General features: G+C 36.8%; 5 protein-coding genes, 1 long non-coding RNA gene, 2 other non-coding genes and 2 pseudogenes across 17 annotated transcripts; 6 read left to right on the top strand and 4 right to left on the bottom strand.

Annotated features, from left to right (window-relative positions):
• The first annotated feature begins 60673 nt into the window (after positions 1-60673).
• On the top strand, positions 60674-79825 carry GNB4 (G protein subunit beta 4). The gene is made up of 9 exons (XM_045539721.1): positions 60674-60771; positions 66540-66578; positions 67286-67392; positions 70063-70126; positions 71294-71456; positions 72488-72554; positions 72663-72864; positions 73918-74134; positions 78184-79825. Exons 1-9 carry the CDS (start codon positions 60715-60717, stop codon positions 78288-78290), a joined length of 1023 nt encoding a protein of 340 aa, XP_045395677.1. The 5' UTR covers positions 60674-60714; the 3' UTR covers positions 78291-79825.
• A 6350-nt stretch (positions 79826-86175) lies between these two features.
• Positions 86176-123020, bottom strand: MFN1 (mitofusin 1). Of its 2 annotated transcripts, none has more exons than XM_045539719.1 (18): positions 122917-123020; positions 121700-121818; positions 119194-119329; positions 116367-116529; positions 113596-113720; positions 110432-110540; positions 107401-107508; positions 104820-104973; positions 104633-104700; positions 98707-98828; positions 96876-97002; positions 96594-96698; positions 96186-96288; positions 95815-96044; positions 92655-92807; positions 91692-91888; positions 88812-88946; positions 86176-86826 (listed from the first exon to the last, which is right to left on the bottom strand). In XM_045539719.1, the coding sequence occupies exons 2-18, from the start codon at positions 121809-121811 to the stop codon at positions 86745-86747; spliced, it is 2229 nt and encodes a 742-aa protein (XP_045395675.1). In that variant the 5' UTR covers positions 121812-121818; positions 122917-123020; the 3' UTR covers positions 86176-86744. The 2 variants fall into 2 exon arrangements, with proteins under 2 accessions (XP_045395675.1, XP_045395676.1); XM_045539720.1 differs by lacking the exon at positions 122917-123020 and adding an exon at positions 122606-122760.
• An 8586-nt stretch (positions 123021-131606) lies between these two features.
• LOC123630892 lies at positions 131607-131725 on the top strand (annotated as a pseudogene).
• Positions 131726-132087: 362 nt separating this feature from the next.
• ZNF639 (zinc finger protein 639) lies at positions 132088-140643 on the bottom strand. 3 transcript variants are annotated; one of them, XM_045539716.1, is made up of 6 exons: positions 140510-140643; positions 137586-137666; positions 136620-136688; positions 135751-135861; positions 133543-133677; positions 132088-133400 (listed from the first exon to the last, which is right to left on the bottom strand). In XM_045539716.1, the coding sequence occupies exons 3-6, from the start codon at positions 136675-136677 to the stop codon at positions 132247-132249; spliced, it is 1458 nt and encodes a 485-aa protein (XP_045395672.1). In that variant the 5' UTR covers positions 136678-136688; positions 137586-137666; positions 140510-140643; the 3' UTR covers positions 132088-132246. The 3 variants fall into 3 exon arrangements, with proteins under 3 accessions (XP_045395672.1, XP_045395671.1, XP_045395673.1); XM_045539715.1 differs by lacking the exon at positions 140510-140643 and adding an exon at positions 140276-140445; XM_045539717.1 differs by lacking the exons at positions 137586-137666; positions 140510-140643 and adding an exon at positions 140276-140445.
• Positions 140404-167509, top strand: LOC123630282. 5 transcript variants are annotated; one of them, XR_006732633.1, is made up of 5 exons: positions 140404-140914; positions 142780-142912; positions 153454-153546; positions 162020-162111; positions 166744-167509. It is a non-coding gene; the product is annotated as an uncharacterized LOC123630282 (long non-coding RNA). The 5 variants fall into 5 exon arrangements; XR_006732634.1 differs by having other exon boundaries at positions 142774-142912; positions 167144-167509; XR_006732630.1 differs by having other exon boundaries at positions 142774-142912.
• A 4661-nt stretch (positions 167510-172170) lies between these two features.
• On the top strand, positions 172171-204035 carry KCNMB3 (potassium calcium-activated channel subfamily M regulatory beta subunit 3). Of its 3 annotated transcripts, XM_045539712.1 has the most exons (5): positions 172171-172370; positions 172928-173009; positions 196385-196576; positions 199804-200002; positions 201161-201945. In XM_045539712.1, the coding sequence occupies exons 1-5, from the start codon at positions 172322-172324 to the stop codon at positions 201557-201559; spliced, it is 921 nt and encodes a 306-aa protein (XP_045395668.1). In that variant the 5' UTR covers positions 172171-172321; the 3' UTR covers positions 201560-201945. The 3 variants fall into 3 exon arrangements, with proteins under 3 accessions (XP_045395668.1, XP_045395669.1, XP_045395670.1); XM_045539713.1 differs by lacking the exons at positions 172171-172370; positions 172928-173009 and adding an exon at positions 190080-190326; XM_045539714.1 differs by lacking the exons at positions 172171-172370; positions 172928-173009; positions 201161-201945 and adding exons at positions 190184-190326; positions 203967-204035.
• PIK3CA (phosphatidylinositol-4,5-bisphosphate 3-kinase catalytic subunit alpha) lies at positions 203935-262361 on the bottom strand. The gene is made up of 21 exons (XM_045539711.1): positions 262332-262361; positions 241465-241892; positions 240344-240553; positions 238671-238921; positions 236865-237110; positions 235807-235892; positions 231857-231962; positions 230856-231008; positions 230609-230743; positions 223277-223401; positions 222303-222384; positions 221466-221630; positions 221136-221239; positions 220014-220185; positions 217369-217475; positions 216720-216841; positions 215807-215885; positions 212086-212256; positions 211344-211461; positions 211079-211230; positions 203935-209959 (listed from the first exon to the last, which is right to left on the bottom strand). Exons 2-21 carry the CDS (start codon positions 241814-241816, stop codon positions 209689-209691), a joined length of 3207 nt encoding a protein of 1068 aa, XP_045395667.1. The 5' UTR covers positions 241817-241892; positions 262332-262361; the 3' UTR covers positions 203935-209688.
• On the bottom strand, positions 261434-261540 carry LOC123631074. Its single transcript, XR_006732951.1, has one exon. It is a non-coding gene; the product is annotated as a U6 spliceosomal RNA (small nuclear RNA).
• A 7991-nt stretch (positions 262362-270352) lies between the features above and the next one.
• Positions 270353-270478, top strand: LOC123630868. Its single transcript, XR_006732809.1, has one exon. It is a non-coding gene; the product is annotated as a small nucleolar RNA SNORA25 (small nucleolar RNA).
• Positions 270479-277299: 6821 nt separating this feature from the next.
• LOC123631212 lies at positions 277300-277392 on the top strand (annotated as a pseudogene).
• The last annotated feature ends 10966 nt before the right edge of the window (positions 277393-288358 follow it).

Below are 288358 nucleotides of genomic sequence, written 5' to 3'. Positions count from 1 at the left end.
AAGCAGCAGGTTGGAGGATATCTAGGCAGAGTAGCACTATGAGAAAACATTCATGTAACAAATATCTATTGGGCATCTATTATGTATAAGGCACTGTTTTCAAGGGAGTGAGCAACAGATTTTAAGACAGAAGTGAGGATGTCCAAGAATTTATTTATAATAGAAGGAGGATTAGAGAGTGTGATGTAGAAAAAAATGAGCAGGAGAAGAGCAGAGGAGTGATTATTAATGGGAATGAGATTATCTAGCTTGCATTTGAAAGGCATGAAGAAAGTGACTTCAAGGATCCCAACAGTATGTTTACCTAAAATTGCTTTAGTGTGAAAGAATGCTGAAGGCCCAGAAGGTTTCAGAGGCTGGTGAACTAACTTCTTATCAGTTCATCTTCTGCAAAGCTTCTTGTACCATCCCTTCCTTTTCATTCTTATTGCTATCACCAAAGCTCATTTTCTGCCTGTTCCTTTAATTTATGTATATTTCTCCTCCTTTTTGTTTATGTTTTAATTTTAAAATAATTTTTTCTTCTTTATATTCTATAAACAATAAGAAGAAATTTTAAACATCACTCACAATCCCATCACTCAAAGATAAACATTGTTAATGTTTTAGGGTAATTTTCAATTTTTTTCTAATGGAGAAAGAGGGAGAATACATATGCTTTTCTTATTTACAAAAATAGTATCATATTGTATATTCTGATTTTTGTTTTTTTAATTTAAGCATTATATGATTTCTCTCTCTGCCTTTAAAAATTCTTCTATAGCATCATTTTTAATGACCTCATAGTACTCTATTGTAGTCTGTTGAGTTGTTTTCAATTTTCAGGGGTAAGAACAATAGTGATCATTCCAACATTATCCCATCTTTTCCTTCTCTGAATTCATAATACTATCATCAGTGCCACTTATTTTACTTCTTATCACAAACATTTTGTGATATTTTAATATTGTTACTTAACTTTTTTATAGCCTTGTATCTTAGTTTTGCCAAATATTGTTTATATAAGTCAGCTTGGGTTAGCTACGCTGCAGTAACAAACACCTCCAAAATCTCAGTGGCTTACAACAACAGCAACAAAAAGACTTATTTCTCACTCATATTTCATGTTGGCTGTGGGTTAGGTGTGCATCTCAGCTTCATGTGCTCTTGACTTCGGGATCTAGGTTGAAGGATCAGCCTCTATCTGGGACACGCTATTCTTTTGACAGGGAGAGAAGAGCAATGCTGGAATCAAGAGATGATCCAAAGCTTTTGCTTAGGAGTGTTGTACATCACTTCCACATGTATGCATGTGTATATGTGTGTGTGTATGTTTTGCTAAAGCAAGTAACATGGTCTGATGTGAATGGGTAAGAATAATTCTTTCACATAAAGAGACAGTAAATCATTGGAAACAACAATAAAATCCACTTCAGTTCTAAATTCCTGTGAATATGTGTATTTTGTGTGTTCTTTATGTATGATCTTTATAAGATAGCTGGACTTTGCAGGTTAAAATTATTACATAGCTTTGTTTTTCTCACTGTCTTTCAAATATGCCTTAATGTTCCCTTCAACTTTGGATATTATGTGGGGGTAGATCTGGAAGCTTTTCTTAAAATTTTGAGATACTACCACATTGCCTTGTGTTCACGACTTAAGAAGTTTGATTTAATCAAAACCAACACTTTAGTTTCTCAGTGAGTTTAAAACTTCTCTCTTCCACACCTATCAACCAAACCTAGGTCTGGGCCTTTGCAGGGATAAAGTCTGCTTTTCTCCACTTGTTCTACCTCTTCCCCTAATCACTCTGCTTGATGGATGCCACATTGGCGTAGGCCTCTGTCTAACAGGTGCAAAGTTGCTGGCTCTTTCTCTCATGGGGTGTTTTTGTGGGTTGTTTGAAGACTCCTTGCTAGAACCTCTCACTGCACTATTCCCTGATGTGAGCAAGCATCCTCCAGCTGGCCCTACAACTGTTCCCACAGCTTCTGCTTTTGGTTTTATACCCCAAAACCACTTTCTCTTAGGGTCATCTTGTCAGGCAGACTGATCTCTAGAATGAAGATGCTTTAAGACAACCCATTCTGGCCTACTGGAAGTGCTCAGACTTTTATCCCACCAAATTCTGCAAATGCTGTTTTTTTCCCACCGTATCCATCACTCCTCACTCTGTTGTCAGGGGAAGCTCTAGTCAGCCTTTGTCTTTAGACTTATCTGGGTGTGAGTCAGTCTCTGGGTCCTCCAAACACCTGAAGAGACACAGAAAGCTCTCTGAAATGGTCTCTTACAGCTCCTTACTTCACTTAAAGTGGGGGTGGGATAGGAAGATTTCCATATAGTGCTCCAATAACTGTTTCCAAAAGTGATTCTCACCTCCAACATTCCTCATCTCATCTCTAGGCTGGAGGTGGGAGATGGGCTTAGAGTTACGAAGTGTGTTCTATAAACTTTTATCAAGTGCTAAAAGCTGGATCAGCACATCCTTTAGTTTACAACTTTGGGGCAGGAGCTAAACTAAAACAAAAGGAAATTGTGTCATGTATAGTCAGAATATATATTTTCCATCTGTGACATATTTTACACAGTACCAGGCCTGAGTGAGTAGGTGATATATAGCTATTTTTATAAAACTTTACCTCTTTCTCCTATCTGAGATAGCTGCATTAAAAAACTCACTATTATTTAAAAAAGCACAGACTTGTGAAAAAGCAAACAATACTAGAAAATGAAGAATTATGATTAAGAGGAATGAAAAGGATTATAGTTTTAAATGAAAACATTTATTAAAACTTGGCTATCTCATTCATCTCTGAAAACTGACTGTGATAAAGTGTGAAAAAAGACTACTTAGAAAGATCTGGGATAGCAGGGATAAAATAGTCTTAAAAATAAAAAAGAAAAAAAGGATCTTGGAGGTCAGATCTCAGAGCCATTTCCCAGTTTAGTTCAACTTAGCTTATCTATTATTAATCTTATAAGCAAAAGAAAGCAATGCAGAGACTCAGGAGTAGTATTACAAATCTTGGTTTTGAGCAAATGAAAACCAGATTGAACAAGTTTGGCTTGTGATTCATTCCACAATTTAAAGCCACTGCCCTTTAATTTAATCCTTTGAGTTCAACTGAGTAGGTCTGCAACCTTGTATTTGGATAATGAGCCAACCCACCGTGAAGGCTGAAGCCTGTGTCTGGGGCTGCTTGCTGGCACTAGATAACACTGGGTGCCATGACATCATGCTCCCACAGTGTTAATTATAAGGGTCTTAGAATAGAAACAAACAGGACAGAAAATCAAAGATGTTCTTAATTCATTGTTAGTGGACAAATGGCAGGCCAGGTCTGAATATGACAGAGGATCTCTTTGTTGGAGGTTAAGCCATTGAGGTGTTGACCAGCCAATGAACACTGGAATACTTTAATGGACTATGTGGTTGATAAAAGGAATTTTTTCTAACATTTACGAAAATTTTTAAACGTACCGAAAAGTTGATAAAACTATAGTGACCACTCATATGTTCACTACCTGGATTCTATAATTTTTTTTTTTAAAGACAGAATCTGGGTCTATTTATTGCCCAGGCTGGAGTGCAGTGGCACAATCATAGCTGTCTGTAATCTTGAATGCTTGGGCTCAAGCGATCCTCCCTCTCAGCCTCTCCAGTAGCTAGGTCCACGCCACCACACCTGGCTAAGTTGGTAATTTTTTTGAAGAGTTGAGGTCTCGCTGAATTGCCCAGGCTGGTTTTGAACCAATAATTTTTTTAAAGATGGAAAAAAAAGAAGTTCAGATAGGTAGGTTACTTGTCCAAAGTCACACAGTTTGTAAGTGACAGGAGCAGGATATGAACTTAAATTTTTCCAACCTCATGGCTCATGTTCTTTCAAGCATGCCATGCTTATTCTCAAATCTAAGAACTAAAACAAGCACACAGATACGATAACTCAAGCCAAAGTGGGTGGTAGTGACATAAGTATACAAGAATAGTATAAAGCAAGTGCTGCAATGATCAGAAACAAGGAGAGATGGGTTCAGTGGGAGGATCAGAATGGCTTTGTGGACTTGGATTGAGGTAGGTCTGAGACACTGTGGTTTATAGGAATAGCAGAAGAAAAATGGGAAATCCCAGGACCTCTTCTCAGAATTAGGAAGAGCCAAGTTTCAAAGGAAAATACCATAGAGATAAGGCTAGAAAAGACTCATGGCCATATTGTAGAAGGCTATGCATGCCAGGTGAGGCAGGGACTTATAATTAAGTAAACAACGAGAAACTGGTGCAGGTTCTTAGCCAAAAAGTGACTTAATCAGGGCTGCATTTTAGGAAAATAAATTTGGCAATAGTATATTGGATGGATTAGGGCAGGGAAAATCAGAAAGCTCTGTTGGGTGCCATGAGAGATCAAAGATCCATCAGACCCCCTTTATATCTTCAAGACTCTTATTACACAATCACTTTTTACACACTTACACAAAAACTTTAATAAAAGGCAGAATTTAATAAATGTCATTGAAATGTATAAAATGCCACGGTAATTGAAGGTTGAGGTAGGAAAACAATCTGTTTTTAGTTGGTCTAGAAGGATAGATTTATTAGATAATCATTGTCAGTGTGACAACTTTAAAAAGCTAGGTCTGATTTCATGAGAATTTAAACTTCTTTGAAATTTATATTTTAGTGCATATGTGGACCCAAACAATTAGTTCACCATCTCACCAATCAAGTTAATTCCTTCCAAATACTAATACTTGAAGTCATTTTTAAAAATTATATATTATTTGTAATAAATATGCAAAAAGGCAAAGTTAAGAGTTTGGTTTTTAAAATAAAAGAAAAAAGAACAAATCTACAGTAAGTTTTATTTTTAGAGCTGCTGCTTTATCAAATAAACCAAGATGAAACAGTTACTCATCAGATGACAAGTTTTTGTTTCTTATAGTGTCTTTGTCTGGCTTTGGTATCAGGGTAATGCTGACCTCATAAAATAGGTTTGGAAGTATTTATTCCTTTTCAATTTTTTGGAAGAGTTTGAGGATTGGTATTAATTCTTCTTTAAATGTTTGATAGATTTCACCAATGAAATCATCAGGTCCTGGACTTTTCTTTGTTGGGAGATTTTAATTACTAATTCAATCTTCTTACTCATTATGGATCTGTTCATATTTTTTTATTTCTTCATGATTCAGCCTTTGTAGGTTGTATATTTCTAGGAATTTGCCCATTTCTAATAGGTTATCTAATTTGTTGGCATTTAATTGTTCATAGTGGTCTTTTATGATCCTTTGTATTTCTATGGTGTCAGTTGTGATGTCTCCTGTTTCATTTCTGATTTTATTTATTTGAGTATTTTGTATTTTTTCTTAGTGTAGCTAATAGTTTACCAATTTTGTTTATCTTTTCCAAAAACCAACTCTTAATTTTTTTGATCTTTTCTACTGTTTTTCTAGTCTCTTCTTCATTTATTTCTGCTCTGATCTTTGTTGTTTTCTTCCTTCTGCTAACTTTGGGCTTAGTTTGTTCTTCTTTTTCTATTTTCTTGAGGTGAGGTGTAAAGTCAGGTTATTTATTTAGATTTTTTTTAAATGTATGTGTTTATTGCTATAAACTTTCTCTCATTTTTTCTGCATCTCATAAGTTTGTGTTATGTTTCCATTTTTGTTTGTCTTAAGATATTTTTTAATATTTCTATTGATTTCTTCTTTGATCTATTGGTTGTTGAGAAAAGTGTTGTTTAATTTCCACATAGCTGTGACTTTTTCAGTTTTCCTCCTGTTATTGATTTCTATTTTTATACCATTGTGGTTAGAAAAGATACTTGATATGAATTCAATCTTCTTAACTTTATTAAGACTTGTTTTGTGGTCTAACATATGATTTATCCTGAAGAATGTGCCATGTGAACTTGAAAGAAATGTGTATTTTATTGCTGTGGGATTGAATGTTCTACAGATGTCTGTTAGGTCCTTCTGGTCTAAAGTGTAGGTCAAATCCAATGTTTCCTTCTATTTCTGTCCTAATGATCTATTCAGTGTTGAAAGTGGGGTACTGAAGCCCCCTACTATTATTGTATTGCTGTCTATTTCTTTCTTCAGCTCTGTTAATATTTGATTTGTAAATTGAGGTGTTCTGATGTCAAGTGTATATATATTTACAATTGCTAAATACTCTAGATGAATTAACCCCTTATCATTACATTATGACCTTCTTGGTCTTTTGTTACAGTTTTTTACTTTAAGTATTTTTTGTCTGATATAATTATAGCTATCCCTGCTCTCTTTGGTTTCAATTTACGTGGAATATCTTTTTTCATTCCTTCACTTTCAGCCTGTGTGTGTCCTTAAAGCCAAAGTGAGTTTCTTGTAGGCAGCATATAATTGGGTCATATTTTTAATTTTAATCCATTCAGCCACTCTATGTCTTTTTTTTTTTTTTTTTTTTTTTTTTTGAGACAGAGTCTCACTTTGTTGCCTGGGCTAGAGTGAGTGCCGTGGCATCAGCCCAGCTCACAGCAACCTCAAACTCCTGGGCTTAAGCGATCCTACTGCCTCAGCCTCCTGAGTAGCTGGGACTACAGGCATGCGCCACCATGCCTGTCTAATTTTTTCTATATATATATTTTTTAGCTGTCCAGATAATTGATTTCTATTTTTAGTAGAGACGGGGTCTCGCTCAGGCTGGTCTCGAACTCCTGACCTCGAGCAATCCACCTGCCTCAGCCTTCCAGAGGGCTAGGATTACAGGCGTGAGCCACCGCGCCCGGCCAACCACTCTATGTCTTTATAGAGTTATACCAGAGTTAAAAAATGGTTTATACACCACCACTGCAGTTTTAGAGTATTCTGAATTTGACTATATATTTAGTTTTTATCAGTGAATTTTATACTTTTATATATTTTCATGCTACTAACTAGTGTCCTTTTGTTTCAGCTTGAAGAACTTCCTTTAGCATTTTTGATAAGGCAGATCTAATTGTGATGAACTCCCTCAGCTTTATCTGAGAAAATATTTATCTCTCCTTCATTGCCAAAGAACAGCTTTGCTGAATAACATATTCTTGGTTGACAATTTTTCTCTTTCAGTGCTTTAAATATATCATTCCACTCTCTTCTGGCCTGCAAGGCTTCAGCTGAGCAATCCACTGATAGCCTTATGGGGAGTTTCCACATTTGCTTCTCTCTCTGCTTCCAAAATTTTCATTTTGCCTTTGGCTTTTGACAGTTCGATTACAGTATGTCTTGGTGATATACTCTTTGGGTTGTATCTGAATGGGAACCGTTGAGTTTCATGAATCTGGATGTTCATACCTCTCCCAAGATTTTGGAATTTTTCAGTGATTATTTTTTAAAATAAACATTCTTTCCCTTTCTCTCTTTTCTCATTCTGGGACTCCCAAAATTCATATATTCTTTTGCTTCACAGTGTCCCATAAGTCCTGTAGACCTTCACTTTTTCATTCTTTTTTTCTCTTTTCTCCTGAGACTGGATAATTTCAAAACAACTGTCTTTGAGTTCACAGGTTCTTTCTTTGTTTGATTGAGTCTATTTCTGAAGCTCTTTATTGCATTTTTTCTTTCATTCATTGTATTCTTCAGCTCCAGGATTTCTGTTTGGTTCTTTTTTACAATTTCCATCTCTTTGTTAAACTTTTAATTTTGAGATTGAGCATGGTGTCATACACTTGTAATTTGAGTTACTTGGGAGGCTGAGCCAAGAGTTCAAGGCTACAGTGCACTATAATCATGCCTGTGAATAGCCACTATACTCCAGCCTGTCAGAGTAAGGAGTTTAGATTATTAAAAATAATAAATAAATAAACAGTAAACTTCCAATTTCATTCATGTATTGCTTTTCCTGATTTCTGTTTAGTTGTCTACCAATGTTCCCTTGTATCTTGCTGAGTTTCCTTTAAAACAATTATTATTTTTAAATTTCTTTTCAGGTAATTTGTAAATCTTCGTTTCTTTGGGGTCAGTTACTGGAAAAATAGTGTGTTCTTTTCATAGTGTCACGTTTCCTTGCTTTTTCATGTTTCTTGAGGCCTTGCATTGATGTATACACATTTGAGGGAGCAGTCACTTCTTCTAGACCTTATGGACTGGCTTCAATGGGGAAAGTTTTTTACCTGTGGATTAGTGAAAGGCCATCAGCTGGATGAGATGTGACAGGTATAGTTCTGGTGAGGGCAGAGCAGCATAGCCTCTATACAGCTCCATCAGCTTAAGTCATTATTGGCAAAGTCACCAGGGGTCCTTGGTAGCCTAGGCTGTGGGTGTCTGCAGTGGCAAAAGTTACAGCAGTGGTGGCAATGATGAATGTTGGGGGCTTCAGTGGGAAGACTTCTGAGGTCCTCTGTTCTCCTTTTCCCTTATGAGGGAAGTCCTAGCCAAGGGGATCCCTCTTGACATCAGGTCTGGTGATGCTTTAGGCACAGATGCTCATAATGACAACAGAACCAAGGTCCTAGGCACAGGGGCACATGAAACTAACATGAAATCTGAGTCCTGAGGTGTAGACACACTCACTATGGTGGTTGTGCTTGTGTCTTAGGCATTGGCATGTGCTGATTGCTCGTAGATCTGGATTCCAGGTCTCTAGAGTGCACTACAGACTCTCAGGCTCCAGGGTTGGAGCACAGTGGTAACTCATGTCTTGAGGATGGTGGGGCTCCAGGTATGTCGAGGGCCTGGGGGGACAGCGTGCAGCAGCAGCACATCCCTGGGGAGTTGTAGAACATTGCCATCATTGCCATCAATTGCCAACAGAAATTTCTGTTAGATAGTGTTGCATACAACATTGCCTTAGTCCATTTGGGCTACTAGAACAAAATACCTTAGACTGGGTAATTTTACAAACAATAGAAATTTATTTCTCATAGTTCTGGAGGCTAGGAAGTTCAAGATCAAGGCACTGGGCACCATCCAATCATCTGGGGGCTTGTATAGAACAAAAACGGAGGAAAGTTGAGTTAGTCTGTCTGTCTCTCCTGGAGATAAGATACACTCTTCTCTTTCAACAACAGAACTCCAGGGCTTCAACCTTTGCACTTCAGAACTTACACCACAGGGCTCCCTGGTTCTCAAGCCTTCAGACTTGGACTGACTCATGCTAACACTAATACAGGGATATAAGGCCTTTTTTTTTTTTTAGCAGACAATTGACCTGGCTGGGTTCAGGCTACAAGTTTTGACCATACTTCTGGGTTTGGCACTGCCTTGCATTCAGATTAGGGGATATTGGAAGGAAAAAAATAGAAAAGTCATTGCTAGGTCAAAGATACTTCAATTTCTGATCTTCTCTAATCCATCAATTATATTTACTCCTCAGAGCCCTAAAATAGCTGTTCCAGGCATTCTGTCTAGGTTTTTTACAGTTGCATTCAGTGGATGAAACAGAATAAATTGTGCTTACTCCATCTTATCCAGAACTAGAACGTACTACATCAATTTTTAAATGTATGTCCTCAATTTCTGTAGAGGTTAAATACAAGAAATGGCCATATAATGAATGATTCTGAATTTCTAGTAGGGTCCTTGAGATGTATCCTGATCCATTACAGGGTTTAAAGTGCTCTGTACAAAGCAGTTGGGAAATGTGGAAAGACCATAAACCTTGGAATTAGGCAGTCCTAGGTTTGAATCTACATTTCACCAAATGGAAAATGGATTAACATGATCTACACTGAGAGGATTAAATCATATCATGTAAGTAAATTCTCCAGCATACATAAGGCAGAAAATAAATGTTAATTTGTCTTCCTTTTAGAATTTAGTATCAGGAAATGATTGCCTACAGAATTGGCATGCTTCCACTGATCTTATGGTAAGAATTACATAACTTGTATTTATCTTTATGCTTTAGTGGACAGGAGCTGAGAGAGAAGTGTAATGAGCAACCAGTATATTCATCTGTGGAACCGATGTATTTGTCTCTATTCTGCAAAGCATTTTATTTGCCATTTTCTAATTCCAATAGTCAAATTGTATAATGTGACTTTTATGGTAAAATATTTAAACTTTTTAGATGTAGATAGAACATAGCCACTCCAAAACTAGTATATATTGTGCCTTTTAATTGATAAGGTATTACTAAATGTTTTAATGTTCCTTATTTGAAAATTTACAAATCATTTCAAATTAAAATAGAGATAGATATTTTAGAGTCATGAACACTTGGTCATAGAATAGTCACATCTTATAACTAAAATTTATATTTTACCATTAGAGCATTTTATATCTCAAATCTGGCATTGGTCCTATATGTGACCTATTTTAAAATGTTTACTATTAGGTGATTATGACACTTGAAGATTTCTCTAACAAAATAAGATGATATGATAAGACCGTGGTTGCATAATCTTCTTTCCTTCAAATGTTATTAGCATATTCATCACAGTTAATGGTATGCCTTGCTTTGTTAAACACTGTAGGAACTGGCTTATTAAATATTCTATATTTTGCTTTCCAAGTCTAAAGACATTCGTAGTAAGCACATATTGCATTAAACAACTCTTATTTAAAATGGGCTTGGTTAAATTTTGAAATAATGAAATGTCTCATGCTTTGGATAAAGCTTTCTCTGTATTTCAAACTTTCCTTAGAAGGAGTCATTTTTAAATAGAAGTGTTTTTCATAGGCATAAATGGGACCTACCTAAAAATAATACAAGCCATATATGACAAACCCACAGCCAACATCATACTGAATGGGGAAAAATTGAAAGCATTCCCACTCAGAACTGGAACCAGACAAGGCTGCCCACTGTCCCCATTACTTTTCAACATAGTATTGGAAGTCCTTTCGAGAGCTATCAGACCAGAGAGCAGAATCAAAGGTGTCCAAATAGGGACAGAAGAGATCAAACTCTCACTCTTCGCTGATGATATGATGTTGTATCTGGAAAAGCCCAAGGACTCAACCAAGAGACTCCTGGAATTAATTAACGAATTCAGTAATGTCTCAGGTTACAAAGTCAATACACACAAATCAGAGGCATTCATATATGCCAATACCATTCAATCGGAGAACCAAATTAAGGACTCAATACCTTTCAAAATAGCAACAAAGAAAATAAAATATCTAGGAATATATTTAACTAAAGAGGTAAAGGACCTCTATAAAGAGAACTATGAAACGCTAAGGAAGGAATTGCAGAACACGTAAATAAGTGGAAATCCATACCATGCTCATGGATTGGAAGAATTAACATCGTTAAAATGTCTATACTACCCAAAGTAATCTATAGATTCAATGCAATTCCTATTAAATTACCAACATCATTTTTCACAGATTTAGAAAAAATAATTATACACTTTGTATGGAATCAGAGAAGACCCCGTATAGCAAAAGCAATCTTAAGCAATAAAAACAAAATGGGAGGTATTGATTTGCCAGACTTCAAACTATACTACAAAGCTGTGGTGCTTAAAACTGCTTGGTATTGGCACAAGGGCAGGGACACAGACCAGTGGAACAGAACAGAAAACCCAAATATAAAACCATCCTCATATAACCATCTAATCTTTGACAAAATAGACAAAAACATACTCTGGGGACAAGAGTCCCTATTCAATAAATGGTGCTGGGAAAACTGGATAGCCACATGTAGAAGACTGAAACAGGACCCACAGATTTCACCTCTCACAAAAATCAAATCACGGTGGATAACAGATTTAAACCTTAAATGGGAAACGATTAGAATTCTAGAAGAAAATGTAGAAAAGACTCTCACAGACATTGGTCTAGGCAAAGAATTTATGAAGAAAACCCCTAAGGCAATCGCAGCAACAACAAAAATAAACGAATGGGACCTGATTAAATTAAAAAGCTTCTGCACAGCCAAAGAAACAGTCACGAAAATAAACAGACAGCCTACAGAATGGGAAAAAATTTTCGCATACTACACATCAGATAAAAGACTGATAACAAGAATCTATTTAGAACTCAGGAAAATCAGCAAGAAAAAATCAAACAATCCTATCAAAAAATGGGCAAAGGACATGAATAGAAATTTTTCAAAAGAAGACATAAGAATGGCCAAAAAACATATCAAAAAATGCTCAACATCCCTAATCATCAGGGAAATGCAAATCAAAACCACAATGAGATACCACTTAACTCCGGTGAGAATGGCCTTTATCAAAAAATCCCAAAACAACACATGTTGGCGTGGATGCGGAGAGACAGGAACACTCATACACTGCTGGTAGGAATGCAAACTAGTGCAACCCCTATGGAAAGCAATATGGAGATAGCTTAAACAGATTCAAGTAGACCTACCATTTGATCCAGCAATTCCATTATTGGGCATATACCCAGAAGAACAAAAGTCATTCTTTAACAAAGACACCTGTACCCGAATGTTTATAGCAGCACAATTCACAATTGCAAAGATGTGGAAACAACCCAAGTGCCCATCAATCCACGAATGGATTAGTAAACTGTGGTATATGTATACCATGGAGTACTACTCAGCTATAAGAAATAACGATGATACGACATCTCTTTGGTTCTCCTGGAGAGAGCTGGAACCCATTATACTAAGTGAAGTATCCAAAGAATGGAAAAACAAGCATCACATGTACTCACCAGAAAACTGGTTTCCCTGATCATCACCTAAATGTACATCGGGGAAGGATACCAATTGGATATCAGACTGGGATGGGGGGGGTGGGGGGAGGGGATGGGTGTATGCCTACATGACGAGTGCGTTGCGCACCGTCTGGGGAATGGTCATGCTTGAAGGTGCAGACCCGGGGAGGTGGGGGGGGGAGGGGATGGAGGTATGAATACATGATGAGTGCCAGGCGCACTGTCTGGAGAATGAGAACGGACGCGCTTGGGACTCTGACTCGGGGGGATGGGCAGGACAAGGACAATGTATATGACCTGAACTTATGTACCCCCATGATGAGCTGAAATTAAAAAAATAAAAAATAAAAAATAAAAAAAAAATAAAAATAAAAATAAATCATAATTTAAAAAAATAAATAAATAAATAAATAGAAGTGTTTTTAACTATAAGCCCCATTTCTCCAGCTTGATTTATGCCAATATCTTTTAAAAAGAATTTTATGATTATTTTGTGAGGCCAAATGTTTAAATAGTTTTGGCTTTATTTTTCTAATTTGCAGCACAAGCTCACCTTTCACAGGGCAAGACAACTTCCTAATGATTGATTTAGAGTTGTTTCTTAAGCCTTAGATTTTTCCTAGTTTACAGCAGTGCAGTGGTTTGCTTGTGTACCCAGCTTACTGAATTTGAGGCAAAATTTTTATTTTATTTTTTTATTTTTTCAGACAGAGTCTCACTCTGTTGCCTGGGCTTGAGTGCTGTGGCATCAGCCTAGCTCACAGCAACATCAAACTCCTGGGCTCAAGGGATTCTCCTGCCTCAGCCTCCCGAGTAGCTGGGACTACAGGCACTAGCCACCATGCCCAGCTAATTTTTTGTGTCTATTTTTAGTTGTCTGGCAAATTTTTTCTATTTTTTAGTAGAGACAGAGTCTCGCTCTTGCTCAGGTTGGTCTCCAACGCCTGACCTCAAGCGATCCTCCTGCCTTGGCCTCCCAGAGTGCTAGGATTACAGGTGTGAGCCACTGCACCCAGCCAAGGCAAAACTTTATTTTTAAGAATAGGTTGGCCAGAGTCAGCCTGCTCAGGTTTTCTCCTTTGGGCTTCAGTGCAATTGTACTCTATCACACCAAGTGAAATAGAATCAAAACCTGTCCTATGTCACCAGGAACTCCTCTTGAAATTCCATTGGAATCCTATGAGCTAGCTCATTGGCTTATTGCAGGAGATTTCAGGGATATTCTTGTTTTCTTTTTATATTTGCTTATCCTAGTTTAGCTGAAAGACTCTTTAACTTTAGGCACAGGTTGATGATAATAGCTGGGAACTGGAAAAGCTAGATTAAGAGTTCCTGAAATTAGTATCACAATAGTCAGATAGAGAATAATGCAAAATCAGCAGAAAAAATGTCCACATCATAGGGAATTTGTTAAGTAAATATATACATGATTCTTTTAAGAATTTTAACAGAAGAATGACTTGAAGAATATTCACCATTATTGGAAAGAAAGCAAATTACGTAACCCACATCCTAATCCGCCCCCTATCCCTCCATCAGCTTCCGTGGCCTCCATTCCCACTGGATTTGCAGTGTCCCAGGCCTGACACTCTGTCTTCCAGATGAATCTTCTAGCCTGATACTCCTTTCTTTCCCTCTATTCAAGTTTCAGCTTAAACGTTAATCCCTGAGACTAGGCTAGAGCTTGTTTGCTAGTTGGTCCCTAAAACAGTAACGGGAGATAAGCAAGTTAGGTAGCTATCAACTTCAGTTTAGAGATGAGAGAGATAAGGAAACCGAGGCACAGAGCAGTTAAATTATTTGCCCAAGATTATACAGCTAGAGAGTGACAGAACTTGAAGCATTTCCTGATGCTACAACAGCAAGTCTTTTGAATTAATCAAATGGCTCTTATCCTTAAAAATACTTCTGAAAATCCTCTAAACTTCCAAAAATAAATACATCAAAGAGGATTGTAATAGTTTGAACCACTATTTTACATTTGGGTTAGAGGAAAAATATGATATCATAGCTGCGTAATTGAAATATAAGTTTACAAAGAGCAGGAATAGCAAAAAGGGATTTTAGAGTTGATCAATAACAGCTCACACATGGTTTTAAAGTGATAATGTTTAAAGCACATGACACTGAGTTTTATGTATTGATAGTGCTGTTCTGGGGTTGGGTGGGGGGAAAAGCACTCCACTTAGCACTGGTCAAACATTTGCAGAGAAGTATAGCCTGGTTTATGTTTCACAACTTAAGCAGAAAGCAGAGAACTTTAGTAGTGTCAAGCATTTTATGCAGCTAATTGAATATCGCCAGAAATATTACCCAAAACTTGGAAATAAGCAAGAGAAATACCAGGTATTCTTGCAGTACAGAGCTAGTCTTGGCTTTCTACTTACAGGGCTATTTCATAATTCTGTGGGGGCAAAGATTAACTGGTAGGTACAGTTAATTCCATTATTTTCAGTAGTTATGTTCCATGAAGTTACCATGAACAATGAATTAGCAAATACTGAAACATTGCTTCTATGGGAAATATAAGCCTCTAGATACATTTTTGCCAACTGATCAATACATAGCCTTGTTTTATGTGTGTTTTTGTTTAAAGTTGATTAACATTACACTCATGGTCAACAGTACTATAACTAATGCCTGTACAAAACTTATCTAACGTATGAATTCTTTTCAAGGCACATCACACTGTCTTGCACTTAGGAATACTAAACAGCACTTCAGCACTATGCTTGAGGGCCATTTTAAATAGTGAAATCACTAACAAAAAGCACAAAAATGCAGAAACCATAGCATTATATAGACTACAAAAGGACATTTGTCTGATAGCTTAAACAAGAAGGTAGCGTCATTTCTTTTGAACTCAGTTAGGAACATGTGCACCAAGCAATTTAAATTTTTCACTGCTCTGGGCATGTCTTTGAATGACCCTGAAAGAATTTTAAGTATTGATTTTGGGATTATAAATAACTCTTAGTAAGTAGTGAATTTGTAGATATGGAATCTGCAAATAATGATTGACTGTATTTGTCCAATAGATACACATAATTTCCATCCAGAGGAACAGAACCCCAAGGGTTATGGATATGGCCCTGCTAGAAGGTTGACCAATTTTAAATCTTAGGGAAAAATCAATTAGATCTCCTAAATAAATCTAGTGTCTCAATTGCTCTTTGAACTGGTTTTAAAATCCTACTGGTTCCCTCATTAATTGAGTGAAATCTTTGACATATGAAATTGTGCTTTATAAATTTTCAGAGACTAAGACACTGAGAAAATATGCCCATAACTATAATACTAAGTGAGGAGGTCGAACTGGAGAAGTTCTAACATCCTTTTTTTAATCTCTAAATTCTGCAATTGTAAGAGACAAACAGCTTCAAGAAGGAATGGGTGAAGGATAATTCAAAATTATTTAAACTGTATTGATTGTAATAAAATTTGTTACATATTTTGACCTTAATTAATTAATATTTCTAACCCTAATTTTTGCTAGGAGAGTATCAGAAAAGAAGAAAACCCTCTTAAAATCAAAATAGGAATAAACCATCTATTAATATATAATCTAAGAAAGTAGCAAAAGATTATTTAAATCATTATCTGTTAAAAAGAAAGGTAACAATTTTTCCAGTCTTAATAAAAGTTATATTTAGAATCAAGAGAAACAACTGCCCATTTGTCACAGGTTTTCTGCCATTTGTAATTTCAATAATTGCTCCATCAAGTAAATCTATACAGTCCCCCACTGAACTAATGAAAGAAAATGAATCATGCTGATTGTTTATTTCCTTTAGCTTTTATTACCAGGCTGCTTAGGGTGAAATTTGAGGCTCAACTATAACAATTACATTATATAGTCTTTCAAGACCTGTGCTTTTATGGACCTTTCCCCTTCCTAATTTTATTTATAATTGATCCTACTTACTTATAAACTGACTAATATAAATTTATTTATAAAATAGTATATATAATTCAATTACAAATTTATATCTATTTATTTATACTTTTCTCAGTCCTGGGGTTTTTTCTTTTTTTTTTTTTTTTTTTTTTGAGATAGGGTCTCTGTGCGGTGGTGCAATTATAGTTCCAACTCCTACAGCCTTCAACTCCTGGGCTCAAGCAATCCTCCTGCCTCAGCCTTCCAAGTAGCTGGGACTACAGGCATACACCATTACACTCAGCTAATTTTAAAATTTTTTTGTAGAGATAGGGTCTCACTATTACCAGGCTGGTCTCAAACTCCTGGACTTAAGCGATCCTCCCACCTTGGCCTCTCAAAGTGCTAGGATTATAGGTGAAAGCCACCACACCCAGCCTTTATCCTGAATTTTTAACTGCTATTTCTATTTTACTCTTTTATTATACATGTCTTTTATTGTCAGCTATACAATTCTGGAATTAGAAGGGGAAAATATTCTACAGGGTGTCCCAAAAGTCACCATACATAGGGAAAATGGGAAATTGTAGCTAAATGTACCTTATTTACAAAATATTCATTATAAAATTTTACAAAATTTTTCCTTTAAAAGGACCCTATACTTATTTGTGGAAGGCGCAGGTATACACAGGAAAATAGACAAATAAAGGAAATAAATAAATAAAGGAAAACATTAAATTGTCCTGTGGCTAGAAAAGGAATGAGCCATTGTTTTCCTGCAGGCAGAACAAAGTGACTACAAGTTCTTATATATGTGGGCATCATGGTTTTTGTTTATCCTAAATCAGGGTGGCCTTAATGGACAACTGGACTAACATTATTTTTAGAAGAAGGGCTTCAGGCCAAGGACTTTCTATACCTAACATGATGAAAGATAGAAATCATAAGGGGACCTACTATCCTCTAGGGAGAGAAGGGTAAGACACCGTATTTCTCAAGACTAACTTTCTATCTTGAGACCAGAAAAGTAATTAAAAAAATTAAGAGTTTTGCACCTGTCAGATGTCACCCATACCACCTGACTTGCCTTAAAAAGGAGTCATGAAAAGCCTTAGAATAAAACCAAAATTATTCAGAAATATAAATTATTTTAATGTTGAATTGCAAAAATGATTAACTGCACTGTGATGATGGGCAGTAGAGATGGTTCTACCCCCAAAAATAGTGGGAATAATTAGAGTCTTAGTGAAGAGAAGGACTACAGCCTCAATGCCTGTACGCATTGGTAGGGGCATGGAATTATGAGGAGATGGAAAGGAAGAAGAATTCCATCTTTTTAAAAGTAAATATTTTCCAATTTCAAGGCCGGGCGCGGTGGCTCACGCCTGTAATGCTAGCACTCTGGGAGGCCAAGGCAGGCGGATCCTTTGAGCTCAGGAGTTCGAGACCAGCCTGAGCAAGAGCGAGACTCTGTGTCTACTAAAAAATAGAAAGAAATTAACCGGACAACTGAAAATATATAGAAAAAATTAGCTGGGCATGATGGTGCATGCCTGTAGTCCCAGCTGCTCGGGAGGCTGAGGCAGGAGGATCGCTTGAGCCCAGGAGTTTGAGGTTGCTGTGAGCTAGGCTGATGCCAGGGCACTCTAGCCTGGGCAACAGAGTGAGACTCTGTATCGAAACATTAATCGGGTGTCGGGCAGATGTGGGGGGGGAGGGGATGGGTGTATACATACATAATGAGTTTAACGCGCACCGTCTAGAGGATGGACATGCTTGAAGCTCTGATTCGGGCGGGGGGAGCGGGGAGGCAAGGGCAATATACATAACCTAAACTTTTGTACCCCCGTAATATGCTGAAGTAATAAAAAAAGAAAAGTGAGCTGGCCCTCTCCGTCTCTTGCTGTCTCCCTCGCTTGCCCTTCTGTGTTCTGCCATGGGATATTGCAGCACAAATGACCTCACCAGATGAGGAGGGCACCTTGACCTTGGACTTCCCAGCCTCCCGAACACGAGATAATTTTCTTGTTTTGTGGCAAGCAGGTACATGTAGCAAACCTATCCCCAGAGACTAAGGGAGCTGAGAGGCCAAAGAAAAATGCTGACAAATCCAGTTTCATAGAAAGAAACATTTAGTAGGGACTTATAAACAGAAGCCATGTCTCAGCCAGCCCTGAGATGGTAAATCCCACACATGGCCTCCAGAAAGTATCCTTTATATAGCAAGCTTTTTTGGTAAAACATATGCAGCTGGTCACACCTCAGACTTTCTTGAGAAACTCATGACCACTGGGAGGTTAGATAAACATCTCTGTGAGAGGTTATCTATGCTACTGTTGCCAAGCAATGGGCTTGCTTCTTGCTGTGCATAGAAGCCAATACCAAGACACCAGCTTTTGAGAAAAGAAAAAGCTTTATCACCAGTCAGACAGGGGGCAATGCTCAAGTCTATCTCTCTGAGCTGGGGTGGGTCAAGTTTTTATGGCATTGCTAACTACTTCCAGGTGCTGCCAATGCAGCCAGTCTGCCAGGCTGGTGATATTAATTAACAATTAGGAAGCTAAAGCTTTTTCCCATTGTGCATGCTGGGCTGCATGACTTGCAATTTTGGCCCTGCTCCATCTGTAACAACTTAAGGAATGGTTAATTGGTTTAAGCTGATCCCACCATTACAGTATGGGAACACATCAGTCATCATGGTGGTTTCGCTTCAAGATGGCATCACTCTTGCCATGCGGCAGGCTGTTTTCCTACATTTCTTTTCTTTATAAATTACCCAGTCTGTGGTATTCTAAAAACACAAAACAGATTAAGACAGAAAATTGGTCCTGAGAGTGGGGCTGTTGCTATATCAAATACCTGAAAATGTGGAAGTGACTTTGGAACTGGGTAATGCGTAGAGGTGTAAGAATGTGGAGGAGCTGGGTAGAAAAAGCCCACATTGCTATAACTGGAGTATTAAGGGCAATTCTAGTGAGGGCTCAGAAGATGATCCCAGAAATAGGGAAAACCTAAGTCTTCTTAGGAATTACTTAAGTGGTGGTGATCAGAATGTTGGTAGAAATATGGACAGTAAAGGCCATTCTGCTGAGGTGTCAGATGGAACTGAGGAATGAGGTATTGGAAACTAGAGTAAAGGCCATTTTTGTTATACAGTTTCAAAGAAATTGGTGGAATTTTTTCCATGCCCAAGGGCTTTAAGTAAGGCAGAATTTAAGATTGATGAACTAGGATATCTGGTAGAAGAAATTTCGAAGCAAAATATTGAAGGAGCTGTGTGGCTACTTTTAAATACATGTAGTAAGATGCAAGAGGAAAGCAATAACTTAAAAGAGAGTAATTTTTAAAAAAAAAAAAGCGGAACTAAAAGATTTTGAAAATTTTCAGCCTGGCCTTGTAAAGAATTTAAAAATGTGTTCAGGAGAGCAAACCAAGGGTTTGGCCAAGTGACCATTTGGTAAGGAGATTTATGCAGATAGAAGTGATCATTAGGACAATGGGAGAGTGACAGGCTCAGAGCAGAGGGCAGGAGGGCAGATGTTTTGGGGGAATAAGCCCAGGGCACCCTCCATGGGCTTGCTGCCCAGAGCCACCTCAAGTCTCCCTACATTTTGGCACAGCCCTCCTTTGGAAACACAAAACAGACTAAGACAGCCACAACTTAAATCTGGACAATGTGACTCCAGATGACAGTACTGGGTGACTCCAGAGTGTGACACGTTATAACCATAGACTCCCACTGCCTCTGTGTTCAGGTGCTTTTAACTTTAACAACTTGGCAAGAGATGCAGTCAGGTTTTATATTTTTAAATCCTATATTTTGCTGTTATTTTAAGCATAGTATTATTTTCCAATCCTCAATATTGTAAGCTGACAAAGCCTCAACACATCAAAGATGACAAGAAAGAAGCCTTAGTTTATATTAATCAAAATGGTCTTTTCTGCCCTTTTTCCTCCTCACGCCTTATATCATCTAAGCCAAAAAGAGTAATTGCCACTACTGGGAAATTCCATATAATGGGAAAAGTGTAGCACAGATGCACTCTTAAACTGAAACTGCAAGTGGTTATGTAAGTGGTTATATTTACACGTTGATACGGCAGTAAAACTTACACAGTATGACAGGCTGGGATTTCAAACCTCTGTGACTCAGGGTAAACTATGGGAAGTTAGAAAAAAGTTATTTCCGTGTTTTCAAAATAGAGAAACAGAAGGGACTGTGGATTTGCCTTTAAAACTGACACTGCTTCTCAGCACTAATATCATACTATAAGAATAAAGGAATTAAATTCATGAAATAATTCATGTGTAAAAGTTGCTTCAGGAGGAAATTAGGTGATGGGTACAGAGGATGTTTCTGTATTAACATTGCAGCTTCCTGTGAATCTATAATTATTCCAAAATAAAGCTTTTTTTTAAAGTTCCTTTAGTATGGGACATGGACTTTTGACCTTGGAAAGAATTACTGTTGTATTCTAGAATTTAGCATAAGAAGAAGGGAAGGGATGTCTATAGTCAGACTTTCGTCATTTTCAGAGAGTATATTTGGTGTCCATGGAGGGTTACTTCTTCCAAATCAGTGGCATGAATAGAAAAAGTGCTAGAATGTTCTGTCAAAAGTATACCCCCTTTTCCAGACTTGAAATCAGAAGCAGTAATCAAGGAGTACCAACTATATATTTTGGTGTTATTTAAATTTCCTTAATGGTAGAAATAATATATGTTCATTATAGAAAATTTGGGGAATATTGACAATTATAAATTAATCAATTAAATTTTCCCATAATTTAAAACTGAGCAATAACTTCTGTTGATATTTTGGTTTATCTTTTCAGGGTTTTTTTCTATGTATAAATATTTTGGTATAAAATTGGACCCATACTCCAATTTTAACTTTTTTTCTTTACCTCCTTTTGACGTGTACATACTCCATTTTTATCTGCTGAGTTTACTTTTACATTTAGCATATTGTGAGCTTTTCCCACATTAAAAATAATAAGATTTTAATGGCTGCATATGATTCCATCATGTGGCTACATCATAATCTAGTTAATTATTTCATTATTTTGTTTATAAATTTTCGGTAATATGAATAATGGCACATAAAATTTTTAATTCATTAATCTTTGTGTACATATTTATTTAGGATAAATCCTTAGAACAGTACCACTAAATCAAAGAGCTTTAATGCTCAATACATATTGGCAATTTGTCCTGCAGAAAGGCTACACTAACCAAATATCCACCTGCATTTAAAATTCTCCTAGCAATGGTCTCTCCCTTGTGCCCAAAGTCTAATTTCATCTGTGCATCCCACAGTTCTTTTATATGATGTTAATACTAACTTACTCCCAAAAGTCAGCTATAGGTGACTAGAAAAGAACTCCTAATTATAGTCATGCATTGCTTAATGACAGGGATATGCTCTGAGAAATATGTCGTTGGGTGATTTTGTTGTTGTGTGAACATTACAGAGTGTACTAACACAAACCTAGATGGTATAGCCTACTATACACCAGGCTATATGGTACAGCATGTTACTGTACTGAATACTGTAGCCAATTGTAACATAATGGTAAACATTTGTATATCTAAACATATCTATACATAGAAAAGGTAACAGTAAAAAGTACAATATAAAAGATAAAAAATGGTACACCTGTATACGACACTTACCATGAACAGAGCTTGCAAAACTGGAAGTTGCTCTGGGTGAGTCAGTGAGTGGCAAGTGAATGTGAAGGCCTAGGACATTACTGCACACTACTGTAGACTTTATAAACACTGCACACTTAGGCTATACTAAATTTATTTTAAAATTATTTTTCTTTCTTCAACAATAAATTAACTTCAGCTTACTATAACTTTTTATTTTATAAACTCTTTAATTTTTTTTAGCTTTTTGACTCTTTTGTAATAATAGTTTAAAATACAAACACGTACAGCTGTACAAAAATATTTTCTTTCTTTTTATCCTTATCCTCTAAGCTTTCTTCTATTTTTACTTCTTTTAAAATCTTAAGTTTTTTTTTTAAAAAACTAAGACACAAAGACATACACTAGCCTAGGCCTATACAGGGTCAGGATCATCCAATATCACTGTCTTCCTCCTCCATATCTTTCCCACTGGAAGGTCTTCGGGGCAATAACATGCACAGAGCTGTCATTGCCTATGATAACAATGCCTTCTGGTATAGCTCCTGGGGGACCTACCTGCCTGAGGCTATTTTACAGCTAACTTTTTCATTTTATAAGTAGAAGGAATACACTCTAAAATAACAATAAAAAGTATACTATAGTAAGTACATAAACCAGTAACAGTCATTCATTATCATTATCAAGTATTAGGTACCATGTATATTTGTATGTGTTATACTTTTATATGACTGACAGCACAGTAAGTTTGTTGACACCAGGATCAGCACAGGCATGTGAGTAATGCATTAACTACAATGTTATGACATCACTAAGTGATAAAAATTTTTTAGCTCTATTATAATCATATGGCATCACTGTTTTCTACACAGTCTGTAGTTGACGGAAATGTTGTTATGCACTGCATGACTGTGTAGGCTGCCATTCCTTGGCCTGAGTAGAGTGAAGGCAGAAAAGATTCTATCACTTTCAGAACTTTCTTGCAACCATATTAACATTAGTATGTTTTTGCATTTACCAAAACTATATTAGCCCAAATCATTACTGGACACTAGAGAAACCCAAATGACTAAGACTGGGATGGAAAGAGAGAAAAAAATGATTTCCTAAAGTTCAGGATCTTAGAATCTTTGAGGAAAGGACCTTATTCATCAGTGCAAACTTTAATGTACTTAGGAGTTTCCAGGGAGAATTTTTACTTTTTTGATGATTGATTTTTTTATTGTGTGATTAACATTTGTGTGCTGAACTGAACTTACTCTGCACCTTATTTTTTCACTCAGTAATGTGCTCTAGTTAATTAACACACCCATCACCTCTCATGGTCCCCCCTGCCTTTTTTTTTTTTGGTGAGAACATTGAAGATCTATTTTTTTAGTAAATTTTAAGTGTATAATATAGTACTGGGTAGAAATTGTGAGTCTGTTTTTCTAACAAGTTTCAAGGACTACTATTTGAGCAGCAAAGTTATTCGGCTGTTAGGAAAGACAACAGTTTGAGGTGACAATAATTTAATAGGCTCCATGAAGGGCTAAAAATAATGACAAAGATAACTAGCATTAGCCCCAGGTAGGGCTGCCTGATTCTCCAAAAATTTTGCTCATGGAAATCTGTATCTTCTTAGTCCACTGGATGCAGTTCCTCGCCATTTTGTAGTATAGTACTGCCTTGCTGAGAGGCAATATGATGGAACAGAAAGATCATGAGTTTTAAGATCCAACATTTGGGTACAGATCTTAGTGTTCTTGGGCAAGATCTCTTAACCTCTTGAGTTTCTTCACCTGTAACATGGATAAAATAAAGTCTACCTTACAGGGTTGTTGAGATTACATGAGATAATATTCCTAGAGACTTGGCAGGGTGCCTGGTTCCTAATAAACACTTGAGAAATGTCTGGGGTTGTTATCTTCACTAGTATGATTGATGTATACATTAATTATTTTCCTCTCCTGCAGAAGCAATGGCAAATTTATTTCAGAAAGTTGTTCTCAAACGCTATGAGAAATTTCTTCTGTTTGGGGAGAGAAGACAGCCAGTTTTCCAACATATGCTAAATGGCACTCTGTCTTTCCAGTGTCTTATTTCTGAAAGACATGGTAGAGGAGGGACAGATTCACAGAGAAGTGAGTTGACTTATTGATTGTTTTGAGTGACTACAGATATCCCTCCCTGACTTAGTGAATGTACAGACCACTGAAAATCACTTCAAGAAATTGAAAACAAAACAATTCTTTTGCTCTTTCTTTTCTCAGCTAAACACATTTAACATACGTTATTTTTCTTTAAACCTTCCTAGACTTTCAGTTCAAGCTATTTGTCTGTTTTTACTCATTAGCCCATCTTTACTCCTTTCATCTTTGTCACTTTTTTTGTATTTATAGATGTGGTTGGGTTGGGTGGAAAGAATTCTTTTACTTACAATGATTTTGTGATAATTCAAAACATGAGTGAGACAGGAAATGAACCAATAATCTTTTTTATAGATGGAAAAAAAAGAAGTTCAGAAAGGTAGGTTACTTGTCCAAAGTCACACAGTTTGTAAGTGACAGGAGCAGGATATGAACTTAAATTTTTCCAGCCTCACGGCTCATGTTCTTTCAAGCATGCCATGCTTATTCTCAAATCTAAGAACTAAAACAAGCACACAGATACGATAACACAAGCCAAAGTGGGCGGTAGTGACATAAGTACACAAGAGTAGTATAAAGCAAGTGCTGCAATGATCAGAAACAAGGAGGGATGGGTTCAGTGGGAGGATCAGAATGGCTTTGTGGACTTGGATTGAGGTAGGTCTGAGACACTGTGGTTTATAGGAATAGCAGGAAAAAATGGGAAATCCCAAGACCTCTTCTCAGAATTAGGAAGAGCCAAGTTTCAAAGGAAAATACCATAGAGATAAGGCTGGAAAGGACTCGTGGACAGATTATAGAAGGCTATGTATGCCAGGTGAGGCAGGGACTTATAATTAAGTAAACAACGAGAAACTGGTGCAGGTTCTTAGCCAAAAGTGACTTAATCAGGGCTGCATTTTAGGAAAATAAATTTGGCAATAGTATATTGGATGGATTAGGGCAGGGAAAATCAGAAAGCTCTGTTGGGTGCCATGAGAGATCAAAGATCCATCAGACCCCCTTTATATCTTCAAGACTCTTATTACACAATCACTTTTTACACACTTACACAAAAACTTTAATAAAAGGCAGAATTTAATAAATGTCATTGAAATGTATAAAATGCCACGGTAATTGAAGGTTGAGGTAGGAAAACAATCTGTTTTTAGTTGGTCTAGAAGGATAGATTTATTAGATAATCATTGTCAGTGTGACAACTTTAAAAAGCTAGGTCTGATTTCATGAGAATTTAAACTTCTTTGAAATTTATATTTTAGTGCATATGTGGACCCAAACAATTAGTTCACCATCTCACCAATCAAGTTAATTCCTTCCAAATACTAATACTTGAAGTCATTTTTAAAAATTATATATTATTTGTAATAGATATGCAAAAAGGCAAAGTTAAGAGTTTGGTTTTAAAATAAAAGAAAAAAGAACAAATCTACAGTAAGTTTTATTTTTAGAGCTGCTGCTTTATCAAATAAACCAAGATGAAACAGTTACTCATCAGATGACAAGATTTTTTTTTCTTCTTAAATTCATTTCTGAATTAATACATATCTGACTCACTGTCACCAAAGAGGAACCTTCTTGCAGAGACTTGTGCAGCTGCCCCGGGGTCAAAATCTATAGAAAATATACTTATCTTTATGCCGTGCTAATAATGTGAATACTCATTAATTGAATTCTGGTTTTGATGGTAAATAAGCCAGATTTTATAAAAATTGATAAGTAAACTAGAATTTTCTTTGCAAAAGTGAGATTTTTAAAAATGAGAGAATCTGCTTGTTACTTGAGAACATACAAATTCCAGAACACTGACTCATTTGCAATAAGAAAGTCCATGAACTTCTCAGAAAGTAAGAGGGAGCAGTGAGAATATCTGTAACAAGCAATAATGTCACATTGCAGAAAAAGTAGAATTAATGTCATTCTGATTCAAAGCTTTTAAGCTGAGAAATCCATCTGACAGAAGGGATAAGAACTCAAGTTCATTTCAGTTAAGCAAAACAGGAAAAGCAATAAGTAGCTAATCCTGATAAGGGAAGGGGGGAAAGTAGCAGAGAAATTGATGTTTCCAGATTGAAAGAATTTGTGAAGTCTCTGGGATTTGGGTAAGTGTTGAGGCAAGTTGGGTGAGGACGGGGTGATTAAATTCTCCACCTGCCTGATTTTTATTTATGAGATTCAACTGGAGAGATGGAAAAACTTTGGAGGTATTCATTAACAAGAGGATCTGCCCTGATTTGTTAGAAGGAAATACAATATTCAAAATGAAACCTAAGTGAAAGCAATTGTGTAACTGTTGGAGGGTGGGCTCCTGAGAGCAGGGATAGGAGCACATCCAAGCATCAGGTCAGAAAGCTCTGGCTCCCATGTCAGCTCCATAATTTATCAGATGCTCGATTTGATAGAGGAGAGTTTCAGGGGCTCCAGTGCTGCTGAAGGATTTTAAAGCTTCATTTGCATAGCAGGCACATTCTTCTCCTAAGGTTGTGTAGTAACTGGGGTATGGGAGGGCTGTTGAAGATGAGGGATGGGGAGGTAAGGAGGATGGGGACCTGACATCGCCCACCCCTGGCACTTCCTCAGGATCTGAGCAAGATTCTAAATTCTCTGAGCCTAAATCTGCTCCTTTGCGCAAGGGGAATAATAACATCTCTTTAAAAATCTGTTGTACATGGTAAACGAGGTAACGTGAAGTGCTATCTCCTAAATGCTCTATAAGTATATTTTAGATGTATAAGATGTCAAAGGGGAAATACTAAACTAGGAAATTTTTTAAAAGCAGATTGTTTCTGTTTAAAAAAAGTCTTAATTCTGCCTCGTTCGTAAAGCATTTTAGATATTTATTTTCAGGTACAAATACAATTGGCACTTTGTATCCTTGGGTTTGGCATCCTCTAATTCAACCAACCATGGATGGAAAATGTTTGAAAAAAATAATAAAAAATAGTAATACAACAATAAAAAACCAAATTTTAAAAATACAGTGTAATAGCTATTTGCATAGCACTTACATTGTATTAGGTATTATAAGTAATCTGGGGATGATTTAAAGTATATGTGATGATGTGTATAGGTTATATGCAAATGTTAATACTATACCATGTTACATCAGGGACTTGAACATCCTTGGATTTTGGAATCTGCAGGGGTCCTGGTACCTGTATGCCAAGGGATGACTGTATTTGGCCCTAATTGTTAATTTTTCCCCCAAAGTCATTTTAAAGAAGAGAAAAGCAGTTCTTGTTTAAACCATCATTACCCTGCCAATACTGGGGCTCAAAGTCAAAGGGCTGAGTTTTCCCAAAGAGCACTTAAAAACAGGTGACTGGATCACACCCATTAGGGCACTCAGCACACACTATGAGAACAGAAGCTGGCATCTGCCCAGTAGTTTTCTCCCATTCCTGGTCCCTGAGGAAAATGAATTGCTACAGAAGCCCTTATTAGTTGCTGTCATTTGGATGGTGAAGTGTTAGAGCCCTCTCGGCCCCTCCCCACATCGCATTAAGAACTAAAATTACAACACAAGGAAAAATAAAGCTATAAAGGTAGCTCAGTGCTCAAATGTTATCTCAGAGTAAAGGAAAAGTGTAAAAATTGTCTCAAATTTTAGAACTTACATCCTACTTCCACCCCAGCTTGACTACCTCACCTGCCAGAGAAGATTCCACTCCTAGAAGCATTAGTATTGAATTGAGCATTTTGTTAGCCTGATTCTATTTATTCCTAAATCGCTATAAGGATACCACTTTATCTAACAACACATTAAATACAAATGAATGAATGAATGAATGGAGCTCTCAGAGACCTTCCCTTAGAGATCTACATTCATTCACTCATTCATTCATTGAACAAAATTGATGGGCGCCTACTATGTGCAGGTGCTGTGCTAAGACTGTGGATATAGTGTGATAGACATGAGTGAGTCATCCAGGAGTGAGATTTTGGCATCAAATAAGCATGCAATTGTAAACCTCTAGATCACATACAAAATAACATATTAATATTATGGTCTAGGCACTATAAAATGGGCTTAATTATACAAGGGGGAAGCTATATAGAATTTAACTTTAATACATCGTACATTCAATCTGAACTGAATTTGCTATCATTAACAATTTCACTTCACTTTCCTAGAATTTAAATGAGCTTTTGGAGACATGATTTGTATATCTTGGTCTATTTAGAGAAGATGGCTAAGGAAGTCTGAACTACTGACTCCTTTCTCTCTTTAATATTCCTTGGGGCAAGAAGAGGCACTCAAAATCATTCTCTTAATCTTAGAGTTTTGCTCTAAAGAGCAGGATCTTTAATGTTTGTTGTAAGAATGGTGTTTTTACCAACAAATAAAAATGTTTAGAGTAACAGTCAATCCACAGGCTCCTTTTCATTTTTTCTTACCTCCTAAGTAGAGTCTGAAGTCCAGACTGAGTGGCTTGGTATCAGACCAAAGCAATTTTCTCCATCAGAAAATTATTAATGTTATTAAATTATTCTTTCCCACCTTTCATTACTGAAGGAAAGTGACATATTGTTGACAGCTATCAGAGCTCTTTATGCTTTACTGGAAAGTCACTTGAAAAATTACCATATCATTAAACTCAATTCTTAAAAAGTTTCAAAAAAAAATTTCTCAGAGAACTGCTAAGACAGGAGTAAGATAATATCTTTACTATATATTCCCTCTTTGCCTTCAAGGGCTCAGACGCTGGTTAAAGGGGGAATGGGTTTGGGGAAGGAGAAGGCCTTGGATGGAATGCAGTGCTCAGGAAGAGAGGCCAGCCCCTCTCCTAACTCTCCTGCCCTCTCCAAGGGAGGGGGGACCAAGAGAATCACCTGGAAAGCAAAGACGACTCATTTCTCAGCTGGACACCTGCCCAGGCCAGGAACATGCTCTAAGAGCTGGGGATGAGTGTCTAGGATAGATTGCATGGTATCACACAGTGGCAGTGTAGACACAGAAGGGCAAGGACAGTTTCCTCGAGTTCTTGGTTCTTGAGAAGTACAGAAGGAAGGAAAGAGGAGCCAGTCTTGGGAATAACACTGATAAAGATGGGAAAACAAAGAACCTACTCTCAGAAGAGCAAAGGACTAGGTGGGGTGAAAAATAAAGCAAAGTAGTCAAAGATGGACCTGGAAAGGTAGGTTGGAGCCAGGTTCTGTAAGGACTTGAGTGCCAAAGCAGGACAGTATATTCAATTCAGTAAGTAATTAGAAACCATTGTAGGTTCTTTGATCCAAAAAGGGATATAATCAGTGCTGTGCTTTAGGAAAATACATTTGAAAAAAATGTATGGACTGGATCAGGGCAGGGAAGGCAGGAGACAACATGCATATGTGATGCTGAAGAAAATACAAAGATATACTACCATTATGAAATACCACTACACAGCTATTTGAATAGCTAAACTTAAAGAAAAACCTGACAATCCTAAGTGCTAGCAAGGACTCAGTGCAACTGGAACTCCCACATGTTGCTGGTGAGAATGCAAAATGTACTAGCCACTCTGGAAAGTGGTTTGGCAGTTTCTTATAAAGTTAAACATACACTTGCCATATAACCCAATGATTCCACTCCTGGTTATCCACCCTACAGAACTGAAAACATATGTTAACATAAAAACCCGTACGTGAATATTTATAGCAACTCTATTCATTATTGCCCTAAACTGGAAAACACCCCAACTGTCCTTCAGTTTATCCATGTGCCAAATGGATATACAAACTGTGGTACTTCCATGCCATGGCATACTGCTCAGCAATATGAAGGAACCAAGGTGTCATGCTGAGTGAAAGAAGCCAGTCTCAAAATGTTATATACTGTATGATTCCATTTACATGATATTCTCAAAAATACAGAATCAAAGGGATAGAGGCTAAATAAATGATTGCTAGGGGTTAGAGGAGGGTGGAGAGGTGACTATAAAAGAATAGTATGAACGAGTTTTGGGGGGACAGTAGAACTGTTGTGTATCCTGATTGTAGTGGTTGTTACATGAATCTGTACATGTGTTTAAAATCATAGAGAGATACACCAAAAGAAAAAAAAGTCAATTTTACAGTATAATTTCTAAAATAAAAATTAAAACAGAAAGCAAAGCCAAAACAAATCAGTAAGGAAAACAAGATATTTTCCATTGTTTGAAATCTCTAACTGATAGAACATATTAGCATAAATAAAGTCAATGCTATATGGGAGGAAGGAATGGAAAGATAGAAACTTAGATTGGGTTAGATTCTCATAGATCATTAATCCAGGGTCAGCAAATATGCTTGTGGCAGATTGTATTTCCAGTGATAGCTACAATAATATGTGCCAGCCGACATGCTCTTCTAGACCCCAGCTACTCCTCCATCAAGAGGTGTATGCCCCTGTCACTTGATAGTCATTGCAATGGTATGCACTTCCTCCTTGTTCTCTTGGAACACTCGCTCTTAGAACCCAGCCAGGGTAGTGTGAGGAATTCCAGGGAACCCATGGAAAGGCCTGCGTGAAGAGGAACTGAGATCTTTGCCCACACACCTGGGTGATCTTCCAACCAGCAGCAAGCACCGACTTGCCAGCCATGTGAGAGAGCTATCTTGAAAAAAGTCAATTCTAGGTGATACTGCATAGAGCAGAGAAGAGCATGTCTGCCAAGCACTGCCCAAGTTGGATATCCACGAGCAAAATAAATGGTCGCTATTGTTCTAATCCACTAAGTTTTTGGGTGGCTTGTACAGAGCAAAAGATTAATTGATATTTTTACTCATCAACAAAAAGAGGTCAGAGTCCCTTTCTAGAACATGGTGTTCAGAAGAATTCTTGGGATGGGATGAGGCTTAGAGAGAAAGAGTGCATGATTGATTAGTGAAGCCATCCCTTGAGCATAGTACTGAGTGATGGTACCAGTACTAGAATCATGTTAGAATTCAGCACGTTCATGTTATATGATTGAGTAAGACAGAATGCAGGCAGGTTGTGATCTGCTCAAGATCACACAGATATTTAGTACCAGAGCCAAAGCTCCAAATCCGGTCTTCTGACGTGCAGTTTAGTATTTTTTCCACTTTGCCATGTCCCTTCCCAATGACAGATTCCAAGGACTTGAATTACAGGATGTAGAGCAGCAAATATATGCCTGCATGCTTATACTTCCCCTTTCCATGCCTGTGACAGACATCATTAGCTAAGTATAGCACTCTCCTAAGATCACTGGGATGCATGTGGATGATAGATTCCAAATTGCTATAGCTAATGAGAACCTGAGTAGAAAGATATAAGAGCTATAACTGATTTGTATCAGGACTGTCAAAGGAATACAGCAAAGGGAGACTCAAAATACATGCTGTAAAAATATTTGATATGGAAATGCATTGAGTGTGAGCAAGAGGGAAGGCTTTAGACACGACTACTCTGTATCCGGGATGTCTGTCTGAAATGACACATAAACTTACTTCTTACAGGATCTACTAAGGAATTGCTTCTCACATCCTTGGGGAACTCTGCTACAGATCTTGTTAGACAATTTCCATTTAATATTTTTAAACTTATTTTAGTTGTAGTTGAAAGAAATCCTGTTACTTTAGTTATAGTGTTGCATGTATATAATTCGGCCTCCTGCTGAATACCATAGGATTGAAATGCATACAACACATACAAGGCCAGTACTGAAATACTGTACATTTTGATGGTTCTATTCTTCAAAGTTCACTTGGCATCATTTGAGAGCAAGGTAGGCTCAGAAAAAACCAGACCATTTCTAGGGTATGATTTAAAAGCTGGGGTTACAAACTTATGGCACTGTGAATTATAGGTTAGTTCACTAAGAACCAGATTCAGATTCATCCAACGTAGGTCCAAGAGCAGAGCTTCTTTGAACTTGACATAGAGGTGCAAAAATACCCTGTATAAGCAATTGTAACTTAAATCCCAGAAAAACAATTATCACTTTCCTCCCTCCTGTGATTTTGAGTAGGGCAGGCAGGGGTTAGGTATAAGTGATATTTGAATAACACAAGTAGCCAAGTGCATTCAATCATTTATTTGTTCACTGAGCATCTAGTAAGTGCAGAGCAGTTCTGTTAAACACTATGAGTGATACAAAGATGAAATGATCAAGGATTTTTGTCTTCAAAGTTTCTCTAGCAGGAACTCCACCATCCTCTTTTAATAGAATAGGATTTGAGACATGGCCTAATGAAACAGAAATCTAATTATTGGCCAATGGCAAATGGCACCCAAAGAAAAGATCGCTGGGCGTAATTCTTAGCAGTAGGATACATCACTGCAATTGTCTATACAAACCAGCAGGCATCAAAAATATTAATAGCATGCTTCTCTCTCTCTCTCTCTCTCTCTGTGTTTCTCTCTCTCCCTCCTTCTCTCTTTCCCATTTTCTCTCTTTCTATATGGATTTCATTATCGTTGGAAAAATTCTGAATTGCTGGATCACTTAGACTCATTACTATGCTCTTAGGAAATTGTTCTGGGTAATGGAAATTCTTTTCATCAACTCCTCTCAGATTTGCAGTATAGGCTTGCCCTTTAACAAGTAAGTGTTCTTTTCAGAAAAATATGCAGCAAATGTGGCAAAACAAAAATATAATATTCTTGGAAGTGGATTAGTTTGGAGAATAATTAAACTTTCCCTTTTTGTACTTGGACTTGATTCTTATAGTAATTTCTCTGTCTACATTAAATTTTCAGGAAGGTTGAAGTCATTTATTCTCAACTCTTCAAAAGACAGTAAAATTCTTATTACATCTTTTCAGGTTTTGCATTCTATGTTTAGGAGCTGTTGATTTATATTTCCCCCAATCTTTTCTAAAATAGACTATCTCAGTGCTTTCCAATGGATTTTCCTAAATACTAGCAACTTGTTTTTCAACAAATAATCTTAACCCCAAAGCCTTATAATATCTGGTGAATGCCAGCACACAGGAACAAGACAGAAAAGAATCTAAAGAAAAAGTGGGCTTTGGAGTTGATCCAATTGGATGCCCTAGGAAGGCTCTACTATTCCCTGTGTGACTCCAGGTAAATTACTTCATCTTGCCTGGCTACAGTTTGCTTATCTGTAAAATGGGGACAAAACCCACACTGCAAGGTCATTATGAGGATTAAGTACAGTATAAGCAGGCAGAAACCCAGGTACACAATAGGCACTCCTTCACTAACAATTTCCCTTTCTTCCTCCTAAAAATGACAATGATAAGGCTCAGGATTTAATCATTAAAACAAAAACAGTTACAGAAGTAAAACACTCAGGTCCCAATCAACTTTTCTGACACTTTGATATGCTGAATATTTGGCATTTCTCCCCTTTCTTCTTAATGAACAAAAGCCCCTAACATTAGAGAAAATGAAAATTTGGGGAGAAAACTTTCCACAATTTCATTATCCTAATACCACGACTGTATCCATTTTTGTCATGGGCTGGCTTTTATACAAAAGGGTCACATTTTCTCCACAGTCGCAATCAGGACGTGCTTACCATGGCATCATCTCTTTTAAGGGACTAATAGATTTATTCCAGGTGATAGTGGGAAGCACTAAAGAAGAAGAAATGGAAGGCTGCGGGGGTGTTAGAGTTCTCTTATGATACTGTTCAAACCTTTCTCCAGCACAGAAACTCCACAAAGAACTCCTCTGCAGTTTTTGTTACCCAGGGCTGTTTCTTTAAATTGTTTGACGTCAGAGAAGGAATGCTATAGCAACAGTCTGTCAAACTGGAATTAACTCAGAAGAAAGATGGGGGTGGGGAGAGGAAAAATGCTCCCAGGCGGTACTGACTTAAGAGGAAGCAAATTGGATACATGCATTTATTTTATGACATTTTAAACATAAAACGCCCAGAGAAATGTTTTTAAAAAGTCGATTGAGATGCCTGTGGTGTTTCACTCATGCAGAGAGGAGCGACTTGGCAGGGTTATCTGGAAGGCCTTCTGCTTTCACCAGTGAACAATAGTAACAACTTCCAAGTATTGATCATTTATTAAGAGGCAGGCTCTGTGCAAACATTACTTTATTTAATATGTTTAGCACCTCTATGAAGCAGGTATCACTATCCTTATTTTGGCGATGACTAAACTTAGGCCCCGGGGCTGTACATGGTCACATAACTAGTGATGGTAGAGCGGGGACCGACACGCAATTTTGTGTGACTCTGGGCTTCAGTTTACTTTCGTACATTTAGAATTTCAGAATGTTAAACCTAAGTGGGACCCCAGGGTCTTCAAGCTCAGCCGTTCCTTCTATGCTGCTCACGAGCAAAGCAACGCCTGTGCAGCGCGGGGCAGGAAACTGAGCGCACCACTTAGACGGGCGCTTCTTACAAGAGGGCTCAGGCGCCGCGCCAACAAGAAAACGAAACTGCCCGGGAATTAATGTTTTTCTTCTCCTTCTAGCAGGAAACGAGAGAGAAAATGGGAAGCAGAAGCTGCGCGCGGCGCCCGCCCCCTTCGCCCCCCACCCGGGCCGCGCGCGCTCCAGAGCCTGCGCGCGCCCCTGCCCGTCCCCGCCCGGCCCGCGCGCCCCGCGCCACGTCCCCGCCCGGCCCCGGCGCGCGGCGGAGCCGGCTGGTGGGCGGTGCGGGGCTGGGTGTGGCCGGCGGCTCTGGTCTCGGCCGTGCGCCGCGCTCTGCACGCCGGCTCCGCGCCCGAGGGGCTGTTGAGCGCCCAGCGGACACAGGCAGCGCCGCGTTCCCTCGGGCCCGACCTCCCTCCAGGTAGGCGGCGAGCGCGCGAGCTGCGGCTCCTCGGTGCGCCCCGCGAGGGGGTCCCGAGCCTCCCGCAGGGGTGTGAGGCGCCGTGGGGCCGCCCCTGCGGGACGCGGCCCGGCTGGCGGCGCGAGGCTGGCGAGGTCCCTCTGAGTCTGGGACTCGGGACCCCGGGCGTCGGTCGCTGCCCGGGAGGGACGGGGCGGGCGCGCCCTGGTTGCGCTCCGCTGCTGCACGGGGACCGGCCCCACGGCCGCCGTCCCGGGCACTTCCCGGGCCGCTCGGACCGTCGCTTCGGGAAAGGAGGGGGCGGTCGGGGGCGGTCGGCAGTCCCTGTCCCCCAGACCCCCCGGGTTTCTCTTCACGCCTGAGGCCTCCTCCCGGGGGACTGAGAACACCAGCTCGAGCCTGCCCCGAAAACAGCGGTGATTCGGGACTGCCCAGGAGGGTTATTGGGGGGAGAGCGCTAGGAAAACTCACAAAAGTTCTCCACTGAGTGCTAAAATGAGTCCAGTGGTTTTGTGTCAAATTTATTTGTAAGATGATATGTCCAGCGGTTTTGGGGGGGGCGGGTAATGAATTTTGAATACTTGTAGGTTTGGTACATGGAGAGAGCACATTCGGTACATTCTTTTTCTGCTTCAAAACACAAATGATTACCTGATACTTTGATATTTATTGCTATTCGGTAAGGGAGAATTGAATTCCCAAAAGTTTAAAACTAGGCTTTCATTTGTTTCTAGAAGCAGTACTTTGTTATTTTGCATCTCTCTCTTCTCCCACTCCTTCCCTTTCTCTTTCACTAGAGGATGAGGATGTATCTTTCTCTTCAGCCACCAACAAAATAGCTTGGCGTGTAGGTTAGCACTTTACCGGGCAGTTTTGTTAAGGCATTCGGAAATTAACTGGTGGTTACAACATTTATTATCACTCCATCTCACTGTTGTAAACTGAGATTGTGACCTTTAAGTACATCTTCTAGAACAGAGATAGAGCGCACTCTGCTTATTTAAGATGAAAGAGAGTTCGTTTCCAGTTGCTGAGGGATTATTAACATTTAAAATTGTATGCTTTGAGTCTCTGCCATTGCACATGTTAATTCTCTTCAGTGTGTGGCTTTTGGTTTACCACTGATCCTAGGCTCTGAAACTTTATTGTATATTTCAGTATCGGGTTAAGAATCATTTTAAGATTTTTCATGTTGCATTTTGGTTTCTAGATGAATTTGAAACTGAAATAGAAACTTTTAAAATATCATTTTATTGAACATTGTCAACCTTCTGAATACACATTTATAAAATTAATGATTAATTTAGATTGTGATACATTTAGGTTCATCTTTTTGTGTGCCCGTACACATTATTTAGGAAGTTATTCTGAATAATTGGTCTTTGTTAACCTGTAGAATTGTTTCTTTTAAGTCACTGATGCCTAAGTATGTTAGCACATATTTTTACATTTTAAAAATGAACTCTGGGGCAATTTGAAAATTAAGAATTGGAACTAAGTTTTGGACATTTTTCTGCCCTTATCAAATACTGCTTGAGATGGTGTGATTTCTCTTAGGCATTTTATTGAAGTCAGCTGCCTGTGTTTCTTTAGTTTAATCTGTATTTATTATAGGATTTGTTTATTAAACATCTGTTCTGGGCCGATGCAATGCAATATACATTATTCTATTTATATCTCACAATAATTTGGCAAAGAAGACATTATTGACTCCACAGGTAAGGAAACTCTACCTGTGACATGTCAGGTAACTTGCGAGTGGTCATGTAGCTGTTCAGTGGTCAACTGGGATTCAAAGCTAGACTTCTCTGTCTCTAAAATTCATATCCTTTTCCTCTGTGCCACATTAACTTAATGCCAGGGCAAGAGGAGTGACCCTCAGTTACTTGTTAGCATGTGTGTAAAATATCCAAGACATACCAGAGATGCGTTTGTTTTTCTAGCATGGTTGTTACTACTATCTGTCCATGTTACATACAGATCCTCATTCACATCAGCCATTCTCCTTTCACCTCTCGTCTCCTGGTTAAATGTCTTCTTCAAAGTTCAAAACCTCCCTCTTGCTAGAGTAGGATTTATCCTACTGACAATAGTAGGTAGTGATGGCTTAATTATCCTTCGAAAATAATAATGCTATTTTAATGTGGGTTCTCTAGAGACATGGGCATAACTAACTTGGAAGGTTACACACAGGATGGCAGTCTATTTTGGGATATGGGAACCCTTTGATAGCCCTCAAACCAGAAGATATTTTGATATTTTGTCCTACAATTAATCCTTCTCTCCTGTATCTTCAATTTGCCAGTTACTATGGAATCATTTACATTATTATACATTCTATCTCCCCCCTTTAAGTAAAATTATTTTTTGATTGAGTGTTTTCTGCTTCAGTGACTGCCTGATTTCTCTACTTCACCTGGAGAAAAGCATAATTTTTTGACAAAACAAAAATACATAGGGCGATAACCAGAAACTAATTAGTAAACCACACGGTTGGGTAGGAACTGAGTAAACTGGAATAGCAGAAGGAATGGCACTGCTCTGAATACACCTTTTTGTATAGTTTTGGAAACCTGTGAATCTTTTATATGTTCAAAAATAAAACTAACAAGATGAGGGGGGTGCTCCAAATTGAATACAAACAGCAATGAATGAACCAGCTGTGTTTCCATGAGTAACATAAACTCCCTGAAGAAAAAAAAATGAATCCAAGTAAGTTCTGAACACAAGACTTTTACTATATGCCCTTCATTTAAAGATTAAAAAGAGCTGAGAAAAAAATCCTGAACTCTGTGTAGTAGGCTATTATTTGTATGGTAGAGGTATAACAATTCTGAAACTATTTTGTGTGTATTGAAGGATTGAGCAAATGAATAAATTCATTGATGTTTTAGAAGCTGGGGTTTTTGCCATGGGAGAAGAAAAATAAAAATTGGCACTGAAGGAGGCAGTGAAGAACTTTTGATTGGACTGGAATTAGTGGTATCACTATGAACTCAGGGTTAAAATATGTGTATAATATATGCATACACAAATATGTATATTTCCTAGCTTTTGTCTGATGAAAGGGCCTAGGAACAATGATACCCCAGTAACTAATGCCGGTACTAAATGGCTGATTCCAGACCTGGAGCAGGGAAAGTATAAAATGAGCCTTGAATATCTTGAGCCACAATATAAAGACGTGTCCAAAAAAGTGATGGGGAGGTGCCAAAAGGTTATAGAAAGTAGCCTGAAGGAGCTCCCAGTGGCCCAAACTGGGAAAATTTGAGCATCAAAATGAGTGATAGTAAGAGATGATAAGCCATTGAATAAAATAAGGATCCCCAAGTACATAATAAATAAAGAAAAAGGGAAAGCTTTTCCAAGTAGAATGCTAATTAAAAAAATGTGGAAGGAACGATAGAGTTAGAAAAACCATGAGTTTACAATCATCATAATAATATTGATTCAGGCAAGTGTTACACAGTCTCAGGTGATCTCACAGATGATCAGTGAACAAGGGGAAAACAGTAACTTCCCAGTGGAGACATCTGGCAGATACTACCTTAACCAAGTGATCAAAGCATAATCACCAATGTCAGCATAATCCTGTTCCTCTTGATGTGCTTGAACTGGGATCATCATTACTTTTCCATGTATTTCTAAAATATGTAAACAGAATCTAATCACAGGGAAACAATTGGGGGACCTTAAATGAGGATAATTTTACAAAGTGACTGCTTTATAATTTTAAAATATGTCAATGTCATGAAATACAAAGAAAGGCTAAGGAACTGTTCCAGATTAAATGAAGTTCAAGAGGCAGGATAGTTAAATACTATGCATAATCCTGGATTTGATCTTGGATTGGAAAAAATATTGTGGCTCTTAGTACATTTTAGGACATTGGCAAAATTTGATTATGTACCAATTATTAAATGATAGTGTTATATCAGTGTTACATTTCCTGAATTTCATAATTGTACTGTGATTATGTAAGAGAATGCCCTTGTTCTTAGAAGATAACACAGTGAATTATTGAGGAGTAAAATATCAAAATGTTTTCAACTTATTCTCAAGTGGATAGGCAATAATTATAATTACATATACAGAGAGAAACTGAGAAAGCAAATGTGGCACATATTAACAATTGGTCAGTCTAGGTGAAGGGTATAAGGGTGTTCATAATACTATTTTTTCAAATGCATAGTTATCACAAATATTTTCTCCCAATCTGTAGGTTGTTTGTTTACTCTGTTGATTCTTTTGCTGTGTACAAGCTTTTTAGCTTAATTAAGTCCTATTTGTTTATTTGTTGCATTTGTTTTTGGGGTCTTAGTCAGAAATTCTTTGCCAAGGCCAATGTCCAAAAGAGCTTTTCCTAGGTTTTCTTCTAGAATTTTTGTAGTTTCAGGTCTTACACGTAAGTTTTTCTTTTTTTTTTTTTCTTTTCTTTTTTTTTTTTTGAGACAGAGTCTCACTCTGTTGCCCGGCTAGAGTGAGTGCCGTGGCATCAGCCTAGCTCACAGCAACCTCAAACTCCTGGTCTTAAGCAATCCTACTGCCTCAGCCTCCCAGGTAGCTGGGACTACAGGCATGCGCCACCATGCCCGGCTAATTTTTCTGTATATATTTTTAGTTGGCCAGATAATTCTTTCTATTTTTTTAGTAGAGACGGGGTCTTGCTCTTGCTCAGGCTGGTCTCGAACTCCTGACCTCGAGCGATCCACCCGCCTCAGCCTCCCAGAGTGCTAGGATTACAGGCGTGAGCCACCACGCCCGGCCACATGTAAATTTTTCATCCATCTTGAGTTAATTTTTGTATATGGTGAGAGGGAGGGATGCAGTTTCATTTTTCTAAATTTATCAAAATAAAAAAATTTTAAAAACTTTTTTCAAGTTTGAAGTTTTTAAAAATTAAGAGTTAAAAATAGAACTTCAAAAATAATAAAGCTATAAAAAAATCTTTTGGCTGAGTGTGGTGGATCATGCCTGTAATCCCAGCACTTTGGGAGGCTGAGGCAGAAGGAGCGCTTGAACCCAACCCAGGAGTTCAAGATTACAGTGAGCTATAACTGCACTCCAGCCTGGGTGACAGAGTGAGACCCTGTCTCTAAAAATAATAATAATAATAAAAATTAAAAAAATCTTTGAAAGACTGCATGTAGGCTGCCTTTGCTCCTCATCTCCCATTCTCCTCGAACCTATTCCAGAGGGACTTTATCCCGCCCACTCCATGAAACCACTCTTCTCAGGGTCACCAGGGACATCAGTCTTCCCAGGTTGGATCTTCCAGCCACATTTGACACAGGTAATAGATAACTCCTTCCTTATCGAAACATTTTTCCCCTTGGCTTCTGGGATACCCACTCTTTCTGATTTTCATCCTGCCTCCATTTTTTATTCTTCTCCATCTCACTGCATGGTACCACCATCCACCAGTTGCTCAGGCTAAAAATCCCAAGAGGTATCCTTAATTCCCCTGTTTCACTCATGCTAAATTCATTCCTCCATCAGCAAGTATTGTGGGCTCTACCTTCAGAATTATTCCAAATTTGACTATTTCTTACCACCTACATTGCCACCACTCTTGTGTCAAACCATTCTTCCCTGGCCTGGACTACATCAGTAGCTTCCCAGCTGATCTGTAAGCATCCTCCCAGCAGCCAGGATGAACTTTTAAAAGAGATCAAACCAGATTATATCTCAGTCATCAGAACCCATTACAGTTAGATAAAACCTGACATTTATACCAGGATCAAGAGACCTGTGTGATCACATATTGGACTTCTGCACAGCTCCCTCATCTCATCTTCTGCCGCTCTTTGCCTAGCTCACTCTCCTACAGCCTGGCCATCTTCACTGCTGTTGATCCAGCATGCCAGGTTAGTTTCTGCCTCAGGGCCTTTGCATTTACTGTTTCTTCTGCATAGACTGTTTTTCTCCACTTAAGATATGGCTCATTTCCTCACTTCATTCAGGCCTTTACTTAGATTAATTTATTTAAAAATAGCCTTCCTAGTCACCTTCTAACTTATTGTAGTTTTTTCTTGCATAGTATTCATGTGTACCTAAAATTATGTTATTTGTTTAGGTGCTTTATTATCTGTCTCCTAGACCGATACAAAGTACCACGGCAGTGGAAACTTTGTTTTGTTTACTGCTGAATCTTTAGAGCCTGGAATATATCTGGCACATGGTTAGGACTCAGATATTTGTTGAATGAATCAATGAATTGATATTTGCTGTATTTTAGCTAATGCTATTTCAAATGGAGAAGGCAGTTTCCAGAGAATCCTGTGGTCTTAATGCTATTTAAGGTGTTTTGGTGACACTGCTAAAGCTTCTGTGGAAGCTAACAGGTTATCAACTTGGAGTTTCACATCTTCACCTTTCTGTTGTCTGCCCTCTGGTGGAGTAATACTAACAAGCAGCAAAAGAGTAGAATAGGTCAACAAGAAGAAACTAAAATGAAAGAACTTTAATTACTAACTGGATAATTAACTTTTTAAAAATTAGATTTGATAATTTTAATTTTAGGTAAGCCTCCAAATTAAACATAATAAGAAAACAAGCAGTAGTTAGTTTTGAATCGATATCTGGCTTAGGATGAAAAAATAAAAAACTATTGAGCTCATCTAAAATGTTTGGATTACTTAAAATGATTTCTGCTTAAATGTACTTCTTTCCCTTAACATATTTTAGTATTTTTCCATCTGAAGTTCAAAGACCTTCTTTTCTCGACTGTTCTAATAATTTTAGTTCACCTTTATTGACTTTACCATGTGTCAAGTACATATGCAAGTGGGGAAAGCTGGTGTTCAGACTCCAGCACTTGGGCACTAGGACAGCACTTTTAGTCATTTTGCTTCACTGTTAAGGTCTTATAGATGGTACTAGTACCAGAGAATTTCCTTGGGTGCAATAGTTAGGAACAAAATGCTTGATAAGTTTACAGCATGTGTTCCTCAATATCATTTTTCCAATATGCATTATGGAGAGCTTTTCTTCCAGAATTGCTGAGAGATAGATATATGTTATTTGATCTATTTTTAAATTTTTAATTAATTAATTTATTTTGAGACAGGGTCTCCCTCTGTCACCCATGCTGGAGTGCAGTGATGTCATCATAGTTCACTGCAACCTCCAACTCCTGGGCTCAAGCAATCCTCCTGCCTCGACCTCCCAAAGTGCTGGGATTACAGGCGTGAGCCACCGCCCCCAGCCTTTCTGATCTATTTTGAAGTAGAAATCACATGAAATGATTTCTACACTCAGGCGCTATTGACTTGCTAAAATAATATAAAGTTTAAAAGTTTCTCTTAGTGTCCATATTTGATATTTAAGGCAGTATACAGTATAATTTTTGTTTATAATTAAATTTTGTTTTTCAGCTTTAGCCTTAGCAGAGTTGGTTCCTATACAGTATAGTTATTATTAAAGGGAAATTTAGTATACCTTACTAGGTAAAGACGGACTCCCACTGTGATGCTTATTTGACTTATGATTGGACCCAGAAAAGAGAGGATTTGTTCAGGGGATATTATTAGTGCTGGCATCTTTGTAAGTCAGTACTTGGAGCTCTAACGTTTTCTTCTTAATAGCTTCATAATATTTCATTGTATGGATTTAGCATATCTGCTCTCCTATTGATCTATATTTTTAATTTTTTATTATATAAACAAAATTGGTCAATGATATCCTCATTTGTATATATTCATGAGGTATAAGTATAATTTTGCCCCATTAATATATTGCATTATGGTGAAGTCAGGGCCTTCAGTGCATCCATCACTGGAGCAAAGCACATTATATTCACCAAGCAAACTTCCGTCATCTCCCCTCTCGCCCCCCATCTCCTCAGTTCTCCATTGTTCATCATTCCACACTCTGCTTCCATGTGTACACATTATTTAGCTCCCACTTACAAGTGAGAACATGTGATGTTTGTCTTTCTGTGCCTGAGTTGTTTCACTTAAGATAATGGTAATGAATACTATCCTTCAACATTAATACTTACTTATTCAAAAGTAATGTTTTTAGAAGCCTTACTGTTTCTACTCTGTCACCTAGCTTGTCATAAATTTTCAGCTATAGAGAAGTTCATAGAATCCACTTTCATTATGGAACAGAGTTTATCGATTTCTCTATGGTTGACAAAAGTGAGAATACTGCTTTGGGAGGTACAAAGATGAGGACACTGGTCTCTCTGCTCATAGACCTGATATTCTCTAGGCTCTTACATAGAATTTTTAATATTTTTGTGTGGCAATATTTAGCAATAGATTGACTCAGTTTTTCCTCCCCCAGTTTTTATATTGAGTTCCCCATTTAACCACCTTTATCCAGGAATTGTTTAAAATATGAAACTTGGGCTTTAACTATTTGGTAATGTGAAATTAAAAACCCAGTAATATAGTGTAAACTGAATGAGGCTTTGTTGTCTAACTGGTATGTGACGTAGATTATATACATTGTATTTGGAATAGTTAAAAAGCCTTATACTGACCAGTTTTTATAATGAAATTAAGACATTCTATAATTTTGTAAATTATATTATATACTTAAGTGGAACACGGTAGGCAGTTAATTACTTAAGGAAATATAAATTTGTCAATGAGAGATCTTCATTATTTGCATTACTTACTAAATGGGGCTCTAGGGAAGCTGTTGGGAGAAAAACTCTGAAAGATGTGGCCTCCTTATATGGTCTAAAAAGCAAAAAAAAAAAACTTGGTAATTTTTTAAAAAACTTAGATATTAATTTTCGTGGTTATGTGTTAACTATTACCCATGTGAATTAAAATTTATGAACAAGGGATTTCACCATGTTCATTAGTCATTAAATGTGGCACTAGGAAACAGAAAAAAAAAATCCACAAAGATGACTCTTTGTTGTACGGCATAAAGAAAGTAGAGAAAGGTTGGTATGTAAATTTCATTCACATTTATGTGTTAACTCACCATTTGGTGAGGAAAGATTTTTGCAAAGGTTTTAGAGATGACAGTGAGACCAATTATGAGGGGATGCATCAGGAGTAATGTGTGTTTCCTTAAGGTGCTGAAGAGCAATACTGGCATATATGACAGTGAGTCTTGCAGTATAAAAACATCAGTAGGAGCATCAGAGCAGTAGAACAACACTAAATGTGCCTCGATGTGACAAAAAATGAATATACTGTTCAAATCACCCAGTGGAGATAAACCCTTTTGATGGATAGATTTTGAGAACATTAGTGGGTGGAGGTAGAGAGTTGGGGATGGAGTGGAATCCCAAATAACTAGTCTGAGTTATTATAATAATTACTTTTTAGTCTTAACTTGTGATAGCAGTTGTATGAATTTTGGTAAATAAAGTGTGATCCTGAGGTATCAGAGGTGGATATCTGCTCGTCTCAGAACAATATCACATAGATACACTTGCTTTTTAATTAAAACCTTCAAAGTTTTATCTCACATTATGCGTTACGACTTTGTTAGAATTAAATCTGCAGTGAATGACACTGAATGCTGTATTCTATTTCTATTGTGCTTATTATTGGTAACATTAAGATATTTTACTTTTATTAAAGCTATGAACACATAGAATTGTAGCTAGATTTCCATGAGTATGTTAATTATACAAGTCACATTTGGTCTTGTGAAGCTAAGTCAGCAAATAAACTAGTTGTATTACAGACTCATAAGTATTTGTTGGATGAAGTTCTGATATCTCCAATTGTCATATTTTCATCCTTTAGTGGTGGGATTGATTTCTTTAATTCTTAGATATGGCTAAGAATAATATGTAACCAAGTCCAGTGACTTTAAAGGGTTGTTTCTGGTAAAACAAAAGCAAATTATGTGACTTGAAAGTGATGTAAGACTGTGTGACTTAGTGATACAGAGATAACCACACACGGTCCTATCAAAAAATCCAAGAGATGATAATGGTTAAGTGAAGTCATGTGAGAAGAAACAGACTGACAAGGATATGTTTTATTATTTATTTATTAATTAGTTGATTTATTCTTTTTAGAGACAGGGTCTGTCTGTGCCAGCCAGGCTGGAGTGCAGTGGTGCTATCATAGTTCTTTGAATTTCTGGGCTCAAGCAATCCTTCTGACTCAGCCTCTTGAGTAGCTAGACCACAGATGTGCATCACCACACCTGGCTAATTAAAAAAATTTTTTTTGTAGAGACAGGGTCTTGCTATGTTACCTGGGCTAGTCTTGAACTCCTAGTTCCAAGCAATGGTCCCACTTCGGCCTCCCAAAGTACTGGGATTACAGGGATGAGCCACCATGCCTGGCATTGATTTGTAATTTATGTAATCATAATTTATGTTCCTCATGTTTGAATCAAAAAATCTTAGAATACTAAAACTAGAAGTTCCTCTTAGAGAAGGTAGTTTTAGAACTAAGGAAAAGGAAATACCCTGCTATTTTACATAGCTGACAGTAAATTTGTAGAACTTGTTCCTTTAAGAGTTCATACAGCCTGGGTGCTGTGGCCCAGGCTTGTAATCCTAGCACTTTGGGAGGCCACGGTGGGAGGATTGCTTAAGGCCAGGAGTTGGAGGCTGCAGTGAGCTGTGATGATATATGCTACTGCACTACAGCCTAGGTGACAGAGAAAGACCCTGTCTCAAAAAAAAAAAAAGTTCATACAGATGAAAATACAGGCATATGAAAAATGGTTTCAGTGAATTCATAGACAGTAGTTTCAAGATGTATTGCATAAAGTTTAAGAGAAATCCTTTGTGTGTTGAGTTCAGCTACATTCTCATAAACATTTTATTTCAGTAACATTACACTAAATACCTCTATCATAGCACTTACATCCTGATATAATTACAGTCATGCACTGCATAGCTATGTTTCAGTTAACGACAGGCAGACTGCATATGGGACAGTGGTCCCATAAGATTATAATACCATATTTTTACTTTTTCACTGTACTTTTTCTATGTTTAGATATACAAATACTTACCATTGTATTACAGTTGTCTACAGTATTCAGTACAGTAACATGCTGTGCAGGTTTGTAGTCTAGGGGCAATAGGCTATACCGTATAACCTAGGTGTGTAGTAGGCTGTACCATCTAGGTTCATGTAAGTACACCCTGTGTTTGCACAGTGACAAAATCGCCCAAGGAAGCGTTTCTCAAAATGTGTTCCTGTCATTAAGGAACGCATGATTGTGCTGTTACTTATCTGTTTTTTCTCCTGAGATGATGAACTTCTCTGATGGGATGGGTTCCTGTGCCTTGAACAGGGTAGGTATGAAATACATGTTTGTTGAGTGGAAGAATGAATGACCTGAGTTAGATCGAGAATGGATCAGAATAATGCTCATGTCTTTGTACTTTAGGACTGACTATAGATAAGAACACTAGGAATAATACATGAAGAAAATCTTCTAGAAAACTTTCCCAAAAGACTGGAAAGGAGCTACACTTATTCATGTAAAGCTTACATTGTATATATTAATATTTAGAAATTTTTTAAAGAATATACTGAAAGAAGTATTTAAAACATGTACTGTGCATTAGGTCTTAATTCAGTGATTTCCTATTCATTTTTTATTTTGATGCATGAAATATTACAAGGTTATGGAATTTACCAGCCCCACTTAGATTTCTGCATTGATGACATCCTGTTTAATGACAAAACCCCTAATTATTACCCAAAGCGTTCACCTCAAATGGATCCATTTATAATACATGGATAGTGAATTTGGTTTTCTTGCTGATTTATTTATGACTGTGTATGGACTGATCACATTGTGTCTTGTGGAGAAAATGTAATCACATGTTCATTTTTTGAAAAAATAATAAATACATAAAAGTCACTTTTGGCATTTCAGAATCCAGGTTCCTTTTTTAGTTAATTCCAAAAATGCATGAAACACTCCTTTCTTAGTGAGTATTTTTTCATATACTTTGCTTCTTTAACAAAGATTAATGCATTTAAGTCTTAATTTAAAAAAAAAAATTTCAAGTATCTCTTTTTTCCAGGAAGCAGGACTATTTCAAGATTAAAAATTAGGATAGCTTGGGCCGGGCACGTGGCTCACGCCTGTAATCCTAGCATTCTGGGAGGCTGAGGTGGGTGGATTGCTCGAGGTCAGGAGTTTGAGACCAGCCTGAGCAAGAGCGAGACCCTGTCTCTACTAAAAATAGAAAGAAATTATCTAGCCAACTAAAATATATATAGAAAAAATTAGCCGGGCATGGTGGTGCATGCCTGTAGTCCCAGCTATTCGGGAGGCTGAGGCAGTAGGATCGCTTAAGCCCAGGAGGTTGAGGTTGCTGTGAGCTAGGCTGAGGCCATGGCACTCTAGCCTGAGCAACAAAGCGAGACTCTGTCTCCAAAAAAAAAAAAAAAAAGGATAGCTTGGTTCCTAAATAAGCTGTCCTTTTTGATCTTGGTATTTATTTTGTTTTTATATTTCTTAAAGAGTAAAGCTGGCTGGGTGCAGTGGCTCACGCCTGTAATCCTAGCACTGTGGGAGGCTGAGGTGGGAGGGTCGTTCGAGGTCAGGAGTTTGAGACCAGCCTGAGCAAGAGCGAGACCCCGTCTCTACTAAAAATAGAAAGAAATTATATGGACAACTAAAAATATATAGAAAAAATTAGCCGAGCATGGTGGCCATGCCTGTAGTCCCAGCTACTCAGGAGGCTGAGGCAGTAGCATTGCTTGAGCCCAGGAGGTTGAGGTTGCTCTGAGCTAGGCTGAGGCCATGGCACTCTAGCCTGAGCAACAAAGGGAGACTCTGTCTCCAAAAAAAAAAAAAAAAAAAGAGTAAAGCAAGACCAAACAGAAGTACATTATTTTTAAGGAGGTATTAGCTATCCAGAAAAATCATGATTCTGTCTGATGCATTGTTTCCCTCTACGAAAGAGAAGATAATACCCGAAATATTTCAAGGAATGATTTCTTTGGAAAAACATTTTAAGTTGGGAGTTTTGAGAAATATGAAATTTATGTGGGAACTTTTCTTTTTCTGTATTGCCTCTTTCCCTTTATGAAGCCATTCTTCAGAAAAATATTCAAAATCTTGTCACAGTTCAGCTGTGGGAAATTATTTTGCTCTCTTTTAAAACCAATTAAGAATGGGAGATTTTTAAAAATCTGTATTGCCTTTATTTTGTATTTTGTATTTTTTTTTAGAGACGGAGTCTCACTGTGTTGCCCAGGCTGGAGCGCAGTGGCTATTCACAGGCGTGATCAAGACGCACTGCAGCCTGGAGCTCCTGGACTCAGGCCACCCTCCTGCCTCAGCCTCCTGAGGAGCTGGCTCTGTAGGCGCCCTGTGTTCCCCTGAATGTCTTTATTTGTATTCACTTACTTAGATGTTTTGTTTGACCAGAAAGATATAATGTAAATGCCAGTTTAGTTGTTTTTAGGAACTTCCTAATGTATAAACACACACTCTTGAACTTTCTTTCTTCCAATCAAATGGTTTTAGACTCCTTGTATAAATAAGAGCTTAGACCAGTGGCTCTCAAGTCTAGGGGGCATCAGAATCACCTTGCATGCTTGCTAAAACATGGCTTGTTGGGCTCCACCCTCAGGGTTTCTGATTCTGTATGCCTGGGTAGCCTTGCATTTTTAACAAACTCCTAAAAGATACTGATGCTGCTGGTCCTCACCCTTTGAGAACCCCTGATTGAGACTATTTGATTAAGTTAGATGGGATCCTCCTTTACACACTCGAAGGATAGAACATTAATAATAGTGTGTCAATTCAAGCGTCAAGGCATTGGGGTGGGGAGGGCCACAGAGCAGGTGCTGCTGATGGCTGGGGCAGGTATTGAAATCTTCAGGAGCGGGGTGCAGTTTGGGAAAGCCCTTCAAGTGATTGCATGTTTTTTTCCTGTCCTTTGTCCCCCTTTGAAACCACCGCCACCCCTCAGTAAGAGAGTCCTGATGCATATGAAAGAGTGCTCATGGGATTTTCTGCTCTCCCAGGGAACAGAGCACGGCCTTTAGAGTCAGGGAAGAAGTAGTATTTGCCCCAGTGCTTCTCTAGAAGCTCGGTAGAGAAAGAAGTAGTTAAGTTGCAGCATAACTGGGGTGCAAAGGCCATGAAAAGACCTCTTTCTGGTAATAATTTTATTTTCCTTTTTTTGTTTGGAGCATTATGATATCTATGGATCGATCAATAGCTATAGATATCATCCTGAGTAGTGTTCATGGTTACAGCTCCTTCATATATTTCCCTTGTAGGGCCAGATTAGCTCTGACTTAAATTTCCAGGGACATTTTAAAATATGTATGTTATTTAATTCCCAAAATAATCAGATGGGATAGATATCCTCACTGTACAGATGAGGGAATTAAGGCTCAGAGAAGTTAAACAGTCTCTGGGATCACACTATAGTAGAGTCATCTTCTGGCTCCGTTAGGTTGTGTGGACTTGGGTAAGGTCCATAACCTCCGTGTGTAAAGTTTTCTCATCTGTAGAATGAGGATGATAACTAGTACCCACCTTCTGAGGTTGTTTTGAGAACTAAAGAGTTACGACAAGGAGCTTTGAATGGGGTATGCGCATAGTAAGTGTTCAGTACATGTTACCTCTTAGTGGGCTAACTCCTATGTAGTATCTTTTAAGCCTAGGGGTCATTCTGCATTTGTGCAAGGTAATCCTCCTAAAATATATATTACCAGTCAACAGTCTCTTATCCACAATTTAGAAATCCAGAATGCTCCTAAAACTACAAGGTTGTTTTTTTTTTCCCCATAAATCATATAATGGCAAAACCTTACATAATGTGAACTTATTTGGTGCACAGTGTGACCTGAACAAACAGGAAGCTATTGCTTAGTCTGTTTTTTCCCTGCCCATTGTGTACATGCTTACATTTTGCTGCAGAAATGTTAATTCTTGATTATTTGGGATACTGCCTCAAGTTTGGTTGGGGTATTATATCCTATATGATGAACACATCTTTCTAGATCCTGAAAACTTCCAAATTCTGAAATGAATTTGGCCCTAGGGTTTAGGGTAATGGATTCTGGGCCTATGTGTGTATGCATTTATATGTCTTGTCTTCTTTTTCACGCTGTAAACTCCTTGTGACCTGGGCCTAAGTCCTATTCATATGTAGCCCCAGCTCCTGGCACATTTAGTAAATGTTTGGTGAGAGAATAAACTCTTCCAGAACATAACAGTTAGGTGAAGAGAAACAGACTAGAGAGCAGTACCTTATTTATTTACTGGAACACAAAACAGACTGTCTTCTGTTCGCAAGCGGTTACCATGTTTTACTTTGGAATACTTAAAAATGCTCAATGTAATAAATGATTTGGTAGCAAAATAAAAAATAAAATGAAAAGCAAAACTTAATGCCTTGTGCTACAATTTCAGCATCTCCAACTTCTATATTCCTCTCTTATCCACTTGTCTCACGCAGCTCTAGGTTTTGGCTAACTTCTTGAGAAAGGAAGCCACATGGAGATATCTCTATATTGAATGCTTGGGATGGGTGGGCATGTGTGTTTTTAAATTCCTTGGTAAGAATGATCAAAAAAGCTTAAATACTGTACTTGATTCATTATGGTTTTTAAAAATTATTTTATAGAGTATAAGAAATGTAAATCATTGCAGAGAGAAAAGTAAAATATTTGAAAATTTAATTATAATAATAACAAAGTTAAAATTAACTTTTCTGATGAATAGACTTTTAGGAAGCAAAAGTAGTTTGTGCTGAAGTTTTTTAAGTACAATTTAAAATATTCTTTCATGCCTTATATGAGCTTTCAGAACCAGTATGAAAATTGTTAGTAGCTAAGAAATACTTGTATTTTCTTGTCTTCTGTAGATTAAACTAGGCGTTCACCAACACAGCAGTATAATTGTACAGCCAACATAATGCTTTGCTTCAGTAAAAGTTCTATGGACATTTTAAGATGTGGAGTGAGAAGGCCATTTGAATTATGCAAGTGTATTTTTTTTTCATTTTATTTAACAAATTGGCTTGGATACAATGGCTCATTGGTATCTTTTGATATTTGTAACTGGTACAGACAGCTGAACTCTTAAAAGATAACTTATACGCTGCTTGCTGCACAACTTAACAATGCTTTCACTATATGACAGTTATTTAAAATGTGTTAAATGAATCAAATATTCATGCTGAAGGAGACCTTAGTCAAGAAGTTGTAATTGAAAATAAAAGCACTGTGCTTATTATGAAACAATTTCTATTAAAATTATTAGTTTATAATTGCTTTAGTCAACAATTTTAATGCCACTTCAAAGATTAATTGTGATAAATAGCCCTAATTCGATCCTCAGCAAAAATCACCATTGGTGAAATTCCTCGACTTCTTACACTGTACTCCTTTTGATCTTTTTTTTTTTTTTTTTTTTTGTAAAGGAAAGTAGGGATGGCTTTTATATATAAAAAAAAAATATATATATATATATATCTCATATTCTTTTTTAGCTTTCCCTCGTTCTGGGAGGGAAGTTTCTTAACTAGCTGGCTGAAGATAGAACCCTGGGAAACATAAATATTTAAGAAATGAATGGAGGAGAAGGACTCGCAAAGATAAAGAAGGAATAGTTAAGTACAGGGAGAATTAGGGAAGTGTGGGGTCATGAGAGACATAGTAATAAAGTTAAAATAAGAAGGGAGGGGCTGGGCATGTGGTGTGCGCCTTGCCTGAGCCCAGGAGTTTGAGGTTTCTGTGAGCTAGGGTGATGCCAGGACACTCTAGCCAGCGTGACAGAGACAGACTCTGTCTCCAAGTCTCATTCAGTCAATCAATCAATAAAATAAGGGAGGATCATCAGTCAGATTCAGCAGAGGGGTCCGATGAGATGCCCTTTGAAAGAGGCAATACGGCAGAGTGGTTAAAAAGCCTGGGTTTCAGAGTCGCATAGGCTTGAATTCAAATGCGACTCTACCACTGATCCTAAGCAGGTTACTTACCCTAAGCTACAGTTTCTTTTTTTTTTTCTTTCTTTCTTTCTTTTTATTTTGTTCCATTTATGTTATTGTTCCCAGTGGACTTCAGATGCAAGAGTTGGGTTAATTATAAATATACTCATCTTTGGTCCATATGCGACTCACTTTTATATATTTATGATTGCTTATTAATAATATGTAAACACCTGTAAAGCAAGTGTTTGACCCAATGCAAGAATTCAGAAATTAACTATTACTTGCAACTATTTGTGTGTTCTTACCTCATACTGCTTTATCATTCCCTTGCTTAAAAAAACTGTGTATTTTATATATGTGTATTCTTAAACAATATATTATTAATATTTAGTTGTTTTTGTTTTTGAGTTTTTAAAAGGGATACGTTGCCGTTGTGTGCCTTCTGGGACTTGCTTTTTCCTTTTTTTTGTCTCAACATTATTTTTGATTCCTCTTTGTTGCATATAACTAGTTTATTTGTTCTCACTGCGATATAATAATCACTGTGAAACACTACAATTCTCCTGTCAGTGGGCATTAGTGTTCTAGTTTATTATTACAAGTAGTGTTGCATGAACACTCTTATACCCTGCTCTTGAGCACATGTACTAGAGTTTCTTTAGGGCTTATATATCCAGAAGTGGAATTGAATTGTCACATTGAAAGATATGTATATATATATCATCACCTTTGTTAGATATTGTCAAATTGCTTTCCAAAGAGTTGTCCCACCAGAATATGAGTAACCATTTTTCTATAACCTTGCCAACCCTTGGTTGGGATAAAAATTTTGTCAATGTAATAGGAGTGAAATCATACTTTATTTTAATTTGCCTTTCCCTGATTACTGAGATTGAGTATCTTTTCATTTATATATTGACCTTTGCAGCTTTTCCTGCTGTGGTTTGGTAATTCATATTTTTGCACATTTTCCTATTGGATTGCTAGGTTTTTTTTTTTTAAGACAGTGTCTTGCTCTGTTGCCCTGGTTACAGTGCAGTGGCATCATCACAGCTCACTGCAACTTCCAACTCCTGGGCTCAAGTGATCCTCCTGCCTCAGCCTCCCAAGCAGCTGGGACTACAAGTGTGGACCGTGAAGCCCAGCTAATTTTTCTATTTTTAGTAGAGACGAGGTCTTGTTCAGGCTGGTCTTGAACTCCTGAGCTCAAGTGATCCTCCCGTTTTGGCCTCCCAGAGTGCTAGGATTATAGGCATGAGCCACTGTGCCCAACCAGGATGCTAGTCTTTTTTATTATTTGTTTTTAGAATTCTAAATGCTAATACTTTATTTGAATTTTAGCTTGCAACTGTCTTTTCCCAGTCTGTGACTTGATTTTTTTTTTTTTTTTATTTATCTTTTTTGAGACAGGATCATGTTCTGTTGCTCAGGCTAGAGTGCAGTGATGCAATCATAGCTCACTGTAACCTTGAACTCCTGGGCTCAAGTGATCCTCCTGCCTCAGCCTCTAAATAACTGGGATTTACAGGCATGTACCACCATGCCTGGCTAATTTTTAAAATTTTTTGTAGAAACTGGGTCTCGCTACGTTGCCCAGGCTGGTCTTGAACTCCTGGTCTCAAGCAGTCCTCCTGACTTGGCCTACCAAAGTGCTAGGATTACAGATGTGAGCCACGATGTAAGCCATCATGCCTGGCCTGTTTTTTTTTTTTTTTTTTTTTGGTAGTTTTTGGTTTTTTCTTTCATTCTTTTTGGAGTAGAGGAGAAACTCTCTTCTCATCATAGATAGACTGTATTTACCCAGCTGAAACTGCGAACTCTTATAGTTGACCTTTTCTTCTCTTCTCAGTCTTTTTATAAATAGGGATAATTATAAAAATCAGCAGCAGATGTGTGTGTGGTGAGGTGTGGGGTGTGGAGGTACAGATCATCATTGAGCTTTTTGTAAGCCTTTTAGGAAGATTCTGCTCCATATGTTGAAACCTTTTTTTTTTTTTTTTTTTAAACATGCTTGATGCCTCCTTGTCTTCAGCTTTGAGGCCCATTCACTGGATCTGGGTTCTTGGGAGAATGCCCACTGAATTTTGTTATACATACAACCAGTGTAGATGGAAAACTTTAATTTCTGTCTGTAATCACTTCCCTCTTTTTGGTCATTAATTCAGGGGAAGTCTGATCAGTGAGGGGTTATTTTTTTAGTTTACTCCGTTCTGAGATTGTAATCTTGATTATATGAAGCTTTAAATAAGGAAGATTCTAAGGTCATTTATGCTAAAGTTAGTCTGCCTGGCTAGGACCCAGTGGAAGATTTTTCTTCAGTAGGAGGTGACTGTCTTACTGATTTTCTTTCTCTCCTGCACCTTTCCATATTTTTCTTTTCCACACATTGGATTCACTAAGTTTTAGAAAATAGTTTGCCACTTCATTTTTTTGTATCCCTTCTTAAACTGTGGTGGCCAGGTGCTATGGCCCATGCCTGTAATCCTAGCACTCTGGAAGGCTGAGGTGGGAGGATTGCTTGCACTCAGGAGTTTGGGAGTAGCCTGAACAAGAGTGAGACTCCATCTCTACTAAAAATAGAAAAATTAGCCAGGTGCTGTGGCACAATCCTGTAGTCCTAGCTACTTGGGAGGCTGAGGCAGAAGGATCACTTAAGGTGGCAGTGAGCTAAGATGATACCACTGCTTTCTAGTAGTTGGGGCAGCAGAGCGAGACTCTGTCTCCAAACAAAAACAAAAAAACTGTGGATATAAAGGAACTGCAGGAGGGCAAGTAGTAAGATGACTTTCTTTTCTGCAGGTCAAAATAAGGACTTCTCTGAATTTGAACATGCTTTAGGTGTGTAGTTTGAGGGAGCTACTTACTAAATTATACCTGACAGAATAATACTGTTCCCAAGAATTCAAAACTTTTATAGTCATATACACACATGTCAATACACAGATTGGCCACTTCTTGGGATCCTCACCTTCAAAACATAATTTGCTAGGACTAATATTAGTTAGGCATCTTGTAGCCTCATTTTACCCTGCTCAGCCTCTAGGCTTGTCTAGGAGGAGCTGATAATCTGTTCGTCTATGCTAGATTTTGTTGTATGCTCAGAAATCTAGCAATTGTTGGATGAGAAGAAACGATCAACAAGGAATCTGTGTAGTCAAAATGTTCTCTCTCCAAAGTGACAAAAGTAATCGGTTTATTTTTTTTAAGAGTGAAAAGTTAGTTCCTCTTTTTAGCAGCAGAAAGGAAAAGGGGGGAAAGGGCAGCTTTGACATTTCTTTTCAGACATCCAAAGAAAGATTGCGGTTGTCTGGCACAAGCATCACAAGGGTTCTGATTTTGCAGCTTAGCAGCATTTCTCAGACAGCCATGCCTTGTAACTGCCTGTTCCCTGTCCCTCGTGCCTGCTCGCGCTTAGCTGAGGCCTGCTGGACATCAGTGAGTTTGGAGAATTCAGAATTCCATGTGAGGAAATGGGGCCATGTACAGGCAACCCTCTTTAAAAGTTCTTAATGAAGGGGAGAGAGGGACTATAAGTGATGGTGAAATGTGGCATCAAGAATTTTTTTTTTTTTTTTTTTAAGGGAAAGACTTGGGCATGTTTAACCACTGATAGAAAGAGTCCTATTGAAAGTGAAAGGTTCCCCACAGATTGTTGGCTGGATGAGAGAGGGGGATTACAGCAGACAGATTAAGCTATTAACACCTGAACACCCTGACAAACCTTAGCTTCACTAATAGTGGCAGAAACAAACATTAAATTCAGTCTGATGTACTAGAGTATGAAGTTCACAGCATCACCTAGAAGGAATTTTGCTAAATATATCAAACCTGAATATAATCCAGCCTGTAGATCTAACTTCCTTCCAGTTTATAGGCAGTGTAGAGGATACAGGAGCAAGTTAAACAGTATCATAAGGAAGTAAGCAACGTGTAGTACAGTCTCTCTAATAAGTCAGTATTGTAGAGGAAAAAAGAAAGCGGGAGGTGGATACTTCTGGGTGGAGGGACTTAAGAGACATAACCAAATGTATTATGTAGTTCTTAATTGGATCCTAATTTGAACAAATCAGTTGTAAAAAGATATTGGTGGAAGAGTTGAGGAAATTTGAAAAATCTATGGAGTATTAGCTATTAAATAATATCTGTTAATTTTGATAGCTACGATAATGGTATTGTGGTTTGGCAAAAACGTCCTTGTATTTTTAGAGATGTATACTGAAGTATGTAGGGGTACATCTTGATGTCTGTAATTGACTTTAAAATGCTTAAAATACTTTAGAATACCATCATCCTGTGTATGGTTGACTCCATTCCTTGCCATGTCTTCTCACAAGACTTTCAGGATCAAGTGATTCCTGGCCAAGAAATACAAGCAAAATTGTCCCACACCCCAGTGGATTTGGATGAAAACTGGTAATAAAATCAGGTACAACTCCAAGAGGAGACACTGGGTCTATAAGGACTTGCACATGAGATGACACTATCACGGGCACTGTCAAGTCAGATCACGTGGAAAATGGCACCACTGTCTGGGCAGTTGGACATGTTTTATTGGGAAAATGTTTTTTTTTTTTTTTTTTTCCTTTGTGTGTAGGCTCTGCACTGGTAGACTGGTTCAGTAATAAATATGAGAGACATTTTGTTGGGGAAAAAATAAAAATACTTCAAAAACAAAAAAGTTGAAGCAAATACAGCAAAAAAGTTAACATTTTGTAAACCCACATAGTGAGTATTAGGGATGTTTATTATACTAATTCTTCTACCTTTCTGTTTGTTAGAAAATTTTCTTAATAAAAAGACTAAAAAGGAGAAAAATGTAAGAGTTTGAATATACTAGATGTGTAAGATAATTGAAAAGGTGAGAGTTTAAATCACCAGTGGAGGAATTGACCCAAAGAGCAGAAAAGTGAGCTCTATTATAATAGAAGGGAAGGAGAAGACTACTGTGAGTCAGTCATGTCTGTATAGCTATGTGTATCTAGTAGTGGAACATTGAAAGAGTACATGTCTGATGGCTTCTGCTTTCCCTGTGATATGGAAGGCATGGTCATCTGCTGAAAGAGGGCTTGTCAGAAGGTCAGAAGAGTGAAGAGTGCAAAGGAATGGAAATTGTTGATACCAAGAGTGGAAATGATGACCGAAAAGCTGGATAGTGTTGCCAGGTACTTTTGAAGGCCCAGTTGAGATTGGTGATACAAATTTATAATAGAACTGATACGCCCCATTGTGTGACTTTCTTAATCAGTGTTTGGCCACTTGAGTGCTAGCTGAAATAAAGTAGGTAGCTGAGTTCATCCAAGGTTGTGGTTTTGTCCGTTGAGTGGGACAAGGTATTATAGAAGGGCAGGGGAGGCTAGGGTACCGGCAAAATTCTTGATGAAGTGCTGGACCTGGAATCTAATCTTGATAAGAAGAGATGTGTGACAAACTCACTGTTTTCCACATCCCCCCCCCATCTGTTTTCTTAAGAATCTTATCCCTGTCAAGGACTGCAAAGGGTCTGGAATTTTTACCTACTTAGCAAGCTAATCAATTAGCCTGTTAGTCCTTCATGGATGCTGACAGAAGCCATGAGACTCCTTGGTAAAGATTTTATTACAGCGCAGCAGGTAGCATGGCTTGATGCTGGTTTATGTAGGTTCCTCATACTCCCTATTTCCCACGAGGAGACACAGGTGGGCCCAGGTGGATGCTGGACGTACATGGATTTGCATTATAGCCTAGAGACAGTAAGCTTGGGGAATTTACCACTTTTATGGTAGGTAGAAATAAGCCTGCTCTTTGTCTTGTGGGAGACATTGTCTTATCCCTCATGGTTGCTCATTTTAAATACAACCCTGAGGGTGGCCCAGGTAAAGCCACTAGGGCCTTGTATTCTTGGCATTCCCAGCAAGAATGTGCAGGAACACTCAGGGGCCATGGCGGATCGCCCCTCCCAGCAGTCCCCCATCCACGGAGTGGTGGTGATAAAGGGAACTGCTTTGTCTTTGCATTTCTATTCGTAGTACCTCCACCCTTTTGGGTACAGCCTGGAAAATCTCATTCTTTTGGTACAGGTCATAGTCTATGCCAAGTAACTCTTGCTGCAGACAGCACCTATTTTAGAGGGTCACCTGTATGTGGGTGTGGCTTTGGGGATGGGACAGCAGTAAGGGTGGGTAACAGGTAGTTTTGAATGCACTTAAAAATTCTGAGACACTTTAGGGCCCCTTCTAGTATTAATACATCAGCAAAGTAGTGGGGACCTAAACTAGTCCTGCTTGCTCAGGAGGTTTTAGAATCCAGAAATAAAGGGGTATCAATCAGAATTTCTAGGACTTTGGGGCCAGGGATATTAAGGGCAACTAGGGTTGTAACTTTAAAGAACCTGGATGTTGGTTATCTTGAGTTTGCCAGAATCATTCCAGCCAGGCATGGTGGCTCATGCCTGTAATCCTAGCACTCTGGGAGGCCGAGGCAGGAGGATCGCTTGAGACCAAGAGTTCGAGACCAGAATGATATTCCAAACGAGCTATGATCTAACCAGTCTGGTACTCTCTAAGGAACATACTAAATTGTCAAACAGTCAAACTTCATCAAAGAATGATTAAGACTTATGAAGAAACTAAAGAAAATTTAGATAAATGGAGAGACATACCACAGTATTAAATGGGAAATGAAATTATAGAATTTCAGTTCTTCTCAAACTTCTTTATACTTAATTCCATGCCAATCAATCCCTATAGATTTATTTTTTAATGTGACAAAATGAATTTAAAGTTAATTCTGAAATAACAAATATATTTTTACTATAGTTAGTGTGAATAAAGGATAGATACCAGAAACAAATTCTCTATTATGGGAATCACATTCTCTTTTATGGGAATTTGGGGTTGGGACAGTGATTTTGGGCTACAGTCTTGACCTAAAAAGATACAAACTTGGATTTTGTGCTTTGAGAAACAGAAAGTCATTCTGTAGAAAGAAATAACAAAGCAGATATGAAGAGAAAAAGAAGACAGATAAAGAATTCTATCAGTTTCTAGCTTCGAGTTTCTTCCTGAGGTAGCAATATTCCTGTCTTTGGGTTCTGTGATTCATCCTAAATCCTTAGAATTAATTTTCCTTTATTTCTTAAGCTGTTTCAGGTTGGTTCATTTACTGGAGACCAAAGCATCTTAAGGTGATGGGTATATAGCAAAGAATAAAGCAAACAAAGACCTTGCCCCAAGAGGCTTACATTTTACTGGGAGGAAACAGACCACAAATAAGTAAATATGTGCTAGATGGCATTGTGTCTTAGAGTGAAAAATGAGATAGGGTAAGGGGCCTAGAGAGGAAAGTGCTTGGGTGTGTGTGCTATCAGCAAAGGCCCCACTGAGAAGGTAACATCTGAGTAGATGGAAGAGAGCAAGCGATGAAAATATCAGGGCAAGGGTGGTCCAGGCAGCAGGAAGAGCATGTGTAGACACCAAGGCTGGAGCCACTTAGTGTGTTCAAGGAACATCACAGAAGCTTTTTAACCTGCTGGAGCAGAATAAGTGGGAACATGATAGGTGAGGTCAGAGTGGAGAGCGTGTGTGTGTGTGTGTGTAAGAGATTATACAGGGCAGGGCTCTGCAGGTCAAGATAAAGTGTTCAGCTTTACTCTGATTGGAGTGGAAAGCCACTGGGGGATTTAAAGCAGAAGTGGCACTTGTGTTTTAAAAGGGTCTCTAGTTGCTCTATTCAGACTTGACTGGAGAGTAGTCATGGGTAGTATAAAGGAGACCAGGTGGCTTGACCCAGGTGGAGAAGTGGAGGCAAGCAGAACTAGTCAGATCCTGGATAATTTTTTTAAGGGACATGATTTGCTGGTGGATTAGATGGGGAAAGTAAGAGAAGCTGAGAAGGATGACTTACAGACTTTTTAGCTTAAACAATTGGAAGGATGGGATTTCCATTTACTGAGATTGGGAAGACTTGGGGGCGGGGTGGGGTTCAGTTTTGAAATGTTAAGTTTGAGGTGCCTGTCCAGACATCCAAGTGGGAGTATCTCTTGTTGTCCTCTGAACTATTGTAAAGTATTTCTTACTGGACTCTATTCTAGTACTAATTCCCCGTAATTCAGTCTTGAATACTATAACTCAGCATTTCTCTTACATCCTCTGATCACATTCTTGCATATAACCCTTCAGCAAATAATCTAGACCTATATTTACTAAGTAGCTTAAAATTCCAGTAGTAATTGACTATCTCACTTTAGTTTCAGAAAAACCAAAAAGAAGTTATATGTCAGTTCTGTTAAAAAAATCTGCACTCGAATGTTTATAGCAGCACAATTCACAATTGCAAAGATGTAGAAACAACTGAAGTGCCCATCAATACATGAGTGGATTAATAAAATGTGATATATGTATACCATGGAGTTCTACTCAGCCACAAAAAACAATGGTGACCTACACCTCTTGTATTATCCTGGATAGAGCTGGAACCCATTCTACTAAGTGAAGTATCATAAGAATGGAAAAACAAGGACCACATGTACTCACCATCAAATTGGTATTAACTGATCAACACTTATGTGCACATATAGCAGTAACATTCATCAGGTGTCCGGCAGGTGGTGGGGGAGGAGGGGATGGGTATATACACAGCTGATGGGTGTGGTGCGCACCATCTGAGGGATGGACACACTTGAAGTTCTGACTCAGGCAAAGGCAATATATGTAACCTAAACATTCGTACACTCGTAATGCTGAAAAAAAAAAAAAAAGGCAGTGAGACTTAAAAAACCTTTAAAAAAAAAAAAGAAATTATATGTCAGTATTTTAAAAGTAGATTAAGATATGAATGGAGAACTGAATCTTTCTCTCTCTGTGCTTTTTTTTTTTTTAACTATTTAATCTTTCTCTGTTTTTTTAACAGTTGCTTTCCCTTGTTAATTCCTGAGGTAAACAGATTCAAAGGATGAGTGAACTGGAACAGTTGAGGCAGGAAGCAGAACAACTACGGAATCAGATTCAGGTAAAAACTTTTCATTTTGAAATTTAAACACTTTTATTTAGTATCAACAATGTATAAAATTTGCTTATTTATCAGTCTACATATATTAAATAATTTATAAGGCCAGAAATGTTTTTTTTTTCTTACATGTAAACTAAGAGCTAAAGTCTGTTTTTATCATGCCTCTAAATAACTCACCAAAACCATTCCTAATGAGTACCTATGCAGAAGAATAGCCTCTGTGGCCTGAGAAGTTAATAGTATATCTGTAATCTCAGCTGAAAGACAAACTTTTGTCTCTTTTTAAAAAACATTATTATGGGTACATAATAGTTGTATATCTTTATAGGGTACTTGTGATGTTTTTATATAGGCATGCAGCGTGAATTAATCAAATAAGGGTAATTGGGGTATCCATCACATCATTTCTTTGTATTAGGAACATTCTAATTCTACTCTTTTAGTTATTTTAAAGTATGCCCTAACTTATTGTTGATTATAGTCACTTTGTTGTGCTGTCAAATATTGTTCATTCTGTCTATGTTTTTGTACCCATTAACCATCCCCCATAATTCTCTTCTTATTCACATACCTGGAATCATAGATTTTTTGGTGCAATACAATGAGGTAGATAATATCACATTATAATATACTAGGAAAATATTAATGTCTACATTAGATTTCAGGGAAACATTAAAATTTATTAATGGCAAAATCAAGACATATCTAATATCTTGTACTCTTGTAGATGAACTCAAAACAGTAAGAAGGGTAAGAAACAAATAACAAGCTTTAGCTTTGAGAAAATTAAAAGACACTTAGAACTTCAAGCCATAATAGTACGGGGAAGAGTCGCCAAACACAGTGAAGCGACTGCAGGTGGGCAGAGAGAAGGTGCCTACGGTTATAAATCTCATACCAAGTAGGGAGCATTCTCTAGGCACAGCACCAACAGTCCCTTCTGTGGAACAGTGGAAACAGATACTTCTTTGAACTTTGTTAGCACCGAGGAGGATCAAGGAAGGCAGAGCTAAAATGAAAGGATGTAGGCCTGCTCTCTTTTAGGAAGCCTGTTGGTGAGCAGGGTAGGGGAAAGAGACTGAGTTGTGAGTAGCCTGGCAGCTGCCTACTTACTTTCACAGGGCAAAGTAAAGGCTAAAACAACTTGCAAATATAAGCAGGGAGAATCTCTGATAACTTGGAACACAGCTATGGCCCTTCCCATAGCTTTTGCAATAGCTATTTCAGAAGAACTTGTCTAATTCAAAAATGAAGAATAAAATCTATACAAAGATATTACAAGAAAAGAGAATAAAGGATCAGGAAAAACAAGGGATGAATGAAGAACATTGACCAGAAAAGTGCTGGTTCTGAGTGGAGTGAGGTCATCCTCAGATTCACTGCCAGGAATTCAAGGAATTCAGTGACTTAGATGTGAATAAGAGTTCTGGGTTGATGCCTTAGGTGTCTGAACAAAGCTTTCCGAACAAAGGAGGGATTTATCTTGCCTGGGATGATCAGAGCAGGCTTTCCAGGCTAACCTCTGATTTTGATGTCGCTGCCACCACCAGAACGAGTTATCACTTACTTCACATGCTGAGCAGGAGCAGCTGATTGGCCAAACTTGTGGTCAGATGCCATCTCATTTATTCTTCACGGCAACCGTGTGAAGTAGATGGTATAGTTGAGGAATCTGAGGCTCAGTGAGATTAAATAACTTGCCAAGGTAACATAACTAGTAAATAGGTCCACGATTCAGACTGGTCATGTTTCGATTTCACACCCTGTGCTCTGTCACCAGTGCTGCCCTGCCTCCCATCCTTCGTTCCTAGCATGCTTCCCTGCAACCTGCGCTGCAGCAGTACTCCCTGAACATGCATTGCTCTTTCCCACCTCATTGCCTTTGATCACATTGTTTCCTTTACCTGGAATTATACCACCTCTTGCTAAATCTACCCACTGAGTGCTAATCCTCCAAGAGTCCTCCACTTGGATTTATTCTTTCTTTTCTTGGAAGGCGGCATGGCATGGTGGAACATCGTGGACTCCACCTTTTCATTATTTTGTAGCCATGGGCAAGTTTCTTCACTTTTTTGATGGTCAGTATCTTTGCTGTGAGCAAGAGTACCAATGTTCACTTTATATATCTGTGCGGAGGATTAAATGAAGTAACACATAAAGGACTTAGTCTAACGCCAGCAGGTGGCAGTTCCTTACTTATATAGCACACTAGACTCTTACGGGATCAGTCATGGTCTGTCTTGTATTATAATTCCTTGTGTACATTTGCCCCTAATACTGGTACTTGGATGGAAAATTTTGTGTCTTAATCATCTCCATATCTCACAGCATCCCAAGCACAATGTCATGGGCACAGGTGCTTACTGAATCATTTCCCCCTGTGATTTCAAGTAACCACATATACATAAAATACTATGTACTTCTCTTCTCATTTTAATCATGTCACACTGTATTTAAAAACCCTCCCTTCCTTCTTTCTTTCCTCTGCCATTCCAGAAATATAATTTAACTATATTTTTACCTAACTATGCTATAAACATGTGGCATAATAGAAATGTATGCTATTGGTTTAATAGATGATTTATTTTAAATTCAAAATAGAGAAGGAATTTTAAATTCAAGTAGAGAAAATATAGATTTTGTTTTCTTTTGTAATTGTTACATCTTTGATTTGGGACAAGAAATGTCTTCTTTTGCACAAAGATGTTAATATCAGATCTTTTATTTCTTGTGGTGGACAGTATGGAATTCAGCCTTTAATTGGGAATATTTGTTTTACATTCAGTTTTATAGTGGATAATAGTGTTCATACGAGTAAGTTCTTCAGGTGAACAAAATCTTTGCATAATGTAAATTTGTAAGTAACCACTGCTAAGATATTTGTAGAATTCTTGTATTCCAACATGATGTTTTAATTTTTGTACCAATTTTCACTATAGTTCAAAAATTTTCATTTACAGTTTTTAAATTGTTAATGTAAGCTCTGTGAGGGCAGAGATTTTTTTGTCTACTGATGTATCCATGGTGCCTAGAATAGTGCCTGACACATAGTGTTTCAACCAATTTTTCTATCAAATGACTAAATCAAGAAAGATGGCCTAAACAATGATAGTTCATTTTCATAAAGCTTGAAATTAGAGAACCTCTTTTTAGAATTTAATCTTCAATTTCACCATTTTTGGAACATGGCTAAGGCCGTCACTATCATTTCTGGAAATTTTTTTCATTGTAGGAAAGTGGGCTAAATTATTCCTTGCCAAATGAGGTCTCTAAACCCACAATTTGGCTAAGAATGAGAGAATCAAATCATATGTTTGTGCAACTGCTCGTGAACACCCTTACATAGAAATATTCTAAGTGTTTATAAATAGGTTGAAAGGGCAGCCAAAAAGGTCATGTCTTCAATCCAGTCTTTGCTGTGAGCTGAGGCAGGCATTTTTCCTTTGGCCGACTGGAACAAGTTGTCCATTTGAAACATTTATTCAATAAATATTGTGTGCCTTCTCTTTGCCCAGGAGTATACAGTACTAAGCACTGTAGAGAAAAAACAAAGTTGGAGAGGATACTACCCTACCCTTTGAGGAAAAAAATTTTAAGTCTAGCAGGAAGGATTCTGATTTTTCCATGTATTTGAATTCTCTAAATTTTTTATTAACTGATATATTTGGCTGAAAATGTTTTGTTGCTTATTGTTCTTTGTTGTCTTTCTTATTTTATGTCAATTTCTGTTTCACTGTCTTCCTTTTAATAATTCCCTTCAGTATGTATACAAATTTGAAGTTTCTTTGAAAGGCTACTTTATAATGCTTAGGCATAAATACCTGCTAACATGTAGGGAATTTGCTATTGATATAAAAATACAGATGCCATTCAATGTAAATTGTTGGCTATTACATAAAAAATTATTTTCCTGAGATATCTTTTTTGCATATTGAATCTAACGTTTTCTTTCTAATAGCATCTGTACACAGTATATTTGCAAAACATTTTCAAGAAATGTTTTGTATTTTTTTTAGTATTTCTGAAATGACTTGGAGTATACTATAAGTATCCTTCCTCTTATAAATGTTCCGTTAATAGTATACCATACATACCACATCAACTTTTAGATGCAAAAACAAATAGAAGGGAACTCAGTACTCTTGATTTTTGCTGATGCTTAGTAACAAATACAATTTTGAATAGTAAGGACTTACTAAATCAACCTAGATCATTTTTCATTACAGGATGCAATTTTTAAAAAAATATTTTATCATAAACCAAAAGTGTATTTGTATAATGAGACTAGAAGTGAGAGTCCATAAATAAATCCATGTATCTATGGTCAGTTGATTTTCAACAAGGGTAACAAGCTCATTCAATAGGGAAAAATAGTCTTTTCAACAAATGGTACTGGGACAACTGGATATCCACGTGCAAAAGAATGAATTTGGACTCCCTACCTCACACCATATAAAAAATTAACTCAAAATGAGACATAAATGTACTTTTTAAAAGTATAAAATTTTTGAAAGTAAACATAAATGTTAATCTTCATGACACTGAACTAGGCAACAGTAAATACGACACTAGCACAAAGGTAAGCACAGATAAATTAGGCTTCATCAAAATTAAAAATCTGTGTGTCAAAAGACACTATTAAGAAAATGAAAAGATAGCTGACAGAACTGGAGAAAAAATCTGCAAATCATATAAGGGTCTTAGTATCCAGTATATATAACTCCTATATCTGAACAATAAAAACACAACCCAATTTAAATATTGGCAAAGCTTTTGAATAGACATTCCTCCAAACAAGATATATACATATGGCCAATAAGTGCATGACAAGATGCTCAATATCATTAATCTCTAGGAAGATACAAATCAAAACCACAATGAGATACCACTTCATACCAAGATGGTTGTAATAATAATAATAATAATAATAATAAAAACAATGGACAATAACAGGTGTTGGTGGGGATGCAAAGAAATTGGAACCCGCATGCATTGCTGGTAGGAATGTAAAATGGTGTAGCTGGTGTGAAAAACAATTTGGTAGTTCCTCAAAAAGTTAAACATAGAATTACTGTATCACCTACCAATTCTACACCTGGGTACATATACCCAAGAGAACTGAAAATATAGGTACACCAAGAACTTGTATACAAATGTTCACAGTATCATTATTCATAATAGCCAAAATGTAGAAACAACCCAAATGTCTATCATTTTTTATTAATGGATAAACAAAATGTGGTATATCCCTACAGTGGAATATCATTCATCCGTAATGGAGTGAAGTAATGATACATGCTACAACACAGACAAACCTTGAAAACATGAAGCTGAATGAAAGAAGCCAGACACTAAAGGCCACTTGTTGTATGATTCCATTTATATGAAATGACCAGGACAGGCACAGCCATAGAGAAAGAAAGTAAATTAGTGATTGCTGAGGGCTGGGGGAGAAAAAGGAATTGGGAGTATGGGGTTTCTTTTTAGAGTGATGGAAATGTTCTGGAATTAGGGGTGATGGTTGCATAACATTGTGAATATACAAAAAACCACTGAATTATGTACTTTAAAATGGCTAAATTTGTTATGTGAATTTTATCTCAATAAAAAATTTAAAAATAAAGATTATGTAGTATACTGAAAAGTATATTTGCAAATCTACATTTTCAATAAAAATATTTATTATAAGCTATAGTTATTTTCTAAAAATTACTTTAGTCATTTCTAGAGGTTTCCACATCTAAATGTCATACTATATCTTTCCTTAGGATGCTAGGAAAGCATGTAATGATGCAACCCTTGTTCAGGTAAAGTTTTTTTTTTTCCTTATTTCATTTTAGTAATTTACACGAAATAACACTGATGCAAATGACATTCAGATTCCTTTTATTAGTACTTAGTTGAAAAAAATAAAATGAAATCTTTATGTAAAATCACTTTGTAATATGCCAAACACTGTACAGTACAAGTGCTTTCTAAAACATAGTGTTAAAATAGAAGTCTTTGGAAAAATAAATGGTATATTATAAATTTTTAAGTAGTTTCTGATTCTTTTTTGTGTACCCTGATTTTTTTTTCTTATAAAAACTCTTAGGAAGCCTTCATGTTTAATTAATATCGATCATTTTTATTAAGGAAATATTTTATGTGCTCTACAAATATAAAACCTGACTTTCTTATAGATAATTAAAATTATAAATGTTGCTACTAGATTTTTATTTGTGGCTGTGTTTTTATTAAAGCTTAAAGGTTATGTCTGTTGTTTTTAGTTAATAGTCTAGGTAAGACAGTATAGGTAAGATATTCTTACCTATAATGGCATGCAGGATTATTTTAAATCAATCATAATTTATGAACATATTGATCCTATAACAACCGTGAAATTATATGTATTAAATTACCTGCAGTTACTATAAATTTTGTGTTTTCTTTTTTGCCTACTAATTAAGTATTTCTAGTTTATCTCCTGAACTATGTCTAAGGTAAAGAATAACATTTTTGTCACTTTCTAAAGATCACGTCAAATATGGACTCTGTGGGTCGAGTACAAATGCGGACAAGACGTACACTGAGGGGCCACCTAGCTAAGATCTATGCTATGCATTGGGGATATGATTCAAGGTTTGTACTTGTCATTTTCAAATTGTCAGCAGAATTATTTTTATTAGGAATCATCATTTGCATTTTTTATTTACTATCGCTACGAAAACAAACCATATTTGTGAAGTGTTTGCAGAAAGTCCATCTACTGTGAACACTTGGCTTTCACTAAGATTATTCATTGACACTTTAAAGGTTTAAAAGACTTTAATATGGAAAATAAATTTACCTCTCAAAAATATCCTTTATCAAATAATCCTGGACAGCTATTTTAAAGAGGATTTCTTTTCTTTGCAGTGGGATATTATACTTTGCTTTTTAATACACCAAAAGCAGTCCTTGAAATCTTAATAAGCAAGTATTTATTGAACACTTGTGTACAAGTTACCAGATAAGGCTATATAATTACATAAATTCACAAATGATGGAATTACATGAAATGAGGATATTTCCATTGATACATCTTTTATTCTCCCAACTCCAACACAGAAATGCATGTGCTTGAATGTGCAAGTTGAACATCTGCAAGTGCATGTGCGCACACACACACATGCACACACACACATGCACACACACACACATGCATACATGCACACACACATGCATACATGCACACACACACATGCATACATGCACACACAAGCACACCTGCCTCCTGGCCTGCAGTTAGACGGTTTGGTCATCAAGATTCACTGTGTTCGTAGGGTTGTAGTGTAGCTTGTGCTTTTTTAGGGTGTCTGGTAATAGCAGGTCTGCCTGCTGCCTCAGTGATTGACTTGTTTGTTTGATTTGGTTAATCTTATTGGGATGTGTCCAAAGCAAGGAATTACTTTTTAACAGAAATTGCACATTTATTCTCTTCTTCCAGGAGACCCTAAAATTGTAAAATAGAGGAAGCTTCATTTGTTGCTCTCAGACGTCAGTGGAATGCTTGAGTACAATATATAGAACATGTGCCTCTTAGGAGAGGATACGTAAATTCTGTAATTGACAGCTGACATAAGGCTAGGGCAAATGTTTTATTCTTTATCTTAAAGTTTCAGATAAACATGATTTACCAATTGATATAGCAGACTTTTAACTTAAAATACAATAACTTGAAACGTTAGTGGTTCTTACTTAAAAATTTTCTGAAGACTATTAATCTTCATAAGAAAACCCCAAAATATCGTACAGGAACCTATCTCACATCGTCTTCCTGCTCATTCTGATTGTCAGCTCATTACTTAACACTATTCTCAGCTCATATGCTGATGATGCCAATTGAGTTTTAAAGAATTTTCTTTAGGTTCCATCCCATATCTCACTATCAGAACTTTTCTTTCGTAAAAATGTAAACTGATTAATGATACACAAGAACCTGGCAATACTATTTACCTGTAGGGAAGGGAACTGGGCTGGGGGTGGGCCCAGGAAGATGATTTTTTCGCTGCATATCCTTTTGTATCTTGAATTTTATACCATGGTGAAAAATAAAAAGTCCAAACAAAACAAAAAATTCATTGGTTAATAATTACTTAGTCAAAAGTTCATACTCCTTAGCTTGGCAAAGCTTTCTGCAGTTTAAGCCCAGTCTACTTTTCTCAATTTATTTTTTTCTCACAAATTCTATATGACTGAAAGACTCACAATTCCTGAAACACTTGTCATATTTTTCTGCCTCTGGTCATTGATCGTATTTAGCCTCCTCCTAAGATACGGACTTTCCCCCATCTTTAGTTTTCAAAATTCCATTTTTTAAGACACGTTCTCTTTTGATTAACTCAACTAGCAGTTGTTCATTCCTCCTTTACTCTCCTATGGCATTTATTTTGTACCACTCTCCTAAGTTTTGACTTACTTGATTTATTATAAATATGAGTAAATGTCTTATGTCCACCAGATGGTAGAGGCCTCAAGAACAGGAGATGTGGCCGGGCACGGTGGCTCACGCCTGTAATCCTAGCTCTCTGGGAGGCCAAGCCGGGTGGATCGTTTGAGCTCAGGAGTTCGAGACCAGCCTGAGCAAGAATGAGACCCCATCTCTACTAAAAAAAAAAAAATAGAAATTAGCTGGACAACTAAAAAAATATATATATGTATATAAAAAAAAATTAGCTGGACATGTGGCGCATGCCGGTAGTCCCAGCTATTCAGGAGGCTGAGGCAGGAGGATCACTGGAGCCCAGGAGTTTGAGGTTGCTGTGAGCTAGGCTGATGCCACGGCACTCTAGCCTGGGCAACAGAGCCAGACTCTGTCTCAAAAAAAAAAAAAAAAAGAACAGGAGATGTATCCTGTGTTGTACCTATGACACTGTCACAGTCATAGGCTCTCAATTGATGTTCTTAGATTGAATGAAATATGGTTATTAGGCTTATACGTACTTTATTGTCATTAAATTTAAGTCAGTAAATACTATACCAGTGAGGTGATACCTATCAAACTCTTGAATCATAATGAAAATGTTGTCACCCTGAAAAAGTTGAATCATAGCCAGAGACATTTTTAGTCAATTACTAAATGTTACGATTTATGTTCAAAATTTTTGGTGTGCATCATAAATTTTTTCAAAGTTGGAAGAACACTTCTTGGTGTCAAGTTTTTAGAAAAATCATATTTTTCTTTTCTGAAATATTCTATATTAATGCAAGGTACAACTAAACTACTTTTTTCCTCTAAGTATAAAATTATTTTTGTGTTTGTTCCTCTAGGTTGCTAGTCAGTGCTTCCCAAGATGGAAAATTAATTATCTGGGATAGCTATACAACAAATAAGGTAGAATTTCTTAATCATTCTTTTAAATAACCTTGTATTTGGTTTGCTATCCACCAGTTCTTTCCTTTATTCTATTGCTTCAAACTTTAATTGCCTTCTGAAAAAAATTATTCTAGTTATTTTTATCTAGATCTTCTCCTTTGTCTTAGTGTTTGTTTTTAATAGTTAGCCCTTTTTTTATTTCCAGAGGCAACTACAGAAATATTGTTCACTGTGTTTTACTTGACTCTCATATTTCAGATTTGAATATTAGGAAAGAGTACCATTTTTACATATAAATGATTTTTTTAAAATCCCGTTTCTTAATATGACAGTGACTCTGAGATTTTTATTTCTAGTTGTGGGTGAGCTAGATGGCTAGTGTGGAGCTTTTCTTTCTCCCACTCCAGGCACTGATTTGTATTTCTGGGCTGCTTAGAAGATACAGTAGATTGGAGGCAATTTACAAGTTGTTTAGATCTCTCAATGGTGTAAGACTGTGGATTCTTTTCATACATCCACTGGAAACAATCCCTGATTTAAAGTGTTTTTATTAACACTTTAATTCCTTGGTATTCCCATATACCTTAAATTTTTCTGTCTGACCTTCAAATGATTGATGTTGGGATAGCAAGGCAGCAGGCAGTGGTAGATCAGTGCAAAACTATCACCATTGTTTAAGTGAGATCCCAGAATATGAACCTATTAATAGAAGGATAGTAACGTGATCCCTCCATGGAAGAACCATTTCAGTCCACTCTGAGACTTGCTAATTACCTCCCTTTTTATCATTCAGTGTTATGTTGGAGGAAACTCGTTTGAGCAGTACTGCAAAAACAAAGAATTTTATTAAAATCTTTAACATTTTATACTTAATTTTTCAAATGTCTGTATTAGCACTGAGACATCTTCATATCCTTGCTTCTGTTAAAAGAATTATTTCTAAAAAGAGTACTTCGTAACTCTGATTTGATAATACAAAAAAAAATAATAGGCATTTTAATGTACATGAGTATTTTATTTTTCATTGTTTGCCTTTTAAAGCCATTACATTCTTTATTTGGCTTCTTTTTCGTACGTGTATTTGAGTTTTAGTAATATTTACTTCATTGTAAATAGGTTTACAAAACCAATGTGTGATTTGTAGTGTTTGTTTAGTAATAGCTCTGTGTGGAATGTGTTCTGCAGATGCACGCTATTCCTTTGAGGTCCTCCTGGGTGATGACCTGTGCCTATGCTCCCTCTGGCAATTACGTTGCCTGTGGAGGCCTGGACAACATCTGCTCCATATATAACTTAAAAACCAGAGAGGGAAACGTGCGAGTAAGCCGAGAGTTGCCGGGCCACACGGGTGAGCTTCGCTAAGCATTATTCTTTAGTGAAGGAGTGAAACCTAGCTCCTTCTGTAGAATGCGCTGATCAAGGACAAGTGACAAATTGTGCTCAGCTGGCTAAAGGATGAGTAACGGCTGGGTGAGAGTAGAAATTACTACAAATTAGGGAAACATTAACTTTTTATAATCATACGTGCAATGACTGGAATTTTATTTTTCTTTCACAAATAGTAGTATTGTTTTTGTAAAAATGACAAATTTACTGCAAAAAATTCAGACTACTGAAAAATATGAAAAGCAAATATAATTTTCTCTATTTTCTACTACCATATAACAATTATGGGCTTGTGGCATCTGTACTCAATTACATAATGGAAAGTATGCACTCAAGTACATTAATGAAGTATTTTTCACCATGATAATGCATTGCTTTATTTGCCAGCATGCACACCGTAGTTCAATAGTGTCATATTTGGTTAGCAGTGTTACTTAGGAGTTTTCTTGCCACTTATCTGTTGTCTGCCCATTGGAACTTTTGGCAGTACTATTTGACCATGCTTTTACAAAAATCTCTAGAATGGTGTTTCCCTGCCATTTCCATATTTTGAAACACTGATGAATGCTAAGCATTAAATGTTATATCTTTCATAAAGCCTTCACTGATATTCTTCTAATTTCTCACAATATTTTAAAATTATTTCTCAAAGGTGCTTAACACAGTTGGCCATAGATTATATTAATAGTTATTTGTGTAAAGGAATATCTTTCGTCACTAGGTAATTTTCTTAGGGGGCTGTGTCTTACTCAGCTTTCCAACTTTCAGAGTGCCAAGAACAACGTTGACACATTAAATGCCTAAGAAGGTTTGTTGATAAAATTTACTTGTACGCAGCACAGAGTTTGAAGTAACTGAAAGTAGAACTATAGATTATACTGACAAACACTTGTCCAGGTGTTATATTTTTCAAGATATATATTACTTTTTTATGTGGTAACTGGAGTCATTTGATCAATGATAACCTAAAATTTGCTTCTGTGTATGCTATAGGCTATTTGTCCTGCTGTCGTTTTTTAGATGACAGCCAAATTGTTACAAGTTCAGGAGATACAACTTGGTAAGTTTATTCCAGAAAAACACTGATTTGGGGTCTGAGGGTGGTAATAGGAACTAATGGATGAAGACATAATAGTCATTAAATATTTTTATTTACTTTTAATTGTAGTGCTTTATGGGACATCGAAACTGCCCAGCAGACCACCACATTCACTGGGCATTCTGGAGATGTGATGAGTCTCTCTCTGAGTCCTGACATGAGGACTTTTGTTTCTGGTGCTTGTGATGCCTCTTCCAAATTATGGGATATTCGAGATGGAATGTGTAGACAGTCTTTCACAGGACACGTCTCAGATATTAATGCTGTCAGTGTAAGTGAATAGTATCTTCAAAGAAAACGTATTCTGCCTTTAAAGTGTTGAATTCTGGGTTGGGCATGGTGGCTCACACCTGCAATCCTATAGTACTCTGGGATGCCAAGGTGGGAGGATTGCTTGAACTCAGGAGTTCGAGACCAGCTTGAACAAGAGTGAGACCGCATCTCTACTAAAAATAGAAAAATTAGCTGGCTGCAATGATGCACACTTGTAATTCCAGCTACTCAGAAGGTTGAGGCAGGAGGCAGGAGGATCGCTTAAGCCCAGGAGTTTGAGGTTGTTGTGAGCTAGGCTGACACCACAGCACTTTAGCCCAGGCAACAGAGTGAGACTCTGCCTCCAAAAAAAAAGTCAATGTTGAGTAGTGCCAGTGTCTGAGAAATGGTATTCACAAACTAATCATGCACAGTTTTATTACTTAGCCTAATTGGAATGTTTTAAATTTATTTATGTTGTATTTATTTATTTCTCATAATGGGATTTTGCAATATTTCTTTAAGAATACCTATGTAAGCTGGCACATTAGCACGTACTTGTAGTCCCAGCTACTCAGGAAGCTGAAGCTGGAGGATTGCTTGAGCCCAGGAGTTAGAGGCTGAATGTGCGAAGATTGTGCCTGTGACTAGTCACTGTACTCCAGCCTGGGCAACATAGCAAGACCCCATCTCTAAAAAAAAGAAAAATATGAATATGTATGTATACACATACACACATACACATACACATTCTGTAAACAGTAATATTTGACTTAAATGTTTTAATAAGACATATAGGACACCAGAGCCAGTATTTGTTGAATACTTGCTATGTGCTAAATAATGAGCTATATACTCGTTTGCATATGTTATTTTATTCAATCCTAACCAACACTCTGAAACTGAAACTAAGGCCCAGAGTATTTAAGACTCTTAAGTCAACATCACTTACCTGGTAAGTAGCCAAGTTGGAATTTGCATCAAGTTCTGTCTTACCCCAGAGTCTATTATTACACTGCCTCTCATTTTTATTTACATCAATGGAGTAAATGTTTATTGCTTTTCTTTGTAGTTTTTCCCAAATGGATATGCCTTTGCCACTGGCTCTGATGATGCCACTTGCCGGCTCTTTGACCTTCGTGCAGACCAAGAGTTATTGTTGTATTCTCATGACAATATCATCTGTGGAATCACTTCTGTAGCCTTCTCAAAAAGTGGGCGCCTTCTACTAGCTGGTTATGATGACTTTAATTGTAACGTGTGGGACACGCTGAAAGGAGATCGTGCAGGTTAGTAAATGAGTCCATATTAAGTTCTGACTTTCAGGAAGCATGACGAGGTTCCCATCAGTTTTCAGGCTTCCATGGACAGCCTGGAGCCGTGGAAAATGGTAACCCAGTGGTTCTCATTCCCATTTGTTGTTTCCCTTTGAGTGCAGTTGTAGTCCATAAACCGTATTTATATTTTGGTTTTCTGAAGTAACAGTTCTATAATATGTTCTTGTTTGGTAAGTTTTAGTATTAAAGATGAATGGTGAATATGATTCAGTGTGGTCTTGTACGAATCACAGTTTTTCTTAACTTGTGTACTTCTGAAGGAGCAGCTCCTGTGTGCAGCGGGACATAGACCTGTTGTCTTTCCTCAGCCCTGTTCTCCGAGTCCTCCCTTGCAGGTTCCACAAGGTTAAATACACAGTAAGCCCTACTGGGGACGGTCATTAATAACAGATTACATCCTTCTTAGTATATTGCTAAGACAGATAAATAAAATTACATTCAGTGATTTTTAAAAATTTTTTTAAAAATCAAAATCATACTCAATGTTAAAGGAATCAAATGGTTCTATATGGCTTGTTACCAAAACACAGCAATACTTTGACCCCAGCTTATACTTTTGGCTCCCAAAATCAGCTGCTTATAACTTTTAAGTATTTATTTTTATGTCTCTAAATAACATGCCAGTATTGTGGTTACTTGATTTTATTTGTTAACTTTTAGGCCTTACCTGTTGTTGACCTGTTACCACGGATGGCGAGGGTTTGGCTTTAGCATCCCTGCTCCCACCACAGCCACGTCCTTCCCATCCAGTTTTTCCCATGTAGTAAATTTTGCTGAGAACAACATTTGGTGTTTACATAATTATGGCCTTTTAAAGAATGTTTACTGCTGAGCCATGAAGTGTACTGGGACTTCTTTTGCCACGTACCTTTTTTGTATTCTCTAATCTAAATTTTTGGTTTACAGTGTCAGTTTTGATGTTTTTCTCACTAATGAAGAACCCTCAGACTTTGTGCCAGTTTTGACATGTCTTGGAGTGGATCCATTGTCGTCCATGATGCTGGGGTGCAGTGGGCCTTTTTGGTCTGGAAACTCATACACTGCAGTACTAGGAATTTCGGGGGCTTGTTGGATTATATTTCTTCTCCATTATTATCATTCCTTCTTTCTAGAACTCCCTAATGAGAGTTCATGTTAGACCTGGACTGGTCCTTTTACTTTTTTATTATATTCTCTTCTGTTTTCCATTTCTGACTCCCTCCCCCCTTATGTTCTGGGAGAAATCCTCATCTGTTCTTTCAGCCCTTCTGTTAAGTTTTGGTTTTCATTTTTGCTATCATCTTTTTAATTTTGAGGGCTAATTTGGTCTCAATTTGTTTTTTATGGGACTTTTTTTTCGATAATGAAGTCTTTTGTTTCTCTGATGTTAGTAGTGAAAGAATTCTTTAGTTTTCTTTTTCAACCATAGTCTTTTATGTTTCCAAGTTGTTTTTTCCCTTCATCTTTTTAGTACCCTGTCCTTATTTTTAGAATATTTCCTTAAAAGTTTGGTGATTCTAAGCTTCTTATTCATACTGAAGAGGGAGGCACCAAACTAAAGCTCTGTGCACATGATTGGGTGTGTTGACTGTAGGCCTTACTAAAGGGTGATCTGGCCAGGCTTCCACTGGGAACCTCCGGTATATCTTGTGGCCTTTTTTTCTTGGGCTAGCCATGTTCTCCTGAGATGGATCTTCACTCTGCTACCTGAAGTGTATAATAAGCTGGCTGCCAGTTTGGGGGCCAATTTCAAGAGGGAAACCAGGGGCCACAACAATTAGCAAGTAAACTTTCTTTATTCCTCATTTTCAGCACAGTTTTGCCAATCTCAGCTGTGCCTCTTTTCCTCCAGTCAAGAGAAACCCTGTTTTACCCTCTCCAGTGAATAAGTCTCTAGTCTTAGGCCATGGTGCAGGATGATTGGTCACCTGACTCTGCAGAGTGGAGGAAGAAGACACCTGGGAGGGTTGTACTGACTTATAAACACTTTCTAATGCAATCTTATTGTACCCTGTCTTTGCCACTGCCCGGTTCCAGAGATACCTGGTTCCTCTAGCAGGGAAACATTTGGAGGTTCTGCAGTGTAATTGTTTCTTGGCTTTACAAGATCGTTCATTTTGAACTCAGCATTTTGGGGCTCACTAACACAGTTGCCACCATCCAGCTTACAAAATTTTGTTGCCATTGCTTGCTCTCATCTTCTCACTGTCCTTGTGAATTTATGGCCCTACCCTTTTAAACCCTTATAAGGTTCTTGTGGTTTCTGATGGAGCACAGGCAGTATCAACATTCCCAGGAATAATTTTCTATACCCTCTCTCAAGAAACTGCATGGTTCAGTTTTACACTTTGCAAGTAGATTTTTGGAAATATTCTATTGCCCAAAGCCAAATATTTTTTAAGGTATTAGGTATTTTGCCTGGACTGAATAGTATGCATAACAAAATAAAACTGTGTTTTCCACATTTTTAACATGTGCTTGTATTTTCATTTCACTCTGTATATAGCTGGTTTTAACTTGGCTCAACTGGAACTTTCACCTTAAACTGAATCCTGATTCATGAATTACTCATTCATTCTCCTTCCCAGTATTTCTTGGACTATTTAGCCATAGTGTTCATTTTTTGTTATTTCAACCAATGGTGGTAAATTTGCCCATTGCCAAACTGCCATACTGGAGGTACTGCAGAGGATATTAAGAGTTAGATGAGGCCGGGGCGGTGGCTCACGCCTGTAATCCTAGCACTCTGGGAGGCCGAGGCAGGTGGATTGTTTGAGCTCAGGAGTTCGAGACCAGCCTGAGCAAGAGCAAGACCCCATCTCTACTAAAAAATAGAAAGAAATTATATGGACAGCTAAAAATATATATAGAAAAAATTAGCCGGGCATGGTGGTGCATGCCTGTAGTCCCAGCTACTCGGGAGGCTGAGGCAGTAGGATCCCTTCAGCCCAGGAGTTTGAGGTTGCTGTGAGCTAGGCTGACGCCATGGCACTGACTCTAGCCTGGGCAACAGAGTGAGACTGTCTCAAAAAAAAAAAAAAAGAGTTAGATGAGATGGACCTCTGTTCCGGAGATCAAGTGAAAATGATATGCTTACATACATAGAGAGATAATGCAAATTCAAACACAGTATATTAAAAAAAATTCTTTTGAGAATTTGATAATACTCTAGTTTTTCTTTTTAATCTTCATATTTCTCATTTTCCTACCAAATATTGAAATACCTCATTTTATCCTATGTGGTAATCAAGACATCAAGTTTAATATGCAAAAGAAATTAAAATTAGATAAGTTTGATGGTTTCACAAAGCTATAATACAATGAACAACAACATCCCAGTTTTTGGTAGTTAACAGAAGAAAGTAATTATGTTGTCATTTTGGAAGTGGTGATATAAGACAACTTCACTCTAATGTTTTTGTTATTCTTATAAAAGGCTACTTCATGGAACTCCACTTAAAATTTAATTTTTCTAGCACTCTGGGAGGCTGAGGCGGGAGGATCACTCAAGGTCAGGAGTTCAAGACCAGCCCGAACAAGAGCTAGACCCCGTCTCTACTAAAAATAGAAAGAAATTAGCCAAACAACTAAAAATATATATAGAAAAAATTAGCCAGGCATATTGGCACATGCCTGTAGTCCCAACTACTTGGGAGGCTGAGGTAGGAGGATCGCTTGAGCCCAGGAGTTTGAGGTTGCTGTGAGCTAGGCTGACACCACGGCACTCTAGCCTAGGCAACAGAGTGAGAGTCTGTCTCAAAAGAAAAACAAAAAACAAATTGATGCACATGTCAAAAATTCAAGTAATTCAAAAAGGTGTCTTTTATCTACATGTCCAACATAACCCTTACCACTCGGAGGAACCTATTAGTTTTTTATTTTTGTTGCTTTTTAAATTTAATTTTTTTACTGATGAGCTATCAAACTGGACTGTTAAAGTACCCTTCTAGATCTTTATACATATACTTGTTTAATATTAAAACTCTATAATTGCTAACTTTATACTGAATTCTTTTTTACAGGTGTCCTTGCTGGTCATGACAACCGTGTCAGCTGCTTAGGTGTAACTGATGATGGCATGGCTGTGGCTACAGGCTCTTGGGACAGTTTTCTTAGAATCTGGAATTAACAATGTCATACATATTTTCTGTTCTCCATTGATACCTGGAGAAATCAATGTTACAGCCTATAGCTGTGAAAAAAAATTCTACCTTATATTTGCAGGTGAAAATTTTTCTATTGAGATTATTATATACAAAAAGAAGCTTTCAGTAAACTACAAAAAAAAGTGGAAAAAAAAAACCAAAACAAGGCAAAAGTGCCTGCTGAGATTAATAGGACCAGTGTATTAATTTGAGGAGTTGGGTTAATTTAACCTTGATGAATTATTGCGTGTACTCGAAGTCTAATTATTTTCTTTGTGTAGAACAGAATGTCTGTATTATAGCAGCTTATAATTGTGTTTGTTTGAATTTTTTAAAGACTACATTTTTAACTTTGTATACAAAAGAAATGTTACATTTTTGAGTTTTATAATGGAAGAACCAGACAGAGTAATGGATGGAAACAATCCTCTGTGTGTGTACTTATGTTTGAAGAAAGTCCCCTTGAATTTTACGTTCCTTTTAATTTAAAGGAGATTCTCCTGGCTTAATGTTTAAGACTGTTGACGGGCTAGGTGCCTCTGAGGGGAGTCCGTAGGCTCTCACATCCTTTGCCATACTGTCAGTCTAACTAAGTGCTCATTTTCAGTCCTTTGAGGGGACAGATAATCTAAAGGCCAGGGATTAGAAATTTCACCCTGACATTTTAGACATACATGAGAAACTTCATTAGAATCTATTATATTCATAAAAAGTAGATAATAGCATATAAATGATTCTGGTTTTGATCAGTTGACGCTTTCAGTAGCCCTTTAAATAGCTGGACTTTCCTATTGATTTCATATTCTAGAACTAAGTTTATAGAGTATACTCGTATTTCAGAAGTTCGATAAACATTTGGGTTAATCCTGCCCCAGTGTTCTCTGTCAGTGTATACTAGATAGAAAATATAGTGTGACAGTGTTACATTTTGAAAGAAATAAAATCTAACCAATTGCTAGTACTGATTTGTTATAATTGTAATAAGGTGGCTTTATCAGTTTTGTGTTCATGTAATATAAAATCTGAATTGATGTAAAATATGTCTTCAAATTTCTTAAATATTTAAGCTTTCTGCTCTTTAATTTTCTTCCCTTAGCACAAAATACTGGGTTCTAAAGTGGTTTTGCTTCAAAGAATGCCTAGATCTAAGTGATTCCACTTTAAAGCCAAAAGAAAAATTTCTAAAGCAGTTCTTAAAGGAGTCAGAGGAATATATTAAGCAATTCCTCTACTTGTCAATGGTATAATAGTGTGTCTATTATTAGAATGCCCCCCACCCCCCAATTAAACAAAGATAGTTTTCCTCTTGGATTTTCTCTTACAAACAAATCTAAAAACAATAGAAGATTGTTAATCTTGCTTAATGGTGAAGTCATGGGTTATTCTGCTATATAGAAGTGCATCATGTTTTGTAACTTAGTAAATTACTCTTCAGATAGGTCTGTGGGGTTGTTTTGTTATTGTTTGGGGGGATATTTTTGTTTGTTTGTTTGTTTGTTTTTTGAGAGAGAGTCTCACTCAGTCCCCTGGGCTAGAGTGCTGTGGTGTCATCATAGCTCACTGCAACCTCAAATTCCTGGGCTCAAGCGATCCTTCTGCCTCAGCCTCCCAAGTAGCTGGGACCATAGGTGTGTGTCACCGCACCTGGCTAATTTTTTTTTTCTATTTTTAGTAGAGATGGGGTCTCACTTTTGCTCAGGCTGGTCTCGAACTCCTGAGCTCAGGCAATCCTCCTGCCTCGGCCTCCCAGAGTGCTAGGATTACAGGCATGAGCCACTGTGCCCGGCCCAAACAGGTCTGTGTTAACTTTTGATCACTGTAACCCTAACCTAAATACTCCCAAATTTTACCTGTAAATCTTCATTTTTATATTGTGAATGTGTTAGTACATAATGAAGTCAGTATCAGTTTTATTAAAGGTCAGTTAATAATTAGAATAAAAAGGATGAAAGCAAATTAAGATATAGGACCAAAACAGAATATTGTAATGGCAGTTATGAATGTATATTTGCATTTTGGTTAAGATTTCTGTGAACTTTTTGCTATTTTATTTGTGGGCTGTTTTTATCACTACATAAACAGCAGCTCTTTGACATAAAGCAAAAATTTTTTAAAGGAACTTATTCATTTCCAAAATAGTGTGGGAGATTAAAGTTTGCCATGTAGTTCTCCAAATTAATTCTAAAATCCTGTTCAAGAAACCACTGCTACTATGTATAAAAATAATCCTATATATGAGAGCATCTCCTCTACTTAAAAGTTATTGTAGTAACAAGATACTTTAGTCAGAGAGGCATACAGACCACAAAAATTCTATGGTCTTAACATATTTCAAAATGACATTTTAATGTTATTAGAGTTTGTGTAGGAGTTTAAAGCAATTCCCATAATTAAATACGTACTAGGCAACTGAAAACCTCTATTGAACACTTGTGGCTAATTACACATATGACCAAATGGTGACAAGTGACCTCACTACCACATTAACCTACTAGTTAAACCTTTGCTTTCTGGTCACAGCAGTTCCACTTGCTAAATATACTTAATTTACTTGCAGTTTGAATTGAGCTGATTGTCTATTTCATTCTGTTCTTGTGCATAAGACTTCCTGAAATCAGTAAGAGTATATAATTTGTAGAGACATTGTGTAGTTTGGATCTTAGTTTTTCAAGGCTAAAAGAATATGGCTGGATTTAGTTTTAAAGAATTTGTATCAAAAATATTATATTTGGTCCCAATTAATTTTTCTTGTTTATTTTATAACGATTATTTAAACATAATGTGCCTCAGCAGGTTGACCTGTAGACTCTGTAACACATTAAAAAGAGTAGTTTTTTGAGACCTGGAAAGAATATTTCAGAGTTACATATTTTTTTCTAAAATGTGATCACCATGTGGTTTAGCAAATCAACCCAAAAACCCATTCAAGAAAGCAATTCTTGACTAGGCACCGTGGCTCACGCCTGTAATCGTATAGCACTTTAGGAGGCCGAGGCAGGAGGATCACTTGAGCCCAGGAGGTTGAGGTTGCAGTGAGCTGTGATGACACCACTGTGTTCTGGCAAGAGTGCCAGAACAAGACCCTGTCTCAAAGAAAAAAGAGAAAGCAATTCTTGCTATCAACAAGGATATCTCCTTCACTTGGATGTACAGGTCTCATTTTTGGTAACTATACTGTTAGAGATTTAGACTGAATATCCAAGGTGCCTCCCTAGCTTAAATTTTTAATTGTGATTACACTTACCATATTGAATTCCATCTTCACACAGGCAAAGATTTGGACTTAATATCTGAACAGCAAGAGAGCAATTATCTGCATTTTAATTTAGACTCAGATGAACTAATATTGCATGATGATAGTATCTGTGAAATAATGGATGTAGGTGATTCCAGAATATGTTAAGGAATTTTAAAGTTAACCTATTAAAAGAGAAATGGATCTTGACTTCTCCAACTGAGAAAACGAAACTTTTATTATTCCTTAAAATCGCTGTGCCAATATTATACAACTGAGCTCCTCCAACACTTTTGATATTTTAGATTTAATAAGACCTGAAGTGTTTTGAAATGTTCAGGGAAATTTATGCTTTGATGTGAATGTCTCAGATATCAAATTATAATGCAATTGAATACCTGTGGCTCATTGTTGATGTGTTAAACTTAGGGAAACTGATTAAACAGTACCCCCAATGGGCTTGTATCATTTTAATAGTGAAGATGTTCTTTCTAAAATCTTCAGGGCCTGAGTCAGGCCTTAAAAAGAAATTCTTTTAAATTAAATGCTATGTTCAACTTCTTTCCCTTTTGCCATTGTGGGAAGCAACAATTTAAATCATTTCTTAACTCATTAGAATTTTTTTAAAAAACACCCACAGGTTACACCATCTTTCTTATGGATAGCACAATGAATAAAATTATTTTATTTTAATTTTTTTTTGGAGACAGAAGTCTCACTCTGTTACCCAGGGTGGAGTGTAGTGGCACATTTATAGCTCACTATAGCCTCCAATTTCTGAGCTCAAATGGTCCTCCTGACCCAGCCTCCCAAGTAGCTAGGACTACAGACACATGCCACTATGCCCATCTAATTATTTTTTTAGAGAAAAGTCTCAGTATGTTGCTCAGGCTGGTCTCAAATTCCTGGGCTTAAGCAATAGTCCTGCCTCGGCCTTCCAAAATGCTTGGGTTACAGGCGTGAGCCACTGTGCCCAGCCAAAATTGCTATTTTGAATCCAGTTAAGTAGAATGTGAAGTACACTTCAGATTTTTACTAGTTTTCCTTCTATTCATTTTGAATTGCCTCACATTCAGTGTATATTTTAAAATACTGGTTACAATAATAGGGACTCATTAAAATACTTTATAGTAGAATGTCTAGCATTTTGTTTAAAAAGTAATTTATTAATCACAAATTGATGGTACACCTTGTATTTAGGAAACATTTGCATGTTGTTAAAATTTCCTGTGTCTGTTTTCCTAAATCTAATTACTGATTTTGTAAAAAGTAGTTATAATGCAGCATTATGAAAAAAAACTTGTTTCAACTGGTGTTAAATGTACCCAGTAAAATCTTACATCATACAGTATTTATTTCTTAATTACTAGAACTTCAGTGATGATATACCTGGTAGATATTTCAGACCTTTTGTGTCTTTTACACAATGGTGCTCTATCCTATTTTCTCTTTTCAAAGAAGCATCTGGATACTTGTATTTGCATTTTCTTATCCAAAGGCATTCACATCTAAGTGTGTTTTTAAAGTTGATTAAAATCTCTTCCTGTTAAAGCATTCTGAAAATGTTTTCCTTCACCTAGAATGGTTTCTACATACTTGTGGCAAATTGACTATGAATGTTAGTGGTATGTCTAATTATAGGAAAGGTAAACATGCTAGATTAAAGCTCTTACAAGTTTTAAATCATATACACAAACTATGGACTTGTACCATGATTTAACAGTATTCTTGGATCTTTCTTACAGTGATTCATTCCTTTATGTGTACAGTGGCTTTGTGAAATAATGTTGCCGTGAATTGATATTGTAATCAATAAAGTGCTTTAACCAGCGTTCACTGTACTATGTTTTTAAGTAAATTTTCTGTAGGAATTATTTTAAAAATCAAGTCCTAGAACTCAACTCTTAAGCCCAGTATTTCATGCTCAGCCCTAGTTCCTTAATCTAAATATGGAAAGTTTCTTTCCATGAAAAATGGGACACGGAAGCAAACAAGAAATCAGAGTGCTACTCAGTGTTTTTTTTCTTTTTTATTTTTTTGAGACAGAGTCTCCCTCTGTCACCCAGGCTAGAGTGCAATGGCATCATCTTAGCTCACAGCAATCTTAAACGCCTGGGCTCAAGCAATCCCCCTGCCTCAGACTCCTGAGTAGCTGGGACTATAGGCATGCACCATGATGCCCGGCTAATTTTTCTATTTTTGGTGGAAATGGGCTCTTACTCTTGCTGAGGCTGGTCTTGAACTCCTGACCTCGAGTGATCTGCCTTGGCCTCCCAAAATTCTGGGATTACAAGTGTGAGCCACTGTGCTGGGCCCCCATCCTTCTAGCTTATTGGTAAAAGGCTACAAATTTTCATTAAAAAAAGAAGTCATTCCCTCCTACCCCCATGTAACTCCCTTGGGATAATTTAGCTCTCTTTTGTATAATTTTTAAATAAACAATTCTGCTTATACTATTGATAAAAAGTGCTCTTATTTTCTTTCATCAACACTACCTTAGGGGAGGGGAGGATGAATGAGGAAATTAAGATAAAGATCCTATATAATAAATATTTACAGATTTTAAATTTACTTCAAAATAATGTGGGAGATAAAACCACCTTGGCTATGACTTGGTAATTCTTGAAGCTGGATGATGGGTCATGGAGATTTATTATGCTTTCCTGGCTACTTTTGTTCTTTAATGTTTTTCCACAATAAAGCAGTTTCTTTTTTTAAATGTAGGAACACATAGCCCTGTTGGTTGAAACAGAGGGCAAGAATAAGCTCACCTTGCATACTTTGGATGGTAGTTCTTTTTAGGGAAGAGTACTGAATAAGTGCCTGTAAATTATATGTCTAAGGTAGAAAACACAAAATTTGCTCCCCTAATGGTGGTCTATGACATCTTCTACCAAGGACTGGTGGTGTATATAATACTTACCCTTTCAATACTTAGCCAGAACTTAACAGTAATGTAGTCAAAAGAGCCAGTTTACTCAAGATAATTTATATGGCCGGCCATAAAAATGATTAAGAATAAAAGATTAAAACTCACTAAATACTAATATAAACGCTACATTTATCAACTATCAGGCAAACAGCTTTGTTTTATTTTTACCTTGTAAGCTGGCATACTTATAAAAAATGTTTTGTAAAAAGTTCAAGATTTTTTTTAAGATTATACAAAGTTTATAAATAATCCTGCAAACATACATAATAAACAAATCAAGTATATGTGCAATAACTTTGAACTACATTAGTCACAAGTACATAATTTCTGTATAATCCATGGGCTTGGTCATAGATGCACTTATCTCCAGGCAAGAGTTGCATTTCATTATTTTAGTGTTCCATTTCCAACATTTACATATTTTCAAACTTGATCGGGTAGAAATACACTCAAATTAGTGATGGAGAAATTATTAACCACTGGAATAGTGGTTCCCAGACTTTAGTGTGCATCAGGATCAGCAGGAGGGCTTGTTAAACAGATTTTAGTGTCTAGGGTCTCTGACTCCCTAGGTCTGGGCTGAGACCCAAGAACCTGCATTTATTGCACATTTGAAAGTGATGTTGGCGATCCAGGAACCAAACTTTGAGAACCATTTTACCATACTAATGAGATGATACCAAACCACTATGCAATTTCCAAAGTTGAAGTACTTTCACATAAAGGTTACAACCTTGACATCATAACCTAAATTAACAGTACAGTTTTTCATGTAGTTATTACCTAATCCCACTTGTTGGTGACCTGTACCATTTCTGGGGTTATAAATCAGCAATAAAAGCTAAAGCCCAACAATTATTTGCATTTGTATACTGCATTGTAGTATCTGATTTGCATAAAACATAAACATTTGAAAGGCTTCTATGCCCTAATATTTTCTCTTTAAAACATCTTGAAAAATAGAGTTGGACCTGCTGTGAAAAAGACTGGATAGCATCCAGAAACTTTAAAAGGCACAGGAAGGGAAGTACTAAAAGGGAAAAAAAAGAAAGCCTGAAGTTTTATCCCTCCTATGAAAAGGAAGCATAAATTAGACTTTGCCAAATGTACTGTGTCCCCTGGGATTGTGCATTTCTGACAAGCATCTAAGTGATGCTGATCTGGTGGTCCTATACTTTGTGTAGCAAAACCCTAGAATGATGTCATTTTTGCATATTTCATTCCATATAAGTTTCAATCAGTTTTTAATATAAAAGCAGACATGATACTTGAACCCATATTTCATTTAAGGTTAAAAATACAGTAATTTTTAACAGAACCCTGGTAAATTCATACAAGTAAATAAATGTAAAAGTCTCCACTGGGGGACAATCAAGCAATATCCAAGGTAAATGCCTTCTGAAGAACAGCTTTTAAACATTAATGTTTATCACTCAAAATTCAGACCTCCATTCCTTGGTATGGGGGCTAAAAAAAAAAAAAATCCAGGCCTCCCATATCTTTGGCTATTTTTATCACTTCAAACTTTACTCCTAAAACTGAGCTAGAAAAGTTTTCCTTTACTGGAATCATAATTAGAGCAAAGCTGAAAGTGTTTCTTTAGAAACAACTCAGGGAACTATTTAGACCCAGATACTTTTATAAGTGACTATAATAACAAAACTTGATAATGTTTTACATCAGTTTTAATAGAAATAAAAGAGAGAGTAAAAACAGAACATTTATTAGTGGTTTACATAACTGCCATGATGGCAAAAGTGATTCTAACTTGCATAAATAATACACTCAAGAACATTCCACGCTCCTTGGTGGTTCAAGCAATGCAGTTTATAAAATAAAACCAAAAAAGTGACTATTCCCATTAAAGAAAGCATCAGAAACTAGCATTGAGAAATTAGATGAAAGGATCAATCTCTAACTCCTGGATGCCAGGAAGCAGAGTTTTTCAGAATCAAAAACAAAGCCCTAAGTAAGAGCTCAAGGCCCCACCCCTCAGGGGTCACATAGTTGGTGCTGTTGCTTTTAACTAATTCATTATTTTAACACATCAAACAATTCAGCCTTTTCTTTACCCAAAATTAAAACTAAGGACATGTAATGCTTTTCAGAAATGCAAACACCCTGAGATAGCTCATTATCAGAACCTACACAGGGATTTGCTATTCAGGTGCAGCTAGTGTAATTCATATTTAAAGTCATTTCATAAAAATAACAATTGTCTCAATCTTCCAAGTTCTGTGTCTTCCTATGTGGTCACCAATGTAATCTCTATTAAGATTCTTCTTCGTTGCTTGAATGTAGAAACTGCTTAGTAAAATTCTCCAGCTCATTTTCAAGTTGAACAGCTTTATTTCTAATTTAAAAAAAAGAATAAAACACCAATCTAATTATCATAAAGGTCAAGGAGAAAAATCCACTCCAAACAATCCTAAGAAAAACTCACTAGCCAGCCGCTGCTACATTTGTCTGAACTCAGACTCCACCGTTATCAAAACACTTTTCAAAGCATTCATTATGTATGCTACTGCAGCTTTGTAGTAAAAACACAGACCCTCAATGTCCAGGACCTTAAAAAAGTTATTCTGAGATAAAAGATAAAAACTTTATTTTTTGCTTTTTTTGTTTTTTTTTTTTCAGTAGAGACAGAGTCTTGCTCTTGCTCAGGCTGGCCTCAAACTCCTGACCTCAAGCAATCTTCCCACCTCGCCTCCCAGAGTGTTAGGATTACGGGCATGAGCCACCGCACTGGCCAAGATAAAAACTTTAATAAAGAATGAAAAGCATAATAGACAGTGGGGTCACATCATCTTACATGGGATTTATATCCCAAGTTACATACAGTCATGATTGTCCTTAAAAATTTCCTTCAAGTAAACATTAAGTACAGAGTAAGTTATTTTATGTATATGCAAGGAACCTGGCAGATCTCAAAGGGCCATGGTATACCAAAAATATTTCTTTTAAACACTAAATCATACTTGGTGTAGCCAAATGCCAATAGTAAGACAGAAAACTAAAACTAAAACTGACAATCGCCAGGGTAATCATTTTGTGGGTGCATGATCGCTCTTTCTCTCTCGCTCTATTATGAAGAGGGGGAAAGCGAACTGTTTTGTTGCTGCACACACACACATCTGAGGTCATATAAATGTATAGATATTATGAACTCCACAGTATATATTTCTTAGGCAACCGTCCTGAAGAATTAGGCAAGTTGAATTCCATACAAATGGCTGAGCTTAATCTATTAACAGTAATAGTGGAAATTCTAAATAGTATGGCTTTTTAGAAAACCTTTTTCTACTAGAAAAAGGATTAATCAGCAGATCAAAAATATTCATACTTATTTAAGTGTAGTCTTGCCAAAAGCAGAAGGCTACATAACAAATGACAATAATCTATTTTATAATTATGTTTTACTATAACAAGATGAAACATTACTTAAAAATTTATCTAGGTAAAGACAAAGAAAAAAAATTTTTACTGGATAGTGTCACCAAATTTGCAAGGTGTATTTGGGATGAACTAACTTAAAATAAGAGCAATGGAATACGTAAAGTTCACTTGGTGGGTAGTAGCAAAGTGATAGGCAGTCATCTTTTCTAGGGATTTTGAAACTGAGGTACAATGAAAATGTGACTGCTGGTCAGATTAAGACATGAACGATAATCATTACCATAAGTGTTTTAAATATATGCCCCCAAATCCAGGTCACAAAGACAGTCCCTCCAATTTGCAAACACTAACTACTAAGATGCTCTTACACGGGCTATTTTGTGTAGCATGTGCTTTAGAAGTAGCAACAGGGTTTAAATGAGGTTTAATGATTCTCCCACACATGCCGGCAAGCCAGCTAATGAGTAAGAGAGCTAAAAGCTGAAAAGAACTGCCAACTGAAGAACTAATGATAATGAGAATCCATAATAAATCACATCAAACCAAAAATCCAAAATTTTCAGGAAATCTCATTTATTTTTGTTGCTTCAAATTTAAGTTTACCCAATCAACAGTTCCCAATGAAAACAGAAGTTATGAGTCCTACACATACAGGACTCAAAACTCACTTTTAATTACAAAGCTTCTGTTCTGAAAAGGGACTAATATAGCTAACCAACAGTAAGTTTATATCTATAAAATTGCTTTTAATTTATATTTGTTCTCTTGTTGAAACTAGTTTTCATCAAATTGCAAAACATATGGAATTAAACAAGGAAGACTCTAATTTAAACCAACACAGAAAACTGTAAGTTTTAATACAAATTCATTGTGATTTTACATAAATATTTTGGTAATGAGACTAGTAAATGTTCATATTATTGGGAAAATAGGTTTAAATACCTTAAGAGCTTTGAATTGTTTTGTATTTTCTCCAACTGATCTATTTCTTTGGATAATCTAGCAATTTCTTCTTCCAGATGTCTTTGAGTAACATCAACTTGTTGGCACAGGCGAGCAAAAGTGGTAGCCATTTCTCTTAAAATTAAAAAAAAAAAAATTGATTAGCAGTCATGAGTGTCTTCTAAAATGAGTAATAAAGCTTATATAAAAAGGAGAATACAAGTTTGAAAAATATCTAAAAAAGCTTATATAAAAAGGAGAATACAAGTTTGAAAAATATCTAAATTATAAGGAGTCAAACAACACTAAGAATGGTATGAGGGAAGGTATGGCATCTGTGCGTTTGTTTTTCTTATTTTTACTCTGCATTGTTTTATGTAGGCTTAATTTCATCTGGCCTCAAGAGGCAATATTAGTTCTGCTATGTGACTGTGAACATGAATAAGCTATTAAAAGGCAGAAGATGGGTATATTTCTTCAAAAGCACAATAATAAACCTTATTCTTGTCCCCTCCCCAATAAAAGAAATTATCAAGAACAGTAAAGAAAAAAAATCCCATGACCTTTTATGACACTGGCAAAATTACTGTAGTTAGCTTTGGCAAACATTATGCTTGTATTTTTACAACTGGGAGCATGCTTGGTATATGTGTACCTCCAGAATATAACTAACTGATTTATTTTTCTCTGCAACTGTGCATCCTAACCTTTCCCCTGGTCTTTTCTCTCTCTCCCCATTCTACCAAATCCTAATATTAGGTAAATGAAGCATGTTTCTTTCTTTCACTATTTTGTTAAACATTAAATTAATATTTAGTGAATAGGCTGAGCACAGTGGCTCACACCTGTAATCCTAGCACTCTGGGAGGCCGAGGCAGGAGGATCACTTGAGGTCAGGAGTTCAAGAATAACCTGAGCAAGAGTGAGACCCTGTCTCTATTAAAAATAGGAAGAAATTATCTGGACAACTAAAAATATACAGAAAAAATTAGCCAGGCGTGGTGGTGCACGCCTGTACTCCCAGCTACTCGGGAGGCTGAGGCAGGAGGATTGCTTGAGCCCAGGAGTTTGAGGTTGCTGTCAGCTAGACTGACGCTATGGCACACTAGCCCGGGCAACACAGTGAGACTGTCTCTCAAAAAAAAAAAATTTAGTGAATATATTGTAACTGAGTTGCCTCTGAGGTTGCCTCCATTAAAGTCCTCTGAGAAAGAGATCAAGTTATCTTTAACTTTTTATTAATTTTTCCCATAACCCCTAGCATGGTTGTTGCCTGGGAGGCAATTAATAATAAGTGTTTGATGATCAAATGAACAGAAAGCTAAATTCACTTAATGAACAAGTTCCTCAAATCTCTAGTCTCCTTGTTTCCATCCCCTACAACTGTAACTGTTAGTTCAAGCTTTTATCTTGTGTCTGAAACAGTTTAACCTCCCTGCAGTTCCTGCCTCCTGAGTCTAAACCATTTCATACACTACATCACTGCAAAGTTATTTGTTTTAGAACTAAGTGTTGATGGATTCCAGGATTGCTAATTATCCAGGACTTTGTCCTGCTATTAGGTATATGATTGAATGTACACCCCTTATATACACATCTGCCATACTGAAATTTTCTATTCATGTCCTTGAACTCATTCCTTTTCCTCTTACCTTCTTGCTTTTGGTTTGGGTTGTTTTTTCTCTCTCGTCTTCCCATCTGTGTGTTCAAATCTCATATACCACACCTCTCCTCCACGAAACCTATATTGATCCACTATCCTTCATGATTTAAGAAACTTAGAGAGCCTCACATTATGAGAACACTTTATCTTTCTCTTATATTTCTTATCACTTTTACTTTGTATTATAATTACATATGTTATTTTCTTCCATCAAACTGCAATTCTTGAGCTCAGAGAACATTTTAATTCTGCTCTCAGCAGCATCCAAATATAGAATAGTGTCTTAACTGGAGTTCTATATATTTACTACATCAATGAAACATATTTAAGATGAAAAAGCAGAAACTAGGTGGACATAGGCATTTATTATAATAAAATTCTCATGAGATCTAAAAAATACCTTTAACCCTATCTATAAATTTTTACTGAGAAGAAAAAAAATTACATTCACCATAAAATCGGGAGTCAGCCTACCATCAAGCTCACTTGTTAAATGTTAGAATTCATTCAGACCAGGCACGGTGGCTCACGCCTGTAATCCTAGCACTCTGGGAGGCCGAGGCCGGTAGATCGCTCGAGGTCAGGAGTTCGAGACCAGCCAGAGCAAGAGCGAGACCCCCATCTCTACTAAAAATACAAAGAAATGATCTGGACAGCTAAAAATATATATAGAAAAAAAAAATTAGCTGGGCATGGTGGCACATGCCTGTAGTCCCAGCTTCTTGGGAGGCTTGACCCCAGGAGTTTGAGGTTGCTGTGAGCTAGGCTTACGCAATGGCACTCTAGCCTGGGCAACAGAGAGAGGCTCTGTCTCAATAAAAAATTAAAAATAAATAAATAAGAATTCATTCAGTTTTCTTAATTAAGCAACAACAAATATCTTAAGGACAGGAACGTAAATTTACAATAGGTCTGTTGAAGAACAATTTTTTGAAATTCCTCTAGAGTTCTTTAAAGAGTTCCTATCTACCAATTTTCAAATGTTCAAATCTAATCTATCAGGAGACTGGGGAGAACAGTTATTAGGAGGGAGAGAGCGCATAAGTAAGGGTTAGTGTTGCTCTTTTTTTTTCAACTTGGTGGGGATCACAAAATGTGTTCATATTTGTGATAATTCTTTGAGCTATACACTTATTTTCTTGCATTTTCTGCATGTATGTCATACTTCAATAAAATCTTTTTTTTTTTTTAAAGAAAAAATGCACCTTTCAACTTACTGTTGCACTTGGTGGCTACAGTTTGCACTCGTGAAGCTAACAATCATTTGCAGTTTTTCAGTTGCATAGTTCACAAACTGCTGTTTAAAGGCTCTCTCCTTGGCACGAGTGGTCCAGGTCAGCCGTTCATAAAGATACAAAGCCCCATACATGCTTAATGAAACGGATATGAGTTTCCAGCCTATAGTTTTCCAAATCTGTAAGATAAAGTCACAGCTTACTCTGAGAAGCAAAAATACCCCTTGGGAGAGTATATTAAATGGCATTTTAGCTCCGTATAGATCTTCAAGTCAGATCTATTGTCTAAAAATCTATATTCCTTCTTCATGAGAAAATCTGAAGTTACTAGAAATCAATCAGGCTGAAAAGGAATCAGCAAACAAATATCCAGCAAGAGCTTTTAACCTGCCAGGTTTGTTAAATTGATTCACTGTATCTCACAAAAACAAATGTTAATTTATGTCAGAAGTTTCAAAAACCAAAACAAGTGTATCTATGCTGTTAATTATATGAATTTTACTTTAAACAAATAAAAACTACTACTAAAAAATAATCTTTAATACCTATGACAGATCTCTGTTAATGATATGAATTTTACTTTAAATAAATAAAAACTACTACTAAAAAATAATCTTTAATATTTATGACAGATCCCATTAGTATTCAAAAGGGCACCTGGGCATTTCTAGTTACTCCAGTGTACAACTATTGTGTGCTGTGATATGCGAATAGTTAGAGCATTGTTTTAAGGACCAGCTAGTTGGTGATGTTTCCTTCCTGAAGATATTTTCAAAAAATTTCAGATTAGACTTCTGAAACTTTTTAATTCACTTTTAACCTACAAATTTGTATATCATTTATAGATTATGTAAATACAAACACTATATATCTTTCTTTTTGTGATCTAACAGGCAACTCTATAAAAATTTCAATTTTCATTATACTAAAAGTAATGTTTCTTACCACTCCTCCAACAACAATGATGCCCACAGAAGTTCTAGATGTGAGAGAAGCTAATCCTGTTATTAAGGTAACCATGATTTCTTCTTGTGATGCATTATCTGGTGTTGCTGGGTTGGCAGGAGCAGTGGGAGTAGAAGCTAAAGATCTAGGGAGCTGATTAAGTTTGGGGGAAAAAAAAGATTGTTACACTTAACTATAAATGAAATAGTTACCTTTATAAAATTCTTTTGTGTTTCTTTTAAAATCACAGTAGCAAATCTATGGGGAAAAAATGACCCCAATAATGAATATTCCACAAATATATGTAAAAAAAATGGTTTGAAAATTATTTTCTATGACATGGACCAATGATATCATGAACAATAATAAATTTTCACAATATACAATAACACCTACATGTAACAGTAGGCTCTCAACCCTCACGTGAAACTAAAACTGTATTTTATTTTTTTACTTCTTAGAGACTGGGTCTTGCTATGTTGCTCAGGCTGGATTCTCGGGACCAAGTTCCAGAGTAGCTGAGATTACAGGCAGGCACCACCACATCTAGTTAAACTGCATTTTTAAAAAACCCCACATCAGGCCGGGCGCAGTGGCTCACGCCTGTAATCCTAACACTCTGGGAGGCCGAGGTGGGAGGATCACTCAAGGTCGGGAGTTCAAGACCAGCCCAAGCAAGAGCGAGACCACATCTCTACTAAAAATAGAAAGAAATAAGCCAAACAACTAAAAATATATATAGAAAAAAAAATTAGCTGGGCATGGTGGCGCATGCCTGTAGTCCTAGCTACTCAGGAAGCTGAGGCAGAAGGATTGCTTGAGCCCAGGAGTTTGAGGTTGCTGTGAGCTAGGCTGATGCCACGGCACTCTAGCCTGGGCAACAGAGCCAGACTCTGTCTCAAACAAAAAACAAACAAAAAAAACACCTCACATCAAAAGCAAAATCCTTAAAAACAACAACAAAAAAGTTCAAAACAAAAATCTTTTAAACTTCAAAATACAGCATAAAAAATTAAAAGACAAGCCACAGACTGAAAAAATATATTTAGAAATCACATAATAAAGGACTTGAATACAAATACATGAAGAATTCCTACAATTCAATAGAAGCCAAATAACCCAATTAAAAAATTAGTAGAAGATTTAAATAGACATTTCACAAAAGAAGGTACATAAATGGCTGATGAGCACATGCAAAGATGTTCAAAATCACTGTTCATTAGAGAAATTCAAATCAAATCTACGAGATTATGACTTCATATCTACTAGAATAAAAATTAACAAGTGTCAATGAATATGTCTAGAAACCAGAACCTTCATACATCACGGGTGGGAATGTCAAATGGTGCTACCTTGGAAAACAGTTTGGCAATTCCTCAGGAAGTAACATAAATTACCATATGGCCCAGCAATTTTGCTCCTAATTATATACTTGAGAGTGAAAGCATACATCCACATAAAAACATGTACATTAATGTTCACAGCAGCATTATTCATAGCAGCAAAAAGTACAAACTACCCTCATATCCATCAACTGATGAATGGTAAATAAAATGTCTTATATTTATGATGAAATATTATTCAGCCATTAAAAGGAATGAAATACTGATGCATGCCACAATAACCTTGACATTACACTAAGTGAAAGAAGCCAGTCACATAAGGGCACACATTTTGTATGATTCCATTTATAGGAAATGTCCAAAAATGGCAAACTCATATGAACAGAAGGCAGGTTAGTTGTGGAGCAGGAGGCAGGAATGATGATTGACTACAAATAGGCATAAGGGATTCTTCTGGGATGAGAGAAATGTTCAAAACCTGGATTGTGATGATTTTATAAATAATAAATTTTCTAAAAAATTATTCAATTAATAAATTTGTAAAAGTTTTTCTTTCAAAATACCAGCATTTATTCAAATTTGAGTCTGAAAACAGAACTTTTTTAAGTTAACAAGTTTCAGAAATGAATGTAGAGGCCGGGCGCGGTGGCTCACGCCTGTAATCCTAGCACTCTGGGAGGCCGAGGCGGGTGGATCCCTCAAGGTCAGGAGTTCGAGATCAGCCTGAGCAAGAGCGAGACCCCGTCTCTACTAAAAAAAAAAACAGAAAGAAATTATCTGGCCAACTAAGATATATACAGAAAAAATTAGCCGGGCATGGTGGCATATGTCTGTAGTCCCAGCTACTCGGGAGGCTGAGGCAGTAGGATCGCTGAAGCCCAGGAGTTTGAGGTTGCTGTGAGCTAGGCTGACGCCAAGGTACTCACTCTAGCCCGGGCAACAAAGCGAGATTCTGTCTCAAAAAAAAAAAAAAAAAATGAATGTAGAACCACCTATAACAGTACTGGATGAAAACTGTGACTGACTTTCCCTTATGTATAGTACAGGTTGAGTATCCCTTACCCAAAATGCTTGTGACCAAAAGTGTTTCAGATTTCAGATTTTTTAATATTTGCATACACATAATGAGATATCTTGGGACCCAAGTGTAAACACAAAATTCATTTATGTTTCATATACACCATATACGCACAGTCTGAAGGTAATTTTATTAATATGTAACGTTTAAATACTTTTGTGCATGAGACAATGTTTGAGTACACTGATCCATCAGAAAGCATAGATGTTACTATACCTCAGCCACTCATGTGGACAATCTGTGGTTGTTTGGCATCACCATCATTCTTGTCTCTAAATTTATATACTACAGTGAATAATGCATGTAGGTCTTGGCCCCATGCAGAGTATCATGGGGAACCTGCCATAGGGGCATCCAGCCTTACCCTCTGTGGGTAGTTTGTGTAGGGTAATCTGGCAGTGTGTGGAAAACTATACCTCAGCCGGGTCTTTTTTCCACTGAGGACACTGAATAAACTGTGTGTTGTGTGCCTGTGTTTTGACCTGTCATGACATCAGGTGTGGAATTTTCCCCTTGTGGTATCATGTCAGAGTTCAAAAATTTTCAGATTTTAGAGCATTTTGAATTTCAGATTTTCAAATTAGTGATGGCCAACATGTATATCTAACTCAGAAATGGCTCTATGAGATAGATGTTAGCTTATAAACATGAAGATTTGGTAAAGCTAGTTTTATCAGAGAAAACCACATAAACAAATTAAGAAAGAAGAGTCTCAACTGGTAGATTCAAAAATACCTACCTGAAAGATAGGCTCTGATAATCCTAGGAGCACCCTCTGAGCATTTGTAGGGCCCAAGAATCGATGCACAAGGGAAGACCAGCCCAGGGAAAAACGAAATACAATATCCTCTTGAAAATCTGAACATAACTTGTGGCAATTCAGGTCGTAACTGAGATCAAATTTCTTGCAAGGGATCAGTGTATGCAGTTTATTCTGTATACCAGCTGGAAGTAATGGCTTCAAGTTTTCTAGAAAGAATAAAATTACATTTATTTTAGGAAACAATAGTAAATATTTTGCCTCCTATGAAATGCCATAAGGAAAATAAATACTTCACCAATGAAAAAAGAAACAAAACCTACACAAAACTTTGTGCACATAAATATTACCAATAATTTCTTGCTGGGATTGAAGCATTGAGGCATTGACTTCACTGGTACACCGATCAGCCAAATTTCTTCCCATACCATCTTCTATGTGCTTATTTAACTCCTATTAACAGTGGTAAATTGTCCACATTAATTTTTCTCAAGAATACACAGATTTTATATAGACTTTAAAAATGTAATAAATGCTAAAAATATCTTAATCTCATTCTAATATTAATAGTGTAAATTTTCTCTGTGCTTTTACATACATTAGAATTCACATTTGTTGGGTGCACAAGTGATCTAACAGTTTAATTACATACTGATTGCCATGAAAACACTGAAATGGACAAACCACTAAATAAATAAAAGTATAGTATAAGATGAAGAAACAGTCTCTGAATAACTTTTAACCATCATTTAACTTACACTTTTATATACTTTCAATACACTTGGAGTAGGATGAAACTCAGAACAAAATTCATCAACCAAAACAGACAGTCGACAAATTTCATCTGTCATTGCACATGAAACCTGAAAATATTTTAAAAATCAGAGTTAAAAAAAATTAAACAAGATTACCCACTCCTCAAAAAGTCAAATTGAAAAACACTTACTCTTTTAAGGTAACAGGAATAATATTTTTAGCGTTATCAAAAATAATTTACATTTATTTCCAGATACTCAAATCATGAAGTTATTGTTACTCACCTTGTTTGCCACGTCCTCGGTAACCTCTTTGATTTTTTTCTTAACATCCAGTGTTAAAAGGTTCATCTGGTTTCGGATAAAGTCCAGTCTATCAATTTGGTCTTCCCTCTCTTCCATTGAATAAACTCTATTATAGTATAAAGAATAATTAATATTCAGGGCATATTAAAGTCCCAAAATAATTAAGCAAGGGAATTCACTCATGTATTGAGCCATCTATTAGCATGACACAAGAAAAAGGAAATCTCGTATTTCAACATCCAAAAGGATTCAAATAGTTCACTTTATGAAATACTTTATATAGATGATTTAATATAAACAACTTTTGTCTCTCTGCCCATGTTACAACTGAATCCCACAAAGGATTAATAAAGATTCTAAGTCTTCAAACACCTCATAGATAGGAACAGTTAAAATAGAACTCAATACTGACTTTAGTTAAAAGGAGTCAGCAAATGGCATCCTACAAGTCAAATCCAGCCGCCTGCCAGCTTTTGTTAAAGTGTTCTTGAAACATAGCCACACGTATTCAATTACCTATTACCTATCTATGGCTGCTTTTGCTATAAAGCTATAAAAATGAGTAGCTGCAAGGAGACAGTATAGCCCACAAGGCCTAGAATATTTACTGTCTGGCTCTTTATATAAAATTATTTGACCCCAGAACGAAAAAGAAAAATGAAGACCTGAGATCCTTATAAGAAGGTCTTTTATACTAAAAAGTTCCCTAGATGTGATTGTACTAACAATCTTCAAATCATATCATCTTTGTGCCACATTAAGTTCAATGTCCTATATTTTTTAAAACTAATCATAATAAGGTCAAATAAGACAAAATCTTAAGTACTAGAATGAAGCCATTGAGCTGGAAGAAAATTCTATTGCAACACAAGATCATTATACAGAGGCTATGCAAAGGTTCTGCAGCACAGGGACTAAGATCAGACTCAGGGTTCTCACCCTTGTGTTTTACATGCTGGCAGTTCTCTGCTTTTGAACATAATGCATTCCTGAAAAAGTACCAAAATCAAGCAATAGGCTTAGATGGGATGAAAGGGCCTTTGTTGCCAGCAAGAACAAATACATTTCAAATTCCAATTTTACATTATCTTGGACTCAAACTTTCATGATTTTTGTTTCCTTCAACTGGTTTAAGCCCACTAAAGGTCCAACTGAGGCTTAACATCCATACATTTTTCACATGTAATAACATTCTGATTTTTGTTTGTGAGAAATTTACTTTCATCAATACTGTTGGTACTTTCATGCATTTACTGTCACCTTTGTAAAGTAATGAATGGAATAAAATAGTGCAGAACAATATGACATACAGCAGTATGACATACGGGGTATGCTTACCAAATCAAATTTCTGGTTGGCAGATAGTAAATATCACCTTGTTTGTTCACCAGCTGATAAACAAAAACCCACAACTAGTATAAAAGAGTGATTTCAACGTATCAATGTATGAGTATATAAAAGAATACGTTGTGGGATGAATGCAAAAAGAGGATCACCTGTTTTGCACTTCTTCAAAAAAAACTCAGCTTGAAGAAATGGTTCTTCCACTGCCTTAAAAATATTTTAAAGCCACTAAAAATTATAAAATCACAATTTGTACACAGGAATACTGAGATCCAGGGAATGTAAATGATGTGTTCAAGGTCACAGAATGTTTACACTTTCAAATATTCATTTAAAAATATATAAGTAGGCATCAGCTAAATTCACAAGGTTGATTTTAATGAGAAAAGTATCTGTAGTACAACAATTTAAAATCTTGGTCTTAACAACAAAAAAAATTTTATGTTGCAATAAAATGAACTCATACCTTTTCTCTGCTGCTGCCACGTTTACTGAATCCATTATGTCTTTCACAGTATCTAGTATCTGTTTAGCTCTGATAGTGTGCTGTTCAAACTTTGTTTTCACTGCTGACTGCGAGATACACTCCTGCGAGGGGCCCAAGCCATAACACATTACTGTAATTCCATCCCAACATTTTCAGGAATTTAAACACAAAAACTTGCTGTTTTTAACTTTAACCAGAACAAAAATAAGGATAGAAAATAAACACATGATAAACACAACTTAAAATTACAAAAGTTAAAAAAAATTACAAAGATTCAAAAGTAAAAAGGGCTTTAACAGCAAGTTCATATCTTTGTGTATTTTTACACAGTAATGTGCAATGGTTTGACTATAACATTAAAAAATAAAAAACAAACAAGGCACTATATTTCAATGTTTAAAAAGCTTCCCTCATTAGCATTACCTAATTTTACCTAGATTCACCTTTCATCCAATTACAAGTCTATCTATCTTGATTTTTCTCATACTTGTAATAGATAACCTAATAAAGTTCTTAAATTAGTTGTGAATTAGAATTCTACCTTATTTTTAAAAATTAGTTGAATGATATGGTGATTCACATAAGGTTATTAAAAAGGATTTCTATGCATTGAAATGTGAACAATTTGAAAAATAATCTTTAACAACAAACCAAGTAATATTTTTAACTGTTTACAGAAAACTATCTGCAGCTACTTCAAACATAATCCTGTTATACTCATTAGAACATGGTGTATGCACATAGGCCTGAATGATGCCCAGAGTTGTTGTACCTTCAAGCTAACTGCAGCTCACACTCATCAATACTTATACAAATCAATTGTTTCATAACTAGTATTTACTGAAATAGAATACATCATAATGCATCACATATATCAATGGGTACATTTATCTTATGAAACTTTTGTTTCAATTTTCAATATATACAATACCACTAGTTATCTAAGAGAAATGTAGGAGACATTATTTTCCATGATAAATTTTTTAAAAATTAGGGATATACTAATTTTCTGGTGGTTCTTTGAATTCATCTTCTTGAACCTCTTTATATATTTACCTAGTTCAAATTGTGGCAATTGCTTCCTGAAGTTTATTACTGTCCTTCCTTTGTCAAAATAAATAGCTTTCGGGCTTTAAAAGGTATTCACACTTAATATCCTAGTACTACATTTGTTATCCTGAAATTATTAGTATATGTTCATTCAATGTACTATCTATAATCTATGGTTAGCCTTCATGTCTCTAAAATTATCTGTGCACTTCACTCAGATAGAAAAAGACTATAATCTCTTTTGCCATTTTAGCTCCCCTCTTCAGGATTCTGAAGCACAAAAAACAAAATATACTTACTTCTTTAGTGATAGGGCATATGAGAGTAATTCATTTAGTTAACAGTTTAATTCAGAGCTCATTACTTTCTAGCATTGCTAGCTTCATTTTGATCATGGTTAAGCTTATTTTCACTAATCTTGAAGATCAGTGGTAGGCAGTTACAGCATTCCTGCTCTGTGCACACCTAAACCAAAGATAAAATATTCCTACATGCTTTCTTCTTTAAAACCATCAATAATTACATAATAGTAAACCTTCGAATTGTAAACTACTTATTTTTAATGACAAAATAGTAAACCTTCGAATTGTAAACTACTTATTTTTAATGACAAAAACAAAGCTTTATTTTATTTTAAATAACTGTGCCTCATAAATGTGCCAAATTAACTTCCATAAAAAAATAATAAAAACATAAAAATATTTTTGAAATTAAAAAGGTTAAAATAAAGTCTATTCCTCGATGAAGCAGATCTAGATATCAGCAATGAAGATTCAAATTTGCAGATAACAGCACAGTGTTAGAGCTAGACTTGACAGAAAAGAAAAGATCTTCAAAAGTTATTAGGCAATACAAGTTACTTTCTGATTTAAAAATATATAATGATGAATAAATATAGAAAAGAAAATAGGCAATGTTCTAATTTAAAATTACCCCAAACTGGTGTTCCCACTGAGGATACTAAGAGGCATCCTGAAAAAGGAACAGTATTCTCAAATAAGGATGGGAAATGTTAATTTAAATAAAGCTTCTTTTCTGAGTTATTTCTCAACATCCTTAGTAAACTAATATGCTAATGAATCTCCACAGGAAACACATAATTTGTGTAGCAGTTACCAGACTTAATTTATTAGGAACTCTAATTTTCTAAGAAGTTTAAAATACTATACTAAGCCAATTTAAATTCCATCTTATCAGAGTATCCTATAGTCTATTTTAAAACTTATCAAAGATTTAGAACTAAAATAATAATCACATTCTAATTAAGATAGTTTTCTGTTTTCCTAGTAACATCTAAAGAAGCCAGTTGATAATCAATAATCATTATATTTATACATTTATAAATATTAATATTTATGTAATTAAAACATAAAACCAGTGAAGTTGTCAAATCTTGATAACAGACCCTACAAACACCCAACAACATTCTATTCATCACTCAACTATTTTGATGTATTTTAAATTGAAAACAAAAAGCGAAGTACAAGAAAGAACGCCAGTATACCTTTCACCTAGATATACCAAACGTTAACATTCAGTCTCATTTGTTTACCTCCCCTCTCTCTCCACACACACACACACCCTAAATATCTGGAGGGCTGCATACATTTTTATACACACTTGTGTATTTTTTTCCTTGCTTAACAATGTAACAGGTCATTACAGCCATCATGACCTTACTAGTACATACATCAACACTTGTCTTCTAAGAAAGGCGGTATTTTCCTACACAATCACAGAACAATTATATTTAGAACATTTACCGTTGGGACAATACTATTACCTAACACACAATTCATGTTCAAATTTCACCAATCATTGCAGGAATGTCCTTTATAATAAATCTGACATTTTAACAAAGTTATTCTATACCTCTCCTTCCCATCATACAACCAAAACTATTAAAAATTAATGGTGAGATATTTGGGCAAAGAAATTTGGATTTCTAACTTGCCTTGAGAATAATGCAGGCCAAATGCATTTTCAAACTGTCCAAAGGCATTTTGAAAACAATAAGGAAATATATTAATAGAATATAACACTGATTTTGACTATTCTTACTCAACTTAATTTCCAAGCCTTGTTAAAAACAGTACATTAAATATTTCAACTGGGTATAAAGTTTTTCTTTTCACAAAAATCACCTTACAAGACTACAAAGAAAACTAAGTGAATCCCAAAACAAAGAAAAAAATGTGTATAAAGGCCACATTATGTGACCACAATACTAAGAAACCAAGAAATTAATAATGAAAAGCTGGACCGAAAGAATCAAAACATTTGACGTTTAACAATAAAAACCAATTAAAAAAAAAAAAAAAAACCAAACTAGATACTGAAAACCCTGGGAATATGTGCCTAAAGCTGTATTCACAGACAAATTCACAATGCTAAATCTTTTCTTAATGAACAAATAGCAAAAACCAATGCAACTTTAAAGGAAACTATGTTAAAGATTAACTTAGATTGGGACCAATAGCTCCCTTTAAAAAAAAAAAAAAAGATTAACATAGAACTTAATGAATAAAACCTAAACAATGGTACTTATCGATAATTAAACAAAGGCTGGGTCTTTTGATGATATTATAAATATTTATATATAAAGGCATATATGTAAATACAGAAGAAAGGACATGAGATTTATGCTACTAAATTATAAATGACCAGAAATGCACAAATTTCTCGGAAATCATAAATTATCAAAACTGATTTAAGAAGTATCAAGTCTCAGCTTTGGGGAAAAAAGCTGACCAAAGTTGTCAATGTAATCACCAAAAATGCTTTGGTGCATTATAATACATGGAGACATAACTTTTGCCCAGCTGATTATTTCTTTAGATAAATTTAAGTAATTTTTAACTGATTCTCATTTTAGATATTTGTTTTATTTTTAAAAAATTTCAATCTATCTAAAGCCTGATGTTCTCCATGACTTTATGTAAAAGCTACTGCTCAAAAAGCAGTATTTATCCATATATAATTTTTAGAGTCCTAAATGAACTATTACAATAAAAAAATGAACTGCCTAGTTTTTTCTAAAAACAGTTTTAAAGAATAGTTCCTAAGTCTGTCTAATTATTGCAATCACTTGGGGAGCTTTGAATATATAGATTCCTAGGCCAACCCCAGCCCCACTGAATCAAAGTCTCTGGGATAGGTTAGGAACCTATAGCAGCACTCTAAGCACCTCATATGATTCTGATGATCAGCCAGGTTTGGGAACCAATGTGCTATAACACATCTTTTATTCTTCTCATTCCCACCTCTTCAAGGAGATATTCTAGGAAAGCAAAGATGTACCATAAACCAATATGAAAGAGGTATAAGTGTGTAACAGAACAATAAATCATGTGGTAGAAGAAATCAATGATAAATATCCACAAAAAATATATAAAGAAAAGATTGATAAAGAAGGAAAGATAAGGATATAGAACAATAGATCCTCTCCCTACATATTTTCCCCGTGGATAGAGTAACTAATAAGAGTGAAGAGCATCAATTCTCTCATGAAAGCAAATGGGAAAGAAAATAAACAAATAATGATCTTTGGGTAACTGGGACCTCATGTATCCAATGGCTTGGCTTGAGAGGGCATCTGATATCCCAGGGGCCTCAGAACAATTACAGATCTTATAAAGACAGCTGGTTGTGGGTTTTCTTTCTTTCACTTTGTCATCATCTGTCTAATGACCTCTTTATCTCTTACCACATTACAAATGAAGGACAGTAAGCATTTCTTTATTTGAGGCTGAGTCTCACCCTGTCGCCCAGACTAGAGCGCACTGGCCTAATCATAGCTCACTGTAACATTAATTCCTGGCCTCAAGCAATCCTTCCACCTCGGCTTCCCAAAGTGCTGCAATTACAGATGTCAGCCATTGTGCCCGACTGCAAATTTTCATTTTAAAAATTCTGCCAAATATAGGAAGATCACTTGCCCCAGCAGTTTGAGGCTGCAGGGAACTATGATTGCACCACTGCACTCTAGCCTGGGCAACAGAGTGAGACCTTGTCTCCAAAAAAAAAAAAAAAAAAAATTCTGCCAAGTATACTCAGTGGAGGTTTCTTCAATGCTAAAGTCTTTGTGTTCATGCCTAAGTGGGAAAGTGATATGGAATCCAAACAGAACAGCACCATATAGGGCTAAATGAGATTTTAGGGGGTTAACACCTAAAGAACTTTTCAACAAATGTAGGATGAGTTTTAATGTCTCTGAATAAAACACCTATCGTGCAGCGTAAGAAATTATATTCTCTCCCCAATGCTGCACACACATCAGCCATTCATATACTTCAGCAGTTTCCCACCAGATTCCTAAAGTAGAACTGTATCTTAACTATTTTTGTACTCATTTGCTTCTTCAGAATGTTTGGCACAAAATGTGGAGAATGAACATGTTGTAATACAGTTTAGAAATGTAATAAAATTTTGTCAAATGGCATTAATCATGTTCTATATATCTCTACTAATATTATGGAACAAAAGATAATCCTCACTTTGCTCTATTATCTGTTCCAACAGCAATTATATTTGTTTGCTCTTGCTCCAAACTATTGAATACAGAGAATTTCATTCATTGTACAATACAAGCAACACTGGAAAATAGTTTCTCACTTATATATAAACATATAAACAAAAAAGAATAAGGAAGAAATTATAATCTTTTATTCTCAGTTCTTACACATTATCCATTTTGCAGGAGCTCCCTTTCTTCAAACTTCAAACTGTGTCAGCAACTACACTAATAACAGCAAAGGTTATTGACAAAGATAAACAATGAAAACAGAATATTACCACCACTCTCCAATCACTGCAAGAGTTTTGTTATTGGCCAACACACTGACAAAATTCCTACCTCAAAGATTTGTTCAAAATTCTGAAACTCCTGTAATCTTGCCTGAAATCCTTCAGCAAGTGCCCCACCTATAATACACAGGTGAAGATTTTAAAACCTAGTGTGTAACAAGATAACATTTCTGGCATGTTGCTGATTTTACAACCCATTTTTAGATTTAAAAAGGAACCCTATAATTAATACATACCACCTTCTGGCATCCCCTGTGCTTTGTGCTTTCTGGCACTAAGAACTTCCTTTGCCGAAACAAAGAAGATACGATTTCGTGCTTCTAAAGAATCAACAACTTTGAGCTCCTCCACCAAGAAATGTAAGCATCTTTCCATGTGCTGTCTGCGTACCTAGAGGGAAAGGAAGAAGACTATTCAAAGAATTCTAATAAGTTAAGCAAATATAATGATAACCAACAACTATAGCTTATACTAAACTTCATTTATAGTAATATTATAGCAAGTTTCCATATACTTAACAAATCCAAGAAATTCTAACAAATGAAGTTTCACACTTGATGACAGGAAATCTTTTTCTTAATGATTTTTCTTTTTGAATATTTATTTAAAATTTTGATGGACCATCAACTACTATATAACCACTATAAAATATTATAGACAAATATCAATACTTAATGGCATGAAAAAAGGTCTCAGTTCTATATTAAGAACATATATGATCACACTATAAAAAATATGTGTATATATCTGTACAAATTATAGTAGTAGTAGGCAGGCAACACCCATAAGCATGGAAAACATTTGTATTTCTTCCTTATTATGCTTTTCTTATTTTCCAAATTGTCTGCAATGAAGCTATTAATACTTTTGAAATCAGAAAATAAGTGCTACAATAAATCTATTTTTATTTCTTCTTAAAAACAATGGGAATTAAGGTTGAGGAGAATGCATTAATCAGGGATTCAAATTGCAATGTTGGGTTTGAAATTAGCATTTGGGTATTAAAGTGAGGACTAAGGGTTAGAAGTTGGGGTTCAGTAGTAGCCTTCAGCGTATGGCTATAATAAGAGACTTCTACAGTAAGACTTAAGATTAAGCTAAATAGAAATGCCAAACCATTTTGGGAAGAACAATTTGTGGGTGATATTTCCTACTTCTCCAGTGATTATGAGCGACCCTAATTTGAAAGAGCATGATTACAAACCAATAGTAATAGGATATAAAATTTCATGTACCACCCCCTAAACAACATACTGACACCCCATCTCTACAAAAGAAAAAAAAAATCAGCCAGGTGTGGTGGCATGCACCTGTAGTCCCAGCTACTCAGGAGACTGAGGCAGGAGGACTGCTTGAGCCCAGAAGTTTGACGCTGCAGTGAGCTACGATGACGCCACTGCACTCTAGCCCAGGCAACAGAACAAGACCCAAAGAGGGGGAAATCAAAGCAAATAATCCAACATGTGAACAGTGACAGGACAGTCTAAGGTTTTTTTATCTCATTTTCTAAATTTTCTACAATTAATTTATACTACTACAATAAACCTATACTATTATTAAAATCAGAAAAAGTAGTAACAAACAAACTAAATAACTCATTTATAGATCAAATGCCAGATATTTTAATATTTTTCAAAAGTTTCTACAACCACTGGTGTAACTAAAATGCCAAAAAAAAGTGTTGGTGAAAATGTAAATCACCTGAAACTCTCAATCTGCTGATGGGAATATACATTGATACAAATGCTTTAGGGAACTCTTGAGCTGGGTTTACTAAAACTGAACATATTCTTAACCTGTAATCCAGTAATTTTACCTATAAATATATATACCCATTGTTTACTGACCTCGGCATTAGCAACATTTTAGACCAGCTGAAACTTTGTCTGGGGGGCTGTATTGTGTTATAGGATGTGTAACAGCATCTCTACCTCTACTTACTAGATGCCAGCAGCACAATACCCCAGTTGTGACAACCAAAAATATCTTCAGACGTTGCCAAATATCCCTTGGGTGTCATAACTGCCCCACCCCCCACAGAGAACCACTGGTATGTACCTAACAAAAATGCATACATATGTACACCAAAAAAGACATATATAATACGCACAGTAGTATTACTATTAATTGGTAAATACAGAAAATTAACCCAAAATGCCCATTGCTAACAGAATAAATATATCAATTGTAATGTATTCACAGGATGGAATATTATACAGCAAGGAGAACACACTACAATCATGCACAATTTGGAAGCATATGACAAACATAATGTTAAATGAAAAAACCATACACAAAAGTCGATACTATATGACTCCTATTACATAAAGATGAACAACAAGAAAGATTAATCTAAGTTGTTAGAAGTCATGATAAGTAGATAAGTTATCCTTGGGAGGTAGGACAGAAACTGGAAGGGGGCATAGGGAGGGACTCTGGGGTATTGGGAATGCTCTGCTTTTTGATCTGGATCCAGACACAGTTGTGACCAATTTGTGTTAAATTTGTAAAATTCACTGAGCTGGACACATAATGCACTTTTCTGTTATGTATATTTCAACACAAAAAACAAAACAATCAGAAAAGATGTTTCAAGCTCTGAAATGATTAGATAGTATTTTTATAACACAAATTCCCTCAAAGTAGCTTAATACTTTGTTCTCTATTACATACTGCTTTTCAGGTATTCTCTAATTCTATTCATTTCCCAAGTGAGAGAATAGCTGCTTATAATGTTCTATTCTATAAGGTATATTGTCTTCTCAGATGACAATGTACACCACTGTATTTTAAAACTTAAGGAAAAAAATAACTTACATCTTCCATATATTCAGGCTCCGATGCAGAGGCATCCCAACGATTATTCAGAATGAAAATATTGGGCTTGGAAAGTCGCTCATTTACCTTGTGAAAAAAATGTTTTTCCTGAAAAACATAAAAAACCCCACAGCATGTTCATTTTTAAAAGATATTTTCTTTAAACATATGAAATGTAAAAAAAAGATATTTTATATTTACATTTATAATTGAAAATTTTGTAAGTTTGAACCACTTAGACTATACTGATTAACAACCATTGATAAAGGATCCCAATGAAGTTTACGAGCATTAAACTTTTCAAAGATGACAAAATTAACATATATGGAAGATAAAACTGAAGATCTTCCTGCTCCTGCCATAAGTCTTTTGAAATTCAATTTAACAAATATCTACCAGTCTCTACTATGTACAGGAACTGCTGGATATAATAGCCCAGGTTCTCAATAAGCTACCACAAATCTTTTTTAAGAGTTAGGCTAAGTAAATTAACAATAAAGTAAAACACCTGTATAACTCATGCTACTAAACAACAGAGAAAAATATATGTTATAAACACTATAAATAAATATGATTACTCAAAGGAAAGAGACATCATATTTAGTTGAAATTAGAAAAAGCTCCATAAAGAAGGAAGTGCTAACAAAGATGGACTTCAAAGAACTGGTAAAAGGGCTTTTGGAAAGATAAAAAGTTCAGAGATGGATGAACTGTGGCAAAGAACAGCATAAGCAAAAACACCAAAATCATAATGTATACCAGAAGTTTGTCTATCTGGCGGGGCACAGTGGCTCACGCCCGTAATCTCAGGACATTGGGAGGCCATGGCAGGAGGACTGCTTAAGGCCAAGAGTTCAAGACAAGCCTGGACAACACAGTGAGACCCCATCTCTACAAAAAAAATTTTTAACAATTAGCCAGCCATCGTGGCACATGCCTGTAGTCCTAACTACTCAGGAGTTTGAGGCGGACATTGAGGTAACAGTGCTATTGATCACCCCACTGAACGCCATTGCCTGGACAATATCAAGATCAAGACCCTGTCCCTGTGTGTGTGTGTGTGTGTCTCTCTCTCTCTCTCTATATATATATATATAAATTTTTCTTTTTGGAGATGGAGTCTCACTCTGTTGCCCCAGCTAGAATGCAGTGGCGTCATCACAGCTCATTGCAACCTCAAGCCCCTGGGCTTAGGCAATCCTGCCTCAGCCTCCCAAACAGCCTAGATTACAGGTATGGCCACTACTCTCAGCTAATTTTTCTTTCTTTTTTTTCTTTTTGTAGAGATGGGGTCTCACTGTTGCTTGGGCTTGTCTTGAACTCCTGCCTGACCTCAAGTGATCTTCCTGCCTTGGACTCCCAAAGTGCTAGGATTATAGGTATGAGCCACTGCGCCTGCCCCTGTATTTATACATATACATATATATATATACATATTTTTTTTTAAAGGAAGTTTGTCTATCCAACACTCAAATTGTGGAGGTATTCTAACAAAGACTTTAAGCATTTATCCTTTTTTTCTTTTAAGAGATGAGGCCTCACTCTGTGCCCAGGCTGGAGTGCAGTGGCATGATCATTGCTCACTGCAGCCTCGCACTCCTGGGCTCAAGCAATCCTCCTACCTCAGCTCCCCAGTACTGGGATTATAGGTGCCCAGCTATCCATTTTTTTTATATCACCAGGTCATAAACAACTGTCAGTGTTGTAACAGCCTGGTCTACTTGATATTGACTGGGCCATCCAAACATGAATAACACAATCTCACTGGTAACATCTAGGTTATAATGGTACTACTCAGTCATCTACATGCTTTTAATAAATAATAATTTTTTAACATCATGTTATAGTGTTGGATATAAGATATCTAAACTCTGGAAAGTTTAGCTGGGATGAGTCAGGCTCTAGACATCCATAAAAAATCATAAATAATCTTCTGAGTTTAACAGTAGATTAAATTGTACACAAGTAAACTGAAACCTAAGGCTGGGCGCGGTGGCTCAGGGTTGTAATCCTAGCACTCTGGGAGGCTGAGGCGAGTGGATTGCTCAAGGTCAGGAGTTCGAGACCAGCCTGAGCAAGAGCGAGACCCCGTCTCTACTAAAAATAGAAAGAAATTATCTGGCCAACTAAAAATATATATAGGAAAAAAATTAGCTGGGCATGGTGGCACATGCCTGTAGTCCCAGCTACTCGGGAGGCTGAGGCAGTAGGATCACTTAAGCCCAGGAGTTTGAGGTTGCTGTGAGCTAGGCTGATGCCACGGCACTCACTCTAGCCCGGGCAACAAAGCGAGACTGTCTGAAAAAACAAAACAAAACAAAAAAACAAGCTGAAATCTAGTGTATGAGGGTAAAGCTGGAAAAAGTTGACAAAACTCAAAATATGAAAAGCTTTGGCCAGGCATGGTGGCTCACGCCTATAATCCTAGCATCTGGGAGGCCGAGGCGGGAGGATTGCTTGAGGTCAGCAGTTCAGTTCAAGATCAGCCTGAGCAAGAGTGAGACCCCATCCTCTACTAAAAATAGAAAAAATTAGCCAGGCCTGATGGTGCATGCCTGCAGTCCCAGCTACTTGGGAGGCTGAGGCAGGAGGATCGCTTGAGCCCAGGAGTTTGAGGTTGCTGTGAGTTAGGCTGACCCCTTGGCACTCTAGCCCGGGCAACAGAGCAAGACTCTGTCTCAAAAACAAACAAACAAAAAAACCCCAAAAAGCTCTGTCTCACAAAGGGGATGGGAGTGGGAGTGATTTGTACTATATTTAAGAGACTTAAACATCCTAACAATTCTGGCACCCATTCCCCGAGACTGCAAATAACTATAGCTAGTGCCAACTAAACTCTATATTGCTACAGAAACCCAGGGAACACACACAAATAGCTCTTCTCGTCCTAGGAAAACACAAATCCCTTTATTCACCCCTGACTTTAGGCGTTTTTTCTAATCCACGATTTGGATTTCCCTCACTTTTCAGAATTAAAACAAATACCATTTCAGTTCCTACCACCCCAAAACAGTATATGATTAAACCCTACCGTGTTCATTAGTGTGGATTCAGAGTTTGCAACCAAAACGAAGACATCAGCATCTAAGCAAAACTTATCAATCCAGCTATCCAGCTCTGTAGTGACATCTGTGCCTGGACTAAGAATGAAATAAAAATTGTATTATTTCTGTGGTGTAACCTGCTAGGCAAAAATAAATAAATAACATTCACTATTTAAAAAAATAAATAAATAAATTGGGTTATAAAACAAATTTTAAAAAAACTTTTATATATTAGGTTATTAAGTATGAAATTTCCTAAGTACTAGGTTTGACAGTTGATATTTCTGACATTTCACTTTGACACTTGTTTTTTTTGTTTTTATTGTGAAGGTACGTCCTCTTCCTTTCAAATGTATAGTTTGGCTTGTGATTATCTTTCAAATTTTTTATAGCAACTTTTGTGAAACCATGGATAAGTAAAAAATTCACGTTATTTTTGAGTATGATTTCCATCGTGGAACCAATGCAGCACAGACACCTCTAAATACCAGCAAAGTGTGTGGGAACGATATGGCTAATGAACACATAGTATGTCGTTGGTTTGAGAAGTTCCATTCTGGTGATTTTAATCTTGAAAATGAGCCATGTGTGCAACCTGACACCAAGGAGGATAATGATGAGCTGAAAGATGTAGTGGAAGCGAACCCATCCCAACCTAGGTGTAAATTAGTAGCAAGGTTTGACATTACTATTCCAACAATATCAGACCATTTGAAATAAATCAGCAAGGTAAAGAAGCAGGAGAGATGGGTTCCGCATGAATTAAACGAGCGTAAGAGAAAACATCTTCAAGCTTGCCTTTCTTTGCTGTCAGGACATAAAGGCGAACCACTTCTACACCATACTATTATGTATGATGAAAAATGGATTCTTTTTGACAACTGCAAGCATTCGGCACAATGGCTGGATAAAGATGAAGTGATAAAACTCAGTCCAAAACAGAATATTTATCAAAAACAGCTAATGGTGTCTGTTGGTCCAGCCCTGGTATTATACACTACAGCTTCATGAAACTTGGTCAATCGATTATAGAGGATGTCTACTGGAACCAATTCGATGAAATGATGAGGATGCTTGCGATTAAGCAGCCATGATTGGTCAGAGACAGGCCAATCCTCTTGCAAGACAACACTTGACCACATGTGGCACAATGCTGTTCAAACTATAGCAGCTGGACTTGGAAACTCTCTGTCATCCACCGTAGTCACCAGACTTTCACTAACTGACTACCACTTCTTCCATGCTTTGGAGAACTTCTTGCAAGAAAAAATATTCAATTTTCAACAAGCTGTGGAAAAAGGGTTTTGCGATCTCATTGCCACTTGATCTCTGGGCTTCTTTGCTGCTGGCATAAACAAGCTACCGCTAAGATGGCAATGTTGTGTTGATAGTTTAGGTGCATACTTTGATTAATTGTACTGCTTCTTGTTTGAGATATAATAAACCAAACTTTTGATTCTAAATCAGACATTTCAGATTTAATGAGCTAATATCATTTGAACTCTAAAGGACAAGATTTCTATCAGTCATCTGCATGAAGCCTAGGAAATTTTAACCCAGTGAGATTTTTGACAAAGCAAGTAACATGGTCAATATTTCAATCTCTTTAATTTTTACGTTTGGGAAGGCTGAAAAATAAAACAAACTAGGCTAATAGATAATAAAAAGTGAGGGTGCAAGCAGCTCTGTCTTGTACAGCTCAGAAGATTTAAGTGTTTATAAACAAAAATAATTAAAAAAAAATACCTGCTGGTAGATATAAATTTAATATGCCACCAATATAAAAATTACAGTGAAGCACTTGCCATCTGTCAGTCTTGACTGATTGGGTCATAGATACACTCTGGCCATGAAATAAAGCAAAACTAGCTAATACTGTTTTTAAACAAAATATTTTGATTTCACAAGCATCTTCTCCCTTATCTGTTCCAATTGATTACTTGAAATACTCTTCCAGTTAAAAGGAAAACCCACCATCATGGTTACGTCAACTCAGTTCCAGTCACCTGCAGAGAACAAAGAGCTGCCTCTATCCCAGTGCCAAAGCCAAAGGGGAGAACCAGTCTGGCCAAGGTCAGGTCAGGTCAGGTTCCCACCTGTGGTCCAGATCCCTACCTGTGGTCCAATCAACGGTGGACACGAGGATACAGTCACACAGTATAAAAATGGCTGCTGCACCACCTCTATGAGAAAGGACAGCCTCAAGGAAAAAGGTAATAATGAACTGGCTTAACAAGCAACAAAGAAACCAGATAATCAAAACTGTCTGAACTGTATCTAACATAATACATAAGCTCTGCTGAGGGCCTGAGGTGATCCTTTATGAAGAAAGAACATGATGTTTGGCCCCATTGTTTTGTGGTACATACTTTGACTTTTCTGAGGCCTTGGTTGTTTTCTCCCTGTTTTTTAGTATTGAGATATAATTCAAATACCATAAAATTTGCCCTTTTAAAATGTACAATTCAATGGCCTTTAGTATATTCACAGGTTCTGCAACTATCACCACTATTTCATTTCTAGAACATTTTCCTCACCCCAAATGGAAACCTCATACTCATTAGCAGTCACTTCCCATCCCTCCTTTCCCCCAGCCCCTGGTAACCACTAGTCTACTTTCGGTTTTATGGATTTACCTATCCTGGATATTTCTTATAAATGGAGTCATACAATTAAAAAAAAAAAAAAAAAAAAGAGCAACACACACACACATAATAAATCCATAATTAATCAAGAACATTTTACACAAATTCCAAAAACATTCTATCAATTCTTGTTTCTAATTTTTCTTTTTTGCACATTTGGCTTATACCAAAATGTATAAGCCAAAAACAACAAAAACAAAAACAAAACAATTCTTGAACAACAAAAACAATATAAACTGTCCAAACTAAAAATTAGTCTACAGAAACCAGAGAAAGTGGCTATCCTTAAAATTTCTTGTAATAGAATCAGACTGATGAATTTGCACTTTTATGTAACTATTATAAAACAAAACAAATACCTTATCTGTTCTTTAACAATCTAGCTAATGAGAACAAAACAGCAACTGAATATTTTAAAATTTTATATGCCATACAATAAAGCAAGCAGCACTATACGATTAAATAAGCCTCCATCAAGAGAAAATACAATCCACACATAATTTTACCTGTCTACTAAAACCAGGTCATCTCTCAAGAGGGCACATTTTGCCTTTGGCCAAAACACATGTACAAGACAGCCAGCTTTCAAGTCTTTGTCCATATGAAGGGCATGGGCCAGCTGATTAACAGTCTAAAGCAGGAGGGAAAAAAATATATATTTTACTTGTAATAAAGTTCAATAAAAATTAAAAATAACTATGATTTGGTACATTTATTTTTGTAAAATGTGTACAAAACGTAGAACTTTGAGTAATTTAAAAATAAAACTATCTGAGCAATCTTGAGAAACCTGAGTTTTTAAATTACCAAGTGGGAAAAAAAACGGTTCCTTAATGTAGTTTATTTATACCATCCAGCAAAAATAATCAGAGTTGAAAACATTCTAAATGTCCAACAAATGGAACCCTATCCAACTTCTAAAATTGATACTGGTTTTGTGAAGTATGTGAGTTTTGGATTCTCTGTTCTTTTTGACTATTTGTGTTTTCTGACTCTCCTGAAATGAATATGTATTGATTAATAATAATGTGGAAACATCACTGAAAAAATGTCATTATTAAAGCATGTTTAACTTAAATAGATTTAAAAATCCCATAGAAATAAGGTAGAGGCAATACAAGAGAATATCAATATATGGTCAACTTTTAATAAAGCATTTCCCTTAGCAGGCAGTTATGTATTCACACAAACCTGCCTGAAACCAATGACTGCCTTTTCTTCCATTTAAATTCATCCAAATTTCCTATTTCTCAAGATGTGTAATGTACAAGTCTCAAGACTTGTGATGTACATTAACTTGTCAAACTAGTGTTACTTTAATACATTTCATGTATGTGTTAAATTAAATATACAATAAATACACAAGTTTTAAGACAAAATTGGTAAATAAATCAAGGAAAGGCATCAGCACATGTACCTCTATGGTTTGTTTGTGATTTTGTATCAAATTTTAAAAGGAAACATCTATTTTCAAGTGGGCACCACAGTCCTGATCAGCTTTCAAGTGAATTTCCATCATGACACAATCTTAGGTAGTTTTTGGCTTTTTTTTTGCTTGCTTTTATAAACTTTTTGATAGATTTATAAACTTGTAATAAAATCTTGGTGCTAAGCCTATAAAATTAATAAAAGCACCTCTCTGACAGAGCTGAAATTTGAGTTATTTGAAATGTTTAGAATAGTGTCTGGTGCACAGCAAGTGCTCAGTGAAGCGTAACCTACAGTTGTTTCCTTTACTAAGTAAACTATTACAGCTCAAGACTCAGTTTGTGGTGAGCTGTGATGATGCCACTGTACCCTACCCAGGGCAACAGACTATTAAAAAAAAAAAAAGACTCAAAGTTGATTTATACCTTAAAGCAGGCCACTACTTGAGGAAAACAAATTTAAATCTGGGAGGAGGGAGTTAAAGAGTGTGAAGGAAGAGGATTGTAAGTAGAAAGTACAGATGAGGAAAAATAAGATGATTTCTTTTAAAATACCACAGTACTTTCCTTTGAGAGGCTAAAGCCACAAGTAGCCTGAATTATGACTTAGTAAAAATCTTAATTACAAAATAGCAATTCCTTTATTTATATGGGTTAAAGGTTTGAAAAGTATTTTCATAAACATCATCTCATGTTTCCTCATAACTAATCTTAAGGATATGCTTATTCTAAGATACATTCACAGACTGAGTCACCTGAACTAGATCAAACATAACAAGAGCCACCCACGTCACGCCTGTAATCCCAGCACTCTGGGAGGCCGAGGTGGGTGGATCGCTTGAGGTCAGGAGTTCGAGACCAGCCTGAGCGAGACCCCGTCTCTACTAAAAATAGAAAGAAATTATCTGGCCAACTAAAAATATATATAGAAAAAATTAGCCGGGCATAGTGGCGCATGCCTGTAGTCCCAGCTACTCGGGAGGCTGAGGCAGTAGGATCGCTTAAGCCCAGGAGTTTGAGGTTGCTGTGAGCTAGGCTGACGCCACGGCACTCACTCTAGCCCAGGCAACACAGCGAGACTCTGTCTCAAAAAAAAAAAAAAAAAAGAGCCACCCACGACTTCACCTACAATGGCTTGGATTTTCAATTACTAAACTTTTGTGTTTGTGGGAGACATCTGTAGACTTAAGTGAAAGTGACCATAATGAGAAACAGTGCCTTTACCAACGTTTTCAGTACAGAGTCAACATTTTGCATCCTAATTTCTTTTTCTTTTTATTCTTTTTTGGCTGAAGGAGTCTGATGGCACTGAATCAAGAAATTTACGAAAGGTACGGAATTGTCATTGGCCCTTATCTGATAAAGCAATAACATCTATTCACGAACATGATTACTAATATTCCTGAGGTAAAACAGTTTCTAAAAACTCAGACGTGTATAAGATTCCAGGACTACATTTCTAATGTTTTTTAAAAAAGACAAATTTCAGATTAAATAGCAACAATACACTTCAATATTCTTCTCACTGGAAGATTTAAAAAACTTTTAATCTTAATTTACTTTTATTTTAAATTTAGCTCTGAAACAAAAAAGTTTTAAAGAATTCAAAATTATTCCTGAGGACAGGCAAAGGAAGAAACAAAAAAAATAAATAAATAGGGAAAAAATAAAATAAAATAAAAAGAAAAGAAAAAAAAGAATTCAAAATTAGTGACAGTTTTCAAAGTTATAAATAGAAATATTAACAGTTTTTCCATCTCTAGTTATGTAGACATCTTTAAAAAATGTTTTTTAAATGACAAGTTAAGGACATTTTTCAGGTACATTATGTTGCTAAAGGCTAATTATACCTTCACACTCTTTTTTTCATCTGATCCTTCTGTCATAAGATAGGCTTTATCTCCATCAGTTCCTTCAACACTTAGGAAGCAATTAGTTGTATGGCCAATCCCACTAGGGAGAACTTTATCCCACAACATTGCATTGATAACAGAGCTCTTCCCACTGCTTGTCCTGAAGAACATTTAAAATCATGAAAAACAAAACATAACAGTAAAAAATTTGTTCTTTCACTGGTCTAAGGTCAACTTTTTTAAAATTCAAATTTTCTTAAAATTTCCTAAGACTGCATTTTTTATGAAAAGGTTGACAACTTGTCTTATACAAATATTAGCAAAGTACATTTCAGAAAAAATGAAGTACAGGAAAACAAATCCCATCTTTATCATAAAGCTACCCTCAACTTTTCTTTCTTGCTTTCTTTCTTGAAATCATGGCTCAAAATTCTGTGACATTCCTCCCATCACAAGATGGGGGTATATCCCACTTCCTTACATCTGGGCTGGTCCGTGAGTGCTTCAACAAATAATACATGTCAGAAGTGACACTGGGTAGCTTCTAAGACCAGGTCATAAAAGACAATATGGCTTCTGTTTTGTTCACTGGAACACATGTACTTGGAGCCTTGCCACACTAAGTCCAATTGCCCCGAGTCTGTGGTGCTGCAAGGAAGTCAAGCTAAATGGATTGGTCTGGGTAGGTGCTCTAGTTGACAGTCTTCATCTTTGGAGTCATCCCAGCCCAAGTACCAGACATGTGAGTGAAGATTTCAGATGATTCCAACCCTTAGGTGTTGAGCCAACTTTCATGTCTGCTCAGCTGAGGCTCCAGAGATCATGGAGTAAGCACAAGACATTCCTGCTGTGCCCTGTCTCAATTCTTGACTCACAGAATCAGTGAACATAATAAAATGGCTGTTTTTAGTTGCAAAGCCTTGTGTAATTTGTTATACAGTCATAGTAATCAGAACACTTTTAACGGTTCTGAAACCCAAGAAACACCTCATACCCATTTTGAGGATTTTCTTTCCAATCAGTCAACTCAAACCCCAAAGGACATTGGGGGCCTTTTGCTTTACTGCAGAAACAGCATGCTATCTTTATGGTATATGCTTTACCTCTTTCCTCTAGAGTAAGAGAGAACTTTTCTTATATTATGGATATTATTCCCAACTCCCTCCCCAGAGAACCATCAAAAGCTTCATTATCTGAACACTGGCTCCTATTGTCATTTTATCACAACCTATAAAAGGATGCCTATGACCTCACTTAAAATTAACCCTTCCAATCACTGCATAAAGCCTTGCTGCAGTGATCCTCAAGAGTCATTTGCCCCTCTCCCCAATATCAGAATCACCTGGGAAGTCTATTAATGATGCAGGTTCCTCAGGTGCCCTGTGAACCTACAGAGTCAGACTCTCAAGAAGGGTGCTCCCAGGGTGATTCTTATGCTTACTAAAATTTGAGAACACTCAGTCACCCTGCCTTCCCAAAACACTAAAAGAAACAACAAAAACCCAACAGTGGAAAAAAGCAAACTTTTTCTTCTCTACTATCACACTTGTCACAGACACAGTACACACTTCTGTGACCAGATATATGGGGGGAGGGGGAACCTGCAGCCTTTAGGCCACATGTGGCCTTCTGTGTCTTTAAGTGCAGCCTTTTGACTGCTACTCGCTACTCGGGAGGCAGAGGCAGAAGGATTGCTTGAGCCCAGGAGTTTGAGGTTGCTGTGAGCTAGGATGACGCCATGGCACTCTAGCCCGGGCAATAAAGCAAGAACTGTAGGCACATGAAATTGCAAGTGCAAAAACCTCAAGATGGAAAATAGCTTAGAAGGCCTATGAAGTTAGTATGGTAAATCAATGCCTTTGTTGGTACACAGCACATGATATTTAAACAAAGTATGGGCCAGTCAGTTGTTATTTGTATCCCTAATGCTTAACAGAGTGCAGGTGCACAGGTAGTTAACAAATGATTGTTAAATGATTGTGTAAGCCGTGGCAGAGACACCTTATCACTCTGGACAGTTACACTGATGTAATGGTGCTTCCTACTCTCCTTTCTGGGAATTACGGGGTTTAGAATCTCTCTGGAAAACATACCTGTCAACCTATAAGACAACACTAGAGAAAATTGGTGAGCTCTAAATATGGTGAGTTTACTCAAGAATAAGAAATAAGGATTATAATCACGAATGCACGGAATGGCAAGCCACCAGTGCATTTGGTGAAAGAAGGGTCCAAGAGGAGAGTTCATTAGCAAAAAGATATTTACATATGATCAACTAGAAACAGAGTTTACTGGTTCCAGAGGTTCAAGGCTAGCATTGTTGTCAGTTCATTGGTGGAGATGCCAATACCGGATAAGAGTTCTTCCAAGAAGATCTTATCTGAATTATTACAGTCCTAAAGAATGCCTACTGATAAGCCTTATCGAAGCAGAGATGCAAAAATGGTTTTTAGAAAGTCCTTGAAAACAGTTCCTATCTCAGACATGTAAGCATGAGCCTCTTTCCTTTGGGCCTCCCATGGTATCATTTTGTCTGGTATGTCACAAATTATGCTTATCATTTATCTGTATTTTCATTCTTATAACTGGCTAAGAGCCAATTCTTAGAGATGAGAATCCTTAAAAGGTAAAAATACGATTGACCTTCACAACCCTTCATTTTATACCAGAAGCTAAGATGAACAAATTCTTTTACATGCCAACAGTATTAACATTCAACACAGTAAGAAACTGTTGTCGGGAAAAAGTTAGAAATGTAACTTGCTGAAACATCAGACACAAAGCCGATTTCTGGAAATTAACTTCAGGAATAATAAAGGATTACCTGCCAAAAAATGCCACCTTCATGTGTCTCCGAGATAACACCTCACCAATGACAGAAAGCTTGCTTTTATATCCCTGTATTTCTACCAGATCATCCTCAGTGGCTATTCGATCAAGTTCTGGATTCTTGTATGTTGCTGCAAAATTGAAATGGCATTAGAAAAGTGATATAAATGAATACTAAGTTAATTATACAATGGAATACCTAAGATTTTATATATTTTGGCTTTGTTCTATATTAACATGCCATTTGAAAAATAAAAATGCCCATAATTTCTGAATGTTTGGTAAAAAGTACATGCCCTATTGCAATGGGTTATAAGAATCCTGCCCAAAAGAACTTCAATAAAATTAAAAATTGCCAAGGGCCCTGTCAAAAGGGGTGCTTATCATTCATATAAGTTTCAAAAATACAAACTTACCTACCCGAGACAAGAATGCACTTCTAAAGAGAGAAACTAGAACCTAATGCCCAATTATTATTGTTCTACCCTGACTGGACCTTCAGATCTTGAGCTGAGAAGGGGGATCCACATATTAAGAAAACAGTGAAGTTTGAATAGGAACCCCTCAGAAATTAAGACATGGTTCAAGGGGGCCGGGCATAGTGGCTCATACCTGCAATCCCAGCACTTTGGGAGGCTGAGGTGGGAGGATGACTTGAGCCCAGGAATTTGAGACCAACCTGGGCAACATAGTGAGACCCCCACCTCTTAAAAAAAAACAAGAGAAAGATATGGTTTAAGGTCTCCAATACAGGAAAGACCTTGCTACCTTATCACTTTTTGTCTCCTTCCCACCGCATTGGGGCGAACCAGCTCATTTAACTTGAAAAGGCAGAAGAAAAAGAATTACAGATTGTATCCCACTCCAGTCAGGTTTAGAGTCAATGGCCCACCCTGGCTCTAATGTCTCTTCCATGGATGGAGGTAGCTAGAAAAGCCTGGGTTTGAAAAGCAGAGAAACCTTTCAGCTTCGTTTCTATTTCAGGACTAGGAGATAACTTGACATTTACATTCCTGTCACCTCTTTGAAGGTTAAGATTCCTAAGATTTACTTGGCTATTTGAAAGATCCTAATTAGAGAAAACCACTGCCACTTAGAACTTACCCAAGTGCACATCTAATTAAACTTAAGCTTTTTATCTCATCATACTTTTCTAGTACGTTAATAAAAATATGTGCAATTTGGTGAATAATAGACAAGCCTGGCTTAAGTATCATTGAATTTATTTGTTTTTTCATTTTATTTTTGCTCTTGTTTTTCCTTATTTGCTTTGTCTCTTTTTTGCAACATTTTTACTGAGGTTCTAGAACCAGTAAAATCGAATTTGGAGTCTAAAGCTGCCATTTCTCTAGCTCCTGGCATAATGCACAATCTGTAACAGGCTCAAAACACCAAAGATACTACATTTAACTTCATTTTCACTTCCTATCAAAAATATTTTGAGAAAAATATTTTTCAGAAGTCACTGTTGAGGAGTTCAAGACCAGCCTGAGCAAGAGTGAGATTCCATCTCTACTAAAAATAGAAAAAATTAGCCGGGAACTGTAGCATGGGCCTGTTGTCCCACCTATTCAGGAGGCTGAGGCAGGCGGATTGTCTGAGCCCAGGAGTTTGAGGTTGCTGTCAGCTAGGCTGAGACCATGGCACTCTAGCCCAGGCGACAGAGCGAGACTCTGTCACCCCAAAGTCACTGCACCAGCTTAAATTCTTCCCAAACTGGAAACAAATGGATTCCATACCAGTAGTTTATTCATTTTCTCATTCAACAACAAAACCTGAATTGTGTTTGGTGCTAGAGACACAATAATAATGTAGGGTCTCTGCCCTAAAAGAGCTCAAAATCTGGTGAGGGAAAGTTAGGACAAACATGAAAAAAAAAAAAAAGTTTGATTCTACCAACCTACCAAAAGTTTCCCCACTGTCACTGGAGAAGTTTACAGAATCCCTCCCTTTCGTCGTATGGTTGAGGAACACATAATCTTAAGAACCAGAAGAATTTTCAACAGTTATCTCCAAAGATGTATTCCCTTATAGGACATTTCTCACCAATTGTTTGAACAGTTACAAAAAGAAAACTCCTTTTGCCCCTTTTCCACTACAACCCAGCCTCACTTGAGATGATAAGGTAGGTCTGAAATTGGGTATAATGGCTAAATGTGAACTGCCTGAATTTTCATCTGGGCACCTACTAGCTATGTCATCTTGGACCAGCTGCTTAACTTTTCTGTGCCTTGGTTTCTTCATCTTTAAAATGAGCATGATTAAAACCTGCCCACTGGTGACATGAGAGTTATTAATACAGAAAGTGTTTAGTTATTTCTTAGCTGTTATTAATGCCATTTAATCTTCATCTTTGGGGGGCAGAAATAGGTTTTATTCCTTCTGTTATTCCTCATATGGCACAATGCCTTAAATATGTGTTCAATCACTAAAGTTGAAAAAATAAGGCACTTTTACATATTTTCAACAATAATCATTTTAAGAACTTAAGAGGAACTAACCTTCAACAAAATGTGATCCTTCAGTAACGAACTCCAGTAACTGGTCAAAGATTGTAGTAATTGTCTTTTTAGCCAGCACAAAGTGCTTCAGTGGAGAAGCAGTTTCTGCCATTATTCCACTACAGGGAGAAAATAAAGTTTGAAAAGCACAAATTAAACTGGATGATACAATTGTACAAATTCATGACACTTTCCAGTGCCATTCACTGACACCCCAATGGAATAAATAAAACAATTTTGGCAGTTTATGTCAAAATATTTTTAGGTAATTGCTTTTTGGGGAAAAGTGCTTTAGTCAGATAATTAGATACTACTTTTGAGTGACGTTTCACTAAAATAAGTGAAATCTATTAGCCAAAATCTTGGTTGCAATTTCTACTTTATTTCCCCTTGGTGAAGATGAAACTAATTGTGGCTAAGTTGTGACCGCACGTGACTCTTAAGTACATCAGGGAACTGGGCTAATGAAACGAAGCCAAGTCACAAACAATAACTAAGTTATTAAGTTTCTCAACCTGGAGCTCTAGGTGGGTGGAGGCGGCTACAGAGTTAGGAAATAAAATTTCAAGGCCACAATACAGTACTGACGTTTAGAAACAGGTAGCTTTCATCCCAACAAATAAAGAGGCAGGGCTTAAAGGGAGCATTAATGCTTCCAGCAAAAGTACCCAAAACTTCAAGGAATATGAGTTTAAGAAAAAAATTTTGTTCCCTGGCGGCTTCTCATGAAAAAGACACCGAAGACAATCACAACCCCAGTCTAATCCTGGCATGTAGGTGGAACGGACCACGGTGGCCATAAAGAAGGCGGATCCTTCCAGAGGGTCAAGAAGTGACTGCGCGGAGGAGCGGCGTGGGGAAAGCAGGGTGAGGGCAATGACCGGCGCAGCTGGTGCGAACACCTACCTTGAGGAAAGGCCTTCCACGCCTTCCACTCGGCCGCCGGAGCCCCGCCCGCACGGCTCGGGGCCCGAGCTCACCACCGTCCCGCGTGCGCCGGCCCCGGGCCGGACCTACCCACCCCCGAACTTGGCCTCGTGGGCTCCGCGGGTTTGGCCCGGCGGCCGGCCCCGCCCGCCACTCCGTTCACTCACTGCTTCCCCGCAGGGCGGCGGCGGCCCTCGTCACAGAGCGCTCCGCGCACGACTACCCGCCCCTGCCCGTGGCCGCTCGAAGGTCACCCCGAACGAGCTGGCGGTAAGGCAGCGGACACTCACACTGTCTGCGCTCCGACTTGTCAACCAACAACCGCGGCTTGGCTACCGCTCCCAGGCTGCCTCATCCTCCCGAGAGAGGTTAGCAGCGGAGAGGAGGCGGGAGGCGTGGCACGGAGGCGGCCACTTCCGGTGTCCTGTCCCCCCTGTTTGGCTCCGTGGCCGGAAGCGCATCTGTGCCAGGCGCCATTTCCCTTAAGGGCAAAAGGCAAGGCTTGTTGTGGGCAGGGACTGCTGCCAGAAGAGCGGTTTTCCGTTCCACCCTCCAACTTCTCCCCCTCCCTTGTCCTTTCAAAGTTTCCAAAGCTCTGCCCAGCTCAGGCGTTAGCTAGCTTCCAGTGGCTGCCTTAGCGAGGGACAACTAGAACTGTGGTGAGGTAGAGTTGGGGCTGTGAACTAGAGGTGATGAAAAAAAGGCCAATGTGGCTGGGGTGTAGGGAGAGAAAAAGAGAATGGAGGAAATAAATTTAGAGAGGTAGGTGTTAGGTCCCAGCGGAGAGAGACATACACAAAGCCTCCTGTGTAGCAAAATGCTGTTTATTTTGAGCATCTGGGTGCAGATGGGTGGAGGCCTAAAAAGGCGTCCAGAAGAGAAAAGCGGAGAGCCTTGGGATTTATAGAGGGTTTTTCTGGGAGGAGTAAGATACTTTGCAAACAACCCGGAGGGAAAAGGAAAGTAAGTTCCCCTCTTGCATTCCATTCTTTTGTCTCCCTAGGGAACAACTCAGAGGGATAAGCTTAGTCCTTATCAGGCGAGAAAAGGAAAGTAAGTTCTTTTGCATTTCAATCCTATCTGTCCCTAGGAGTCTAGCAAAGGCTATGTGCCTACTACACCCCTAAGAAGGGGAGAGGGGTGGGTTCTATAGGAGATTTGGATGGAAGTTTGGGGAGGGTGCATTCTTTAAACCTAACACTAGGCAGGTTAGAATCATATAGGCCAAGATCAAAAGTTTGAATTTTAAGTGCAATGGCAAGCTTTTGGAAAGTTTTAAGCCCAGAGAATAATATGATCTGATCTACATTTTTTTTTTTTTTTTTGAGACAAGAGTCTCACTCTGTTGCCTGGGCTAGAGTGCCATGGCGTCAGCCTAGCTCACAGCAACCTCAAACTCCTGGGCTTAAGCGATCCTTCTGCCTCAGCCTCCTGAGTAGCTGGGACTACAGGCATGCACCACCATGCCTGGCTAATTTTTTCTATATATTTTTAGTTGTCCATATAATTTCTTTCTATTTTTAGTAGAGACGGGGTCTCGCTCTTGCTCAGGCTGGTCTCGAACTCCTGACCTCTGAGTGATCCTTCCGCCTTGGCCTCCCAGAGTGCTAGGATTACAGGCGTGAGCCACCACGGCCGGCACACACTACCTGATATTAAAACATATTGCAAAGACCTAACATTTAAAGCATACTGTTACTATTAACGTATTATATGTGATACTGTTGGAGGAACAAACAATGGAATGTAATTGAGTACAGACACAAACCAATATGCCAATTATGACCATGGGGAGTTGATACATGATAAATTGGTATCATAACTCCCTGGGGGAAAATGGATTATTTAACTAATAGCACTGGGGAAATTGGTTTACTTGAATTGAACAAATATAAAACTTGAATCACACTTACACACAAATTCAGATTGGTATAAGACCTAAACATGAAAAGTAAAACTAGAAAATTAAATAATTTTGTAGCATTGGGGTTGGAGGGAATTTTGTAAACAGAAAGCACAACTTATAAATGGAAAATGTGATGGATCTATCTACATTAAATTTAAGATTTCTGATGAACAAAAGACATCAGAAACAGATGACATGCTGGTAATCTATTTTTTACAGTGTATATAGCCAACAAAGATCAATGTTTAAAATGTATAAAGAACGTCTGAAAATTCATCAGAAAACCCAATAGAAAAGTGGGTAAAGGATATGGAGAAGCGGTTCACAAAATAAAAAACCAAAATGACTAATAAGCATATAAAGATAGTCTCAACCTTGCTAGTAATCAGATTATGTAAATGTAGACAGTAATGTACTTCCTTTTACTCAGATTTACAGAAAATTATTTTTCTTTCCATTGTCAATACTCAATAGATTTGCATAAAATCAAAAAGTTGTATAATATTAATTTTACAAAACATCATTTTGCTGATGGGAGTGTAAATTTTAGCCATTCTGGATACTTTGGAAGTATTTAGTCACAAGTATATAAAAAAACTCCTCAAGAATATTTATGGTAGCATTATATTATACACAAATCAAATAATAAAAGTCACTCAATTTGATATTTAACTGAATTGGAGTTCAGAAAGGTGACAGTTTGCTGCATTATATGGTAAATTTCTTTGAGGTCAAGAATGACTGTTTATTTATATTTGTATCCCTGAGCACTTGGTTTGATAGTAGCTACTCTAATAGCTGGGTTTTTTTTTTTTTTTTTTGAGAGAGTCTCGCTTTGTTTGCTGCCCGGGCTAGAGTGAGTGCCGTGGCGTCAGCCTAGCTCACAGCAACCTCAAACTCCTGGGCTTAAGCGATCCTACTGCCTCAGCCTCCCGAGTAGCTGGGATTACAGGCATGCGCCACCATGCCCGGCTAATTTTTTTCTATATATATTTTAGTTGGCCAGATCATTTCTTTCTATTTTTAGTAGAGACGGGGGTCTCACTCTTGCTCAGGCTGGTCTTGAACTCTTGACCTTGAGCGATCCACCGCCTCGGCCTCCCAGAGTGCTAGGATTACAGGCGTGAGCCACCGCGCTCAGCCTAGCTGTTTGTTTAATTGAAGAGTAGTGAAATGGAAGTTTTTAAGAAGTTGCAGAGTCCATGGGTAATTTTTTAAAAATTTAGTAACAGTACATTCATTGTTCATGGTAATAGTCACACAACTTGTAGTTAGCAAACAGGGATTATAAATCAGTTATATGGGTGGGTGCAGTGGCTGACTCCTAGCACTCTGGGAGGCCAAGGCAGGAAGATCATGGAGCTTAGGAATTCAAGACCAGCCTGAGCAAGAAGCGATAGCCTGTCTCTACTGAAAATAGAAAAAATTAGCCAGGCATGGTGGTGCGCACCTATAGTCCCAGCTACTAGGGAGGCTGCAGCAGGAGGATCACTTGAGGCCATGAGTTCAAGACCAGGCTTGGCAACACAGCAATACCCCATCTCTACAAAAAAATAAAAAAATTAGCCAGGCATGGTGGGATGTGCCATTAATCCTACCTATGAGGGAAGCTGAGGCAGGAGGATTGCCTGAACCTAGGATTTTGAGGTTACAAAGAGCTATGATGGTGTCACTGCGCTTGGCTGGGTGACAGAACAAGACCCCGTCTCTAAAAAATAAAAACTATGTACCCTAAACAATTATTTTTATATGATGTCACTTGATGAGTCTTGATTATATCTCTGAGATCTCTCCCAGACCTAGCATTTTGTCATTCTAGGTTAATTTCTTCTACTTTAACATTTTAGTTGCTCAGTAATATTGAATCAATGCCATAAGGAACTTAACCATAACCTTGTGACCATAAAGAAGGAATTTATTAAGATCTGTGTCATAATGTTCTGCTTAAAATCCAAAATAGACACATTCAAAATTTACAAATACAGCACAGCCAGACAGGTACATATATTTACATGGTATACAAGCAAGCAGTGTGGTATATGACATGAAGGAAATAACTTATTTTAAGTGTAGAGAGAAAGAAGAATCAAAGAAAACAAATCTATCCTGTCTTAGTCAGTTTGGGCTGCTATAACAAATGCCATAGACTGGGTAGCTTATAAAGTACAGAAATTTATTTCTCCAAGTTCTGAAGGCTGGAAATTGAGATCAGGGTGTCAGCATGGTCAGGTTCTGGTGAGGGCCTTCTTCCAGATTGCAGACTGCTGGCTATCCATTGTATCCTCACATGGAAAAAGTGAGAGCTCTCTCTCGGGGGTCCCTTTCATAGGGCACTAATCCTATTCATGAAGGCCCCACCCTCATGACCTAATCAGCTACCAAAGGCCCCACCTCCTAATGTCATCACATTGGGGGTTTGGATTTCCATATATGAATTTGGCAGGAGAACACAAGCATTTAATTCATTGCAACTCACCTTGTTAGTTGGGAAAACTTTAATCTTTTGAGACTTTCTGAAAACCCAATTAAGGTGAAGAATTATAAAGATGATGGAAATCAGCCATAGAATATAGTTTGAAGAATATGTTTCAGAAAAAGATGAATAATGCTGTTCTGAAGAGGTAACCCAAGAATAAAATGAACAGGGTAAGCAGGAAGAGTGGGAATTCCATATTCTCAAATTTTAGCCAGCCAAAATTCAGAACAGCATGGTGAATGGCCTTAAAAAGAAAAAAAAAATTACCCATCAGAAATTACATTTCATGATTCCGATTTCTTTTATTTTTCTTTTAATTTTTTTGTAGAGACAGGGTCTGGCTATGTTGCCCACGCTGGTCTTGAACTCCTGGCCTCAAACAATTCTCCCGCCTCAGCCTCCCAAAGTGCTGGGATTGCAGGTGTGCTGCCATGCCTAGCCTGATTCCAATGTCTGATCTTGGCTTTACTCTTAAGAGTAAAGGCAAAAGTATCAATGATTTCAACTGCAATATTTTCAATAGTGGACCTTATCTGGACAAGATAATAACAAGTAGAAAACTGCATTTTCATTAAAGAAAACATACTATTCATTATTATATTTTTCAGAACATAATTCATTCCGTTCAATATTTCTAGCTAGGGAAAAAAAAGGATCATTCAGGTCAGATTCATTTACCTATTTAAAAACAAACAACAAACTTTTAAAAACTCTCTTAATAATCACCCCTCTTATAGTGTAGGAATAAGATTAGTAGATAATACAATATTCTTATTTTGCAATGTGAGAAAATTGTTTATTTTTAGAATGAAGAAATTCCTTTTCATAAACTCATTAATATTTTGGGTTCAGGTGGTTACCAGTTTAACACCAAAATTACTAAGGAGGATGAGCTTAATAAAGAAGTTGTGGTGATTGGTGCTTTAATATGCAAAATCTTTATCCAGAAAATTATTTTTCAAATGACTAGTATGAAGTGGATTCTGAACAACTCTGATAGACTCTTAAAATCTTATTTTAAAACTTGTAAATTGAACATGTAACTTCGTATAAACACATACATTTCATGTGAAAATTTGTAGCTTTATGAATTTTTATACACACACACACACACATATTTTGAGACGTTTTACTCTACTGCTAGAGTGCGGTAGCATCATCATAGCTTACTGTAACCTCAAACTCATGGGCTTAAGGGATCCTCCTGCCTCAGCCTCCTGAGTAAGTAGCTGGGACTACAGGCATGTGCCACTACACCCAGCTAACTTGTGGATTGATATTTTACACCACAAATGTACACATCCCTTAGATTTGCATGTTGTTTTAAAACATTAATTTATGGAAAGCCAAATTAATATAAGGAATATACATAAACCCATAAATTCAGTGCCATGAATAAAAATTCTTTTGTGATACTCTATCTTTAGTCATCAGTACTGAGGTTAGAAGTTACTGGCCAAGGAATTTATATCCCAAAATTTCATTTTTAATTTATAGGTGTGCTGCCATATAAATTGTAGAGTAAACCTAACCAAATTTGCTTCTCCATTGGGTTTAACAGTTGGTCTTAACTATTTATTTTCACTTAAATTCTTAATATTAATTTTTTGAGAAGCCAATCTACTTTTCAGGATTGTGGCCATTTGATTTTTATAAGCTTTTCCTAATTTACATAGCATTTTATATAATAGCAGTCCATTAAAAAATTAATCACAATAGTTTGGGAAATATATTAAGCTGCTTGCCACAGATAGTAAGACAAAACAAGCAAAGTAAAGGTTAATGGAAAAGTGATACGAATTAAGTAATTCAGTGCTTTGTAAATTAGAATAAAAAATTAGAAATAGTGTTAGTCTATTTTTTTAAGCCTATATATATTACACCTGCAACAATTCAGCAGTCACCTAACAATAGTTTATAGACCCTGTAAAACTTAGAACTCAGTTAATGTGTGATGATGCATATTCAAAGAAATCTAAGAAAGGTGATTTAAAGTGGTAAAACTAACAAATTTATAAGCAGGAAGAAAAGCAGCTTTTAAGTAGTAAACAACCATTTTCAAATTCTGGAGTACCAGGGAAAGGTTTTGGAATTTCAAAAGTAATAACTCATTGCAAGGTGAAGATAAAAAAAAAAGCAAGAAAAGTAATGATAACCTGTCACTACTGCTCACTGCTGCCAAGAATCCTACTGAAATGTTAATATCACCAGCAGTTAGTCTCAGACTTGAATTGTGGTTCAAGCCACAAAAGAGGATAGTAGAAATGTCTGTTCCTGAAGTGAAAATAAATCCAGAAGTAGTTAGAAAATTTTTTAAGGTAGGTTTGTTTTTCCAAAGTTCATTAAGCTAAAAGTACAGACCAACTAACAGCAATTTATGTTCAATCACAGACTTATTTGAAAACTGAGTCAAAGTAAAAAATTTTTATTGGACAAACTGTCATTTGGTTACAGGCTCAAGCTGCAGATTCATCAAAAGGTACAAAATTGTGGGGTTTTTTTTCTCTTTTTTCTTCTTTTTTTTAACACTGTTCTTGAGGAAAATTATATGGTTTTCAAACTTGGATTTACCTCTCTTGAGTAGTTTCATTTCAAGCTCTTTGATTTGATTACTAACACCTGATCAAATGTAAAGCCATAAAATAGAATTTTTTTTTAAACCAAGGCATTACTTAAGGTATCTTTCCCGAAAATCAAATTCCTAGAGCTGGATATTTAACAAAAAGTATAAAAACAGAATTATCAAGAAGGTAGGTGAATGGCTAGGTAAAGTAGTCATGAAAAACACCCCAAGCACAAAGGTTAGGTTTATGTAATATGGTGTAATGGAAATATCACTAGACTGTAAGGCAGATAAGCTGGATTCCACACCTGTATGCTAGAACTGGCCTTATAATGACCTAAGTTGCTATTTGCACACAAAACTTAGAAAACTAGAGGGTTTAGATCAGATGGTTTCTAAGGTTCTCTTACAATTTAAACCATTACAATTTTAAGTCTTCTGAGAAATATTTGTATCATATAGCCCCACCAGGAATGTTACAATCAGATGGAATGTGAGTTTCTAGGAACACAGGTATACGCGTCCCTGCAGTACCCAACCCCTGGGGCCTGTTAGGAACCAGTGCACAGGAGAGCCGCACAGCAGGTGAGCAGGGGACTAGCCGGCAAAGCTTCATCTGATTTCCAGCCACTCCCCATCGCTTGAATCACAGCCTGAGCTCACGTTCCCCCATTCCCCTCTCCCTGTCCATGGAAAAATTGTCTTCCATGAAACTGGTCCCTGGTGCCAAAAAGGTTGGGGACCACTGGCAAATAGTAGAAATAAAAATGATAGGTTTTGAGGATATTTGCAGCCACCATTTTCAAAAGACTAAATTCCCAGGGTTCTTGAAGTGGGAAAACCATTGGTCATAAACTAGTCTTTTCAATTATATCAATACACCTGGACAATAATAGCATCGGAGCAGGGCACGGTGGCTCACGCCTGTAATCCTAGCACTCTGGGAGGCCGAGGCGGGTGGATCATTTGAGCTCAGGAGTTCGAGACCAGCCTGAGCAAGAGCAAGACCCCGTCTCTACTAAAAATAGAAAGACATTAGCTGGACAACTAAAATATATACAAAAAATTACCCGGGCATGGTGGCACATGCCTGTAGTCCCAGCTACTCGGGAGGCTGAGGCAGAAGGATCACTTGAACCCAGAAGTTTGAGGTTGCTGCAAGCCAGGCTGACGCCACGGCACTCTAGCCCGGGGAACAGAGTGAGACTCTGCCTCAAAAAAAAAAAAAAAAAAAAAAAAAAAAAAAATAGCATGGGTAGCAAAGCTTGTTATATTTGAGGGCAACAATACACATAATTCTATTTTCTTGATAGTGCTGTTTCACATGTTGCTGTTGAATTGTGTCCCCCCCAAATTCGTATGTTCAAGTCAGTACCTCAGAATGTGACCTTATTTGGAGATAGGGTCTTTTTGGGTTAAAATGAGGTCGTGAGGATGGGCCTTAATCCAGTATGACTGGTGTCCTTATAAAAAGAGGAAATTTGGAGACAGATTTGCATACAGGGAGAACACCAAGTGAACATGAAGAGAGCCCTTTACAATCCAAGGAGAGGCCTAGAACAGATCCTTCCCTCACAGCCCTCAAAAGGAACCAACTCCACCAATAACTCAATTTCTAACTTCTGGCCTCCAGAACTGAGACACAATAAATTTCTGCTAGACAGGTGACCCAGTTTGTAGTAATTTGTTATGGAAGCCACAGGAAACTAATATAGATGCTAAGACCAATTTGTCATTATCAGAAATAATTTGAATGTTTCCCTGCCAGCAACCCCTAATCTCCCAGATCTTCCTAACCTCTATATTAACACTTCAGTGAGTTTTCTCAGTCAATAAGCAATCTGACATCAGAAATTTGAACATGACATTATGGTTCTATAACTGAAAATGAAATGCATTCCACCCCACCCCCATCTTAAATTATTCAACATATATATAGGGGCTTAGAAAAATTTTTTTTAAGAAACAGACTAAGAAAACCAAATCTTTTCCTCCTTATAATATTGGCCTCCTAGTGTTACTCACACAATCACACAGCATTTGTGTTTCTTTTTAACTTGTAGACAAAGACAGACAACTCCAAAAAATAAATCCTCTTTTGCAACCCAGAACTCACTGTTCAGTATGAGTTTTGAGATATATATAAGGATTATGCCAAAAAAAAAAAAAATTCAGAGATTCCACTGATTACCTAGAGGATAATTACTGATGGGAAATGCAAAAGGAGGGTTTGGTTTCTTATTGATGGGATTATCAGTGGACTTAATTATATATTATGTTGCATTTTAGTCCTCGTAGTGCAATAATTTAATGACTTCATACAGGAAAAACTAAGCTTGTCTTGAGTTTAACAATGAAAAAGTTAATGGCACCTATGGTTAAGGAAGGAAAACTGCAGCTCCTTTCTTCAGTACATCTGTTTTTCAGTTCATGAAATTAGAACACATAGAAGAAATAGGATGATAGTCACCAAGAATGGTTAAAACCATGAACTACCATGCAACTGAAAATACCACATATACTGAAAAATGGAGCAATGCCAAGAAAATCGGACAATTAAAAAAACTAAAGGGAAATTTTATAAGTTGTGTTTAAAATCATCCATTTTAACATATCCAAAAGAAGTTGAATTTATTATTTTACATTGACACTCTGTAAGTTAAAACAAAGAATAATCAAGTTGTCTCATGGACTGGAAGGTGACTTATTAATTCCCTTTCATTTCCAAACCTCATCAAGCAGTCACTGCATTTATGAGGTAAGTCAGCTGAATGCTTGAAATCTAGATGAATTTTAAGATCTTCAATTTGTCCTGTTGAATATTCACAATATTGACATAAATAAATCCCTTCAGATAAATGTGAATTTAAATGCTTGCAATATTCTAGCATACTGGAAAAGCCTTTCCCACAGTCATCACAAACATGAGGAAAAATTTTTGTATGTTCAATAGCCACATGCCTATTAACATTTGTATGAAGTCTACTCCGAAAACCACATACTTGACATACAAAGAAGTTTTTACATTTGTCAAAGGTAATTTTGCTTAAGAGGCTATACTGTCCATGTTCTCCATTGTTATACTTATCACTTAACTCTATTAATTTACATGCATGCTCATTTACCACATGGCTATGCAAGTCTTCTGGATCATTAGTTTCGTGTTCACAGAACTGACACAAGTACTGCTCATCACAGCTGTGCTCCTGGAAATGTAGGTAGAGTTCACTGCTTGAAGAGAACTGCACATCACACTGCTCACACCAATAGAGGTGGTCACTAAAATGGGTGTCTGCAATGTGCTGGCTGAGGTTCTCAAAAATTACTGTCTTATAATCACAGTATTTACAAATATAGGGATCCTCTTCATGTAGTTTGGCATGTTCTATCAGAAGCATGTTGGTAGAGAAACTTTCCTTGCATACTCGACACACATTTGAATCAGTACGTTTATGCTTCAGGATCATATGCTGCTTTAAATCAGAAAAATATTTGCTGTTGAACTCACAAAGTTCACATTTATAGAGGCCACTGCTATTAGCTCTCAGTAAAGGCCATTTCTGCTGAGCAGTCACATTCAAAGCCTGGCTCTTGTCAAGAATTTTACAAAGTTTAGCTGGTGGCTCTTCATCAGTTTGGTCTTGAAGACTCTCAGAGGAATTGTTTTCTGTCTCTATATCATAATCCTCGGAAATTGCATGCACTTCTACAGCAATTGGAACATCTTCAGCAGTGTGAACTTCTATAGGACTCTCCTCTTGAGTTTGTTGGTTGACTGATTCTGGTGAGTCACACTCTTCATCACAAATTTCAATATCAGCAGATTTTTCTGAAGAATAAAACAAGCCTATTATTATTTCTAAGTAAGACCTGTTAAATAAATGCAACTGGGCAAAAAGAAATTTATTGTATGTACTGTTTTTCACTGATCTATATAAAATATGTCAATGCTAGTAATTAGTTTCCCCAACCTGTAGAAAAGGCAGTGTGGTCTAGAATTCTAAGTACTGGACTAGGAACCAGGTAGTTCTGATTTCTGTTTCTGGCCTTGATTCCATCTGGAAATTTTGGCAAGTCATTTGATGTCTCGATATCAGAATCATCATCTGTAAAAAGAGATTTGGAAGAATACATTTTATATCAAAGGATTAAGCATTAATTATAAAATAAAGCACCAACTACCTTTCATATAATTTTGATTGTTATCTATATATCCCAGTCACACAGAAAATCTGCCCAAACAAACAATTGCTTTTCCTTCTATGCCCCATTTAGACCAGAATACACTTGCTGATATTACTTGGGAATTTTAAGTTTAAATTACTGAGTTTGAATAAGCCTTTATTCCTTCAGCCCAGCCGCAGTGTTTTTTAGCATGGGGAAACTGAAATACAAGTCAATAGAGAAAACTGGGCTTCAATATGTTTTTTTTAATAGAATTTTATTTTTTAGAACAGTTCTAGATCTACAGAAAAAACTGAGAAGATAGTATAGATTTCCCATATATCCCACACTGTTTCCCTACTATTAACATCTGACATTAGCATAATGCATTTGTTACAATTAATGACCAATACTGATACATTGTTACTAACTAAAGTCTATACTTCATTCAGATTTCCTTAGTTTTTACCTAATGTCCTTTTCTGTTCCATGATCCCTTCTAGGATACTAAATTATATTTGTTATGTCTCTCTAGACTACTACTGTTGGCTGTGGCAGTTTCTCACCATCATTGTTTTTCAGGACTTTAACAGTTTGAGCAGTATTAGTCAGGTATTTTGTAGGATGTTTCACTAATAGAAATCTGTTGGAGTTTTCTCTTCAGTGATTAGACTGGAATAATAGGTTATTAGAAGGTAGACCAAAGAGGTAAACTGGCATTTTCATCACATCTTATCAAAATTACATACTATCAGTATGATTTGACTGTTAATGCTGATCTTGACCTCCTGGCTAAGGTAGTACTTATCAGGTTTCTCCAATGTAAACTCACTCTTTTACTTTCCATACTTTACCCTTTGGAATGGAATTACCATGCACAGCCCACACTTAAGAAGTAAGAAAGTTATGTTCCAACTCTTGGAGGGAAGAATATATATATTAAAAATTTAGAATTTTTCTGCACAGATTGGTCTCTTTTCCCTTATTTATTCAATCATTTATATCAGCACAGACTCATGGATATTTATTTTATACTCTGGTTATAATTTTTTTCCTCAGATTGTTTCAGTTTTGGCTACTGGGAGCTCTTTCAGTTTACTCTTGGGCTCCTTCAGCATACCCCTATACAAAGTGTGTAAGTTTTGGTTTGGTTTTGTTCTTTTGAGTATTTCCTTATTTTCCAGCACTGTAAGATGCTCCAGGCTCATCTTGTATATTTCCTGACCCAGACCTAGAATTAGCCATTTCTCTGAGGAGCCCTAGTTTCTTTTATTAGAGAAAGGTATTACAAACCAAGACCTGGGCACTAAATGTGCTCACTACTACTGGGGTGTAGTTTCTTTTAGGCCCTCTTAGCTAACAGAGCAAAAAATGTGTGTGTATACTACACCATGTTTATATACATATCTATAAACATTTCTGTATGTAACATCTGAATCTATTAATATATTAAGCTAAACATCAGTTCATACTGATCTCTCTGACTCCACATGTTTTTAACACTTTATATTTCTGTGCCTGTAGTAGGAGCTCCAGGGAACCGGGACAATCGCAATGCCAAACTGGGAATCGGTGCAAATTATTATTCACCCAATGCTCTAGAAAAGAGGAGTCAATAGAAGATGCAAGATTGAAAAAGACCAAATCACCCTTTATTCTTTCCTTCTATTAGCCCTCCAGACTGACAGGTATAGCTGAGTGAAGAACTGTGTGTAAAACTAAACCTTCCACCATAAATGCTCCCAACTCTAGGTCACTCCTGCTTTGCCACCAATTTGTAGCCAACTGAAATGGATTTAGGAGCATATGCTTTTTATTTATATGTCTGAAATAATGTTAAAATTAAAATTGTTTATTTGCTTTCTTATAAAACTTTGTTTTCTTACATTATAACAAATTCAGACAACTGCCTGTTTTGAAATTATCAACCCACATTTCATCCATATTTTCAAGTAAGGAATAAAAATATGTAAAACCAATTTAAAGAAAAATATTTTCAAAAATATTAGATATACCTTTGTTGTCAAAATATTTTAAGTCTGGCTGTCTCATAGAACAGACACTATAACAATGATCAGAAAAAATTCCATTGAATCCATCTGCAATTCTGCTTATTCCAGAGGAGTCTGAACATAAAACAAAATTTAAAAAAATTCAAGCATAGTAAACATATACACATTTAAGGAGATACCCCTTTATCTAACATATACAAATTTTCATGATTTTAATTATAGTTTCTGTAATGAAAATACTGCATAATATATTTCTCCATTTGTAAAGATTGTATATTCAGATCTGATACTAACATTGAGTTTTGAAAGAGCCACAAATTATACACTTTAAAATATAACTTTGAAACACACAAAGATACATTTGCTGGATAGTCAGAATCTCACAAAATATAAATATACAACACTGCCAAGACAGCAGAGCAAACCTTAATCAAAAGATCTAAAATTACAAAATCAAAATGAAAGTTCATATTTTTGAAAATAATGTACAGGATAAAGTTTTTTTCCCCCCAATAATGCAAAATATCTTCCACTGAGGTTAGTGGTGTGTCTTAAGCACAGCTTGGAATTGGGACAGCTAAATCCCAATTATGCTGCATAAGTAAGTAATCTTGGCTATCTAATTTTAAATATCTATAATCCACAGAGTTGTAAGGTCTAAATAAAATAATATCTATAAAGTTCTGATGTGTGCCTAGCACATGGTAAATAATGAGGAACATATAAAGAAAGTATTTAAAGTGTCCTCTTACCTAAAAATTGACCCAGATATTTAAGTCTTATCTGATCAATTATGAAAAAATGGATGGAAATAAAATTTCACTGGAATTAATCTATGACCCAACTTTAAAATGACTTCATTACACACTGACCTGAATAACGAGAAGGGTGTAAAGTCTTCCTTTTTCTTTTTTTAGGATACTCATTCATATCTTTTCAATCTAAAAAATGAAAAAAAATTAACAAATAAATATGATAAATAACAACTGCTAATATTGTTATAAAAATTTTTTCTAACTAAAGAATTTGTTGCCAATAAGAAATGTGTGTGAGGCTGGCGTGCAGTGGCATGATCCTATCTCAATGCAGCCTTGAACTCCTAGGTTCAAGTGATCCTCCCACCTCAGCCTCCCGAGTAGCTAGGACTACAGATGCACACCACAATTCCTAGCTAATGTTTTAATTTTATTGTTTTTTTTTGTAGAGACAAGGTCTCACTATGTTGCCCAGCCTGTCTTGAACTCCTGGCCTCCAGTGATCCTCCCAAAGTGCTGGGATTATAGGCATGAGCCACTATGCTTGGCATGAAAAATCTACCTTGTAAGAGAAATATTAAGGAATGCCTCTGGTTTGTATTTCGGATTTTTTTTTTCCTATCAAGTTTAAAGGCAGGACAGATTTATATTTTCTTTCTCACTGAGGTTGAGAAATTCTATGTCAAATGTTGATGTAATTGTAAGAACTAGAAAATTACAATAAACCCTATGCTTAAATTATGTTTTTAAAAAAGAAAAGAAACATCGTGCCCATGGCACCATATTGAGTTTTATAAGCACATTTCCTACAACTGAGAACATTTTCATACAGGTTTCAAACTAAAGGCAGGTACATTTCCTTAAAAAAATATTATCATAAATATGTATTGGTCTCCTGGCTTACAGAAAAAATATTCATCACATAGAAGCTCAGAATATAAATAATTTTCAAGAGAAAAAGTTTTTTATTTATAAGGTCACATTCAACATTCTATTGAGAACACAACAGGTGTAGCAACCATTGTACAATTAAATTCCCATGAACTGTCATAAAATTAATTAATTTCACTATATTCCACTTACTTGGTATTATTCTTACTACTGGAGTGAGGAAAAATGAAATGAATTACAGGTAAGTTTCCACAGATGATTTAAAAAAAATGCCTGTAAGTAAAACATAAATTATATAAGCAAAAATGTAGTTTACTTCTGAGATTCAGGAATATAATGACACTTGATATTCAAGTATAATATTCTTTTGAATATAATGTACTGAGTACTAAATATTATGTATATTGATAAATGTGATCATGCATAACTTTTTCATATTTCTTTGACATGAATTCCCCTTCTAATGTTATAGCTATAATTTGACACCAAAATAGGAATATAAGTCTGCATTGATTTTTTTCCAGCCACAGGAAAGCAAGCATAATGAAAACAAACACCAAACCAGACTTAAAATCCATATCATCCTCTCAAAATTGTTATTACTCTTTGATATTGATGAGGAAATAGAGGCATAGGAAAGTTAAGTCAAAATTGGATACTCAATTGCTGGGGTTGGGATTTGAACAAAGAAAGGTCTAACAGACTTTAAAGCCCATGCTTTCAATTCCTTTATTTTAGTTCTGGAAACAAATACATAGATAAAGTAACCACCACAATTCCAGTAGATCAGTGTCTTACATTAGTGTTCTTTCCAGAGAAGCAGTGGGCAAGTAAGGAATGTCAGAAATAGAAATGCATTGTGAAGCTTTCTCCACCAGTCGTATTATATATATTGCTTTTCTTACCACCAAGGTGATATACATAGTGATATGGTCAAACAGTAGATAGCAGATAGTGCTTTTTCAGTTTATTAAGCATTTTCCTAACTCTTATTCTATTTCATCTTCACGACAATCCTGTGAGGTACACAGAGGAGCTATTATCAAACCCACCTCATTTTCGCAAATGAGGAAACAAACACAGCGAAGAAAGTCAAGTTAACTAAGAAGTGGCAGAACCAGAGATGAAAATGCATGTCTTCCAATTCCTGGGCATGGAATAACTAACACTATGTTAGTAAATCTTCACTGCTAATCACTGCCACCCAGCAAGTTACATCTTGCTTCCAGTTATTACTCAGCCATCTCCAATTGGGAAAAGGGGAACAGACTTGCCTAAAGAAACTTAGGCATGATATGGATAGGAATGATGCCAATATATATTATAAAATGCCTCACCAAACAATGTAAATAGCATTCCTTGAGTAACCATCCCAATCCACTGCATTCAAAAATAAAAATAAAGAAAAGCTGTTTCCACATTTATGTAATAAACTAAAATTTCAAGACTTATTCCTAATACCTCTTTTGTACACTTCCAGAATTTATATAGCCAAAAACTTGACAGTGCATGTTCTAAATATTCTACAAGTATCAGGGAGAACACTAAACCGTCAGCCAAACGTGTTAACTCGTCTCTTGTTATTTCAGAATACATTTCAAGTTCTTTAGAACTTGAAGAAAAAAGAAAGAAAAGGAAACCAAGCATGGCATTAAAATGAATGTTGCAAGCTGGCCTGGATTCAGACTGTCAGGTGAGAAGAGTAGGATCACCTGGCTCAAGAAGGGTTTGTCTCCTATCTAGGGCTGAACAATATCCAAACGTTTATCAGGTTTTTCAGCAGGTCGTTGAGATGCCCACTTGAGACCAAAAATGCTAATCATGTCTCATTTCAGCACACATTTTTAACGGCCTTATGTATGCATATTGCCATGATGAAAAAAATGGCTTTTTATTCAAGGATGTCATAGAAATATTTGCTCACGCGTCCTCTTACCAGGAAGATTATGAATCACATGCAACTTACCACTCACTCCCCTTTTCCTACTTAAACACAAACTACACATGTAATACGTGTCACTGCAGGACAATCAGAAAAATTTTTTAAAAATTAAATCAAATCACCAGGAATCCATTCTTCCAGGAAAACCACTGTTAATATTTTGGTGTACATATCTAGACTTTTTCCTATGCTAAGCTACACATACATGTTTTACATTTACAAAAATGGGATCATGCCACAGGAAACATTACCAACTTAGAGGCAGCCTTTACTCAAATATACGGGCAATGAGTATTTGAATAGCAATTTTCCAGACCAGCACAAATCTATATCTCTTTGCAAAGAGATAAACTGCCTCAAATTACTCATATCCCTAGGTAACCAAAAAAGGGTTTACAAGCACCGTAACGAGTGGGTTGGACTACCGACTGGAGACTTGGGGCTCCAGGACCGGCGCCTGCTCTCTGTGGCTACGACTCGCCGCGCGAGCACAGTGATGCGCCGCCGGAGGGCTAGGATGCCGGGCGGCGGGGCTGGGGAGCCATCGGGGTGCCGAAGGGCGTCCGGAGCCCATCGCAGCAGCAGAGCCCTAGTCGCCCGAACCCGGCCGCCTCCACCCCAGCGCCACGCAACTGCCTCGCCCGAGCCCGGCGACCAGCAGCAGGCGCTGAGAAGACTCCCGAGCCCCGGCCCCAAAGACTAAAGGAAACAGCAGCAGGCGGCCGCGGCGAGCCCCGGCCGAAGGGTCCTCCGCAGGAGTTAGCCCTTCCTTGCGGATGGGGGAGGGGACCGCCATCCCGCCATAAAACGAAGGCAGGGTTTCAGTCTGAAAGAAGCCGTCCGGTCTTTCCTGCCCTCTCCCGTTGGATGAAGAGCCCGCACGCCTGCGTCCTCTGCAGCAGCGCAGCACCCGGCCCACCTGCTCCTCCCTCACACTCACCCGGCCCTCGGGGCCCGCCGGGCCGGCCCCAGCGCAGCTCCGAGGCGGCGGCGGCCAAGGCGCTGGAGCGCCGGCAGAGCGGCCGCGCGGTCCGGCCGGCGGACACGCAGCGGCGGGCGGCACCGCTCAAGCCCTCGCGCTCCGGGGCGCTGCGCTGGGCCGGCCCCTCTTCCGCCCGCGCGCCCCACGCCCAGCGCGCCAGGCCCGAGGCCTACGCTCCGAGGCCGCACTCACCACCTCGCTCCGCGCCTGCGCCGCGCGCCTCAGGGGCCCGCCGACTGGGCGGGGAGGTGACTAGGGGAGGGAGGGCACGGGGAGCGGGCTGCGCGGCCTCACGGCAAACCCGGCCTGGGAGGGACCACCCACTCGCAGCCCCGGCGGTGGCCCGGCGCCCCGCGCCCCGAGTCGGCGCTTCTGCGCAGCCTCAGGCCTTTTCTGGGCGGGGAACCGCCACTCCCGGCCCCAGAGGGGGATTCCACCCTCCACTGTTGCTCCACAGCAGGCCGCCGGCGAGCGGGCTTCCCGCTGCCCACCCCGGCTCCTCCCTCTCGCCGTGGAAGAAGCGGGGGAAGCGCGGCGCGTGAGAAACCCCTTTCTACATTTCTCCTCCAGGGGAAGTGCGAGAATGGTCTTGCCCAGGTTAGGCAAGGCAGATAGCCTGTCAAACTCCCAAATATGCCAGCTGTCTGTTGGGGACAAAAAGGGCAAGAACCGCGTCATGGTTTTACTGGGGCCGCACCAGAGAACCAGACGAGGCTGGGATGCTGTCTGCAGGGCAAGAGGGTGAAACTTGAAGATAGTGAGTCTGTTATTAGGCTTTGGCCGGATTCCTTGGCTCAAGAAATCGTCGTGCAATGAATGTGAAGTTATAGGGGAATTGGATTTGACAACTTAAATTCTTTTTCGATTCTGAGTTTCTATGAGCAGATATAGAAAGAAATAAATAAGCGTAAATAAATCTGCGAACACAGTTTCAAAAATGATGCATCAGAAATGATGCAAGTGTGGTCATATGTTCAATTTAATCCTTTTGATAGCTCTTTGAGATTGTTAGTCCTAATTTACAAATTAGAAAAGCGAGTTTGTGAGAAGCTAAAAAGGCTGGGTCTTATTCATTTTGGTAGCCTCAGCATCTGAGATTGTAATAGTTGTTAAGTGGATGAGTGAGATCCACGTGGATTATCGGGTGCCCAAGGTCACTCGGATAGTCAGGGTTCCGATGGTGTCTTTTTATCCACGTCTACTGCTGTTCTGGTAACCACATGCTAATGCAACTAACTACTGGAAAGTAATAATCACAGACCTTGCTCTGATCCCTTCACTATTTTACAGGAGATAAAGCTATATTTGAAAGAGACACGACTTGTCTGTGAAGCTGTTTTTATAACCTCATGATTTTAATGTGGGTACTCAGCCCAAATAAACGAATGTTCACGAGTAATACTATGGGTTGAATAAAGTACGAAGAGAAGTAGAGACATTTTAAAATCCCAGAATAGTTAGTACCTGAGGCAGAATAGGGAATCTGATACAGTAGAAGCCACAAGGGGGTGTCATGCGACCATATGTAGTTGCTGTTTTGCTCCTGCATAGCCTTGTGGATGAAGTTTTAGTCCAAAACATTTTGTAGTGAAAGCAAATGCACATTCTTCCTCGCTGCCCCACCCCTGTCAGTGCATTACTTAAAAAAAAAACCCTCATACTCTTTGCACTTAGTATTGTATTGTTTAGATGTCGCTTAACATAATCACAAATCAAAATGTTTTCCAATTTAATTTTCGGTTTTCCTTTTTCTTCTTGTCCCCCTCCTAGGGGAGGGTAGCACCTGAGATAAAACCCTGAAATCTCAAGAGTACCAAGTTGTAGAGTTGGTTAAATCCTATTATAAATTTTACTTAGGGGGTATTTAATCATCGTTCTTCCAAGTTTTTGACACAGTTGTAGAATACCTTAATTTTTTCCTGATTAGAAAAGGGATACCAAGCCGGAGGTGCTGGCCCTCGCCTTAGTCTCAGCTTCTAGGAGTTGGAGGCTGCAGTGAGCTAGGATCTTGCATCTATAAATAGTCACTGCACTCCAGCCAGGGCAATATAATGAGGCCTCCATTTCTAAGTACATATATAATAATTTTTAAAAGGGATATAGGTTTGTTACATAATGGAGACAAAAGTATAAAGAGCAAAAGAAAAATTTACTGTAATCCCACAATCCTGAGCTAATCACTGGTAACATTTTGCTCTATATCTTTCTGTTATTTTTATACCCATATAGACATATAAATTTTTTTGCAAAGTTAGAATATTGTTATTTATGTCGTTTTGTAACAGGTTCCGCCCCCCAATTATAGTGTGAACATGAACTTGAATATAGCATGAACGTTCCTTATGCTGTGAAAATGTTAATGGCACTTTAGAACTACTATAAAAATAAATTTTACTATGCAGTAAAATAGTGGACATTTGAGTTGTTTCCATCTTTTTTTTTTTTTTTTTTTTAAGAAACAGGTCTCACTATGTTGCCCAGGCTGGTCTTGAACTCCTAGCCTCAAGCAATCCTCCCACCTGGGCCTCCCAAAGTGCTGGAAATACAGGTGTGAACCCAGCCTGTTTCCATCTTTTAAAATTCTTTGCCAATTTGGTAAGTAAAATATAGTATTACATTTTAATATGTATTTTTTGTATGAAATTGAATATTTTCTGATGTGTATTTTGGCCATTTGTATTTCTTTTGTATAAATTTTCCAGTTATGTCCTTTGCTAATTTTTTATAGGTTGTTTATCTTTTTTTAAGTAAACTCTGACCTTTTACCTGTGGTGTCTGTTGCATATCTCTTTTTAGTTTGTTGTTTGCTTTTTAATTTTGTTAGTGGTACAAATGTCTTAAATTGTTGTGAAATCAAGTCTATTAACCTTTTCCTTTACAGATGCTATTATTGGCCCTATGCTGAGATAATCTTTTCTTCTACCCAAGATCTGGCCGCATTTTTTGCTTTAACTTTTTATTAATAGTTTATCTATAATTTACTTTGTAGTATGAGATGAGGAGAACTCTCTTTCTCTGTTATAATCCTTTTTTTTTCATATTTTTCCCTATTTTGTGTAACAGCCTAAGGTTAAATTTGTAAGAAATAAAATAGCTTGGGCCGGGCGCGGTGGCTCACGCCTGTAATCCTAGCTCTGGGAGGCCGAGGCGGGTGGATTGCTCAAGGTCAGGAGTTCGAGACCAGCCTGAGCAAGAGTGAGACCCCGTCTCTACTAAAGATAGAAAGAAATTATCTGGCCAACTAAAAATATATATACAAAAAAATTAGCCGGGCATGGTGGCTCATGCCTGTAGTCCCAGCTACTCGGGAGGCTGAGGCAGTAGGATCGCTTAAGCCCAGGAGTCTGAGGTTGCTGTGAGCCAGGCTGATGCCACGGCACTCACTCTAGCCCGGGCAACAGAGCGAGACTCTGTCTCAAAAAAAAAAAAAAAAAAAAAAAAGAAATAAAATAGCTTCACCTGATGTTCAAGTAATCTCCTAAAGCATTAGTTTTCAAACTTTAACTGAATCAGAATCACAGGGAGATCTTGTTAAAATACAGGTTTCTGTGCTTTATCCCGGAGTTCCTGATTGGGTAAGTCCGGGCTAGGGCCTGAGCAGCTGAAGTTCTAACAAGTTTCTTGGTGATGCTGCTGCTGCTGGCTGGGGATCATATTTTGAGAACCACTGTCCTAAGGCATTCTTCACCCAACCCCACACTAGCCATGTAGTGTTTCTCACTGTTCCACAGATACGCTCTATCGATTTCTCACTGATGTGAGTTCGTATATGTTTCTTCCATCTGCAATCCCTTTCCTTTGTTTTCGTCTATAAGATCAAGCTTACAGTTTACATGTTCCATGAAATCTTTGATTTTCCCTTACCGAGATTTCTGATAAATCCTCAGAGATTCCACAGCAATTAGTACATTTGTCCACTTATCACCAGAGATGCACTTATGTGAAGGTAATGAAGCTTAAGTTTCAAGTCCCTTTAATTGCATGAACGTCTTCCAAGGCAAGGTACTTAATTTTGTATTTATAATTTTATATTCATTTTCTTCAGTTGACCTCCCCAGTTTGCATAAGCTTCTGTTCTCACAAAATTTGGCTCCACCAGTTCATCATGTTGTTTCTCCACAGATTGTGAGTTCCAGTTTTATCATCGTTTTAAAATATTTTCTAAATTTATTATTTTTTTAGAGACAGAGTCTCACTCTGTCACCCAGGTTGGAGCGCAGTGGTACCATCATAGCTCACTGAAACCTCCAGCTCCTGGACTTGAGTGATCCTCCAGTGTCAGCCTCTTGAGTATCTGGGACTACAGGCACATGCCACCATGCCCAGCCACTAGTTTTATTATCTTCTAATCTGCACCATCTCCCTGCCTAGCACAGTGTCTTGCATACAGATGCATTCATTTTTTTCAGTAGAATATTGATTATATATCTACCTATGTCCAGCACTGTACTAGACACTGGGAATACAGTGTGAGCAAGATATACATGGTCTTTGCCCTACTGGTTGTATATATAGTTGAGTAAGGAAGATAGGCAATTACAACACTGGGATGTAATGCGTAAACATATAGTGCAAGTAAAGAGTGTTATGGGAGCACATGACACGTGGCCTATTTTGGTATTAACTTGTTGAATGAATTGATAAACTCTGTTATGGTCACCACTGACACTAGTGTACACCTGACTGGGAAATACACTCCTGACTCAGGCATGAGGCAGCTGCATGCCAAAGTCCCAAGTCAGTGATCTCACATACTCAAGAGAGCTACCTTTAGACAGTTTCAAGGGCTAAATTTATACATTTCTACTTTGAAAGCCCAGATCTGGCCAGCTAATCAACCCACTCTGACAATTTGCTTTTCTAAAATGGGACAGAGACAGTTGTAAAAGCTTGTAAAAATCTACCCCATTTCTCCTTTCTTGTTTCTTGAACCTCATCCCTGAGAGCCTATCTAGATCTTATACTGGACCAGGGTCTGTGTTTGGCTGTAAAACCTTTTTACTCAGTGCTCAATTTTCAGCCTCAGTCTTTATTTTTTTTTCCTTAGCTCAGTGGATGACTGAATAAATGAATGAATAAAATCTGATTAGTCTTCCATGTTAGAATATTAATAATGGTACCTTATACAGTGTTTCTGTGGCACTTTTCATTTTTTCAGGGCATTGTATTTACAGCACCTGGGAATGCAGGTCATGTTGTATCCATTTGATAGTTTTGAACTCAGACGCACATAGCCACAAAGATCCAAAGACTGAACCACATCTAGTGAAATCAAGATTAGTAGGTAATGAAAAGGAAGAATTTCCCCACTAAATAGATATGTTTATTCTAAGAAGAAAACTTATTGATTGTTTAGGTCTCTGGTAGGCATTACTAATCTTCAACAATATCAATTTTTGGTGATCTCTACTTTCAGGCATACAGGAAATTATATCGCCTGTCCTGCTTGAAGTTAGGTATAGCCATATGACTTGGTTCAGCCATTAAAGTGTCAGTAGAAGTATGTGTCACTTCCTGGTAGAAGCGTTTCATTTCCAGTGCTCAACTCTTTAGCCCTCCCTTCTTCTGAATGGAGTCATCAGGACCCATGGCAGACACTGCACATGAACAAGAAACAAACTTTATTGTGTTGTATTGCTAAACTTGTGGGATTGTTTGTTGTTGCAAAATCACTAGCCTATCCTGACAGTTGCAAGGGCTACATTTATACGTTTCTTTAGCCAGTGTCTGAGACTGAAGAACAGAATCAATGAACATTTATATTCTATTAATGTGCCTTTGGATTCATTTAGCAAGCATTTAAAGCCTACTATTTTCAAGATGACTGTAGTAGCCATTGTGAAGGGGGCAATACAAAAATATGGTTTTAGTTACTTTTATGATGATTTCATAAGGCTACATTGAAACCCTTTGTAAATCTGTTAGAACTGTAATTTTCTTGGAGTATTTTAAATCATTTTTAATTTATCTTTTAGAGGCAGGATTTAATTGTATTGCCTAGGCTGCTGTCAAATTCCTGGGCTCAACCAATCCGCCTGCTTCAGCCTCCCTAGTAGCTGGGATTACAAGAGTATGCCACTGCACTGCTTCTTAGAGTATCTTCATGTTGCAGTTCTCAAGTTTTACACCAAGCGGTGCCACATACTAAGTGGTAACTAAGGGAGCTGCTTTTGATGATCAAGCATATCCAGAGAGTTTACTCCAGACTTTGACTAGCCCAAATTTAGCAACATTGTTTTCCTGTTGTTGCCAATAGGAATAAAAAAATCTCAAAGGCATAATTATTTGTAATGATTGCTAATCACAGTAAAAAAACAACCTCCTTGCCAGCACAGGGGTGAGGTATATATATTTTGCTTATTTTAATTTTTTTGTAAAGACAGGATCTCAGTGTGTTACCCAGGCTTGTCTCAAACTCTTGGCCTCAAGCAATACTCCTGCCTCAGCCTCCCAAAGTACTGGGATTACAGGCATGAGCCACCATGCCCACCCTGCCCTGTTTATATCTAATCAAAGCCTAGCACAGTACTGATGCAGAGTAATCACCTAATAAATATGTATTGTATAAATGAAGGACAAAAGGAAGGAATTCATGAAATCCCTTAGCACAGTATAAATATTCATACAATGTTTAGTTCAAAGTATGTTTAATGACAAAAGGCTTACACTTGGCAGGCATTTCTTCTCATTATTAATTCCTCCCAAAATTAATTTTTGAACTTTGAAATCAAAAAATTGATGTGGAATTTTAAGGGGAAAGGTAGTATCAAAACAAACTTTGCTTGGTTACTCATAAAGCTGCAAGGTTTTTAGGCATTTTCAAGCCCTTAAGAAAAGAAAAAAGATTTAAGGAAGAACAGCATAATGAATGAAGGTCTTGGTTTTTCTGCTCTTCCCAGATGTAAAATCTCTCTCTCTCTCTCTTTTTTTAAATTTTTTTTTGAGACAGAGTCTCACTCTGTTGCCTGGGCTAGAGTTCTGTGGCATCAGCCTAGCTCACAGCAACCTCAAACTCTTGGGCTCAAGCAATCCTACTGCCTCAGCCTCCTGAGTAGCTGGGACTACAGGCATGCGCCACCATGCCCGGCTAATTTTTTTCTCTCTATTTTTAGTTGTCCGGTTAATTTCGTTCTATGTTTTAGTAGAGATGGAGTCTCGCTCTTGCTCAGGCTGGTCTCAAACTCCTGACCTCAAGCAATCCTACTGCCTCCGGCTTCCCAGGGTGCTAGGATTACAGGCATGAGCCACTGTACCTGGCCGGATTTTTTCCATTTTTAATCTGCATGCCTTTTGGGTATTTTTATGACTATTATAAAATTTTCCAAACACACAAAGAAATAGAATAATAAAGGAATGACCTCCTCCCCCCCATGCTCATCATCCAGTTTTTGCTTTTTTTTTTTTTTTTTGAGACAGGGTCTTGCTCTGTTGCCTGGGTGAGAGTGCAGTGGTGTTGTCATAGCCTACAGCAACCTCAGACTCCTGGGCTCCAGTTATCCTTCTGCTTCAGCCTCCTGAGTAGCTGGGACTACAGGCACACGCCACCACGCCTGGCTAATTATTTTATTTTTGGTAGATACAGGGTCTCACTCATGCTCAGTTTCAGTTTTTAGTAATTATAAAGATTTTGCCACACTTCTATTGGTTTATCTCTTTATTTTTTCCTTCTTTTCTCCCTCCCTCCTTCCTCCGTTCTTCTTTTCCACTTTTTTTCCTGAGGCATTTAAAAAAAAATCTCAGGTCATTTCTCTTCTACATTTTTCTCTATAAAACATGGCATTTTCTTACATGAACACAATGTCCTTTTCACACTTAACAAAAATAGCATTAATTTCTTAACATCCTTTAATTCTCAAATTTTTCTGTTTGATAAATGTCTTTTTTCAGTTGGTTTGTTCAAAACCAAGATTCAAACAAAGTCCATATATCAAACCTAGCTGTAGCTGGGCGTGGTGGCTCACGCCTGTAATCCTAGCACTCTGGGAGGCTGAGGAGGGAGGATCGCTTGAGCTCAGGAGTTCGAGACCAGCCTGAGCAAGAGCGAGACCTCATCTCTACTAAAAAATAGAAAGAAATTAACTGGATGACTAAAAATATATAGAAAAAATTAGCCAGGCATGGTGGCACATGCCTATAGTCCCAGCTACTTGGCAGGCTGAGGCAGAAGGATTGCTTAAGCCCAGGAGTTTGAGGTTGTCGTGAGCAAGGCTGATGCCAGGGCACTCTAGCCTGGGCAAAAAAGAGAGACTCTGTCTTCCCCCCCCAAAAAAAACCTAGTTGTCATATCTCTAGTCTCATTTAAGCTGGAGAAACCCATTCTTACCTTTTTTTTTTTTTTGCCATTGATTTGTGAAAGATCTGTGAAAGATCAATTTGCATTTTTTACTTTCCAAATTTTTTCTTTTACCTGTGCTGTAAGAGTTTCAAATGTTTTAAATTGTGTTAAAACAGAAATCCAAAGATTCCCATGTTAAAAAATCTGTATCTCTGAGTCTTTGCCAGTTTACAAAAAGCAGATTAATCTTCAAAATAGAATAACTAGCCTTATGAGGACAAAAGACTCTGTTTTTATGAATTTATTTGGTGTGGTAATATTAAGCAGATTTTCATTTCCAAGGAGAAACAAAACATTATTGAGTAGAACATAGGTAATTCAGTCATATTTTTCTAACTTATCACTATTAATAGTTGTTGCTTCTTTGGCTGCTTAATTTTTCCCCTGTAAGGACCTGAGGAAATTAAAGTTTAAACCAAGATCAAGAGTTCCCTATTCAGCATACATCTCACCTTCTTCCTTGTGAACTAAATCCTAATTTGACTGAGAACTGCAATGTATCCAATTTTAAAACTCTGTTTTCCAGCTCTATTACAGATAGTTGTGATATTAAGTGCAGGTCTGGCCAGTGAAATGTAGGCAAAGGTAGTTGTGAGGGGCTACCAGAAAGCTCCTTTCTAAAAATGGAGACAAAATAGTTTATAGAGAAAGAAATAGAAATGGCTCTTAAATATATTTTTTAAATGGTCAGGTTAATTCATAATAATATAAATACATATTAGAACTATCCTGAGCTATCCTTTCTCACTGTCACATTGGCATAGATCAAAAAATTTGACAACAAATTCTTTTAGAGAGATTGCAGGGAAATAGGCAGTTTCATAAATGCAAAATGATACAAACTCTTGGTGGAGGACTTGGACAATGCCTGCAAAATTTCAGATAAATTTTCCATTTGATTGATAAATCCCACCTCTAGAAATTTATCCTTAAAACACACTAGCACTAATGTGAAATCACATATGCACAAGGTGTGTTTGTGTGTATGTGTGATTGTGTTTTCAAGCAAAAATTACAACACTATATAATGCTCATTATATGAAGAGGAAATACATAAGATAATTGTAGTTTTAAAATTGAGAGGGTAAAGGGACATAAATGAAATCAGGTTCTACGTTTCACTCAAGGTAGTAAAACATTCTTACCAATAGGTTATGGTAAATTGCATATGTATAATATATTATAATACCTATAGCAAACACTAAGAAAACTATATAAAATTATATACTAAAAACACTACAAATAGACCAGGTGCAGTGGCTCACACGTGTAATCCCAGCACTTTGGGAGGCTGAGAAAGGAGGATGACTTAAACCCAGGAGCTCAAGACCAGCCTGAGCAACATAATGAGACTGCATCTCTGCAAACAGTCACTGTTGCCCAGGCTGGACTGCCATGGCTTGATCATAGCTCACTGTAACCTTGAATTCCTGGGTTCAAACAATCTTCCTGCCTCAGCCTCTAGAGTTTATAGCTAAGACTACAGGTGTTCACTACCATTCCTGGCTGTTTTTTTGTTTTTTTGTAGAGGTAGGGTCTCATTATGTTGCCCAGGCTGGTCTTGAATTTCTGGCCTCAAGTGATCCTCCTGCCTTAGCCTCTCCCAAGTGCTGGGATTACAGGTATGAGCTACCATGCTCAGCCAGATGCATTATTATTCACTAAAAAAAGCATTTACAAATTTATGAAAATAGCCATCTTAAATTTGTGTGTGTGTGTGTGTGAGAGAGAGAGGGGAGTAATGATAATTCCTATCTCACAGGGTTATTCATGTTAGAAAATATGAGCATTATTTATAGAATGCATATGATATACCTGTGTTTATGCAACTCACTGAGGAATACAAAGTTGAATAAAACAAAACCCCTACCCATGACAGCCTAATAGTCTTCTGGGTTAGACAAATGATGTTACCTGGGTTGTGGGGTATAGGATAGGGAGGGCTTCTTGAAGGACTGGTAGGAATCGGCCAAGCGACAAAGAACAGGAAGGTTGTTGGCCAGAGGGAATGCATGAACAAAGGCAATGAGAAATAAACATGTTGCATCATTTCTGGAAGAAAAAGTTAAATTTGAAGTTAGGTGTGTTTATAGATTGGCAAAATGAGCAGGGACCAAGTCTGGGAGGGTTTTGTATGTCTTACTCAGAGTCTTAGACTTTATCCTATAGCCAATAGGAAGCCATTCATAAATGGTGGAATAACCATTGGATTTGCATTTTAATGGTAATTTGTATCAACAACAAGAGGAATAAGGTTGTTTCCTTGGAAACAGAAGAATTAGAAACTATGGCATTGTTCTAGGTGACAGATGATAAAGACTTTGAAATAAGGCAATAGTATTCAAGAAATATTTAGGAGATAAAAGAGTCAGAACTTCGTGGTAATAGGATGTTTGGAGGTTAGGAGGAGAGAACACCCTAGAATGAATTCCCAGTGACTGGCTTGTGTGGATGATTAAGTCCCAGCTTAACTGGCATAGGGAATCCAGGAGGGGGAGCAAGTTGGCTGGGGAAAGAGGATGAGTTAAGAGTTGGTCTTGTTGAATTTGATATAGTTGGGGTTTGGTAGGCAGGTCTAACACTTTGTAGAAAAACCAGATCTGGGGATAGATATACATCATGAAGATTCAATCTCCTAGTTTATATGCATAGCACAGATGTCAGATTTATTCATTCATGATTCCTGTTCCAGTGTATTTTCTGCTATTAACACTGTCAGGTACCTGCTGTAAGTGATAGAAATCCAATATGAACAATCTTAGGCAATAGAGTATTGGTTCGCATACAACTGGGGGAGAAAGGACAGAGAGAATATAACTTGTGGCAACATTAGAGGGAGAGAGGTCAAGAATATTTTAGAACCTGTAAGTAGATACAGAAGAGTTAGCAGACTACAGAAAGCTGAGTTCTGTGAAAGTTCCCCAGCCAGCAATCACCAGAACACACCTGGAGTTAAATAAAGCTATGTTTATTTAGTTTGCTGCATCAAGGGAGAACATGCCTCACAGGAACCTTGGAAGCATCTCAGTAAGGGGGAGTAGGGAGGAGTTTCTTACAGGGTTGTGTTTGTGCTACGTGACTCTGAGGAGGGATTAGAGGAGCAGGCTGCTATCTCTGAATGAGATATGGTCAAGAAGTAGGGGAATTTCAGCAATTGGATAGCTCAGAAATCTTTTTTTTTTTTTTTTTTTTTTGAGGAGGAGGCCGAGGAACAAAACCAATTTGCGGATGTCATTTGTAACAAAGCAGCAATCACTTAGGAGAAAAGATTTAGTCATTTTTGCAACTGTGGTATGGTCTTGTGTGGAAACATTGTTTACATGGCCTTGCCCATGTCCTTTGGAAACATTGTTTATATTCTGTTAGGAATAACACAGGCTGATTACCAGCAGGGCGGATTATCATTTTCTTAAATCTAACTGCCTGCCAGAGGGTGACTCCAAGAAGCAAGCTGATTTTCACAGCAGAATTCTGGAAAGGCTCAAATTAAACGCAACAGGCATGGGTGGGTATGAATGATATTGAAAACCTGAGAAAGTCTGTATGAAAATGAAAGTCTGTGCAAGAAAGAAGCTAGGGTTCTAGAAATCTCTTTCTACATAGCTAGGATACAACTTCCTACCCCAAGAGAAGAGTGAAGATTTGCTCCCTATAGAGGTTGAATCAGAAAGACTCTGGATTTGGGAATATGTGAAACGGAAAATGAAGGGTACGGGAGGGGCAGTACTAGGCATGGGAACTGAGGGAAAGTTTACATATTCATACTTAGACTTCAGTCTCCTTCCCTGACTCAGCTGCCAGAGGACTGGCTTTCAGACTTAGAGATAGGATGATTCCCTTGGGAAACCAGTTAATCCAAGGAAAAAACCTTACAGGGATGGGCTATAGAGAAACACATGGGCCCTCAGCGAAACATCTGGGTCCCAGCCCGATCACCCTACAAAGCCCACCACTGTGCTCCCAACCAGCTTTGGAATGCCTTACTCTTAAATAGGGACAGCATCCAAGGACCATGTGACATCTGGGGAAAGCATTTAACAGGAAAGAGAAAATACAACACATGGTTTTTTAAAAATTGGAAGAAAAGACAATCCAGGAAGTGGAAGAAAATATTGTGTCTACAAAATAAGAAAAAGATACTCTAGAAAAGGAACATTTGGAGGTCAAGAAAAAGTTTTTGGCTATTAAAAATGTATTAGTTAAACTAAAATTTAAATTAATAAAAGCTCTGGAAGATAAAGTTGAAGACATCTCCTTCGAAGTAGATAGAAAGAAACTTGAATAAAGAAACATAATATAAGGGAGTAGGATCATTTGAGCAGGTCCAATACTCAAATGAAGGAGCTCCAAAAAGATAGAACATAGAAAAAAGAGACAATTGGAAAAAAAAATATAAGACACTTTCTCAGAACAGAAGTCTCCAGATTGAAGGGTCCACTAAGTGCCCAGCAAAATGAATGAAAAAAATAAAATCTGCACCAAGACAAAGCATGGTGAGGTTTTAGAATGTCAGAGTTAAAGAGAAGATTCTAAAACTTGAGGGATGGGGAGGAGGAGAAATCACATACCAAGGATAGAAAAAGTGGACCACCCATTGGGTATTGAGTCAGAAAAAAAAAGAAAAAAAAAAAAGGAAAGAAAGAAAAAAAGAAATAAAATAAAGTGGACCATAATGAAGCAACATCTTCAAATTTCCAAGGGAAAATGAAATTCAATCTAGAATTCTATAGCCACCATATTATGGGTAGAATAAAGGCAACCAAGGCTTTAAACCCCTTACTCTAATTATGTTCTTTTTCAGGAAGCTCTAGAGAATGTACCCCACTGAAACAAGGGTGTGAATCAAGAAAGGAATATGAGAGCCCCAGTAAACAAGGAACACAACAAGAGAAAGGTGAGAATTCCCAGAATGATAATTCCCAGAACACAGTAATATATGGTAGGCCTAGAATACAAACAGTCCACATTAGAGAAGGATGGTAGAGAGCTGCAGACATGTCTAAATTTAAAAACAAAATAGAGTACCTGATGTTTTTTTAAAGGATCAAAAGGAGATATGGACTTCTGGCACAGAGCTTGAAATGAATTAGAAAATTAAGCCAAATAAGGCACATATTAATTCAAGGGAAAATTCAAAGTGAAATGACTCAAGTCAGAGTAATATATGTTTACAAAGTTGTTATAATATAAATACTAAAGATTTAACAGCAACAACAAAAACTATATGGAGAGAGTGTGTATGAGTGTTTGTATATTATTGGAGAAGGTTGTTCCCCATAAATAGATGGAGGTATAAGAGATCCAAACCCTTTTAATCAGGAATAGGATGCCAACAGAAGATATCTGAACTTGAAAAATCAAATTCCTGTATAATTGTGATGTTTAGAAATATAGAGGAAAGTGTCAGGCAATATATCCAAAAAATTGGAAGTGACTGCCTCTGGGAGGGCAGAACTGAGTATGGGGATGGGTGCTGTGTATTAGAAGCCTTATAAGACTATTGGACTTTAAAATATATATACATATATTACTCTGATGTAAATAAAACATTCTTAAAAATCCTAATAACTAAGAAAGGAAGGAGGATGGGTGGAAAGGATTGGAACCATGAAGCAACCTCTCTGTTTCTCTCTGATTCATTCTCTCTCACTGTGGATGGGATTTATCTGAGCTCTGTGGGGTGGGAGGGACTCAGGTGGGTCTGTCTGGGTAAGGGGATGGCTCCCAGCAGATCTGGACTCAATAGCTTTGCCGATTGATAGCAAAAGATTCTTCCCTCTAATTCCAGTTAGTGTAGAATGATGTAGACTTTTCTTTCCACAGCTCCCTTCTGCATCTCTGAAGGCTATTATAATGTCTTCAGAACTGTTCCTCCCAATGAAGATGTATTTGGTGATTAAGGAAATGTTTATATGAATAATTATGTACCAAAACTGTATAACAAACAAAGAAACAAATAGCCCTGGCTTCAGACTATTAGAATCTCAGGGGTAAAGCCCGGGCATTAACATTTTAAAAATTCTTCCCAGATAATTATGTGCATCAAGGATTTCTAAAACTCAACTTGGCTTTAGAAATCTGAAAATTCTGCAAAAATCATTTATTAATAACAGTTATCATTATTATGTACCTGCCATATGCTTGGCATTTTACTCATTTAAAGCTCTAAATAATCCTAGGGAAGGCATATTATTCTCCTTTTACATGTAAGAAGACTCAGCCTTAATTGTCTCAATTCAGATAAATGGACATTCTCACATTTAAAGAAAGAAGTAAATTTTCTTTTAGCCTCTTTTGGTCACAAGAGAATCTAGCTTACAGCTTTTTTCTAAACTATTTTGCATGTGGAGAAAGGATTTATCTTTCTTCTACCCAGAATCTTTTGAGCAAGGAAGACTGTTAATTTCTTGTATCTGTTATTACTATTATTATTTTCCATAGCAATGGTCCTGGAGCTCCTTGAACTCAAAAGGCTTTTTATGTGAGACCATTATCTATTGGTACAGTAAACCTAAAACCATGAAACACATATTTTTGTGCTAAATGTTGCACTTTTTTTTTTTTTTTTAGTATTCAGCACAAATAGCAGTTAGCTTCAAAAATTAAAGAAAAAAAATGTATGGGAAAAGAAGTCTTATAATTGAGAAAACTTTCTTTGCCTATAAATTACAAATGACAACTATTGCTCTATGTCTTTGAAAAATAGTCACATGTCAGTGAAAAGAGCATACCTGCTCCCCTGTAGATCAAACTTTTAACATGAGGAGGGCACAGAATTCTTTTTCAATTTCTTATAAAAAGGATAGCGTTCCTGATGAAAGATGTCAGAATATGTCACCCCAAGAAACACCACTTTGGCATAAGGATTATTTTGAGCTAAAGGTACTTACAAAACAGCAGGTACAAGGAAAATTTTCTGACCTCTTCTTTGCTTTCCGAAAGTAAAAGATAAAACTCCCGTGTGAGAGATGTCCTGCCTATACCAGAAGGAAAGAAACACTCTTATCACCAGAGACAGGGAGTTGAGGCCCAGAGAATTCTGTACAAACCTTGTTAAAATAACTCTTATCTTCCTTTAGCTTCCCCATATATTCTTGTTACTTTTCCACAATTGCCTCTTTTTGTTCAACCTAATATAAAAGTATTTAGGTTTTGCCACTTCTTTGGGTCTTCATTTTCTTGTGAAGAATCCTGTGTCATGTAAAACAACTTATATTAAATAAATTTATGTGCTTTTCTCCTATTAATCTGTCTTATGTCAATTTGATTCTCAGGCCCAACCTAAAACCCTAAGAAGATAGAGGTAAAGTTTTGCCTCTGCTACAGCGAAAAAGGGAAAATATTGTACAATTATGTTTGAAAATTCTATGATCTTATATGTGTTTAAAAAGTGCAATATTGTAGTTTTATATAAAAATTCATTCTATATGCATTTTAGAAATCATTGTAGGGAAAGACAGAAAAGAACAATAAACACATATACTTCTTATATAATTATTGGCATTATAAAATTACATTTTATTGGCTATTTATTTATTTGAGACAGAGACTCGTTCTGTTACCTAGGCTGGAGTGCAGTGGCATGATCACAACTCACTGCAGGCTTGAACTCCTGGGCTCCAGCCATCCTCCTGCCTCAGCCTCCTGAGTAGCTGGGACTACAGGTGCCAGCCACCACACCTGGCTAATTTTTCAATTTTTTTTTTTTTTTTTTTTTTTACAGAGACTGGGTCTTGCTCTTGCTCAGGCTGGTTTTGAACTCCTGGCCTCAAGCGGTTCTCCCTCCTTGGCCTCCCAAAGTTCTAGGATTGCAGGCATGAGCCACTGCACCCGGCCTTACTGTGGTTTTAATACACATTTTCCTAATGACTGATGGTATTGAGCAACTTCTTATATGCTTATTTGCCACTTGTATATCTTCTTTGGTGAAGTGCATATTAAAATCTTTGGCCAATTATTTTTTCAATTTAATTGTTTATCTTCTTATTAAGTTGTAAGAGTTGTAAAAGTTTTTGTTATATTCTAGGTAGAAGTCCTTGAACAGATGTATCAGTGAGTGTTCAAACAAAGAATCAGAATCACTAGGGAGGTAGACATATATTTTGAAAATACACAAATTTTTAAAATCAGGGATTTGACCTTATATATATCAGATCTGGGATCTGATTATGCCCTATTTACAAGATAATAAGTTAGCCTATTACTGTTTCTGGCAGAAGATGTGCGAGTCTTGGGTCAGAGAAAAAGGATTTAATACGCATGGCACAAGCCACATGAGTATCAACATTTTGGGCTCAGCTCTTCTTCCCCCTCAAGTCCCATGGGGTGACATGGATGACACTGATGGTCCTTGCACATACAGTGGTCTTACAGGAAAAAAAAAATGAGCCTAGGGAACTCACCGTTTTATAGCAGCCTGTAAACAGTCTGCTCTTCTTCCCGGAAGGAAACATTACTTCATCCCACAGGGTTACTCACTGAAACCATCACCCTGAGAAATGGCCTGGGTAAAGAGCACTGGGGGCCTTGTGTACTTGGCATTCTCAGCAAGAATGTGCAAGAAAGCACAGGGCCTGTGGCCAGGCCTCTCCAACAATCCAGCTGTGGTCTCTAAGGCCCCTTGGGCACCAGGGGAAGTCTATGAATCTGTATCAGTGAGACTGAAATAATGTTGTGTTGTTCCCTGTATTTGTACACAAATGGGAAATAGAGGCACATTTAGGAGCTGTCACTTGTGGCCTCAGGCGTAGGAGACTAGTTCAGCATCAAACACATCCACAGGAGTATCGGTGTTTTCATAGCACATGGACAGGGATGACAAACTCAGTGGTAGGTCAGATTGTACCTCATAGCTCCTGCTTGATACAGGTGCACCACACGATTGTCTTGCCAGGCTGTCATGGTAGGTATAGCAGACAGAGAGAGCATAAATTGTTCTCCTCCTCCCTGTACTTCCTAGGGTCTAAGGTATTCCCTTCCCTGGTGCCAGAGTTATTGCTCTTCTTCCATGGCCACAAAACGGATATGTCCCATTCCAGTAGCTATAACTTCATCTTTTTTTCCTAACAATCTCCTACCCATATCCAGAGGGGTCAGGTATGAGAGGGGTAAGGGTATTGTTATAAAATTTACAAAGACCCATTATATATTCCAGCTTGGCTCACATGGGACATTATATTAATATAAGGACTTGGCAATCGGTGAACCAAGTGGTCATTATCTTTAGGATCTAGGACCATGTCACTCCAACAAGTTTGAATTCAACAAGAGAATCAAACAAGTTTGAATACTTAGGCCTCCTTTTTGCCTGGCCACTACCGAGAGGGTATACCAATCACAAAAGTCTGGGCACAAGTTGGGGAATAAAAGAATCATCGTGTCCAGAAATGGTAAGGGTAAAATCACACATTTTCAAAATAGGCCTATATAACCCCCTCCTTTTTTCCTAATCATTACACAGAAGGAGGCTGAAAGAAAAGGATCTCTCTGTGGGGACAGCCACATTCATTGACCAACCTGCCTTACTCAAGTGTGTGAACCAGAAGGAGGTGAGGGAGATAGACTAAGAAGTCTTTCTAAGTTGATTTTTTGAGGATGGTATTTTAGTGCTCTATGGCACCTAATGCCAGCACATGGTCGGGAGCATAGACTCTCCTCTGAATAACTTGATTATTGGCCCATCATCAGATAGTCTTTGAGAGCAAAAGGGAGAAAAGATATGGCAGGATATGTCATATCCTCTTCACAGGATATGTGAACTTCACAGGATATGTGCCTGTGAAGTCCAAGCCTGCCTAATCTTCTCTTCCATAGTTGCATAAGCCAATTGCTTGTAATAAATCTCTCTCTCACACACACACTGGAGAGAATTAGTGGGAGGAACAATTTTGGGGGTGAGAATCAGGAATTCTCTTTTGGACAAATTCAGTAGATGGTATGGGCTTCCAAATGGAGAGGTCAAGTAGGCACTTGGATGACTAAGAAGCATGAGGGCTAGAGACATAAATTTGGGACCCATGATTATAGGGATGCTTATTTAAACCACAAATCTCATGAAATTGGATGGGATCACCAAGAGAGAAAGTGTATACTGAGAAGATAAGAGGAACTATAACTGAGCTCTGGGTGGTCCAACATTTAGGGCTCCAACAGAGTAGGGGAAACCAGAGAAGAAGATGGAAAAGGCATGGTCCCTGAGGTAACAGAGAACAAGGGAGTGTCATGTTGTGGAAGCCCCAAAAAGACAGTGTTTCAAGAAGCTAGAGGTCATTCAACAGCCTTGTATAAGACAAAGAAAAAAAAAAAAGGTCGAGGCCAAATGATGCTAGTGCTGATGTACTGCATAATGAGGTGAACACTGGATTTAATAATCACTATGATTCAGAGCATTTTTACAAAATACATTTTGGAGCACTTTTAGAAAATCTGCAATCTCAGAGTGTTTCTCTTACATGATATAGTGGGAGGTAGTTATGATCACCATTGTCTCTCTTTTATTAATGAGGAACCTAGGCTCACATAAATTTCAGGGCATTTCTCAAGGTTAAACTAGCTAGTTATGGCAGACCTGGGTTAGAACCAGATTTTTTCATTCCAGCTCAATTCTCTGATTCTAAATACTGGTTGGCATAAGAATCACCTGTGGAGTTTTCTAAAAGTACAGACACCCAAACCCACCCCAGACAGTCTCATCACTGCACTCTGGGATAAGGGCCAGAGCATGAGCATCAGAAAGGGAATACATACAACTCAACAAATGGTTCTAATGAGAGGCCAGAGTTGAGTTAGTTTATAATGTGTTCTGAGGAACCTTTAAACTGGACTTCTTAGGATTAAAGTCAATGCAAGGTTTGGTTAAACTAGTTCACAAAGGTCAGCTGGAATTTCTTTGAGTTTCCCCAGGGTGGAAATGCTAATTAACCCAATATGTTAACACCTTAGTTCAATCTGCTAAGATGTTTTCTTATAATTAGTCCCCTGCTTCTGAATGGAGAAAGCATTTCCCCAAAGACAGTTCTTTTCTTTGTGTTTGAACTTCCAAATTAAACTTAGTTTTCTCATCAGGTGAATTTCCACGATCAGGTCCCCCAAGTTGAGAACCACTAGAGTGATGAGAAACGCAGCAGATGAGAAATGTGTGGAGACCGACAGTCATCTGTATGTTTATGACAGAGGGATGGTATCTAAATATGGGCACTTGTACCTGCTGCAAAAGAGAAAATTGTGCTTTATAGGTAATTTAAAGCAGGGATTCAAACTTACTAAATTGTGAGGTACTTTTTCTAACATTTAACAGCTTATGCTCATCAGTTCAGGGCACTGATGTGACCGGCATTTCCATCCTTTCTGTGAGAAGTTTATTCAGTCCTATTGTACTTCTTTTTCCTGGGAATATAGTCAGCCCAGACCACAGCAAACCCGGGTCTAAACCTGCTCAGATATGACCGCTTAGAAGAACTCTCTTGCATTTGCCCATCATCATACGTTATTCTGCAGTGTCTTTTCCCACCTCTTCCTCCAAGAACTGCTGCACATTAGAATCATCTGTGAGATTTTAAAAAATACATTGATGCCTAGGTTGTCACCCCTACAAGTTTGGTTTCCTCAACTGTCCCTTTTATTATCATGTGTTTGGACTTCTGCAGTAGCCGCCTCATTTTTAATTTCAAACTAATCTATTTTACATATTCCCACCAGATTAATCTTTCTAAAACACATCTTGATGAATTTAAAAGATTAAAGATTAAAAATGACTTTCTGCCTACCTCGTACCATGTACAAAAATTAACCTAAAATGGATCAAAAACCTAAATGTAAAAGCTAAAACTATAAAATTCATGGAAGAGAATATAGGCTTAATTTTTTTTTTTTTTTGAGGCAGAGTCTCACTCTGTTGCCCGGGCTAGAGTACCGTGATGTCAGCCTAGCTCACAGCAACCTCAAACTCCTGGGCTCAAGTGATCCTACTGCCTCAGCCTCCTCCCGAGTAGCTGGGACTACAGGCATGCACCACCACGCCCAGCTAACTTTATATATATATATTTTTAGTTGTCCATATAATTTCTTTCTATTTTTAGTAGAGACGGGGTCTTGCTCTTGTTCAGGCTGGTCTCGAACTCCTCAGCTCAAACGATCAGGCCTCCTCGGCCTCCCAGAGTGCTAGGATTACAGGCTTGAGCCACTGCACCTGGCCAGGCTTAAATTTTGTATTGCTTTAGATTAGGCAATAATTTGGGATATGACACCAAAACCACAAGCAATAAAATAAAAAAATTGGACATTAATAAAATAATTTTTGTTTTGCTTCAAGGGATACCATCTTCCACAGACTGGGAGAAAATTTTTTCAAATATTCATCTAATAAGAGACTTGTATCTAGAATATAAGAAGAACTATTACAACTTAATAATAAAAAGACAAATAACCCAATATAAAAATGGGCAAAGGGGCCAGGCTCGGTGGCTCACACCTGTAATCCCAGCACTTTGGGAGGCTGAAGGATTGCTTGAGGCCAGAAGTTTGACAGCAGTCTGGGCAACATAGTGCCCCCGCAACCCCACCACCTCTATAAAAAATTTTTAAAATTAGCCCTCATGGTGGCACAGGCCTGTAGTTCCAGCTACTTGAGAAGCTGAGGTGGGAGGACAACTTAAGCCCAGGAGTTTGAGGCTGCAGTGAGCTATGATGATGCCACTATATTCTAGCCTGGGTGACAAAGTGAGACGCTGTCTCTCAAAAAAAAAAAAGGAAGTATGAACCTTGAACACATTATGCTAAGTGAAACAGCCACTCACAAAGGCCTACATGCTGTATGATTCCATTTAAGTAAAATGCCCCCAAATTGGCAAATCTATAGAGACAGAGAGTAGATTAGTTGTTGCCTAGGGCTAGTGGAAAATGAAGTATCAAATAGGTGACGTTTAGGGTTGTGGGGTTTCTTTTGGGGTGATGAAAATGTTCTAAAATTCATTGTGGTGCTGGATGCACAACCCTAAGTACACTAAAAGCCATTGAACTGTACACTTAAATGATCTGCTGAGTTTTTCAAATGCCTTAGCCTCGTTTTCACAACTATCTGCCTTTAGGGCTTCTCTGCTCAAACTTTGGTTTTCTGCCCTTTTATTCTCATCCCTGTACTAGCTGACAGCCAAACTGGACTTGTCAAGGTTTTCCTAACAGGCCTTGAACTTTCCTGTCTTTCTTCTTGTAATGCCCCACCCAGCCTGCCATAGTTACTTCTCCAAAGTCCCAGTGAGGTGCCTCCCCCTCCATCCCTGCCCATAATATTTTTGCTCAGTCTTCTGAGTGCTGTTATGATCGAATATGGGGAAAATCTTGCCTTTTCCTCCCACTCTCTTGTTCCTCAGGTTGCCTCCAATTGCCTTCACCCTCTCTTCTCAAGGATTGCAAAATATGTGAAAAATGAAGTCAAAATCACCTTTAGCGGGCAAAAAGGGTTGTAAGTACACTTGCATCTTTTTTCGGCTGTTTGTGAGAATGTTTATGTGTTGGATAGTTTGCTGACCATCAAGGGCAGGTTGCACCAACCAGAACACACCTGGGTGAGAAAACCTGGGGGTGAGTGAGTTCAGATGTCAGTTTAGGAAACATCCCCTTTTGTTGAGTGAGTGGGATGACAGGCACACAGAGACCATCCCTGAGCCAGGACCTCCCATCCCCTCTGCTGCAGGTCTCATGCCGAGCCCTGTGCAGGTCACAGGGGGCTGTGGGCAAGCTTCCAGACACAGATGAGGGACAGGAAGACTCTCTTTCTCTTGCTTTGCCTACAGCGTCCTCCTTTTCCTTCACTCATGGCTTGAGGGGCACTTTCCAGGTGGTGGCAATAAAAGGGTAGGCGGGACCTAATTATGTGTCCTTAATCTCGCGTGTTCATGCTGAAATTAGAACTGAAAGAGAGGAGGCAGTAATACAAAACCCTACTCTGGAATCAGAAAGAAAATGTAAAGTATGTTAATGTGCAATTTTAAGGTCTGAAATTTTATCTTTTAGGAAATCTTGAGAATTAAAGGATTGTTTTGGTTGAATTTATCTCCCCACTTTAAATATTCCTAAATTAAGATTTTGGAAAATTATATAGGTCTCAGGTTAAGGTAATCTAAACTGGGTTACCCAACATCCCAAAGCATTACAATTTTTTTTCATTAAAAATTACTTAAGTAACACATGCTATCATTACAAATTCAAGCATTATGGAAGCATATATCCTTCAGAGTTTTGTTTGTGTATGATGGCATTTATCTCATTCTCTCTTGTATTCTGCAAGTGCAGTAGCAGTACACCTTGTGTAAAGAGCATGGGTTTTGGGGTCAGAGAGACAAGTACAGATTCTAGCCTACAAGGTGTTTTCCCTTGAGTAAATTGCTTAATCTCTCTGAGTCTGTTTTCATGTCTGCAATTCTCCTTTAAGGGATTGTTTATGAGGATTAAATGAGACAATAATGATTGACCATTTAGAGTATTGTGCTTGGCACTTGGTTAAGTTTCAACAATTGAGAGCTAACTAGAGAAGTGTGTACAGACGTTTTCTTCTTTACTCAATTGTAAGCCTGTGTCTTATTTAGCTCCTAACAATTAGGAGACGATGCCTAACCAGAGAGCCTTAGTCAGTGTTTGTTTAATGAATGAATGAGTGATAGCTTCTTGGAGTTCCTAATATAAATGAGTAATATATAGATTTTTAAACATTGAGATACTGTTTGGCATCTTTTTTTCCTACGTGGTTTCTTTTTTCCTAAAGTCATTCTGCTTGTTTGTTTTCATATAGCAAGATTTGAACAGAGCTTTATATACTCTGGATGCTTCTCATGCAAATGTCCCCTCCCCACCTTGGTGAGGTAGGCAATTACTATTTGCTCTTTCTGCCTAGGGAAGGGAGTTATATGTCACAGGCTTTGCAGTAAAATTAGCATTAGAATGTTTAGCCTTCACAGTAACAGAATTAATTCTTCATTTTATTCTGTTGAACCCTTTTCTGCTTTTCTATTCATGTATAGGGAGTCTATTAGATAAAAATCACCTCTAAAGTCCTTATTCCTTCTCAAAGAAAGCACTTTCCAGACAAGAAATGTTATTCAAAAGAGGAAAAATCAAAATAAATGATCAACATGAGAGGCTGAAGGAGATGATTGATGGTGTTACTTAGCTCACCCCACCTCCCTCTTTTAAAACATTTTGATCGTAAAATATTGCACATTTGTTTAGAAATGTGCATCTACTTATTTGCACAGTTCAACAAATATTTATAAGGGAAACATCCATGTAACTGCTACTCAGATTAAGAAATCAAACACTGTGAGCTCTTACAGTAATCCACCCATCAATTTCCCTATCTTCTCCCCAGAGGTAACTGTTATCCTTCTCTTATGTTAATCATATTCTTGCTTTTTCTTTATAGTTTTGCCACCTCTGGGTGCATTCTTAAATAATATTGAATAGTTTTTGCCTGTTTTTGAACTTCATATGAATCATATTTTATATAGGCTTTGTGTCTTTTTCTTTCAACATTATGCTGTAAGAGTTACTTAGATTGCTGCACATAGCTGAAGTTCATCAGGTTTGTTGTTGAATGATATGTCTGCATGAATATACTATACCTTTTTTGTCTATTCCATTGAAAATGGATTGCTTCCTTTGTACGTTTTCATGCATGTATTCTGGTACATATGTACTCACATTTCCCTAGGATATATGCTAGGAACAAAACTGCTAGATCAGTGATATCTTCAACTTTACTAGATAGTCTCAAGTTGTTTTCCAAAGTAGTTGTATCAGTTTACCACCTCATCCATCAGCAATGCATGAGAGTTCCAGTTGTTCCAAATGTTTACCAACACTTGGCATTTTCTTTTTTTTTTCTCCTTTAATTGTAGCTATTCCAGTGCCAACATTGTATTTATCATTGTGGTTGTAATTTGCATGATAACTAATGAAGTTTAGTACTTTGTCATTGACAATTTGGATTTCCTCTTTTGTGAAGTATCTGTTCAAGTCTTACTCAGTTTTTTTTATTGTATGCCTTTTTTCTCCATAAATTTGGCCTGTCTCTCAAGAGTTATAAAGGTGGACATTGATAGAGGGTAGAGTTCTGTAGTAATATCCAACCTTTTCAGAAAACTGCAAAATGCAGTGTAAATTATTGTGGGGGTGGGGGGGAGGGTTGTATTCAGTCCGTTTTCCTTTTCAGATGTTATCTTCAGGCAGTTCATGAGTTTTCTGCACTTGAGCCTGGATAAGTGACTGTTAGTAAAATTTGACTAAGTACCTTGGGGCACAGGAAGATAAACAAAAACCTGATATCAGGAGATTATTTAATGGGGGACAGCAAAGGATGTCCATTGCTTGGGGAAGACCTTCTGTTTATTGCTACTAGAAGCAGAGAGCAGAGCATAGGTGGATCAATCCCCTAAACTGGTGAGTCCCTGTAATCAGTGCTTTGAAGATATTCAAATTCCCATCAGACCCATTAGCTCATCTGGAAACTACTGTTTACTTGGAAATAAGCCAAATGAGAAAGGGATTTTCTGAAACGATCCTCTGGAGGAATGCTTCTTCCTTTGCCTTAAATAAAGTGGAGGACAGAGAGGAAAGTAGGAGAAAGTTAATTGCAGTTTCTAATAAACATGGTGCTGGAGCACCTCTGCATGTCTTTAAGCACTGTTTTAGAAGAGTTGACAGGCTAACTCTGCAATATAATGACTAATAACTGATACTCTAAATAACTTTTCTGCACAGAGAATTAATCTTAAGAGTTTTTTTTTTTTTTTTTTTAATAATGCTTGAGCTGGACCAGGCGCAGTGGTTCATGTCTATAATCCTAGCCCTCTGGGAGGCCGAGGCAGGTGAATCGCTCGAGGTCAGGAGTTCGAGACCAGCCTGAGCAAGAGCGAGACCCCGTCTCTACTAAAAATAGAAATAAATTATCTGGACAACTAAAAATATATATAGAAAAAATTAGCCGGGCATGGTGGCGCATGCCTGTAGTCCCAGCTACTTGGGAGGCTGAGGCAGTAGGATCGCTTAAGCCCAGGAGTTTGAGGTTGCTGTGAGCTAGGCTGACGCCACGGCACTCACTCTAGCCTGGGCAACAAAGTGAGACTCTGTCTCAAAAAAATAAAATAAAAATAAAAATAAATAATGCTTGAGCTGGTTGGAATTTTGCAAAGCATAATTTCTCAAACAAAACTAGAATTGTAGCTTTTAATAAGCTCCATAAGGGTAGAGATTTGGGTCTTTTACATGTACTATTGTTTTTTCAGAGCCTTGAGCAGTGCCTGGTACATGGTAGGCTCTCAAATATCCATTAAATAAATGAATGAACAAATGATTTTTTTGGCATTGATGGATATTGAATGCTAATATCCTGGTAACAGAAGGAAGCAAAGATGATGGTCAAAAGGAACAAAGTTCAGTTATGAAAGATAAATAAGTTCTGGAGATCTACCATGCAGCATAGTACCCATAACTAACAATATTGTATTGTGTACTTAAAATTTGCTAAGTGGGTAGATTTTATGTTAAATGTTCTTAACACAAAAATAATAATAAAAAAGGAAGCGGGAGGAAACTTTGGGAGATGATAAATATGTCTGTGGCCTTGATAATTTCACAGGTGTATATTTATCCTTAAACTCATTGAGTTCTGTACATTAAGTGTGCACAACTTTTTGCACATCATCATACCTCAGTAAAATGCATTTTTAGAAAGATGATGCTTATCATTATGTGAACACATACATTGCCACTACTTTAATTTGACTGTTCATGTTTATGACTTTCCAGTGAAAAAGATGCACAATTCTGCTCTTTAGAAGATAATACATGTAAATAACTAATGAACATGGAAATAGTTTTAGAGCCATAGACACAAGCAATAAACTTGAAAGTCTTAGTTTTTGAGGGCAAAAACTGTTCTCCCTCTTCTATTTCTTAAGGATCCTCTGGCTTAGAAAAGCCTAAAACAGGTATGGTACATAATAGATTCTCAAATAATCTCTAGACGATGAACATCATTTTGAAATAGTTTACCTGAAGTTATAATTTAATTCACTGCAAATCAACTCATCTTTTGCAGCATTTTTTGACTGTCGGAAATAAGCCTGGCAGTGGGAAGTGTATGTAATAGGACTCAGTCATGTTGATTGAACGCATTAATCAATCCTATAAAGAAGAATTGAAGGAACTGAGCACGATTAACCTGGAGAAGGAGAAGTATTTGGAGAGGAGACAAGATTGCTATCTTTGGATACTTGAAGGCCTACTCTGTGGCAGACGGGGAGCAGAATGGGGACACTATAGAGACACTTCCAATAAGCAGATTTTTATTCATTACATATCAGCAGAGGAACAGCTTGATCTTAAAACCAAAACCCAGAAGAGAAAAAAGTTGATTCCTTTTCTGGGTTATTTTTTTCAAGGCATTTTTATGGGGCACCTTATTTCCCCCATTATTCATTCACTTTTTTTTCTCCAAGGTTCACTGTATGAGTTCCCTGATTCAGCAGAAAAACTCCATCTCTTTATCAGCATAGCTGCTTCCTGAGGAATGATGGTTCTCCTTGGGTCATTACATAGACTGCTTTTCAAGGCTTAGGATTCCATGGCTACAATCAGTTAAGAGTAACGTACTGAGCTACCTTGGTCTATAAAAAGGAGACATAAGACATGTGGTAAGACATAAATCAATTTCAGGGCTACCTAAATCTCCACAGTGTTGCTCCTAGTGGTGTCATATGCTAAGGACTGCCTACAAATCAATGTGAAACATTAGTCTCTACAGACAATGATGTGTCTGTCACCCTTGGTATTATTTGTATATTACCTTGTTATTAATATGTGTATTATCTTGGATTAAAAATATTAGTTTTACCTTGACTTTTGTTTGGATGATAAAAATCTCAACTTTTGGGCTATTACACATCAATCTTTTCTACTTTAAATTCAGACCTCATCCCCTATTTGGAAAATGCATGTCATTGAAAAGAAGTGCTGGTTGGGCACGGAGACTCACGCCTGTAATCCTAGCACTCTGGAGGCCAAGGCGGGAGGATCGCTCGAGGTCAGGAGTTCGAGACAGCCTGAGCAAGAGCGAGACCCTGTCTCTACTAAAAAATAGAAAGAAATTATCTAGACAACTAAAAATATACGTAGAAAAAATTAGCTGGGCATGGTGGAGCATGCCTGTAGTCCCAGCTACTTGGGAGGCTGAGGCAGGAGGATTGCTTGAGTCCGGGAATTTGAGGTTGCTGTGAGCTAGGCTGATGCCATGACACGACACTCTAGCCTGGGCAACAGAGCAAATCTCTGTCTCAAAAAAAAAAGAAAAAAAAAAGAAAAGAAAAGAAGTGCTATGACTTAGAGAGAGAGACCTGGAACAGGAATAAAAAGTGTTCTTACCTTAAGTTTGCCTTATATAATCTTAGGTAAATTGTCTAATTTCTCATTGTTCTACTCATAAAATAATGTTGATAAGAAAAATTTACCTCATTCTTCCTATTGGAAGATGAAGGTATATTTAAACATTCTTGGCATATAGTATTAAATTGTCCCTGAAAATAGTGTAAAAATGACTAACTTTGAGTCATTTAGTCATATTGGGTTTTTTTTTTTTTTAAAATCTTTGTTCATACTTCTAGCTTTCTCTATGAACAGGGCTTTATGGGACCTGGCTTTGGGGCACTCAGTGGCTGAAGTTTACAGACTGAATCATGGTGAGGATGCAGGAGTCCCCATGGAGAATTCATCCAAGGAGGAAGAGGGTTGGGATGGGAATGTGATCAGTTTGAGGGATGACCCAAAAGATCCCAGCAAATCAACTGCAGCAACCCTGAGTTCAACAGTGACTTACTACACAAGCTGTGGTAGAAAAGTCAGTGCTGGAAAGCTTGGGTTAGCTCTAACTTAACTACAAAGGGACAGCAACCCCGAGCAAGTCACTTAACTGCTCTGTGCTTCAGTCTTTGTAAGCCCAGGGAGTTTGAGCTAGATCTATGTCATCCAATACAGTTAGCCACCAGCCACAGACACTGTTGACCACTTGAAATGTGTGGCTAGTGCGATTGAGGAGAAACTGAATTTTTAATTTTATTTAATTTTAATGAATTTAAATTTAAAATTAAAAACCAGAACAGTATAAAATATTTTTCATTTATTTTTTATTCCCCCTTTCTTTTTCTCCCTTCCCCATCTCCCATTCAAGTCCTGTTTCAGTTGGGGAATCAAACGTTTTTCTTTTAAACACAACTTAATAACTTTGATAGGACTATATTTCACTTCAACCATTGAAAATTTTGTGTCCGTATGGAGATGTGCTAGAAGTGTAAAATACACATTGTATTTCAAAGACAGTATGGAAAAGACCAAACTATCTCATTAATAATTTTTTGTATTGATTACATGTTTAAATGATAATATTTTGGATATATTAGGTTAACACATTGACTGCCTCACTAGAAAAAATTTTTTTCCCTTGGGGCCACAGTGTTTTATTACTAAAATAGAATAAAAACTGTGTTTTTATTTAAAAAAATTTTTTTCCTGCTATTTTCATCCTTCAGAAGAATAAAAACTTTGAAAACAAAATGATCCTTTCTGATTTAGTGAAAAATTTGTTATTTTTTATTGTTTTCTGTGCATGAGTTATATGCTACTCGAAAAATAGTTCACACAGCTCCCAAGCTGCAGAGATTTGAGTTACATATGCTTCATGAGGCCCCGGGCTCAAAACTAGCATGAGTTGAATACAACTCACAGGGCAGTTAATGTGTTAAATAAAATATATCATTAAAATTAGTTTCACCTGTTTCTTTTTAACTTTTTAAAATGTGGCTACTAGAAAATTTTAAATTATGTATATGGCTTACATTGTACTCCATTAGATAGTGATGGGCTAGATGATCTCAACTGCATCTTGCAACAGTGAAGCCTGTTGTTCTAGGTAGCTTTTGTGAAGGTTCAGCTCTGAGTGGCTTTGAGCATAAACTTTCAAAGTAGAGAGTGTTAATTACAATCTCTACTTGCTAGCTGTGTGATTTTGGGCAAATTACTTAACCTTACTGGGCCTCAGTTTCCTCATCTGAGGCAAAGAGAGAAACACATCTACTTGATGGGGTTGTTGTAAGGGTTAAGTGGAATAGTATGTGTAGGGTGCCAGGCAAAGTGCCTATGACAGTGTGAAATAAGTTCTCCCCAACTTTCCCATTTCTCTGATTGTGATTTTTTAATACCCATGAGGACCAAAAGAGGCAAAAATGCCAAGAGGGGTTTAGCACATGCACCAGTTCTTAGGAAGAACCAAGGTGAGAAGTGGTTTAGGCGGCCACAGGAAGCATGTGGCTTTGTCAACGTGAACCAGCCGTGTTCACCTCCATCCTTGACTCGATCCAGACGCCCCCTTTCTAGTCCTGCAAATCATCTTGCTCCCTCCCTTCACTGCTCCCCCTTTGCTCTCACGGTCTTCCTGATTAGTTGTATTCCAGGCTTTTGTAGCTTGCTGCTGTCAAGAAGTCAAATTGCTGAAAGACAAAATTTAGATCATTTGGAAAAGAAGACACATTCCTACTTCCTTCCTGGGTGTTGTTGTGAATCATGGAGGTTTCTACGATGCAGGTGAGAAAAAATGGTTTGTAGCAGGCACCAACTTCATCTTACTGTATAAAGGCTCCCCACGTCCTCCCTGCCACCTCAACCCTCAGCAGAGAGCCCCAGACAGAATGATGAGAAATAAAAAGGGCAAGAGATGGAGCATTTGTTTTAGGAATTGGGCCAACCCCAAGTGTTCAGGATAACAGATGTATAACATGCTATTAATATATTTTATTTAATCGTTATTTATTCATGGCAAATTTTAGTTTTATTTAATCAATAAGTGATTATTCATAGTGACGAAGAGAATAAGTTCTGGGGTCAGAAAAGCCTGGGTTTGAAAGTTAGTCAAAATACTTACTATGTGTATTCTTGGATAAGTTACTTAACCTCTCAGAGCCTCAGTTTCTTCATCTGATAGTTGCATCTATTAATAACATTGTCTACTTAACAGGACTGTCGGAAGAATTAAACGAGGCAATGCATGGCACCTGGGGCATTGTGAGAAATGGTAGTTAAGGAATGATTACTCAATAAATGGTAGTTATTAGTGTTGTCATATTTATTTCTTCAAAGTTATTCCATTATTATTATTTAACCAACTTGAAATTAGTCCCCCCTTTTTTTGGAAGCAGCTTTTCATCTCTTGTCCAATTTCTGTGAGGGTTACTTTATTTCTTTGTTATCTGTGTAATCTACTTACTTTGACAGCTAAAGCGTAGAAATTAAAATATAAATCAGTAAAGAAAATACTCTCACTTGTGACTTGCAATTCTAAATATGACCTTATCCCAGAGGGTCATATTTCAGTCATGCTGCCCTGTGGTCACTGAAGTGGGACTCTTCTGTGGGTCCCATAAGAGTCAACTAAAGCAACTGCAGACCTCAGCCCTCTTGGCAAGAATAGAGATGCTCAGAAGACCCTGATGAAATTGGCACTAAGGTTTTCCCTCTAGAAAACAGGGAGAGATAACCAAAGGGATTTTTAAGAAAACCTAAATGTTTAGCCACTTTTTGGTTTTTCTTTTTAACACCAGCCAATCCACTATAGCTTCCTGGGAAGAAAAAGCCAAAGGAATAATCATCCCTTGTGGATTGATGCATCATCTGCTCCATGGGCTGTGGAGTATCTGTGGGCAGTGCCTGGGCTGCCTCACTGTTGCCCAAGGTTCATGCTTTGGGAGCTATCCTGGAAGCTAGGAAACCTCCCTTTGATCTGGTATTAATTGCTTTCCAGAAATGCTTCCTGATGTACAGGAATGCAGCATACAGGAATGCCAGCAGGTGCTTGAACCCTGGGCCTGCTGCTCCCTTAACTTGAGGGAAGCTGCGGATGTCAAGCAGGACAGATAGAGCTATTTTGTGACTTGACCAGGTTCCCATGACCCCTTGCATATACCTTTATTCCTGCATGTGCCCCACATAATTATTCCTTTATAGCTCTGTCACCAGCAGGAATATGAATGCCCCTGGCAGGGCCACCGTGTTGCAAACTTCGGGGGTCCACCAGGCACATAGTAGCTGGTGTGCCTGGTGCCTCCTGGGGGTGGCAGTGCATGGCCTGAGTAGCCCTCTGTAGCTGCTCTGCTGGGGATGGGGTGAAATCGGTGGTTAGGAGATTGGCCCTGTTCATCTTTTATCCTGGCATCAAGTACATGGTAGGTGCTCAACAAATATTTATGAATGAATGACACTGGATTTCCTACTTATTTTGAATTGACTTGATCCATCTTCTTAATCTGTGGATCTTTTTATCTAGACAGTTGTCCTATTATTATGAGATTCTTCCCTTCCACCTAGGAAGGTGCTTCACTTTTAATAGTTTATGTTAATGATGTTTCTTTGCATCCAGCTAAACTCCTGGAGAGGTGAGTGCACAGTATTCAGGCTGCTCCATGCTGCCAGGAACTTGCTGGCAGAGGTGGTTAGGTCTAGGGGGCTGCTTTGGTCCATGCTTGACCCAGTTTGATGCTTGATAATAACTCAGTGATTTTTCTGGCCTCATTTTTGATCTCACAGATTTGGCTCCAGAGAAGAAATCAAGCGTATAGATTCAGAATATACCATCAATGAGTTTGGGTCACAGCTGCAGCACACCCAACCAGAAACAGATACACAGTACGTACACAAAGTGGGAATAAATTCAACCCATTTTCCTAATTTGGAGTGTGGAGACTGAAGAGCGAGACTGTGGGTGCCTTATCTGTTGCGGATTCTTCTGGTTTCTTGAATTCATACTTCACTGTAGAGAAATTGACTCTGGTGCCAGGTGGGAAAGCCCACTACTTGTGCCCTCACCTCTGAGTTTTGCCAGTTCTGAGCACAAACAGTTCTGAGCACTCAACTATGTGTCAGGCTGCGGGTGGCCTTTGGGATTTTCACTTCCTACTGGTTCTTTCCCCTCAGGCTGTAGGCCCTGTGTTCTGGGGGAAATTAGAAGCCACATCTTCCTTAAAGTTCTGAAAAAATCGAGCTCCCCAGACTTAGGTTCACCTGATCTGCTTCTTGAGTGTTAGAGAGGAACATAAAGACATGAAGACAATCCTTTTCTCTCGAAAAAGCCTGGCTTTCAGACTGTTGTGTTGCTGCAGATCCCAAACTCATGTATTTGGATGTCAGAGACTGAATATTGATATTCTATTGCAAAAATCCTATCTCCGCTTCTCCCTGCTTAGATGCTCCAGAAAGCTGTATGTCTCAGTCCTACTGGAGAGAAGATCACACATGTGGAGAAGCGAAAGAGGAGAGCCCATCAAGGTAGTTCAGCAATGCTACCCTGTAATACCAGAATTCATGTCGAGGCAAGAGGCCCAACAAACCCTCGGCCTCCCAGAGGCGAGATGCGCGATGGAGTCCAAGTGTTAGCATGCGAGGGTGGGGCTCTCTCCCAAGCGACCAGTGCTGTTGCCCTACACCGGCCCTCAGTTACCTCCCCCATGCATGGAAGTGGTGGTCTAGACGCACAACAGGACACATGCCAGGTCTGGGAAACAAGCTTCCTGAAGAGTGAGTAGAAATAATTTGCAGTTGTTAATAAAGGACTGTTACAGGCCATACTATAAACATAATTTGGAAAAGGGTAAATAGATCTTTGCCTTGGCTCTTTGGAATCTAGTCCAGGCCTACGACTTATAGGATTTCTTTTGCTGCCTCCCACCCTTTTTTTTCAAAACATGTCAGGGAAATACAGCCTAGATATTTCAGCTTGGATAAACCAGATGTGGTAACCCATGAAGGTGCTGATGGTTTTTGCCCATGTAGCTGCAAAGTGAGGCAAGTGATTGTGTGCTCTAGAAATAACCATGGTGTAGCATGTCCTTAAAGGGAGGGCTGTTTCCTTGCTGCCAAAGTGTTAATGGATGTCTGATAATTTAACCTTGCCCATATTGGTAGATAGTTTGCTTCAATTTATGATTAATAATTCATAATTATAATTAATAATTAATATTCAGTTAGAATATTGGCTTTAATTTATGATTGATTGCTGGCATGTACAGCAAATTTGATTTTCTAGTCTATTTACTCTTTCTCAGATCATTTAAAGTGGGAAAGTTGATGGGTACTACACTTTTTATCATCTTTGTGGGTATGTGAATGCATCAGGCTTTCAGTAAAAGAAGGCAGAAAATAAGAATAATTACTTTAATATTTTGGGAAAATTTCTTTCTTTCACCTAAATGGCAGAAATTGACTCTTTCAGAGACAAGTGAAAGAAACTCAACTCCATCTAGCTTCAGCAAAAAGTGTATTTATTGGCTCGTAACAGGGCAGCGTATCCAGGAGTGGGTTGGCTTTAGGCACAGCTGGATCTAGAGGTTCACACTTTGTCATTCAGGCAACTTTTCTCTTCTTCTTTTTTTTCTTTTTGAGACAGGGCCTCACTCTATTGCCCCTGCTAGAGTGCAGTGGCATCATCATAGCTCACTGCAACCTCAAACTCCTGGGCTCAGAGTGATCCTCCTGCCTCAGCCTCTTGAGTAGATGGGACTATAGGCACACGCCACCATGCCCAGCTAATTTTTCTATTTTTTTATAGAGACAGAGTCTCAGTCTTGCTCAGGCTGGTCTTGAACTCCTGGCCAAGTGATCCTTCTCCCTCAGCCTCCCAGAGTGCTAGGATTACAGGTGTGAGCCACTGTGCCAGGCCAGGCAACTTTTCTCTCTCCTTGTCTCTCCGTTTTGTCTCTCCTTGTCTGTTCTACAGGCAAGTTTCCCCCCAACTACCGCTTTTTTTTTTTTTACTTAACTAAGAGAAATTTATTGGCTTACAGTTCTGGAGGCTGGAAATCCAATATCAAGGTGAGGGCAGAGCTGGTTTCCTCTGGAAGCCATAATAGAAGGATCTATTCCAGGCCTCTGTTCTTGGCTTGCAAATGGCCATCGTCTGGTGACTTCCCATGGTCTTATCTGCACGCGCATGTATCCTTTCTTCTACTTTCTCTCTCTCTCTCTTTTTCTCGTAAAATGTATGACTCAATACTTTCTCTTTTTATAGGGACACCAGTGGTGTTATATTAGGAATTGACCAAATAGCCTCATTTTAAGTTACTCATCTATTTAAAAACCTTATGTGCAAATACAGTGGTAGACAAGATGGGTGACAATAGCCCTGAACCAAATTCTCTAGTTTAGCAGCCGTGAGAGAAAGTAAAAGGTTTCGTTTCCAATATCCTTACATTACCCTCAGAGAAAACTCCCATTTGCTCCGTTTGGGTCATGTGTTCACCCTTGAACTAGCACCTGAGCTAGAGGGACGGTACATGTGAACTGGACAGTCTGGGGAAAGTACTCACCCCGGTGGTGGGGACGGCAGAGCACTGCAACTGAGAGGGTCCCAGCTGCAGTGCTCTGGGAGGAGTTTCCCTGAAGGAATCAGAGGAAGAGGGGTGGGAAAATGGGACTGGCAGATAAAAGTCATAGTTATCACAGTCTTACAAATGGTCTCACAAAATGGGTCCCTTTCTCTCATTTTACCAGGTCCTGACTTTTCTTCTGGAACTGGCTGGGTTTCTCAGGCTTCAGGAAGCTTCCTTTCATCATTTCCCTCCTCTAGTGTCTTCTGGCATTTATTTGTAGGCCAGTACCACTAATTTAAAAATTAACCACATACCACATTGTATTCTTTTGAATTAACAAAATTACTTAAAATTGTATCAATGATTTGATGATGCACTTGGCCACAAAAAATGACAACAAAGTTAAGAAAAATAAAATCACATTTTTAAAAAGGAGGGTGTTGGCCAGGCATGGTGGTGCATGCCTGTAATCCTAGCTCTTTGGGAGGCCAAAGCAGAAGGCTTGCTTGAAACCAGGAATTCGAGACCAGCCTAGGCAATAGAGAGACCTCATTTCTACAAAAAATAATAAAAAGAACTTAGCCAGGCGTGGTGGCGCACACCTATAGTCCCAGCTATTTGGGAGGCTGAGGCAGGAGGATAACTTGAGCCCAGGAGTTTGAGGTTGCTGTGAGCTATGATGACACCATTGTACTCTGGCCTGGGCCATGGAGCAAGATCCTATTCCCCCCCCCCCCAAAAAAAAAAGAAAAAAAAAGAAAAAAAGAAAAAGAGGGTTTGCTCAGCAACCTGTAGAAAGTAAGCATTTAATAATGTCTATTGATTTGAGTTGTGTTTTATTGTTTACCAAAGGTGGCTAGTTCCTGTAGGGCCTGATCCTGTACTCTCTGACCGTCCCAGAGGGCCCGAAGCACTGGCCAGCCCATCCGGCTTATGTGCTGAATGCTTGAGGAATAACATAGAGGCCTGTTGCCTGTAGACCATCTGCTTCGGCATAAACTTTTCCATTGCTCATACAACTTACTTCTGTTACAATTTAATAAAACAGCATGAGGCAGGGATACCAATAGTAAAGTCTCCCTGTTTCTAGACTTTTACTGACCCATGCTGCTGAGGAAGATACATTCTTTGCAGTGCTAAGCCTGGGACACCTTGTTGTGCTGATTGGTATAACAGATAAACAGAAGGTTTAGAAGTGAGAGATTTTTAACTGAATTACATAAGAAGAGGCATTGGTTGACAGGGGAGGGGCCATTCAGAAGGGAAGTCTGAAATCTTTTGTTAGGGTCAGTGGACAAGAGAGAGAAGAGAGATTGGGAGTACCAATGGCACTATGAGAGACTGTAGGCAAAGAGAAATGTAATAAGAATTCTTAGGGCGCATGCTCCAGACTGTATACTGTGATATTCTCCCTCACCCCTCCCCAACTCTGTTAGAACCCACTTGCCAAAAGTAACAGGAGGCCAGGAGAGGTGGCTCACACTGGTAATCCTAGCACTCTGGGAGGCTGAGGCGGGAGGATCACTTGCGGTCAGGATTTCAAGACCAGCCTGAGCAAGAGCAAAACCCCATCTCTACTAAAAATAGAAAAAATTAGCTGGGCGTAGTGGTAAACACCTGTAGTCCCAGCTACTCAAGAGGCTGAGGCAGGAGGATCACTTGAGCCCAGGAGTTTGAGGTTGCTGTGAGCTAGGCTGATACCACAGCGCTCTAGCCTGGGTGACAGAGCAAGACTCTATCTCAAAAAAAAAAAAAAAAAAAAATAAGTAAAATAAAATAAAAAATAACAGGAAACACAAGTGTTTAGAGCAAAAAAAGAAAGGGAATTTGTAGCCTCTGTAACTGAATATTATCAGGTAGTTTGATTAGCTTGATTCAGTTATAGTTTGATCTAGAATCTCAAGCAATGTGGTCAGAATTTGATTTCTGTTCAGTTTTTGACTCTGCCTCCTGTTACGTTGGTTTCATTCTTTGCTATTAGGAAAAGATCTCTGATGTTCAGAGCTTCAGTCTCAGTTTCAACTCCAATGGAAAAAGAAAGTGTATCTCTCTTCCAATAATCCCAGAAAAAGTTCCTTTGTGTCTCATTGGCTCTGATTCAGTCACATGTCCACCCCTGAATCACATACGTGACCAAGAGAACATGCTGCTTTTTGATTGGCCAGGCCTGAGTCATGTGCTTCACCCCAGACAGATGTAGGACAAGAACGGAAAGGGAAGGAAGGCTGGTGCCAGAAGAAGGTTGGTATAGGCCAAAGGGAGAGTAGCAACTGGCCAGTTAAAACAAAATACATTAGGAGTCCTTTTTTTCGGTTTTTTGTTTGTTTGTTTGTTTGTTTAGAGACAGGGTTTTTTCTCTGTCACCCAGGCTAGAGTGCAGTGGTGTGATCATAGCTCACTGCAGCCTAGAACTCCTGGGCTCAAGTGATCCTCCTGTTTCAGCCTCCCAAGTAGTTGGGACTACAGGTGCATGCCACTATGCCAGGATAATTAAAAAAAAAATGGTTTTATAAGATATGGGATCTCTATGTTGCCCAGGCTGGTCTTGAACTCCTAGTCTCAAGTGATCCCATCCTCTTGGCCTCCCAAAGTGCTGGGATTACAACTGTGAGCCACTGCACACGGCCCACGTTAAGAGACCTTAATAGGCCGGGCGCGGTGGCTCATGCCTGTAATCCTAGCACTCTGGGAGGCCGAGGCGGGTGGATCGCTCGAGGTCAGGAGTTCAAGACCAGCCTGAGCAAGAGCGAGACCCTGTCTCTACTAAAAATAGAAAGAAGTTATATGGACATCTAAAAATATATATAGAAAAAAAAAATTAGCCGGGCATGGTGGCACATGCCTGTAGTCCCAGCTACTCGGGAGGCTGAAGCAGAAGGATTGCTTGAGCCCAGGAGTTTGAGGTTGCTGTGAGCTAGGCTGACGCCACGGCACTCTGGCCAGGGTGATAGAGCGAGACTCTGTCTCAAAAAAAAAAAAAAAAAGAGACCTTAATAAAAGTTTGCATTTATTGTTTCAGCCTTTTGAAGTTGGATTTGTTTCCTTTTTTATGTGACACTATATTGAGACCTAAGGAAACATAAGTTTATCCTGGTTACAAATATCTGTCTTTGTTGAATGGTCTTGATTTTACACAGTTCTTCCGTAAATCCCTATAATAATCCCATGAAGTGTGTGACTTTTCTCATTTTGCAGATGAGGGAGCTAAGGTACAGAGAGGTTGAATAACTAACCCTACACTGCACAGTTAGTAACTGGAGGAAGCAGCATTCAAACCCAGGCTTTGCATTTTCCGCTCTTCCCTGTGAGAGAGAAGGTGCAACTAAAGCAGTTTCAGTGTGAATAGGAAGGGGGCAGAGATTCAAGAGACAGTTCAGAGGAATTATCAGCAGACTGCAGTGACTCATGGCTGTGGGTGGAGGTGGTGGCGGTGAAGGAGACACACATGACTCAGCTTCCAGCTTGGGTGACTGATGGGGTGGGTGCTGCTGCCATTAATTAAGATAGAGCACACAGGCGGAGCTGCCTCGCTGCCTCGCAGGAACCTCCCCCATCCCACTTCAGTCCCTGAGCCAGGCCTGTTAGGGGCTGAGCAATAACCAGCCCTCTCTCTCCACATCTGGTGAGGCTCCTTCTAGATCTGGGATCTCGTGGTCTAGCTGGATCTAGCGTCCACGTGGTCTAGGGCTCTAGCATTTATGTCTTCTCCGAGTTCCTCCAGGACCCAAGTTCTTTGCTGCCAGGAATTTGGACCCAGGTTTGGTGTCCCTGGGAGTGAGTCCTGACGCTTAGGTAGCCTGAGTTTCAGCACACAGTAAACTGTCTCAGTTTCCCCTCCTTACTCTCAGCATATCAGTGTGGCTTGAGGACTGGTCCAATGGTTGGGCCCCTGTGTCCTCCTCAAATCTTGCAATCTCCCTCTGTCTGGCTTCCTGGCATGTTGGTCAGGGCTGTACCTCACAAAGGCAAATATCTCTTGGTGATGAGCTATTGTCTTGATTCCTGATTATTTTGGCCCCAGGTTGGATGCCCCAAAGCATTGCTCTGCTAGACTGTTGCATGGCTGGGGGCCACTGACCTTGCCTCTTCCCAGCCTCTTAGACCCTGCTTCCCCAGCTTGGGTGGCTTTGCCGTAGTTATCTGGTCTCCTCTTGTTACCCTTGTTGCCCAAACTCTTTCCCACCTCAGAGCCTTTATACCATCTCTGCCCCCTGCCTGCAATGCTCTGCTCCCAGGCTTGGGTCTTTTCCTTGCCATTTGGGTGCCAGCTTATGTGCCAGGTTCCTATTTAATGTTGCCTGCCCTCTTTCCATTTCTTTCTATGCCATCACCCCATCTCTCCTCACCACATGAATCTCTTTGGATTTATTTTGTGTCCTTGTTTCGTATCCATCTCCTCACTAGAATGAAAGCTCCTGAAAGGCAGGGCGGGCCCCATTATGTTCACTGTTCTATTTAAGGGCTTAGAAGAGTACCTGCTACCCAGCAGGTGCTCAACTGACTATTTATGGAATGTGCCGAATGATCTGGATGGCTGAGACCACATCATGTCTGGTCTAACCCAAGGGAGAGAAGATAGGATGGATTTTGTGCAGGCTGAATTGGAGGGCTGTCCACTTGGAGCTGTCCAGTTCCCTTTGCTGGAATTTTCCACTTTGTCTCTCTCCTAGATTCAGCTTAGGAGACATCTCTCAAGACTATTCTCTCGCCCTAACCCCCAAAGCCATACCAGGTATCCCTTCGTCTTTGCCCTGGTAAAACCTCTTTCCAATCTTTAATTATTCACTTGTCATATACCATTGTACATTTATTTGTTTGCTTACCTCTCTTTCTTTCCAGTTCGATCGTGAGCCTTTGCTGGCAGGAATTCTGTGAGTGTTGTTGTTGTTGTTGTCATCTCTGGTGTCTAGTACAGAGTTACAGTTCAATTACACAATTGTTATTGTGGGGATATACAAGTTGAGTGCATTAATAAACTAGATGTGTGAGTCTGGTATACACGACACAGGTCAGGCTTAGTGATGCAATAATAAAACTAATTGATTTAGCAGCCATTTATCCCAAAAGTATGTCACTGAAGAAAGAAGTCTTTGAAACTTTGGCTAGTCATTTGCAAAAGAGCTCATGTCATCATTTTTGTGTCGTATTTCTAAGTTCATCTGAGCCATCCTCCTGAGTCACACGCCTGTGTTTACTAGGCTGGAAATCCAAAAAGTTTTGTATCCTGACCACTCAGGATAACTTCAGATTTGTGGTTCTGACATTTTCAGCTCTGGAATAACTCTATTTTCATCTAACCTGAGTTATAGTCATGAGCTCTTGTGAGACCAGCCGCATTAATCACAGAAGTGTCTGTACTGGGGATGGTGTTTACCTCATCCTGCCCGTGTCCAGATTCAGTGACGCATGACATGAGGGTTAACTCAGCCTCGTTCTATTCACTTTCAATTCACTGATGATTTTATTCCACACATCCCTTGGCCCACTGTGTTATCATAGATTTGAAATTCAAGGACACAATTCATTTGGTAAATTTATGTAATGCCTGAGATGAAATTTTAATTGTGAAAGAAAATTAGTTATGTATTCAACAGCCATTTATGAATTATGTGTTACATTCCAAGCGTGATGCTAGGAGCTGAGGACAAGGATGAGTAAGATGATGTCCTTGTCTTTGAGGATCTGATAGTCCAGGGTGATGCAAGTAAAAATTTGGGAAACATTAATTTAAAAGACAGTATTAATAATGTTCACTTGGTACCTGTTTGTACCGAGCTCTGTGCTTCATCCTGTGTTAGACAGAAGGACTACAGTGGAGAGCAAACAGATACAGTCCCATACTCCTGAGGCTGGCAAGCCAATGAGAAAAGTAGGAACTAAACAAAGTAATTACAGGTGAGGGAAGTCTCAGCAAGGAGCCTGAAGGGTATTATTGAATATAGGATAGAGTGGTTAAAAAGAGCAATAATTAACATTCTTTTAGCCCATATCATGAACCAAACATTGGGCTAAGGGCTTCACAATCATTATTGCACCTAAACAAAGCCAAGTAAGGAATATGCTAATGTGCCTTTTGCATTTCTTAGTGTTGGGCATAGCAATAGGGCATTTCCCAAATGAAATTGACCACAGGACGGTTTTCTCACAAAATATCCCTTCAGTTCTATGGCGGTTTCGGCAAGGCTGCCATGAAGCACGGGGAGCCAGTGAAGGGATGCTCCGATGGGGAAGGATAGGGGGAGGTTTAATTTTTCAAATGATAGAAAACATTTACTTTGAGATCCTGGTGATTCACAAATTGCTAGAAACTTTAGAAAGGGTTTAGGGATCCTCAGCTTTGCCAGTATATAAGAATTACGTTTACTTTTCAAAATACCTGCTTGTCAAATCTAAGTTTTCTGAAGAATAGTCTGAATTGTTTAAAAGGTGCAGATACCTAGGAAACTGGTAATACTGGTTGTCCCTGGAGAGGGGGACTAGGTGACTGGACATCAGGGACAGGAGGAAGACTCTTCACTGTAAAATGGCGAACTGTGGTTAAATATTACCTATTAAAAAATAAATGTGTAAATTTTTTTTTTTTTTTTGAGACAGGATCTTGCTTTTTCACTCAAGCTAGAGTGCCATGCAAAGATTATAGCTTACAGCAATGTCAAACTCCTGGGCTCGAACAATCCTCCTGCCTCAGCCTCCCAAGTGGCTGGGACTACAGGTGTGTGCCACCACAGCTGGCTAATTTTTTATTTTTTGTAGAGACAGGGTCTCATTATGTTGCCCAGGCTGGTCTCAAGCTCTTGGCCTCAAGCGATCCTCCAGCCTCTGCGTCCAAAAGCACTGGGATTGCAGGTATGAGCCACCATGTCCCGCCGAAATAAATGTGTAAATTAAAAAAACAAAACCCCAAAACCTCCATGAGTGATCCAGATATAGCCAGGATTGAGAACCACTGGTACAGTTAGTTAATGAATTAAAAACAAAATAATGTGAAACAAGTAATTAAAAGTTTCTATTTAAGGGGGGAGGATGAAAGGGGGGTGAGGGATGAAAAATTATCCAACAGGTACAATGTACACTATTTGGATGACAGAAACACTAAAAGCCCTGACTTCATCACTATACAATTCATCTGTGAAACAAAAACCCACTCGTACCCACCTAAATCTATTGAAATAAAATTTTGAAAAATGAACCAAAAAAGAAAGATGTGCTAGAATAGATTTGATCATTGGGATATTATTACCCTTAAAGAAAGCAACTTTCCGGTGATGGGGTAGAGAAGTCAGATCACAGGGGGTTAAGGAGACAGGAAAGGGATGAAGACGGTCAGCTGCTCTCCGGTGGCAGCTGCAAGGGGCCTGTCTAAACCCCGACCCCTCCACTTGTGAACTCTGGGACCTGGCGAAGTTTCTCAGTTCCCCAGGTTCCTCATGTAACACAGAATGATGTTATCTGCCTTGGAGGGTGGTTGGGGAAATAAAATGAAAGAGTAAATGAAGATTATGAACACACACACACACACACACACAGTGTTTAGCATAGTGCCTGGTGCAACGTGAGCAGGTAAGATAGAAGGCGTGGATGTTTTTGAAAGGAGAAGATGGAAGTTATAGCTGAAGACCTGTAGATGGAGGGAAGGGAGGGGAGGAAAAGTGCAGAAACTATTTTTTGGCTAGGGGCAGAACACTTTGCTCTGGGAGAGAAGGAAGGAGAGGATGGGCAGGTGCAGAGACTGTGTGACAAAACGAACATTTTGGGAGAGAGGAAGGGGGCTGAAGAGTTTGGGTAAGAAACCTTACTCCTCTGCAAAGAAAGTGGCAAGGCTGAAACTATAGTACATAAAATGTTTCGAATATTCATAGTATTTGATGAACAGAAACAATATTTTTAGGCTAAAATAAATTGGTGCCAGTCCTTGTATTTGGATAACAATGCATTCAACTTGTCTGCTGTGTCACCTTCCTGCTCCTCTACTTTTTGCTTCATTACCTTTGGCACAAATAGCTTCAAGGTGCATTTATTCATTCAAGTCTTTTGTTTTGAGCCTACTGTGGGCAGATACTAAAAGACTAGGGAGGTTGACACATTGGTGATGGTACAGGATTGTGGGGTTGTGGGGAAGAAAAGTACAGCTTACCTCTTCATGTATATAAACTTAGACATGCAGAGAAGCCTGGATGTTTCCAGAGCAGAGATTGTGTGGTTTTTCTGTGCACAGTTGTAACCTACTTATTCCCCCCAAATGAACCGATTGAGATGAAACTATGGATTCACTTAAGTAGACATGTTTCATTTGGCTCAAGAAAGATGCTGACACATTGTATACACTGTATCAAAAGGCCTGGAAAAGGCCGGGCGCGGTGGCTCATGCCTGTAATCCTAGCACTCTGGGAGGCCAAGGTGGGAGGATTGCTCGAGGTCAGGAGTTTGAGACCAGCCTGAGCAAGAGCGAGACCCCATCTCTACTAAAAATAGAAAGAAATTATATGGACAACTAAAAATATATATAGAAAAAATTAGCCGGGCATGGTGGTGCATGCCTGTAGTCCCAGCTACTCGGGAGGCTGAGGCAGGAGGATTGCTTAAGCCCAGGAGTTTGAGGTTGCTGTGAGCTAGGCTGATGCCACGGCACTCACTCTAGCCCGGGCAACAGAGCAAGACTCTGTCAAAAAAAAAAAAAAAGGCCTGGAAAAGAATATGTTGAGTCAAGCTTAAAAAACCCTAAACCACAATTGTCTACTTTTTCAGCAAGAAGAACAGTTGCGTTCAATCCCTTCAGCCACAGTGCCCACTTCATAGCAATCACTTTACGATTCTGAAATGAAGTTCATAGATAGTATAACTTACCCACATACATTTAAAAATAATCTCATTCCATAACTATAGGCTATAGGAGAAATTAAAGTTAAGTCATTTATCATGAATGTCATTCTCCACGTGAATATTTGAGCGTGGCTGTATCAGTAGTACAACTCAGATGCTGACGTTGAAATGAATAAACACTGGATATTACAGCAGAAAACAGGCCAATTTTGGTGTGTTACTGTATTGGCAACTCAAATACTATGAATAGCTTTGCTGCTGGTGATGTGGTTTTCTAAATGGTGAAGAACTTTTGGTAAAGTACACATTTATCTCAATTTACACAGTGGATGCATTTTTGGAAATTCGGTGGATATTGAAAAAGTGCAAAAGATACTCAAACACAAGGTACTTTGTGTTTATATGTAAAATGGAATTGAGTTTTAGCTCAGATTATGATAAATAGCCTTTTAATCTACATGACTTTCCAGTGAGGCATGAAAAGTTCCATGGCACATCAGCAATTCTGTGTTGCATGGGACTTCGCTGTGAACTCCTTAAATGCCTGGCAATGCCCCTCCAGTCATGGTGACAACTAAGAAACACTCCCACAGATTCCTAAAATGTCCACCAGGGGGTGGCACCATCCCTTTTGAGAATCTCTGGAGTGAACTGTTTGAATAAAGTTGAACTCTACTATGAGAGGCTCATTAAGTGCTTGTTGAATAGAATGGCTAAGAATCTTGCTGATCCTCACAGCCATCATTTTGAATTTTGATTCACAAGGAGGCTGTAGATACAAATGGGAGATAGACAAGGACAGCCTAATGTTTCAATCCGTCCAGCCTACCCCAATTTGTTGGAAGTCGCTGTATCCAGCGTATCCAATCATGCAGGGATTATTTACTGAGCATCGATACCAGGCACTGTGGTAGGAGCTAGCGATACAGTAATGAATGGAAAAGACACAGCTTCAGGCCCTCATGAAGCTATGACTTCAAGTTCAGCAGGAGCTGACAGAGGGGTCTACCATGGGGCCAGGAGCATACTAACCATGAATTTGTCTTACCTGAAACAAGAGAGTTATCCAAATCACTACTGACCCCCAGGAACTCTCCTGGGATTTTATTTTAAAAATTAAGTAGATGTATGTTCATTTTTCTGTTTTTCATTTTCTCCTCAGAAGGGGAAACAGCAACAAAATAAAACAAACCTTCTAGTTGATTGAAAATTCAGGTTATTTGGATTTTTGTTAACAGGGGTTATTCTATTAAGGATGTGTTAAAATTCATAACCACGTATCATTTCCAAGAAATAGGGACCTCATCAAGTCTGGAACAAGAATTAATGTAACAGTAATCAAGACATCTAGACTTATCAAAAGTTATGAACATCCTGTCTGTATGACAGCTCAGCCAACAACATACCTGGGGCAAAGGGGTAGCTTCCTTTGAGCCTTGAGAATAAGATACTTACAAGAGTAAGCCCAGCCATTGAGTGAGGAGGCAGAATCTTATTGTCAGGAAAAGCATGGGCTTTTTTTCCAGAATTTTATGAGGGTACACATGTTTTGGTTACATGAATTACTTTTGTACAGTTTGAATCAAGGTTATAAATGTGTCCATTACCTAGATAGTGTGCATTGTACCCGCTGGGTATGAATTTACTCATCCCTTCCTTGCCCCTCCCACCTGCTTGATTTCTGTTGAATTTTACTACCATATGTACACATGAGTGTTGATCATTTAGTTCTAATTTAATAGTGAGTACATGTGGTGTTTGTTTTTACATTCTTGTGATACTTCACTTAGGAGGATGGTCTCCAGTTCCATCCAGGTTGCTACAAAAGGTATTAGTTCACCACCATTTTTTTTATGGCTGAGTAATACTCCATGGTATACATATACCACATTTTATTAATCCACTCATGTATTTATGGACACTTGGGTTGTTTCCACATCTTTGCAATTATGAATTGTGATGCTATAAACATTTGAGTGGAGGTGTCTTTTTTATAGAATGTCTTTTTTTCCTTTGGGTAGATGCCCAGTAGTGAGATTGCTGGATCAAATAGTAGTTCTACTTTGAGTTCTTTGAGGTATCTCCATATTGCTTTCCAGAGAGGTTGTACTAGTTTGCAGTCCCACCAGCAGTGTATGAGTGTTCCCATCTCTCTGCATCCATGCCATCATTTGTTGTTTTGGGACTTTTTAATAAAAGCTATTCTCACTGGAGTTAGGTGATATCTCATTGTGGTTTTGATTTGCATTTCCCTGATGATTAGAGATGTTGAACATTTTTTCATAAAGCATGGACTTTTGGATCTGATCTGTTCTGGAGCCCTGGACCTGCCCCTTGTTGCTTTGTGATTTTGTGCAGGTTTCTCAGCCTCTCTAGTCATCTGTGTACTCATCTGCAGAATAAGTAAAGTACCTGCCTCCTTGGGTTACATGACTGAAGGACATATTGTTCCCATAGCACTGAGCACAATGCTTGACACACAGTTGCTCACGGCACCCAACTTATTACTTGTCTAGGAAAAGTGGGGTTGAGATGTAGTGGTCGGATTCTCTTCTTTTCTTTCTAGATGAGCATTGCCTCTCAGCAGCTGACAGGGAAGTTCTTGTATCACGTAACTCCAGGAGAGAAAATATCTGCTCCTTGCAAGCAAACTTATGGTTTTACACACTCTATTGGATCTTAAAGGTACATTAAATCATCTGCTGCAACTCCCGTATTGCACAGAGAAATAAGCTAAGTTCCAGGGAGGCAGCATGATTTGTGATTAGAAATGGTGCTAAGTTTTCCAAGGCCAGGCCTCCAAGGCCTATTTAATGCATAATGTGACCCAGCGCTTCCCAGAGGATGAATGATCCTGTATTAGGATCATACAAAGGGATTTTTAAAATGCAAGTGCTTGAATCCTATACCCAAACTATTTTATCAGAATCTCTAGAGGTGGGACCTGGGAATCTGTATTTAATAGAGGGTCACACTTGAATTCAAGTACCACTTATGTAGTAAACAATTACCTTGACTTACAGTATTATAAAATGTCTGTGCCACCTGGTAAGGATTTCAAACAAAACCATAAAAGGAGGGTTGTTGAACTATCTAATAATTTAAGCTATTTTTTCTATTAGTTTCTGCCTCAATTATCCATTGAGTTGCCTGTATGCCAGGATAGGCCCAGTTCTGTGGCTTTTGTGAGGTTGTATAAGTCAGTGTAATTTTCTGTTCTTCAAAAAGCCCAAAAAGTGAATTAATGTATGTGTAGGCTTAGAAATGTGCCTATCTTACTAAATGCTCAATAAATGTTAGCCATTAGTGCTATTACTCAGAGCAGGAAAACCATCTATATAGAAGTGGTGCTGGTTTCTCTGACATGAGCCTCGTTCATGGGGTCAGGTGTCCATTTGGTTAGCAAAGGTGGCTGGAGATAATGATTAGGAGAAAGGAAAAGGAAGATTCCATCTAAGACTCCAGAACTGTGTGGCACAGATCATACTTCTTTGTTTTCTGTTTGTTTGCTTTTTCCCTGCAAAAAGAATGTAAGATCAGATTTGACTTTACTTTTGACGGTATAATTGTTGCTTGCATCAGCAAAAATTCCCCATATTGGAATGATTGTTCAGTTAGGGATTTATTTATTCTCCTACACACAAATAGACACAGTCACACAAAGAACATAGGCTGGTGTATACTTTTTAGGTTGTTGTAAATGATTTGTGCATCTTTAAATTTGAAAACACAGATATAGTTTTCATAAATGGAGAATTTCAGCTATAAACAGATTCTTAGTTGTAATAGGTAGTGTGTAATTGAGATAACGTGAAAAAGAATAAGAAAGTAGTTTCTCTAGCATAGTGAAAGGGGGAGAGTGTTCTTTTTTACCCCCTTGAGTAAAGCGTCTATTAAATGCAGAATAAATAACTGTGGACTCTGGAACCAAAAATCCACAATGACAGCATTTTGCAATAATGGCCTCTTTCATATATAGATCTCATAACAGTTTACAGACACTAAGTTTTATCATGCTCATACAACTCACATTGGGTTTTTATTCACTCCTTTTTTATTGAGGAAAAGCAGGGCAGCGAATTTTTAAAGAGCTACTTGAAGTTACAAAGCTAGGATTTGAACCCAGTACCCAAAGCCTTTGGGCCAGATTAGGAGGGAGCCCACATGGCAGGCTTGACAGTTGATTCACAGTTTCTGTTTTGTGGAGCAGGCAGTGATCTCCAGCAACTCAGAGGAAGAGGTAAGCTAGGAGCTCAGGGAGGGTTTGGGGACAAGAGATCCTAATGTACAGCACCCGGCCAGATGGAACACGGAATCACCACCTTCCTTCTGGTTTAGCCTTGCCATGTTCCTGCATGGACACATTGAGATTGCACTTCACATCATCCACTCTAGGTCCTTCTTGGGAAGTATGCTGTCAGCCCTGAATGGAGTATGTGTGTAGGGGGCTTGGCTCTCAGGGCAAGAGGGTAATGGGTGTGGTATTTGTGGACAGAGGCCAGTCAGTTACCAAGTGAAGGAACATAAGGAAAAAAACCAAAGAGCAGAAAGTTATGTTACTCTTATCAAACAGGAAGAAAGAACAACATGCAGGCTAGCTCTGAGATTGCCTAAGATGGCCAATTGTGACAGTTACACTTAAGATATAGCCAGGCTCAGACTTCTCCAGGACCCAAAACAAATCTGTCAGAGCCTATCAGAATTCTTGAATCAGGACTAAAAATAACTTAAAATAATCCACTTTCTCTATTCATACTTTTTAAAGATTGTACATATTTTATTATTATTATTACTATTTATTTATTTAAGAGACAGAGTCTCACTCTGTCGCCCAGGCTGGAGTGCTGTGGCATCCTCATAGTTCACTGCAACCCCAAACTCCTGGGCTCAAGCAATCCTCCCACCTAATTTTAAAAATTTTTTTGTAGAGATGGTATCTCACTATATTGCCCAGTCTGGTCTTGAACATAGATCATCCTTCTTCAGCCCCCCAAAGTACTGGGATTACAGGCGTGAGCAATCATGCTCAGCCTCTTTTAAATGGAACTAGAATCATGGTGGGAAAGACCAGAAAGCTCCAGTAAAGGCAGATGCAAGTTTTGGGTGCTAAGAAAGGGTCTTATAGGCTCAAACATTACCATATTTCTGAGGTTGAATTAATTACATAAAAGTAGCAGCAAATCATTCACTTCTTCAAAGAGAGTTACATACCAAGTTGCAGGGGGAATTTATTAGCACATCTAAATCTGAAGAGGAAAAGTTATCATATATTTACAAAGCTAAGTTGGAAGTAGGAGGCAGAAGAAAAAAAATTCTAGTTGTTATCAGTTTTTATTCCAAATTGCATCAGTTTGCTAAAAACAAATATTTTAAAAAGAACATAGTCCTTAACTCTAATGGAAAAATAATACAAATTAGAAGTATATAAACATATGTTTTTTATTAAACAATTATGAACATGGCTGCAAATAACAGTTTATATAGCTATATATACATGGATATTTATAGATGAGATTATACTTATATTCTTGCTCACACCAACATTTTGGAAAATGTTAAGATAATTTTGCCTTGACTAAAAAACATACAGCAAAAGTGGTCTATTTGGCATTCTATCACCCACATCTCCAGGTGCCTGTAGCAATGTGTGGTACTATAATAATGATGTTCATAACTCGGGAGTATCAAAAGATCCTCAGATGTCTTTTAGGTCATCGAAGAAAGAGAAAATAATATTTGATATAGTTTTAAAAAATTTGATATAGTTTTAATGGTGAGTTATTTTGTGGCCCTTTGAGTCTTGAAAAATTGGAAAGTCACATATAGTATAAAAGCTAATTCTCTTAATTGGAACATGCAATTAACCAGAAAAACCCACTCTCTAAGCTTGCACTCTAACAGACAATTTGTGGAAAAGGAAACGTGGCCAGGGCAAAACATTTCCTCTTCTTATAAAGCTTGAACTGAGTATGTCCCTCACCAATTACAGAGGGTCTCCTGGGCCTCAGAACTTTCCACAAGCCTTTAGGTCTCTATGGCGATGCACTGGGCTGCTGAAGCGGAAACACAGGCGATAAGGTGGCGGCAGGCACCAGGCAAGGACAGGGGAGCAGCTTGGGCTGCAGAAGACCACGCGGGTCCTGCCTGAGCGTCCAGGACCGACGGCTCCGCCTTGCCGGGCGATCGAAGGGCCCCGGGCCGGCCTGCCGGTCCCGCCTGTCCAGGAAGGCGCGCGGGCCGCAGCTCCCGGCGCCTGGCTCTCTAGCTGCCGCTGCGCGGGGGGCGGGGGGTCCCTCTGGGACTCCACTTCCTGGATGCTTCAGCTTCGGCCTTCTCCCTTCCTCGGAGGGCACGACACAGCTGATCGGGGTCCGTTCTGCCCAGCGCCCTAGTCTCATGCAGCCCTTCAGCATTCCCGTTCAAATTACGCTCCAGGGCAGCCGGCGGCGCCAGGGCAGGTAAGTCACCACCAGAATGTCTCGGCCTAGGACCGGCATCTCACCCAACAAGCGGTTAGAAGAAGGGGGGCCATGTCGAGTTTGGGGGTTGAGTGTGGCCTTTGTCCTCCAAGGATGCCCACTTGCCACGCCTCCGAGGGCACCCCGAAAGCTTCCCCAGTACTGACCTCCCAGGGCTGCATCCTTCCTTGCTGGCTCCTTCCTCCGGGTGGCAAGTTCTCGGAGGCCAGATAGGCGTGGGTAGTAAGAGTCCCTCAGCACAGTGTATACTCTGTGTACTCTCTCGACTATGCCATCTGTGTACTTTGTAGCTATTGTTATTAACCAACCACCTCTGCTCCTTAAAAGGGGAAGTGAGATAGATTGGCTTCAGCACGGCTTTTGTCCCCAGGGACATGCAAAGCAGAGGAGCCGAGGGCCTCGAGTGAAGCGCTCTCCTGCCTGCCCCGAGGCTGCCGCAGTGGGGCAGTCAGAAGTGGGCACGAAATGGAAAGAAGAGCAGTGCCCTGGGGGTGTTTGAGAAATGAGAGATTAAAGGCCTGCCGGCTTATTCTTGGGAGGGGTGCATTTCACAGCCAAGTTCAAATCACTGTCTGGAAACTTACATGTTTGTAAGTGGCTCAGGTGGAGTTGAGAGCTGAGAGTGTGGAAACATTAAAGATGGTAATGGTTTCACATTACCGACTGCTCCTATCATTTAACTACACTCATGGATATTTGAGAGGAGAATGGAGGAAGAGAGTGAGATACAGGGGTTTGGATGGGGTCGGGGTTTAGAGAGGAAGCAACAAAGAGACTACAGAGGAAAGAAAGAGACTCATCTCTCCTAGACATGAACTAATTCTTTTGTGAACAATTAAAGTGAATCATTGTATGGCAAAAGATCAAATGACAAACATGCAAGCAAACAAGTTTTAATGCCCTGTTCATAACATCATTAACTAGATATAAAGGCAGCCGTATTGTTCTCAAAGCAACGTAGTATCCCATTTTCATTTCTGAAGTGCACAATTGGATTATTGCTCTTTCCTCTTGGCGAACTTGATGAACCGTCTTGACTTTATTCAACCTTATTTTCTGTTTCAAAAGAAGTTGTTAAATAATTTTGTAATTAAAAAATGGAAGGATAAAAATCATTACCAAAGTCTCCTCTGCAACAAAAACAAATTACAGGAAAATATTAATTTAACATATCCAATGCTTAGAAGTTCCATACACATGTGAAATGAGTGTCAGATGGTAATTACGAAGCTTTGATGAGCCGCAGCACCTTTCTAAGGAACGCTTCTTGTACAAGTTTCGGTGTTGCAGGGAGAGGCTGCTGGCTTCTGTGGGGATCACACCCAGATGACTGTTCAGACTCTGTGTAATGGAGTTTGCTGCAGGCTAAGCCAGAAAGAACCTGTAGCAATATATAGTACTCATGTCTGTTAGGAAAGTCAATCCCGTCTGCAGTGAAAACAACAGAAGAGGGGTCGATACTGCCTTGACTATGAATAAAACACCTCAAGGTAATACACTGGTTAGAAGTGGAGATGTATTACTAGCAGAAAAGAATAAAATGCTTTATATCCATTTCACTGATGAGAGAGCAAACGAGATGGTTCTTCAGTGCTTTGAGGTCCTTGGTGCCTAAGTGTGCTTATAAATACCACAAGGCTAATTACAGGGCTGTTTAAAGTCTGGGAAAACTGGAAACAACTCAGTAATATTTAGCAGTAAGGAAATGGTTGAGGAAATATGGCATATCCAATTGATGGAATATTATGTAGCCAATACAAGGGTACAAAGAACTGTTAATGACATGGAAAAGTGCTTATTATGTTAAATAGAAAAGACAAGATGAAAAAAAAAACACCCCAAACTATATCTAGTGTGATCTTATTCTGTTTAAAACACTATAAAGAGGAAGGGGAATAACTCAGCAAGTGAACAGAAAGTACGTTACTTTCACGAATTTGAAAGTATGTTACTTTCACGTTACTTTTCGCTTTGACATCTGTGGAGGCACTCTTTATGGCTGTTTGTGATCAGGTCTCCCAATGCTCCATACGTGCTTGAGAAGAATATATATTCTGTAGGGGTCAGTATTTTATGTTTATCATTTAGATTAAAAATTTTAATTGCTTTGTTCAAATATATTTCCTTATTGATTTGTCTGGGTTGAGCTATCAATTACTGAGGGAGTATATGAAAATATCTCATAATTTGATAGCGGATTTTATCTATTTCTCCTTATAGTTCGGTCAAAGAGGCAATGCTGTTAGGTACACACAAATGAACATTGTTATATCTTCCAGGTAAATTGAACCTTAATCAGTGTTATTACTTTCTTCTAATAAAGTTTTTTATTTTAAGATTCATATCAGCTTGCTTCTTGTTGCATTTTGTCTATAAATTTCAACTTTTCTGTATCTGTGTATTTTACATGTATCTTTTGCAAAAACAAATACAGATGCTGCTCAACTTATGATGGGGCTATGTCCTGATAAACTCATCATAAGTTGAAAATATTATAAGTCAAAACCTTACAAGTATTGGTTGTTTACCCTTGTGATCATGTGGCTGACTGGGCGCCATGGCTCGCTGCCTCTTCCCAGCATCTCGAGAGAGTATAGTACTATATATTGCTAGCCCAGGAAATAATCAAAATTCAAAATTCCAATTACTGTTTCTACTGAATGGGTATTGCTTTTGCACCATGGTAAAGTCGAACAATTGTAAGTCAGGGACCATCTGTGTATCTTTAAATCTAGTTTGACAATCTTTATTAACTGGATCATTTAACCCATTTGGGTTTATTGTAATTACTGATATACCAATAGAGTAACATTATTCTTTCATGTTATTTTGTGCTTTCTATTTGTCTTGTCTTTTTCATGAATTTTTTCCTCTTCTTTCTTACCTTCTTTTGGATTGATATTTTTCCCTTCCCTTCTTTCTCCCTCTGCTAGTTTGGAAGTTATATCACCTATTTCTGCTCTTTTAGGGGACGGTCTACATATTTAGCATGCAGACTTGATCTGTGTTATACTCTGGCTATTTTGTGGATCCAACTCTCTGTTTCCTAATTATCTTTTCAGACATATTTAATTGACTGTTAAATCTGTTTTAACTTTCAATTATTTTATTTTTCATTTCTAGAAATTCCATTTGCTTCTTTTTAATATTAGCTTGGTCATATTTTAAAGTCTCTTGCTTTTTCTGATATTTTCAATCATTCATTTCCTTTATTTCTTTAAACATATTACAGATACATAATACATATTTTATATTCTGTTCAAATATCTGAAATTTTTGTGGATCTGACTTTGTTGTCTATTTTTTTGCAAAGGCCTAGATTTCCTTGTGCATTTTATGAATGAGAGCACATACTCCCTAGAAATTTATAGGATTATTTCAAGGCCTAAGGTGGAGCTGGGCTCCTACAGAGGAGATATGTATTTGCTTCTGCCAGGTGGCAGGGCACTACCTACTTAAACAACATTAAAATTCTTAGCTAGAGGCTTTTGCATTACCCAGGTAGTGTGAATTCAGGCTAAAACCCCTCTTGAGGATCACTCTAAGGTTATAAAATTTCAGGGGAGATCGTAATTTTCCTCCGCTAGTCAGTGTCAAGTTTTGAGAAAGGAATTTTTCTTACAATCATCTATGGAGTTGTTTGTGTGTGGAGTGTGGGGGGAAGGATTATTTCTAGTTCAACCTGACACTCAGTCTTAGGTCCTTTGGGTTCCCAGCCCTGGTTGAATGCTATATTGAATTCCATACCTTGGATAGGCCCTGGGCATTATCTCCTGTTCCTGTGACCCTACAAACTGTGAAACTAAGGCTCAGGTTCACCAATTCTGCATATGCCCTCAAGGGAAAACTGCTTCTCTCCACCTTCCTCTCTGGGTTCCCACTTTCACATAGTTTTTGTCCTTTGAATATTTCCAACTCTTTTTTTTAAGCTTTGTCTATAATTTTTAGTTGTTTGCAGTTAGAGTGGGTGTCTAGTCTACCATACTGCCGAAACAGAAGCCTGTTGCTTTTACAATAATAAAGACATGTCTGTGTTAATTTTTAATTATTATTTTATATTATCCCTTTCGACGAACATGAAATAACTTCTTTACAAGGGATCTATAAGATTTTCAACTTTTCATAAAGCCTTGGCACAAAGTGGACAGAAATATCAGAAATAGAGAGTCTAGTCTAGGATACCACCAGGCCTGTCTTATTCCTAAATTAGAGCAGAATCAGGTTATGCTGGTTTCGTATAACATACCATTGTAATTGGGTACATTAAATGAATATATTAGAAATGCCATAGAGACCTCATTATAACCCTTTTCACCCATGGATTCCAAGGATATCTTACAATAAGCCTCCAAGATACCTTATGCTACAGAGTCAGTTTCAGAGCACAAGGGAAAATTCAGGGCATTGGGTATTAGAAACTAAAAAAAATATCCAGATCTTACTCTAGAGCTAAAACTCTCTCCTTAATCTACCATATCTGTTGATAAATTATAAAATGTACTGGCTCAAATTTTATTAAAATTATTTTTTGTGCTCCTTCTCTGAGGCTGGGATGGTAGAGGATGAGCAAAATATCCAAGGGGACTAAAAATACCCAGCCAGATCCTCAGTTCCCAGAGTAGTGTTAATCACAGAGTCCTGCCGTCTTCCCAGGTCAGGGCTTCCCAGTGCAGCCTCCTGGGACTTTCTGGATTGTCTGACATTCCCTCCCTCTCTTCATCTAAAGATGTTGCTGAGGGGAAAGGGAGCTGGAGAGAGGAAAGGGGAAGGCTGTGGCATTAAGGTATGAAATATGCTTTTGGGAAAAAAAACAACTAGTAATTCCCTTGGTAGGGTTTTGCTTGGCTTTGAAATTTAGTAAGCTTTTAGGCAGCTGATGGAGCCTGAGTTTCTACCATTAGAGCTGCATTTGTTTGGCTTAAGATTTCATTAATCTTTTTAAAATGGAAATACCTCTGGAACTCAAATGGCTATTGAGCAGGGAACAGCAAATCAGTGACATTGACCATAGGCAGTGGTGGGACTCTGGCCAACTGGAGAACACACCCCTGTCCACAGGGACAGCCACTGCTTGGCCAGCTGTTCATATCCAGGAATCTGGATCTTGTGATTTTTTCAAAAGTCAGAAACCATCATTTTTATGAGAAATGTCATGATTTTTAAAGTGTTAGCAACTTATCCCACATGAAAAAAAAAATGTGGCACAGAAAAGACCAAACAAAACACATCTGTGGGCTGTATGCTGTCCATGGGCCACAGTTTGCAACCTTTGTGTTGGACTTGACCATTCACTAGGCACCCCATTCAGAAAGAATGTAGCACATCCTTTGCTGGAGCAGGTTTTCAGATAGAGCAGAGAGAGAGAGAAAGAAGAAATGCAGGCACACTCATACAGAGCTGTGAGTGGACAGAGAGGAGGAAAAGAGGGTGAGGGGAGTGAAGAAGCAGTGAAAACTTCATTCATAATTCGGAGCGGACTGGGCCACGGGTCGGAAGCCTGGTGGTGGATATGCTGCCTTTCCAACAGGTGACTATGAAAGAACAAGTCAAACCTTACTATTTCAAGATGCTGTTAATTCCACATATGAACTTTTTGAGTCATCCTTTCCATATGGAATTTATAAGAGAATGTAAAAAATATTTTCAGGGGGAATGTGCAATATCCCTGAAAGATAAATAAATTCATAACACTTATTTACATAAAACAAAAGAAAGCCAGTTATAGTCATTGATTAAACAGATTTCTAAAGACTTCTGCCAGGCAACATTCCTTAATCTTATGTGTTACAATATCTTTAAAAATACTTGATAACATGTAACACATCATTTTAGTTGTTTAGATGGATAGTGGATAGGAATTTTTTTTACCGATTTCTAAACATGGGACTTCATTGTGTTGCATTGAACCTGCTCATGGCCTTCCGGTGGGAGGCGAATGGGATTATCCCTCCACCCCCCGCCCCCCACCCATGGCTTGGTAAATGTTCTCACTGCTTTCTGAGCTTATCACTATGTCTTCTCCTCACTTTCCCCAAAGGACAGCCTTTCCTGCCTCAGGGAAGAAGAGAGATACAAACTACAATGATGGAGACCTAGCAGATGTGCATAAGAAGCTGCCGTCCAGTGCTGGAGAAGACCGAGCCATGCTGCTAGGGTTTGCAATGATGGGCTTCTCAGTCCTAATGTTCTTCTTGCTTGGAACAACCATCCTAAAGCCTTTCATGCTCAGGTAAGAAACAGAAAGGAGATCCAGAGTTTCCAGTTCAGATCAGATCCAGACACAATAGTAAAGGAGAGGAGGCTGGCTTTGGTTTCTCCAGTCTCTACCTTGCTGATGTGGTCCAGGACAGGGAAGACACAATACCTGGCCCTCTCTCAGTGCTGGGGGGCGCTGGGTGTGAAGGCAGGAGTGGTAAGAAAGTTGAAGATATTCCTTTGTCTCCCTCCATCCACCTATCTCATAATCCACAATCTAGATGCTCATTAGGTCATAAATTCTCCCTTTAAAATGTACATATTCCAGGGAAGGGTTAAAACTTGTATGTGAGCACAGTAAAAGTTTTTTGAGTTTGAGGTTTTTGACTTTGACAATGTAGACATGGTACATAGTAGTTGCTCAGTCAATATTGGTTCCTTTCTTTTCTTTTAATCAGTTTCCTTATTAAATACATGTAACAATACAATTGACCCTTGAACAACATGGGTTTGAACTGAGCAGGTCCACATACACGTGCATTTTCTTCTGCCTCTGCCATCCTTGAGACAGCAAGACCAACCCCTCCCCTTCCTCCACCTATTCAACATGAAGACAGTGGGGATGAAGACCTTTATGATGATCCACTTCCACTTAAGGAATAGTAAATGTATTTTCTCCTCCTTATGATATTCTTAATAACATTTTATTTTCTCTAGCTTTATTGCAACTGTTTATGTTATAGTAAAGCTTTCTATTTTAATTTTCACTTTATAAATGAGAAAGCTGAGGTTCAGAAAGGCCAAGAAACTTGCCCAAGGTCACATAGCCAGTAAGTAATATGCTTGTCATTAATACCAAATGAAGTTTGCTGAAATGAGAGGGTGGGGATTTTGGATTTTGATTATGGCAGGGGAGGAGCTGTTTAATTTTGGGGGATGGCTCACACAACATGGGGCACTTTGAGGGAGGTCAGGACAGAGTAGGGGGAAAGCCAGAGATGCTTTCGCTTTGGACAGCTGAAGAGTGACTGAAGGCTGGGGGATTGGGAAGAAGGTGGCCCAGGAGTTCACTGAGAGAAAGGGGTCACAGAAAAGGACACAGGTGGTCTATGTTGGTTATTCCTCAGATTTATCTCCTGCCATTCCTCGGTTACCATTGTTAGGGCAAAATGTAGAGGTTACCATCCACTACAGCACTACAGTCCCGCTATTAGGAGGATTCCAGAAGAATCTTTTCTTTAGTATTAGCACCAGGAGAAACTGTGCTGCTCCTGATCAACTAGCTTACTTTTATTCAATGTACAGGAATCATGTATCTGGTGTGTTCATTGCTTTGGCTGCTAGGAAGCTCAGGGGCACATTGGTATCTTGGTTCTCATAACTATAAGGGATCTTTTGATTGGCAGGTTACATGTTTGTATGCACTCCTGACTTCATTCTAGCTTTCTCTCCTCCTTTTCCTGTTACTCCATTTTCTTATCTATTTTTTAAAAAACATTTAGCTGCATTATATATATCTATGTAAGTTGAGTAAATGTATGTGTGTATGCACATGTGTGCTCAGGCAGAGCATATTATTTTTTAAAATGTGATATATTTGGAAGATTTTTCGTTTTTTTGATCAGGGTCTCTGGTTGGAGTACGGTGGCATCATCATAGCTCACTGCAACCTCGAACTCCTGGGCTCAAGTGATCCTCCTGCCTCAGCCTCCTGAGTAGATGGGACTATAGGTGCATGCCACCATGCTCAGCTATTTTTTTCTGTTTTTTGTACAGACAGGGGTCTCACTACGTTGCTCAGGCTGGTCTCAAACTCCTGGCTTCAAGTGATCCTCCCAAAGTGCCGGTACAGGTGTGAGCTACTGTACCCACTAGATTTGGGAGATGTTTTGAAGATACCTTTTTTTTTTTTCTTATTTTTTTTTTCTTTTCTTTTTAGCGAATATCCCCATCAGAAGAGTTATATGAAGATACCCTTTTCAAGCTGGCACCAAACTGTTGCTCATATTTAAGTTTTACTTTTCTAAGCATTTCTGGAAATTGTTGAGTTAAAGTAATTTAGTGAATGCTTAAGAGTGGTACATTGTCATGTCTCTCTTGCCTTACAATCTTGTGGCATCTCAGAGAGTAGTTTTGCTCCATAAAAGGTGGTAGTTAAGAAGCCCTGCTTTTCAAACATTCTGACTTCAGAGCTTGCTAATCTAACTTTCTGTGTTTAAGGCAACAGTAAACAAACATAGGGACTCACCTAGATGTGAGTGTGAGGGTACATGAGGAGCTGGTCGCATACATTCAATCAAAGTATTTCTTCTCATCCTCATTTACTTTATCTTGGACTTTTTCTCTAATTATTTCATACATATACGTATATTCTTTCTCCATCAACCACCACAAGGTCTTCATGGCAGGAATTTTGTCTGTCACTTCTCATAGCACCTAGGACATTCTGTGTATGTAGCACATGTACAAATTCTCAAGGAATGTTTTCCAAGTAAAATTTACTTCAGCACATTTATGGAGGATCTACTATGTGAGAGGCATTCTGCTTCATGCCTTGAGGAACATAAAGATGAATAGGCTGTAGTTCCTGACCCCAAGGAACTTGCTGATAGCAAAAACATGGTAAGTATTCTGATGAGAGATTCTGTGTATGGTTTGCACTTGCCTCCCTGAAAGTAGAGTGGGCATATGGAATTGTACCTTGTCACCAGATCTTTGTAGGCTGTGTTGACTAAGGGCCCTGTAGTGTCGGGCTCCTTCCAAAGGCACATTTTCATCTTGAGATAATGAGGCAGGCAGGAGAGATGATATTTCTGAGTGAGCGTCAATCTTGGTGGTTATAGTACGTTGCTTAGAGTATGGTTCTCCAAATACCTGCATCTTAAATACCATTAAATACAGATTCCTGGGCCTCAACTCAGACCTATTGAAACAGAGTATCTAGGAGTGAAACCCTAAAATCCACATTTTAACAAATTCTTTATTCCAACAAACTCATTCAGGTGATTCTGAAGTTTGAAAACCATTGATCTTAGGGTTGGTATAGTGAGAAATACGCCAGTAGGATCAGAAGTGAGATGAAACTTGGCAGCGTGCTGCCGTTTTTCCTGTCTCTGTGTCCTCCATGCTCCCTGATCGTTAGGTGCCCTCTGTGATGGCCCTACGTTGCAATGAAGTACACAAATGCCTCCGGCTACCATATTAGAAAGGTAGAACTGAATTTTCTAGTAGGTGAAAAGCATTTATTTTTTCACATTGAAGCACTTGGAGAGAAGAATCGAACTGCACTACCATCCACACACATATCACGGATGACTGGCTGGACTGTGCTTTCACCTGTGGTGTGGACTGCCGCGGTCAGGGGAAATTCCCGTGTCTTCAGGTGTTTGTGAACCTCACTCATTCAGGTCAGAAAGCTCTCCTACATTACAATGAAGAGGCTGTCCAGATAAATTCCAAGGTAATGGAAAGTTCATGTAATTAAAGAGTTCTTACTGCAACAACCCTTCCATGCCAGACTGTCCCTAGCAGGGTACAAAACCCAGGGCTATCTCTAGGGATAAATCTATTTGCTTCTAGTGAACAATTTTATAGTGATCAAGTCAGGATAAATGAAGCTAAAAGCATTCTTGGAGGGAAATGGCATATATATAGAGAGAAGAGGGATTATTCCAGTTTCATAAATTGGTGTCTGGAATTTACAGGCTGAGCCAATGTGCAGTCATTTGCGGGCAATCTTGCTTTCGGAGATCCCACTCCCTATCATATCAAAAGTGTTAAAATGTACTCACAGTCTACTATAAATCAAGCAATTTTTTAATCAAAGAAATTTAAAGGTTTATTATAATTTTTATTTTAATAAGTTATATAACTGGGTCATATGATTTACAGTTTATATTTTATACCTAACTATAAAAGTTCTTAGTTGATATGTTGTTACACTTTGTGTCTTTAATTGAGCACTAATTTCAATTTGAAGATTTCTGTTTTCTATTTTGGATGCAATAATTTTTGAGGTTTCAAACATTTTGGAGGCCCTTAGCACAGTACTTCAAATGTTTAATGGATATGTTAATAAACCTCAAGCTTTTTTGGAAAAGTCACCAGCTGATAGAGATACCTTCTTCTCCACTGGTTCTGCCTCCCAGGAACCAAAGCCCAGGTGGGGCTCCCTCTCTGTGAGCCTAGAGCAAAAGCCCCAATGTGCTGCCCTTTAGGGAAAGGCGACAGGAGATCAAGACAAAGACAACAGAGGCACTTTTAGGTGTTGAAAGCTTGTAGTAGGGCTTAATATGTTTTTGTTGAATGGACAAATGGATTTGTTGGGTTAATGTCCAGAAAGAGAACAAGGACCTGCATGTGGGGAGGAGTCATATTCCTTATGAAGTTGGTCACTGCTTTTCCTGCAATGTTATATAGTCTAAGGATTCCTTCTCATATCCTTGCTTAGTGCTTGGAAATGGCCATTTCACTCTGGCCCTCCTGCTATGTAATATTTTACCATTTTCTAAGATTGAAACTCCCCTCTGGACGCTTCAGCCTGAAGCTATCTCAGAATCAGAACTGTTAAGTGCTTGGTATTGGTGACAGTGCCCTTTTTCCTCCTCTATATTCCTAGTGCTTTTACACACCTAAGTGCCACCGAAATAGGAATGATTTGCTCAACAGTGCTCTGGACATAAAGGAATTCTTCGATCACAAAAATGTAACCCCCTTTTCATGCTTCTACAGTCCAGACAGCCAATCTGAAGATGTCATTCTTCTAAAAAAGTATGACCAAATGGTTATCTTCCACTGTTTATTTTGGCCTTCATTGACTCTGCTAGGTGGTGCCTTGATTGTTGGCATGGTGAGATTAACACAGCACCTGTCTTTACTGTGTGAAAAATATAGCACTGTGGTCAGAGATGAGGTAGGTGCCAAAGTACCCTATATGGAACAGCATCGGTTCAAACTGTGGAGTACAGGGAGGAGCAAAGGAAGGAGCAGAGAAATCTTAAGATGGTGGCCAAATTAAAGTCCTGACCTTCAGATGCCTGCAGTCTCTGCAGTTGAGGACCTAATTATTCTTGCTTGTAAACTAACCATGTAAAGGGTAAAGTATCATTTGGGAAAATATTTTAAAAACCCTTATTATATATTCTATTTATTCTATAAATACATACAAATCCACCAAATTTTATACTCCAAATCTCTTTCCACATGAGCCTAGGAAGCACTTTTTGTTCCCACATGGCAAAATGAGATCAAGGTATTCTTTATCTAATTTTAGCTCTAGCTAGAATCTGTCAATATAGAAATAAACAATGAGGGTATCTAAGCTATTGAACACTGAACCATCAGCCTGATTCTATGCAATATAGTTCATATTAAAACATTTCTGATAAAAAGACTATTAGTGAAGAACAGTTCATTCACTGTAGGAAGACAAAAGTCTGGTAGAAAATTTAAGAAAACATGGACCTACCATATAGTTTGTTCTTGCTTCACCGATCATGATAAAGGAGGAAAGCTGCTGCCTAGAAAATTCATTAAGTTTACAGTTATTGTATTTAACCATGCCATGTATCATGTGATTTTTCTTTCAACATTTTTCTAGTTAATTATACTTACATAAGCTCATTTTACTTAGTGCACATTCTGGTAGGAGTGGGAGAAATGGCCAGAGATGTGAAGGAAAAGCTGTACTGGATTCAATATTCATCTCAGATAATCCACACCATAGAAAAGTCCCACATGTGTAGTCAACAATTGTCCATACTTTAATTAATGAATCAACCATGGTCATTAAGGAATAATGTCACACTCTTTTCAACAAGTCCTCTCCAGGTTAAATAAGCTGAATTTGAGTTGAAAACAGTTCATTCTGATTTTTCAATGTGCCTCAAAGTGTCTCTAAAAAATCCAAAATTATGGACAATAGAATGAGACTTTTGAAACTACTTTTATATGTAATCAAACCAAAAACTTTGATTCTAAGTTTAACACCTTTTAGCAATTAATTTCAAGTTATAAGTTACTAAATAAGCTGCATAATTAAATAGAACAATATGGACTTGACCAGTAATGAATAATCTTTCCCCCCTTTCTTGTGTGGAATGGTGGACAAAGCATGTCTCAGAGTAGGATTTATTTAACTTTGTAGGCCACAACTACAACTTTGGTATGTATCCTTGGCCCAATCAGCTAAACTGAGCCTCTCTTTCTCATCTATAAAATAGATATAACCTCTACTTTCATGGGGTTATTTTAAGGAATAAACAAGGTAGAGTAAGTGAAACACCCAGCTCAGTTTGTAGCATCTAGCAGAGGTGCTCAAAAATATTAGTGCATAGATCAAAAGAAAGATCTTATGTTAAGTTGCAATATTCAGTGAGCATTGGTACTGTTTATTGGACAGCTGGTATCTATACCTGTAGGCTAGGGGTAGGAACTGCAAGAGCTGATTCCCCCTACCCCCACCTCTGTTCTCTTGGTTAAATGTGATATGCACTTAAGACCCAGAACTTGCTACTTAAAAGGTTGTGGTAAATTATTTTGTATACCAAAGCCTTCTCTGTAATAAAATACATATGTATACATGCATATTTTAAGTCATTCTTCAACTGAGATTCTACAGTTTTCTTAAATTAAGGGCACTTCTCTATTTCATTTCTTAGTAAATTTGACTTCCACCTAACAAGATGCAATTGTTGGGATTTTTCTCCTAAAAAAATTCAAAACCACTTATTTGAAACCTAAAGTGTGTGTTTCAATTACCATAGTTTTCCATTCAGATAGTGGCTACTTGGTTCATTCCAGGAAACACAGACATTATCCTTGGGGAACAAAGTCAATTCAAAGTTGCTCAAACCCTTTGGCAAATAAATAAAATTTAAGCAATGATTTGTTTAATTGCTCAGAAGTACTAAGTTATCAATGTCCATGTGTATTACTGGACAAAGAAAAACCCACACTTACCTTCTGCCATGTTTTGCAGCATTTCTGATAATGGAAAGCCAAACCAGTTTGTTTCTAGCCTAACTTTACTTCTAAGTTCTGGTCTTTAAGTGACTTGAAAAAAAGTCTCACTACTATACATATACATACATACACACATATATGTATATACATATATTTCTGCTTAAAATACAAGTAATTCTTTATGCTTAAAGGAAGTTAATATTTAAACATACATTTCTCTAATATTCATCATTTTAGCGAGGCAGAAAACCTTGCTTTTAAGGCATAATTGTTACAGATTTTCAATTGAGTACTTTTAGTCATTATTGAAAAGAATTCAAAGCCAGCTAAAGTTGATTATAGCAACACAGATTTGCTTTTCAAAAGAAACTGCAAAATAGTATTGGTTTTTTTGTTTATATAGTACACTAAGGATTGTTTAGACACAAGTCAAAGTCATATATATATTTTTTAATAAACAGCGTGATGTTACAGACTGCAAAATTAAAGAAAAGCAGACATTGACAGTTTCTGATGAGCACAAACAGTAAGTGCAGTCACAGGCCAAACTTCTTGCTAGGAAAAGCAAGACTGGGAAGAGGTCTTAAATTTAGTGATACTGTATTATTCTATATTCTCAATATAATAACACATGCATCTTGCTGTGCCACATACTTTTTGGGCCATCATTAAAAGAACATTAAAAACATTTTTCTTCTAACTAATGCAGTATACCACAGAACTTCAATTCATTGAATGACAAAATATAGAGAAATAGAATTGCTACAATTATAGGGCCAAAAAAGCGTGGTTCAAACTCCTTGTTGAAGCTTCCAAAGTAAACATTTGATGTTAGTAAGTCGTCTTCTTTTGCTAGTGTAACATTCCCCAAGATATTAAAGTGTTGTGTTATACTCCAAAAGGATATATTTTTTAGATTTTATTCAACCCAATTAAGTCTGAGGACTGAATCACACTGAAATCATTAACTTCATTTGAAACTTGGGTTCCATAGCTGAAAACGTTTCTAGAAATCAGTTGAAGACCAAGTCCTCCAATCACTCTTAGGAACATAAATTGAATCTAATAAGGGGCTTTTTGTTATGAAATCAATAGGTAATGACCACATTTAGAAATTCATACTAGAATTAAGTTTAGTCATTATATTTTAATATAAAACAATGAAGGTTTTCTGCTTCCTTGCTAATCTAGAAAAATTAACAAAAATAAGAATACCTAAAAATATACATGGTTCTTAGCATAACCACAAAATTATTGTAGTGACAGATGATATAAGGTTGCAGATAGATTCATAGACTTAAATGGCTTGCAAAATGCATTTAAAAACCTTGTCTGTACTTACCTACATGAGGAATGGCGTATATTGTTGGTAGTGAAAATCATTTACCTAACTACACTATATGTACAGAGCACTAATTTTTACTTTTTTTCCCCACTAAAACTCTTCTATGTAGTTGTGTAAAAATTAAGCCAGAAATTTCCTTATGGCTCACACCTGTCACTTTATGTTAACGAGCAGGAATAAAATATTAACATACCTAAAATCAAGCAAAAGGAATGCACAGCACTAATAAAAAGGAAGTGTAAAACCTTAATCAAGTGTAATACTTGAATGAAAAGTTTATTTAAAAACTAACATCCCAACTTGGGAGACTCCTAATAAATTCTAAACTCTTCTGAATTTTAGAACCTTGATATTTGTTTATATCTTTTATAAAAGATGCCTCTTGACCAGGGCTAGCAAGCAGTGTGTATACAAATAGAAATGTGTGCAAGTATACACACACCAAATGCACTAATAAGGAAAAGAGAACAAAATGAATTTCAAATGCCAAATTCAAGAGCTTAGTACCATGAACCTCCTCACACTAGAGCATTTTCTAATTTAGCCAATTTTTTTCTTAATGTCTTCTATACCATTAAAAACAAGGCATGCCACCTCTGACTTTATAAATCTAAAATACAGTGATCTGCAAAATTTTTGTAATATTAGAGCCTGAAGTATTGAACTGTGACATTTATATTTTTCCCTATTAACCTTCTGAGGTAGAGTTATCTAATTTTATCAGGACCACAGTTATCTTGAGCTAAACCCCATAATCTTTTCAGAGAGTGAAAATAAAGTTTTAAAGAAGAAAACAAAAACAGGCTTCCCAGGCCATGGCATGTAAGAGATATTTACAATTTTTAATGTAATAATTAAAAATGGTTTTCTGTTTGTATTTTCAAAAACAGCCCAGCTGTATTATTCTGTCACCAAGAATGATTATCTGATGATGCTGTCAGTGCTGAATTTTACAGTTCAGCTTTCACAATCCTACCCTTGATGAAGAGTTAATTCTCTCACAGTATAGACAATATACTCTTACAACTTTCAGCCTTCCCTTAGACATGCCCCATCTGAGCTGCATGGATATAAAGAATGTAATTCATTCAAACAGCTCCTCCCTCTTCTGCCCCCTCCCTTCACATTCTGCTCTTCTCAAAAACATCTGAAGTATGAAAGTTGTCTTTAAATAGTAGAAGCACCACAATCTATTAACACCACATATTATCTTTAAACTGAAATATTTTAGTGATGTCTTGGACATCAAAATAATTTTTTAAGGTGGACTAAGTATGTGGGTCCAGCCCCGGTCTGCAGTTTGTGCAGACACATAAACAAGAAGAACTTAAAATATTAAGGAATAGTTAACAGGCTAGCTTTAAAATGCTGCTGGAAATTAAATTTCTTCAAAGAGTTGGCAAGCATGGGCTATTGATCAAAATAGGAATTAAACAGATTTACAAAATCATTAAGAAAAGAAACAAACCAAAGTTTATGTGCTGTGAAATTTCCATGGTGCCTTTAAATAGGCTGCTCACAATTTTTTTATAATGCCAAATCACTCAATTTTTGATGGAAAAAAGAATACAGATGGACTGTGTTTTACCTATGTGAAAATCACCAATCCATTTAAAATAAAATCCAAGAGGGTATATACAGTCTAATCAAGTCATCATTTTCCTGATTAATAAGAACTACACTTTACACAAAATACTTTATCAGCAGCTGTTTTCATCAAAAAACCAATAGTTTCACAGTTGAAAAAGTTACACATTAAAATATTTTACAATTCATTATATATTCACCAGGTTCCCATTTCCCAATGGGCTTTTAATATAAAGCAGAATAGAAGGGAAAACCTCAAAGTTGATCACCTTGACACTAAGTTTTACATAGGACACTAAGAACCACAAAAAACTTATTAGGTTCTATCATAAAATAGCAACCAAATTCCATTCTTCTTTTAAAAATCCAATTAGAAACATCTTTTTTTAAAAAACCAAATTCTACAATAAGATTAACAGATTTCAAATTAACAACAATCTAAAAATCTTCAAAATAAATGTTTTTGTATAGCTGAGAGTATGGTAAAAAGTTAAAGCATAATTTTCACAGTTATTTCTTGCCACCATGTGTTTAAAATTAGGTTTTACTTTCTTTAGACATTTTTCTTTTCTCCAAATAATTACCGGAGGAAATATTTCTCAAGTGACCCAATGAAACTGTAGAGCCAATAGTTAGTTACACCACATTCACTGACAATGACGGCTGGTTACAGGAACTGTCCAATCCAATGGAACTGATCTCTGATACTGAAATAACTACAAGTGGCTATGGTCATTGCTGACTTGAAACAGATCCTAGTCATCTATGTAGCATTTAAATCAATTTTTGGTTATTTGACTTTCCGAGCATTACCTGTCCCTCATTTCTTTCTTAGATCACTTCATCTATATTCTTTATAGAATTTGTCTACACTTCTTCAAATAGAATTAATTTGGCTGTAATAATTCTTGAAAATAAATGTAAATGATAAAATAAGCTATGTGGACTGTGTGTTTTAATGGTGGAGAGGTCCTGGGAGAAGGGGAGACAACTATCTGGACTGATGTGAAAAAAAATGTAAAACTTACATAAATTTTGAGCAAGGAGGCTCAAGGCTTTTTGGCACTCTGGGTAAAACACAGTTCTCTGTTAAATTTTCAGTTTCCACCATCAAAGTTTTAGATTTGTACCATTTTGCTGAGTTTTCCTATAATCAGTCCCTGACGTAGAAAAGACTGGGATGTTAGTATATATCAACTGTATATATCTAAATGACACAAAATATTAATTGTGAAGTTTTAGTAAGTTATGAAATCTTCTATATCTGCAAAAAAATCTATCTGGTTTCCTGCTTAAAGCAGAGTTTAAATTCTGCTTAACTATTCCAAGACAGTTTACAGAAATAAGTTCCCTTAATTTTCTTGTTGGCAATATTATATACATGCTTTAGTGAAGTACCTAAATCTCCAATAATTATGCCCTTTAAGGGTTCTAAAATAGCCAGATATTAAGAGTATTTGTATTAGAGTCCCTTGTTCACTATTCAAGACTTCTACTATAGGTAACAGATTTCATAAATGAGTATTTTTAAAGTGATGCTGTTTTACTAGAGTATACAATGTTCACTCTTTATAAAGTTGTTTTCCAATAATATGCCTAGTCTAGAAAACTGTCAGTAAACTATTGCACTTTTTTTGGTGTGGCACCTGGACATTTGCTAAAGCTAATTTCCTAGGACATTAATCATTCATTTCAAATACTGAATAAAATATTAGATTCTAGAGTGATGACTAGCACTAGCCCCTACATCTGGGTTGATATTTTTCAAAATGTTTAAGAATGTGTCCTGTGCTTGAATGGTATTTAATAAAGTTGGAGAGTGAGCCCTGACTACTTAGAAATGGGACATGATGTTAAAATGGTTTGATGTCCTATTTTTATTTTTGAGATATGGATAAGTAGCTTACAAAGGTAAAAACTTCATGGTTTCTATTCCCCCATATTATTAAGTATTATTCATGAGCATACCAGGAAGATAGTCTAAATTGTGTTAATTTTGGCAACTAATTTCATATGACTGAGCCATTCTCAACTACAGAAGAGGGTGGAAGATGGGGGATTCATATGAAAACAAAGAAATAAAAGGAAAGAGGACGAAGTTTAATCTGTTTTCTTTAAGTAGTTATACACTGGTTATTGGTATAAATGGGATAGTGCCCGAGCCTCATCTATAGACCAAGAGAAAAGCTGACCATGCTGCTACAAACAATAAAAAATTTGGGGTGCAAAACAATGCATGATTATGGGACAGATCATGTAAATAAAGAATATATATTAATGATAGTTTCTATAATATAAATAGCCTTTAATAAAAAAAATAATCTTTTTAATAACATTAATACTTCTATTTTCTGGAAAACATGCATGAAAAATGTATTCAGTTCAATTGCAAAAGGAGAAAAAAAATCAACTTAAGGTGAATACTGTACAATTCTGGAATAAGAACTATTCCTGCTCATTCTTTTTCTATGATGATTTTTTTTTTTACTTTGTGGGAGCCCAGAATTTCCCTGGGAAATAAGAATCAGATCCTTGTCAATACTGTCCAGAAAAAAACCCAAAAATACCACCTTATAACAGGTCTCATTGGTGACTGCTTCCAAAACTGTGCAGGTAAGACCCCAAATTGTCAAAACATTTCATTTATTAAAAAGAAAAAGTCTCTGGTGAAATCTCAAGAGTCCCTTCCACCCCAAGTATTTTTCTTCATTAAACAAGGAGTCAAAAAACCCACTTCAAACTATAAATTGAACAGCAATGGAAAAATTAAAAAATTTCATTCTTTTCCAATCTTTTGTAATTTAACATAAACTCCAGTTTACTTAGACCTAATGCAATAACAGCCTTTGTTGTGTCCACATTTCAAAACATAGAACATTTGTAAGACAAAAAAGAACATTCTTTTTCCTTCTCCATCATGTCTCTATATTTTGGGGATTTTTGTTTTGCTTTGTTTTTTAAAAAAAGATACAAACAATCTTTAAAGTTTACCTTTTTGGACTTAAGGCATAACATGAAATTGCGCATTATTCTAAAGCTTAATTTTGAAATGAACTAGTTTAAGTGCTATCAAACCCTGTTTGCGTTTACATTATTTAAATTATATAGTATTTCATTTCTGTTCTTGCTGTAAATTCTAATGCTGTTCATGGATTGTGCAATTCCTATGCAATCAGTCTTTGCCTGTTGACAGTTATTAACAGTGCAGTGTAGAATCCAGATAGTGAGCTTTCAGTTTCTCAGTTATCATTTCAGTTCAATGCATGCTGCTTAATTGTGTGGAAGATCCAATCCATTTTTGTTGTCCAGCCACCATGATGTGCATCATTCATTTGTTTCATAAAATATTCCAAAGCCTCTTGCTCAGTTTTATCTAAGGCTAGAGTCTTTCGAATGTATGCAATGTCATCAAAAGATTGTAGTTCTGGCATTCCAGAGCCAAGCATCATTGAGAAAAGATTTATGAAGAGATTGGCATGCTGCCGAATAGCTAGGTAAGCCTTGTAACACATCTCCTGAAACCTATAAGTAATAAGAACAGTTTGGTCAGTATGGAGCAAATGGTGTTAATACCTTCAGGTCTTTGCTCAAATGTCACACAATTAGAAAGGCTTTCTTAGACAAAGCTATAAAAAATAGTATTCCTTTCCCACTCCCCTTGTCAATACTTTTCTATTCCCTTCACCCTACTAGACTGTAAACTCCATGGGAATAAGGACTTTTTTTGCTGCTTTATCACCAGCACCTAGAACAATGTCTAACTCATCAGGAGTTTAGTAAGTATTTATTAAATGTAGAACTGGTTCATACTAAAGCCTTTAAAGCTGAGGCTAGTGTCAGGACTAAGTTATAGATAAAGCATAATTTTGTAAAAGGTTTCTAAAAGTACTTTAAGGTCTAAGATAAAATAGTGATATAGTATAACATGGTAAAAAACATTATGAATAAACATGGTAATTATAGTTGACTTTCCTCAAATTATATGACTAAAAAATGTTGTTTTAAGCATTATACATTATTTGTCAAAATAGAGACGGTAGAATCCAACTATTTAAAAAGCAGTAAAGAAAAACATTTAATGTGCTATGAAGTTTAAGGATTACTTTTTTTTATGTCTTAATTAGCTCAATAAATTATTATTATTATTATTTTTTGAGACAGGTTCTCACTCTGTTGTTCAGGCTAGAGTGCAGTGGTGTCATCATAGTTCACTGCAACCTCAAACTCCTGGGCCTCCAGTGATTCTCCCACCTCAGGCTCCCAAGTAGCTAGGACTACAGCTGTGGCTACAGCTGTGTACCATCACGCCCAGCTAATTTTTCCATTTTTTGTAGAGATGAAGTCTCACTACATGGCTCAGGCTGGTCTTGAACTCCTGGCCTCAAATGATTCTCCCACCTCGGCTTCCCAAAGTGGTAGGATTACAGGCAATAAATTAAATTAAATTGGTTTCCCTTCCCATTTTTCTTCACAGCACCATATAAATAAATAAATTAATAAATTTTAATAAAAACATTCAAATAAATTTTGCTAAAGTGGTAATATAACATCTATTATTTTAAAATTGCTTGAAAAACATGAATTATTTCTAATAGAGAAGCAAGAATTCTTTATTTTGTGCTTTTGATTTCTTGAGCTTACCTCTCAAATTCTCTTGTCTTTGTGCATTCTTGGGCTCCTTTACTAATCACTATTAAGAAATCTTGTGTCAAAACAAAGGGCACACGTTCTCGTTTATAACCAAATTTTTTCTTCTTGTGATCCAAAAAGTGTCCAAAATCTATATGAAACAGCTTTCAAAAATAAGACATTATGTTATAGTTTGACACATGCAGACATACAATATCTTAAATTAATAAATTTAGTTTAAGAACACCAAAACATTTTAAAGAGAGAAAGCCATTACTTGTCCATCATCTTTCACCATGATGTTACTATTGTGACGATCTCCAATCCCCAAAATGAAGGTAGCTACACAATATCCAGCACATGAACGTGTAAACAGGTCAATGGCTGCATCATATCTACAAAGAAGAAACAAATAACTTAAGAGTAGTGTGGAATATAGAGTGATCCAGGCCAAATTGGGAAAAGATGGTCTAAGTGTCTAACAGTAACAACAATCATTGACATTATGGAAGGAAGTAATTATGCTCAAAGATCTAAGGAATTTTGAGATTCTGAAGTTTTCAAGGGTTTCTAAGAAAATTTCTAGATGCTCCCTGACCAAAGCATAATTCTTCTCATGAAAAAATAAGATGTGAAAAGTGAAAAAAATACTTATGTCATTAAAATTAACTTTTTCTAATCATCATTTTAACAATGAATTAGAAATAAAATTTTGATTACATGTCATGAGTTCTAAGGATAAAAAATAAAACTTTGAATGTGCAATGTTAATTTTTAAAAAAAGAACATGCAATAGTAACACATTTTACATACATAAGTTGAATGTACAGGATTTTACCAAATTATTAGCAATTCTGATCATTTAAGCACAATAACCTCAAATATTTCAAAGGTTGAGCATCCTTTTTCCCAAAGTAAGTACAATTGTTTTCTCTGGTTTATCTCAAGGAATACACAACCACTAAAAGACTGATCTAATAAAAACTTAAATTAACATAGGAAGAAAGAATAAGACTCACATTTCTCCTTTATTCTTGTCTTTTAGCCACTGATGTAGTGTGTGGCTGTTGAACTGCAATGCGCCTTTCAGGCCGCCTTTGCACTGAATTTGCATAATAGTGTGAGAATTTCTCACCACCTCAATAAGTCCCACACAGTCACCAATTGACAGGCAACCATAAGGTAACATTCTGAAAAAGGAGCAACACATTTACAATTAAATGATGGAATTTTAAAATAGCAAATATTTTAATAGGCTAAAACATGAATGTTTTATTTACAAATCTGTCATGCATGACCTTCACTGCTTTAATCCAATTCCATTTTCTTTTTTATAGTGTGACAAACGTATTCCTTAAAAAATCCTCAAATTATCTGCCATCATTTATTATAACCTTCAACTGAGAAACTACTTTACTGTATAACCAAAAAGGACTATTAAGAAAATTATGTCGTAATTAAAATTTTATAAACATTTATTACTTTAAAATATGGGTGAATTTAAGATGTTTAATTGACATCTAAATAAAATTACAGGGTAGCAGTTCTCAAATTTTTGGTCTCAGAACTCTTACAAAAATTACTGAGGACCTCAAAGAGCTTTTAGTTGTGTGGATTACATCTATTGATATTAGACATTAAAACAGAAAAAACAAAAATTTAAAATATTAATTAATTTAAAAACAAACCATGACATGTTAATAGAAATAACATCCTTTTTTTTTTGAGACAGGGTCTCATTCTGTTGCCCAGGCTAGGGTGCAATAGTGTCATCATAGTTCACTGCAACCTCAAACTCCTAGGGGCAAGCCATCTTCCTTCCTCAGCATGCTGAGTGGCTGGGACTACAGGTAAGTGCCACCATGCCTAGCTAATTTTTCTATTTTTTTGTAGAGATGGAGTCTTGCTATGTGGCTCAGGCTGGTTTTGAACTCCTGGCCTTAAGCAATCCTCCTGCCTCAGCCTCCCAAAGTGCTGGGATTATAGGCATGAGCCACTGCACCTGGCCTAAGTAACATCTTTTATGAAACAAAAACCCCCTATATTAAAAAAAAAAAAAAAGAAAACAAATTAGTGAGAGGAGTGATACTCTTTCACTTTAAAAACTTTTTAAATGTCTGGCTTTATTTAAAGCACCCAGCTAGGTTCTCATATGCTTCTCTATCCATTCCAATGCAATGTTTTAACTGAAGTATATAAAGAAAATTTGGCCTTCTATACATTTTCGTATTGTAATAGTCTTTTCATGTAATTGCAGATATTTTTCTTTGAGACTGTTTCAAAATTTGACAATAATTTCTCAAGTTGCAATATGGAATATGAAACCATATCAATAATCTTTGTGTACTCTGTTACATTAAAATCAATTTGTCTCTTGCCTTTGGATGGATCTTTTCCCGATATGTAACTTTACATTATCCTGTACTGGTCATTTGTACATCTTCCAAATGTTGATATTTTTCATTATACCATACAAAAAATCACAACTGTTAACATTATCAACAATTTCATCAGAGAAGTCTTAAGTCTGGGGATGCTGTTATGTTCAGTGGCAGATATAATTTTTCTAAATTCTAATTTTTGCTTGAAGGCTCAAATTGTCTCATTGGCAATAAATACCATCACAGTTGTTTTCTTTGAAAAGACAGGCACATATTGTTCATTTTCAAGAAAATGTCTGCCAAATATCCATGTCTGAATAACCACAGCTTGCCTATTAATTATTTTTTAAGCAAAAAATGGTGTTCCATGAAAAAAGCAGCTAGTTCAGCTCACAACTCAAATAATCCCACAAATGCTTCTGTTGATACAAGCACTATGAGTGGGGATCTTGCACAAATGTTTTTAGAGTACTTCCCGTTTCATCACATAGAATATTAAATGGGGCATGTAGTAAATAAAGGGTGGAGATGTGACAATTTAAAGAGACAATGAAAAAAAGCACCTACCATCCAAACTGGCACACAAGTACTTACAGTATGGTTTTCCTTGCTCTGTGTTCTCATAAGCTATTGTTCATTCTTTCTACCTTTCCTTTACTTCTTAAGTTCCTAAAGCAGTCTACACTTATTTCATTTTCTTACTTGATTACTTGTAGCCTAGCTTCTATGCCTACCACTCTAGTGAGTAAACTCTTTGTAAAGCTAAACATGAGTCATCAAATCCAAGGGCTTTTTCATACATCTTATTCTCTTAATCCCCTTGAAGAATTTGGCACTACAAATTGTTTGTGAATCCCTCCCCTTTTTTGGGTTCTGTGAATCACTTACTCTGATACTTCTGCTCCTTTGACCATTTCTCCTATAGAATCTTTTCTTCTACCTGCCCTGGTAAATACAGAAATTTCTTAAGGTTGTACTCCTGCTCATTCTATCTTATTTTGTTTTCATTTTATTACTGTTGAGAATGCTCATAGGTGAGAGTCAAATTGTCTTCAAAGTCATCTCATATAAAAAACAGAGTTATAACAGACTAGAGTCTGAATTACAGTTTTGTCAAGTATAAATAAAAACGCTGCTATGATTTTACTTAAATTAAATTCTTAAGTACTTTCCATTTAAAATTAAACTTCAAATAAAAATTTTTAGCTACATTTACTTAAGTTAAAAGATATTCAGAAAATATTATAAGACTAAAAAACTCTTAATATTTCTAATGATCTTGCTTAACTTTAGATGCTTTATTGCAACATTTACAATTAAATGTTGTAATTACCAGGGTTATATTGTTAAATCCCTTACTCTTTATAATTCTACAATCTTTTTTACACTCTATTCTGCTGGGGGAGGTAGGAGTAGTGGCATGTGGATCTCTTACAACACAGGAAATTAAACCAAAAAAGGAAACCTGACTCATAAAAAAATTGTCTTTGGAAAGCAGCAGAAATTAAGCAATGTATCAGGAGTTAAGAATCTGAAGTGGATGGCTTAATTTTGTATTTAGCAGGTTACCTGAAATGTCCATTTTCTTACTTTGCAATAAAGGGGTACTACTATTTGTCACTGATACAATTTTTATATACTAGCTACTTAATCTATAAAAGGTATACAAATAAACCCTTACCTGGTATTACTCGCTATTTCTACCTAATCTACATAGTTGCAGCTAGATTGACTCTTATACCCACTTATAGACAAAAGTACTTTCAGAGAGGGTAGCTTTTGCCTAAATAACTATGGATTTGCATAGAGATGAGTCAGAGAAATAAAAACTATTGGAAGCAACAATGACTAGGAGAAGAGATGAAGTACAATAGAATCTTAGAGATAATACTGATAACTGTGGAAAGTTGGGCAGGAACCAACAAGACTGTTAGTTTCATGAATTTTGCTATAAAACTGATTCAAGATTAGAGGATTTATAAAGCTTTAGAAAATTTATACTATGAAATTTTCTTTTAAACTCAACTTCTGAATGAAAACAGAGGCCTTTTGTGACTCCTATGTCCTGTTCCTAATGGTGACACTCTAAAGGCAGTTGCAGAGTCTTTACTAGCTTATTAGAGATAATTCTTCTTACTCTGCTAAATTTCATTAACTATTCTAGCTAAGTAAGAGGACAAATTAAATTACCATAGCATAATGAACTATTGTTAATTACTACTGTGTACATTTCTGTACATATATATGCCTCTATATGCTTCTATAATTAATATTTATTAATAGTTTACTCTTTCAGGATAACTTTCTGAAGTTATAACTTTCTAAGTATGGCAATAAGGTTGTCTTATTGGTTACCTACCGAAGATCAAGACCTTGATTTTGCCAGATATTTTCCATAATGCGAATAATTTGAAGTGTTAGCATATCTTGCCGTAAATCTGAAATTCAAATAATATGTGTCACCACTTAATACCACAGATGCAAATTTGAGGATCATGCCAAGAAATTATTTTCAAATGGAAAACAAATAGCTATATTTACTCTTCAAAAGAATCTATAGGAAAGCAATATTCTTATTCTTTAATTCACTTCTAAAGTCTCTGCATAAGCATATCTGTGTAACAGTATGATAAGTGAGCAAGCATTTCACAAAAATTTTAAATTAAAATGGTTCAAGTGTTTATTTTTCTGAATCCTTAAATTTGAACATATGTTTATATTAAAATACTGAGATCAACAGAATTCATTGCTGAAATGTCATTTCCTGTTGGAAACCCATCCACGATCCTTCCCTTCTCTCCCCATAACCTGTTCTCCAAATAAATTAGAACCTTCTTTTATATGGTTCCTCAGCAGACTGCATTTCTCCTTTGTACCATGGTTGTAATTTTATTTTTATAATTATTCATTTAATGTCTCTCTTTTCCTTGTTACACTGTGAGCTCCACAAGGGCAGAGATTTCTGTTTTGTTTATTGCTACAATCCCAGGGCCTAGCACACAGAATGTTTATGGAATGAATGGATGCTCACACAGCTGAGCAAATGAAAATTAGAGACTGATTTCAGGACTTCTGATTCTAAACCTAGTACTTCTTTTCAATGATTAAATATGTATATTGCAAAGGTTAAGGCGTTTGCTTAATATTATATACTTTATCACGTGTGGGTATTTCTTAAATGGCTTTCAATAGTCTTCATGGTTCATAAATATCCTGTGTATAAAAAGATAGCTAAATTCATGGATCATAAGCTCATTAATGCTCTTCCTTACCATCCCCATTTTTAAAGATGATCTCATTGTTCTGAAACAGTAACTCTGACATGATGTCTGGGTTCTCCCAATTCAACCACAGTGGCCTTTTTGCAGAGGACATAATTCGACACTCTTCAAGCCTTTAAAATAGTTAAAAACTTTAGTAAGTACCTTAGCTTTGTCATTCTTTTTATCCTCAAATTTATTTTAAATACATATACAGTACAGCTTTTTGAAGTGTTATAAACATTTAAAACTTTCTCAATTTATATTTAGAAATTCATGTTTAAGGAGTATAAAGAATAAAATTAAGCTTTAATTTTTTTAATAATTGCATATGAATTTTTAATAGAGATATATCATTAGTTTTACAGATATTACATTCCATTTCTTATCCTATGATGCCAGAAATTCTGGCCATATAAGGTTTTAAACTCTATTATTAAGTAGTAAAAACTCATTCTGAATAAATGTAGTTCTGAACTTAAGACAATTTTACTACTCCTATTTTGAGGCTAAGAGAATGAAAGAGTGGAGCCTATATAATTGGAGATTCTAATTATAACAGACATTTTGACTTTTCTCCAGATTTTATCTAGAATAATTTGAAGTATTATAAAAGGCACTTATTTAAATATATCAGTAAAACTCCCAAGAAAGTAACTACCTGAGATTTCCTAGTTGATGAGCAGGGTTTAGAGGAGATAGAAAGCCCTGTAGAGCATCCATGAAATCTGGTCGCCTCATTTGCTCAACTAAAAACTTCATCTGTACCTGGTAAAAAAGGATAATAATGGTAAGAAACTTATTTCATAAAAACTAACTGTTAATCTCTGTTACACACTGGAACCTCAGTATTGCCTGTGTAGTCTTTGAATCCATATCCTAGACTGGCTGCATTCTAATTAGAAGGGTTTCTACAACACAGAGCAGCGTAACTCAGGGAGAGAGGCAAGAGTCGGCAGCACTGTAAGCCTTCCTGTAGGAAGGTGGACTCTGCTTGCTGACATTTGGCTCTACAGCAGGGTTGGTCAAGTATGGCCTGCAGGTTAGTGGCCAGTTTTTGTAAATCAAGTTGTATTAGAATATAGCTATGCCTATCCATTAATGTTGGCTGCTTTCACACTAGAAGAGTGGAGTTGAGTAGTTAAGACAGAGACCACGTGGCTGCAAAGTCTAAAACATTTTCTATCTGGCCCTTAAAGAAAAAATTTGCTGATCCATGTTCTAGATGAAAAACTAAGGAGACTATGCTATCTTAGCTTAATAACCTTACTTTTAGGCTTTTCAGAAAATACCACATTCACACTTTCTGTTGGGTAAAAAAGATCTGGTGAGGCTACAAGAAATTGTTGGGAAAAGGACTTGTAAAAACATTCGTTATGTGGAGTTTCACATTATACTTAGGTTCTGGCATATAGCTACAAAGAAATATCCCTTTTTAATCAATTCAAACCAGAACCCAGACTGCTGAGCTATCATGCAGTATCTGGCATTATATTTTAGGAATCCTCTATCTACTGAAAATATAAAATGTGAGTAGGGGAAAAAGGAGGTTAGGAGCTAGGATTCATAGTAAATTAATTTTCATGCTGAAATTTTAGTAATAATTTTTTTTCTTCTTGCTATATATAAATGAATAGCTAGAAAAATCTAGTCATTTTTGAGTAGGTACTTCTTTTTCATCACTGACTAGGTAGCTCTTGTTCATGTAAAGGCATTTCTTTTTATATCACTGACATCCCTAATGTTAGCACAGTGCTTCATATACTCTATCATAACTCATTGTTATGATAAAACACAAAACCACTGAAAGTAACTGCTTTTATTTTGATGACTGCAATTTTAGTTCCCTATCAAAATCTCATTTAAGCTAACAATGATCTGACTAATGAATTTCATGTTCTTAATTAATCCACTGTATCATAGCCAATTTGTGATATGAAAACGCCAGCTTAGAAGAAATGCCTATACAGATGGTCCCCCGACTTACTTTTGATTTATGATTTTTCAACTTTACCATGATGTGAAAGTGATATGCATTCAGTAGAAACCATACTTTGAATTTTGATCTTTTCCTGGGCTAGCACTATGCGATACAATATTCTCTTGTGACGTTGGGCTGCTGCTCTCGGTCAGCCATGCGAATCACAAGGTATGTAACTGATACTCTACAGTGTACTGTGCTGCCAGCATTCTTTTGGATATTGTGTTTTTGCATCCCATCATGTCTACAAATAGCCATTTTTGACTTAAGATATTTTCCATTTATGATGTGAACGTAACCCTAACCCTATTGTAAGTTGAGGAGCATGTATATTCACAAATGTACCTAATATCTAGTTTCTTTTTTCTTAGTTCAGTTGTAATATAAATATAATAAATTTTGTTCTTTCAAGGCAGTTCAGTCCTCTCTTGCCCATAAATTCCAACATTAGAAAGAGTACAATTATTTCTAATATCCTACATTTGAACTTATATATCACAACTTCAACAAAATCAACTGAGTCACACACTATGACATTTCGATCAATACAGTAACTTTCTTTTAAAGTTTTTTTCTCCTTCAAGTAATATTAATGAAGATATTGGGAAAATTCATTCAGTATTGCTAATTTACATTCTCTGTCCTTTGAGAACTCACTAATAAACTGGGACTTTTTTTCCCATTTCACTAGAGATGAGGAACAATCTCACTTTTTACTGTAGGATGTGGTGAATTTAGATGTACTAGATTAGACTGAATAAAGGATAAGGAGTAGGAAAAGGTCATGAAAAACCTTTACACTGTATTTCATCTTCCTTAGTTAGACCAATCTAGACTACAGATGACTAAAGTGTGTGATATATTTACTGCCTAACTTGCAGTCCATTTTAAACTTAGAAATGTAAAAACTAATTTCCCGCTCATTTTCAGAGTCATTGCTAAGAGAACATAAATGACAGAATAAGGAAAGAATCATTTTAAATATTTAAAGCTATTTAAAAGAGAATGGAAGAGAAAGTATAGTGGGAACTAACATTTGTTGGGCACTTTCCATGTTCTAGGATAGGTGCTTTGCATATCTCATGTAATTTAATTCTCACAACAACCCTATGGAGAAAGTATTATTCCCATTTTGCAGATGAGCAAATGAGTTTTAAGAGCCTAAATAATGTGTGTAACATAACACAACTGAGAGGCAGTGGAACTTGGATCTAAATCCTAATCTGCTTGATTCCAAATACCATGATCTATATATACACTGGGTTTCTAAACAATCGCACACTACTGCAAGACGAGAGTCTCAAACACAAACTAGAGTCACATACCTTTTGTGTTTCATCCTTCTTCTCCTGTTTGAGAATGTCAGTTAAGTTAATGAGCTTTTCCATTGCCTCAACTTGCCTATTCAGGTGCTTCAAATACATCCCACATGCACGACAATAGGACTCCAAGAGCAGACCAAACCTCTGACTCACTGTTTTATTGTGCATCTCAGATCTAAAAGAATAGTGCAAGATTATTGTATATATATATGGTCTTAAATGAGTGTACATATAATCTTTGTTAAGAAAATTAAAAAACTCATTTTCTAAATCCAATAAGTATTACAATCATACTAACTATAAAATGATTCAAACCTATTATTTAGAAGCAAAACAAGAGTTTCAGGTAGTTCCTCAACATGTAAATTTAAAAAGCAACAGTTTTTAGTTTTATTTCAACTACTTTTCTTCCACTAATAGGAAAAGATATAAAAACATGAAAGGAAATTGGGCACAAAAATAATAAAATGAATAGGGAGGGAGCAAAGAGCTCAGTGAGTACGATTTGACTCTCCTGGCAAGTATGTCTACATTTTTCTATACTGTCGCCAAATTTAAGTTATTTTCAACCTAGCTTCTAGCTTCCTTTTTTTTTTTTAATATTTAAAATATCAGTTTAGACACAAATCTGTTTCTAAATTTATAAAAATCTATATGGTTTATGACCTCTAACTTTGAGTACTAGATATGTCACATTCTGCAAAATATTTTTTATTCTTAATTAGCTTGTTTTCTAGTAAGAAACATGGGATTTTGACGTTATTGTTCTGAATTGCAAGGTAACATTTTTTCCCCGTATTTTGGGATGTTTTAATCCACACATATGGTGAGACCTACAGTAATATTTATCTGGACCTAGAAAATTTTGCTTTACTGAAAGTAGAATCAAACTTGTTAAAATATTTCAGCTCTCATTCATATATAAAATTCAGTTTTGAAGTTTACTGCTTATTTAATTTCAAAGGGAAAAAGTTGAGGAGAAGCTCAAGATTGGTACAAAATACTTTCAGTATGGAAAACTCTTTCAGCCAAACAAAAACAAAAGAACTTAATTAATACATATTTATACATCTATTAAGAAAGCAAACAATATATAAAGAATTTACTGGGGAAATAATGACTTACTTTAAATGCCAAAAGAAAAAGTGCCCAATCCTTTGATTAGTCAATGCTTTCTTGAGTAAAAATCTCACAAGCAGGTTATCCAAATATTGTTCATATTTTAGGACCTAGGTGATTAAAACGATAAACAAAAAACCAAATAAATCAGGGTCAGTTTCTGTATGGCTAGATTTAAAGAAAATTTTTCAGAAAGTAGATACCACTGGTAATAAAAACTGGTATTTTTAAAAAAAGCGTAAAACTAGTTAATGTAATAGGTTTGGGAAGTTGCATAGATTTAAGAATAAATAATTATTTTGATTAAAGACTATTTACTATTTTATATCATTTTACCTGTACTAGCTGAATTAAGTACTGAGAAAGTTTGTCATCTGTTAAATACTTTTCCAAGCATCGAACAGCAAAACCTCGAACCATAGGATCTGGATAATTACAGTCCAGAAGCTCCATAGCCTGTTCAGGTTTGATTGGAGGCCAATCTTTCACCAAGCAGTACATCTGTGTATGGGAAATACAATAGGTTATATTTAAAAAGCAAACAAAGTTGTAATGAACCTTCTAAAACATCATCTTAATGTCTGATTTTAAAATTAGTTCAGATAGGCCGGCCGCGGTGGCTCACGCCTGTAATCCTAGCCCTCTGGGAGGCCGAGGCGGGTGGATCGCTCGAGGTCAGGAGTCGAGACCACCCTGAGCGAGACCCCATCTCTACTAAAAATAGAAATAAATTATCTGGACAACTAAAAATATATATATAGAAAAAAATTAGCTGGGCATGGTGGCGCATGCTTGCAGTCCCAGCTACTCAGGAGGCTGAGGCAGTAGGATCGCTTCAGCCCAGGAGTTTGAGTTTGCTGTGAGCTAGGCTGATGCCACGCACGGTACTCACTCTAGCCTGGGCAACAAAGTGAGACTCTGTCTCAAAAAAAAAAAAAAATTAGTTTAAATAAAAGACACCCTTAAAACATGCTTAAAATTTTTGGTTCTAATTCGTTTATCATTGGAAATGACGTCAATGGTATTTTTCTCCACTATATTACCATCATTAATGAATTGAAAACATAGGGTATTTCATTTCTTATATTTATGTAGACTTTCTGAGAGAAAACAATATGAGTGACATACCAATTTTGTGCAATGGTTATTCAGTAATCCCAAACACACATTTACCTGGGCTACTTCATCTCTAGAATTCCATTTAACAGACAGAAGCAGTTTAGGTAGAATTTCAGGGATAGTTACACAATAGTGTCTGTGTGGGAAAGATAAAACAAAATAAAAAAACATTCTTATATGTTATTCAAAAGGATTAGATGTCTAATTTTTCAATTATACAATCTTTAAGAAGTTCCAAACTACTTACATTAAGTCTAGCCTTTTGTAAAATCAAAAGAAATCAACCCTACAGTTGTATATGTATGCACATACATATTTAGACACAGTTATAATGACAAAGACAAAAGGAAAATCCAAATGGAGAAGTACTTAAGTTTAATTGATAATTAAGGAAAATTATGAATAGATGTTATAGCTCTTATTTTTCACCTACTCCTTATATAGCTCATGTTTTTCACCCACTTATGTAACATGAACCATAGAGTCACCACACCTGTGGCCACTAGACAAAATTTATGTTTTAATGAACTTTCTATAGAAATGCACTACAACTACTTTATTTAAATATAACAGTATCACTTATGAATAGCAGGATAATTTCTTTGTAAGTGAAAATAAGGCATAACACTATTACTTTGAGGAAGTGTAAGAAAAAAGAAAAATGGAAAGGCACTCCTGAAAATTACAATATTTAGACCAACCTAATCACAACAAAATTGATCTAAAACTACAAGGTGTTTAAAAATCTTGAATTTTATTTTAAAAAATCCTAAAGGAAAGTCAGGAATTTAGGATTAAAAAAAAGCCTTCAATGAGCAAAATCAAGTACCTATGCAGCATAATTTTCTAGAAATACAGACCTATATCCATAGTTTTTAAAAAGGCAATGTTTATAATTTAAAAATCATATAAATTGTACCTTATTTACTCCAATAGGTACGGCAAAAATATAGCAAGATCAGCCAAAGTCAGTTGTTTTCTTCTATAATAAAAAAATAAAACCAGAAAATCTCCATCTTAACAGTTACCTGTGGCTCCACAGAAAATCTTTCTCTTGCTCAGTAATTTCAGATAGAGGATCTCGTGTACAAATTGCTCGGAGCTGTTCTTTGTCATTTTCTCTTAATTCATTGTCTCTAGCTAGTCTGTTACTCTGCAAAATAAAATAATATCTTATATGGTTTTCTTTGCTATATTTCCCTGCCCCTGGATTCATGAGTGATCTACCAAAAAAAAGTTAATTTTCAATAAAGTTTACATTGCTTAACTGTTGTAAAATAATTTATTCTCATTGTAAGATTTTATTTTCAGGGATAAAGAAGAATCAATTTTAGGCACAGTGTATGTGGAAAAAATCCAATAATTTACTTTGTTAATATTACCACCAACCCACAGTTAGAATAGTAGCTGCCTAAGTTTGTCAGTGAGAAGACAAGATTGGGATACTACAGGATGCCAGTGAACAATTCAATTTTCTTCCTGATGAGAGCCCTTCCTAGTATCCTATTAACTAGTTTATTAATGTTTCTGATGTAAGAGAATAAGAAACAGTAAAATAATAAAAGCCAGGTGTGGTGGCACATGCCTGTAGTTCCAGCTACTCAGGAGGCTGAGGCAGGAGGATTGCTTGAGCCCCGGAGTTTGAAGCCAGCCTGAGCAACACAGACTCTGCCCCCACCAAAAATAAAAAATAAAAATAATAAAATTTTTAAAAAAGTAAACACTTTCAAGGAATGCTGGCATTCTTAAAAAAAAAAAAAAAAGTAAACACTTTCATTTTCTTTGTGGTAACACATCCTTATAATTGCTGCAAGGCTTTCAAAATTAAAAAGTAAAAATAAGAAACAAAAGAAGAAACACCCCCATTACAACCCTGTGTACTGAACATTAGGAAATTAAAAAGAAAATATAACTTTTTTGTATAATTCCAAGTAATATATTTATTCCCTTTTAACATAGATATATTAACTGTGTAATGAATAATTATGAATGCATATTACCATATTATGTAAAACAAATATAAACCTTTAGAATGAGTTACACATATTCCTAACAGCTAAAAATGAAAGCAGACATCCATGCTACTTGGTTTTTATACATTTACACATTGTTAACTTATTTGGCATAGCAACATGTATTTACTAAATATGTACTGTGTGCTTTGTTCTGTTCTTGCTGCTGGGGTTACAAAACAGTAAAAGCCCCTGCACTAACAGAGCCTCTACTTTAGTGGGAAATCAAATAAACAAATAAGAATATCGGATAGTTGCTATAAGTACACTGGGTGATAGAGAGTGACTGAGAGGCTATTTTAGACTGAGTATTTGGAAACAGCCTCTCGGAACATAATATTTAATTTGTGATTCAAATGGCAAGAAGGAACCATCCACAAGAAGATCAGGGAGACTATTGCAGATGGAGAAAACAGTACAGGGCCCCAAGGAAAAAATAAGTTAGGTGGGAAGGAAAAACAGGAAGAAAGCCAGTAAGTCTAATGCCCAGTAGAAAAAGGAGAGGAGAAATGGGATGTCAAGTTCAGAGCATGGGTCAGTGTATAAAAGTTATAGGTCAGTGTAAAAAGTTTGGATTTTATTGTCACTGACAACTATTTAAAGGATGACAACCATGATTTGATTTATGTTTCATAAAGATTATTGTGGCTGCTCTGTGGAGGGAAGGAGACCAGTTAGGAGGCTATTGCGATAGTCCAGGGAAGAGAGAATAAATACTGAGTACTCAATTTATCAGGAAAAGTAGTCATTACTGTTTATCATCTGGGTCCAATTGGCTCTTATATTATTTACTTATTTTTGTTTACATTTTTAATAAGAAATAACTTATAGAAGAATAATGTGATGGTAGAAAACAATTTTTTAGACATTTTAATAAGAATTTAAACATAGTAAAACCAAATTTTTATCCATATTTTCCTGGTTTTGAAGATAGATGTCTTTGTCAAACTGCACACTACATCATCAAAATGCAGTACTTTTGAAAACTCTGATGGCTCAAAACTTTGTTGAAGAGAGGATGGCCATCTTCTTTGCTTTGTAATTGTAAAAAATTTCCATTTTTATAAATGGATTTATAAATGGTACTTACTTATAAATACCAATCAGAATGATAAATCCAAGATATTTGTCTTATTTCTACATCAACTTTTTCCTTCCAGTCACCTTTGTATACACACTTGCCTCCAGCATTTGATCATTTAGAAAGGGTATCAAGTAAATTTTGGTGTATGTCATAAAAGATGAAAAGAATACTGCAAAAACACGAGGCTGTTCAGGTTCTTGTCATAAAATATTGTGTGAAGTCATTTCTGTTCAATTACTGAAAGTGATTACCAAATTTCCTTTTTGTCCTCAGAAATACTACCAATTTTTTTTTTGTCCTTAGAAATATATTGTTCACTAACCATTATCTTGTGTTTGAGGAAACTAGTCTAGGATATTAATAATATAAAATAGCTCATATTTAATTTGTATAATAAATTTCACCATCATCATTAGAGTCTGGAGCAGTGGTTCTCAGCTGGGGTTATTTTGCCCCCTCTACTTCCCAGGGACCTTTGGTAATGTCTGGAGACATCTTTGATGGTCGCAACTTGCTGTGACTGGCACCTAGTAGGGTAGAAGCCAGGAATGCTGCTAAGCGTCCTGTAAAGCACAGGATAGCTCCTACAACAAAGAATTATTTGGCCCAAAATGTCAACAGTGCTGAGGTTGAGAAACTATTTTCTAGAGTGCTATTATCTGTCTCTTTGCATTCATATTGTGATCTAATGATTGTGAAATATCTTCCTCTGCCAATTTTGTTCTCTTTGTCCTTACGGGTGGAAAGTAAAAAATTCTGAATTCTCAACAGTATCCAATGAAAGCCTAAGAAACCCCAAACAAACAAAAAAACTACAAAGATGATGCTAGCAGACTTCTTTTATAGCTCTGGAAAGATGATGTAAGACACTGGGCAATGCAGTAAGAAAACTGAAGGATAACGTGATAATGATGATTTATTTCACTACTGTATCATCTTTCTAGGCTATTCCATCCTTCATATTATTTTAGGTTTTTTTTAGCATAGTTGAAAATAATTAATGAATACTGACAAAATAATTCCTAGGATGATGAAATAGTAAAATATTTACAATACAGAAAAACTAAGATCCCATAATGTATCTTAGATTTACAGAAGTTTCCAACAGATGCAAATGCTAATTGAAAGAGTAGGTTTTGTTCTATAATAAAAACAATTTTTCTTTTTTCTTTGAAACAAAGAAAAATTCTTTTAAGAAAGAATATAGTTATTCACAAAGAGTTAAAACTGCTCAAAGAAGAAACTCATGTATTTGAAATTATACATGCAACAAAGATATTATTATATAATTTAGCTTACAAAAAGAACTGGTACACTCCTTACTGAGATCACAGCTATAAATTAATAAAGTTCCTAAGTATGGTATTCCAGGCTGCCACTTGGTGCTGCTGTTACTGGCATAGACATATTTCAGGGCCTCTTGGCTCAATATTCATTGGCTATTCTATCTATAATCTACAACCAGGCCAAAGAAAAAGTGGTAAACTTGGAAACTGGGGGAAAGAGACACCAATGAACAAAAGTATCTTATTTTGGCACTGATACCTTTTCTCTTGAAAAATTAGGGAGAATTAATGGTCCTTGTACCCAGTTGTATTATGGTTCCAAAGCTTCTGCCAAGTTTAGATAACGAGGTCAATATTTAAACTCTATATTGTATACATTCTTTTCTGGGGAACCTGGACTAACATGGTGAAGACTTGCTATTTCCTCTGCTTCCAACTTCAACTAATAACACATTTATATAGGCATACCTCATTTGTATTGTGTTTTGCTTTATTGTGCTTCACAGATAATGCATTTTTTTACAATTGAAGGTCTGCAGCATCCCTGTGTTGAACAAGTCTATTTGCACAATTTTTCCAACAGCAAAAGTGCTCACTTTGTGTCTGTCATGTTTTGGTCATTCCCACAATATTTCAAAATTTTTTTATTATTGTATCTGTTATGGTGATCTGTGATCAGTGATCTTTGATGTTACTATTGAAATTGTTTTGGAGTACCATGAACCATACCCATATAAGATAGACAACTTAATCAATAAATGATGTGTGCTCTGACTGCTCCACCCTCTTCTCTTTGGGCCTCCCTATTCCCTGAGACACAACCATATTGAAATTAGGCCAATTAATAAGCCTACAATGGCCTGTAAGTGTTCAAGAGAAAGGAAGAGTCGCACTTGAAATCAAAAGCTAGAAATGATTAAGCTTAGTGAGGAAGGCATGTCGAAAGCCAAGACAGGCCAAAAGCTAGGCCTCTTGTGCCAAATAGCCAAATTATGAGTGCAAAGGAAAAATTCTTGAAGGAAATTTAAAGTGCTACTCCAGCGAACACACAAGAGATAAAAAAGCAAAATAGCTTTATTGCTGATACGGAAAAAGTTTTTTAGTGGTCTGGATAGAAGATCAAACTAGCCACATTACCTTATGCCAAAGCCTAATCCAGAGCAAGGCTCTAACTCTGCTCAATTTTATGAAGGCTGAGAGAGGCCAGGAAGCTGCAGAAGAAAAGTCTGAAGCTAACAGAGATTGGTTCATAAGTTTTAAGGAAAGCAACTGCCTCCATAATATAAAAGTATAGGTGAAGGAGCACCTGCTGATGTAGAAGCTGTAGCAAATTATCCGGAAGGTCACTTATCTAGCTAAGATCACTGATGAAGGTGGCTACATTAAGCAATAGGTTTTCTTTTCTTTTTTTTTAGAGACAGGATCTTGCTCTATTGCCCAGGCTGGAGTGCAGTAGCATGATCATAGCTCACTGCAGCCTCAAACTCCTGGGCTCAAGCTATCCTCCCACCTCAGTTTCCTGAGCAGCTGGGACTACAGGTGGGCACCACCACACCTGGCTAATTTTTAAAAATTTTTTTGTAGAGATAGGGAAACAGATTTTCAATGTAGACAAACAGCCTTCTCTTGGAAGAAGATGCCATCTAGGACTTTCATAGCTAGAGAGGAGAAGTCAATGTCTGGCTTCAAAGCTTCAAAGAACAGGCTGCCTTTTTGTTAGGGGCTAATGCAGCTGGTGACTGTAGCAGCAGGGACTGACTCCAATTTTGAAAGAAGTTCTACTGTGGGTAAAATGCTATCAAATGGCATTGTGTGCTACAGAAAAATCTTTCATGAAAGGAAGAGTCACGCGATGTGGCAAACTCCATTGTCTTATTTTAAGAAACTGCCACAGCCACCCCAACCTTTAGCAACCACCAACCTGATCAGTCAGCAACCATCAATATCTCGATGGTTGACCTATTACCAGCAAAAAGATTATGATGTACTGAAGGCTCAGATGATCATTAGCATTTTTTAGCAAAAAAAGTATTTTTAAATTAAGGCATGTACCTTTTTTTTTTTTAGATATAATGCTACTGCACACTTAACAGACTACACTATAGTGTAAACATAACTTTTATGTGCACTGGGAAACCAAAAAAATTCATGTGACTCTCTTTATTGCAGTGGTCTGGCACCAAACCTGAAATATCTCAGAAGTATGCCAGTACTTCAGTCTCAGCCTCAAGGTTAATATCTCAGAGGTCTTTCCCGAACCCAATAACCAACAGTCTGTCCTCAATCCTGTTAGTTACTCTTAGAACACTATTGCTTTTTCCATGGTAAGTACCATGATTTATATAGTTGACCCCGGAAAAATGCAGGGTTAGGGGTATCAACACCCTGCACAGTCGAAAACCCGTGTTTTAACTGTATTTTTTCCTCCCAGAATATTACGGGGGTACTAATGTTTTAGTTACATGATTTGCTTTTGTGAAGTTTGAGTCAAAGAAATATGTATACCTATCATCAAGATAGTGTGCATTGTACCCATTAGGTGTGAGTTTACCTGTCCCCTCTTCCCCATTCCCACCTACTTGGTTTCTGCTGAGTTTTACTACTATATATGCACATGGGTGTTGATTGATTAGTTCCAATTTAATAGTGAATACATGTGGTATTTGTTTTTCCACTCTTGCGATATTTTGCTTAGAAGAATGGTCTCCAGTTTCATTCAGGTTGTTACAAAAGGTATTAGTTCACCATTTTTTTCATGTTTAACTTTTGACTCCCCCAAAATTAATTACTAATGTCTACTGTTGACTGGAAGCCTTACTGACAGTACTCTGCACTGTATTTATTGACTGTAAGTTTGTGTTGTCTCTTTTCAAGATGAATTATCTGTCTGAAATTTGTGCAACCACAGCTGCAGACCTCAATCTCTGGTACGTATCAAGCAATTCATCTTTTTCTTATAATGTCATGACTTTTCTCTGGTTCTTGGGAGCATTTCCAGTACCACTAGTGGCACTTCGTATGGGTTCCACGGTGTTATTCAAGGTTTACATACTGTACTAAACAGGATGAAATATACATGAGAACTGTGAGAGATCACTTTTTATTGCAATATACAATTCCCTGGAGACAACTGCTCATGAGGAGATGACTAGCATCACACCGCGTTTTAAGTGGATACTTTTAACACGGGCTCACCACAATAGCAACAGGAGGTAGCTATGAAATTATTACAGTCATACAGTAGGCACTACAGATAATTTTATGCAGTTATGATTTAATACTGCATCTTTACGTATGTTTACATTTTCTCAACTGCAAATGGCACCATGTGTGGCCTGTGTTTGGGTGTAGGTTTTGATAAATTTTAAGTTTTTATAATGGTCTTGTATATATTATATGGTAGTAAATGATAAATAAGGCCAGTATCTACATATACTTTATGCATTCATGATATATCTTAACTTTTCCTTAAATTTTTCAGTATTTTCAGAATACACAGTTCATCTGATTTTTTTTTCAAATTGTTGCAAATCTCCAAAAATTTTTCCATTATATTTACTGAAACAAATCTGTGTATAAGTGGACCCATGCAGTTCAAACTCGTGTTGTTCAAGGGTCAACTGTAATCTTACATTTCTGCTTTTAATCTGTTTAATATCTATTTTCCCCATTAGACTGTATACTCAATGTAGGTCTGTTCATGATTTTATTACCTAGTGCATATCCCAGTGCTTTATATATAGTCAGCATTCAGTAAGTATCTGTTAAATGAATGAAGGCAGGTTAGGACTCTGAAGAAGCAAAGTTATAGTAAAAATATTAGCATATAGAGAATTTTTTTCTATTGGAATATATCCTAGAGCTCAAAGTATCTATGCCAGTTTAACTAGAATACATGAAACTTTTTCCATACAAAGAGTATGTACCCAAATTCACAGATTATGACAGATAGTTAATAAACTGAGTGATTTGCCTTACCAGTCCTGCATGGGAATAACTGAATCCTGCTTCTCGGGACACAGACCAATTGGCATGCTCTTCAATCACTGACATATCTGGAAACTTTACCACACTGCTGAACCAGTCAAACTCCAACTCTAAGCATGGAGTTTCCTAAGCCATGGGAGAAAAGTTATTTTTTTTTAATATATACATATACATATATATAGTGCTTGATGGTCATAAAAAAATAAAAAAATCTAATTTATGATAAGAAAAAACTTACCTTATTTGGATTTGATCCAGTAACACCAATAGGGTTCAGTAAATCTTCTAATCCATGAGGTACCGGCCAAAGATTCAAAGCCATTTTTCCAGATACTAGAGTGTCTGTGTAATCAAATAAGTTTATATTTCCCCAGGCCAATGGACAATGTTCCTTAAAAAACAAAGAAAAATATTCACTCCTGTATGGATTTAATTACAAAACACATTTCAAAATACTTTTCTTCCCCAGAAAGAAGTTTTTTTTTTTTTTTTTTTTTAAGAGGCAGGGTCTCACTCTGTTGCCCAGGCTAGAGTGCAGTGGCATGATTATATGCTCATAGCTCACTGTAACCTTGAATAACTGGGCTCAAGTGATCCTCCTGCCTTAGCCTCCTGAATAGCTAAGATGGCAGGTACATGCCACCATGCCTGGCTAATTTTTAAATTTTTTTTTGTAGAGTTGGGGGTCTTTCTATGTTGCCCAGGCTAGTCTCAAACTCCTGGCGTCAAGTGATCCTTCTGCCTCGGCCTCCCAAAGTGCTGGGATTATAGGTGTGAGCCACCATGCCTGGCCCTCAAAAAGGTGAATTAATCAACTGTCTCTACATTAATAAGAATATGGTATCTACAAAAAGCCATACTGATTTTTCAAAATTTAAGTACTTTCTTTCCTTTCTTCCATTTGAAATTATATGTATTTTCTTTAATTATAAATTGGAAATATGAACCAAAGCAAGCATGACAGATATTAATATATAGTCACTGTTATGTATTTACTTTGTATGTTTAAAAAATTGTATCAACATGAACACAAAACATACTTATTCATGATAAATTCCTAAAGCTCTCAAGGTATTCTTCTACGACACATTTATTAAAAATTTTAAAATAGCTTTGATTTATTAATGTTTTCCTCAAATAAAGAAAAATAACATCCATTTTGTGAAAAACTTCATTCAGCAGTATAATTAGTAAAAGTTTTTAGAGGTAAACATAATGGTTCCTTCTGAAATACTTTACCTCTTTAGCACCCTTGCGGCCTTTAACAGAGCAAATGGAAAGGCAAAGTCGAGCAGCACGAGGAAGATCAGGAATGTATATATCATAATTCAGCCATTCATTCCATCTATGTAAAAGTTTAAAGAAAAAAAGAATTTACCCAAAAAAAGGTTTTATCCACAGTATATAAATGATTCCTATATATCATCAAGAAAAAGATAAACCAATTGAAAACTAGGCAAGAGACTGACCAGAATAGGCACTTCATAAGATCATATCAAAATGGCCAATAAACATGAAAAAGTAGTCATTATTATTTGCTGCACAAAAAATGCAGATTAAAATCTCATGGAGATATTACCATACATGAGAATGGCTAAAACTACAAAGACTGATGATGCCAAGGGGTGGTAAGGGTAACGCTGTAGTAGGAAATCTCATATACTAAGAGTGGAGGTATAATTTGTTATAACCAATTTGGAAAGCATAATCTACTGAAAGTAAACATATATACCCTATGACCCAGCTCCACTTCTAGGAAGAAAACCATAGAAATGTGTGTATCTGTTAAGAGCAGAATTATTAACAATATCCCCAAACTGCAAACAACCCAAATGTCCAACAGTAGCACAGATATGTTGTGGTATATTCATATGATGGAATATTACATAGCAATGAAAATGAACAAGTTACTTACAAAATGGATGAAATCTTATAAACATAGTATTGAGTAAAGAAGCTAGACACAAAAGAATACCTACTCTTTGAGTCCATTTATATAAAATTCAAAAGCAGGCAAAACTAATCAATAGTGGTAGAAGTAAGGATAGTGGTTACCTTCTGGAAGAGGTAAGAGTGGACATCAGAGGGGCTTTTGGATTGTTGGTAAATGTTCTATTTCTTGATCAGTGTAGTGGTTACATGGGTATTCACTCTGTGATAATTCACTGAACTATACAATTATGATTTGTATACTTTTATGCATGTATCCTATATACGTCACTAAAAAAAACCAACTTTGCTTATAAAAAATCAAAAAGAAAGGAAAATCAAACAGTAAATGAGATTTCTTGTTATGATAATTGTATTTAATTACTTTTATATGTAATATAAAGTTTTATTCAGAAGAGCCCACTAATCTAAATAAATCAGTATGTAAATAAAATGAAGGCTATATAAAATATTTGAAGTTTAGAATAACTACTTCATAAGTGGTAATAAAACTTGACATTCATAGTAAGGAAAGAATAAAAAATTACTACAAAAAGTAATATGATAAAAAATTATTCAAATTTTTATGACAAATTCCTTCAACTTACTGGATGCTACATGTTATGTCTACATTTGGTGGACATATTTGTAAAGAGCCATGTACAATAAATATTAATAGTTTTGTGTTTTGAAAAAATGTTAGAACAATGGTTAAAGAGTATAAACTCAGAAGTCAGACTACCTGGAGTAGGATCTTGTTTCTACTATTTCACTAAATGTGTAACCCTTGCTTTGTCTTTTGCCTCATTTGTGAAATGGGACTAATAATAGTACCTACCTTCATAGGTTGTTACTATCTTATAAGATTAATTGAGACACCATAAGTAAAAGGATTAGAATAGAAACTGGCCTATGAGCTCAAGTGTTAGATATTAACTTTGAAAACTTTTCAAATGTCTTCATCATTCTAGTCTATTCTTTGATTATAAATAAAACAATTCTTAAACAACAAAATGGGATAAAAATTCTATTTTACTTAGCCAAATTAAGTTATACTTTATCAGTAAAATACATTCTAGTTATTTTAACACCTTTGCTCAAGTATGGACAAAGATTTTTTTAAAATATGGTCATTATAGAAAGAAGACTTACATTTAAAATGGGGAAATTTAGCATGAAATCTAAAGGTAAAAGAAACAAATGTTGTTGTTGTTGTTATTATTATTTTAGAGACGGGGTCTTGCTATATTTTCCAGCCAGGAGTGCAGTGGCTATACATCGGCGTGATCATGGCATGCTTCAAACTGGGCTTAAGTGATCCTCTTGCTTCAGCCTCCCAACTAGCTGGCACTACAGGCAAGCACCACCACACCCGGCAGTAAATGTTATTATAAAAATATAGGGAGAAGAAATGCTGTGGGATTTAGTAAGTACACAGTAATTTAAGAAAAATTAAAGATATATCTATTTAAATTTACTGAAGACTTTTTATTACTCCTAAATCTTCAGAATTGCTCATAAATTAATAAAAGTGTTCTACACACAATCTAAGAGTTCTATGTTCTATGAATCTAGTTGCTCAGCACTTTGCTGACAGCATAAATCAGGTTTCTCTCTTCTAAAGTCTGTCCATCCCACAACATACACACATATACCCCTAAAATTAAGTTCTTTACTTTTAAGAAATGGTTTTTTACACACACACACACACACACACACACACACACACACACACACACAGTTCAAATTGATTGTGATTTTGGGAGATGACTGGTAACATTCATGAAGAACTCATAAAGCATCTATTATGATTTATCTAGTATATGGGAAGTACAGATTTGGAATAAATAATCTCAGTAAGAATTTTAAAAATCTACTTTTTTACCTTTCTAATAACTTAATATTCATTTATCTCTGATTTTTTTTTAAATACAGAAAAGTTAAAAATTTTATTTAAATTTTCATACTACCATAAAGATTTCACCTTTTAGACTAGAGAATTCTTGAAGAAATGATAACCAAATATAGCCCTTTCTAAATAGCTACTTTAATTTACTAAAATTTCAACATTTTAATCAAATATTAAATAAATTCACCTTTTACTCTTATAAAGCTAGTTTACTTTTGGTACTTGAAAAAGTAGGATAAATCTATTCAATATTATTTTGGGGTATTTGCTTGGAGCTTGTTGAAGTCCTTGGACTGGTGAGTTTATAGTTTTTACCAAATTCGGAAAAATTCTGGCCATTATTTCCTCAAATACTGTTTTCCTTTTCTTGCCACAACCACCCCACAGTGGGAGTGGGAAATAAACTGTTATTTTAGCAAAAATTAAAAAACATCCTGGGGTTGTTTGTTGCCACAACATAATTTCTAATCTGAATTATATGCTTTCTGATCTATGATGATTCAGATAGGCTGAGGAACTATCTCCCTTCCTCCTGACAAAGAAGGCTACCAGCTCTTTGAACTTAATCTAGGCTCTACAAGGGTAGCCACCTTTAGCAACTTAATTATAAGACTAGAATTTTTTTCTGAGTCTCCCAGAAGTGGGTTTAAATTCATTATGAGATTTACTTCTGGAGGATTAACTAGTTAGCTCTATTGCTATAGAGCCCATCTTCAATCTTTGATACTAACCTGAGTTTTCTCAAAATATTACTGGTATTATAGTCAGTGTATAGGGGTAGACTCTTATTCCAAAATGATTCCAAAGAGAGGCAAAGAAGTAGCAGGTTGGCAAGCTAATGGATTATACTATCTTTTATTTAATTTAAAGTGTTCCCAATAACTTCCCTCCTCGCCAAGCAATTGATTTGTTCCCAAAGATCCTCTATTTGAATGCCATAAATATTTATTTTTGGGAGTGATTTGAAGGAAATTGCCTCAGAGTAGTTTGGCTGTGAGGTTCTTTGCCAATTCTTACTTCTTCACATAAATGACGATGGAGATAAGAAAAGAAGAAAATGCTAGGTTTTTGATCTAATGTGGTGAATTATCAGCACAAAATTATAACCATATCCTATTCTCTCCTTGATAAAATGTGAAGAGAGAATCAGAAAAATTCATCTGATAATACTTTAGAAATAGTCAATAAAGTTATCCTGTGACTGATACTCATTTGACAGATATGGTGTGTAGGTAAATGGTAACTTACATAACTTGCATAAAACTAATAATGTAAAATACACTACTTTTATTGATCACATTGCTAAACACGAATATGACCTCTGGAAATGGAAATCCATTTACTTCCTTACCTGGGATTGGAACAAGGCACTCTCTGAGTGTTTACATTGTCACATAAGGGTTCTCCTCCATGGTAGATACCTGTTCGAACATAGATCTAAAAAAAAAAAAAAGTATGTGTATACAAATATATACACTCATGCATACACATATGCACACATATTAGCTAGAACCAAACAGTAAACAATAAAATTTTTGTTCAGATATAGCTTTTCTGTCCTCCTTTTCTTCATGTATATAGTAAGTTAATACTGATGTAGATTATTCATCAAAATTTGTTGCTGCCTTCATCTATTAATAACAATGGGGACATCAGACTACTAAAAAATTAATGTAGGCACACAGTTCCTTTAAGTCAGGTACGTAATTCAGAGTTTTTCATATTTTAGAAAGATAAATTGGTACATATACTACATATTACTTAAAACACTTAGCAGCTGGAACAGTACCCCATAATGACATTAATATCTCTGTAATAAGACACATGAATATTTACACTAAGTGGGATTAATAAAGATTATAAAAAGCCTCACTTCAAGTTGGGTCAGGTTTTTCTGCCAAATGAATTCTGTAAAATTTTTGGTTTTTCTCTTTTACAGGCAGGGTCACACTTTCTTGCCCAGGCTGCAGTGCAGTGGTGTGATCATACTTCACTATATCCTCTAAGTCCTGGGCTCAAGTGATCCTCCTACCTCAGCCTCCTGAGTAACTAGAGCTACAGGCATGTGCTACCGTAGAGACAGGGTCTCGCTGTGTTGCTCAGGTTGGTCTTGGCCTCCCAAAATGCTGGGATTACAGGCGTGAGCCACTGTGCCTGGCCAAACTTCCGGTTTTAAGAGCTAGAATTATGGATATCAGAATTATTAAGAAAGGACTGTGAGCTGCGTAATAGCTAATATAGATGGAAATTCAAATAGAATTCATTATACGTTTTTATTTTCTGAGATTTGGGTGTTTTTTTAGCCATATGAAAACATACTACAGGTCAACCAATTATTATATAGTTCAATAAAAAAGGTTTACATAAACTAATTTATATAAAATAATAAGCATCAGCATTTGACCTTACCTTATCAATGTCTCGAATATTTACATTCACATAGGTTGCACAAAGAATTTTTATTCTGAGTGCACTATTTATAACCCAAAGAGATTTTGTAGATGTTTCTCCATTCATATATGGTGTAGCTGTGGAAATACGTCTGGAATAAGATGGCATTGTAAAACAGTCCATTGGCAGTTGAGAGTAAAGGCTTTCTTTAGCCATCAGCATCAAATTGGGCATCCTCCCAAGCATTATACAGCTTCTTATATACTGTAAGATATTAAGGGGAGAAGCCATTTCCTATAAGGTTTTTCATTTTAAAAGCAGCATGTAAGAGTATTATGGGAATTTACATATTAATCTGCAAAGGTGATAAAAAAAATCAAACATTATAGACCACATTTATTAGTAGTTGTTATAACACTTAAAATACTAACATTTGGGAGTTAGGTTATAGTACAGCATAATCCAAGCACCTGTGAATATAAACTGTACAAAAGAAAAAAATAAGGTCAGCTTTTAACATTGTAATTCTACCCTTAACTGGAAGCAAAGAAAAACAAAAAGGAATTAAAAACAAGGATCAGACAATAATTCATTATGAAAACACTGTACTTGATAACAGAAAAGCAGCATCACTTACTAAGCCTCTGTCATTCATTCATTCATTCATTTATTTAAAAAAATAAAATTGCCTGGCCAAATTTCTTTCTAATGTTTAGTAGAGACGGGGTCTCACTCTTGCTCAGGCTGGTCTCAAACTCCTGAGCTCAAGCAATCCTCCCACCTCAGCCTCCCGGAGTGCTAGGATTACAGGCATGAGCCACCATGCCCGGCCAGCCTCTGTCATTTAATCTATGAAGTCAAACTGATGTCCCATCCAAGGGTTGCTGTTCACTTGCTCTTTTTGTCCAGACATTTCCTGAGAAACATTAGTTTTGTTTAAAAATAAAACAAAACTGACTCTGCAAGTAGAGAAGACTGATAAAATTATGGATATATTTACAAAAAAACCTAAAATGCACTGGTCTGAAATTTGAAATGGTGGTTAGGATAAAGATTTTTAATATAAATACTATTGTATACATATTATGATAGTCTGTTTTCTTACCCCAAAGCCCCACTAGACAATAAGTAACTTGAAGGCCAGGACCATGTTGTAAATTACTACTTGGCATATACTCTGTACAAATATAGTTTCATTTTTTTTTTTTGGAGATAAGGTCTCACTTTGTTGCCCAGGCTAGAGTGTAGTGGCCCTTATCATAGCTCACTGCAACCACCCTCAAACTCCTGGGCTCAAGCAATCCTCCTGCTTCAGCCTCTGGAGTAGCTGAAAAACAGGCATGCACTACCATGCCTGGCTAATTTTTGTAGTTTTTGTAGAGATGGGGTCTGACTATGTTGCTCGGCTGGTCTTGAACTCCTGGCCTCAAGTGACCCCACCATCTTGGCCTCTCAAAGTACTAGGATTACATGCGTGAACCACCATGCCCAGCTTCTTGTAGGTAGTTATTTAATGAATAGAAAAAGAGAGTAGGGAAGTACTAATAGTACATCTCAACAGTAGATCATGAATTTTTTTTTTAAATGTCCACTTTAATTCCATCCCAGTACCACTGCTTAGAGATAAAAATCATAAAATATCACAGTTAGTGTAACTGTCAACATTTTCAGCCTCTCAAATTAAATAAACACAGTATAGAAAATAAACTTAAAAGTGCTATTTAATATTAATTTTCAAAAAGTATGTCCTAAAAATACAGATACTAGTCTTCAATGTGATTACTTTTTACATGTAAAATTAATATTCTTGAAACTTTTACTCACCTTGTACTGACTCAGAGGATATTTTTCTAGGAAGTATTCATCACATCCACAGACTTTTAAAATATATTTGCCCTGATATTCTAAAACACAGAGTTTTAGTTGTTCAGAGGATAGCAACATACTTCGAGTTTTTTTCCTGATTGCTTCAGCAATTACTTGTTCTGGCACACAGTCATGGTTGATTTTCAGAGTATACTTCTGCTTGTCATTATTTGGAGAAACTATTACCCAAATCACCACTATTATTTGCCCTATAACAGGAAAACATTATTAGACACAATCACTGTATCTATTTCATTATTCAAGAGATAAATTTCAAAAAGTATACACTATCATTATTTTAACCATAATCAGAAATGATTTACAATCAGTCTAATTAAATGTAGGTAAATATCAGGTAGAAATAGTAAATTTTCATATCTGATGGGGCTGCCAGACCATGTCTATATCTCATGTTTTATGACAAGCGTGCAGAACTGTGACTAGTGGGTCACAAGTACCTGAGACCAAGCTAATTTCCATTCTAAACTGCATGACATACTTCAAGGGTGCAGTCCCTGTGGAGAGTGACTCATGATGGTATCAAAGGTTCAACAGTGTCTAAAACAGAAGTGTTTTGGTAACTGGGAAGTAAAGAAAGAATGGATGGAGGCTTAATGATGCTGAACTGAAATGACAGAACAGATGGAGGAGGAAAGGTAGGAAAATGAGGAGGGAGAGGAAATGTATTTTCTAGTTTTCTCCTTTTAAGATCAATTAAGCCAGAGGGGGGAAAAAAAAGAGAGAGAGAGAGAAAATGGGAAGATTACAACTATGTTAGAGTGGTCTGGGTGCTCACAATACAATTCTTTCAACTTTTCTGTAAGTTGGAAAATTTTCATAAAAAATTTTGGGGAAAAGTGAAGACCATTTCAGCTAAAAAGTATGCTGGAGCAGAAAAGAATTCTGAATAAAGATTTTACATTGCACTAGTTCGAAAAATATGGGTGAAATAGTAATATGAATGTCTTAACTCATTCTACTGACAGAATTTTATATGTAATAGTGTATGAGAGTCAATCTATTATCTCAAATCGATATCTTCACCTTATTGTCTTGAAAGGTATAGATATTTATCTAATATTTATATCAAAACAATATTAGTTTATGTATTTTCATGTGTACTTAACTTTAGAAATTGATACAGTAATGTCAAAATTCTATCTATATATTATCATTCATGATAAATTACTGCATTTAACATTTAGGAAAATTATTTTTTCTATTTTTTCTACATACATTGATATATATGACAACAAAAATATGTAAAGTTTTCACAAAATTTCCAAAACTGTTTCTGTTTATACTTGTTTTTATTTATAAAAAGGTAATCAGCTCTAATTCTGTTAGTATCCTAAAAAATTGTGAATTTAAAGTTCTTCAGTTTTATTGAGGTAGACAATTTATGAAGAAATCAGCACCATATGCACACAATTCATCAATTCATTGAATAAATAAATATTTATTGTATACAAGTTATATACTTGGCACTCAACTATATCTTGTCAGTGTAAGTAGTCCCTGCCTTTAAGAAGCTTATTATCTAGCTGGAAAAAAAAGACAATACAAAAATGTAGGTACAGGTAGAAGATTTCACTATAGTAATGATTATAGTAGACTGATAATTGTCTTACCTTTATCTAATTTATTATATATGTGCTTTGGCAGTTCTGGTGAAGATTCTACATTTGGGGGATAGACATACATTGCTCTACTATGAGGTGAATTGAGATCCCTAAGATCCACAGCTTCTTTACAAACATTCAGAATATTTCTTCGGAAGTCTTGTACTTCTGGATCTTTAACCATATCAAATTCACACACTGGCATGCCAATAGCAAAACCTTTAAAAAATTATATAAAAAATATAACATTCTATTAAACACAAAATATGAACATGTTTCTTACAAACAGGAAACAGGGAACTCTGTAGACGTGGAAGATCACAATGGAATAAAAAAGTTACTCTGGGTTAAAAAAATTTTCAATGAATATATATATATATTAAGAGCTGATGAGGTCCCAAATATTTTTAATATATAAAAGATAATCAGCAATTTAGAGCAAAGGCAGCAAACATCCATATCAATTGTTTTTAAAAGAATAATAAGGCCGGGCACGGTGGCTCATGCCTGTAATCCTAGCACTCTGGGAGGCCGAGGCAGGAGGATTGCTCAAGGCCAGGAGTTCGAGACCAGACTGAGCAAGAGCGAGACCCTGTCTCTACTAAAAACAGAAAGAAATTATATGGACAACTAAAAATATACATATAGAAAAAAATTAGCCGGGCATGGTGGTGCATGCTTGTAGTCCCAGCTACTTGGGAGGCTGAGGCAGAAGGATCGCTTGAGCCCAGGAGTTTGAGGTTGCTGTGAGCTAGGCTGACACCACGGCACTCACTCTAGCCCAGGCAACAGAGTGAGACTCTGTCTCAAAAAAATAAAAAATAAAAAATAAAATACAATAATAAAACAAAACTGGAATATAACAAATCTATCTTACAAATGACATATCACAAATGGTATTTTTTAAAGAAAATCTTATATTATAATATCAAGGTGTCAAAAATAGTTCCATAACTTAGTAGTCAGAAACACTTCAGATTTATACTGATTTATATTTAGAAAGGTATTAAGATTACAAAGGTACTGGTTCAGACAGAAATATTTTAGTAATAAGACGATAGTTAAGCTTCATAGTTATTTGCATTTTAGAACAGGATGACAATGCCACTTAGCTAAAAGTTATATCATACCAATTTCTCGATTGAGGATCTTTTCTTCACGGTTGCCTACTGGTTCAATTACTTTCAAAAAGGGTTGAAAAAGCCGAAGGTCACAAAGTCGTCTTGTTTCATCAAAAAATTCTTCCCTTTCTGCTTCTTGGGTAACACTTACGAAAATGTAAGAAGATTCATCTTGAAGAAGTTGATGTAGAGGGTATTTTCTTGCTTCTTTAAATAGTTCATGCTTTATAGTTATTAATGTAGCCTCACGGAGGCATTCTAAAGTCACTATCATTCCATTTGGTAGTAAACATTCTACTAGGATTCTTGGGGGCATCAAGTGGATGCCCCACAGTTCACCTGATGATGGTCGTGGAGGCATTGTTTTGATCCTTTACAAGTTTTACATATAAAACTACTTTAAGGAATTATATGTATGTCTGTCCCAAAGCAGCAACCTACACCAAAGAAAGGAAACATCTGTTAAAAGAGAAACAACTACAGAATACATTTACAGCATTGCTAAATGTAAAAAATCATTTTTTGTAGTTTGAATGGATTAGGATAATAATTATTCATATTAAATATTTTAATTGAGACTTGTTCTAAGGCTGCAAAGAATTGATTTCAGCAGATTACAAAGACCACTTGTACATAATTAAATTTAATAAAAGTCATTTTAAAAACATTATATTTGAATGGATTTTCTAAGTCGGTTTTCATCAAGACAGAGCTGAGGCTATGGGAAGAATGAAAAGTTATAATTCAAACCAAAATTCCCATCACATATCATCTTTATCATTCTCTTCTATCTTATGAAGCAAAAGAATTTGGGCCAGAATCTTTTAGATCATGAGTCTGTTGTTCTTATTTGAAAGATACATAAAGCTTAGAGAAGTCAAATCCTTTTGCTTTTATACCCCCACCCCCAACCTACAATAATGAGACATTACATGGCTTAGTTGTTCTCTCTTAAATCAATTTTTGAAATTCTGGGGTATTGATTCTTGTCTAAGTGGTATCTTAGACCATTCTGTTCTTAAAGTATGATTTAGGTATATATTCACAATAACATAAAGTGTCATCAATGCATTTTCCTTGAAGTATGATGATGAATTTGCAATGATCCATCCACTTTCTCAAATAACCTAGTCCTAACACTTCTGATTGAAATGATCTACACACAAATAGGATCCACGACTCTGTCAGTACAATGTCCCAAACACTTGTGTTAAGAACGTGTAATATTTTAAGAACTATTAAGTGCCATTATGATTTGAAGGTCCTTAAATTTTTAGACTGCAACTTTCTTGGTTGTTCTTTTATAAGATAATATCAAAACCCATGAAACACAAGTTTATTCCTTATTGTTTGTGTTTATATTTTCTTTTATTTGGTAAGCTAACCTATAAGAGCATAACAAAAGGTAAAGTGAGAGATACTAAGAGATAACAAATAAAAAAGAAAGTTAAGCTATAGAAATGAATCAAATAGGGCCAGAAAACCTACTATATATGATTACTCTGTCAGGTTGGGGTGGGAAGGTGTCCCACAGAAGGTAACTTATAAACTGAATCCTTTAAAGATAAGTAGGAATTGAACAAACAAAAAGAGAAGGAGGTGAGGAGCATGATGCATCTAATCCAGAAACCTGGCACCCCTGATTCCTCTTTTTATCTCACACCTATCAACATCTAACCCATCAACAAATTTCATTAGCTCTGTCCTTATTCTGCCTATATTCCTTCACTGCCCTCTCAGTACCTTGGGTCAGGCCACCACTAATTCTTGTACAGACCACTTCAAAGGCCTAAATGGTCTCTTTGCATCTATGTTTGCCCCGTATAATCCATCTTCCACCTCATAGTCAGTGTGACCTAAAGAGATTAGTAAGGCCTAATTTGACCAGACATTTCTGTTGTACCAATTCTCAGCTGCAAACAAATGACTATGGTATGCTTCAGAGTTATAACATATGAAAAGAGGTGAGAAGTAGGAATAACAGAAATTTATAGCTTTCCTCCCATCTCTGGAAACATAGAAATTAACTGGAAGACAATGAAGAACATAAGAAAATTATTTTTTGATAGTTGAAAATATTTTTCTTCGAATTGATAAAAGAGAGCCACTGAAATTATAGAATTTAAAATATAATTATCCTATTTCATATACTTCAGAAAAATTTGTTGGCTAATAAAAAGACCAGATGGGTCAATCTGTGTACACAATTACAGAAGTGATTTAAGCTTTTTAAAATACATAAAAAAATTTGAAGAATGCAAGGGAAAACACCAAATGACTACCTTTAAATGATGATCTGTCTGCATAAAAAAGTTGAAATGAAAACAAAACCAAAACCACAAGCCACACCAAAACAGCAGCTGTGTTTATGATTTTCTTTGTTGAATAGAGCTGTTATGGAACCACTGGGGCAATTATTTTATATAATAAATAACAACCTACAGAGTCTCATATGTTCCCTAAATATTATCAAGAAGTCTACTATAGTAGACAGATCACTGATTTTATTTCTTATTCTACTGTAGTATAGTTATGGGTAATTTTTTAACTATTAAATACTTAAGAAACACTCTTCTCATTAAAAGAACAAATGTGATCATAGCCATAAAACACTACGAGATCCTGGACAGCAATGGCTGACATTATGGTAGTACTATATAGAAGACAGAGGTTGAAACTTTGTCTGATGGTTAATTGCTTTCCTCACACCAGGCCTTATTCTGCACAAACCATTACCCTAGAGCTCACAGAAAAGAAGTGTAGAAGAGGCAAATAGTGCTAACATTTACTATTTAGTATGTACCATGCACTTAGGTGGTCAATAACTCTTTTGGGGTATGTATTACCATTTTACGTATGAGGAAACTGAGGTCAGAGAAGTGAAGTGAAGTGACTTGTCACCAGTAAATGGGATTTTGAATACAGGTAAAGATGATTTTTTTTTTTTTTTTTGAGACAGAGTTTTGCTATGTTGCTGGGCTAGAGTGCTGTGATGTCAGCTAACTCACAGCAACCTCAAACTCCTAAGTTTAAGTGAGTCTCCTGCCTCAGCCTCTGGAGTAGCTAAGACTACAGGTATGCACCACCACACCCGACTAATTTTTTTCTATTTTTAGTAAGATGGGGTCTCCCTCTTGCTCAGGCTGGTCTTGAACTCCTGACCTCAAACAATCCTCCTGCCTTGGCCAGATGGGGATAGGAAAAAGGGGTTTTGTTTCTTTCACTGAGGAGGCAAGTACATACAGAGTTCATAAAACAGTGCCAGTTTCAAGTGCTAATGCTTGAAGGCAGCATGGATAATGCAAGGCTCTCACACAAGCCTGGAATACTGAGGGGCTCAGATGCTGGTGCTTTCTCAGCTGCTTCCAGTTCCTCAGATTTCCCAGATTCCTATTTAAATGGTATAGCTATCTACAGCTTAGGTGTGAGGAATCCCTTGCTAGTTCTCCTGCCCACTCCCTCCTCCTCCCCTTTTCAAGAAGTACCTGCTTAATGTCAGGCTCTAGGCTAAGTGTGGTAGGAAAACAAAGGTAAGTAAGATGCTTCCTTTCTGTTGTGGAAGGACTCAGTTTACTGGGGAAACAACTTTAACAATGTGATAATTGTTACAAGACAGAAATTTGAAAAGCCTGAGGAGGTTAAAGGAAGGCTTTAGAGAGGTAAAGCTTCAGTAGAATATTACAGATTAGTAGGAATTTCAAAGAGACGGGTGGCTTGGATGTGGGAGAGCTGATGAGGAGGTTGCTCTAGATTGCCACAAGAGTGCGCGTACAAAGCATAGATCATAAAGGATGCAGCCTGTTCCCTGCAATATGAGCTGTTTTTATTACTTGAGTCTAAAGTGCATGGGAACAGGTGGGGTATGTGACACGGAAGGAAGGGATGAAAGGTAGGCAGGGGCCAGATAATAAAACCATGTTAAAGAGTTTGAATTTTGTGTTGTACACTATTAGTAAAAAGGAGTCCCTGAAGGATTTGAGCTAAAAAATAACAACATTTTTCATGATTTTTTAAATTCTCTCACATTTCTTTCTTTTTTAAAAAATTGCTTTTCAAATACAGGATATAATCAAATGAAAATTAAAGTGTAAAAACTACATGTTCTCAATTCTCAGAATTTAGAAAAAAATCCCTAACATTTAGAAATCAGACTATATAACATTGTAAATAAAAGGGCTTTTAGACTGTAGAAAAAACTAAATGTTGGTCAAGAAGATGGAATTATCAAATTTAAATGCATGTTCTTCTATTTACAAAGGAAAATAACTTATTTGAAAAGCAATAGTGGGGGACGAATCACTATAAAATTAATTTTTGAAATACTAATCTCTGCAATTTGGAGGTGTTAGGTCACAGAGTTTTGAGTTCAGAATGCTAGGACTATTTATATATATATAAAACAACAAATCATGACTAATCAGAACTCTTAGGAAATAACTGGTTTTGCTTATCCTAATTTTCTATATATCTAAATGATAAATTATTTCAATTAGGGCAGTCCTGTTTTCTTAGAGAAGTATATATATAATTCACAATTCACTCTTTTTTGGTGAGTTACAGTCCTCATTATATAAACCAATTACTCTGCTACACTAAAACATGCAAAGCTCCTTGGGATTATAGAGAAATTTGGCAGGGGATGGGGACAGGGGATGTGTTTCTGGCCCTAAAACCAACAACCCTACATTGTTGAATGCTCCCCAGTCCCTTGTTTTTTAGCAGTCAAAGGTCACTTGGCAGCTGAGGCAAGCCTGCCTGATTATAGGAGCACCTCCTTCCGTTACTCATCTTTAGTTAGCATCAACTTGACCACCATTTTACAATAGTCTATAAACTAAGGCCAAAAGACCAAATGATGATATGAGAGGCTCTGCTGTACGACCTTAAGAGCACAAAGTATGTGACAGATACTTTGATAATCACAGATTTTTGTTTTCTTCTTTATTCTGGAGTTAAAATTACTGTTAAAAATTATCATGCTTAGGCAGAAATACTGAAAATCTTTTGGTTCTTAGAAGGCCTGAACCTGCGTTCATTTCTTGATAAGAACTAGGTCTGCATTAGTAGTCCATTTGGGGTAGATGGTACTGCTTAGCAGGAGTAAAGACACCTTTAACGACAAAATAAGTAGGACAAATGAGTAGAAAATAGACTCAGATTCTCCATTGTCCCTTGACTTTTTTATACTGGAAAGTTTATAATTCATTAGGCAATTCAATGTTTTGAACATTTGATGTGCACTCTTTCAGTGCAAGAAGACAATGAAATCTTGATAACTTATTTTTTAATCCATAAATCGAAAGTCTTTCTCCATTTTTATTAGAATTCTATTTCTAGATTTCCTCATTCAAGGCGAGGGTGGTCAAAATATGGCTCATATGCCAAATCCTGTTTACCACCTGCCTTTGTAAATAAAGTTTTATTGGAACACAGCTAACAAACTGTGTTTACATATCATCAATGATCCTGTCACACTAGAATAGCAAAATTGAACAGATGCTATAGAGACCATAAGGCCTATAAAACCTAAAATATTACCATCTGGACTTTTGCAGAAAAAAAGTTCACTGACCCCTGATATCAGAATCACCTGATATCAGCTGGAGAATGTTCTAAATGTACACTGGCTAAGAAGTTATCCCCAACTTGCCTCTGCAACCACAATCCTACAGTGTCAACCTAAATTCTTTGGGGGGGGGGGGGGGAACCATTAATGTTAAGCCAGAGAAGTTAAAAATCTTAAAATAGGAAAGTATCTCAGAAGTCCTTTAACACTATCTGATACGGAACTTTTGTGGAGTACTTCTGAAGTTATCCCTAAACGTTGTTACTCCTAAATTATCTTTTTTATTCCCTCAGTTTTGCTTTCTCTAACTCATCACATACTTGAAAGCTATTAGAATTTCCCCTAGGTCTTTTTACCCCCAATGCTTTAACCATAATTCAAGCAATATAATTTACCATCATCATTTTGCCATCATAAGACATACTCTTTTGCTAACATTCATCTCAAAATATGGCAAAGGAAATCTAGTATAATATTCTGGAGTCAATATTACCAAGGCAGAGTACAGAAAACTATTACTTGACTGTGGCTTATGGGTCTCTATAAACATAGCCTAAGACTGCAAAGACATTTTCTGACTTGATTACTTTAAAATATAGAAAAAGTATATTTTATATATTTTAAATTCAGGTTTCAATTTCAGAAGTGTATTATGTTTAAAACAATTATGTTTTAAAAACATCAACATTATATCTGCACCAGAAATCCATTAAAAATAAGAAAGCTAGTTTGAAGCATAACTCTCCAAATTTAGGGGCTATATCTATTACTGACTCAACTGGCAGCCTAATCAACTCAAACAGCCACAATTTGCTAAAATAAGCAGCCTGTAGTTTCTAGATATCTGTATTCCACAAATATAGAAGCTGTTTAAATGTTTGAATGACCAGTGGTTTTACAAATACTTGTTTCTGATTTTTAAGTGATACATTTACAAAGGTGTATATTTAGATACATGTTGACATTTTCCACTCACATTCCCAGATCAAAAGGAAAACATTAATATTTAGTTTTGTGGCTCAGTTATATCTCTTTATTTGCTCATGTTTGTGCTCAGAAAATGATACTCCAAAGTATGGTGCTCTGACATGGTGAGTGAACTTAAAGAAGCAGTTTCTTAAAGAACCAAGGTCTCTCTGACCTTCCCCTAAACCCGTCTCTCCATGCTTTTTCTCTACCAAAGTGAAGAAAGGGCTTTCTCTGAAGTTTCCCTTATCTGACTACAGGAAGTTCTTCCAGAAGGAATGTGATTGTGAACCCCCTCCCTTGGAATCTACATTAACCAGAAAAGATTAACTACTATCACAGGAGAGGACACTCACATCCAGGCAGACTTTTCACCTATCCTTCTGAGAGCTGCTACCTGAGAAACTTTATCTGCATAGTAAGACAATCTTTGTTCACTGTACAGTTCCTCCCCTAACCCTCCCATAGCTTGTCACCACCACCTTCCAGGAGCCTTTAAGCCCCCATTTCTTTCTGTAGTTCAAACTGCTATTTAAGCTTCAACCATCTGGCCCCTCTTTGAGTCTTATACTTTGTGGGACCCTTATGCATATGCATATAATAAATTTATATGCCTTTTCCCTTGTTAATCTGTCTACTGTAAAGTTCATTACACAGACTCAAATTTTGAAGCTCCAGAGGGGAGAAGGTTCTCTCACCCCCTACACTCATTAACTAGAAAATAAAAATAAGCTTTCCTGATTTTTAAATTACCAATTGAATCTTCAGTCTGATTTAGAACAGGAGAACAAAAACTTCCCTCTACATTTGCTACAGAAACAACACGATTAACATCTGGGTTAATAATTCAATCGTCTTATTTACTGTACTTGAAGTTACTTTAAATACTTCTAGAGTCAATTACTCCCTTTCTTATTATCACTTCTTTTTACATGTATTTCTATTACTGTACCTTAACACACTCTTATTAAAATGATCTATATCCATGTTTGACTTTCTGCTAGACTGTGAACTTTTCCAGGATGGGGTCTTTTTTGCGGGGGTTGGGAGGGGTCACTATAATCCTAGAGTATAGAAGAATAAGTAGAAAAACTAAATCGTTGAAATTACCCCAGGGAAAATGGAACAAGGGCGGGAACAAAGAGAGGGAGCAACAGGAATAGAAAGAAAGAAATGGATAAGATACCTTGGTAAAGGAAAATCAAAAGCTCTCAAAGACCAGTTGGATTCAAGGGATGGCATACTTTTAAACAAATCTCACCACACTGGAGAAGCCTGGGAAGCAAGTGTCCTTCAGTACAATTTTTTGAGCCCTAGTTAAGGCCTCTAAAATTCTCTTCCTCTAAGAGTCACTAAGCTGTTGCTGGAGTGAGTCCAGAGGGACAGCTGTAATATACACTAGCTTTGGAAGGATGCATATTATCCATTTCTTTCAAAGTGTTGTCCTTCACTGACCTTTTCAAACTGACCATGAGAAAATAGGTTTAACTCATGCTTTTAGCTAGAAAGAAAGACCTTTGGAACTTGAGGGTGAAAAATAAAGTTCTCATGACTAGTATGCAGAAAATTCAAATTCCTTTAGTGAGGGCTGCAATTAATTTTCACTATTAAATTCATATTTACAGTGCTATGAAAGGTGTTATGAAAATACTTTTCAGCGATTTAATGTATTATATAAGAGCTCCTTACTATGAGGTTAATGGATGAGCTTAGTGAGGATCTGTGCTAATGGATTAAAAAAAATGACAAATAATTAAGGCCTAGGTGAGCAATATATACAGCAATGTAGACTTTTGATTATCATTAAATGTGAACAAGGTGGGTTAAAAGAATCCAGTTTGAATAGCAAAATCAAATGTGGTAAAGAACCATTCATGAACTGAAGTATGGGTTAACAAATATTTGATTTTAGATTATTAGATAAATCATGAATTTTAAATTTTGTATTTTATAAAGATATATAAAGAAACCATACCAAATCCTGAAATGTGTAGTTACTGATCTTCTCAATTTGAACTTTAAAAATTCAAACTGTAGTGTGTAATAGGAGAAATTAAAATTTCTTAAAATTTAAGCCTCAAAAGGAGACTAAACATTAATAAAGGTGAAGGTTAGGGAGATAGGATTATGAGGAAAGGTAAATGTAGTTAAACAATGTGGAAAATATATTGAGATATTCATGGCTGGGCGTGGTGGCTCACGCCTGTAATCCTAGCACTCTGGGAGGCCAAGGCGGGAGGATCGCTCGAGGTCAGGAGTTCGAGACCAGCCTCAGCAAGAGCGAAACCCCGTCTCTACTAAAAATAGAAAGAAATTATCTGGACAACTAAAATATATATATAGAAAAAATTAGCCGGGCATGGTGGCGCATGCCTGTAGTCCCAGCTACTCGGGAGGCTGAGGCAGTAGGATCGCTTAAGCCCAGGAGTTTGAGGTTGCTGTGAGCTAGGCTGACGCCACGGCACTCACTCTAGCCCAGGCAACAGAGTGAGACTCTGTCTCAAAAAAAAAAAAAAAAAAAAATACATGAGTGCATTAATAAAATATGGTATATGTATACCATGGAGTACTACTCAGCCACAAAGAACAATGGTGAACTAACACCTCTTGTATTATCCTGGATGGAGCCGGAGCCCATTCTCCTATGTGAAGTATCCCAAGAATGAAAAAACCACATGTATTCACCATCAAATTGGTATTAATTGATCAACACTTACGTGTGCATATGGAAGTTACATTCATCAGGTGTCAGGCAGTTGGGGGGGATGGGTATACATGCTCCTAATGGGTGTGGTATGCACTGAGGGATGGGCACGCTTGTATTAATAGCTTCGACTTGGGTGGTGCAAAGGCAATATATGTAATCTAAATGTTTGTATCCCCATAATATTCTGGAAAAAAAAACTTATACTGATGATAACCAAACATGGAGCTCATGGGCCTTTGTAATTTCCCTTTATAAACAAGACTCGTATCCCACATATTTCAGGAAGAACCCTCTATTACTTGGAACTTCAAGGATGATGCCAGCCATGCACTGTTCCATTCTTGATTGATGAATTCATTTCTTTAAAAAAGTATAACAAGGGCTCTATTTTTCAACTGAAAGTCAGTATGAAAACCAACTCTCTATCCTTTTTATTTCAAAAGCCTGGAGGTTCACCAAAAGTAACTTTACTCTTTCGTGCTACAATGAAGCTAACAGCATTCTGAACTTGGCTGACTTATAAAATAGTTGTTTCCTGGCTGCTAGTGACCTAAAGAAAAAGAAGAAACCAAAGAGTACATCATCCAGGGCCCACCTAGATGAGTTCATTAAGAGTTTAAGAATATCTATATTAACATCTTAAATTAAGAACAACTATATGATATTGTGATATATATCTGGTCTCTATCCCTTCTGCCATACAACTCCTAAAAACCTTGGACTCGGCCGGGCGTGGTGGTTCAAGCCCGTAATCCTAGCACTCTGGGAGGCCGAGGCGGGCGGATCGTTTGAGCTCAGGAGTTCAAGACCAGCCTGAGCAAGAGCGAGACCCCGTCTCTACTAAACATAGAAAGAAATTATATGGACAGCTAAAAATATATACAGAAAAATTAGCCGGGCATGGTGGCACATGCCTGTAGTCCCAGCTACTCGGGAGGCTGAGGCAGGAGGATTGCCTGAGCCCAGGAGTCTGAGGTTGCTGTGAGCAAGGCTCACATCACGGCACTCTAGCCCGGGAAACAGAGTAAGACTCTGTCTCAAAAACAAAACAAAACAAAAACAAAAAAACCTTGGACTCTCCAAGGTGCTAAGTGTTTTTCTGTATGCTAATGAGTTCACTGGTGGCAACAGCCTCTAGGTTGCTTCAGGATGGGGGCTGGTCACCAAAAAGACCACGGCAAGATTAAAGGATTGGGACTTTCAGCCCCAACTCTCTACCCCCAACCTCCTAGGAGGAGAGAGGAGCTGAAGGTTAAGTTGATTACCAACGGCCAATGATTTAATCAATTGTGCCACTTAATGAAACTTCCATAAAAATCCAAACAGGACTGGGTTCAAGGAGATTCCGGATAGATGAACATGTGGAGTTTCCTGGATGGTGGAGTGCCCAGAGAGGGCATGGAAGCACTGCACCCCTTCCCACATGCCTTGCCTTATATATCTCTTCATCATATCCTTTGTAATATCCTTCAATAATAAACTGGTAAACATGTTTCCTTTAGTTCTGTGAGCCACACTAGCAAATTAATCAAACCCAAGGAAAGAGTCATGGAATACCCAATTTATAGCCAGTCAGATTACAGGTAGAACAACCTGGGGCTGGGGATTGGCATGGGAAAGAGGGGCGGGGGAGGGGGGACAGTCTTGTGGGACTGAGCCCTCACCCTGTTGGGTCTGACAGTATCTCCAGGTAGACAGTATCAGAAGTGAACTGAATCAGAGGACATCCAGCTGGTGTCCACTGAAGAATCTGCTGTGGAATTGATTGGTTGTTGTGGGGAGAAATCCCCACACACAGCTTGGTGACCAGGGATCACAGAAGTCTTCAGTATTGATTGTTGTGGTATGAGAGCAGAGGAAAAACTGTTTTTTTCTACAGAATCCAGAAAAAGGTAACACTAGCAACTTGTACTCTAGCTCACTTGACATTCTTTTAAAGACCTATAATAAGCTAAAGGCAAGCTGTTTCTGTAATGGCTACCTTATTTCCTTATGTCATGGGATGAGGACGTAATTTGGTCACTACAGGGACTTATATTCAAGTACCATTCCTTCTGGTGGTACTCCTCTAGTATCTAGATGCATTAAAACTTGCCTGCATCCCAGTGATAAACCTTATTGTCTTGATGATGAAGAAAAGATGAGTCTTTCTTAAAAACCTTATATAGTACTGCCATCATAAAGCGAAACTTGGGTCAGTTACAGGTTTCTAAGTAGAACCAATTCCTTTATTTTCTTAAACGTAACAGTTTGTATTCACGAGAAAAAAAAATGCCAAACCAAAATGCCAAAATAGAAGGTTTTCAGTCTAGTCTGGTCTAATAAAGATAAAGCTAGAAACTTTGGGGATACTAGCAGACAATATATTTACCTAATTGTACCCAGATATATTTTACAGAAAGTCTCTTTGCTTTGGAGTACTATTATCAACTCAACATTCCAAATTTAACAAATTTATCTGTACTGTCTGTCAGAAGGCCAAATTGATCTGGGGGGCAAGAGAACCAGGGACCAATCATAAAGCTGCATCATGGTCTACTGTCCCTAACAGCATTCCCTATTTCCTGAGGCCAAGTGTCATAACACTGTAGCTATGATGTCTGTGCCTATGATTACATATGCCTAGGCACAAATAACGAGCAAAGCAGACATTCATATATCATTGCCCTATTTGGCTGTTGCAAGGACAATATTTTCAAAATTGAATGACAAGGTCTAGACTGGGCTGCTGTGATCATGGTCGTGATTCTGCCAATACTGACAGACTAAGGAGGAGGTGGAAATGGACTCCACCAATTTGCTTTGCAGCAGGAAAACAGCCTGCTGGTAAGTGAATCAAATAGAAAGATTAGTTTAAAATAGAGAGTACTTCTTGAATGTGTGTATTAATTCTACACAGGGAGGGACCACACCTGTCTTCTGTTGTCATTCCAATTTCAGTACTATGTGCTGTGGAAATAGGCACTAACCAATGAGCTTTTGCCAAAAATGCCAGGAGGACCTTGCTTTTAATTCCATTCATCCCAAGCCATAGTCCCTGATGGTTTGCATTACATAATTAAGCATCAGTTAATATAGTGTCATAAAACACAGTTTACAAAGTACTTGGATTAGATTAGACATACAACTAGGATTAGATTAGACACTGAAAACAATCTGGCTCTAGATGTACTGAGTATCTATCACATATCAATTCTCAGGTCCCTGACATTTTTATCTAGTTATTTATCTACCCTTGCTATTAGTATCTTTTTGCCCCATATCACAATTTCAGCCTATGTCCTTGAACTGATTCCCTTTCTTAGAGGTTATTATTATAATCTCTTAAACTATCTTTCCTCTTATATCATATTAACATATTACTGGTATTCTTACAGATACAAAGCACAAGATGTATAGTACACTGAAATTTTATTTAACTTAAGGTGATCACTTAATGTTTATTCTTACCCTGCCCATTTCAAATGCCAAATTTATTGACCAAAACAAGTTTTTCCCAGTTCTATTTAACTCAATCAGATAAACCCATAGAGAGCTACTTGCAAAAATGTTCCATTTTCTTCAAATTACACTCTAATGAATGTAAGATATGGTATTATTCGTTGAGTGAATACTCCCCAACTCTATTTGGGATGTTATGACATTGGATGAAAGACATAAAATACAGTAGAAACTTGACTTAAAAAACACTGCCTTTTCAATGATAAAGGCCAAATAATAACATTATATTCTGATGTAACTGCTTGCCATCTGTCCTATTTTCTGGCAATAACAGAATGCTCTAGTATTACATTAGTAATGAAAAACTTCATTGCAAGCAATTACTGAACAACTTTAATAGTGATTTATTATCCTTCACTATCTGATCTCCAGTAAAAGGGCTATTTTACTACAACAAAACCTGAAGTAATGTAGGATGGCTGTTTGGCAAGGAAAGAACACTGATCTCCCAGAAGTGCAATCAGAGAGCTTAATTTCAGCACGTGTCAACCTAGCCAAGATACGAAGAGAAGTAGTTTTACAAATGATAGCAACAATGTGAAGTCACATAAACATAGATATTTTTTTAAAAAATCTTTTAAAAAATGCAAGATAGGCAAAGTACTTCAGAATTCATTTAATGGTAGAAGAGAAATATGGGTGTGTGTGTGTGTGGGTGTATATATATATATATATATATTTTTTTTTTTTTTTTTTTTTGAGACAGAGTCTTGCTCTGTCACCAGAGCTGGAGTGCCATGGTGTCAACCTAGCTCACAGTAACCTCAAACTCCTGGGCTTCAACAATCCTCCTGCCTCAGCCTCCTGAGTAGCTGGGAATACAGGTGCGTACCACCACGCCCGGCTGATTCTATTTTTAGTAGAGATGGGGTCTCACTCTTGCTCAGGCTGGTCTCGAACTCCTGACCTCAAGCGATCCTCCCACATCGGCCTCCCAGAGTGCTAGGATTACAGGATCCAACATGCCCAGCCTAGTATACGGTCTTTATTTTTTCCTTTCAAACATTTACTATTTACTTACACTTGTGGCACAGTACAATGTACCAAGTATCTCAGAAATTATATTATTGTTTCTATATCTTAAAAAGACAGTGATGAGAATGACAATCAGAAATGGGTTTAACTGTGTAAAACCAGCAACATTAAGTGATCAGTAAGTAGAATGTTGACATTTTTATTCTTTGATGATATGTATGTCATTAATTAACCACTCAAGGCATACAGTAAAATAATAAATGATATAATAATTTAATGAGTTAAAGTGCTTCTTTATAAAATCTGTCAACTGATAAAAACTTTTAAACTGGTTATTTAACATAAGTCATTAAGCAATTATCCCAACAACTGTTTCACACATTATGATTCATTAGCTAACTTTTGCTGAAATTAAAATAAAGGCACAGAAGGAGATGTAAGAAAGTTTGAAAAAGGGAACTTTAAGAGCTAAAATTCTAAGTCTTCACTAGGGAGTGGTTAAAGAAGTAATTCAAGAAAGGGAATGATTGCAAAGATTAAAGTAAAGAGAGAAGGGAGAGTTCTTAGGTTGGAGAGAGATATTGTGAAGGACATTAACAGAGATTTGTATATGTGTGCAACAATGGTAATTTATAGGGATGAGTGTGTGATGAAGTATCCTGATGTGGTTTCTGGTACAAAAAGAGCACACTCAAACCTCTATTTCTTAAACTACAAGATTAAGGTTAAAACTGGAATATAAACTTTCAAATAATAATCTCTATTATTTGACAGTTGCCTATGGTCTATGTGATTAGAATTTGATGGTCTCATAGCAATTCTGAGGGATATAAGAAAAAAGACACAGAAAAAATACTTTAAATTACCAAGTTAGAAATTTACCTTCTGATACAAATCCCTCAAAATAACGAAGTATTAAAAAACTAAAATTATGGGTCCTATTTTTATTGCATAATTCACAAAATTACAATCATTGGATTATTAGTTTTTTAAAAAATCTACTTTCACATCTTCTGGAATCAGCTAATTAAAACATGCTTGGTTCCTTTGTTACAACTGGTTTATAATACTAATGTTCTTACCCATCACTAGTTTACTCACAATAGTATCAGTAGCACTAAGATCCAAATAACAGTGCTGTATTTATGACTGCACTTTAGTTTCCACAAAAGCAAAATTCTGAGAAGAGCATGAGTCATTATCCCCAGGGTAAAAAAAATGTTTCTTTGGTCAGAATATGAAACTTATTACTGATACCAGTAATTTAGCCTAGAAATTCCTTTTCTCAATACAAGGAACAGAATGTTTCTCTTCTCTATTCACACACTCCAAAACTAACAGAACTGTCCATCTGTCTGCTTTTACTACTCTCCATATCTGGTGTGTGATGACAGAAAAACAACCTTTAATCTAGCTATTTTCAGTACTGCTCTTATTCTTCTGTCCTTTCAGGATGTCATTTTCCCAGGCCAACACACATACACAAGCTCACACTTCTATCTTTCCCTCCCTACTTGAGCATCTATTACAAAATCATTGCAGTATACATAAATAACATTCTAAAAGTGGATATTTACATAATGTTAAATGTAAAAAAGTTCTCAGGTTCACATTTTATATTTTATCTTAAAATATCTACAAAAATTATTTTTTAAAAGTTACAAAGATAAGGAAATACTCATGCCATAAATGATTTAAAGCTTTCCTCCCCAAATATCCCCAATTAAAAGTCAAAATAATCTATGATTTTTTTATGACCTCCTTTAATTGTTTCTTTTGTTGGTACCTCTTACTCTGCTTATTACTCACATGTGAGCATTCTTCATGACATCACCACTTTCTCAATCTCCACAGTTAGAACCTTTAGGGTTTTCAATTCCTCTCTTGCATGATGTCACTTCTGCCCACTAAATCACCCTCAAATTCATCACTTTTTTTTCAATCTTTATCACTCTTAGACTCTAAAGAGTTCTCATATGGAGCCTCTAGTTCAATAAGCATTCACTAAGTAACTGCTATCTATAAGACACTGGCAGTTGAAGTGAAGGGATGGGTGATGGAAAAAGAAGAGAAAAATATTCATATGTGTATACAAATGAAGGGAAAAAGGACAGTTACAGCTTTTATTAACCTTACAATCTACAAAACAGAATGCAGTTATTATATGAGAATGTGTGTGTGTGTGTGTGTGTGTGTACTTGTTTAAGGGATAGGCACATAATGAATAAAAAGGATTTGACAGGTACAGAATGAGAAGGGTATAGTAAGTTAAGTGGGCAGTATGAACTATAGCAAAAAGCCCTGAAAGTACACAGTATTCAATTTCTTCCCTCCTCATCTCATTATCCACAGCATCACTAGAACTGGCTACTTAAAACACATATCTAATTATACCATTACACAATTAAAACAATATGGTGAATCCCTAGTATCTTAGAAAACACCTCAGCCTCAAAGCTTCACCGTAACTATGCACTGTTCTTACTCTTTTTTTCCCAACATTTCAAGCTCTAATATTACTGGATCAATCTTTTCCCTTTACAGTTTTCTTTGCCTTTGTAAATAGTGTCCATGACATTTCTTTTACCTCTATTTCCATTTGTTGCCAATTCGGTCATACTCATCCTTTATATTCAGCCCAAATTCTCTAAATTCCCTTCACAGTCTCATTAAACTTGGTTTATAATTCCAGGTGAACTTGAGAATATTTTATTAAGTTCAAAAACAAAGATCAAGGCAAAACTTGTTGGTATTTTGATTGAGAATACTTTGATTTATACTAATTTAGGGAAAACTGACATTTTTACAAAGTATTTTTTTATTCAAGTATGTATTTCCACCTATTTTGCAGTGTTCCTCAGTAGTTATTTTTAATCAAAGTATAATTAACAATGAACTGTATTAAGCATTAAGTCTGATGACTTTTGACAACTTTTTACATCCATGTAACTACCACACAAAACAAGATATATAACATTTCTATTATCCTAGAATATTCTGTCATGTTCTTTTCCAATTAATTTCTCTCTCTACCCCCAGGCAATCACATTTTGGTTTCTGAAATTATACATCAGTTTTGTTGATTCTTAACTTCATATAAGTTGAATCACAGTGTACACTCTTGTGTTTGGGATTTTTTGCTTAACATAATTGTTTTTGAGATTCACCCATGTTTTTAATGTATCAGTAGTTAGCTCTTTTTAATCACTAAGTAGTATTCCAAAATATACTATAACTTGCTTATACATTCTCCAGATGAATATATGGGATGTTTCAAGCTTTGGCTATGAAAATTCTTATATCAATTTTTTTGGTGGACATATATTATACTTTCATTTCTCTTGGTAAATACTTAGAGAGTGAAATGCTGGGTTGTAAAAATGTGCAGAAAAGAGTTAATATTATGATGCTTATCCTTAAAAAGGCCTGTTTACAAGGCTGGCCCTTGGTTAGTGTCTGGAAACTTGGATCGTGGATTTTGGGAGGATTCCCACCACCCTATCTGATAAGAATGGCTCACTGTGCCTAAACTGTTTATGACAACAATATGGTTTATGGTGAATACTTGCTTTCCTTCTGGGAATCTGGAATTTAGGTTTCTGCTGAACAGAGGGTATGATCAGCCCCCAGTAAAAACTCTGGGCACTGAATCTCTAACAAGCTTCCCTGGTTGGTAACATTTCACAGATGTTGTCACAATTCCTTGTAACGGGAATTAAGAGTGTCTTATGTGACTCCAGGGAAGAGAACTCTTGGAAGCTTGTACCTGGTCTCCCCTGGATTTTGCCCCATTCACCTTTCCCTTTGCTGTAATTAAGTCATAGAGCCATGAGTATGATGACATGCTGGGTCCTGCGCAAACCATCAAACCTTGGGGGAGGGGTCTTGGGGACCTCCCAGCACATAAGGTAAATACTATGTTTAATTTTATAAGAAATAGTTCCAAAGTAGTTGTCTGTTACCAGCAATAAATGAGAGCTCCAGTTGCTCTACATCCTCATAAATATTTAGTGGACTCAGTCTTTACTTTAGCTAGTCTAGTGGGTATCTCTAATATGGGGTATCCAGTGGGTATCTTTAATATGCATTTACTGATAATTAATGGTGTACAAAACCTTTTTATGTACTTATTGACCATTTGTATATCTTCTGTGAAATGTCTGCTTGAGTCTTTTGCCCATTTTTATATTAGGTAGTTCATTTTTTAAAATGTTGATTTCAGAGGTTCTTTATATATTCTGGATACAAGTTCTTTATCACTTAGAAGTTCTGACAATTTTCCCCCCATTCTGTGCCATGTCTATTCATTTTCTTAATGCTGTCTTTTGATAAGCAAAAATTACTAATTTTGATTAAGTCCTATTTATCAAATTTTCTTTCATGATTAGTGCTTTTTGTATACTGACAAAGAAATCTTTGCCTTCTTAGTATCAGTTTTAAAAGATTTATGTATGTTCTGCTATGGGCTTAAGTTTCTTTCTAGATTAAGTGATCTTTTTGTTAATTTTGTGAGTGGGTTTTCTCTTCCATTACATTTTATTTTTTTTTTTAGAGACAGGGTTTCGCTTTGTCATCCAGGTTGGAGTACAGTGGCCTAATAATAGCTCACTGTAACCTTGAATTCCTGGACTCAAGTGATCCTCCTGCCTCAGCCTTCCCAGTAGTTGGAATTTAAGGTGCACACCACCATGCCCAGCTCATTTAAAAAAAAATTTTGTAGAGACAAGGTCTCCCTATGTTGCCCCAGGCTGACCTCAAGCAATCCTCCCACCTCTGCCTCCCAAAGTGCTGGGATTATAGACATGAACCACTCACCATGCTTGGCCCATAGTATTTTTATGATTGGTTACCGTTCATATGAAGGAAAACTATATCCTTTATATATTAATACCAAGAAGCCACACAGAAAAATATTGATACATTTCATTAAATAAAAGTCAAAGATTCTGGTTTAACAAATGTACGTAAGTCAAATTGAAAGACCACTGGCAAACTGGGAAGGCATTTGCAACACATATGACAAAGGGCTAATGTAATTTACAAATAGTTCAGACAAGTCAATAAGAATTAAATAAGGTTACAAATACACAGTTTGCAGCAAAAGAAACTTAAGTAGCCAATAAACCTAAGAAAATAATGTAAAAATGTAAATAAAAGCAGTGATACATTCCAATTTTTTACCTATGAGATTGAAAAAAACTTGTTTCATGAAACCCACTGATTGCAAAGATAGTTCTCTCATATTGTTGGTGGGAATGTCAACTTTCTGGGAGACAATCTGACAGTGTGATTCAAAATTTAAATGCACATATTTTAGACTAGGCAATCCTACTACTGGGAATTTATTATATGCGCATATTTGTAAAAATTCACCAAAAAATAGGCTAAAGAATATTCATTGCAGCAATATTCATGAAAGCAAAAACCAGAAACAAGCAAAATATTCATCAGTAGGGGAATGATCACATAAATTATAATAAAGCATTTTATGGAATACTATTAATACATAGCTATTTGTATGAGTGATATAGATGTATACATATTGATATGAAGAGAATTCCAAGATATAGTAAGTTAGCAGGGGAGGAGTTGCAGAACAGTGTGTTTATAAAAAGGGGGAAAACAGACTTTTGATTTCAAAATATCAGAGTAGAGACCTTTGTGCTACTAATCATTCCTAAATAAGGAGAATGAGAAGAAGAAAAACACCTTCTTCAATGAGGGTGGAAAACTGTAACACTAAACCGTAATATATAAAGGCATGGGAAAAAAAGAATAAAAGATGACTAAGCAGAGGTGAAGAATATTAAAGTGCCTAAAATAAGAAGCAAGCCCATTGTCATGAAACTCCAAAAGGCTCAGGACTAGGAGATTCCTGGAACTATTAGAATTCCAGGTCTCCACCTGGACTTACTATAATCAACCATTTCTGAATCCTGCAGAAATCAGAAGGCATAGTTTCTGGAAATACTAAATGCAAGAGGCTCTGGAAGTCAACAGACACAGAAGTAGACATGGGTAAAGTTGTGAGTAAAACCAGACTATGTGAAAATCTAATGAGATCCAAATCCCCTTTCTTCAGTTTAGCTCTAAAATATAAGCAGCCCCACAGAGGTGACTGTAGATTTTCTCCAGAAAAGGATCCAAAACTGACTAACCTAGAGAAGGACCGTGAAATAGGGATTTCGCCAACAGACAAGAGCTCTGACTTCAAATCCAGAGCTTTCAATCAGCATTTATTTATTTATTTATTTATTTATTTAACAAATATGGAACGCTTCACGAATTTGCGTGTCATCCTTGCGCAGGGGCCATGCTAATCTTCTCTGTGTCGTTTCAATTTTAGTATACGTGCTGCTGAAGCGAGCACTCAATCAGCATTTAGATATGAATGACAATCAAGGATCTTCATACATTTAAGGAAAGTTTCCAATATTAAAGACTGAAACCAAAACAAAACAGAAGTGCTGAGAAACAGAGAGAATGATGGGACAGAGGAAAATGTCAAAGAAACTGTAATTAAAATACTCTAAGATAGGAGAAAATATTGCATCCTTAAGAAAAAGAACCAATAACGAACAGAGAGTAAGAGCTGAAGAAATAAAATCAATAAAAGTTTGACATTAAAGTCAACGCAATTTTCCAGAAAGCAGAATAAAAAGAAAAAGATAAATAATAGAAAGGAAAGGTAAAAAATTAGAAAAGCTATCCAGGAAGTCTAATATCTGATTAGTAGGAGTTCCAGAGAAAAAAATGAAAATGGAAGAGAAGGAAGTATCAAAAAAGTAGGCAATAAAACTTCTAAGAATCAAAGAATATTAAGTCTTCAGAAAGCAAGGACCTACCAAGTACATAGCACAATAAATAAAAAAAGGTGCACACCAAGGTATAACACTATAAAATTTCAGAACACCAGAAATGAAGATAATAATCACTTCCATCCAGAGAGAGAGAAAAAAATACAGAAGTAAAAGATAAGAAACCAGAATGGCACTGGACCATTAAACAGCAAAACTGAAAGCCAGAAGATACTAGAGCAATATTTAAAGATTCTGAGTAAAAATGGTTTTCAACCTAAAATTCTACACTCACTTAAAATATCAGATAATTGTAGGTGTAGAATAGGACATATTCAGGTATGTAAAATATCAAGAAATTTACCTTCCAGTTATCTCTCTTTAAGAAGCCACTAGAAGATATGCTCCTGCAAAATAAGTGAGTAAAACATGAAGGTATGGAACATAGGGATCAAGGCTTCAACATAGGAAGCAGGTGTAGGGAATTTCCAGGATGAGAGCAAAGGGAAGTCTTAAGACAACAGCTGTGAAACAGACCTAGAGAGCAATCAAGATTACATCAGAAAGACTGAAGGCCCTAAGAAGACTACTGTAGGAAAATAACCAATTATCATAGGTGAGAGTTATTACAAAGATGGATTAAAGCCTGTGGGAAGACTAATTCAGATGCAATGGTAACTAATCAAATTTTTAAGATGAGGCGATTATTTAATTAAAAAACAACAAAGTTTTAACAGAAAAAACAACCTCATGCAGTATTTCCTTCATCACTATATGGTCACTGAAAAATGAACACACTAAATGTACATTTAACCAGTAATGAGTTAATATATCAGGATGATGAGAATATGGCAAAGGAAGGTCCAAGAGAGTTAACATTATAAGAGAAACTTAGTAGATAATGTCAAATATTGGGGAAACAAGAAAGAGCAATACAGCACATCATTATAAGGTGGTAAGTACCAGAAGAAGAAGTTAAAATACTTGAAAGTGAGTTTCCTGAAACTTGACTTGACATGGGACAAGACAAGTTGGGGGAAGGTGGTGGGAGAAAGGTATGGTAATGAACAGCTGGCTGTTTTTATTAACCCTTCCACCTTAATTTAAAACTACATATATGAGGAATATATTTAATGAAGGAAGTGAGAGATATTTATAGGGAGAACTATGAAACACTGAGAAAAGAAATTGTGGATGATGTGCACAGATGGAATCCCTACCATGCTCATGGATTGGTAGAATCAATATTGTTAAAATGTCCATTCTACCTAAAGTGATCTACAGAATTAATGCAATCCCTATCAAAATTCCACCATCATTCTTTATAGATTTAGAAAAATAATTCTACGGTTCGTCTGGAACCAGAGAAGACCTCACATAGCCAAAGCAATCTTAAGCAAAAAGAACAAATTGGGAGGCATCAGTCTGCCAGAGTTCAATCTTTACTACAAGGGTATAGTAACCAAAACAGCATGGTACTGGCACAAGAACAAAGATATAGACCTTTGGAATAGGACAGAGATCCCAGATACAAAACCATCCTCATATTGTCATCTAATCTTCAACAAAGCAGACAAAAGTATACATTGGGGAAAAGAATCTCTATTCAATAAGTGGTGCTAGGAAAACTGAATATCCACATGCAGAAGATTGAAACTGGATCCCCACCACTCACCTCTCACAAAAATCAACTCACGTGGGATTAACAGACTTAAACCTAAGGCATGAAACCTTAGGAATTCTGGAAGAAAATGTGGGGAAGACTCTTTTAGACATCGGCCTAGGTAAAGAATTTATGAAGACGACCCCCAAAGCAATCACAGCAGCAACAAAAATAAACAAATGGGACCTGATCAAATTAAAAAGCTTCTGCACAGCCAGGGAAACTGTCCTTAGTGTGAATAGACAACCTATAGAATGGGAGAAAATATTTGCTTTCTACACATCCGATAAAGGGTTGATAATAAGAATCTATACAGAACTTAAGAAAATCAACAAGAAAAAAATCAAACAACCTCATCAATAAATGGGCTAAGGACATGAACAGAAACTTTTCAAAAGAAGACAAATGGCCAGCAAACATATAAAAAAGTGCTCAACATCTCTAATCATTAGGGAAATGCAAATCAAAACTGCAATGAGATATTACCTAACTCTAGTGAGAATGGCCTCTATCAAAAAGTCCCAAAATATCAAACACTGGTGTGGATGTGGAGAGACTAGAACACTCTTACACTGCTGGTGGAAATGCCAATTAGTACAACCCCTGTGGAAAGTAATTTGGAGATATCTCAAAGAGCTAAAAATAGAAATACCATTTGATCCAGCAATGCCACTACTAGGCATCTATCCAAAGGAAAAACAGACATTCTATAATAAAGACATCTGCACTGGAATGTTTACAGCAGCACAATTTACGATTGCAAAGATGTGGAAACAACCCAAATGCCCATCAATACTGAATGGACTAATAAAATGTGGTATATGTATACCATGGAATACTACTCAACTACAAAAAACAATGATCTAGCACCTCTTATATTATCCTGGATAGAGACTGAGCTCATCCTTCAAAGTGAGGTTATCACAAGGATGGAAAAACACGCACCACATGTACTCGCCATCAAACTGGTACTAATTGATCAACACTAACTAAGGTGCTCATATGGTAGTAATACTCACTGGGTGCCAGTCAGGTGGGGTGGGGGATGGGAGCTAGAGGAGGTCGGGGAGGGTAAATCCACAGCTAATGGAAACGGAGCATACTGTATGGTGGAAGGACATGCTTGTAGCCCTGGCTTAAATGAGGCACATGCATTTCATGTAACCAAAATGTTTGTACCCCCATAATATCCTGAATTTAAAAAAAAAATAAAATTAAGTCTTGAGAAGAAAAAAAAACTACATATATGCATTTATTTGTTTCAGCTTTATTTGAGGTACAATATAAAGTGTAGTTCCATGAGTCTTGGTAAATGTATATAGTTGTGAAAATCACCACTTACCATCAAAGTTTTAAAACACTTCCATTACCCATCCCTAAAAGTTTTCCCCCTTTGCAGTCAATCCCTAATCTTACACCAGGTAAGTAACTACTAGGTAAGCAGTTATGTTTAGGTCTAGGATCCATTTTGAATAAATTTTTGGCTTTGGTGTGAAGATAACATTAAGCATCTTTTAAAAAATTCCTCCATATGGATATCCAGTTATTCTAGCATCATTTTTTGAAAAGACTATTCTTTCTCCATTGAATTACCTTGGTACCTTTCCTAAAAATCAATTGCCACATAAATAATATCTAACCTATGAGTTCTTATTAGCAAATAAGATAACATAATACACAAAGCAAAAATGTTCAATAAAAATTATGTTATATTTCATTAATATCATGGGGAAAAGATATATGGGATGTACCAACTATCCAAAAGAAATTAATTAGAAAAAATAAATTACTGTTATATTATTCTATTTCTAGACTTTCAAATCTCTTCCATTCATCTATGTCTATCCTTATGCTAATACTGTACTATTTTGATTACTGTAGCTTTATAGCAAGTAAAAAATCAGGTACTTGTAGGTCCTCAGATTTTGTAGGGTTTTTTTTTTTTTTTTTGGCTTTATGTTTTTGTACTTCTATATAAATTTTAGAACCAGCCTGTCAATTTCTATGAAAAAAATTGACAAGATTTTGATTGATTTCAACATGGATTTTGGGGAGGAGAAAAAATACCCTCGCCAGCAAAAAGTATAAAAAAAGGAAAAAAAAAAGATTTTGATTGAGACTGCATTGATTCTATAGATCAATTTCATGAGAACTGTCATCCTAACAATATTCTTCCAATTCACAAACATGGTGTACCTCTCAATTAATTTAGGTCTTCTTTAACTTCTGTCAGCAATATTTTGTAGTTTTCAGTGTATAGGTTTTGTATATCTTTTCTTAAATTTATTCATAAGTATTTAATTATGCAATGCTATTATGAATGGTTTTTCTTTTTAATTTCATTTTTGGATTGTTCATTGCTGGTATATAGAAATGTAATTAATTCTTGTTTATTATCTCTTACCCTACAGCCTTGCTAAATTCACTTGTTCTAGATTTTTTGTTTCTTATTTTTTGTAGATCCTTTAGAGCTTTCTATATACATGCCATCTGTTTAGTTTTACCTCTTTTCCATTCTGTATGTCCTTTAATTTCTTTTTCTTGCCTTACTGCACTAACTAGGACCTCCAGTATAACGTTGAATAAAAGCAGTATGAGCAAACATCATTGCCTTGTTCTTGATCTTAAGTGGAAAACCACAAAATCATTCACCATAAAGTATGTTAGTTGGTTTTTCATAGACGTATCAGGTTGAGGAAGTTGCCTTCAATTCCCAGCACGCTAACAGTTTTATTATGAATTTGTATTGAATTTTGTCAAATATTTTTTCCTGCATCTATTGCAATGATCATATGGTTTTTCAATTTTACCTTATTAGTATGGTGTATTACATTGAATTTATTTTTCAAAGTTAAACAAGCCTTATGTTGCTGGGATAAATCCCACTTCACTATATCATCCTGTTTTATATTGTTCTTTTTTATATAATATTGCTAGATTAAACATGCCAATATTTTGATAGAGATTTTGTGTCTATGTTTATGAGGAATATTGGCTTCTAGTTTTGAGATGCCTTTGTTTTAGCTTTGGTATCTGGTAATATTGGACTCATAAAATGAATTGTGATGTTCTTCCTCTTGTATTTTCTGAGAATTTGGATAGGACTTGTATTTTTTCTTTCTTCCTTCAATATTCGACAGAGGCTGGGCGCAGTGGCTCACGCCTGTAATCCTAGCACTCTGGAAGGCCGAGGCGGGAGGATCGCTCGAGGTCAGGAGTTCGAGACCAGCCTGAGCAAGAGGGAGACCCCGTCCCTACTAAAAAAATAGAAAGAAATTATATGGACAGCTAAAAATATACATAGAAAAAAAAATTAGCCGGGCATGGTGGCGCATGCCTATAGTCTCAGCTACTCAGGAGGCTGAGGCAGGAGGATCGCTTGAGCCCAGGAGTTTGAGGTTGCTGTGAGCTAGGTTGACGCTATGGCACTCTAGTCCGGGCAACAGAGTGAGACCCTGTCTCAAAAAAAAAAAAAAAAAAATATATATATATATATACACACACACACACACACATATATTTGACAGAATTACTATCTATGTCATCAGGGCCTAGATTTTCTTTGTTGGAAGGTTTTTAACTACTAATTCAATTTCTTTACATAAATCTATTTAGATTTTCTATTACTTCCGGAGTCAGTTTCAGTAATTTGTATCTTTCAAGGAATTTGTCCATTTCATTTAAGTTGTCAAACTGGTTGTTGTAAAATTGTTCATAATATTCCTTTATTATCTTTTTAGTATCTATAGTATCTTTAATAATATCCATTCTTTCATTCTTAATATTGTTAATTTACATCTTTTTCTTGATCATTCTAGCTAAAGGTTTATCAATTTTATTGAACTTTTTGAGGCACCAGCTCTTAGTTTCCTTGATTTTTGTTCTGATCTTTATTATTTCTTTTCTTCTACTTACTTTGGGTATAATTTACTTTTCATTTTCTAGCTGCTGCTGCTGCTTTTTTTGTTTTTTTTAGACAGAGTCTCACTCTGTTCCCTGGGCTAGAGTGCCGTGGCGTCAGCCTAGCTCACAGCAACCTCAAACTCCAGGGCTCAGGTGATCCTTCTGCCTCAGCCTCCCGAGTAGCTTGGACTACAGGCATGCACCACCATGCCCAGCTAATTTTTTTTTTTTTTTTTTGTATATATTTTAGTTGTTTGGCTAATTTCTTTCTATTTTTAGTAGAGACGGGGTCTTGCTCTTGCTCAGGCTGGTCTCGAACTTCTGAGCTCAAACGATCGGCCCGCCTCGGCCTCCCAGAGTGCTAGGATTACAGGCGTGAGCCACCGCGCCCGGCCTGCTGCTTTTTTTTAATTGAGACAGTGTCTTCCTATGTGGCCCAGGCTAGAGGACCATGGCATGTTCATAGCTCACCGTAACCTCAAATTCCTGGGATCAAGTGATCTTCCTGGCTCAAGTTCCCAAGTAGCTGGGATGACAGGCATGCATTACCACGCCTGGCTAATTTTTAAATTTTTTGTACAGATGGGGTTTTGCTATGTTGCCCAGACTGGTCTCGAAGTACTGGCCTTCCAAGGTGCTAGGATTATAGGCCTGAGCCACTGTACCAGGCCTTTTCTAGCTTCTTAAGGCCAGCAGCTTGGATAATTGAGTTTAGATCTTTCTTCTTTCATAACATAAGCATTTAAAGCTATACATTTCTGTCTTAGTACTGCTTTAGCTACATACCAAATATTTCTATATGTTCTGTTTTCATTTTCATTCAGTTCAAAATATTGTTTAATTTCCCCAATGAATTTTTTTAACCTATGGGTTACTTAGAAATGTGTTGTTTAATTTCCACATATTTGGGAGTTTTCCTTATTTTTTTTCCATTGTTGAGTTTTAATTCCTTTAACATACTGCTTAATTTCAATACTTTCATATTTATTAACACATTTTATTTTTGTGGGTCAGATATTGTTCGCCCTGATCAATGTTTCAAATGCACTGTAAGAAGAATGTGTATTTGACTGTTGTTGGGTAGAGTATTCTATAGGTGTCAATTAGATTGAGTTGATTGCCTTATTCGAGTCTTCTGTATCTTGTTTTTCTGTCTACTTATTCTATCAACTGTTGAGAGAAGAGTACTGAAATCTCCAACTCTAGATGCTGAATTGCCTATTTAATTGTCAGGTTTTGTTTTATGTATTTTGTGCCTCTTAAGTGTATATACGTTAAGAATTTTTATATTTTCCTGCTGTATATGTTCCTTTATAATTTTGAAATGTCCCTCTTTATGTCTAACAATACTCCTTGTCTTACAATCTATTTTGGCTGTTGTTAATATAGCTACTCCAGTATCTGACACTTGTTTACTGAGCAGGGGACTCACCCCACCTCTCAACAGTGTCATTACTTGAAGATTCATTTACTTTGATGAAAGTTAAACAAAAATTTAAAAGGGGAATATAATCATAAAATCAGAAGATATTTAAAATAAGAAAATGTTGGTTATAATTCTATGCTAATAAAATTAAAAATCTGGGTTAAAAAGTAGATATAAACAAATATATATTCCCATATCCCCTCCCATTTTTTTCCTCCAGAATTCATCATGCCCTAGAATTATTAGCATTGGCTATACTTTGGGGAGTAAGTGGGCAGTCAGGAGAGAAAGAAATGGATACAGAAAGTAAAATTTGCAAATAATAATTTGTCTCTTCCTTTCTTATGATACTTTCTCTTTCTGTTACCTAACTGTACTAGTATTATATTACCAAAACAAAAAAAGGTAAAAAAAAAAAAAAACCTATTGATTGTTCCTTGAATTATTCATGATATGAATAAGAAATGTGAGTCTTTCATTATTAAGGCTGACTGAAGCTTCTGGTTTGGGACAACTATTATTTAATATGTCAAGGAATAGTTTTCTATTCCTATATCACTAAGGTCTTGTGTGTATGTGTGTGAAAGAAGGAAAGAGTATGCCTGTTATAGATTTTTCAATATTAAAATGATGCTTATATTTCTTGAATGCCGTGTGTGTGTGTGTGTGTTCGTGTGTACATGTGTTTTTAACAAAACACCGTATCTGTTAGTGAATATTTTATTGAAGATAACTAACATTTTATGTGAGACTGGTTTGTAGTTTTCTTTTTATATGTGTGTAACATCCGTCAGCTTCTAAAACAGTGTAAGAAGTTTTATAATAGTTTTTAATATGTTGAATGTTTGAAAGAGATGTAATGAGAAGAAGCTAAGTTTAATAAATATTGAAGCCTCAGTTAAAAAAATGGAATATGGGCCCATTCAGATCCAGGGAACAAAACTGAGTTCAGAAATAAATCTAAGTAGATGCTGTAGTTCTATACAGGGAAAAACTCCAGAAACTCTAATTGGGGTAATAAGAGAGATCATTTAATAGATGGTCTTGGTAGAACTGACTAGCCACATGGAAGAAAAAAATGTTGAATTTTTTACTGCTTTAAGATAAAATGAAGAAAACTTTTAAAATGCTCCTAACACATAATATTGAAGAAATGGAAAAACGGTACCATGTTCTTGGATAGGAATACATCAATTCATAAAGACATTCTCCCTCAGATAATCCATACATTTGATGAAATCCCAATAAAATACCAATAGGATTTGTGTGTATGTTTGTGCAGACTGCTGACTCTAATGTTAAAAAATTGCAGGAAATCAGAAAAATTAGGAAAGAGGAGAAAGCAGGGGGAAAGAAGGGTCTAGCCCTACCAGATATTAAAACATATTATAATAGTTCACTTCAAAGAGGGCTCACAGGGCTGTGAAACCAAAAGCTCTTAATATTATGACCAAAGACTGAAGTTCTCTATAGGATGCCATAACACTCAATAGTGTTATTTACCTAAGGAGATATAAGACTTAGCCACTCATAATTATAACATAATAATCCATGACTGTTGACATGGGAGAGTAAATAAATATCTCAAAGAATAAATGTCTCTCTTCTTTAGAAAAAAATTACAAAACTATAACACTTACAATGGTAAGACATAGCTCATGAAGAGTCAGATCAATACAATAAAAAATTCAAAAACAGACACAGAATATATTATATGATAAAGGTATCATTTCAAATCAATAGGGAAAAGACCATTTGGGACTGGAAAAAAAAATAAGGGTGGGTTTTTAATTTATACCTTATATTAAGATAAATCCTACTTAGAATAACAAACACAATGTAAAAATAAAATAATAAAAGTACTATAAGAAAACATGAAATAATTCTTTTTCATATGTATGAGGAAGTTTTTCATAAGTGAAATTTTAAAAAAAGATTGATAAATGCAACTACATAACAAACAAAAATTCCTGTATGTCGAGGGAAAATCCCATAGGCAAAGGCAAAAGATAAACCAGTAAAAACTATGTTGTTCACATAACCGAAAAAGGGAGAAATATCTACTATATAAAAAGAAACTTAACAAAAAATGGGCAAAAGATATCAAGAGCTCATAGAGAAAGTAAGGCAAATGGCCAATAGAAGTGCTTATCTTTGCCCATAATAAAAATGAAATTTAATGATATAACATTTCACCTATTAGGTTTGCAAAATTAAAAATAACTGCTAGAACGCAGAGCCAAAATATACACATAATGAAAACAAGGAGGAAAAAGGCATATAACAAATCAGAGAGGTCCAACAACCAATACTTCGTTATTCCAGAAGTTCTGAAATAAGAGAAAAATGGAAGTAAAAAACTAAAAAAAAAAATAAAAGAAAATCATTTGTGAGCTGGAAAGACTTACATGTTCAGATTAAAAGGGACCACTGAGAAGAATAAATGTAATGAAAAAAAACTATACTAAACAATAAACGGTAAGAGCCTAAAAGCTTTCAGAGGGAAGAAAACAGATAATTTGCAAAGGAACAATTACCTGACAACGCTGTTCTCAATAATAATAACAGAAGTAAAAAACGGTGCAGCAATTAAAGCCTGTTGGAAAATTTTTGACCAGGAATTCTATAGCCAATACACTATGTGTAAAGAAAAAATAAAGGTATTTCCAGACAATTAGGTTCTCAAAGTTTTAATTCCCGTGAACCAATTCTAAGATATTTAATTGAGTAATTACTTCACCCAATCAAAGGGACAGGTCAAAAAGGAGGAAAAATTGTGGAACTGACCTAGTGGCCAAATAACATAAGTAAATAATTAAGAAAAAGCAATCCTGGGACAAAGTTTTACATTAATCATAGAAAGTAATAAGCCCAAACTAGAAGATGAACTGTGTGGCCAAAGTAAAAAGTGTTTAGGGAAAAGAATATGACAGGTGCTAAGCAACAGATAAAAGAATTGAGTACTCAGGCAACATGTTGAAGAATGTGTATTATCTATTTTTTCAATAGGAAAAAAGGAAGGTAATTGGAAACTTTAGGGAAAAACAAAAAATGTATAATAAAATCATATTTAAAATGAAGCAAAACAACACAATTGAGTATGTGGAGTATATGAAAAGAAAAACCATGTGACATGAATGCTAATAGGAATACTCATTGTGTAGTTCACAGTGTTGAACATAGATTCGGAAAGAAATCTAACCTCAGCACTCTACTTGACTGTAAAGTTAAACATTTTTACACAGTCATATTACTATAATACTATTAGTCTGAAGTATTAAAATCTACCTATAGTCAAAATATAACAGGATTTAAGTTTGGTTATAGAAGAGAACATAAATGTTATCATTACTTGTCAACATAAAAAGTAACTGTATATAATGTTTTGTGGAAGGGTAGGAAAAGACTTAAAAGGAAGAATGGGTAATACTATAATATTATCATGGTCTAACATAGTGAGGAATCAGAAATATTACCGAAAGTTGATATGACAGAAAATGGTGACTTAAGTATCTTAAAACTGGAACAATAATATTAAAAGCTACAGAAAGGGAGAATGGAAGGACAGTGAAATGCTGATTAAACATGGTAACAAAATTAAGAAACAGTAGCAGAAATTTTAAAATGCAATTAGAAGCTAGGCACATGCTGAGGTGGGAGGATCACTTGAGCCCAGAAGTTTGAGAGCAGCCTGGGCACCATGTGAGACCCCCACCTGAAAAAGAAAAAAAAAAGAATTAGAATGCTCAAATTTGCTTTAATAATCTTCAAGTCCAATAGCTATGAACAGAGGCAATTCTTCCACTTCTCAAATATTACACTTGAATTTCAACTTAATATTGGGGAGAGTTATTACAGGTATTTGCTTTTTATGAAAATCTTTTGAGCCATTGAGAAACTCCATTTGGAAATCTTATAAAATGTAACAGTTTTTCAAGTGTTTAGTGTATTTCAAAGTGTGGTACCCTAATTTTCATTTTCTTAGTTTCAGTTTCAGAAATATTGGCAGAAAAAGTAAAAAGCTGACAGCTGGGTATAAGGATATTACAAGATGACTCTAATTATCTAAAATGTTTCTTTTAAAAGAACAGTTGCTACTAAATATTTCATTGCTAACGTTTGGTTTAAACCATGGCTACACTTATGCTATGGCATACTGGATCTGAATTTTGCAGCTGGTCGTTGATTTCTATCAACACCTTAAGACTGAAGTCTACAGCAAGGCTAAACACACTAACTTTGGAAACTGAGCTTTCAAAACTACAATAGAAACACACTTGAATACTCAGACATCTTTTTTGCCTTAATTGTTGCAAAACAAAATGTTTCCTACATAAATATCAGCTCAATTAAACAAATATTTGTGGACATCCCATTAGGTACTATGTTTTCTGCAAGGGATACAAATAAGCCTCACAAAGCAGAATATAGGGAGTTAGATGTGAAAGTGGGACAAACAGCATGAATACCCAGCAATTCATTCTTGCCCTGGAGGAATAGGCATTATTTTATATTGTGAATATGATAAAAATTTATTAAAACACCTTCTCCCCACATATGAAAAGGTCAACTAATATTGGAGCTGAAAAAAAAAATGCTTAGAAAAGGGAGGGGGTAATTTTACAGTGATAGTCTACCTTTCCTGTAAAGACCAAAACCAGAAAAGCAGCCAGATATTCTGAACGTGAGTTCCATGTCTATACTTACAAGCTGGGTAACTGTTAGCAAGTATTTATTTCTCAAGACTTCATTTTCCTCACTGAAAAACAGGACTAATCACTCCTTTCCTGTCTTCTTTATTGGATTATCAATCATTTGATAAACATTTACTATGCAATTATTATGTGCTAGCGTTATGCTAGAGGTATAAGATAAATAAAATGGCATCCCTGACCTCAGGAGGCTCATAGTCTAGTGAGGAAGGTATGTAAATAAGTATAATTTAGTGTGTGTGTGTTACAAAATACAGGCTATGGAAATACATAGGAGGGAAAGATCGACTCTGCCTAGAAGAGTGAGTCCAGGAATACTTTACACAGATTATGCATAAACTGAAGATAGCATGCCAGGTCAACAAGTTACTGAGTAGGAGCAGCCATAGCAAAAGGGCCTCTAAACTGCAGGAATAGCATAAGCACAAGCACAGGAGTCCACAAAGGCCTAGGTAAGTGTAAGACAGTTCAGAATGGCTAGGTTGTAAGGTGTTCCATGAGGGAAAGTATAGAAAATGAGTACAGAAAAGTGGGTTGATGTCAACTTGTGAGGAAAATTATAGTAAATTAATGAGATTGCACTTTATCCCCAAGTCAGTGTTCCTCAACATCTTGTCCTAGGATCACATGCATAAGGATCATGAGAGGGAAGCTTATTATAATAAAATTCAGGTTCCCAGGATTGTGGAGCCACTGAATCAGAATTTCTAGGGTCTGGGTAATCTGCATTTTAACAAGTTCCCTACATGACTTTTTTTTGTAAAGATGGGGTCTTGTTATATTGCCTAGGCTGGCTTCAAGCAATCCTTCCACTTTAGCTTCTCAAAGTGCTGGGATTATAGACACGAGTCACTGAGCCCAGGCCTCCCAGGGGATTCTTATGCACCCCAAGTTTGAGAAGCTCCAATACAGGTCATAGGAATTACTAAGCTTTAAGCAGATCAATTTTGTATTTTAGGGTGATCATTTTTTTTTAAGGTGATCATTTTAACAGCAATGAGGAAGCACTGTCAATCTCTCTCCTTCTCTCTTCCATGCAACCTATTTATTATAGCACATACATAAAAGTCTTTTAGTTATCTACATGTCTGATCATTTTGGCAGTAGTAAAAGCAGAAAGTAAAAGAGGAGGAGAGTGGAAAAGTAGCACGACAGGTTGGGATACTTCAGTAATACAGGAAAGGACTAAACTAAGGCAGTGATTATGAGAAAAGATGGGAATAAAATTAAGGGACATTTCTAAAAAAGAATACTCAAGATTTGGTGATCAGTTGGATTTGGCAGGTCAGAAAGGGCAGAGTCAAGGTTAGCAGAAATATCTAACTTAGGCAATTAATGATGTTATTAAATTAGAACAGAAAAGGATCACATAAAATAGAGATGTGGAAACATTCTAAAACAAAATCTAAGTGTTTAAGGTATTAGTAATCAGTTTTCTTTCTAGAGTGCTTCCCACACTTCTCCTTTTCTTAACTTAGATGGGGATTGTATTCATGTTTCTTTCAATGTAAAAGTAACCCATTTTTTAAATAGAAATTCATTCACTTAAGCACTCACTATCTAGTACGGGCCTGGGACTGTGCTCTGTAAGTACAATGGTGCATAGATGAAGGAGGAAAACAAAACAGAAAAATGCACCTAAGACAACCGTTAGTAGCCACTTTGATGTAGTCTCTTACAGCTTTTATTTCTATGCATATTTTTTGGTTTGTTTGTTTTCTGTAGCAGTACTCATACAGTATACATAATTTTGTATCTTGCTTTTTTCACTACAAAAACATTTTCTCAAATTATTGTAAATTCTTCATAAACACATTTTCTTTTGACTACCTATTTCCATGAGAGATGTAACAGTTTGCTGAATACTTAAACTGTTGTAAATTATACATAATGCTGCAAACAGAATTATAGGGTCAAAAGTTAAGTTAATTTTAAAGGCATAAAAACTGCCCACTTCCTTTCCAAAAGGGTTGATTCAATTTAGACTGCCAATAGAAGTAAATGAATAAGCACATTTCATGGCACCTTAACCAGCAAGAACACCATTAAAAAATACTTTTGCTAACTCAAAAAGTAAAATTATCACTGCATCTTAAAATTTCACTTCTTCAATTACCTTTCAGGGAAATACATGTCCCATATGTTTTTACCTATATTTCCTCTTCAGTAAATGAGCCCAACTTACCAAGTTCTTTGCTCACTCATCTACACTGGTCTTTGTGCTTTTTAAAAGTATTTGTACTGAAAATTTAAAGACAAACATTTGTCTGTTGAACTTTTGCAGAATTCTAATCCTGGTTTGCACATCTCTTAATCTGTTCATTTGTAAGGGCATGGGGAAGAGGAGATGGGAGAAGGAGATAGAATAAATGTCAATGTTTTATTTAAGAGTCAAATGTAATGAACTTTTTTCCCCTTATGAGTACTTCTAATTCTTCAGAGTTTGGAAGGTATTTCCCCATTCAGATAAATATCTTTTAAAAATGAGACTAGCATAAGGATACTCTTTTTCATTTAACTCTTCAATTTACCTGGATTTTAAAAGTTGAGATAAAAATTCAAAAGACTGGTTTCCTGAGTATTTAACACGCTCAAAAACATTTATTAAGCCTCCCTTTTTTTCCCAATTTCTGATAGCTCCTTTATCATATTTAGTGTGTCTGTTTCTGGTATTTCTATTCCCTTTTACCAACTTACTATCAATGCTTATGCCAGTATCCAACTCTTTTATTTACTCTTCATAGTATGTTTTGATATCTGATATCTATAAGGTTAGCTCTCCATCATTGTTCTTGGGTTTTCACTTAAAAGTTATTTCACTTTTACCTATTTATAGTCTCTCAGACAAAATTAAGAATTATCTTGTTAATTTCTCAAACACATTTCTTAAAAAGAGAATTATGCTAAACCTGCAAATTAATGAGAAAAGCTGATATTTGTAATAGTTGGATTTCCCATTCAGGAACATGATAATAATGTGATCATCCTCTCCCCTATATATCCCCATAGAGTTTTTTAGATTTCTTCATATGGGTTCATATATAATTTCATATTTCCTATTACTGTTATAAATGATTTTTCTATTATATTTTCTAAATAATTACTGCTATCATAAAAAAGAACTTTTGATTTTTAAATATCTGTCCTTCATCTAGTTACTCTATATTCTTATTCATTCTAATAATTTCTCATTTGACTCTTGGTTTTCCTAGTTCAATTATATTACACCCAGGGTGAGAATTTTGCAGCTTCTTTTTCAGTATTCCTCTTCTAATTCATGTCTTATTGTATTGCTGCAAACAAACTTTAAGAATTCAGAATTCAAATAAAACAGCAACTCTAAATAATATGGGAGCAAATATAATTCAATAGTATGTTAAGTGTATTTTATGATTTACAACCAGGAATTATCCTAAAAATGCAAAGATGGCTTAATATGGCCACAACAAACTGTTAGCTGTACATGTGTATTCTCTTTGACACACACAAATCCACACCCTTTTAAATACTACATGTATTTTATATACTGCTTATATAACTTTGTCATATATCTTAGATTGCTGTACATACATTATATCCCTGAACAAAACATATTTCTATACAAAGTGATATACAAAAACCACATACAGTGCTCCCTTTGGCAGCACATATACTAAAATTGGAATGATACAGAAAAGATTAGCATGGCCCAAAAATTATAAAAGAAAGATTAAAAATTTTTTAAAAAGTGTATACTACTCTATTGGTGATTTAATAGATTTTTCAGGGAACATATGGATTCTGAACAATTAGAGACTATGTTTGTATTGTTCACCATTATATATCCAGAGTCTACCACACTGCCAAACATGGAGTTTATTGAATAAATGGGAAATAATGATTAAGCATTCAGCTACTTACTTTTTAAAATATAAATATACATACAGTGATATTTTCTTAGCCCAAATTTTGAAGGCATTTTTGAAAAATCTATATCATTTCCCAAATTACTCTACTCTTGAGTCATATTAGAATAATAGAAATAGAATATCAGAAATTACAACTATCTCATAATATCTGGTCCTGTGACCACTGAACTTCCCATTATTTATGTTTCTCATATCTGTTGTTTTATATGTCTATGAATTTGCTAAAGGAAACTCAACCATACTAGGCAGAATTTATTTTACAAAAATACTGAAGTTTCTGATAACCCCTTTGCCTACAAAAATGTAAAGACTAGAAGACAGAAATGTAAATAAGGTGATAAATCTATGTGTTACTCTCACTTCCTTATGTAATATTCATTCTCTTCGTACAAACAACCAATTTATGTCCTATCTGATCTGTGTGGGGAAGCACTTCCCTTAGAGCTGCCTTGTAAAGAGAAAAATGTACCCTGAGCCTCATGTGCCATTCTTGGTACCTGGCCAAAAGACATGACTACTGGGCAAAGAAGACATGATCTCTCTTACACTGGGGGAGAAAGGAAGGTTTGATGGAGTGAAATGGTACATTTGCTTATAATTCTAAATTGGAACTAGAATACTAACCTGCCTGCTAACTATATGACATTGAACAAACTACTTATGGTATGAGTCTGAAAAGTTTTTAACTGAATGGCTAGTGACTCGAAGAGATGTTTCCAGGGTGCTATGTTCCAGAAATGAGCTTGTGCAAACAAATATAGTCTGCAGTTGTACAGAGTCAACATTTTCCTTGAAAAATTTAAGCCACTTATAAAGTATAATGTACACAGTTTTTGTATACCACATTGTACAGAAATATGTTTTGTACAAAGATTTGTATATACAGTGATAAAATCATATCGGTGATATATAAAATACATGTAGAATTTAAAATGTTGTGGGCTTATACATGTGGGCATATGCATGTGTATATCCAGGAGAATACATATGCACAAATGATAGCTTGTTGTGGCCGTATCTACAGGCCACCTTGGAGACCAACACAATTGCTCAGCAAGTCTAAACATCAGTTTCTCTTCCAACACTCAAACAAATTGCTGTTTCTTTGAGTACTAGAGGCTGGGTATCAGGGGCCATGCTGTATGAAGATTATGTATGTCTGAATAACAGAATCACACCACTCAACACAGGGAAATGTTCATACCTAGGTACTGAGACCAACTGAAGGTACAGCAAATTCACAACTTTAATCTCATGCCTACTCTAAAGCAAAAGCTTAGTAGTGGGATGTAATTATAATATTTAAATTACAGTTATGTGCTGCATAATAAAATTTCAGTCAATGACAGACTGCATACACGATGGTAGTCCCATAAGATTATAATGGAGCTGAAAAACTCCTATTGCCTGATATACTGTTATAATATTGCAGCGCAATAACTTTATTCTTTTAAAAATCTAGTGTAGCCTAAGGGTATAGTGTTTATAAAGTCTACAGTAGTGTACAGTAATATCCTAGACCTTCACATTCACTCACCACTCACTGACTCACCCAAAACAATTTCTAGTCCTGCAAGCTCCATTAATGGTAAGTACCCTATACAGGTATATCATTCTTTATCTTTTACACTGTATTTTTACTGTAACTTTTCTATGTTTAGATAGACAAATATTTACCATTGTGTTACAACTGCCTACAGTATTCAGTACAACAGCGTGCTGTACAGGTTTGTAGCCTAGCAGCAACAGGCCATACCAACAGTCTAGGTATATAGTAGCCTATACCATTTCAGTTTGTGTAAATACACTTTATGATGTTTGCATAATGACGAAATTGCCTAATGATGCATTTCTTAGAACATATTCCCATCATTAAGTGATGTATTATTTTTGTCATGTTTTTATGTTTGGCTGAGTATATAGAATTGATTTCATGTAAATTAAATGTGATGAGATTCCACTGTACTGATGAGATGTGGGACTTCAGTTTCCTAATCCTTAAAATGGAGTGCCTACATGTGTATCCAAGTGTTATCGTAAGGATTAACAGAGATAATAAAAAGTCTGTAATATTGCCTTTCCTCAGATTCATGATATTAAAGTTTGGGTTTCAGGGAACTCAAAATACACATACTCATACATACATCTAGAAAATCAGGAAAGCTTTCTTACACAGCTTTTCAGCTATAATTCTTTGTGATGCTATTTAAAAATAAGTAATTAATTCTTAGTTTTAGTGCCTAGGCTAGTAATAAACTCACTGTATGGAAAAAAACTCTTGGTCAGTACTAGGGCAATCCAACGTCATGTTATTTTTTTCATTGTGTGTACCACTTCCCAAAAGGCCGACTATATTCTATACAGTTTTACATGCATAAAAAAATGTTTGGAACTATGTTTAATAAAAACCATTCTTTAAACGCAAGTAACAATGGAAAACTTTGAACAATTATACCCCAAATCACAGATACCTCCTGAAGCAATTTCCACATAAGTTATATGTAGTTTTTTAAAAATGTGTGGACATTATTATTATTATCCTGGTTTATGACAAATACAGACTATGGGATCACCAACTTAAGAAGTATAAGTTATCTTATGTGACCATCAAGAACAGTCTAGCCAAAACTGCTATAAAGCAAGAGGTAAGAAAGCACATGTTTACCATAAATGTAAATATGAGCTAATAGTCTCATTTATATAAGGTACTGAAATCAGGTAGATAGATGATACCATAGAAACTTGTATCAGTCGCACCAGGTAGCTATCTTGGTAATTAAAGGCAAAGACTCAGATTCAACTTACGGAAATAATCAAAACACATGATTGCTTTTCTTATTTTCACAAAAATGATCTGTGAGGTTTACACAGTGTCCAGTCAGTATACACTAGGTAACAAACAGAATGATATACAAAAGAGTTAAATATTATATTCAATAAAGACTGCATAGCAAGTAGAATGGGCAAGTGAGATACAAGCAGCTTTAAAACAGGACATGAGAATTCTTTAAAAGCCATGTAACATAGGGACTATGTGACAATATGACACAACTATTGTCTTTAGTGTATGAAGAAAGACAGGGGAAGGAAATACCAAGCAGTGCAAAACAAATACTGCCTCAATGGCAGAATGCTATTAAAATATCGGTTGAGGATTCAGAGATTCCAGGAATGGACAGGAAAAAATCAATCCAAAGGAAGCTCAAACTAGATGTGAAAATGTACATCCATTTACTTAATACCTTCTGTCCATTAATTCCTGATTCCTACTAAGCTAAATCTCCATATGCTAACTTCTCTAAAGATTAGGTATGAAACTGAATTCAGATTCCTAGAACTAGAATGAAACTGTAAAGGTTTTAATATAACAAAAAGCAAACAATAATGTAAAGAATTTAAAACTACTCTAAGCTTGTTAGAAGGCAATCTTATTGTTCACTATCCAGAAACTGGATCCATTAGTAAATTCTCAGAGTGGACAGAATTCAATTCACTACATAATATTAAAGTCCCCAAATAAATTGATGAATACACAGTTCTTACTCTCAAGGAGTTCAGGGACATTTACTGAATGCTTACTACGTGCTAGGCACTATTCTAAATGCTTTCATGTATTATTCAGTTAATCCTCATTACAATATTATAATGTAGGTATTTATTATCCTTTGTTTACAAATGAGGAAATAAGTATTACCCAGAGAATATTTAACAGGTTAAATAACTTACCCAAAGTTACAAAACTAGTAATCTTGATAATCTGGCTCTACAGAACATGCTCTTAACCATTATGACATATATTAAGGAAAAGAAAAAGAAATTTTAAAAAGCCTAAATACACTGACCATATTTTATAGATTTTCTAAGACTGTCCTGACTTCAAATATTCTGTCCTGTTGTCAGGTTACTTGCCCAAATTTTGGCTGGGAAAAAACTATTTGCAGGAGGAGTACACTAACTTATATGTCTAATATTTATACAAAAAGGAAGAAAAAAGGGAAGTAAGGAAGGAGAGAAAGAGAGAGAGGAGGAGGGAAAAGACCATAGCATGACACATTTAGCTGTGCTTCAGTAGCTGCACACAGGTAGAGTTAATTCAAAATGATTTTGAGGAAATGATGGTCCCACAATATCACTAAGAAATCTGAAAGCTGGTTATTTCTAGTGAAGAAAAAACAACCAACTAGTCTCCACACTATAAGATTACTAATATTCTAAATTTCTTTGAGTTTTGCTACCATTGTTATCATGAAGTATAGAAATTGCTTTGAAAAAGTCATGTTCAACTTTTAAAATTGGTATATAGTTGAAAAAAAGAATACAAATATCACTTTCATAAATACTTTAAGATGCTGCCTATCATGGTCTCAAATGCAAACAATAACAGCCATTAGATTTATGGAAATCTTTATAAGGCAAATAATTTTAAAATAATGTTACTATGTGTTAATACTTATAAGTATAAAAGTGAGAGTCAAAATATAATTCTTTCCTATCCCTGCTGTCATGTATCATTTCATTTCAGATTGGAGTTTATAACTAGTGCCTAATTTTAATATTTTTCCCACAATTTTTCCCATTAATGCTGCTTTACATTTGGTGATATGCTCCATAAATCTGTATTTTCAGAAATGGCTGATTTAGCAAAAAATTCCAAGGTTTTTGAACTTGCCAAGAAGTCAACCTCCTAAGGAAAAAAACACAATTCAGTCACTTTTAGGCTACAAGTAGTCAGTGGCTTTGAAATACAATAGCACTTTCAGGTCTAGACTTGCAATAAGTCTATCACGAAAAGTACTTTGTAAAGCAAGGTCTCTCAAAGAAAAATAAGCCACAGAAATCTGCTTAGCTTGTTGAAAAATGAGTACATACTCAAAATAACTCTAAATAATATTTCATTACCCGAGCAGTTTGCTGATTTAAAAAACTATCCAAAAGTTGAAGGTAAATAATTTGAACATTAATAGAACAAATCAATAGCATAAATATCATTGCTTCCCAATCAAGGACAATGATTTTTGTCATCTTTCCACACATTTGTCTGCACAACTGAGGACAGACCAAGAAAAAAGAGGCTTACTATGCCTCCGGAATTATGTTTCTAAGATTAGAACACATTTTCTGAAAACCATCTAGTGGGATGGGTTACCAAGGGAAATTATGGAACATACTTTCCTAGAAGTCTTTAACAAGGAAGGATGATGGACAGTGGCTATTAAGGGTTCTGTGACAAGTCTGCTGGCCTTCATAACCCTAGCAACTGGAATGTAGAAGATGACCTACTCTTAACGCCTGTCATTTAATTACTCTAAGTGCCAGTAACTGAAATGACCACGCCTGCAGTAAGTTTGATTCTCCAAAATTACTAATAGTTTCAGACAGAAAAAAAAGAAAATCCTTCCACTCCATTCTTTTCCAGTGGCAGCTTTTCTCTGCCACAGAATTTCACATGAAGGCTTTCAAATATGTGCAAATTTATTATAAACAGGCAGACAAAAAGATCTGATAAGCTTCTGAAAATACAACAAACTGAGATAGACTATCCTCCCTCTAGGGAGTGGTTTACTTACTCTTCCCTGAAATAAAAAATAGATTTTAAAAACACCAGGAATCTCATAACATTTGGGAATTGTAAAGAAACTTAGAAATTTTGCAGGTGAGGAATAAGCTTTGAAAGGTCAAGATCTAAGGCCAAACAGCTAGTTAATACATGAATGCAGAAGGAATATTTTCTGATTCTTGATCTAATGTTCTTTTCACTACAGCACACAGCCTATCCTTAACCTATCAATCTTGTTTAAAAGTGTCTCCAAATAGCAACAGAAACAAGCAACTAGATAACTTACAAAAAAGTGTTTCTCATACACAATCTTCCCTGAGTATCCATGGGGGATTGCTTCCAAGACCACCCACAGAAACCAAAATCCATGGATACTCAAGTCTCTTATACAAAACGGTGTAGTATTTGTATATAACCTACACACATCCTCCCATATACTTTAAATCTACTGGTCCCCATCTCCCGGTCCCCATCTCCCAGCCGCAGACCGGAAGGCTGCCGCAGAGCTCTGACAGCCCCACCCCCATCCTTCGAAAAATTGTCTTAAGAATTTTTAGGAAATTTAGGAAACGGGGGTGGGGTGGGGTGTGCGCAGCAGGAGATGAGCTGTAGGCAGCAAGTGAAGCTTCCAGCCACTCCCCATCGCTGGCATCACCGCCTGAGCTGCACCCACCCTACCCCCACCCTCACCCGTGGAAAAATTGTCTTCCATGAAACCGGTCCCTGGTGCCAAAAAGGTTGGAGACCACTGCTTTAAATCATCTCTAGATTACTTACAATACCTAGTACAATGTGAGTGCTATGTAACTAATTCTTACATTGCATTATCTAGGGAATAAAGACAAGGGGAAAAAGTTTGTACATGTTCAGTACAGATGCAACCATCCGTTTTTTTTCCCCTAATATTTTCAGTTTGGGAGTGGTTGAATCCACAGACGCAAAAAAACCTATGGATACAGAAGGCTGAGTGTACTTCAAATCTATACTCAATAAATAATCAGCTACAACTGGCACATAGAAATCTACCTATTTTTTAGGTAAAGTGTATAGCTCCTAAATGATAGAGATATAAGATAGTATTTTGATTTAAAAATATGATTCTACTTCCAAAAGATCAATGCTTTCTGATCAATTACATTCACGCCCTATGCTAGGTACATGAAGATACAAGAATGAACACAACATGGTCTCCTCCTATTCAAAAATCTATGTCTAAAATCCACTTCATAATATTGCTGTATATTTCTGTTGTACTTATAAGACACATTTCTCCACTGAGCCTACTAACCCCTGGTGTGTTAGGAAGAGAGTTATAATCAGAGCAGAATGATTCTATTCCTATATGGCTTTTATCACACCACACTTCTTTGCCTTCTACTATACAAATATGTAAAATCTGCAGTGTACCTGATAAATATCATATCTAAAAATTCTTACAATTTTTTTTTAAATACCACATTTATTTCAAATGGCAATGCTGGCCCTGATACAAAGACTCCTTTGTAACAATTGCTAAATATATGCTAAATTACTAAAACTTAACCTCTTATAAATGAGTACAATTTAGATAAATTATCAAGCTAACTACAAAAATGATACAGAAGAAATGAGTATTTAGTTGTCGAGTCAAATATAAGACATTGTTCTTGTACTAGGTATATATTTAAAATAATAACTAGTGTGTATACATTTTTGCCTAGTTTGATGCAATTTGGGATCATTTAAATTATCTCATTAATTGTATGAGTTACGTAGCAAGCAACACATTATAATTCTTATTGTATCAATGCAGAAAAACAGGCAAAAATGTGATATAATCTGGCCCCTATCATATGCAAATACAAAGTAGCAGTCTGGGATTGGAATTTAGTTCCTTGGGCATACCAGAGCTCTCTAATACATACTAAAAACAGCTTCACTTTAAGAAATATTCAACTTGAAGAAAACAATAGCTCTAAGCCACTACTTTTAATATGAACTCAGAAACTCTTTATTGGAGCATTTTAACTTTAAACTCTCTAAACTGTATACGTGGGGAGGGGAAGAACGAACACCTAAAAAGTCCTTAACCAGGATCAACTGATCCATATAATAAAGGGTTATATTATATAAATAAAGTATATAGCTACAAAATATTATCAGTATATCCAAAGTTGAATAACCTTTTTGAACGATGGAAATTTCTAGTCTGAATCCTCAGACTTCATTGTATGATGCCTCATATTTCTCTTTTCCATACTAACATTTCAGTTTCTCCTATCCACAGGTTTTAATTTTTATTACAGGATTTCTTCCAGATAAGTTGTTTATAAAATTCACTTTTCAATAAACTTAAGGGGAAACTCAGGCAAGCAAATTTGATTTATAAAAAAATAAGATTGGTAATAAGACACTTTAGCAGAATAATATTACAGGCTGACCATCTCTTATTCTAAATGCTTCAGATTTTGAATTTTTTAATATTTGCATATCTATGAGATATTTTGGGGATGGGACCCAAGTCTAAACACAAAATCATTTATATTTAATATACCCCCTATACACATAGCCTGAAAGTAGTTTTATATAATATTTTAAATAATTTTTTGTATGAAACAAAGTTTGTGTACACTGAACCATCAGAAAGCAAAGGTGTCAGGTGTAGAATGTTCCACTTGTGGCATCGCATCAACATTCAAAAAGTTTTGGCTTTTGAAGTATTTTGGATTTTAGATTTTTGGATTAGGGATGCTCGACCTATATGATATATCATGTGTAAGGTCACTCTCAATATCATTAAATAAATAAAGGCTAAAAACATTACATAAAATTCAGAAACATGGCTCCCCAAATAGAAAAAAATAACAACTCAGTCTGCTAACTGGTATCTGGAACTGCTAATCTGACACTGGGAACAGTCTTTGTGCCTATCTTCTAGAATTGGTCCTGACCAGAAAACTAATTTCTCCTATATTTTGTCACCTGGAAATTATAATATTAATAATGGTCTCTGAATTTTAAGATTTGGTGAACAGAGATTTCACCAAAATCTCTAGGTCTTCTTTTATAAATCATCCTTAATTTTCATTTGTTCCTTTCTTTTAGAATGATCAAATCTGATGTTACTCATCTTTGGAGATGGTATAAGGTCATCAGTTTAGGTTTAGACTTTCCCCTCCAAAATATTATGTGTTATATATCATATATAATTATATATTATAATATATATTAATAGCTTGGCACTTGCTATCCTATCATGGTTCAAACTTCCAGGCATAATTATTTCCCAAGTAGGTTGACTAATGCCTGGGTGTTTGGCAGTAGAATAGGGTGGAATAGTGGAATAGAAAATGAAACCAAATGCCACAGTGGTTTTTGGTCCCTAGACACACCTGCAGTGCTAGCAGTCAGCAAGGTAGAAAATAGGACTTATTACATAAACTGTGTCCTTCTGTTATCTCAGATAAGTCTGCTCATGAGATCTAACACTTCCTAAGGTGAAAGGAAATGAACATTTATTAAGCATCTGATCCAGGTCAAGAACTCTCTTGGATCTACATTATCTCATTTAATTCAACAAAAAGTCCATTGAATAGTAATTACCTCCATTACATAGATTAGAAAACCTGTCCAAAGTAATCCTGCCAGTAATTTTAAGAACCAGGTTTTGAATTAAGGTGGGTCAGATTCCAAAGCCAATATTGTTAACACTCATAAAATTTTAAGCCTACATCACTGACCTTATAGAGCAACAACTGCTCTATGTTACAGATGAGGATGAAGCCCAAAGAGATTGAGACTTGCCCAAATGTTTGTGGTGAAACAGGGATATGAATTCAAGTCTCCTGATTTCCAGTGCAGTACTATGTACAATAGTGATCCTTATTTTTTTCTTCTTTGTGTGTGTCTGGGGTGACTCAATTGTCTCCAAATAAAATTCATATGTGTGGCAATTTCAGGGATGTACATTTTTAGTGACCAAACACATTAAATGTATTTGGCAAGAATAAAAACTTATTTGGTGCTTATGAATCATCACATGTTGTAAAGAAGTCTGTCTCTAATATATTTATTTGTTCAGTCAAGTGCCTATAATGTATGGGCTGCCATGCTTGGCAATAAGAATATAACTGTAAAGTACATAAGATAGGAGTCCCTATCCTCATAGAATTTATATACCAATGGAGGACATAGAAAAACAAATAGATAATGACAATGCAGTGAGGTCAATTCTATGACAGTGGGAGTGCAAAGTCCTATGGGAACAGGAAGCAGGGGCACCTAACCCAGACTAGACTTTTCAAAGAAAGTAATTTAAAAGATGAGTGGGAGTCAGCTAGTTAAGGAAGGAGAATGGAGTGTACTTGAGAATGGAGTCTCAAGTACAAACAGTATTTGCACATGAGAGCAGCAAGGGTCAGGGGAGCCCTAAGAGTAGGGAGGAGAAATGAACCTAGAAAGATAAGCAAGGACCAAATTGCACAGGTCCTTGCTTTTCTAATCTTTTCTATTAGAACTACCTGGTGAACTTTAAAACAAACAAAACACATATGTCTAGGCTCCATCTCAGACCAATTAAATCAGAATCATTGGGGACAAGACTCTGGCACTGGTATTTTAAAAAAGTTTCCTAGATAATTCTAATGTGTAGCCAGGATTGAAAACCACTGTTTCAAGTTGTAAAGTGAATTAAATAAACATATGTATTAATGCAAATAAGGAAAAAGATGATTTTAATTAAATGTCTCTGGGCCCTAGTTTCTTTAGTTCTAATAAAAAATGGGCTGCAGCAAATTAGAAGTAGCATGAAATCAACAATATTGGTTTTGTTGATGAGTCTGACAATTGCCACCTGTCTGACCTTAGATGAGAATATCACTTCCTAGGGATAGTAACAGTGCTCTGTCCACAGGACTGTTATATAGTTCAAGATTAATAAATGCTTAAAACTGATAACTGTGCTAATAAAATATAAACCACAATATTCTAAGACTTATGCTTCTAAAGTTGAATAATTTTTAAGATCATAAACATTTTCACCAGAGATGAAATCTTTCATAATGCTTAAGAAACACATTTCATTTAAAGAATCACCCCTACCTTGGAATTCAAGATATAAAATAATAGAGAACTGATCCTTTTAATGCTACTCTAGCTGCTAAAGAGATCAAATGGGATTAAGTTAGCACTCTTCAAATAAACAGATCAACAGAGCAAATGCCCTTTAAAGGGTAATCACAACT

The sequence above is a fragment of the Lemur catta genome, chromosome 1 (genome assembly GCF_020740605.2).
Source record: "Lemur catta isolate mLemCat1 chromosome 1, mLemCat1.pri, whole genome shotgun sequence".
NCBI classification, from domain to species: Eukaryota; Metazoa; Chordata; class Mammalia; order Primates; family Lemuridae; genus Lemur; species Lemur catta.
This window is presented reverse-complemented; position numbering and strand designations above follow the sequence as displayed.

What these genes read in the sequence shown, in the direction of transcription:
- GNB4 (XM_045539721.1), top strand. Translation starts at nt 60,715, where the DNA reads ATGAGTGAACTGGAACAGTTGAGGCAGGAAGCAGAACAACTACGGAAT. An exon ending in AACTACGGAATCAGATTCAG is followed by an intron (nt 60,772 to 66,539) that starts GTAAAAACTTTT and finishes ATCTTTCCTTAG; the next exon opens with GATGCTAGGAAAGCATGTAA. An exon ending in CAGATATTAATGCTGTCAGT is followed by an intron (nt 72,865 to 73,917) that starts GTAAGTGAATAG and finishes TTTTCTTTGTAG; the next exon opens with TTTTTCCCAAATGGATATGC.
- MFN1 (XM_045539719.1), bottom strand. Translation starts at nt 121,811, where the DNA reads ATGGCAGAAACTGCTTCTCCACTGAAGCACTTTGTGCTGGCTAAAAAG. An exon ending in ATGAAAAAAAGAGTGTGAAG is followed by an intron (nt 113,721 to 116,366) that starts GTATAATTAGCC and finishes CTCCTGCTTTAG; the next exon opens with ACTGTTAATCAGCTGGCCCA. An exon ending in AACAATTCAAAGCTCTTAAG is followed by an intron (nt 86,827 to 88,811) that starts GTATTTAAACCT and finishes TTTTTAAATTAG; the next exon opens with AAATAAAGCTGTTCAACTTG.
- ZNF639 (XM_045539716.1), bottom strand. Translation starts at nt 136,677, where the DNA reads ATGAATGAGTATCCTAAAAAAAGAAAAAGGAAGACTTTACACCCTTCT. An exon ending in ACACCCTTCTCGTTATTCAG is followed by an intron (nt 135,862 to 136,619) that starts GTCAGTGTGTAA and finishes TTTTATGTTCAG; the next exon opens with ACTCCTCTGGAATAAGCAGA. An exon ending in AAAATATTTTGACAACAAAG is followed by an intron (nt 133,678 to 135,750) that starts GTATATCTAATA and finishes CTCTTTTTACAG; the next exon opens with ATGATGATTCTGATATCGAG.
- KCNMB3 (XM_045539712.1), top strand. Translation starts at nt 172,322, where the DNA reads ATGAGTTTGGGTCACAGCTGCAGCACACCCAACCAGAAACAGATACAC. An exon ending in CAACCAGAAACAGATACACA is followed by an intron (nt 172,371 to 172,927) that starts GTACGTACACAA and finishes CTCCCTGCTTAG; the next exon opens with ATGCTCCAGAAAGCTGTATG. An exon ending in CTAAAGCCTTTCATGCTCAG is followed by an intron (nt 196,577 to 199,803) that starts GTAAGAAACAGA and finishes TTCACATTGAAG; the next exon opens with CACTTGGAGAGAAGAATCGA.
- PIK3CA (XM_045539711.1), bottom strand. Translation starts at nt 241,816, where the DNA reads ATGCCTCCACGACCATCATCAGGTGAACTGTGGGGCATCCACTTGATG. An exon ending in CATCTTTAAAAATGGGGATG is followed by an intron (nt 215,886 to 216,719) that starts GTAAGGAAGAGC and finishes TTTGAATTTCAG; the next exon opens with ATTTACGGCAAGATATGCTA. An exon ending in GACAAGAATAAAGGAGAAAT is followed by an intron (nt 211,462 to 212,085) that starts GTGAGTCTTATT and finishes TCTTCTTTGTAG; the next exon opens with ATATGATGCAGCCATTGACC.